Genomic DNA, 288,358 nt, shown 5'->3' with positions numbered 1-288,358 from the left:
CAGGTTGTTCAATTTCTATGCAGTTTTATAGTTTTGAGTTTCTTAATGTTGAATTCTAATTTGATCGTACTGTGATCTGAGATACTGTTATTTCAGTTCTGCATTTGCTAAGTGGTTGACTTTTAATTATGTGATCAATTTTAGAGTAAGTGCTATGTGGCACCAAGAAGAATGTATATTTTGTTGTTTTGGGGCAGAGAGTTTTGTAGATATTTATCAGGCCCACTTGATCCAGATCTGAGTTCAAGTCCTGAATATCCTTGTTAAATTTCTATCTCGATGATCTGTCTAATATTGACATCAGGTGTCAAAGTCTCACACTATAATTGTGTGGGAGTCTAAGTCTCTTCATAGGTCTCTAAGAACTCGTTTTATGAAACTGGGTGCTCCTGCATTGGGTGTATGTATATTTAGGATAGTTAGCTCTTCTTGTTAAATTGGACTCTTTACGATTATGTAATGCCTTTCTTTGTCTTTTTTGATCTTTGTTGGTTTAAAGTCTGTTTTGTCAGAAACTAAGATTGCAACTCCTGCTTTTTTCTGCTTTCCATTTGCTTGGTAAATTTTCCTCCATCCCTTTATTTTGAGCCTACACGTGTCATTGCATGTCAGATGCATCTCTTGAATACAGCACACCAATGTATCTTGACTCTATCAAATTTGCCAGCCTATGTCTTAATTGGGGCATTTGACACATTTACATTTAAGGTTAATATTGTTAGGTGTGAATTTGGTCCTGTTTTAATGATGGTAGCTGGTTATTTTGCACACTAGTTGATGCAGTTTTTTTCATAATGTCATTGGTCTTTGTACTTCAGTGTGTTTTTGCAGTGACTGGTACCATTTTTTCCTTTCCATATTTAGTGCTTCCTTCAGGAGCTCTTGGAAGGCAGGCCTTGTAATGATGCATTCCCTCAGCATTTGCTTGTCTGAAATGGATTTTATTTCTCCTTCACTTAATAAAGCTTAGTTTGGCTGAATATGAAATTCTGGGTTGGAAATTCTTTTCTTTAGGAATGTTAAATATTGGCCTCCACTCTTTTCTGGCTTGTAGGGTTTCTGCTAAGAGATCTGCTGTTAGTCTGATTGGCTTCCCTTTGTAGGTGACCTGCCCTTTCTCTCTGGCTGCCCTTAACATTTTTTCCTTAATTTCATTTTTATTAATTTATTTCATTTTCCTTAATTACATTGGAGGATCTGATAATTATGTGTCTTGGGGTTCATCTTGTCTTGGAATATCTTACTGGAGTTTTCTGCATTTTCTGAATTTGAATGTTGGCCTGTCTTGCTAGGTTGTTGAAGTTCTCTTGGAAGATACCCTGAAGTGTGTTTTCCAACTTGATACCACTCTCCCCATCTCTTTCAGGTACTCCAGTCAGTCGTAGGTTCTGCCTTTTCATATAATCCCATAGTTTTCAGAGGTTTTGTTTGTTTCTTTTTATTCTTTTTTCTCTAATATGGTCTGCCTGACTTATTTCAGCAACATAGTCTTCAAGCCCTGAGATTCTTTTCTCTGCTTGGTTTATTTGGCTATTAATACCTGTGGTTTAATTGTGACATTCTTGTATTTTTCAGCTTCATCAGGTCATTTAAGTTCCTCTCTAAACTGGTTATTCTGGTTAACAGCTCCTGTAATGTTTTATCATAGTTCTTAGCTTCTTGGGATTGGGTTAGAACATACTCCTTTAGCTCAGTGAAGTTTGTTATTACCCACCTTCTGAAGCTTAATTCTGTCAGTTCATCCATCTCAGCCTCAGCCCTGTTCTGTGCCCTTGCTGGAGAGGTTTTGCAATAATTTGCAGGAGAAGAGGCACTCTGGCTTTATGAGTTAGCAGCATTTTGTGTTGATTCTTTTTCATCTTCTTCAGCTTATCTACCTTCAATCTTTGAGGCTGCTGACCTTTGGATGGGATTTTTTGTGGGGTCTTTTGTTGTTGATGTTGTTTCTTTCTTTTTGTTTGTTTTTTTTTGAACAGTCAGGCCCCTCTTCAATTGGGCTGCTGCAGTTTGCTGGGGGACCACTGCAGACCTTATTTGCCTCAGTCCCTCCTTTACCTGGAGGTGTCACCAGTGATTGCTGCAGAAGAGCAAAGGCGGCTGTCTGCTCCTTCCTCTGGGAGCTCTGTTCCAGAGGAGCACCGACTTGATACCACCTAGAATGCTCCTGTATTCGGTGTCTGGAAACCCCTGTTGAGAGTTCTCACCCAGTCAAGAGGCATGGGTTCAGGGACCTGCTTAATAAATCACTCTGGCTGTCTCTCAGTGGAGCAGCCATAGTGCACTGGGGGGAGGCCCCTTTGTCCAGAATGCCTGAAATCTTCAGAGCCAGCATGCAGAGAAGACTAGGTCTGCTGAACATGAAGACCACAGCTGCCCCTCCTCACAGGGGCTTTGTCCCTGAGAGATCAGAATTCTGCCTGTAAAACCCTGGCTGGAGTTGCTGAAATTCCCACAGGGAGGCCCAACCAGTAAAAAGGAATAGATCTGGGTCCCACCTAAGGAAGCATTCTGGCAAGGATCTGCCACAGTCGCCGTCCTGTGCTGTGGGGAACTCTTCCCAATCCAAACCACCCAGTCTCTTTGGCACCAGCAGGGGAAAGCAGCCAACTGAACCCACAGTGATGGCAGCTGCACCTACCCCTGGAAACTCAGCAGTCTTAAGCACTATTCAGCTTGCTGACACTGGCTGCATCTGCAAAGCTCTGTGCTTGATACCCAAGGCCCTGGTGTTGTGGGCTCACGAGGAGATTTATTTATCTGCAGGTTACACAGATCCATGGAAAAAGCATGGTTACTTGGCCGGGGTCACACAATTACTCACCACCTCCCTTGGCTGCGGGTGAGAGCTCCTCTTGCCCCATGTGGCTCTCTGGTGGGCTGTTGCTCCACTCTGCTTTTTCTTGCTCTCTGTGGGTTAGACCTACTGCCTAGTCAGTTCCAATGAAAGAACCTCGATACCTCAGCTGAACATGCAGGATTCACTTGCTATTTTCATTCTTTGTGGGAGCTGATGATGGCAGCTGCTTCTAGTCAGACATCTTAGACCCTCCCCCTGTAGTGTAGTTTTAAGTTAAGAAACATAATGTCTCCAGCTTTGTTCTTTTTGCTTAGAATTACCTTGGCTATTTGAGTTATTTTTTGGTTTTATAAGAATTTTAACATAGTTCTTTTCTAGTTCTGTGCAAAATGTCATTGGTGGTGTGATATGAATAGCACTGAACCTGCAAATTGCTTTGGACAGTATAACCATTTTAATTATATTGATTCTTCTTATCCATGAGTATTGAATGTTTTTCTATTTACTTATGTCAACTCTGATTTCTCTGAGCAGTATTTTGTAATCGTAGAGATGTTTCACCTCCCTAGTTAACTGTATTACTAGGTGTTTTATTGTTTTGGGGGTTAATACTATTGAGTTTTGCACATCAATTTTGTCTTCTGAAACTTTGCTGAAGTTGTTTATCAGCTAAAGGAGCTTTTTGACTAAGACTATGGGTTTAAATTTTATAAATATACTTTTCTGCATCCATGAAGATAATTATGTGTTTTTTTGTCTTTATTTCTGTTTATGTGATGATCATACTTATTGATTTGCATATGTTGGACCAAACTTGCATCCTGGGAATCAGTCCCACTTGTGCTGCTGGATTTGGCTTGTCAGTATTTTATTAAAGATTTTTGCATCAATGTTCATCAAAGATATTGGCCTGAATTATTTTTTTCATTTTGTTTTTGCCAGGTTTTTGTATCAGGGTGACGCTGGTGTCATATAATGAGTTGGGGAGGTATCTCTTTTCCTCATATTTTTGAAATAATTTCAGTAGAAATGGTACCAGCTATGCTTTGTACATCTGGTAAAATTCATTTGTGAATACATCTGGTCCTGTGCTTTTTTGTTGTTGGTAGGCTATTTATTACTGATTCAATATTGAAGCTCATTATTTGTCTGTTCAGAGGAATCATTTTCTTTCTGTTTCAGTCTTTGGAGAATGTATTTGTCCAGAAATTTGTCATTTCTTCTAGGTTTTTTAGTTTGTGTGCATGGAGGTTTTCATAGTAGTTTCTGATGGTTATTTTTATTTATTTGGTGTCAGTAGTAACATCCCCTTTGTCACTTCTAGTTGTGTTTATTTGAATATTCTCTCTTTTCCTCTTTATTAGTTTAGCTAGCAGCCTATTTTTGGAAAAAAAAAACCCAACTCCTGGATTTGTGGATCTTTGAAATTTTTTTTTTAATGTGTCTCAATTTTTTTTTTCAGTTTAGCTCTGATTTTGGTTATTTCTTGTTTTCTGCTAGCTTTGAGGTTGGTTTGTTCTTGCTTTTCTAATTAGTTTGGTTTTGGTGCTAGATTGTTTATTTGAGACCTTTCTAACTTTTTGATATTGGTATTTAATGTTATAAGTTTCCATCTTAACACAGCCTTAGCTATGCTCTAGAGATCCTGGTATGTTGTATCTTTGTTCTCGTTAGTTTACAATAACTTCTTGATTTCCGCTTTAATTTCATTATCTACCCAGAAGCCATTAAAAAGCATGTTGTTTAATTTTCATGTAATTGCATGGTTTTGAGGATTTTTAAGTCTTTATTTCTATTTTATTGTGCTGTGGTGTGAGAGTGAGATTGATATGATTTTGGTTATTTTGTATTCATTCAGGATTGCTATATATTCTATTATGTGGTTGATTTTAGAGCATGTGCCATGTGGCCATGAGAAGAATGTGTATTCTGTTATTTTTTGGTGAAGATTTCTGTAGAGGTCTGTAAGATCCATTTGGTCCAATGTTGAATTCAGGTCCTGAATATCTTTATTAATTATCTGCCTCAACAATCTGTCTAGTATTGTCAGTGGAGTGTTGAAATCTCCCACTATTATTGCATGGGAGTCTAAGTCTCTCTGTAGGTCTCTATGAACTTGCTTTCTGAATCTGGATGCTCCTGTGCTGGGTAAATATATATTTAAGGTAGTGAGGTCTTTTTTTTTTTAATTGAACCTTTTACCATTATATATTTCCTTTCTTTCTTTCTTTTTTCTTTCTTTGTTTCTTTGTTTCTTTCTTTCTTTCTTTCTTTCTTTTTATCTTTGTTGGCTTAAGGTCTGTTTTGTCTGAAATTAGAATTGCAACCCCTGCTGTTTTCTGATTTCCATCTGCTTGGTAAATTTTCCATCATCCGTTTATTTTCAGCAAATGGGTATCATTACATATGAGATTGGTCTCTTGAAGATAGCATACCATTGTGTCTTTTTTTATTTAGATTGCCACTTTGTGCCTTTTAAGTGGGGCATTTAGTACATTAACATTCGAGGATAGTATTGATATGTGTGGACTTGATTCTGTCATCGTGTTGTTAGCTGGTTATTATGCTGGATTGTTTGTGTGGTTGCTTTATAATGTCACTGGTCTGTGTATTTAAGCCTGTGTTTCTATTAGCTGGTAATGGGCTTTCCTTCTTATAGTTAGTACTCCTTTCAAGATCTCTTGTAAAGCATGACTAGTGTTAATACATTCCCTCAACATTTGTTTACTGAAAAGCGTCTTATTTCTCCTTTGCTTAGGAAGCTAAGTTCAGCTTAATTTAAAACTCTTGGTTGAAGATTTTTTATTTAAGAATGTTGAATATAAGGAAGCAATCTCTTCTGGCTTATAGGGTTTCTCCTGAAAGGTCCACTGTTAGCCTAATGGTGACCTGCTCTTTCTCTCTGGCTGTATTTAACATTGTTTCCTTCATTTCAACCGTGGAAAATCTGATGTTTATGTGTCTTGTGAATGATATTCTTGTGTAGAATCTTGCAGCATCCTCTGTATTTACTGAATATAACTGTTGGCCTCTGTAGCAATGCTGGGGAAGTTTTCATGGATGATATCATGAAGTGTGTTTTCCAAGTTGTTTGCTCTCTCTTGGTTCTTTCGGGGATGCCAACAATTCATGGATTTGGCCTCTTTACATAACCCCATATTTCTCAGAGGTTTTGTTCATTTTATTCATTCTCTTTACTTCATTTTTGTCTGTCTTATTTCAGAAAGCTAGCCTTCAATTTCTGAGATTCTTTCCTCAGCTTGGTCTCTTGTGCCGTTAATACTTGCAATTGTATTGTAAAATTCTTGCAGTGTGCTTTTCAGATGAGAACTCCATTAATGTATGTGTGTATATATATATGTGTGTGTGTGTATATATATACATATATATGTGTATATATGTGTGTGTGTGTATATATATATAAACATTTCATCTGTCAGCTCCTGCATCAACCTATGATTAGTAAGTTCCTTGGATTGAATTTTGCCATTCTCCTGAATCTTGATAATCTTCATTCCAATTCATGTTCTGAATTCTATTTCTGTTATTTCAGCCAACTCAGCCTGGCTAAGAACGCTTGTTGGAGAGCTAGTGTGGTCATTTGGAGGACATAAGACACACTGGCCACTTCAGTTACCAGAGCTCTTGCATTATTCTTTCTCAGCTCTATGTCTTTGTGCTCCTTTAACTGCAGTGTAGATTTAGTACAGTCAATAGACTTCTAGATATTTTCACTGGGCCAAGGCTTTGTGCAGGGTCTTTATTTGCAGCTGATGAATCTAAAATAAAAGTTGAAATTCTAAAAAAAATTTTCACTGAAAATAAGACAATATTTAAAACTCACCTGTATGTCCTAATATTGTACCTCTTAGAGACTTAATAATAGCTGCCAGGGTAAAGTGATGATGTGTAGTCATGGCTGTGGGAAGAATCAGCTCAGGAGCTGATTAAAATTAGAGCCAGAGCTGGGCTCAGTGACTGAATTACGAAGAAGCCTGTTTTCCCCAGTGCAATAAGATTGCATATATATGTTGCCTAAACACTAGAGAGGATGAGGCTTGTGGTGTCACAGTATATGTGGTTTAAAACATACAGATTATGGGGTCCATGCTCTCAGGCATTTATAGTCCTAAATAAATCCATAGAAAATAATGGCTTGTAGCAATTCTCTCAACTGTGCACACCAGATTGGTCCAGAAAACGAAAGTGAACCAGATATGTATTAACTACTTTAAACATATATGTTTTCTGGATGAAAAGCGCTCATACCATTTCCATTGCTGAAAAGTCAAAATACCCTGAGAAGACACCAGTAACAATGTAGAAACCATTTGCAGATTGAACAGAATATACGAATAATAACCAAGCTTGAAACTGATACAGGAGACAGAAAGAAATTATTTAGGCAAATGGTGAGGGCAAAAGAGTTCTCCGCAGAACTTCCCTTCTAACAAAAAGCAGCAGCAGTGGATATCATTTATTGTTCTAACAGAGCAGCCTGAAAAATCGGGCTGCAAACCTAAATAAAGAAGCTGGAAGCTTGCACAGGGGAATGCTAACAGCTGTGCCAATAGGAAAGGGCTACCTGGGGGCCAGGATGTTCACTATGGAAGCTACATCTTCCCTTTTTTGTTAGCACGTGTACAGAAAAAAAAAATGCACGTGGACCAGCTCAGGCTGGAAATCCGCCTGCATAAAAAAAAAAAAAAAACTGGGGTGGGGGCTGCCAGAGATTCATGTCCTATGCAAAATGGCACACCTGATTCTAACCAGTTTTTTTGTGCCCTATGTAAATCAGAAACTGCCTCCCCACCAGCTCATCCATAAAACCCCCTGCATTTCACCGTGGATCGGCAACCCATTTTTCCGGGACCCCTCTCTGTAGCAGAAACCTATTCTCTTTCTTTCACCTATTAAACCTCTGCTCTTAATCTCACTCTTTGTGTGTCTGGGTCCTTAATCTCCATGGCCACGAAACAACAAACCTCAGGTGTCACCCCAAGCAACGAGGCCGCTTCAGAAAGACTGCCTGAGGCTTTGTACAAAGTTAGAACTTTCATCTTAATATTACCTAAAACACCTCATTCTCATCTATTTTTCTATTTAGTAGTGAACTAAATTTGCCACTTAACTCTGAGATGCCTTTAGTTTTTCTTCCTCATTCCCTGTTTCTCTAACTTCTACTCTGACTCTCATTCACTTGAAAAATATGAAAAAAACAAAAATGAGAAAGTAAATACACTTCACCTCTACTTAAGAGATGTACAAGCAGGTATAACTAATCAAATAATTGATTTAGATATCTCAAAAGCATTAATTATACTTTAAAGTGACCTTTGCAGCTGTGGTAGCTTCCGTTGTTAAGGAAACAATCTCTCGTAAATTGAATTACAAACTCATTTTTTAAAAGCCAACTATAACAAAAATAGACCTAAAACTGAGATGTCTGGTGTACAGAGGAAAACATACTTTTAAGATGAATCAACTCTGCTAGATATTCTGTCTATAATATCAGACTTCTATATATTTTTAGCGTTTAAGTTGGATAATTTGCATTTTGTTAGCTGTTAGGTATTAGTGAAAGGCTACTTTCTCTGATGAAAACCAATCAGCCAATACTAGAGCAAATATTTTCTGAGACCTGGAGAAGTCTCTTTTTTTTAAGGCCATATTAAAAGAATGTTCATATATTCATTCTTTTTTGGTATTAACAATGGTAGTTGTTGTGTGTGGCACTGAACACCTGGTGGCATTTAAAAAAGCAGATTTTCAAATACATTATGGAACTTCTCAATCTGCTTCAAGTTGTTCAGAAAGGCACACAAAACATTCTCTTGCAGTCTTTGCAAAAATAGTCCTTTCTTGTGAGAGGCAACCAATAGCAGATGACCACCCTGCAAACATTCAACCAACCAGCCAAACAAACAAAAAGCTATAGTAAAATAAATAAATTATAAAACATTTCGAGAAAGAAATTTAGTTGTTCTGAGATTACTGTTGACAGGTATTCTAGAACGAGCAATCTTCCCAAGACAGATTATCCACTGGTGTACGTTTAAGACACTGTTGGAAAAGTAGGGATATACTTGCCTGCAAGAGGTGGACATGACATAAACTTTCACACACAACAGTAGCATACAGGCCTACAATAAAGTTAAACATATTTTTCTTTTTGAGCTATAGTAAAAATATAATTGTGTCAGTTGCTCTTTCTACCATACCATTTCTCTAATACCACCAATAAAATAATTTTGAAAACGAATACATGCCATCTAAATTTGTACATGGTTCATATTTCCATTACATGCATTGTTCCTCTGAGTTCCCATGTCACAGTGTGTCTTATTTTTAGCACTTCTTACATGATACTGTAATTAGACTCTATGCTCCTGTCTGGTAGGGTTGCTGTGAAAATTAAAGGAAATAAAGTACATACAGTAATTGGCACAAAGTAGGCATTCACCAACCAATATCCCTTATATTGATCAAGTTGGCTTCTGTCTGCATAGATAATTTAAGAGGTCTCAGTAAAGGCCCCTTATTCTCCAAAATATCTCCCCATGATCCCTTCATTTATGCCCAGAATGCCATCATTAATCTTCTTTCTTATCTTTTCTCTTTCTTTTCCTTCCTTCTTCCTTCCTACCTCCCATTTGTTTTCATGTTCTATCAAAATACCTATTGGGGTAGACATTGCTAGTTTTATATCCTCTTTTTTTCTTACTAACGGAAGCCTGTTTTCATTCATCACAGTAATGCGCCAGCTAAAAATAACTTTGTTTCCTAATTTTCGTGTAGTGCTGTTAAATAATTAGGAGTAGCCATGAGACACAGTTCTGACCAATGAGACATATGAGAAATTCTCTGGGCAGTGTATTTCTTTCTGATCTAAAAGGTGAGATCTTTCTAGAAGAAACTCCTTCACCATTTCGTCCCTTCCTACTCACCTCTTTTTCCTTCCAGAACCTCAGTTTTAAAGCCCAGAAGCTCAATAGTTATCTTACAATCATGAAGCAACAAGCATGAGAGCAAAGTCTATATTGCAAGAATGGAAAAAGAGGATGTTGAAAGGAATCTAAATCTTTGATGGCATCATTGAGCTACAGTAGTAATAACTAGGCTGCCTACTCCCAAACTTATATCTTTATGGCTTTATAATAATGTTATCTGTTATTTGCAGCATAGTACATTCTTAATTCACACAACAGTCTTCCTAAGTGAGATAATGTATCAGTTACCTCTATTCTATCCAATCATTTGCAATATGAAAGTTCCACAGAGGGTTTTTATAATAGAGAGAAAGGACATACCCAGAACATCTTTTGGGTGAAACAGGTCTGGAAGTATGCTAGGAGACAGTATGAAAGTACTGGGTACCTACCAAAGAAAGGAGATGGTTTATTTCACGTAAAGGGCATAGGCCACGTAGCAATTTGTTCAGGGGCCAAATTGCTATGAAACTATTAAATGTTAGCACATTTTGCTATGAGCCTTAGTCTGATTGCCTTGGTCTAGTAGTTTCCCTAGCATATTTTATGGAGAAAAATGAGTGGGATTTGCAATTTTATACAGTAGCCAAAGGGCTTGTTACACATATCTGTCCAGGATTATTCTCAGTATTGATTTTTGTCTTCCTCCATGGGCCAACATCTCCTTCTTCATTTGTTATAGTAAATACTAAAAGCATTTCCCCCCCAGAATTTATGGATCTCTCAAAGTCAGTCATTAAGTGTTTAAGTAATGTGGCCCCGAACTCACCCCCAGACTGTTTTGAGTTTTAAAATGCACAGTCACTAGCCACTTAACAATGTGCCCAGTAGAAAAGATATTTTGAAATAGAATAATTCACTAGAAACAAGAACCATAATTCATTCCTAAAATAAAATAACTTTTCTGTTTAGTCAGAAAATATACTAGAAAGAGATATTCTGCACTGATATCATCATCAACAAATTGTTTTATTTTGATTGGTGGATTAATCCACTTTCTACTATTTGTTTCAAACTATTAGTGAACTGTAAGTTTATTGTCAGATTAATTTCAAAAATATATGTGGAAATCTTTGAAAAAGTGAGAAGTCCTATACAAATTTGAGTGCCATTATTATTTTTAATTACCTATTGTGCAGTATAGCATATTTTCCAGCAGTGTTACACTAATGAAGAAAAATTTTTACATGCACACTGAAAAAAGTTTGATTTTCATGTATTTTCTCATAGAGGGAGGAAATTAGAAAAAAATAAAAATCACTAAGTCTTCAGATTTCTGAAAGACAGTATGTTGTCTTGGAGCCAAACATACCCAGACTCACTACTTATTAGCCAAATGGCCTTGAACAAGTGGGTTAACCTTATCGAGCCTCCATTCTCTCCTCTGTAAAATGGAAATAATATTTCATGTTAGGATTAAATGATTTTCATAATTTATATAAAATAGCAAACACAAGGCCTGACACTTAATAATGCTAATGAGATATTTAAGATGTGTGGGTGTTTGGGTCAAATTATGCTCTCTCCCTAAAAAAAAAAAAAAAAAAAAAAAAAAAAAAAAAAAAAATTTAAAGTTCTAACCTCCAGTATCTCAGAATGTGATCTTATTTGAAAAGAGGGTCATTGCAGATATAATCCTTAAGATAAGGTCATACTGGAGTAGAGTGGGACCCTATTTTATTATGACTGGTATCCTCATAAAAAGATTGCCATATGAGAACACAGAGGCACATAGGAAGCATGACATGTGACAATGAAGGCAGAGATTGGAGTTATGTAGCTGCAAGCCAAAAATACCAATAATTACTGGCAAAACACCAGAAGCTAGAAAGGGGCAAAGAAGGGTTCCCCCACAGGTTTGAGAGGGAGTGTGACCCTGTCAACATGTTGATTTCAGACTTCCAGCATTCACGTTGTGAGATAATAAATGTCTGTTGTTTTAAGACACCCAGTTTGTGGTATTTTGTTACAGAAATCCTAGAAAGTGAATCCTGATTTTCGTTAAAAAAAATCATCATTGCCTATTATTAAAAAGTCAAAAAGTAACAGATGCCGGTGAGACTTTAGGGAAAAGGGAACACTTATACACTACTGGTGGAAATGTATATGAGTTCAGCCCCCATAGAAAGCACTTTGGAGAATTCTCAAAGACCTGAAAATAGAATTAACATTTGACTCCAAAATCCCAATACTAGGTATATATCCAAAGGAAAATAAGTTTTTCTACCAAAAAGACACATGTACTCATACGTTTATCACACTAATTATAATAGCAAAGATGTAGAACCAGCTCAGGTGCCCATCAATAATAGGTTGTGTAAAGAAAATCTATGCAACCATACAAAAGAGTGAAAATCATGTCCTTTGCAGCAAGAGTGATGCAAGTGGAAGCCATTATTCTAAGTGAATTAATGTAGTAATAGAAAACCAGATATTGCATATTCTCACTTATAAGTGGGAGCTACACATTGAGACACACAGACACAAAGATGGGGAAAACGGACACTGGGGACTCCAAAAGGGAAAGTCAGACAGGCAGGCAAGGCTTGAAAAACTACCTATAGGGTACTATGTTCACTATTTGGGTGATGGGCTCAATAAAAGCCCAAACCTCAGCATTGCACAATATACCCACGTAACAAATCTGCACATATACCCCCTGAACCTACAATTTAAAAAACAGAAATGAAAAATAGAATTTAAAAATTGATATAAAAACATGACAGACCCAGAAAAGCCAAAGTGATCTTTAGCAAAAGGAGCAAAACTTGAAACATCACACTTTTTGAGTTATAAATGTATTACAAATTTAAAGTAATTAAAACTGTCTGATAACAGCATAAAGAAAGACATACAAACCAATGAAACAGAACAGAAAGCCCCCAAGTAAACCCAAGTGTATACAGTCGATTGATCTTCTATGAGGTTGACAAGAGTGCACAACTGGGAAAGGATGACCTCTTCAACAAATGGGACATGAACAACTGGATATTCACATGCAAAATAATGAAATTGGTCCATTATTGTACATTATGCACAAAAATCAACTCAAAATGGATTAAAAACCTAAATATAGCCCTGAAACTGTAAAGCTTCTAGGATAAAATGTAGGGAAAAGTCTTCTCAGCATTGATCTTGGCAACAATTTTTGGTTATGACATTAAAAGCATAGGCAACAAAAACAAAAACAGACAAGTTGGACTACATCAAACTAAAAAGCTTTCACAGAGCAAAGGCAACATTCAACAGAGTGAAAAATTAAGCCACAGAATGCGAAAAATGTTTTAAATCTATGTATCTCATAGGTATTTGTATTAGTCCATTTTCACACTGCTATGAAGAAATACCCGACTGGGTCATTTATAGAGAAAAAGATGTTTAATGGACTCACAACTCCACCTGGCTGGGGAGGCCTCACAATTATGGTGGAAGGTGAAGGAGTAGCAAAAGCAGGTCTTATATCATGGCAGGCAAGAGAGCTTGTGCAGGGGAACTGCCCTTTATAAAACCATCAGATCTCCTGAGATTTATTCATTATCACAAGAAGAGCACAGGAAAACCTGACCCCGTGATTAAATTACCTCCCACCATGTCACTCCTATTACATGTGGGGATTATGGGAGCTAAAATTCAAGATGTGATTTGGGTGGGGACACAGCCAAACCACATCATTCCACCTCTGGCCCCTCTCAACTCTCATGTCCTCACATTTCAAAACCAATCATGCCTTCCCAACAGTCCCACAAACTCTTAACTCATTTCAGCATTAACTAAAACATCCACAGTTCAAAGTCTCATCTGAGACAAGGCAAGAATCTTCTGCCTATGAGGTGTAAAATCAAAAGCAAGTTAAGTACTTCCTGTATACAATGAGGGTACAGGGATTGAGTAAGCACACCCATTTCAAGTGGGAGAAATTGGTCAAAATAAAGTGGCTACGGGCCCCATGCAAGTCCAAAACCCAATAGGGCCGTCAAATCTTTTTTTTTTTTTTTTTTTATTATACTTTAAGTTTTAGGGTACATGTGCACATTGTGCAGGTTAGTTACATATGTATACATGTGCCATGCTGGTGCGCTGCACCCACTAACTCGTCATCTAGCATTAGGTATATCTCCCAATGCTATCCCTCCCCCCTCCCCCCACCCCACAACAGTCCCCAGAGTGTGATATTCCCCTTCCTGTGTCCATGTGATCTCATTGTTCAATTCCCACCTATGAGTGAGAATATGCGGTGTTTGGTTTTTTGTTCTTGCGATAGTTTACTGAGAATGATGGTTTCCAATTTCATCCATGTCCCTACAAAGGACATGAACTCATCATTTTCTTAAAGCTCCAAAATGATCTCCTTTGACTCCATGTCTCATATCCAGGTCATGCTGATGCATGCAGTGGGTTCCCATGGTCTTGGGCAGCTGCATTCATGTGGCTTTGCAGGGTACAGCTCCCTTCCTGGCTGCTTTTATGGGCTGGCGTTGAATGTCTGTGGCTTTTCCAGGCGCACAGTGCAAGCTGCCAGTGGATTTACCATTCCAGTGTCTGGAGAACGATGGCCCTCTTCTAATGGCTCCACTAGACAGTGCCCCAGTGAAGACCTTGTGTGGGGGCTCCCACCTCATATTTCCCTTCCGCACTGCCCTAGCAGTTCTCCATAGGGCTCTGCCCCTGCAGCACACCTCTGCCTGGACATCCAGGCATTTCTATACATCCCCAAAATCTAGTTGGAGATTCCCAAATTTCATTTCTTGACTTCTGTGCACCCACAGGCCCAACACCATGCATAAGTTACCAAGGCTTAGGACTTGCAGCCTCTGAAGCAACAACCTTAGCTGTATGTTGGCCCTGTTTAGCCACGGCTAGGACACAGGGCACCAAGTCCCAGGACTGCATAAAGCAGCAAGGCCCTGGGCCTGACCCAGAAAACCAATTTTTCCTCATAGGCCTCCAGGTCTGTGATGGGAGAAGCTGCCATAAAGACTTCTGACATGACGTGCCCTGAAGACATATTCCCCATTGTCTTGATTAACATTTGGCTCCTTGTTGCTGACGCAAATTTCTGTAGCTGACTTGAATTTTTTTCTCATACAATTGGTTTTCCTTTTCTATTACATAATTAGGCTGCAAATTTTCTGAACTTTTATGCCTACTTCCCTTTTAATCATAAGTTCTAATTCCAAACCATATCCCTGTGAATGAATAAAACTGGCTGCTTTTAACAGCAACCAAGTCATGTCTTGAATGCTTTGCTGCTTAAAAATTTCTTCTGTCAGATAACCTAAATTATCTCTCTCAAGTTTAAAGTTCCACAGATCTCTATGGCAGGGGAGATATGCCACCAATCTTTTTCGTAAAACATAGCAAGAGTCACCTTTATTCCACTTCCTAACAAGTTCTTCATCTCCGTCTGAGACCACCTTAACCTGGATTTCATTGTCCATACCACTATCAGCATTTTGGTCAACACCATTGAACAAGTCTCTAGGAAGTTTCAGACTTTCCCACATCTTCCTGTCTTCCGAGCCCTCCAAACTGTTCCAACCTCTGCCTGTTACCCAGTTCCAAAGTCACCTCCACATTTTCAGGTATCTTAACAGCAGTACCCCACTCTACCAGTACCAATTTACTGTATGAGACCATTTTCACACTGCTATGAAGAAATACCTGAGACTGGGTAATTTATAAGGAAAAAGAGGTTTAATGAACTCACAATTCCACGTTGCTGGGGAGGCCTTACAGTCATGGAGGAAGGTGAAGGAGGAGCAAAGGCACGTCTTACATGGTGGAAGGCAAGAGAATATGTGTAGGGGAACTGCCCTTTATAAAACCATCAGATCTTTGGGACTTATTCACTATCACCAGAAGAGCATGGGATAACCTGCCCCCATGATTCAATTACCTCCCACCAGGTCCTTCCCATTACATGTGAGGATTATGGGAGCTACAATTCAAGATGAGATTTAGGTGGGGACACAGCCAAACCATATCAGCATTAATATCCAAAATATATAAGAAACTCCAAGAATTCAGTGTTTTAAAGACCCGAATAACCCAATTTAAAAATGGACAAAGGACTAGAATAGGCATTTTTAAAAATAAGACATACAAATGGCCATCAGATATATTAAAAGGTGCTCAACATCATTAACCATCAAGAAAATGCAAATGAAAACCATAATGAGATATAATCCCTTACCTGTTAGGATGGCCATTACCAAAAAAAAATTACCTTTTAAGTTTTGGGGAGGATGTTGAGAAATTGGAACACTGTACACTGTTGGTGGAAATGTAAGATGATGCAGCCACTGTAAAAAAACAGTATGTAGACTCTTCAAAAAAGTAAAAAAATAAAACTATTATCCAGCTAACCCTCACGTTTCAGACAGGAGTGTGTATACATGCATACCTTGGAGATATTGTAGGTTAGGTGTGTAGACCACCACACAAAAGAAAATAGCATGAAATAGCAAGTCACACTAGGTTTTTATTGCCCAGTGCATGTAAAAGTTATGTTTACACTATATTGCAGTCTGTTTAGTGTACAATAGAATTATGTGTAAAACACTATGCACTTACCTTAATTTAAAAATACTTTATTTCTAAAAAACGCTAACAACATCTGAGCCTTCAGCAAGTCATAATCTTTCTACTGGAGGAGGTTCTTGCTTCAGTGTTGGTGGCTGCTGATTTATCATGGTGGTGGTTGCTGAAGGTTGAGGTGGCTGTGGCAATTTCTTAAAATGAGACAGCAATGAAGTTTGCCACATCAATTTACTCTTTCATTTATAAAAGATTTTTCCATAGCATGTGATAATGCTCGGTAGCGTAGTACAAACAGCAAAACGTCTTTCAAAATTTGAGCCACTTGTCTCAAATCCTCCTCTGCTTTATCAACTAAGTGTAAGGAGTATTCTAAATTTGTTGTTCTCATTTCAATAATGTTCACACCATTATCACCAGAAGTAGATTCCACCTCAAGAAACCACTTTCTTTGTTCATTCATAATAAGCAACTCCTCTTTCATTCAAGTTTTATTGTAAGATTGCAGGAATTCAGCCACATCTACAGGCTCCACTTCTAATTCTACTTCTTTGTTTCCATCACATCTGCAGTGACTTCCTCCACTGAGTCTTTAATCCCTCAATCTTATCTGTGAAGGATGGGATCAACTTATTCAAATTTCTGTTAATGTTGATATGTTTATCTCCTCCTGTTTTTCATAACCGTTCTTTTATAATTAAACTTTAAGTTCTGAGATACATATGCAGAACATGAAGGTTTGTTACATAGGTATACACGTGCCATGGTGGTTTGCTGCACCCATCAACTCATCATCTATATTAGGTATTTCTCCTAATGCTATACCTCCCTTATCCCCCAGCCCCTGACAAACCCCGGTGTGTGATGTTCCCCTCCCTGTGTCCATGTGTTCTCATTGTTCAACTCCCACTTATGAGTGAGAACATGTAGTGTTTAGTTTTCCATTCCCGCGTTAGTTTGCTGAGAATGATGGTTTCCAGCTTCATCCATGTCTCTAAAAAGGACATGAACTCATCTTTTTTATGGCTGCATAATATTCCATGTTGTGTATGTGCCACATTTTCATTATCCAGTCTATCATTGATGGACATTTGGGTTCGTTCCAAGTCTTTGCTATTGTGAATAGTGCTGCAATAAACATATGTGCATGTGCCTTTAGAGTAGAATGATTTATAATCCTTTGGGTATATACCCAGTAATGGGATTGCTGGGTCAAATGGCATTTCTGGTTCTAGATCCCTGAGGAAGTGCCACACTGTCTTCCACAATGTTTGAATTAATTTACACTCCTACCAACAGTGTAAAAGCATTCCTATTTCTACACATCCTCTCCAGCCTCTGCTGTTTCCTGACTTTTTAATGATTGCCATTCTAATTTGCATGAGATGGTATCTCATTGTAGTTTTGATTTGCATTTCTCTAATGACCAGTGATAATGAGCTTTTTTTCATATGTTTGTTGGCCACATAAATGTCTTCTTTTGAGAAGTGTCTGTTCATATCTTTCATCCATTTTTTGATGGGGTTGTTTGTTTTTTTCTTGCAAATTTGTTTAAGTTCTTTGTAGATTCCGGATATTAGTCCTTTGTTAGATGGATAGATTCCAAAAATTTTCTCCCATTCTGTAGGTTGCCTATTCACTCTGATGATAGTTTCTTTTGCTGTGCAGAAGCTCTTTAGTTTACTTAGATCCCATTTGTCAATGTTGGCTTTTGTTGTCATGGCTTTTGGGGTTTTAGTCATGAAGACTTTGCCCTTGCCTATGTCCTGAATGGTATTGCCTAGGTTTTGTTCTAGGATTTTTATGGCTTTAGGTCTTACATTTAAGTCTTTAATCCATCTTGAATTAATTTTTTTATAAGGTGTGAGGAAAGGGTCCAGTTTCAGTTTTCTGCATGTTTTCCCAATACCATTTATTAAATAGGGAATCCTTTTCCCATTGCTTGTTTTTGTCAGGTTTGTCAAAGATCAGATGGTTGTAGATGTGTGGTGTTATTTCTGAGGCCTCTGTTCTGTTCCATTGGTCTATATATCTGTTTTGGTACCAGTACCATGCTGTTTTGGTTACTGTAGCCTTATAGTATAGTTTGAAGTCAGGTGGCATGATGCTTCCAGCTTTGTCCTTTTTGCTTAGGATTGTCCTGGCTATACCAGCTCTTTTTTGGTTCCATATGAAATTTAAAGTAGTTTTCTCTAATTCTATGAAGAAAGTCAATGGTAGCTTGATGGAGATAGCATTGAATCTATCAATTACTTTGGGCAGTATGATCATTTTCATGATATTGATTTTTCCTATCCATGAGCATAGAATGTTCTTCCATTTGTTTGTGTCCTCTCTTATTTCCTTGAGCAGTGGTTTGTAGTTCTCCTTGAAGAGGTCCTTCACATCCCTTGTAAATTGTATTCTTAGGTACTTTATTCTCTTTGCAGCAATTGTGAATGGGAGTTCACTCATGATTTGCTTCTCTGTTTGTCTGTTATTAATGTATAGGAGTGCTTGTGATTTTTGCTCATTGATTTTATACCCTGAGACTTTGCTGAAATTGCTTATCAGCTTAAGGAGATTTTGGGCTGAGACAGTGGGGTTTTCTACGTATACAACAATCATGTCTTTTGCAAATAGAGACAATTTGACTTCCTCTCTTCCTCTTTGAATATACCCTTTATTTCTTTCTCTTACCTGATTACCCTGGCCAGAACTTCCAATACTATGTTGAATAGGAGTGATGAGAGAGGGCATCCTTGTCTCAAGCCAGTTTTCAAAGAAAATGCTTACAGCTTTGGCCCATTCAGTATGATAATGGCTGTGGTTTTGTCATAAATAACTCTTAATATTTTGAGATACCTTCCATTAATATCTAGTTTATTGAGTTTTTAGCATGAAGGGGTGTTGAATTTTATCAAAGGCCTTTTCTGCATCTATTGAGATAATTATCTGGTTTTTGTAGTCTGTTCTGTCTATGTGATGGATTACATTTATTGATTTCTTTAAGTTGAACCAGCATTGCATCCCAGGGATGAAGCTGACTTGATCGTGGTGGATAAGCTTTTTGATGTGCTGCTGGATTCGGTTTGCCAGTATTTTACTGAGGATTTTTGCATTGATGTTCATCAAGCATATTGGCCTGAAATTTTCTTTTTTTTTTTTCCTGTCTCTGCCAGGTTTTGGTATCAGGATGATGCTGGCCTCATACAATGAGTTAGGGAGGATCCACTCTTTTTCAATTGTTTGGAATCATTTCAGAAGGAATGGTATCAGCTGCTCTTTGTACCTCTGGTGGAATTCGGCTGTAAATCTGTCTGGTCCTGGACTTTTTTTGGTTGGTAGGCTATTAATTACTGCATTAATTTCAGAACTTGTTATTGTTCTATTCAGGGATTCGACTTCCTCCTGGTTTAGTCTTGGGAGGGTGTATGTGTCCAGGAATTTATCCATTTCTTCTAGATTTTCTAGTTCATTTGCATAGAGGTGTTTATAGTATTCTCTGATGGTAGTTTGTATTTCTGTGGGATCAGTGGTGATATCCTCTTTATCATTTTTTATTGTGTCTATTCGATTCTTGTCTCTTATGTTATCTATTAGTTTGGCTAGCAGTCATTCTATTTTGTTGATCTTTTCAGAAAAAAACCTCCTCGATTCATTGATTTTTTGAAGGGTTTTTTGTGTCTCTATCTCCATCAGTTCTGCTCTGATCTTAGTTTTTTCTTATCTTCTACTAGCTTTTGGATTTGTTTACTCTTGCTTGCCTAGTTCTTTTAATTGTGATTTTAAGGTGTTGATTTTAGATCTTTCCCGCTTTCTCCTGTGGGCATTTAGTGCTATAAATTTCCCTCTAAACAGTGCCTTAGGTGTGTCCCAGAGATTCTGGTACATTGTGTCTTTGTTCTCATTGGTTTTGAAGGCCTTCTTTATTTCTGCCTTAATTTCGTTATTTACCCAGCAGTCATTCAGGAGCAGGTCTTTCAATTTCCATGTAGTTGTGCAGTTTTTAGTGAGTTTCTTAATCCTGAGTTCTAATTTGATTGCACTGTGTTCTGAGAGACTGTTTGTTACCATTTCTGTTCTTTTACACTTGCTGAGGAGTGTTTTACTTCTAATTAAGTGGTCAATTTTAGAATAAGTGTGATGTGGTGCTGAGAAGAATGTATATTCTGATGATTTGGGTTGGAGAGTTCTGTAGATCCAACTTGGTCCAACTTAGGTCCAACTTAGGTCCACTTGGTCCAGAGCTGAGTTCAAGTTCTGAATATCGTTGTTAATTTTCTGTCTCGTTGCTCTGTTTAATATTGACAGTGGGGTGTTAAAGTCTCCCACTATTATTGTGTGGGAGTCTAAGTCTCTTTTTATGTCTCTAAGAACTTGCTTTATGAATCTGGGTGCTCCCGCATTGAGTGCATATATATTTAGGATAGTTAGTTCTTTTTGTTGCCTTGATCCCTTTCCCATTATGTAATGCCCTTTTTTGTCTTTTTTGATCTTTGCTGGTTTAAAATCTGTTTTATCAGAGACTAGGATTGCAACTCCTGCTTTTTTCTTTTTCTTTTTTCTTTTTTTGTTTTTGCTTTCCATTTGCTTGGTAAATCTTCCTTCATTCCTTTATTTTGAGCCTATGTGTGTCTTTGCATGTGAGATGCGTCTCCTAAATATAGCACACTAATGGGTCTTGGCTCTTATCCAATTTGCCAGTCTGTGTCTTTTAATTGGGGCATTTCACCTATTTACATTTAAGGTTAATGTTGTTATGTGTGAATTTGATCCTGTTATTATGATTCTAGCTGGTTATTTTGCCTATTAGTTGATGCAGTTTCTTCGTAGTGTTAATGGTCTTTACAATTTGGTATGTTTTTTCAGTGGCTGGTGCCGGTTTTTTCTTTCCATATTTACTTCTTCCTTCAGGAGCTCTTGTAAGGCAGGCCTGGTGGTGACAAAATCTCTTAGCATTTGCTTGTCTGTAAAGGATTTTATTTATCTGTAGCTTATGAAGCTTCGTTTGGCTGGATATTAAATTCTGGGTTGAAAATTCTTTTATTCAAGTATGTCGTATACTGGCCTCCACTGTCTTCTGGCTTGTAGGGTTTCTGCAAGGAGATTCATTGTTAGTCTGATGGGTTTCCCTTTGTGGGTAACCCAACATTTCTCTCTGGCTGCCCTTAACATTTTTTCCTTCACTTCAACCTTGGTGAATCTGACAATTATATGTCTTGAGGTTGCTCTTCTCGAGGAGTATCTTTGTGGTGTTCTTTGTACTTCCTGAATTTGAATGTTGGCCTGTCTTGCTAGGTTGGGGGAAGTTCTCCTGGAGAATATCCTGAAGAGTGTTTACCAACTTGGTTCCATTCTCCCTGTCACTTTCAGGTACACCAGTGAAATGTGGATTTGGTCTTTTCACATAACCTCATATTTCCTGGAAGGTTTGTTCATTCCTTTTCATTCTTTTTTCTCTAATCTTGTCTTCACGCTTTATTTCACTAAGCTGATATTCAATCTCTAGTATCCTTTCTTCCCATTGATCGATTCAGCTATTGATACTTGTGTTTGCTTCACAAAGTTCTCGTGCTGTGTTTTTCAGCTCCATCAGGTCATATATGTTCTTCTCTTAACTGGTTATTCTCATTAGAAATTCCTCTAACCATTTTTTTTTCTAGGTTCTTAGCTTCCTTTCATTGGGTTAGGAAATGCTCCTTTAGTTGGCAGTAGTTTGTTATTACCCACCTTCTGAAGCCTACTTCTGTCACTTCCTCAAATTCATTCTCAGTCTAGTTTTGTTCCCTTGCTGGCAAGGAGTTGTGATCTTTTGGAGAAGAAAAGGCATTCTGGACTTTGGAATTCTCAGCCTTTTTGTGCTTGCTTTTCCTCATCTTTGTGGATTCATCTGCCTTTGGTCTTTGATGTTGGTGACCTTCAGATAGGGTTTCTGTGTGGATGTCCTTTTTGTTGATGTTGATGCTATTCCTTTCTGTTTGTTAGTTTTCCTTCTAACAGTCAGGCCCCTCTTCTGCAGGTCTGTTGGAATTTGCTGGAGGTCCACTCCAGGGCCTTTTTGCCTGGGTATCACCAGCGGAGGCTGCAGAACAGCAGAGATTGCTGCCTGTTCCTTCCTCTGGAAGCTTTGTTCCAGAAAGGCACCTGCTAGATGCCAGCCAGAACTCTTCTGTATGAAGTGTTTGTTGAACCCTGCTGTGAGGTGCCTCCCAGTCAGGAGGCACGGGGGTCAGGGACCACTTGATGAGGCAATCTGTCCCTTACCAGAGTTTGAGCGCTGTGCTGGGAGATCTGCTGGTCTCTTAGGCAGCAGGCAGGAACGTTTAGGTCTGCTGAAGCTGCACCCACAGCCGCCCCTTCCCCCAGGTGCTCTGTCCCAGGGAGATGGCAGTTTGATCTGTAATCCCCTGACTGGGGATGCTGCGTTTCTTTCAGAGATTCCCTTCCCAGAGAGGTGGAATCTAGAGAGGCAATCTGCCTACATGGTTTTGACGAGCTGTGGTGGGGTCCACCCAGTTTGAACTTCCCAGCGGCTTTGTTTACACTGTGAGGGGAAAACCGCCTACTCAAGCATCAGGAATGGCAGATGCCCCTTCTCCCACCAAGCTTGAGCATCCCAGATGGACTTCAGACTGCTGTTCTGGCTGTGAGAATTTCAAGCCAGTGGATCTTAGCTTGTTGGGCTCTGTGGGGGTGGGATCTGCTGAGCTAGACCACTTGGTTCCTTGGCTTCAGCCCCCTTTCCAGGGGAGTGAACGATTCTGTCTCCCTGGCATTCCAGGTGCCACTGGGGTATGAAAAAATCCTCCTTCACCTAGCTTGGTGTCTTACCAAATGGCCGCCCAGTTTTGTGCTTGAAACCCAGGGTCTTGATGGTGTAGGCACCCAAGGGAATCTCCTGGTCTGCAGGTTGCAAAGACCATGGAAAAAGTGTAGTATCTGGGCTGGAATGCACCGTTCCTCACAGCACAGTCCCTCACAGCTTCCCTCGGCTAGGGGAGGGAGATTCCCGACCCCTTGTGCTTCCCAGGTGAAGCGACACCCCACCCTGCTTTGGCTTGCCCTCCATGGGCTGCACCCACTGTCTAACCAGTCCCAGTGAGATGAGCCAGCTACTCAGTTGGAAATGCAGAAATCACCCACCTTCTGCATTGATCTCTCTGGGAGCTGTAGACCAGAGCTATTCCTATTCGGCCATCTTGCCAGCCACCCTCATAATTGTTCTTAAAGGTATGTATAAGGGTGAATCTCTTTCAGCAGGTATCAATGGTCTGATCTTTGCCCAGATCCATCAGAGGAATCACGATCTATGGCAACTATAGTCTTACAAAGTGTACTTCTTAAATAATAAGACTTGGAAGTCAAAATTATTCCTTGACTGATGCATGGGCTACAGAATGGATGTTATGTTACCAGGCATTAAGCAACATTAGTCTTTGTACACCTCCATCACCTCCATCAGAGCTCTTGGTGACCTGGAGCATTATCAGTGAACAGTAATATTTTGATATGTGTGTGTGTGTGTGTGTGTGTGGTATATACATATCAAAGGATATCTAAAGGAATTTTCAGAATGATAAACATTGGCTTCAACTTAAGTATACCAAGCTACATTATTCCCTAACAAGAGAATCAGCCTGTGCTTTGAAGCCAGGCATTGACGTTTCTCTAGCTATAAAAACCCTAGTTGGCATCTTCTTCCAATAAAAGGCTGTTTCTTCTACATTTAAAATATGTTTTTTAGTGTAGCTATCTGCATCAATTATCTTAGGTAGATATTTTGGATAACTTGCTGCCATTTTTACATCAGCTCTTGCTGCTTCATCTTGCACCTTTATGTTATAGAGGAGGATTCTTTTCTTAAACTTTATGAGCCAGCCTCTACTAGCTTTCAACTTTTTTTCTGAAGATTCCTCACCTCTCTTGCCCTTCATAGTATTGAAGAGGGTAAAGGCCTTGCTTTGGATTAGGCTTTGGCAATATTGTAACTAATTTCCTTTTCTATGCAGATTGCTCAAACTTTTTCTATATCAGCAATAAGTCTGTTTTACTTTCTTGCTATTCAAGTGCTTACTGAAGTAGCACTTTTAATGTCTTACAAGAACTTTTCCTTTGCCTTCACAACTTGGCCAACTGTCTGTCTCCAGAGGCCCAGGTTTCAGCCTATCTTGGCTTTAGACACGCCTTCCACAGTAAGCTTAATAATTTCTAGCTTTTGACTTAGAGTGAGAAGCATGTGATTCTTCCTTTGACTTGAACCTGTAGAGACCATTGTAGGGTTACTAATTTTAATATTATTGTGTCTCAAGGAATGTGGAGGTCTCATGAGGGAGAGATGGAAGAGCAGCCAGTTGGTGGAGCAGTCAGAATGCATACAACATTTATCAATTAAGTTCACTATCTTATAGAGCATGGTACATGGAGCCCTAAAACATTGACAATAGTAACATCACAGATCACTGATTACAGATCACCAAACAGATATAATAACAATGTAAAAGTTTGAAACATTGCAAGAATTACCAAAATGTGACACAGAGACACAAAATGAGCATATACTGCTGGAAAAAATGGTGCCTATAGACTTTCTTGACTCATGGTTGCCACAGATTTGTAAAAAAATCACAATATCTGCGAAGCACGGTAAAGTTAATGAGAGAGAGAAAGAAACACAGAGAGAGAGAGAGAAAGAGAGAGCGTAAACCCTATTTTAGAAGCAACAGGAGTGATTAATATTTTAAGAGATCAAGGAGAATAGTAAAATTTTTCATCTTGCCAAGTGCATGTTTCCTCACAAATAATTGCCTTAAGGAGCTAAGTAACACATGTACAACCCAAATTTCTAGACCAAAAATTTGGTTGAATCCTGATTGAATTAGGGGAAGCCAAATATCTGTGAACCTTATATACATATAAGGTTTTTCTGTTTCTTGCACCTATCATTTCTTTGAAAATAATTATTTTTTAGGTAAAGTTTTCTTGTCTCCTTTATAGACACATCAAAAACACCAAGGAACCTCAGAATCCATTTCTTTAAACCACTGCCTTCTGGTATTTTTGGCCTTTACAGATTCTGATACATTGCAAAATCGAGACAAGATTTTAATATCATAAAGAGGAATAAGAATTTCCAGAGACTATTTAAAGGCATTGGTTGATGAAGTTTAGAGAAAGCTATTATGTCATAGGTCTTATCTCCTTTCACCTGAAGTGAAGTAGCTAAATAATTGTAATTGATATTACCATCTACTGAATCTAAAGTATAGCTAAGGTGACATTTTTCTACAACTTGCTTTCTTTGTTTTTTGTTAAAAATTATTTAAATTCTAGGGAGTTGTAATGTGCTTTTCTCCTCACCAGACTGGAAGTATTTTGAGGTTAGAGGCAATTTGTTCGTTTTGTTCCTGAACAATCACTCCCCCACATTCCCTTTTTCCACACACACAATGCCAGTAAATTGCTTAATATATTAAAGCTATTTGATACAATTGTGTTAATACAATACCTCCAATTCCACAAGATATACAATACAGAAATAACTGTTCTGAGAATAACAATTTTTAGATGGGTGGATTGACAAGAGCAGAATCAGTTTTTCCAAAATAATATAATGTGTTGGACTAAAGCTGCTATGTAAGCAGTTACATCAGTAGTGTATAGAAGACCTGCTCTAAGCTGGTGGAGAGTAAGAAAGCTGGGACTTCATTATTCAAGGTCAGTTTAGAAGGGAAAATAATTAGCAAGTCAAAAGGGAAAGGAGGGAGGGCAAATGTGGAATCAAGAAGGAGCCTTGTGAAATGAGAAATGCTTGAGGTGATGGATACCTTATTTACCCTGCTGTGATTATTATGCATTTTATGCATGTATCAAAATAACTCATGTACTCCATAAATATATACACCTACTTTGTACCCATATAAATTAAAAATATATATTTTTAAAAATGAGCTTTGTCTTAGTAAGGGTCCATTTATAAACTGATTTCATATGTGTCACTTCAGATAGAGTTTCCTAGCACCCTAGATACTTTATTTTTCTCTACTGGGTGTATCTAGCTCTGAATTTCTTTCTGACTATAGTGAAGAAAGCACTGATGGTCAAGGCAAATTAAAGGCTGTGAACTAATCGCTCCAATTTGCCAAACACATATGGGTCTTGTCAAGCTATATCTCACCAAGAGATAAGTCTCGTTTGGAGATGTTGCTATGTGTGTGTGGGAGGGGTGGGGGGTAGTGGGCGTGTGCATGCATGTGTATGTGTTTGTGTTTGTGACAGACAGACACAGAGGAGACAGAAAGATACAGTGAGTGATAGAGGCTCCTTTTTCCCCCAAATAAGTCCAGACAATGCATATGCAAGTAGACCCACCCTTACTCTGCCATGGGGTAATCAATCATCTTGAGGGAATATGTAGGAAAGGGAACCAGGCAGTTGGTCTGGGTTTTGGCCTTGGATTTGGCAAGGAATAAATCCATAAAGGGCCTTTGACTGTCTTTGTTAAATTTCAAGGTTTTTAAAAATGTGCTATAGTAACCCTCTTCCTGCCAGAGATTACAATTATACTTTTACACCCATGCCCCATGGCAGGAAGGGAATATTTCTTTGAGATTCCCTCTGCATTGCTTCTTCTTTTGATATGGGAGATGCACTGTTTCTGGCAATGCATAAGCTGTACCATAATAACCGTTGCCATTTTTGTTCTCTGGGTAGATTTAGTTAGGTTGACAATGTTTCAAATTCTACCTATAGTCTTTTCCCATGTACATTTATTTCTGGCCATCTAAATAGGGGGAAAATGTTGACACCCAGGTGGGTCTAGTGTGATGTTACAGGCACATATTTATAAAATCCAGCATCTTTTCTCATGTATTTTATAGCTACAGTCCAGAAGTTCCAATGGAACTTTGGGAGTATTATTTGATTGGTGGAGGAGGGTGTGTCAGGTTAAAACTGAGAATATGGAGACAGAGTACTTCACATTTTATGTATAAGTTTCTCATGGGAATAGTACATTATGATTAGTGTAAACAGCAATTGTGACACCACTTGACTATGCTTATGGGAGAGCACCTGCCAGGTTAACAGATCAGGATTTTTTTCAACGGCAAAGATTGTGATAATCAAGATGATTGGCCAGAGATAAAATTATGCAATGATGTCAGGGGGCAAGATGGTAGCAGAAGAGGACGAAGACTGAGAGTCAGAACTCTGGGTTCTGTTTCAGACTCTGACACTGATTTATTAGATAATGCAGATTTAATTACTTAACTTCTCTGAGCTTCAAATTCTTTATTGGCAAAATGAAATAGCGGGACTGGATAATCACCATGGACCTCTTCAGCTTTGATATTATACAATTATCTGAATTCTAATGAAAGTTTTCTCTTCCCATGTTTTTACTATACCACAAACCTGTGAGGTAATGCTATGTAAGAGCTTGCTTTGGGATCTCATAACTAAAAAACAGGTTAGGTGGACAAAGGCTCTTTTGTTGGTCTGACATTTAAAGAGAACAAATGTTCTTCTTACTAAACAATTTCCAATATATAGGCTAAAAGCCCAAAAGGGATCAATCCTTAAACATGGCCAGTCAGATCATTATATATCTGAAAAAGCCAAGTACCCTAATTGAAGGCACTGTCCTCCAGTCTAAAATCAAAACTCCACGTCTATTAAGAAAGAATAGGAAAGGATGGAAAATAAACACAATAAAAAGCCTCAGTTTTAAAAAATTTGTCATTGACTATTCCTAAACCTTTATTCAATACATGCTTCACAGTCATCATCATAGTTCAGAACCTAATCTCATTATATTTCCATTATTCCACCAGTCTTCTTGCTATCGTTTATTTTGCTATTTATTCTTTTTTCTCTGTCCTGCATCACACTACCAAACAAATCTTCCCAAAGCTTTATTTGCATGATTCCACCTGCCACTGGTCAAGGATATCCATTAATTGACTTGTAAATCAAATCAAAATTCCTCCATTCAGTAAACATGACCATTCCTTAACATGTAACCATATTTGCATTAACCTCATCATATTCCTTCTGAACATAACTCTCTGTTCTGGCCAGATTTGCTTCATTATTATATTTTGTTTACTAGTGTCTCCATGTTTTTCTTAACAGAATCGGTGCTTCAATTTTGGAATATTTTCTCTGCTGATCCATTGGAATCACATCTTTCAAAACCTAGCTTTTAACTCTTTATGTTTAAGAAGCGTTTATGTTTTTAATTGACAAATGATAATTGTATATATTTATGGGGTGTATAGTAAGTTTCAATATATACAATGTATAGTGATCAAATCAGGTTAGTTAACATGTTTATCATCTCAATCATTTATCATTGGTTTATGTGGTGAACATTCAAAATCCTCTTTTCTAGCTACTTAAAACATATAATAAATGATTTTTATTATAGTCACTCTACAGTGCTATATAACACTAGAACTTATACCTCCTATCCAGATGTAATTTTGTATCCTTTAACTAATCTTTCCCTATCCCATGTACCCTTCCCAGCCTCTAGTAACCATTATTCTGCTCTCTACTTCTATGAGATGAACATTTTTAGCCTCTGCACATCCATTCACACCCAGATTACTCTACTGATATCTGTTGACTTGCCAGAACTGTCTTAAATTATTTTAATAGTTCTTTTCTTAAGTATTACATAGTCACTGAAAACACTACAAGAAATACTGATAAGCAAAAATAAGAAAATTTAAGAGTAGTCCACACTCTACAAGAGGAGTCCTCAAACTATAGAGTGCAGAAGAATCACTGGGGTACTTGTTAAAACTTGAGAATCCCAGGCTTCATCCTCAGATTTTTTGATTCAGTAATTTTTTGATGGGACCTAGGAATCCAAATTCAAGTGCCTAGGTGGCTCTGATGCGAGTAATCTCCAGACCATACTATGGGAAACACTGCTTATGTCAGGGGTCCCTATTATACTTCCTCAGAGAATTTATTACTGCTGTAAGTTACATAAAAAAGGGCCATATCGTCTTGTTCACCACTATATATTACAGGGTTTTGTAGGTGCTTGAAAATACCTCATGAAGGTATGAGTGAATTTGTTTTTAATAATATTTTTATTTTATCAAATTACAACAGTGATTCATGCTTGTGTGAATAAATGAAAAATAAAATGAAAAAAATAGAGCACAAAGATATAAAAATAAGCAAAACCTGTTATCTATTTTACACTCTTCATTTTCCTCCCTGACACTGAAATAATTAGTGAAAACCTGATTTGTATACTAGTCCACATTTTCCTAACTGGATGAATTTGCCAACTTATGGAATAATGGAAGTAATTACACAACTGGAAATAATAACTATTCACATCTTCACATATTTCTTTGAATCCCAGAGTGTTAAATATAGCAAGAAATTCAGAGAACCTAAAAATGACTGCCATTATTAAATAGATTTTAAAAACTTGAGGTTTATAAAGGAAAAGTGGTAACTTTGATGTATATGTGAATGAAGACTCATCAGGATTTAGATTAGATATGTCAGACAAGAGCAATGAGGAAAAGGAATGAAAAATAATTTTAAGGCTGTCAATCTAATATAACAGGTGAATGATGGTGTCGATGGTGTCGATGGTGTCAATGGTGTTAAAAGTCAGAGTGCTGTCCGGGGGGTAAAGCGAATTTCTTTTTTGATAAGTTAAATTTCAAGTGTCAGAAATTCATAAGAAAGGGATTTATTAAGAGTTTTACTGAAGTTGTCTTTGTAAATTGGATAACAGGGAGTGGTTGGGATTACAAATCAAACATTTTCGTTCTATTTTTGCCACTAACTGTCCATGAAGTTCTGGAAAGTTATAGTTTCTCTGACTCTCAAGTTTTCTCATCTGCACATACAGACAATAAATCTACATATCATACAAAGTACTGTGGGAACATAGAAAAATGTATGTGAACACATATGGTGATGTAAAAGTTGCTCATAATTGAATTAAGTGCTCAGTTGAGCCTGAATGTACGTGAAAGCACTTTGAATTTAAAAAAAACTGTTATACGGAAATTTTGATGAGTATTATTTTTACTATTACTTTTGAATACCCATATAGTGTTATACTAATAACCATATGAAATGACCTGAAAAGATAATTGTGGCCTTTTGAGATATTTAATGCTATCACCCAACCCTAACTACCTACATCATTGCCAAGAAATGCCTACATTTAATATCTAGGAAGACCTTGTCAATTCCTATTTGTTTATGTGTGTGTGTGTGAGTATGTGTGTGTGCGTGTGTCTGGAGTCTCCAATAATTCTTCAGGAATAAAAATCCAGTCTTTCTCACTTAGTTTTACTTCAGATAACTTCTTTCCCTGGGCCCTGGGCCCTTTGCAAATGTAAGGATATTCTGTGCTACTTCTTAAACTGCTGTTATAAAAAAGGTTTATGTGTTTGACAAAGTTGGAGAGGTATTATTGTATCATGTTTTAATAAGCCATATTCACCTGGGTTTTTTCTACCTAAACAAATAGTAATTCAACACAATGAATCCTTATTGTTCCATATGACAACTTTCCTTTTTTGGTTTTCTTACCCCTCCCAAAACCATCTTGAATGACTTGAGTCTAAGTGGGGCATTGTAACTCAGAGGTGTGTTCTCAGTTTCACCTTTTTTTCCGACTTCTTTCTCCTCCTCTCTTTTAGCAAACATTCTCACAAATATACCCTCTACCACCAGCGGTGGCATAACTAACAATAAGGAAATGACTTGTACTATTCTATGGGTCTCTATGTTCAGTTCAGTCAGAACTTGCTGAGTAACTACTATGTGCAAGGCCATTTGCTAGGCTGTATAAAGTGACACACAGAAAATAAAGTAGCATTGTTAAACATCTATTATGTGCTAGGCACTCTGCTAGAGGATTTTCCTAACAACTCTGTGATATAAGTACAGTTAACTTCAGTTTTCTGATGAGAAAACTAAGACTCATGGAAGTCCAAAGTTTCTGCCTCTAAGACATGTCCAAGGTCCGTGACATCAAGACATCAGTTGTGGTTGGACAAAGGTCATAAACATAAACAGTTTACAAATATGAAATAATAATATGAGGAGGTGTAAAATTCTGGTTTTAGGAAATCAGAGACATGGAAAACCCTTTTATGAGCTTTAGTAATTGGGAAAGGCTTAAAGGAGAAATTATAGCTGAGATGAGCATTGAGAAATGTGTAAAATTTGGACAGTTGTAATAGCAAGAGAAGGTGCCCCAAAAAGGAAGAAAAGAGTGGTGAGAGTTGACGTGTGTTCAATGAGAAAACCAACACAACACGACCGGATCAGATTCATCTTCTTGGAGAGAAATAGAAGGGAACCACATTTTGGAGGACTTTAAAATTCTTCTGACAATCGGGAGAGCAATCAACGTAGGTTTTCAATCAGGTTTGAATAGTAATTTATTCGGTAATTACTTCTTGAGAGCCAACTATGTGTAAGGCACTGTGACATGATGAAAGCAGGGAAGATTAAACCTGATGCAGTATGGTGGATATATAGAGCAAAGAGACAGGTGATTAGGAGATAATTTAGAATTATATTGCCATAATTCAATCATGAATTGATTTAAAAATGTTACCTAGGGTATAAGTGTCAAGAAAAAAGGAAAGAATGAATTTCAGGTACATTTTGAAAGAAGAATAGATAGGACTCGGTCACTCTGTATGCTGCAGGAGGGATAGTGGCAGGGAAGGAACAGGTAGTGTTAACAGCATCTCCAAGTTTTCAAGTTTGGGTGATGAGAAGATGTCACAGATAAAAACAGACACCTTGGGAATGTATACTAGTTGAGAAGCATGGTATGGGGAGATTAAAAATGGATTCTAGGAATATATTTGAAGTGTAAGTGGATCTTCTCAATGGATATATCTGGCAAGTAGATGATGCTGGAGTACTAAAAGAGATAGAGGCACTATGCCTAGCTCAGGCCATGGGCTCTTAAAGATCAGAGTTACCAGTGTGATTACCACATACTACTATAATGCTTCCAGGTGAGAATGTTGCCAGTTATTATTGAGCATAGGTCTCTTGCCTCAGTCTTAGTCTAATCAGGATTCAACTGCAAACAACTACAGTATCCTTCTGCAGTTCATATGCATATACCCACAATCCTTCTCTCCCTTTACTTTGTGCTCCAGGTCAATAATTCAAAAAGTAAGAACATTTAACATGAATCTACCCTTTCATATTTTTAAGAGTACAATACAGTATTGTTAACTATAGGCACAATGTTCTATAACAGATCTCTAGAATTTACCAATTTTGCATAGCTAAAATGCTATTCCTATTCAATTACAACTCCTCATATACCCTCCTACCCGTCCCTTGAAACCACCACTCTACATTCTGTTTCTGAGATTGACTATTTCAGACACCATGAATAAGTGAAATCAATGTTTTTACAAAAACAAAACAAAGCAAACAAAAAAAAGAAACAGAGAGAGAGAGAGAATACTATGTCAAGTTTGAAAACTTCTTTGAGTCAACTTAAACTCCCTACTAGCCAGGTTAAAGGAATTTGAGCAACACTATGAAAAATAACAAGCAGTGAATAGAAATGCATCAAATACGTTAAAATGCATGACTTCATAAGGATACTTAAACAAAACAAAACAAAATAACAAAAAAGCCCATAATCTCATTACATCGACATCTTATGTTTTCTTTTTTTTTCTTTTATTATACATTAAATTCTAGGGTGCATGTGCACAACGTGCAGGTTTGTTACATAGGTATACATGCATCATGTTGGGGTGCTGCACCCACTCACTCATCATTTACATTAGGTATATCTTCTAATGCTATCCCTCCCCACTCCCTCCACCCCACAACAGGCCCTGGTGTGTGATGTTCCCCTTCCTGTGTCCAAGTGTTCTCATTGTTCAATTCCCACCTGTGAGTGAGAATATGTGGTGTTTAGTTTTTTGTCCTTGCAATAGTTTGCTGAGAATGATGGTTTCCAACTTCATCCACGTCCCTACAAAGGACATGAACTCATCCTTTTTATGGCTGCATAGTATTCCATGGTGTATATGTGACACATTTTCTTAATCCAGTCTATCATTGATGGACATTTGGGTTGGTTCCAAGTCTTTGCTACTGTGAATAGTGCCGCAGTACACATACGTGTGCATGTGTCTTTATAGCAGCATGATTTTTAATCCTTTGGGTATATACCCAGTAATGGGATGGCTGGGACAAATGGTATTTCTAGTTCTAGATCCTTGAAGAATTGTCACACTGTCTTCCACAATGGTTGAACTAGTTTACTGTCCCACCAACAGTGTAAAAGTGTTCCTATTTCTCCACATCCTCTCCAGCACCTGTTGTTTCCTGACTTTTTAATGATCCCCATTCTAACTGGTGTGAGATAGTATCTCATCGTGGTTTTGATTTGCATTTATCTGATGGTCAGTGATGATGAGCATTTTTTCAAGTTTCTGTTGGATGCATAAATGTCTTCTTTTGAGAAGTTTCTGTTCATATCCTTTGCCCACTTTTTGATGGGGTTGTTGGTTTTGTTCCTGTAAATTTGTTTGAGTTCTTTGTAGATTCTGGATACTAGCCCTTTGTCAGATGAGTAGATTGCAAAAATTTTCTCCCATTCTGTAGGTTGCCTGTTCACTCTGATGGTAGTTTCTTTTGCTGTGCAGAAGCTCTTTGGTTTAATTAAATCCCATTTGTCAATTTTGGCTTTTGTTGGCATTGCTTTTGGTGTTTTAGACATGAAGTCCTTGCCCATGCCTATGTCCTGAATGGTATTGCCTAGGTTTTCTTCTAGGGTTTTTATGGTTTTAGGTCTAACATTTAAGTCTTTAATCCATCTTGAATTAATTTTTGTATAAGGTGTAAGGAAGGGATCCAGTTTCAGCTTTCTACATATGGCTAGCCAGTTTTCCCAGCACCATTTATTAAATAGGGAATCCTTTCCCCATTTCTTGTTTTTGTCAAGTGTGTCAAAGATCAGATGGTTGTAGATGTGTGGTATTATTTCTGAGGGCTCTGTTCTGTTCCGTTGGTCTATATCTCTGTTTGGTACCAGTACCATGCTGTTTTGGTTACTGTAGCCTTGTAGTATAGTTTGAAGTCAGGTAGCATGATGCCTACAGCTTTGTTCTTTTGGGTTAGGATTGTCTTGGCAATGCGGGCCCTTTTTGGTTCCATATGAACTTTAAAGTAGTTTTTTCCAATTCTGTGAAGAAAGTGGATAGTAGCTTGATGGGGATGGCACTGAATCCATAAATTACCTTGGGCAGTATGGCCATTTTCATGATATTGATTCTTCCTATCCATGAGCATGGAATGTTCCTCCATTTGTTTCCGTCCTCTTTTATTTCATTGAGCAGAGGTCTGTAGTTCTCCTTGAAGAGGTCCTTCACATCCCTTGTAAGTTGGATTCCTAGGTATTTTATTCTCTTTGTAGCAATTGTGAATGGGAGTTCACTCATGATTTGGCTCTCTGTTTGTCTGTTATTGGTGTATAAGAATGCTTGTGATTTTTGCACATTGATTTTGTATCCCGAGACTTTCCTGAAGTTGCTTATCAGCTTAAGGAAATTTTGGGCTGAGATGATGGGGTTTTCTAAATATACAATCCTGTCATCTGCAAACAGGGACAATTTGACTTCCTCTTTTCGTAATTGAATGCCCTTTATTTCCTTCTCCTTCCTGATTGCCCTGGCCGGAACTTCCAACACTGTGTTGAATAGGAGTGGTGAGAGAGGGCATCCCTGTCTTGTGCCAGTTTTCAAAGGGAATGCTTCCAGTTTTTGCCCATTCAGTATGATATTGGCTGTGGGTTTGTCATAGATAGCTCTTATTATTTTGAGATGCAGCCCATCAATACCTAATTTATTGAGAGTTTTTAGCATGAAGGGCTGTTGAATTTTATCAAAGGCCTTTCCTGCATCTATTGAGATAATCATGTGGTTTTTGTCTTTGGTTCTGTTTATATGCTGGATTATGTTTATTGATTTGCGTATGTTGAACCAGCCTTGCATCCCAGGGATGAAGCCCACTTGATCATGGTGGATAAGCTTTTTGATGTGCTGCTGGATTTGGTTTGCCAGTATTTTACTGAGGATTTTTGCATCAATGTTCATTAAGGATATTGGTCTAAAATTCTCTTTTTTGGTTGTGTCTCTGCCAGGCTTTGGTATCAGGATGATGCTGGCATCATAAAATGAGTTAGGGAGGATTCCCTCTTTTTCTATTGATTGGAATAGTTTCAGAAGGAATGGTACCAACTCCTCCTTGTACCTCTGATAGAATTCGGCTGTAAATCCGTCTGGTCCTGGACTTTTTTTGGTTGGTAGGCTATTAATTATTGCCACAATTTCAGACGCTGTTATTGGTCTATTCAGGGATTCAACTTCTTCCTGATTTAGTCTTGGGAGGGTGTATGTGTCCAGGAATTTATCCATCTCTTCTAGATTTTCTAGTTTATTTGCCTAGAGGTGTTTATAGTATTCTCTGATGGTAGTTTGTATTTCTGTGGGATTGGTGGTGATATCCCCTTTATCATTTTTTATTGCATCTATTTGATTCTTCTCTCTTTTCTTCTTTATTAGTCTTGCTAGCAGTCTGTCAATTTGTTGATCTTTGCAAAAAACCAGCTCCTGGATTCGTTGATTTTTTGAATGGTTTTTTGTGTCTCTATCTCCTTCAGTTCTGCTCTGATCTTAGCTATTTCTTGCCTTCTGCTAGCTTTTGAATGTGTTTGCTCTTGCTTCTCTAGTTCTTTTAATTGTGATGTTAGGGTGTCAGTTTTAGATCTTTCCTGCTTTCTCTTGTGGGCATTTAGTGCTCTAAATTTCCCTCTACACACTGCTTTAAATGTGTCCCAGAGAATCTGGTGTGTTGTGTCTTTGTTCTCACTGGTTTCAAAGAACATCTTTATTTCTGCCTTCATTTCGTTATGTACCCAGTAGTCATTCAGGAGCAGGTTGTTCAGTTTCCATGTAGTTGAGCGGTTTTGAGTGAGTTTCTTAATCCTGAGTTCTAGTTTGATTGCACTGTAGTCTGAGAGACAGTTTGTTATAATTTCTGTTCTTTTACATTTGCTGAGGAGTTCTTTACTTCCAACTATATGGTCAATTTTGGAATAAGTGCAATATCGTGCTGAGAAAAATGTATATTCTGTTGATTTGGGGTGGAGATTTCTGTAGATGTCTATTAGGTCTGCTTGGTGCAGAGCTAAATTCAATTCCTGGATATCCTTGTTAATTTTCTGTCTCGTTAATCTGTCTAATGTTGACAGTGGGGTTTTAAAGTCTCGCATTATTATTGTGTGGGAGTCTAAGTCTCTTTGTAGGTCTCCAAGGACTTGCTTTATGAATCTGGTGCTCCTGTATTGGGTGCATATATATTTAGGATAGTTAGCTCTTCTTGTTGAATTGATTCCTTTACCATTATGTAATGGCCTTCTTTGTCTCTTTTGATCTTTGTTGGTTTCAAGTCTGTTTTATCAGAGACTAGGATTGCAACCCCTGCCTTTTTTTGTTTTCCATTTGCTTGGTAGATCTTCCTCCATCCTTTTATTTTGAGCCTATGTGTCTCTGCATGTGAGATGGGTCTCCTGAATACAGCACACTGAAGGGTCTTGACTCTTTATCCAATTTGCCAGTCTGTGTCTTTTAATTGGGGCATTTAGCCCATTTCCATTTAAGGTTAATATTGTAATGTGTGAATTTGATCCTGTCATTATGATGTTAGCTGGTTATTTTGCTCGTTAGTTGATGCAGTTTCATCCTAGCATCAATGGTCTTTACAATTTGCCATGTTTTTGTAGTGGCTGGTACCGGTTATTCCTTTCTGTGTTTACTGTTTCCTTCAAGATCTCTTGTAGGGCAGGCCTTGTGGTGACAAAATCTCTCAGCATTTGCTTGTCTGTAAAGGATTTTATTTCTCCTTCACTTATGAAGCTTAGTTTGGCTGGATATGAAATTCTGGGTTGAAAATTCTTTTCTTTAAGAATGTTGAATATTGGCCCCCACTCTCTTCTGGCTTGTAGAGTTTCTGCTGAGGAGATCCACTGTTAGTCTAATGGGTTTCCCTTTGTGGGTAACCCGACCTTTCTCTTTGGCTGCCCTTAACATTTTTTCCTTCATTTCAACTTTGGTGAATCTGATAATTATGTGTCTTGGAGTTGCTCTTCTCAAGGAGTATCTTTGTGGCATTCTCTGTATTTCCTGAATTTGAAAGTTGGCCTGCCTTGCTAGGTTGGGGAAGTTCTCCTGGATAATATCCTGAATAGTGCTTTCCAACTTGATTCCATTCTCCCTGTCACTTTCAGGTACAATGATCAGACATAGATTTGATATTTTCACATAGTCCCATATTTCTTGGAGGCTTTGTTCATTACTTTTTACTCTTTTTTCTCTAAACTTCTCTTCTCGCTTCATTTCATTCATTTGATCTTCCATCACTGATACCCTTTCTTCCAGTTGATCGAATCGGCTACTGAAGCTTGTGCATTCATCATGTAGTTCTCGTGCCATGGTTTTCAGCTACATCAGGTCATTTAAGGACTTCTGTACACTGTTTACTCTAGTTAGCCATTTGTCTAATCTTTTTTCAAGGCTTTTAGCTTTTCTACAATGGGTTCGAAGTTCCTGCTTTAGCTCAGAGAAGCTTGATCATCTGAAGCCTTCTTCTCTCAACTCGTCAAAGTCATTCTCCGTACAGCTTTATTCCATTGCTGGTGAGGAGCTGTGTTCCTTTGGAGGGGGAGAGGCACTCTGATTTTTAGAATTTTCAGCTTTTCTGCTCTGTTTTTTCCCCATCTTTGTGGTTTTATCTACCTTTGATCTTTGATGATGGTGACGTACAGATGAGGTTTTGGTGTGGATGTCCTTTCTGTTTGTTAGTTTTCATTCTAACAGTCAGGACCCTCAGCTGCAGATCTGTTGGGGTTTACTGGAGGTCCACTCCAGACCCCGTTTGCCTGGGTATCAACAGTGGAGGCTGCAGAACAGTGAATATTGCTGAACAGCAAATGTTGCTGCCTGATTGTTCCTCTAGAAGCTTCATCTCAGAGGAGTACCCGGCCATGTGAGGTGTCAGTCTGCCCCTACTGATGGTGCCTCCCAGTTAGGCTACTCAGAGGTCAGAGACCCACCTGAGGAGGCAGTCTGTCCATTCTCAGATCTCAAACTCTGTGCTGGGAGAACCACTACTCTCTTCAAAGCTGTCAGACAGGGACATTTAAGTCTGCAGAGGTTTCTGTTGCCTTTTGTTTGGCTATGCTCTGCCCCCACAGGTGGAGTCTACAGAGGCAGGCAGGCCTCCTTGAGCTGTGGTGGGCTCCACCCAGTTTGAGCTTCCTGGCTGCTTTGTTTACCTACTCAAGTCTCAGCAATGGTGGGCACCCCTCCCCCAGCCTCACTGCCACCTTGCAGTTCGCTCTCAGACTGCTGTGCTAGCAATGAATGAGGCTCCATGGGCGTGGGACCTTCCAAACCAGGCGTGGGATATAATCTCCTGGTATGCCTTTTGCTAAGACTGTTGGAAAAGTGCAGTATTAGGGTAGGAGTGACCCGATTTTCCAGGTATCATCTGTCACCGCTTCCCTTGGCTAGGAAAGGGAATTTCCTGACCCCTTGCCCTTCCCCGGTGAGGTGATGCCTCACCCTGCTTTGGCTCATGCTCTGTGGGCTGCACCCACTGTCCTGCACCCACTCTCCTGCCCCCACTGTCTGACATGCCCCAGGGAGATGAACCCGGTACCTCAGTTGGAAATACAGAAATCACCCATCTTCTGTGTTGCTCACGCTGGGAGCTGTAGACTGGAGCTGTTCCTATTCGGCCGTCTTCCTTATGTTTTCTTTTTAAACACATCTACATCATGGCTCAAAGCATAATTGACAATTTAGATTATAGCCTACTGTACCATTTACACATTTTAGTAACTAAAGTACATCATATACTCCATGAGGCAGAATGCCGTCTGTTGAGCGATTTTTCTAATAAGAATTGAGCACCCATGCATTTGTTGTCTATAATTAAGAAATTAAATTTTCTAATATTTGCAAAAATAGAGTACTGTGAACTCATCACAAAGAGCAATTCTTTACTTTATTTCTTAGAGAGGAGACAATATAGTGTAGTAGAAAGAGTACTGATACAGGGTCCAGAAGTCTGAACTCTATACCTTGGTCTGCTATTTTAAAAGTATATTGTTTGGGAGAAGACTTTCTCAGCCAGGGGCAAGTCTTATGATCCTTTCCAGTTCTAACATTTTCCAATCTAATGAAAATTATCTCTGAAAAATACTTTCAGTTCACTGCAGTGTGTTTGTCTATTTGAGAAAAAAAGCTTTTGTGGGATACCCACAAGTGTGGATTTTAATAATTTCTATTATGGCTTGTTAATTTTTGTTCATACATACACATATAATGCTCTTAGCTTAATTTTACCAAGTTGATCAACTAATCCAATTACTTATTATTCTATTTAATAAGAAAGAAATAATGTGAGAGTAGAGCCCATTGGTTTTTGCATACCTGTCTTCTATTTATATATGGGAGTAAAATGTTATGCAACAGCCAGGCAATCTTTATTGACAAAACATTTTTGGCACTCAGGATTGTTTTTTCTTTGATATTATATACTTCAGCTAATGGACTCAACATGGCCACTTCTAAATTGCCTTGATAAAATGTGTCATTGAGAAAGAAAAGAGAAAAAAAGCATTGATATGTGGAAATTTTTTACCTTTACGAAGCCTCTATAATATGGAAAAATGGATGGTAGTGTGAATGGCAATCTGCTTCCACAGTGCAAATGGAGAGTTTACTGCCAATCTTAACATTTAATTTATATTATATGAACCAAATGAGAATGCGTTCATAGATGATAAAGCATTGGGATAATTTTTTAATATGTTCTAAAATTCCTGGTAATTATCAAGCCCTGATCATTAAAATAATGCTGTTGTTCCTAGACAAGTCCAGAAATCAAGAGAGTGAAACATATGACTGCCTATTTCTATAGCCTTCTATTTTGTGTATTTATATTTCATTTGATAAATGGTTATTGAATGTCTACTGCTATAGTACTTTTGTTTTTGCTGTGTGAATTGGAAATTCCGTTGTAGAACATATGCAGCTGTCTCTAAATTCAAAAGAGGTATCTCAGAGTGGAGAAATCAATGGCAATTGGTAGAAAGAATCAGCCCACAACTCAGTGCTTCACTAGGTAAGTCTTACTGAGACAGAATTCGCAGTAGTTATCTGAGCTCAGTAGGCAAAGTTGGGGAAAAATTTGGTGTCAAGATGTCATTCAGTGGAATTATGAAGCGGATGAGCCAGAAACAAGGAGTTTGGAGATCTTGTGAAAAGTAGGGCAGTAACAGCTGTAGTGTTAGAATAAAATAATACCTGATAAACTTCTTCCACCTATATACTCTTTCTGGGTAATCTCATACAGTCTTATTGTTTTAAACATCATTTATACTTTGATGACTACCAGATTAATATACCCAGCCGGTATCTCTCCTCTTGTCTTCAAACAGCTGTACCCAATTGTCCACTTGACATTTCCACTTGCTATCAAATTGATATACAAACTTAACATGGCCAGAGGAAGGAGGTGGAGCAAGATGGTGAAATGGAAAGCTCCGCTGATTGTCCCCTGCTGCAAGGACACCAAGTTAACAACTATCTACACGGAAAAAAACTTCGTAAGAGTCAAAAAACCAGGTGAACACTCATAGTACTTTGTTTTAACTTCATATCCCTGAAAGAGGCACAGAAGAGATAAAGAAAACAATCTTAAATAGCTGATGCCACACCTCTGCCAGCCCCTGTAGCATCAGAATGGTGCTGAGAGCCTCTCTGGACACTGAGGGAGTGAGAAGACAGCAATTGTGAGGCATTGAACTCAATGCTGTCCTGTTAGAGCACACAGGAAAACCAGACCAAACTCAGCTGATGCACAGCCACAGGGAGACCATTTAAACCACCCCAAGCCAGAGAAGAATCATTCCTAGCTGTCTGAAACTTGAGTGCTCTCAAAACTTTCCACCAAGGGCCAAAGTTGTTTCCGTCTGAAAGTAAACTTAAAAAGGTATCTAGGCCATAAGAACTGCAACTCATAGGCGAGTCCTATGGTTGAACAAGTCCCAGAGACAGTAGACTTGGAGAACATGAAACATACAGAGACAGCAGCTGGGACAGCCAAGAGAATGCTGGCATCACCCCTCCCCTAAGCCTAGACAATACAGCTTGAGGCTCCAAAAAAAGCCCCTTCTTTCTGCTTGAGGAGAGGTGAGGAAGAGTGGGGAAGACTGTGTTTTGCATTTTGGATACCAGCTCAGCCACAGCAAGATAGGGCAGTGGTCAGGGTCATGAGGTCCATTTTCCAGACCCTAGCTCCCAGATGACATTCCTAGACACCTTGGGCCAGAACGGAAGCAGCAGCCTTGAAGGAAATAACCCAGTCCTGCCAGCATTCATCATCTGCCTGCTAACTGAAGAGCCCTTGGGCCCTGAATAGCCAGCAGCAATAACTAGGTACTACACCGAGGGCTTTGGTGAGTGTCTAAGGCTTGCTGGCTTTAAGTGAGACTCAGTACATTACCAGCTGTGGTGGCTACGAGACAAAACTGCTTCAGAAAACCAGAGGGAAAAGTAAAAGGAGCTTTGTCTTGTACCTTAGGTATGAACACTGCCACAGAAGGGTAGAGCACCAAGCAGGCACTTGGGGCACCCAATTCCAGGACTAGACTCTTGAAAGGCATTTTCGGAGCTGCTCTGGGCCAGAGGGGAGCCCACTACCCTGAACAGTGCATTTCAGACCAGGTAGCATTCACCACAAGCTGACTTAGGAGCCCTTGGATATTAAGGGAACATTGTCAGTAGTCTGGCAGTACTGCTCATGGCCAAGGGTGGTGGTCACTACAGGATGAGGCTCCTCTGCCTTTGGAAAGGGGAGGGAAGAGTGGGAAGGACTGTATCTTATGGCTTGAGTGTTAGCTCAGCTGCAATACAATAGAATACCATGTAGGCTTCTAAGGTTTTTGACTGTAGTCCCTCACTTCCCAAAACCACCTCTGGACCCACCTGGGGCCTGGGGACCTCGCCACCCTGAAAGGAAGGACACAGACCTAGCTGGCTTTGCCATCTGCTGATTATAGAGGACTGAGGCCTTGAACAGCCATTGGCAGTAGCCAGGGAGTGGTTACAGTAGGCCTTGGGAAAGAACTTGTGCTGTGCTGGCTTCAAGTATGACCCAGTGCAGTCAGAGTGGTGGTGGCCACAGGGATGCTTGTGTTTTCCACTCCCAGCTTTAGGTGGCTCATAACAGAGACAGAGACTCTGTGTGTTTAGGAGAAAGTAAGGGAAAATAATAAGAGCCTCTGATAATCCAGAGAATTCCCCCAGATCTTAACCAAGAGCATCAAGGTGGTACCTCTACAAGTCTGCAAGAACCACAGTGATAATTCAAAATAGCTGTATTGAGGAAACTCACAGAAATTCAAGGTAACACCAAGAAGGAATTCAGAATTCTATCAGATAAATTTAACAAAGAAATTGAAATAATTAAAAATAATCAAGCAGTGATTCTGAAGCTGAAAAATGCAACTGGTATACTGAAAAATGGATCAGAGTCCTTTAATAGTAGAATTGATCAAGCAGAAGAATTAGCGAACTTGAAGACAGGAATCTGAAAATACACAGAGGAGGAAAAATAAGCAAATAATAAAAAACAATGAACCACATCTACAGGATCTAGAAAATAGCCTCAAAAGGGAAAATCTAAGAGTCACTGGCCTTAAAGAGGAAGTAGAGAAAGAGACAGGGGTAAAAAGTTTATTCAAAGAGATAATAACAAAGAACTTTCCAAACCTAGAGGAAGATATCAATATCTGGCCGGGCACGGTGGCTCACGCCTGTAATCCCAGCACTTTGGGATGCCGAGGTGGGCGGATCACGAGGTCAAGAGATCAAGACCATCCTGGCCAACATGGTGAAACCCTGTCTCTACTAAAAATACAAAAATTAGCCATGCATGGTGGCACGCGATTCTAGTCCCAGCTGCTCGGGAGACTGAGGCAGGAGAATCGCTTGAACCCAGGAAGCAGAGATTGCAGTGAGTCGAGATCATGCCACTGCACTCCAACCTGGCGACAGAGCAAGACTCCGTCTAAAAAAAAAAAAAAAGATATCAATAACTAAGTGACATGGTTTGGCTGTGTCCCCACTCAAATCTCATGTAGAATTGTATTCCACATAATCCCCACGTGTCGAGAGATGCCCAGTGGGAGGTAATTGGATCAGAGAGCCAGTTTTCCCCATGCTGTTCTTGTGATAGTGATTGAGTTCTCACAAGATCTGATGGTTTTATAAGTGTTTGACAGTTTCCCCTTCACATGCTCATATTCTCTCCTGCCACCTTGTGAAGAAGGTGATTGCTTCTCCTTCTGCCATGATTATAAGTTTCCTGAGGCCTCCCCAGCCTTGCAATACAGTGAGTCAGTTAAACCTCTTTCCTTTATAAATTACCAAGTCTTGGGTATTTCTTTATAGCAGTGTGAGAACGGACTAATATACAAAGTACAAGAAGGGTATGGAACACCAAGCAGATTTAACCCAAAGAAAACTGCTACAAAACATGTAGTAATCAAACTCCCAAAGGTCAAGGTTAAAGAAATGATCCTAAAAGCAGCAAAAGAAGCAAAAGAAAAGAAACGAATAACATGTAATGCAGCTCCAATACATCTGGCAGCAGACTCTTCAGTGGAAACCTTACAGGCCAGGAGAGAGTGGCATGACATTTTAAAGTACTAAAGGAAAAAAAAATTTACTCTAAAATAGTATATTCAGTGAAAATACACTTTAAACACAAAGGATAAATAAAGACTTTCCCAGACAAACAAATGTTGAGAAATTTCATCAATACCAGACCCATCCTAGAAGAAATGCTGAAAGGAGTACTTCAATCAGAAAGAAAATGACATTAATGAACAATAAATAATTATCTGAAGGGGCCAGGCACAGTGGCTCATGCCTGCAATTCCAGCACTTTGGGAGGCCGACGTGGGTGGATCACGAGGTCAGGAGATCGAGACCATCCTGGCCAACATGGTGAAATCTCGTCCTACTGAAATACAAAAAAATTAGCTGGGAGTGGTGGCACGCACCTGTAGTCCCAGCTACTTGGGAGGCTGAGGCCGGGGAATTGCTTGAACCCAGGAGGCGGAGGTTGCAGTGAGCTAAGATTGCTCCACTGCACTCCAGCCTGGCAACATAGCAAGACTCCATCTCAAATAATAATAATAATAATAATGATAATAATTATCTGAAGGTACAAAACGTACTGATAATAGTAAGTACACAGAAAAACACAGAATATTATAACACTTTTACTGTGGTGATTAAACTACTCTTATCCTAAGTAGAAAGACTAAATGATGAACCAATGAAAAATAATAACTACAATAACTTTCCAAGACAGAGTCAGTACAGTTAAATATAAATAGAAACAATAAAAAGTTAAAAAGTGGGGGACAAAGTTAAGGTAAGTTTTTATTAGTTTTATTTTTACTTGTGTGTTTGTTTATGCAAGTAGTGTTACATTTTTACCAGGTTAAAATAATGGGCTATAAGATAGTACTTGCAAGCTTTGTGGTATCCTCAAACAAAATATATATACAATTGATGCATAAAAAATATAAAGCAAGAAACTTAATCATATGATCAGAGAAAATAATCTTCAAGAGTGAAAGACAGAAATGAAAGAAAGGATAGAAGACCACACATCAACCCAAAAACAAATAAAAAATGGCAAGATTAAGTTCTTACTTATCAATAATAATGTTGAATGAAAATGGAATAAACTCTCCAATCAGAAGACATAGCCTGGCTGAAAATATGAAAAAATAAGAGCCATTGAAATTTTGCCCAGAAGAAACACACTTCACCTATCAAGACACACATAGACTGCAAATAAAGGGATGGAACAAGATATTCCATGCCAATGGAAACTACAAAAGAGCAAGAGTTGCTATTCTTACATTAGAAAAAATAGATTTCAAGACAAAACCATCAGAAGAGACAGAGAAGATCATAATATAATGATAAAGAGGCCAATGCAGCAAGAGGATATAACAATTGTAAATATATATGCACCAAACATGGGAGCGCCCAGATATATAAAGGAAATATTAGAGCTAAAGAGAGAGAGAGATCCCAATACAATAATAGCTGGAGACTTCAACATCCCACTTTCAGCACTGGACAGGTCTTCCAGACAGAAAATCAACGAAGAAACGTCAGACCTAATCTGCACTATGAACTAAATGAATATAACAGATATTTACAGAACATTTTATTCAAGAGCTGCAGAATAAACATTCTTCTCCACAGGACATAAATCATTCTCAAGGACAGACCATATATGTAGCCACAAAACAAGTCTTAAAACATTCAAAAAAATTCAAATAATATCAAGTTTTTTTTCTGACCACAATAGAATAAAACTATATATTAGTAACAAGAGGAATTTTGGAAACTGCATGAATGCATGAAAATTAATATGATCCTGCATTACCAGTGGGTCACTGAATAAATTAATAAGAAAATTAAAATGTTTTTGAAACAAATGATAATGAAAACACAACATACCAAAACTTATGGGATACAGCAAAACCAGTATCCAGAGAAAACCTTATAAGTGCCTACATCAAAAGAGACCAAAAACATCAAGTAAACCCTCTAATGATGAATCTAAAAGAAGTAGAAAAACAGAAGCAAATCAAACCCAGAATTAGTAGAAGAAAATGAATAATAAAGAACAGAACAGAAATAAATGAAAGTGAAATAGAAAACACAAAAGATCAATAAAATATGTTGCTTTTTTGAAATGTTAAACAACATTGACAGACTTTTAGTCAGACTAACCAAGAAAATAATAAAGATCCAACTAAATAAAATCAGAAGTGAAAAAGGGGATGTTACAACTGATACTGCAGAAATTCAAAGGATCATTTGTGGCTACTATGAGCAACTATATGCCAATAAATTATAAAATCTAGAAGAAATGGACAAATTCCTAGATACACACAACCTACTAAGATGGAACTAGGAAGAAATCCAAAACCTGAACAGAACAATAACAAGTAACAAGAACAAAGCTGCAATAAAAAGTCTCCCAGTAAAGAAAATCCTGGGACCTGAGGGCTTCACGGCTGAGTTTTACCAAACATTTAAAGAGGAACTAATACCAATCGTATCTAAACTATTCCAAAATATAGAGGAGGAGGGAATATTTCCAAACTTATTCTGAGACAAGTATTACTCTGATATGAAAACAAGACAAAGAAACATAAAAAAAAAAGAACAAGAAAACAACGAGCCAAAGTCTCCGATGAATATTGATGAAAAAACGTGCAACAAAATACTGGTAATCACAATTCAACAATACATAGAAGGATTATACATCATGACCTAGTGAGATATATCACTGATATTCAAGGATGATTCAACATACACAATCAATCAATCAAACACATCATATTAACAGAATGAAGGATAAAAACCATATGATCATTTCAATTGATGCTGGAAAAGCGTTTAATAAAATAGCTTTAACAAACTGGGAATAGAAGGAACATACTTCAACGTAATAAAAGCCATATATGCCAGGCCCACAGCTAGTATCATACTGAATGGCAAAATCTGAAAGCCTTTCCTTTACAATTTGGAACATGACAAAGATGCCCACTGTTAGCACTGTTATTCAACATAATACTGAAAGTCCTAGCTGGAGATATCAGACAAAAGAAATACAAAGGCATCCAAACTGAAAAGGAAGATGTAAAATTATCTTTGTTTGCAGATGACATAATTTTGTATCTGGAAAAATCTAAGGACTCCACAAAAAAACCATGGGAACTGATAAACAAATTAATAAACTTGCAGGATACAAAATCTACAACCAAAAATAAGTAGCATTTCTATAAGCCAACAGTGAACAATGTGAAAAAGAAATGAAAAAGGAATCCCATTTAAAATAGCCACAGATAAAATTAAATACCTAGGAATTAACTTAACCAAAGAAGTGAAACATCTCTATAATAAAAACTATAGAACACAGATGAAAGAAATTGGAGAGGATACCAAAAAATGAAACACTTTTCCATGTTCATGGATTGAAAGAATCAATATTCCCCAGAGTGTGATGTTCCCCTTCCTGTGTCCATGTGTTCTCATTGTTCAGTTCCCACCTATGAGTGAGAATATGCGGTGTTTGGTTTTTTGTTCTTGCGATAGTTTACTGAGAATGATGATTTCCAATTTCATCCGTGTCCCTACAAAGGTCATGAACTCATCATTTTTTATGGCTGCAGAGTATTCCATGGTATATACGTGCCAAATTTTCTTAATCCAGTCTATCATTGTTGGACATTTGGGTTGGTTCCAAGTCTTTGCTATTGTGAATGTTTATTGCACATGCAATAAACATACGTGTGCATATGTCTTCATAGCAGCATGATTTATAATCCTTTGGGTATATACCCAGTAATGGGATGGCTGGGTCAAATGGTATTTCTAGTTCTAGATCCCTGAGGAATCGCCACATTGACTTCCACAATGGTTGAACTAGTTTACAGTCCCACCAACAGTGTAAAAGTGTTCCTATTTCTCCACATCCTCTCCAGCACCTGTCATTTCCTGACTTTTTTTTTTTTATTATACTTTAAGTTTTAGGGTACATGTGCACAATGTGCAGGTTAGTTACATATGTATACATGTGCCATGCTGGTGCGCTGCACCCACTAACTCGTCATCTAGCATTAGGTATATCTCCCAATGCTATCCCTCCCCCCTCCCCCCACCCCACAACAGTCCCCACAGTGTGATATTCCCCTTCCTGTGTCCATGTGATCTCATTGTTCAATTCCCACCTATGAGTGAGAATATGCGGTGTTTGGTTTTTTGTTCTTGCGATAGTTTACTGAGAATGATGGTTTCCAATTTCATCCATGTCCCTACAAAGGACATGAACTCATCATTTTTTATGGCTGCATAGTATTCCATGGTGTATATGTGCCACATTTTCTTAATCCAGTCTATCATTGTTGGACATTTGGGTTGGTTCCAAGTCTTTGCTATTGTGAATAATGCCACAATAAACATACGTGTGCATGTGTCTTTATAGCAGCATGATTTATAATCCTTTGGGTATATACCCAGTAATGGGATGGCTGGGTCAAATGGTATTTCTAGTTCTAGATCCCTGAGGAATCGCCACACTGACTTCCACAATGGTTGAACTAGTTTACAGTCCCACCAACAGTGTAAAAGTGTTCCTATTTCTCCACATCCTCTCCAGCACCTGCTGTTTTCTGACTTTTTAATGATTGCCATTCTAACTGGTGCGAGATGGTATCTCATTGTGGTTTTGATTTGCATTTTTCTGATGGCCAGTGATGATGAGCATTTTTTCATGTGTTTTTTGGCTGCATAAATGTCTTCTTTTGAGAAGTGTCTGTTCATATCCTTTGCCCACTTTTTGATGGGGTTGTTTGTTTTTTTCTTGTAAATTTCTTTGAAATTTGTCTGTTGTGGGGTGGGGGGAGGGGGGAGGGATAGCTTTAGGAGATATACCTAATGCTAAATGATGAGTTAATGGGTGCAGCACACCAGCATGGCACATGTATACATATGTAACTAACCTGCACATTGTACACATGTACCCTAAAACTTAAAGTATAATGATAATAAAATAAAAAATAAAAGAAAGAATCAATATTGTTAAAATGTTTATACTACACAAAGCAGTCTGCAGATTCAATTCAATCCTTCTTAAAACACCAATGACATTCTTCACAAAAATATAAAAAGCTATCCCAAAATTTATATGAAACCACAAAATACCCAGAATAGCTAAAACTATCTTAAGAAAAAGAACAAAACTGGAGGAATTACATTAGCTGACTTAAAATTCTACTACAGAGCTATAGTAACTGAAACAGCATGGTACTGTCATAAAAACAGACACATAGACCAATGGATCAGAATACAGAACCCAGAAACGAATTCACACATCTACAGCAAACTCATTTCCATAAAGGTGCCAAAAACATACACTGGGGAAAAGAGAGTCTCTTCAATAAATGGTGCTGGGAAAACTATATATCCATACGCAGAATAATAAAACTAGGCCCTTGTCTCTCACCATACACAAAAATCAACTCAAAATAAATTAAAGCATTAAATCTAGAACCTCAAATCATGAAACTACTACAAGAAAACATTGGGAAATATCTTTAGGACATGGTCTGGGCAGAAATTTCTTGAGCAATATCCCACAAGCTCAGTCAATCAAAGCAAAAATGGACAAATAAGAACACAGCAAGTTAAAAAGTCTGCTCAGCAAAGGATACAATCAACAATGTGAAGAAACAACACACAGAATGGGAGAAAATATTTGCAATCTATCCATCTGACAAGAGATTAATCACCAGGATATATTAGGAGCTCAAACAACTCTATAGAAACAAATCTAATAATCCAATCAATAGATGGGCAAAAGATTTAAATAAACATATCTCAAAAGAAGACATACAAACGGTGAACAGGCATATGAAAAGGTGCTCAAAATCATTGATCATCAGAGAAATGCAAATCAAAACAACAATGAAATATCATTTCGCCCCAGTTAAAATGGCTTGTATCCAAATTTCAGACAATAACAAATTCTGGCAAAGATGCGGAGAAAAGGAAACCCTTTTACACTGTTGGTGGGAATGTAAATTAGTACAAGCACTATGGGGAACGGTTTGGATCTGCCTCAAAAAACTAAAAATAGAGCTTCCAAATTTTTTTTTTTTTTTTTTTTTGAGACGGAGTCTAGCTTTGTCGCCCAGGCTGGAGTGCAGTGCTGTGATCTCGGCTCACTGCAAGCTCCGCCTCCCGGGTTCACACCGTTCTCCTGCCTCAGCCTCCCGAGTAGCTGGGACTACAGGCGCCCGCCACCTCGCCCGGCTAATTTTTTGTATTTTTAGTAGAGACGGGGTTTCACCGTGTTAGCCAGGATGGTCTCGATCTCCTGACCTCGTGATCCGCCCGCCTCGGCCTCCCAAAGTGCTGGGATTACAGGCGTGAGCCACCGCGCCCGGCCCTTCCAAATGTTTTAGCAATCCCACTGATGGGTATATACCCAAAAGAAAGACTATCAATATATGGAAGAGATATCTGCACTGTTATGTATTTTGCAGCACTGTTTACAATAGCTAAAATTTGGAAGCAAACTAAGTGTGCATCAACAGAATAACGGATAAGGAAAATGTGGTACATATACACAATGTAGTACCATTCAGCCCTCAAAAAATGAGATACAGTCATTTGCAACAACGTGGATGGAACTGGAAATCATGTTAAGTAAAATAATCCTGGCACACAAGGGCAAACATCACATGTTCTCAATTTTTTTGTGAGATCTAAAAATCAAAACAATTGAACTAATAGAGGTAGAGGGTAGAAGAAAGATTACCATGGGCTTGGAAAGGTAGTCAGAGGCTTGGGGTAAGGTAGGGATGATAAATGGATACAACAAATAGAAAGAATGAATAAGACCTACTACTTGATGGCACAACATGGTGACTATAGTAAATAATAACTGTACATTTTAAAATAACTTAAATTATCTAATTGGATTATTCACAATTCAGTGGATAAATGCTTGAGGGGATGGATACCCCATTCTTCATTATGTACTTATTTTATATTGCATGTCTGTATCAAAACATGTTAAGTACCCCATAAATACATATACCTACTATATGCCCACAATAAATAAAAATTAAAAAATTGAAAAATAGAAACTAGCATGGTACTCTGAGACATTACAAATGGGTTATTTGACTCTTGAGAATATTGCCTCATTTCTTCTCGGGCAATATTAGCCACTATTTTCTCTGTGTTCCCCTAACCTTCCCATGATCCTGTAGTATTTGGTACACATATGTTATTATATCATTTATTACATTACGTTATAAGAACTTCTTCAAGTGGCTGTATCTCTTAAAGAACAGTAAGCTCAGGCTTTGGAGTTAGACAGACATGGATTCAAATCTTGTTTCTTCCATTTGGATGTTATAACCTTGGGCAAATTACTTAACCTCTCTGAACTGCAGATTTCTCACCTGTAAAATGGGAATAATGATAAATTCCTTAGAGTGTAGGTAAGAATTAAATCATATTATGTAAAGCAGCTACTGCAGCATTGGGAATAAGCTCTCTTCCTTATAGATCAGAGTCCTTTCACATCAATTTTTATTCCTTAAACAATGCTTAATTCATCACAGCTTCTCAGTAAGTGCAATTTTTAATTAGATACATGCTGAATAAATTTTCAATACAGAATATCCCCACTTTTAGAAAGAAAGTATTTCTGAAGATGTATACTAAAACATTATGTAAAAATTTAGATGCATATGCAGTGCAATTTTATATTTTGTAGCAGCTGACTAACCCCGTTTCTAACACTACAAGATATTGTTGAATTCATCGGAAAAAAATTACTGTAAGGGGCTGATATTTTTTGAGAGCCCCAAATGAGAGGAGTGGAAACATTCAAAAGGGAGAAAGCTGCTGGCTGTATTTATTAATCAACAATTATCCAATTGTGTGCCAGGCAAAAGAAATGTAAGACATAATTTCTGCAGTTAGGAGCTTACAATCTATTTCAGAGGACTGACTCATGAAACAATTATAGCAATTAGGTGCAAAATTGTGTGGTGCTGGTTCTCAATGCAGCAGAAGTCCAGGAAAGGGAGGAATCAATGTGAGCCGCAGAATATCAGGAAAGGCTATTAAGTTAAGGCTTCAAATAAAAATGTGATTTTTCCGACTTAGGAAGAGAAATGCAGAAAATGAGAAATAATTTTAAGACCCTGATTGTGCCACTGTTCTTTGCTTTCCAATTCTATACCTGAAAAATGATATTGACTTATACCACACATACTTAAACTAAAATATTTTTTCTCATAGTTGACACAAAATGCTTCTTCACATGAGGCCTGCTACAAAGCATCACTAATTCATGATGCAAAAATAGAAAATAGTATTTTGCATAATATATCATAAAATTAACCCTCATATAAGTGATTCATTGTTACATTATATTATGAAGTGTGATATTAATTATAAATTTTAAGACCTTACTTGCAGCCATGTAACTGTTTGATTGATTGTGATAGAGACCAAATTCCAATAATAGAACTATTTCAATTAAAAGGAGTGCACATTAAAAATATTAAATTGAACTACCAAGTTGCAAGTTTTATTTTATTTATTATTATTTTTTTATTATGCTTTAAGTTCTAGGGTACATGTGTAGAACGTGCAGTTTTGTTACATAGGTATACACGTGCCATGGTGGTTTGCTGCACACATCAACCCATCACCTACACTAGGTATTTCTCCTAATGTTATCCTTCCCCTTGCCTCCCACCCCCTGACAAGCCCCGGTGTGTGATGTTCCCCTCAAGTTTTATTTTAAAGACTAATTTTGACTTCTATTTTAAATCAAAGTCTTATTTTATATTTCTGTCATCTTTTCACTTTTCTGTTTCTTATAAATTTTCTACTTTTACTGTTGTTAACTGTTTTTCACCAGTATAATTTTATGAAAACAGGTGTTTTGATAATATATACATTTTAGAGAACTAGCATTCTTATTGTATGGTGGGTGTGTATTTATGTGTATAAGATTTAGGCAGGCTTAGATTACCATTGCTTCAAACTTTGATTAAAAACTAGTATAATACTACCTGTAAATGTGCCAGACTATGAATATGCAACATCTTTCCCATGTTATATGTCAATAGTCTGTGTTATAGGGTTGTCAATGATATCAAAAGAACAACCCCAAACCCCCAAAATGTACATTATTCTAGCACAGATAAGAAGATTACTGACTTGAAAAAATTATAGAATATAGAAATAAAGGATTATATTTGGGAAATATTCATTAATTATTCTTGAGAAATAGAATATGAGTCCTCCTGTGGATGGACAGATATTTTAGATGCAACTGATGAGGGCTCCAAATCCTTCATTTTATATAAACTGGGTTAATGGAAGGAAATGGATGACTGGGCAATCTAAAGCAATGAGCAATCCAGTGATCATTCCAATTTATCCTGTATTTTGTATGGGTATTTCTTTAGTGAGTAGATGGGTCCCTTGAAAGTTGAATGTGAATATATGCATATGCAAATGTGACAAACCTCATCTGATATAATTAGAGGATAATAATTTTCAAATGAGCTATTTTATAAACTAAACAATTTTTATTTAATAAATCAAATAGAAAAATATATTACACATTTCTATATGAAGAGCAATGTGGTATGTGATGAACAATATATAGTCACTGTACAGTAGGAGTTTATAAGCTAGTGAGGAAGAATGTATACATACAATCACAATAGAAATCAGACTGCAAGTGCAATCGCTGAGAATACAAAAACATTCTTCATATGACTTTCTTATATAGACCCCATAACAAAATACTCAAATGTAGCTCTATAAGGACATCTTTGAGGAAATTAACTACTTTGGTCTGGATAGGTAGCTTTCTGGTGCTCTAAATTACAATAAAAAAATCCTAAAGGACTGAATCTTTAGTGTGTCCCTTAGACCGTCTCAAATATCAAAGCCTCAAGTAGGATTTGACAGACCATACACTATAACACAGCTCACTGTGGTGATTGCAAAAGGAACTTCTTAAATTACCAAGCACATTATTAAAGGTACAAAGTGCTATGAGAGCCTAATAGGAGAGAAACAATAAGAAGGAACTTAGCTCTAGTGAAGGGTTTGGGTAAGATTTCACAGAGGGTTTAGTACTATTGAATTTTGGTGCGGCGTGTGAATATCACTTGACTGTAAGATGTATGAGAGGTCAGAAAGTATAATATAGCCAGGAAAAACTGAAGATAGGCTAGGGTATTAGTCTGTTCTCTTCCTGCTACTACAAAATACTGTCCAAGACTGAGTAATTTATAACAGAAATAGGTTTAATTGACTTACAGTTCCACGTTGCTGGAGAGGCCTCAGGAAGCTTACAATCATGGTGGAAGGAAAAGGAGAAGCAGGCACTTTTTGACAGAGGGGGAAGATAAAGAGAGCACTGAGTGAAGAGTGAAGCCCCTTATAAAACCATCAGATCTTGTGAGAACTAACTCACTATCACAAGAACAGTACAGGGGAAACCACCTCCATAATTCGATTACCTCCACCTGTTCCTGCCCTTAACCTATGGGAATTATTGGAACTACAATTCATGATGAGATTTGGGTGGAGACACAGCTAAATCATATCATTCTGCTTCTGGCCCCTCCAAAATCTTATGTCTTCACATTTCAAAATACAATCATGCCTTAGTCTTAGCTCACTCCAGTATTAGCCAAAAATTCCAAGTCCAAAGCCTCATCTGAGACAAGGCAAATCTGTAAAATCAAAAGCATGTTAGTTACTTGCTAGATACAATGGGGATGCAGACATTGGGTAAATACACCTGCTCCAAATGGGAGAAATTGGCCAAGAAAAGGGGCTATAGGCCCCATGCAAGTCCAAAATCCAACAGGGGAGTCATTAAACCTTAAAGTTCCAAAATGAACTCTTTTGACTCCATGTCTCACATCCAGATCACACTGATGCAAGAGGTGGGCTCCCAGGGTCTTGGGCAGCTCCACTCCTGTGGCCTTGCAGGGTACAGTCCCCCTCCTGGCTCCTTTCTTGGGCTGGCATTGAGTGTCTGTAGCTTTTCAAGGTGCAGGGTGCAAGCTGTTGGTGGATCTACCATCCTGGGGTCTGGAGAACATTGGCGCTTTTCTCACAGCTTCACTGGCAGTGTCCCAATGGGAACTCTGTGTGGGGGCTCTGACCCCACATTTTCTTTCTGCACTGCCCTAGCAGAGGTTCTCCATGAAGGCTCTGCCTCTGCGGCAAACTTCTGCCTGGACATTCAAGCATTTCCATACATCCTTTGAAATCTAGTCAGAGGTTCCTGAACCTCAATTCTTGACTTCTGTGAACCTGCAGACTCAACACCAGTTGGAAACTGCTAAGGCTTGGGGCTTACGCCCTCTGCCATGGCCTGAGCTGTACCTTGGCCCCTTTAGCCATGGCTGAAGCTGAAAGCAGCTGGGATGCAGGGCACCAAGCCCTCAGGCTGCACACAGCAGGGGTCCCTGGGCCTGGCCAGGAAATCATTTTTTACCTCCTAGGCCTCCAGGCCTGTGTTGAGAGGGGCTGTTGCAAAGGCCTCTGACATGCCCTGGAGACATTTTCCCCATTGTCTTGGTCATTAGCACTGGCTACTCATTACTTATGCAAATGCAAATGTCTGCAGCAGGCTTGAATTTCTCCCCAGAAGATGGGTTTTTCTTTTCCACTGCATCATCAGGCTGTAAATTTTCCAGACTTTTATGCTCTGCTTCCCCTTGAATGCTTTGGCATTTAGAAACTTTTTCCACCAGTACCCGAAATTATCTCTCCCAAGTTGAAAGTTCCACAGATCTCTAGGGCAAGGGCAAAATGCCACCAGTCTCTGCTAGCAAGAATGACCTTTACTCCAGTTTCCAACAAGTTCTTCATCTTCATCTGGGACCACCTCGGCCTGGACTTCATTGTCCATATCACTATCAGCATTTTGGTCAAAGCCATTCAACAAGTCTCTAGGAAGTTCTTACCCTTCCCACATCTTCCTGTCTTCTGAGCCCTCCAAGTTTCTAGAAAGTTCCAAACTTTCCCACATTTTCCTGTCTTCTTCTGGGCCCTCCAAACTGTTGCAACCTCTGCCTGTTACCCAGTTCCAAATTTGCTTTTACATTTTCAGGTATCCTTATAGCAGCACCCCACTCTCTGTGGTACCAATTTACTGTATTAGTCTGTTCTCATGCTGCTATAAAGAACTGCCCAAGACTGGGTGATTTATAAAGGAAAGAGATTTAATTGACTCACTGTTCCTCATTGCTGGGGAGGCCTCAGGAAACTTACAATCAAGGCAGAAGGGGAAGGAGAAGCAGGCACCTTATTCACAGGACAGGAGGATAAGGTGAGTGCTGAGAGAAAGGGGAAACCCCTTACGAAACCATCAGATCTCATGAGAACTAACTCACTATCATGAGAACAGTATGGGGGAAACCACTTACACAATTCAATTATCTCCACCTGGTTTGGCTCTTGACAGGTGGGGATTATTGGAATCACATTTCAAAAAGAGATTTGGGTGTGGCACAGCCAAACAATATCAGCTAGGAACCAGTTGTGGAGGGTCTTCAATACTGCTGTAAGAAGATCGTGCTTTATGCTGTAGGGGATAGTCAAATTTGAGTATTAGGGTAACAAAAGTGGAGCCACATTTTTAGATTTTTGTTTTGTTTTGTTTTTCTGCAGGCAATGTGAATACTGTATTGAAGCGGAAAGAAATTAACTGCATGGAAAACCGTTTGGGCATTGTCATAGTCCAGGTGAGAAGTAGTGAGGGCCTAGACTATGTGAGTACACTTTTATAGGAGGGGACACATATAAGGATGATTGCAAAGATAAGACTAAAAGTGCTTGACAAGTATTTAGCTGTAGGGAAGAGAATAAAGACTACATAGTGGCTCTGGATTCCTGTGAAGATGGCAATGTCATTAACAGAGTTGGGGATACAGGAAGATACATAAATGTGAAGAAAATATTCAATAGTTGATGTAAGATCACAATACCAACAGGCATTCAGAAAGCATTTGGGAATATATATCTGTGTATAAAAATAGAAAGCACAAGGTGATGAGAGAAGAAAAAAACACCTATGGCTATTATTAGCAGAAATAATGGAAAAACACACTTCCCTCATTGGACAGTTTCTTTAGGATATTTTTAGGAGGCCAAAGGAGGGTAGAGGTAATTTTATTTGGCAACATGTTTGTCTTTCTGTTGCCAAAATAAAGTATGCTATTTCTAGAATATCTGTAGAGTTTTATACTTTTCATCTAAAAAATTGATATTTTAAAAAGAAAAGTATTTGTAAAGCTATAGACAGCTATCTTATTCTAGACTCAATCAGGGGTATTCATCATTGAGGTAGAAGAAATAGTAAGGATATATATTTATACCACAATTAATATCCTTTTGGCACATGAATACTAAGAAACAACCACCACCATCTGTAACAAGTATTTATCAATAATATTTGAACTAGAAAATGACCACAATTTCTTACTTGAGAGAAAGAAATCTAGTGGCTTTAAAATTTAATTTCTCAATAATGAACTGGATATTAGATTAAAAGTTTAAAAGCATATCGTAGGTAATGAAAAGTGGGTATGTACATCTTCTACGGTAGATATTTCTATGATCTAGTTTATTGCATTGCCTTTTACTGATCTCACCTGAACCACAGAATTGACACTTAACTCCAAACTGCTGTTATGTGTAAGTTTACCTTTTACTTAAAAGTGACTTTCCTCTAACTTTTGAGTCAATCTTCTAAGACAAATTTGTAGAAGTGCACAGGATTGAAGTGTAAACCGTTAGAGAGAGGTTACGTTGGCCGGACGCGGTGGCTCACACCTGTAATCCCAGCACTTTGGGAGGCCGAGGCGGGTGGATCACGAGTTCAGGAGATCGAGACCATCCTGGCTAACACGGTGAAAGCCCGTCTGTACTAAAAATACAAAAAAATTAGCCTGGCATGGCGGCAGGCGCTTGTAGTCCCAGCTACTCGGGAGGCTGAGGCAGGAGAATGGTGTGAACCCAGGAGGCGGAGCTTGCAGTGAGCCGAAATAGCGCCACTGCACTCCAGCCCGGACGACAGAGCAAGACTCCATCTCAAAAAAAAAAAAAAAAAAAAAAAAAAAAAGAGGTTACATTAAATAAAATTGCTGACAGACATGCTGCTGGTGGTGGGTGTATTATAACACACTTCCTTGGCTTTTGCCAGTGTGATTAGGGGGAGAAAATTAGTAAATGAATGTGTTAGTAACTGAGAAAAAACCTCAGGGTTTTTTACAGAGTAAGTGAAGAATTAAGTCTGGATCTGTTGACTTCATGTATAATTGAGAGCATTAAAAAAGGTATCATGCTGCTATGAGGAGAAGGGGGAATTGGAAGTTGAATTTTCTTTTGCAGACCTTTATTCTGCAATGTCGCTTACAATAAGTCTTATTTTGAGCCAGTCCAGACACATCATTACAGCTATATGATTCTCAGACCCCAGTTCCAGGCAACTTAGGCAAAAAACAAGTGTTATTCACTGGAATGAAAATATCTTGTTTGAAGACTCAATTACTTCTTTGTTTTTTTAATTATACTTTAAGTTCTAGGGTACATGTGCACAACGTGCAGGTTTATTACATATGTATACATGTGCCATGTTGGTGTGCTGCACCCATTAACTCGTCATTTACGTTAGGTATATCTCCTAATGCTATCCCTCCCCCCTCCCACCTCCCTACGACAGGCCCCAGTGTGTGATGTTCCCCTTCCTGTGTCCAAGTGTTCTCATTGTTCAATTCCCACCTATGAGTGAGAACATGCAGTGTTTGGTTTTTTGTCCTTGTGATAGTTTGCTGAGAATGATGGTTTCTAGCTTCATCCATGTCCCTACAAAGGACATGAACTCATCCTTTTTCATGGCTGCATAGTATTCCATGGTGTATATGTGCCACATTTTCTTAATCCAGTCTATCATTGATGGACATTTGGGCTGGTTCCAAGTCTTTGCTATCGTGAATAGTGCCGCAATAAACGTGTGCTGAAGACACAATTTCTTATAAACTCGGCTTTAGGTATCAAAATCCAGAAGAACAAGATGGCCGAGAGTAATTTCCAGTGGCATCAGACTGCATAACGTAAAACTAAACAACACTTTTTTCTAGCATCATCTTCTGAAAACCAAGGGACTTTCAAATGTGTATATATGAGATACTGGAAAACATGCCAGTAGATGGCATATCATTTTATTATGGATACAGTAAAATATCACTCCTTGACCAGGGCAAAATTGACAAAAAAAGTTCTAAAGTCAAAATACCTTTAAAATTGAGAGCTCTATGTTAAGATTTATTGTGTACTATAAGTCTTGTTAGTGTACAAATGTTTAATGAGTCCTGTAAATTTGAACTAAATGTTATTTTAGTTATTTAAATTATCAAATTAAAATGTGGAAACTGTCTACACTATAAACCTATAAATGATCTGCAACTTGGCCTACTCCAAATACCTGTTTGAAATATCTAGACCTTTCTGGTAGGGATAAGGCAAAAATAATTTGAATTTGAGTCAAACAACTTGGTTTCCAGCCTGGGCTATGCCACTTAGTAAGTATTTGACTTTAGGCAACTCAACTGACATCTCTGAGACTCATGTTTGTCTTATGTAAAAAAGGAATGTAATACACACTTCACAGATTATAAGAACAAAAGAAAACTATGAAACAAAAAACATTCTGAGAAGCCCAACACAAAATAGATTTTGTTTGTTTTATTTTGTTTTCTTTGTGGGGGAGGCAGATATCCCTGGTTGGGCTTGAACACAGTAGATTTTTAAGGAGCGTTGTTTAAATCATGTATGGGAAAAAGGCAGACAAAGTTATTCAAGAAATAGTGTTATGATAACTATTTGGACTTTAACAAAGAACTTTAATTCCCATCTCATATCATATGCCAAAATAAACTTTAAGTAAATGTAAGAGCTAAGTCTAAAATTGAAAACTGTAAAATATCAAAGAAAATATAAATAAATAATGATCTGGTCTGTAGCAGTGAAGGTATTTCTAAGTGTTAAAGAAAAAAATGAGGGAAACAATTAATAGATTCAATAACACCATAAACAAAGGCAAATAATAGACTGGAAAATATTTGCAACATATATTATAGGCAAATAATTAATGTCCATAAGGAAGAATTCTTACAAGCCAATTAAATAAATATTGGATTTTTTAGAAATGAGCTAAGGTCATGAACAAGCAATTCACAAAAGAAGTAATTTTTAAAAATTTACAGTAACCTAAGAAATGCAAGTTAAAATGGGACATTTTTCTCTTACAGGTTCAGCAATTTATAATAATAATATTCAAGGTCTGAAAAGGTGAGATGAAAAGGCCTTCTGCTGGTGATATTGTAAATTGGTGAAATCTTTCTGAAGAGAAATTTGGAAATATGTATTCTAAGCCTTAAAAATATGTGTAACATTTGATCAAGCTATTAAAATATAATTTATTTTTCTAAATAATCAAAAGTTTGAACAGATATTATGCATAAAGATATTCATTGAAGAATTAAAATATCACAAAATTTAAGACAACTAGCATTCTCACCAATAGGGGATTGTTTATATTGTAGTAAGCTACATAACTGAATAATACACGGTCATTAAAAGCCACTTTTTACTTTTTAGTTGACACACCATAACTGTACAGATTTATGAGATACAGAGTAGTATTTCAACACATGTATACAATATGTAATTATCAAATCAGGGTAGTTAGCATATTCATCACCTTGAACATTTATCATTTTTTGTGTTGTGAACATTCAAAATTATTTCTTCTAGCAATTTGGAAATATACAATAAATTATTGTTAATTATAGTCACCATTCAGTGCTATAGGACATTAGATTTTATTTCTCCTAGCTAGCTGTAATTTTGTATATATTAACACACCTCTCCCTATCATCTCCTCCCTCCTACCTTCTTACCCCCTAATAACCACTATTCTACTCTCCACGTCTGTGAGCTTACCTTTTTTAGCTCCCACATATAAATGAGAACATGTGCTATTTACCTTTCTGTTCCTGATTCATTTCACTTAGCATAACATTCTCCAGGCCCATCCGTCTTGCCACAAATGACTAGATATCATTTTTTTTATGGCTGAATAATATTCCATTCTGTATATATACCAAACTTTCTTTATCTGTTCATCTGTTATTGGACACCTTGGTTGATTTCAAATCTTGGCTATTGTGAATAGTGCTGCAATTAACATAGAGGGTACAGATATCTCTTTAATATACTGATTTCCCTTTGGTTATATACAAATACACTTGTATACACACATTTTTGAAAAGTATACACCAAAAATTTACAAATTTTTGTTTTCTAGTGTTCTTTCTTTTGTAAGTTTTGTAAAATGAGCATGTGTTAATAAAAAATGTATGTATTATTTTAAAACCTATAATTCTGTATCAAAATATAAATATTTAAAGGAAAACTAGTAAAATATCCCTTAAATAATCCACATGAAACATTTAGCTAATAGAAAGTGCTATATAAATATTAGTTATGACTTATTACTATTATCATCATCACTGATTTTCAGCAGAAATATTTAAAGTTCCTTTTCTGTACTTGAAACATGCCACTTCCTCAATGATTCATACATTGTTTTTACTGAGAGGATACTTAAAGATATTCTAGTTCAACACGCTCATTTTATCAGCAAGGTTATACAGTGTTGATTTGGCTTGCTTAAGGGATTACAGTAAATTTATTGAAAAACTGGGGTCAAACCCAAACTTCCTCCTAAGATCCATATACACATTGCTATATTGGGATTACATTGTTTTAAACCTCACTGAAGGAGTCATTAAAACAGCACATGTCCCTGATCCCTTATCACATTCTGGGACTCTGAAAACCCACCATACACCAATGGTATAAAAGTTTTCCAATTTTAAAATTTTTAGAAACTTGGCCTCAAATCACATAATGAAATGTCAATGTCTCAGCCCCACTAGAGCATCAGAATAATGTAGGATGTATCAGATCTTTGAGGGCTAGAATTTTTGTCATAATTCTAAATAATGAAGAATGATTGATGAATTATTCAGCATCAGAGAAATATTGATTCATTTACACAATGAACATTTATTAAGGTGCTACTCTATGGTAAGCATTGTATGAGGTACTGGGGAATTAGTTGTGAAAAAGATGTACATGGTCTTTGTTCCCATGTAGCTTTCAGTCCAGGATGGAAAGATTTTAGTTCAATTTAGAACAAAATTTAGGAAACAAACTTCTGGTTCTACTAAACTTTCAGACAATCTTATACTCTGCCATCTTTACCCAACTGTACTAGGTTTGATATCTCTATATATTTGATTTTTATATTAAAATATTTATTTGACAAATAAAACTGTGTATATTCAAGGTATAGAATGTGATGATTTGATATAAACATACGTTGTGTGCTGATTACCACATTCTAATTAATTAACATATCCATTATCACCCATAGTTACCATTTGTGTGTGTGTGGGTGTATCTGTATGTGTACTGAGGACACCTAACATCCACTCTTATCAAATTTCAAGTAAACAATACAGTATTATTAACTATAGCCACTATGCAGTACGTTATATCGCTAATATTTATTCATCTTATAACTGGGTTTCTACCATTTGACCAACATCTCCCTATTTCCCCTAATCTCTATACATTTGATTATGACTGGAGTTTCCCTCCTGAATTATGTGCTGGTACTTTTCTATCCCTGCTTCTGATTCTAGTATTAGAGGATGTAGTCCGTACTCACTATGGTAGGGCATGTAGCTATAGGCATGACCTTCTACCTCAGAACAAAAGAGAGCTTTTTATAGGGGGAGTAGTGTTTGTAAATTTGGCACTCCTAATGCCTGATTTGGTATTCAGGTTCTTGGGCTTGCAAAAGCAAACTTGAAAATTTTTCAAACTTATTTTCTGCTTAAATATCAGCATATTTAATGTATTTAAAGATTTGGGTGCCTAAATCATTAAAAAGAATTGGTTGAGACAGGGTCTTGCTCTGTTGCCAAGGCTGGAATGCAGTGGTGTAATCAGAGCTCACTGGAACCTTGAACACCTGGGCTCAAGTGATCCTCCCACCTCAGCCTTCTAAGTAGCTAGGATTACAGGTGTGAGTCACCGTTCTCGGCTAAAAACATTTTGTTTTTAGTTTGGCAAGCTGTTAATTATAAAAAAGGGGAAATTTTAGAACTTATTTAGTCTCGATGGCAATGTTAGAGAACAAAATGCCAGCTCTGAGGTCTCATCTCTTATTGCTGAGGTTGAAACTTCATTGGTTTATAGGTGGAAATCAAAGGTCAAGGGCCAGGACAATATGACCAGAATTCAAGATTCAAGAACCTGGAGAGCTCAAAGTAATGCAGGAGTAATAGTTGCTTTGCTAGAAAGTTGAGAATCAATCACACACACACAAATAGTTATTTGGCTAAAATATTTGCATTTGGATGTGGCAAGTGGTTAGTCCATTAAAACTTGAAGAATCTGTGGACAGCAAGTGTTTGCACACCTAATATCAGGTTTGGTATATTCTTAATGATCCAAGTGCTAGGTATAAACTCTCAGGGAAAGAGAAAATCAGTTACCCTGAAAATTTATTATATACACTTCCAGGATCCAGAAACTGGTTGCTGGCTTCATTTTTAATGACTGAATTTGCTATGAGACCTGTGAGAGTTGCAGTGTTTTTGGAGAATATGTATCTATTATCTTTCACCTCAGATAATGAAATTGCATCAAGCTTTAAAGCTTCTACACAGCAGAGGATACAATCAATAAAGTAAAGAGAAAAAAAGCAGAATGGGAGAAGATATTTTCAATCTACCCATCTGACAAGGGATCAGTTACCAGAATATATAAGGAGCTCAAACAACTCTATAGGAAAAACAATCTGATAATTTGATCAAAAGATGGGCAAGAAATTTGAATAGGTACTTGTCCAAAAAAAGACATACAAATGGCAACCAGGCCTATGAAAAGGTGCTCAACATCATTGATCAGAGAAATGCAAATTGAAACTACAGTGAGATATCATCTCACCCCGGTTAAAATGGATTATATCAAAAAGACAGGCAATTACACATGCTGACAAAGATGTGGAGAAAAGGGAACCCTTGTACACTGTTGATGGGAATGTAAATTATTACGAGCACTATGGAGAACAATTTGGAGGTGTCTCAAAAAACTAGAAACCTAGCTACCATATAGTCCAGCAATCCCACTGCTGGGAATATACCCAAAACAAACACTATCAGTATATCAAAGAGATATCTGCACTCTTAATGTTTGTTTCAGGACTGTTTACTATAGCTAAGATTTAGGAACAACCTGTGTCCATCAATAGTTGAATGGATGAAGAAAATGTGGTTCATATACCATATACACAATGTAGTACTATTCAGCCATATAAAAGAATGATATCCACTCATCTGCAGCAACATGGATGGAATTGGTGATCATTATGTTAAGTGAAATTAGCCAGGCATAGAAAAGCAAGCATCACGTGTTCTCACTTATTTGTGAGATCTAAAAATCAAAACAATTGAACTCATGGACATAGAGAGTTACCAGAGGCTGGAAATAGTAGTGGGAGGGAAGGGGAAGGTGGGAATGGTTAATTGTTACAAAAAATTTAGTTAGAATTAATAAGACTTGCTGTTTGATGGCACAACATCTTGACTATAGTCGATAATTTCTTAATTGTGTTTTTTTAAAATAAAAATGCAATTGGATTGCCTGTAACTCAAATGATAAATGCTTGAGGGGATGGATACTGCATTCTCCATGATGTGCTTATTACACATTGCATGGCTGTATCAAAACATCTTATGTACCCCACAAATATATACACCTACTGTGTACCTACCAAAAGAAAAAAAAATAATAAAACATACAGTACCAGTAACGCACCCATTTGATTACTGTACCTTTTCAGCCTGTGAATTTTAGAATCAGGAAGTGTGAAATATCTAATCTTGTTAATCTATTTCAAGATGGTTTTGGCTAGAGTTCCTTGAGAATCCATGTTAATTTTAGGGTGAGTTTTTTTATTTCTGCAAAAAATGCTGTTGAAATTTTCATAGAAATTGCACTGAATCTGTAGAGCACTTAGGGTTGTACAGTCATCTTAATATTGGCTTCCAATTTATAAACATGGCATGTCTTTTCATTTATTTATATTTTCTTTAATTTCTTTCAACAATGTTTTATAATTTTCAGTGCACAAAAGTCTTTCATCTCCTTGCTTAAATTTATTCCTAAGTATTTTATTCTTTTGTATACTGTTGTAAATGAGATTTCTAAATAAATTTTTTCTTATGGGTTGATTAGTGTCAGTGCATAGAGATTCAACAGATTGTGCATTGATGTTGTATCCTGAAATTTTGCAAAATTCATTTATTAGCTCTAACATTTTTGTTTGGAATCTTTAGGGCTTCCTACACATAATGATTACATACAGATGTTATCTGCAAAACGTGCATGTATTATGTCACTTCTCTAGGAAATGCCTCCAAATTCTTACCATAATTTGGAGTAAAAGTTAAACAATTTTCTTGTCTCAAGAAATAGAAAGATATGCCATCCTCAAATAGAAATCTCTTTACTTCTGGCTTTCCAATTTGGATATTTTTTCTTGCCTATTTCTTTGGCTGGAACTTTCAATACTGTATTGAATATAAATGGCAAAAGCAGGAATCCTTGCCATCCTTGCCCTGTTTCTATTCTTGTAAGAAAAGTTTTTAGTTTCTCACCTTTGAGTATAATATTAGCTGTGGGTTTCTCATATATGGCCTGTATCGTCTTCAGAGCATTTCCTTGTATTTTTAGTTAATTGGGTGTTTTTAATCAAGAAACAGTGCTGAATTTTGTCAATTTTTTCCATCAATTGACATGACCATAATTGTTTATTTCATTTTATTAATGTGGTGCATTACATTGAATTTCATATGGTGGACCATCATTGCATTCCAGGAATGAATCCCATTGGTCATAGTGTATAGTCTTTTTAATAACCTGCTGAATTCAGTTTGCTAGCATTTTGTTGAAGCATTGTGCATCAGTATTTATAAGAAATATTGGTCTGTAGTTTTATTTTCTTATAGAGTCGTCGTCTGGCTTTGTCTGGTTTTATCAAACGACTTAGAAAGCGTTCCTTCCTCTTCAACTTTTTGGAAGTGTTTGAGAAGAATTGATACTAATTCTTTAAATATCTCATAAATTTCACCAGTGATTTCATCTGATCCTGGGCTTTGCTTTGCTGGGAGGTTTTTGATTACTGATTCAATGTCCTTACTAATTCTAGGTTAAATTAGATTTTCTATTTTTTTCATAAGTCAGTTTTAGTAGATTCTATGTTTTTTGGGAATGTGTCTGTTTCATCCAAGTCATCTAATTTGTTGGCATACAAATGTCCATAGTAGTCTCTTGTAATCCTTTTTTGGTTCTTTAAGATCAATAGTAATGTCCTCACCCCCATTTCTGATTTTCACTTCTGATTTCTTTTCTGATGGTAATTTGTGTCTGATAATTTGAGTCTCTCTCTCTCTTGCTTGCTCTCACTCTCAATCTCAGTCAGTATAGCTAAAGGTTTGTCTATTTTTTTTTAAATCTTTTCAGTTAGTGTTTCCTTTTGCCTGAAGGTACAAAGTTGGGTGTTGATTGGAGATCTTCTTTTTCACTGTACACCTTTATAGCTATACATTTTCCTGCTGAATCTTATAGGCTTCACATCTTGTTTGAGAAGCTCTTCCTTATCTTGACATCAGGAAGATATCCTTACATTGTCTTTGAGAAACTTTGTATTTTTCTCTTTTACAATTAGATTTTTTTAGTACTATGTGAGGTAGAGTTTGGCTTTCTTTTCACATTGATACTTCATATCTCAGGATCATTTATTGAAAAGTCATCAATTCCTAACTAATCCATAATGTCATCTCTGCCATGTATGTGATGATCGCATAGCTATGAAACTGTTTCTGTCCTGTTTTCTGTTCTGCCAGTTTATGTGTCTATACCAGCATCATTACCACACTGTGTCAGTTGCTACAGCTCTAACACAAGTCTTGATTACTGGTACACGAATTCCTTCATTTTTTTTTCTTCAAGAGTATCTTGGCTGTTCCTAGGCATTTTTGTTTTCATGTAAATTTTAGAATCAGCTTTTCAAGTTTCCTAAAAATGGGATTTTGTTACTGTAATTACATTGTATCAATAGATCAATTCAAATCCTTAAACATGATACATCTCCTAATTTTTTTAGGTCTTCTTTAATGTACCTAAATAAAGTATAAAAAGTTACTCCTGTGGAAGAGTCACATATATTACATTAGATTTATTCCTGGATATATAGATATACACATAGATATGGACATTTTAATATTATTTTTAATGATTTGATGTTGATATAAGAAATAACCATTGGTTTTTATATTCAGCAACATACTAAGCTCATTTATTAATTCCAAAATTTATCTGTCAATTATTTTGACTTTCTACATAAATAATTGTATTATTTGTGAAAAATAACAGAACTTCCAGCAAAATGTTGAATAGCAATTGTGATACCCATCATCCTTTCTTTGTGTCTTAATATCAAAGGAGATGTTCTCAATGTTTCATCATGACATATAAAATCTTACGTAGCTTTTTTTTTTGGTAGATACCCAGAATCAAATTAAGAAAATTTACTCCCATTTTCCTTCACTAAAAACTTTGTTTGACTTTAGTCATAAATTAATGTTTAATTTTATCAAACTTTTCAATAATAAATTAATATTTAATTTTATTAAACTTTTGAATCTACCAATTTAATTTTATGAATTTTCCCTCAATTTGTTAAATGGTCATTACATTATGCAGTTTCTTAAAACTAGACATATTTTAATATCCAGGAATAAGCTCCATTGGTCATGATATATTGTTCTTTCTACACACTGCTTCATTCTGTTTATATTTTGTTTAGGAAATTTCAATCTGTGTTCATGAGTGATACTGCCTTTATCTTTTCTTATATGATCCTTGATAGATTTTGGTAACATAAATAATCTATTCTCATAAAATGAGTAGGGTAATATTCCTTCTTTTTCTCATTCTCTGTAGAGTTTGTGTAACAATAAAATTATTTTTAAATATTTGGTGTAAATCATCTAAGGTAATTAAGCTTGGGGTTTTCTTTGGAAAAAAATAGTGGGACAGCTTATCCAATTTTCTTAATAGTTGTAGTACACTCAGGTTTTCTATTTGTTTTTGAGTCAATTTTGAAAAATTTTACCCCAAGGAAAATTGTCCATTTCTTTTACATTTTCAAAATTATTGGGATAAAATTATTAATGATGGCCTTTTATATCTGTTACAGTTATTACATTGTGTTCGACATAATTCTGAAAAAACATAATCCCAAATGTTGAAATTGCAAAATATCAAAATTCCCAATGATCAAAATCCCTCAAGTCTAAATAAGTTCCTAACATCTAAAACCCCAAAATCACAATTGCAGAATAGGTGCATCATGTTACATTGTGATAATTATTTTTTCAATTCCTGATATTACTATCTGTTTTACCACCAACCCACATTCATTATTACTCACTCTTCCTACCTCTCTCCTCTCCATTCCCCATCCCCTACTCTCTATCTTAATAAGTATTGTCAAAGAACATGCCCTTGTAATTTCAGTCTTTTGAACTTTGTGGATATAACATCATTTGCCTCCCAAGTAACTGCAAGAAACTATTTTAACAAATGCTTTGCCATATAATGTCATAAATCACTATCTTCCCAAGCTCTAGTATCAGTTTTCTTACCATCCAATAGCAACCTCTTAACCAAAGCCATATATTTTATATACATTTTTATGGTATACTTCCACATCAAGTTATAGATTTCTGCATTAGCTAGAATAAGCTTCAAGGTACAGCTCTGGTATTTTATAAATAAATATGTTATGCGTGCAAGAGTATATATTCTGTAGCTGTTTTAGCTTTGAATTTTATTTGTTGGAAACATTTTGTCAAGTTTATTGATCACCTTATTCAAATCTTCTATATGTTTACTGATTTATTTCTGCTTATTTTATGAATTAATGGGATTGGCTTTCTGTTTCCTCTTGCATTTCTGTCAATATTTGCTTTATAAATTTGAAGGCTATGCTATTAGATGCATACATGTTCTTTTCACATTATTTCTGGTGAAATGAAACTTTATCACCATTAAGTGGTGGGTTTGGATTATAATCCTGAAAGACATAATCCTGAAAAAACATAATCCCAAATGTTGAAACTGCAAAATATCAAAATTCCTAAAGGCCAAAATCCCTAAAGTCTAAATAAGTCCCTAACATCCAAAACCCCCAAAATCACAACTGCAGAATAGGTGCATCATGTTAGAAGGAACTATTACCTTGCTATTGTCTTTATTTCGAAATTAAGTATGGTTTAAGGAAATGTGTATGGGTACCACGTTGACAAGGTGTGGATTTGTGCACTTAATTTTAGGTGTCAATTTGACTGGATTGAGGAATACCTAGAAACCTAGTACAGCAATTCACTATGCTATGTATTTCATTTTCCCTTATTTCCAATACTGGAGGTATAGATTGTGTAAAGACTTTTAGAGAATTCTAATTTTTTTTGCATGTTTTTGCAAACTTGACGTCACAAATATGAATTATCACAACATTGACTTTATGTGTAAACATTGTGTGTGTACATTAAAACGTTGAAACCTTCTCAAATGAAGAAATGTCTTTGTTATACATCTATATTTGTAAAAGATACAATTTCTTGAGTCCTTGGCATATGTGACAGTGACTCATCATGGTTTTTCATCAATCTTGTCAAGACTTACATTGTTTCTCACAGTATTTCACATGATCGCAGTTATAAAGCTGGGTGCACACAATTACCAACATAGTGATATGCATTTTTATATTTCCCTTTGTGAACTATTTTTTATGAATGTGGTTCATCTGCTCATAACTATTACATGCATGTGACTGTCATTAGTATACCCAAGTCTTTATGCTTGCAAAATTATATGTAATTATTGCCTATTTTATTGTGTAAAGTGGCCTATGAAGTATTGTCATGACTTTATACATTTCTCAAAAAAAATCCCCTTTTAAAAATGTAAACAAATATCTTTTAAAAATTTATTACTTTTTTAAGAATTATATTTTCTGTATTATGGCATTCAAGCTTGTGTTTTTTTGGGATTATGATTGGCTCCTGAAGTAACTTGTTTCATGAATACTGGTGCTTTCCTACATTAAAGTCTATCTTGTGTGACATCGTTATACCAGTTTTTTATAAATAAATAAAATATTTTTACAAATGATGATAAAAATAATAAATGAAATAGTTAACTGCTATTTCTGTGTGTATTTCCTTCATGGAATGTATGTATGTATCTTAACTGACAAATATAATTGTATATATTTATAGTTCATAACGTTTGTTTAAAATTTGTATACATTATGGAATAGCTAAATCAAGCAAATTGACAAATGTGTAACTTCACATACTTACCATTTTTCTGTGGTGAGAACACTTAAATACACTCGGAGCCATTTTCGAGAATACAGTACATTGTTATTAACTGTAGTCACTACGTTGTACAATAGATCTTAAACTTATTCCTCCTGAATAACCAAAATTTTTTATCCTTTGCCAACACCTCCCAGCCCCCAGACCCTGGTAACCACCATTCTACTCTCTATTAGTTCATATTTTTAAAATACCACATGTAAGTGAGATCATGCAGTGTTTGTCTTGCTATACCTGGCTTATTTCACTTAACAATGTCCTTCAGGTTTATCCATGTTGTTGCAAATGACAAGATTTCCTCCTTTTCAAAGTCTGAATATACTCCATTTTGTACATATAAGTGAACCCAAAATAATCTGAGACAGGTCTTAATTAATTTAGAAAGTTTGTTTTCCCAAGGTTAAGGACGTGCCCGTGACACAGCCTCAGGACATCCTGACCTGTGCACAAGGTGGTCGGGGTACAGCTTGGTTTTATACATTTTAGGGAAACATGAAACGTCAATCAATGTGTGAAATGTACATTGGTTCAGTCCAGAAAGGCGGGACAACTTGAAATGGGGAAGTAGTGGGATGTGGGGTTACGGTGGAGCTTCCAGGTCATAGGGAAATAGGAGACAAACAGTTGCATTCTTTTGAGTCTTTCATCACACATTCACGGAATAAAAAATTTACTTGTGAGAGGGGGGTAGAGGAATAGTTACTTACGCCTTAGTCTGGCTCAGTGAACCTGCATATTTACGTAAACAACAGGACACAGGAAGCAATCAGATATGTATTTGTCTCAGGTAATCAGAGGGATAACTGAGTTCTGTCTGTCCTGTGCCCTACACGTGTGAAGATAAGCTATCATTTTACATTGCCAAGGTGAAATTCAACAGAACTGTTTTAGGGTAAAGATCTTGAGGCCCACAAGGAATTTGCTTGTGGGCGAATTGTGAGGGAACTATGTAGCTTTTAAAAATCTTTGTAGCTATCTTATTTAGGAATAAAATGGGAGGCAGCTTTGCCTGACACAGTTCTCAGCTCGACATTTCCCTTTGGCTTACTGATTTTGCGGTTACGACATTTATTTTCCTTTAAAATATATTACATTTTATTATTCATTCATTTGTGGATGGACACTTAACGTTGATTCTGTGTCTTGGCTAATTGTGAATAATGCTGTAATGAACATGGGAGTATTTCTTCAAGATATCTTTTACTAGGGGGATTGCGGGCAGTTCTATTTTTAATTTTTTAAGGAACTTCCATACTGTTTTCCATAATGGCTGTACTAATTGGAATTCCCCCCAACAGTGTGCAAGTATTCCTTTTTCTCCACATCCTCTCCAACATTTATGTTTTGTGTTTTTGGTAATAACCATTCTAACAGGTGTGAAGTGATGTTTCATTTTGGTTTTAATTTGCATTTCCCTGATGATTAATAATATTGAGCATTTTTTCATGTAACTGGCTGTTTGCATGTGTTCTTTTGAGAAAAGTCTATTCAAATCATTTGCCCATTTTTAATTGGGCTGTTTATTTTCTTGTTACTGAGTTGTTTGAGTTCCTTATATATTTTGGATATTAATCCCTTATCAGATATATGGTTTGCAAATATTTTATCCCATTCTGTAGTTTGTCTCTTCACTCTCTTTATTGCTTCCTTTGTTGTGCCAAATCTTTTCAGTTTGATGTAATCTCATTTGTCTATTTTTGCTATTGTTGCCTGTGCTTTTGTGATCATATCCAAAAAATCACTGCCTAGGCTAATGTTAAGAAAAATTTCCCCTATGCTTACTTCTAGTCATTTTACTGCTTCAGGATATGTGTTTAAGTCTTTAATCCATTTTGAGTTGATTTTTGTATATGATGTGAGATAAGGGTCTAATTTCCTTCCTCTGCATGTAAGTATACAGCTTTCCCAACACCATTTATTGAAAAGACTGTCCTTTCCACACTGTGTGTTCTTTGTCGCAAAGGTGTCATTGTGCACCTTTGTCAAAAATCAACTGACCATAAATTCATGGATTTATTTATGAGCTCTCTATTGTGTTCCATTGGTCTAGGTGTCTGTTTTTATGCCAGTACATGCTGTTTTGATTATTGTAGTTCTGAAGTATATTTTGAAGTCTGGTAGCATGATGCCTCCAAGCTTGAGTCTTTTATTTTCAAATTTTTTGGCTATTCTGGATCTTTTGTGATTCCATGAAAATTTTACAATTGATAAACTGCGATTTTTAAATTAATATTTATATGGCACACAATTTTCTGTTCTTTACTTCTCATCTTTCCTTAGCCTTAGGTTGCATATGGCCCTGTTTTAAAGCTTACAGTTAGATTTTATCCCACAGCCTTATAAACTATCTCTGAACTAGAGTATGAATACATTTACATTTAATGTCATCACTGATACATATAGATTTATATTTCCCATGTTACTTCATGTTTTGTATTAGTCCTGATTGTTCTTTTTATTTTCTCTTTCTTTTTCACTTTTCAACCATTTTTTAAATTTCAAGTTTCTTCCTGATAATTGTTTGGAAATCATGGAATGTATTTCTTATCCTTTAGTGTTCCTCCATATAGGACAACATCCACAGTTTGAATATTAAAGTTGTAAGTAAGTGAAATTCTTTAGTCACCTCTCAGACAATACAATAGGTTTCTAGCACTTTAATTCCATTCAACTGCTTTCAACTTATGTTATTGATGTCATATATTTTAATTCATACCTTCTTAAAAACTTAAATTCCAAGATTCAAAAAATTGAGTTCCAAGGGTAAACCCCAATGTAAACTATGGGTTTTGAGTGATAAAGACATGTCAATGTGAGTTCATCAATTGTAACAAATGTACCACCTGAGCAAAGGATGTTGAGAATAGGGGAGGCTATGCGTATGTCTGGGGTGGGGGACCCAGGGAACATATGGGAAATCTCTGTACCTTCTGCTCAATTTCATTTTATGAACCTAAAACTGCTCTAAAAATGACATTTATTTAAAAATTGAATCCCACAGACATCACTTCTTGTTTTATACAGTAAATATTCATTTAGATTTACCACTATTTTTATCATTTTCTTCTAAGATTACTTTTTTCTTCCTTGAGAACATTCTTTCAAATTCTTCCTTGTGAAGGTTGTCTTGTGATGACTCTTTCAGTTTATTTTTGTCTGATAATATTTTCATCTTATCTTATCCTTGAAAGATATTTCACTTGATGTAGAATTGTAAATTGGCAGATTTTATTTTTTTCAGAATAATGAATACATTATTCCACTGTCTTTTGACTGCCATTGTTCCATTGAGATACCAGATGTTTATCTGCTTTCCACTTATTTGAATATATATATATTTTAGATTGCCATTAAGTGTTTCTCTCTCTCTCTCTAGCGTTTGGCTGTTTTCTTATGTCTCTAGGTGTGAATTTCTTTTATTTTTAAAATTCATGAAGCTTCTTGAATCTTTGGTATCTTTGATCATTACTAGAAAATTATCAGTATATCTTTAAATATTGCTTGCACTTTGTCTTGTTTCTTTCCTCTTTCTGGGACTATAATTAACCACATTTTAAAATTCTATTTTCTTTGCCTCTTACCTCACTTACTTATATTCAATCTTTTATCTCTCTGTGTTTGCATCATGGATAATATATTCTGATCTATGTTTCAGTTTACAAATTCTCTCTTCAGTTATATCTAATTTCCTTTTAAAAGCCCCCATTTATGTGTTTTTTAGGTTTTCTTACTGTGTTTACTAAGTGCTACCAAATATGCTTTTATCAAATCTCCTCTACCATTTTTATAGTTTCTTGTTTTCTTTAAAATTGTTAATACTCTCTTCTAGCTCTCTAAACCGATTAAACATAGTTGCTTTAAAATGTATTTCTGATAATTCTATTATCTGACATCTTCTTTGAGGATCTGCTGTTTTTCCCTCCTGGGACCCGGCTTTCTTATATACTTGATTATTTTTGTGTGTCATTCATTGTCCTTGAACAAATAACATTGTTCTTGAGGATAATCTGAAACCTAGAATAAAGGCAACTTCATTCAGAAGGAATTCACAGGTACTTATGTGTGTCACTACATGTCTGTTACCATGTTAAATTAATTTCACAGCTTGATGGTTTCTAGATTATACAGGTGATATATATTTAAATTACAAAAAAAATAGTTTACTTCTGGTTTACTTTTATGCTGAGAGTCTATACTTTGAGGACTCAGCTTTCAAAGTTTAAAATTTTCCAGATTGCCATATGTTTTCAGAGCCAAAGGAACTTTTTGTTTTTCTTACCTCTGTGGATTTTCACTCCCCCTTCAATTTTTCCTGATAATTCCTAGCTATTGTATCATTTAGCCATTGCTTCTAAAGAGATTTTTAAAACAAATATTTGGTCTACCATTTTAATTTGTTATTCAAGAAGAGTTGATTAGAATAATGTATCCTCTTATTACAGAAACTGAAATCTTTCCCTTACTTTTTTTCAGGCTTAGCTATGCATTTAAAAGGATGTTGTTATGTTTCCCACATTTCTAGGTGTACCTATAGTGAGAGAGTCTTCATGTTTCTGACCATAAAGCCAGAAATAAAAGTCTCCCAAGTTTATATTTAATGCATTTCTCAAATACATATGCAGAAAGAATATTCCAGTGAGCTGGACCAAACTGTGCATGGCCTTCATGTCCAATACCTACATTAAAGAGAAGCCTGAGGTGCCCATTCTGCTCCTCCTTTTACCTGAGTTATCATCTCACAGCAGAAATTTTTAAGGTGCACACATTAGCTTTACCCTGGGTTTTACCCTGGCCTAATGTTTTCCAGTCCTATCTTACCACATCAATCACTTGGGAAAGAAGAGAGATATTGTACTACTCTAGCACTATTTGTATTCCCTTGACCTAATTTGATAAAAGCTCCACCTCATGAAACAATTTGTTTGCCTAATTGTATCTTTGAGGACTCCATTTTGTCTTAATCAGTATCATTATTTCTGTTTTTGGAGAGTATAATACAAGGGGTGAGTGGGTGGTAGTATGGTGGTGGTGGAAATGTTTATGCATTTAATACCTCTAAGATGGGTGTGTAACCAAAATTTGTCCTGTGTTGTAGCTTGGAGAATTTACATTACTAGGCTTAAGTGCTATTAAGATAGTAGCCAACTTTCATGGTCCTTGGAGGCATTTGTAGTATTTCAGCAGTGGCAAGGCTGACAGAAGTTTATATTTTCCCCCTAGTAGTTCTTTCCTTTTTAGTACTTTCCTGGATCTAAGGTTTACCTTCAGATATGACATCAGATAAATTGTTCTTATTTCTAGAAATTCCTTGACTACATGTTTGAAGTGCCAATAATATTCTTGTCTTTCTTCCTTTGTCAAGGTATGACGTTCCTTTTTATAAAGTTGTACTTTAAGGTAGTTAGTATTGCCATCTGATAGATGACTCAATTCAGATGAAAAATGTCTTCATTTATAGAACATAGGCTTTAAAACTGAATAATTTCCATACTTTGACACTTTAGTCACTCCCTAAATTTGTGTATCTAGTTACTTAAAAAGAAGTATGCTTAATTCTAGTTGCACAAGATTTAATAGTTTTTCCACACTTGTAAGAAATTTCACAATTGTGCTAGTATGCTCACTTCATGCTTCTAAAATAATTAACTCTATCTATTCCCCTTCTAGCTCTTCCAATGTAAAGTAATCTTTCTTAAGGTCTTTATCTATTTTTTGTTAACAGTTTAATTATTTCTGCAAATTTGACATTTCACATAGAGATGAAAAGTGTACAATTTTCAAAATGTCCTAAAGAGTACAGTCACTTAGGTTCTGAAATTCTCATGTCTCAAATTGAGAAGGAGGCAAAATTGGTCTTCACTTCAAATATTTCCCTGTAACATCCATTCCTGTCCGTCTTCTTTTCCTTTCATGGTCTCATCGCCTACCTGGTTTCTTCCTCTACTCCTAATCCAATAAAGAGCCTACTCTGCTACTGGTAAAGTACACTTTAGTGTTAACATTTTCCAGAGTATCAAGTAGTAATGCAAGAAATTGTTTCTTTTTCTTCTTCCTTTCTCTACAGCAAGATGAACAAGGTGTCAGAGATGGCTCAGACTCAGCTAACAAATGTACAGCAATGAACACTGGGTAAAAATCTCCATTTTCCTGAGGGGCAAGGGACCTGGGACACTCTTACCATTGACCACAAGTAATTCTGGGGGCTTCAAGCTCTGAAATTCAAAAGCTTATAATGGTCTGACTCATTGCCCTTAGGTGCGTTCCATGAAGAACTCTATACAAGATGAAAATGGTGAGAGATCTTCATTACTCTAATGATTTCTCAGAATGATGGTGAGGAATGTATTTTTCAAGCCAGCTATGGAACCCTGATATCTGGACAAATCTGCATCACGATCACCAGGCCACTAGAGAAAGACTACTTCTTTCTAAACTCTCAATTTACCTTTTCCTACTTGAGCATATAAAATGAATCTTATGTATTAAAATTTACCTTACCCAGTGCCAGAAATCCACAAATTATTGCAGCTACCCTTTTATTCATTTGTTCGTTTATTCCACAAATATTTATTAAGTGTTTTATTATGTGACAGGTACTGTTTGAGCTTCTTGGAATATAGCTGTCAACAAAACTAACAAGAGGACGAGATTGCAGCTCCCTCTCAGATGGACAGAGCAGTCTGTGGAGACTCGCATCGTAAACTTTTGCTCCAGAACTACTACAGGAATAATTCAGGAAAGCCAAGAGAAACCACAGACCCTCTGAAGGAAGCTGATTGCTCCTGCAGGACCTGGGAGACACCCCAAATACTGTGAGTGCCCAAACTGTGGAAGTGGGAAAGAGAGATCGTCTGCCCCCAAACACAAACCCGCAATGGGGAACCTGAATATCTAGATCACAGAAGAAGACTCTGACCTTACCTAGAGCTGAGTCAATTTAGAGAGTTGAGCGAAATACAAGGGTAGAGGAAGAAGTGGGGAAAGCCCGATGGGTTCTCTGGGTCCCCCAGGTAGCCATTTCTGACTTGCTTCATAGGGGTCCTTGGGGAGGACTGCCAGAGGTACTTAGAAAAGGCCACAGGGAGAAGAAAACCTCCAGCTGAATTTTGTAACAACTCCAATGAAATGAGAAGTCTCCTGGCCAGAACACAGGGGAGGGCGTTAATCCAGTGTGCAGACTCCACAGGTGGGGAAGCTTGAAAGCCCTATTTGCTTTCGCAACTGGAAGGCTGGTAGCCTGGGGAAAGTTCTAAGCCCTGCTCATCCACTGCTTGGAAACAGACTCTGTGCTGTTGGGATGAGGGGGCAAGGTGGGAGTAAGACCAGCCTTTTGGGTTGTGTGGGAGCTGGGTGAGGGCCGTGACTGCAGGCTTTCCCTGACTTTCCTGATAACCTGCATGACACAGCAGAGGCAGCCATAATTCTCCTAGGAACATAACTCCATTGACCAGAAAACCACATCCTCATCCCCCACAGCAGCCACAGCAAGACACACCCAAGGAGAGTCTCAGCTCAGACACTCCAAGCCTTGGCCCTTCCAGATGGTCCTTCCCTACCTAAGCTGATAGTGAAGACAAAGGGCCTATATTCTTGTAAGTTTTAGGCCCCCACCCACTGCCTGATCCTCCCTATACTACCACAACAGAGGCTCTCTCGAAAGTGCCACCTCCTGGCAGAAGACCAACCAGAACAAATATAATGCATTAAACAACCAAAACTAAGGACCCTCAAAGAATGCATTTCACCCCCCTGCCACCTCCACCAAAACAGGAGCAGGTATCCATGACTGAGAGACCTACAGACAGTTCATATCACAGGACTCTGTGAAGGCAACCTTCAGTACCAGCCCAAAGCCTGATAGACCTGCTGGGTGGCTAGGTCCAAAAAAGACATAACAATCACTACAGCTAGGCTATCAGGAAGCCACATCCCTAGGAAAAGGGGGAGAGTACTACATCAAGGGAACACACAGTAGGACAAAACAATTTGAACAATAGTCTTGAGCCCTAGACCTTCCCTCTGACAGAGCCTGTTCAAATGAGAAGAAACCAGAAAACCAACTCTGGTAATATGACAAAACAAAGTTATTTAACACTCCCCAAAATCACACTAGCTCACCAGCAATGATCCAAAAGAAGAAGAAATCCCTGATTTATCTGAGAAAGAATTCATAAAGTAAGTTATTAAGCTAATCAAGGAAGAACCAGAGAAAGGCAAAGTCAAATTTAAGAAAATTTTAAAAAAGATACAAGAATGAGGAGAGAAATCTTCAGTTAAAAAGATAGCATAAATAAAAAACAAAACTTCAGGAAACAATGGACACACTTAAAGAAATGCAAAATGCTCTGGAAAGTCTCGGCAATAAAATCAAATGCAGAAGAAAGAATTTCAGAGCTTGAAGATAAAGTTTTTGAATTAACCCAATCCAACAAAGACAAAGTAAAAAGAATAAAAAATACGAGCAAAGCCTCCAAAAAGTCTAGAATTACGTTAAATGACCAAACCTGAAAATAATCAGAGTTACTGAGGAAGAAGAGAAATCTAAAAGTTTGGAAAATATATTTGGGAAAATAATTGAGGAAAACTTCCCTGACCTTGCTAGAGACCTAGACATCCAAATACAAGAAGCTCAAAGAACACCTGGGAAATTCGTCACAAAAATATTATTCCTTAGGCACATTGTCATCACATTATCTAAAATTAAGATGAAAGAAAGTATCTTTCAGCTGTTAGGCAGAAGCATCAGGTAATCTATAAAAGAAAACCTATCAGATTCACAGGAGATTTCACAGGGAACACTTCTACACTGCTGGTGGGAATGTAAACTAGTACCTATCAGATTCACAACAGATTAACAAGGATTTCATGACCAAGAACCCAAAAGCAAATCCAACAAAACAAAGATAAATTACTGGGTCTTAATTAAACTAAAGAGATTTTACACGGCAAAAAGAAGAGTCAGTGGAGTAAACAGACAACCCACAGAGTTGGAGAAAATCTTCACAATGTATACATCTGACAAAGACTGTTATCCAGAATCTACAATGAAATAAAACAAATTAGCAAGAAAAAAACAAACAATCCCATTAAAAAGTGGCCTAAGGACATGAATAGGCAATTCTCAAAGAAGATATACAGATGGCAAACAAACATATAAATAAATGCCCAACATCACTAATGATCATGGAAATGCAAATCAAAACCACAATGCAGTACCACCTTACTCCAAGAACGGCCATAATAAAAAAAATAATAGATGTTGGTGTGGATGTGGTGAAGAGGGAACACTTCTACACTGCTGGTGGGAATGTAAACTAGTACAACCACTGTGGAAAACAGTGTGGAGATTCCTTAAAGAACAAAAAATACATCCACCATTTAATCCAGCAATCCCACTACTGGGTATCTACCCAGAGGAAATAAAGTCATTATACAAAAAAAAAAAAAAAAAAGAAAGATATTTCCACATGCATGTTTATAGCAGCACAATTAGTAATTGAAAAATATGGAGCCAACCCAAAAGCCCATCAGTCAATGAGTAGATAAAGAAACTGTGATATATGTATAAATATATGATGGAATACTACTCATATATATATACATACATATGTGTATATATATGATGGAATACTACTCAGCCATAAAAAGGAATGAATTGATGACATTTGCAGCAACCTGGATGAGACTGGATACTATTATTCGAAGTGAAGTAACTCAGGAATGGAAAACCAAACATCATATGTTCTCACTCATAAGTGGGAGCTAAACTATGAGGGTGCAAAAGCATAAGAATAACAAAATGGACTTCGGGTACTCAAGGGGAAAGGGTGGGAATGGGGTGAGGGATAAAAGACTACAAATTGGGTGCAGTGTATACTGCTCGGGCGATGGGTGCTCCAAAATCTCGCAAGTCACCACTAAAGAACTTACTCATGTAACCAAACACCATCTGTTCCCCAGTAACATACAGAAATAAAAAATTAAAAATTAAAAACACAGACAAGATTCCTTCCCTCATGGAACTTACCATCTATGAAGGAAAGAAGAATACAATTAACAAATAAACAATATATAATATAATGTCATATCATGATAATTTGTAGAAGAAAAAAATTAAGGCTGGGTAAGTGTGTCAGAAGAGAGTGTGCCTTTTTTTTTTATAGGATGGTCAAGGCATAATGACCATACTGTAACTTCCTGTAGCTATGAATTTCTGTTACCTTCAAGGCTTTTTGGTATCCAAGACATAAAGCAGTTTATTCATGGTAGGAAATATGGAATATGAACCAGTTGGTTCTGCTGTGCACGGCCCTTTAGATAGAAGGCACGGTGTGGGTAAGAATACGGAAAACAGTCCTCTTGGCCATTGAGGTAGTGTTGCGGGAAGTCAGGGACCCCAAAGAGAGGGACCGGCTGAAGCCATGGCAGAAGAACATGGATTGTGAAGATTTTATGGACATTTATTAGTTCCCCAAATTAATACTTTTGTAATTTCTTATGCCTGTCTTTACTGCAATCTCTAAACATAAATTGTAAAGATTTCATGGACACTTGTCACTTTCCCAATCAATACCCTTGTGCTTTCTTATGCCTGTCTTTACTTTAATCTCTTAATCCTGTCAGCTGAGGAGTATGTATGTCGCTTCAGGACCATGTGATAATTGCGTTAACTGCACAAATTGTATAGCATGTGTGTTTGAGCAATATGAAATCTGAGCACCTTGAAAAAAGAACAGGATAACAGCAATTGTTCAGGGAATAAGAGAGATAACCTTAAACTCTGACTGCCGGTGAGCCAGGCAGAACAGAGCCATATTTCTCTTCTTTCAAAAGCAAATGGGAGAAATATCGCTGAATTCTTTTTCTCAGCATGGAACATCCCTGAGAAAGAGAATACGCGCCTGGAGGTATCAGCTTATAAACAGCCTCCCTGGGCGTGGCCTGTCTCTTATGGTTGAAACTGCAGAGATGAAATATACTCCAGTCTCCCATAATGCTCCCAGGCTTATTAGGAAGAGGAAATTCCCACCTAATAAATTTTGGTCAGACCGGTTGATCTCAAAACCCTGTCTCCTGATAAGATGTTATCAATGACAGTAGTACCCAAAACTTCATTAGCAATTTTAATTTCACCTGGGTCCTGTGGTCCTGTGATCTCGCCCTGCCTCCACTTGCCTTGTGATATTCTGTTACCCTGTTAAGTAGTTGATGTCTGTCACCCACACCTATTCGCACACTCCCTCCCCTTTTGAAAATCTCTAATAAAAACTTGCTGGTTTTTGTGGCTTGGGAGGCATCACGGATCCTACCAATGTGTGATGTCTCCTCCAGATGCCCAGCTTTAAGATTTCTCTCTTTTGTACTCTGTCCCTTTATTTCTCAAGTCAGCTGACACTTAGGAAAAATAGAAAAGAACCTATGTGATTATCGGGGCAGGTGCCCCAATAAGGTAGAGCTAAGAAAGAGCAGGTCCTCAGAGGGCTTGCTGGATATTAGGCTCATGACATCTTTAAAAATAATAGTTATATAAACTTTAAATACACACAAAAGTAAAAAGAGAAAAAAAAGCCCCATACATCCATAACTCAGATTGAAAATTTTCAACATTTTGCCACTTCTGCTCTATCTAAACCCCTTATTTTGTTGAATATTTCAAAGTGAAACCTGGATATCACATTTTTTCATCTGTACATATTTTAGTATGTATCTCTATAAAAATGAACATTTTCTTACACAATCATAATGCTAATATTATACTTACCAAAATGAAAATGATTTCTTGGTACCATCTACTACATAGTCCATAATCAAATTTTCCTGATAAGACCTTTTTTTTAGAAAAGAATGTAAATACCACAGAAAGCAGTATAGCAAAGTGCTTAAGAATAACGGGCTTTGAAGTTAAGTACAAATAAGTTTGAATCCTGGTTCTTCCACATACAAGCCTCTGTAAGATCTGCCTCCTCCTCTGAAAACGGGGATTATAATCTCTCATAGAGTTGTTGTAGAGCTTAAATGAGAAAATATATGTAAATAATCTATTATGGTATCTGGCATAAAGTTATCATTCAATAAAATGACAAATATTACTATTACTAGGTGTGGTATGAGAAAAAAGGAACAGAATACACCTTAAATCTGGAAAATGTGGGTTTTCCTTTTCGTAGTACTAGCTATGGAAAAATTTCTAAAACATTTGTTTGGTTATACAAAACTCATGCTAATTAAGATCTTTTACATGGAATGCTTATAAATTTCTGCTTTATTGTCATGGTTATTCATATTCAGTATTCTTATCTGTATAACAGAATTTACGCTATCTGGGTTGTGAAGACTAAATGAGATGCCATATATAAATATATCCACTACATTGTTCAATATTATGGAAGCTTAGTAAATGTAGATTAGATCTGAGTTTATAAATTTCTGACTTTGTTTTATTTGATTACAGCATTAAATTATTCATGTATGCTGAGACTTCACAGTTTATTGCTCATGATATACACAGATTAAAAATATTACAGAAGATGTTACTTAGGAACAAGTTTATTTAGAAAGAGGAAAGTTGACTAGATGAATTCTTGTGGTCTCTGGCAGCCCTATAACTCTAAGTTATATTGAATACTTTTTCCCTAAGTTTTAGAATGCCATTGCTGACCTTTGTCCAGATAAAATAGAGGTTGTCTTTAATATTTGAGGCTATTGGCCATTGTTTCCAGGTGAATTTGTTCAGAACATCCAGAGTAATTCACTAAAAGAAGGCACTGATGTAAAAATAGATCTAATCCATGAGTCTTTAAAATGAAGTTCCTATGGTCTGTTGCAATCTTTTCTTCATTTTTTAAATTATATTTTATTTCTATTTTTAATTTTAATGGATGCATAAAAGTTGTAAATATTTATGAGGTACACATGATATTTTGATACAAGCATACAATGGATAAAGATCAAAACAGGGTGACTGGGATATCCATTGCCTCAAACATTTATCATTTCTTTGTGTTGGGAACATTCCAAATCTACTCCTCTAGTGATTTTGAGATATAAAATAAAATTGTTGACTATAGTTACCCTTAATTACAGTTGCCCTATTGTGCTACTGAATACTCGATCTTATTCCTACTATCTAACTGTATTTTTGCACCCATTAACCAAACTCTCTTCTTTCCCCCCTCCCTACTACCCTTTTAAGCCTCTGGTAACCATCGCTATACTCTCTATTTCCATGAGGTCAATTTTTTAGCTTCCATATATGAGTAAGAATATGTGACATTTATCTTTCTGTGCCTGGCTCATTTAATTAAACATAATATCCTCTAGTTCCATCTATGTTGTTGCAAATGACAGAATTTTATTTTTCATGGATGAATAATATGCCATTTTGTATATGTAGCCCCCATTTTCTTTTTTATTATTTAAAATATTTTGTGGGTACATAGTAGGTGTACATATTTATGGCATACATGAGATATTTTGATACAAGCATGCAATGTGAAATAAACACATCATGTAAAACGGGGTATCCATCCTTTTAAGCTTTACACTTTGAGTTACAAACAATCCAATCACATAATTTATTCTAAAATATACTAATAAGTTCTTATTGACTATAGTCACCCTACTGTCCTATCAAATAGTAGGTCTTATTCATTCTTTGTAATTTTGTACTCATTAACCATCCCCACCTCCATCTCAACTTCCCTCTACCCTTCTCAGCCTCTGGTACCATCCTTCTGCTCTCTGTGTCCATGAGTTCAATTGTTTTGATTTTTAGATCTCCCGAATAAGTGAGAACATACGATGTTTTGTCTTTCTGTGCCTGGCTTGTTTCACTTAATATAATGATCTCCAGTTCCATCCATATTGATGCAAATGACTGGAACTCATTCTTTTTGATGGCTGAATAGTACACCATTGTGTATATGTACCAAATTTTCTTCATTCTTCTGTTCATGGACACTTAGGTAGGTTCCATATCTTGGCTATTGTGAATATGCTGCAGTAAACATGGGAGTGCAGATACCTCTTCAATATACTGACTTCTGTTGCAGTATTAACGCTCATTTTTGCCAAGCATTACTTTCAGTTGTGCAATATTTCACACATCATTTCAGCATGCACCTTCTTTTTCTTCAGATCCTGCTTCCATAACTGATCACTGAGTTCCAAGTCTTACTTGAAAATCTCAGTCAGAACACTAACCTATTTGATGCAGTCTTTACCAAGCCTAGCTTATATTTAAAACTCTCTTCACCAACATCCTCCGCCATTACCTATCAAATAAACTTTCTTAAAAGACACACCTGCTAGCCCTGACATATTATTTAAGGGTACTTTTGATTCTTTTTTATAACGTTAAAGGTAAAACTTAGGATAAGGTGAATTATTATTATCACCAAATTGCTTAGCTATCCAATAACAATATTCCAAGAATGAATTGGATTCAATATATTAGCTAAGTAAATTATTCTATTTTAAATTTTAAAAGTGAATTTTTACAGCACAAACATAGTGAAATCTTTTCACTCCTTTCAAATGCAAACTCATTTTTTCAGCTAGACCTCATCTTTTAGTAGTAAACAAATTAAAGTTAATCATTCCTTCCTAGTTAATTTCAAAGTACTTCTCTATACTCTGTTCTCATATTCTGCTTTCCTATACCCTCAGTAGTGTGCTAGTAAATGTTTAACAATTGGCTCTCTGGTGAAATGGAAGCCCTAATTTGTACCATTTGTTAATTTTCATGTTGTTACTACCCCACCACGGCAGGCTTCAAGCCACTAGTTTTAGGTCAGTGAATGCGGAGTTGGGAGGAGATCTGCACAGTCAGCTCTCCTGAGCAAGTGCTGACAGGCTCTAGCACACCACTATCAATATTCACCTATTTCTCTTTCCCCCATTTATTCCAAGGAAGACTAATATTTGATGTGCTTGCTTTTAAAATTATCAGATATCTTTATATATAATGCTTTTGGCAACAGGAAGAAGGGCTGCAGGTAGGGAAGGATATAAAGACTCTATGCTAATACTAAAAACTTAAAGTAATTAAAATGAAAGGTCAATGTAACTTAAAGTAATTAAAATGGAAGGTGAATGTAACAGATTTTCCAGGTATTAAAGCTGCAAAGAACTGTGTTTTGGTATTGCTACACAAGATCTTAATACTAAATCCTTGGATATGAAGGACAAAACCAATGTGGGTTACCATAAGCATCAACTGTGCATAACTATAGGTGATATTGCCAATTGAATATGTTAAGTGTTAAGAAAATGGCTCTTGTCATACTAATTGCTAAATCCTACTTAGAAATCCATATTGCTAACACTGCCAATTTATATTTTTAGATTTTTAGAACCTGTAGAAGGCTCTAACATATTACACCAATTGGGAAAAAAATGGGTTATACTACCACAAAACGCAAATAAGCTCTTTATATTTCCTTCCTATGCACTGTATCACCAACTAGATTTGTGAGCATGAAATGGAACTCAATTATAGTGGTCAACAAAGGCATGTGAATATAGACAATACAATATGGATCAATACTCTGAAGTTCATTGGGGATTTTTATTAAAGGAAAAGTAATAGAATTAAAGTAATTTTTATAGGGCAAGCTTAAAAAATTATGATATAACATTTTCACATATTCTGTGTAATGCAAGTCAGTAGTACAATATGGTATAAAGCTCTGAAAAGGAATCATGGAAATTTTATTACCAAATAATTTTGCTATGTCATTTAGAAAATTTTCTCAACTGGAAACCATGATATTCGTTTAAGTTTGAAAGAAACCTGTTGTCTCAAAAACTCTTAAGGTATTCAAAACACTTCATATTTTCCTCTGGGTTTTGTTGTTGGAATCTGACTGCCAGAAAGTACTATTTTACCCACACAAAATTCATGGCAGGGAGTTGTTCTCAATTACTTGCTCTCACCTCCAGGGCCCAGTCTGGCCACATTAGGTTTATTAAAGCTCAAGTCCAAAGCTGAAGGACTCTCTCATTTATCAAGATCCACCTTGACATTTCTATCTGTCATTTAACTTACCCATGCTCTGTGCTTTAAGCTTCTGTGACTTCCTTATTTCTTGATTTGCCTTGACTCCTTACTACTCACTTACTTGTTTGATAAATCAAATTGACCTGGCCTGAGTTTATTTTGTTTGGTCCTTGGCTACCTCCTCTTTAACTTGACCTTTGTATTTCCATCTGTCCAACATTTTTGGCCTGCCAATTTAGATCCTAATGTTGTTTTCCCAATACTTTTGGTGATTTCTGATACTTATTCTTTTTAACTGGTTCTTGATTTCTGTTACCCAGTTTGAACACCTCTGAATCTAGAATCTTGCCTTCTCTGACTTTTGCTACATGGCTATGTGTTTACATTTTTTTCCAACTACCAATAATTTGGGCATCACTCTCTAGTTTTGACTATTGGCAGTTCTATATACACCTACTTTGGTCTATTCACATAGTTTCAGATTATTTGTTCCACCTTTACTTAGATCTGGTCCTTGAGCCCCTAACTTGCCTTGTCAAATCTTGGCTCTTCAACTTTCTTCCATTAGCTAGGACTGAAAATGACAGGGCTATTGATAGTTACTTTCAGATGATCATCAACAGTATATCATCTAGTAAATTACTGATCTATGGACCTCAGGTAACTCACTTTGCTTCCTTGTACTTTATTTTTCTTATCCATAAAAAGTGAAGGCAGGCTGAGTGCGGTGGCTCACACCAGTAATCTCAGCACTTAGGGAGGCCAAGGCAGGTGGATCACTTGAGGTCAGGCGTTGGGGACCAGCCTAGCCATCATGGAGAAACCCTGTCTCTACTAAAAATACAAAAATTAGCTGGTCACGGTGGTGCGCACCTGTAATTCCAGCTACTCAGGAGACTGAGGCATGGGAATCACTTGAACATGGGAGGCTGAGGTGGCAGTGAGTTGAGATCTCACCAGTGCCACTGCACTCCAGCCTGGGTAACTGAATGAGACTCTGTCTAAAAAAAAAAAAAACAAAAAATGAAGGCAAAATGGTTTAAAAATGAGATAGGCTTTTTCCTTGTTCAATTTACTTCAAAGATAGCCTTTTCAATGCTTTCTGTTTTTAATGCAGAATGGTTTTTCAAAAGCTTTGCAAATGACTCTAGATTTTTAGGAGCCAATTTTTCCTTTCCTTCCTCAACCCATCCTACACCCCAAGTCATGGTGGAGCATAATAATTAGCTTTTTTGCTGTCTTTTTAATAACCACATGGATGATAAAGCATGTATCTAGGTGCTTCTTCAGAAATATTTTGCTTATTTGGGCGAAGGTATTCTCAATGTATCTCTCTTGATTCGAACTGAAGACTACTGTTCCTCTCAACTCCTCAGACGTTTTAATTCCCCTAGGGGATAAATGAACTTTCAGTTCATATGAGTGCTTGGTTGATATATTTGTATGTATTAAAGAAGATACTGATTTGAAGCATTTGGGGCTGGCCTACACTTCATAGTGCTAAATGGGTAACTCACCACATTCTAGACAAGTTATCCAGACTAGTAACACTCTTATGACCAAATAATTCACTTTGTACATCATCTTAAATCATTTTTCAGGAGCGCTATTTACCTAGGATCTATCCACTCCAGCAAGTTAACATATAATCTACAGAAAATCCATGGAATTCACCTCCAGTAATAAATATTATGAAATCTATATGTGTGTATGATTCTGGAGAAAGGATTCATGGCTTTGTCGTATTATCTAAAGTATCTTCTATCTCCCAAATGATTGAGAACCACTTTAAAATGTCAATACAAACAATTTAAACTTTCCAAAAAGTAAACTTCTTTTTTGATACCAATAGGATTCGAGCTGCTTTCAGAAGTCAATCAATATAAATATATAGGTCCCCTATATATTTGATAGCATGCTACAAATAAATTTCAATATGAAATTAGAGAAACATGAATAAATTTCACCATTCACTCAAGAGAGAAATACATAAGTGGAATTCTTTCTGGATGTATACAAAATGTTTTTTTTTTTTTTGAGGGAGGAGAGGTTTGTTATAGCAAAATTGCTAAATTAGAATACTTGATTCCCTGGTCTCTCACTTTATCCTGACATCATTAACATGAATAGGGGGAGAAACATTTGGAGCCATATCAGGGATATAACAGTAGACATGTCAGAAATAAAACTCTACTATGCAAAACCAGTCACTCTTATTCATAACTCTAATTTTTCTAGATCCACTCAACTCAGATTCCCACCCCACATTTAAGGACTATCACACTATTTTACGTTCTCAAGTCTGTGGCTGTTCCACTAGACTGCATATTTTGAACACCAAAATCATGTTTTCATAAATTCTACGTAGCTTGCACATAATGAAAGCTAAATAAATATTTGTAGAATGAAATTGCCTCTATATCCCCTGCTTCCGTAGTTATAACTAAATACACTTGTTCTCAACCTTTACCATACATCAGAATTTCCTGGACAGCTTGTTAAAACACAAATTTCTTGGCCCTCCATTCACAGTTTTTGAATCTGTAGGTAGGGATCAAGATTTTACATTTCCAAAGAGTTCTCAGGTGATTTTGATGTTGCTGGTCCAGGGAAAACATGTTGAGAACTATTGGCTTAGTTAAAGTAGAAAAATAACCCAGAAATATTAGTAATACATCACTTCTGAAAAACCGTAGTGGCACTCAAGAATTGGTTTTATTTCAGAAATTTTCTAGGTGAACAAGTCATGTATACATTGTCTATAAAATGAGGTACCTTAATAAGTGAAATACAAAATAGAAATTTAGTGTTCTGTAGAGGCTATTTATGGAATAATTAGAGTAGGACAGTGTCTACTAATGATTCAGAAGGGTTTTCTATCATAGGGTTTACTTTTACCTGGCCACAGTAAGAGCAGAAAAGTTCCTTCAAATGGCATCTCCACTAAAACACTAATAACATGGCTGCAATGGATAATTGAAATCCACAGAGAAACCGTAAGTTTAACATGTAATTTAAAAATTATTTTCTTCTGCTCCAAATCAGAAGTATTTAAAAGGACAACACTTAATTTCAGCTGTCTCATCATTTTTTGGTGGACAACTTTGAATGGAGATGTCAATAAGTTGTAAAAGGCCTAAAAGGTGGGCAAAATAAAAGTAAAAATCTGCCAGGTGCAATGGCTCAGGCCTGTAATCACAATGAATACTTTAGAAGGGCAAGGTGTAAGGATCACTTGAGGCCATGAGTTTGAGGCTGTAGTGAGTTATGATCGCACCACTGCACTCCAGCCTGAGTGACAGAGCAACACCCTGTCTCTAAAAATTAAAAAAAAAGAGAGAAAAGACAAATAGAAGTGAATAAAAAAGCCTCAATAACCTACAAACAAAGCATAGAGACTCTGATTAATGAAAATCAGCTCTACTAGAAAAATTAATGTAACTTTAAGTAGATTGAAAGTTAGTTTTTTAAACCTAGCAATCCAATGGTTAGAGCTGTGTTCTGGGCTCATTTAGGCAGGTCTCACATATATCAATAAATGATTGTGTTGGTTAAAATGAACTTAAGAATAAATTCCTTATTAATTGGAAAATTAAGAAAAAAATAAAGTTGGGAGAACTTTCTTTGGTGTATGCAGTTTTATGTTCACCCAAAATGCACTGTGAACATGTTTTTTACCCCCAATGAAGAATGGGAGAGCAGTAAATTGATTATCTTTTATTAGTGGTACCCCAACCTAGATTCAGCTCCACCAGACTAAACCAAATCTTAAAATACCAAGCTCACTTTTTTCTTTAAGGCATTTTCCTGACTAACTTCCTTCTGACATAATCCAAAAATCAGTAAATTTTGTGTTGAAATCAACTTTAGCAGTCACTCAATATAGATAATCCTTCAACATTGCTGACTGATGGTCACTGAAACATTCCCAGTGATTGAGGCCTTTTGACTTTACAAAACAGTCTCTATCATTTTTGAATACTTGAATTTTAAGCTGAGACTTTTTTTTCCCATCAGTTATCCATTTTGGCCTTGGTAGTGCCCTCTGGAAAACCACAACATAAGTCACATTTGTCTTTGCTCAGCAGTCTTTCAAATATTTGAAGATAGTTATATATTCTTGAGATCTTCTCCTTTTTAAGCTAAGCATCCTCAGTTCCTGGAGACTTGCCTCAAATCATGTATTTTTTAGATGCCTCATCATCCTGGTTTTTCTTCTCTAAATGCAGCTATTTGTGAATGTTTATTTTAAAATAAGGATAATCAACAGAAGAGACCAAGTGTGGTCTGACTAGTAGAACCCTTAACTCTCTTGATTCAGATAATAACTTTTTATTAATGTAGTTTAAGTATGAATTATCTTGTTTAACAGCTTTGTTATACCAGTTCATATTGAATTTACAGAATTTTTAGATGAACTTCCCAACTTAGGTGTTTATTGCCCTTCCTGTACTTAGGTAACTGATTTTTGTAAACCTAGAATCAAGACTTACTGTTTATCCCTGTCAAACTTCATTTTATTGCATTTGTTTGTTGAGTCTTTTGAGATCTTTGAAATCTTGGTTAATATCCATGGTTTAATTATTCTACTTAGATACTTTTTACTTACAAGTTCAATAAACATGCTTTTAATTGATATATTGTGAACAGGACAGGTACCGGTATCTTAGGCATGTATTGAAAACATCTCTCATCCCTGAATACCTATTACTGCACTACACAATCTATGCTCTCCCCTATCTATTCATTCAACAAAGACCCATTGAGTGCCTACTTAATGCTAGGTACTACTACAACTCTAGGTACTGGAGATATAACAGTAATAAGAGAGGCAAGTTCCTACCCCCTTGAACTTTTCATTCTGTTGGGGAAAGGCAAAATAACTAACCAACAAAACAAATAATGTATTTTTCCATAGTGATATGAGAAAAATTAAGCACAGCAAGAAGATACAGGAGACAGATAATTGTGGTGGTGGTGGGGCAATGCTATTTTAAATTGATTGGTCCATGAAGTCCCATCTGAGAAGGTAACATTTTAGCAGACAGCCTGAATTATGTGAAGTATGCTATGTGAGGATCTGGGGAAAGAGTTTCCCAAGAAATAATAGCAAATGCAAAGTCTCTGAAGAGGAAATAGGCATTCCAGAGAGAAAACAGATAACCAAAAAGACCAGAGTAGCTACAGCATAGTGAGCCAGGGCAGGAACAAATGGTGGGAAATGCACCATAGAAAGGACTTGGGACTTTATTGTTAATGTAATGAGATGCATTTGGAGGGCTTTAAATCAGGTAGTGATATGGTCTGATTCAAACTTTATAAAGAATATTTTGACTGATGTTAAGAGAAACTTTTGAAGAAGGACAAGAGTGGAAGAAAATAAACCATGTAAGATGCTTTTGCAGTATTTCAAACTAGAAGTTACAGTGACTTTAGTGTAATGGTGATAGAGGAGGTACAGAATATTCAGATTTGGGCCGTATTTTGAAGGTACAGACTTCAAACATACTAGTGGCTTAGATACAGAGTGAGAGGGGAAAAGAGGAAGGAAAAATTGGATTAATTTAATTGCCTCTTTTTGTACTGTGATTTCATACAAGTCTTCTTGTGTCTTTGCATTATAAACCCTTCAAGGGTAGGGACTCTGATCCTTTTTCTCATATCACTTCAGTTTCAGGTATGTAGTAATTTATGGATACATTAATCAATTATCAATAAGCTATTTCTGAATCCTCCACTTTACCCATATCATTCCTTCTTTGAAAGTCTCATATTTCATCATTTTTAACACCCTAATCTAGGGGTGTGTCACCTAGAAGCTGGGTTAGCATTACAACTGTCTAACTGGTCTCTCTCACTCCAGCCTATCCCAATGTAACTGAAAATGCAAATTAATGACTTGAAAAATGTGCTTTCAGTCATTCATTCAATACGTACTTACTTATTTGTCTACTTTGTATTTAGGGGCTTTCTAGATTTGAGGGATATAATAATAAACAAAACAGACAAAAAACCCTGCCTTCATAGAGCTTAGATTTGCAATAACTAAATATATAAAATACATTTAATAATAATAAATACTATGAAGAAAAATGAAACAGAAAAAAGGGTATAGAGAGTGTTAAGGATATCACAATTTTAAATAGGAAAACCTCTTTAAAGAGGTTGCATTTGAGCAAAGATTTCAATCAAGTGATGGAATAAGTCATACAAAGATCAGACAGTACAACAGTACAAGGTCACTGCTGTGGACATGAGCTTGACTTGTTTGAGAAATAGAAGATTAATATATTTGTGAATTAGTGGCTGAGTGACAGGAGGTGAGGTCAGAAAGATGGCGAAGGCCAGATCATTTAGGGCTTTGAGGACATGGTAAGAAATCTGCATTTTATTGTATATGTGAAAGGAAACCATTGAACAATCTGAAGTTGAGCATAATCTGGCTTTTGTTTTAAAAAATCACCTAAACTCCTCCGTAGATAATTGACTATAGAGGATTGAGGTCACATGCTTTATGGCTTTTCGTGGCTTTTAATCAAATAAAAATTATCTGCCTATTTTCAAAGGCTTTTATTATTAGCCAATTCCATCTACCACTAGTCCTCAGCATATGCCCTCTATTTGTCAAGCTGATTTCATCATGGGCTTCTTCACATCATATGAATTTATACGTCTCTACCTTTGCCTATCTTTCCCCTTTAAGACGGTGACTTCCATCTGCTCTTATCCACCATTCAAGAACCATCTCAAGTTTTAATTACATAAAATGCTTCCCTGACTTTTCACCTCACTGATGTCTCCAATAATTAAATAATGTAGCTCTTGTCTGTAGTTAATGACTGAGCACATGATCATGTACTTTATTTTATTGTTGTGAATATTTACTGTGTGCTAATCTTGTCTTCCAAACGATGTTGCAATTTCTATGATAGCAGAGAATCAATGAATTCTATATCTCTCATGGCATCCAGCAAATCTGGGAAGTGTATCAAATGACTGTTAAATGATGTAACATGGGGGTTGACTTCTTTTCTGGAATGGTATAATGGTGATCACCCAAGAAGCTTCTGCTGGAATAGGAATTGAGGTTGGATGAATAAAAACCACAGTTTCTTTCCTCAGTCATCAGAGCCTACCGGTCACGTATAATAGTACACTTGCTTTTACTGTAAAATTCTAAAGGCTCGATGGACACCTTATTGATTTTAGTAAAACTGAATATTTACCTGTCAATCGAACACTGACCACAAAGGACTGTATTTCTTTATGCTATCATTTGATTTTGGCAGCATGTAACAATTTTGTTAAAACCCAATGTCAAGTTGGAAGGCCAGGCAGCACCTGCTCAAATGGCTGGCATGTAACTACTATAGTCACAGGGATGCTCGGTGTTCACAGCTATTCAGGAAGGTATAGAGAGCCCTGGCCGTAGATGTAGCTGATTTGTGTGAGGAAGAGGCAGTCCAGTTGCAGGCAGCCATCTCTCTTCCCCCCTCCCAACTCTTGGGTTCTGGGCTGAGGCCAGGGACTGTCCTGAGCTGATCGCAGGCTCCCATTGGCCGCTGTCTTTTGTGACGTCACGATCATGATGAGAATTGATGATCGGACACGCTGATTTCATTGTCTGAAGCGGCACTGGAGACCCAGGAAAAATCTCGCTGAATCCGCCTGCCCCAGCAGTGGCCTGATCTGGGTTCCGCTGATTCCTTTCGTAACCGCACCACACCCGAGGTAAGCACTCAACACTGAGTGGGTGAGAAGGGCGAAGGAGGGAGGGCAAAGCACCGGGATAATGCTTTTCCTAGTTTGGGGCGAGGTTGGGGGTGGGGGGGGGGTCCATAGGTTCCGTGGCCTAAACAGGCAGACAAAAAACTGGTGCGGATCCTAGGGAGCCAAGTGCCTCTATCCTCCTAGCGAAGGCTGGCGGCTGAGTGAGATTAGAAACGAGCTGCGGATTGGGATACAATGGGGATTGCCAGAGAGCGAAGGACCTTGCTCGGAGAGAGAGCGATGTTTGGGACGCGCTTCTGGACGGGTAGTAGGAGGAAGTGGCGCCTCTGCCTCCGAAGAAAGGAGGGGATTGAATTCTACCACTTCTAGATTTCACTGGACAGTAGATTTCTCACAGCCCTACTCAAAGGCACTGAGAGCGTAGCGCCTGCGCATTAGCACATTGGTGGGGGCGGGGTGGGTCACTGTGAGGAGAATAGGCGTGGAGTTTGCACAGGCGCTGTTTCAGTTTCACTGGAAGAGGTGGGGCTGAGCCATTTCTGTGCTGAATTTGGAAAGTAGAGACCCAGGGAACATCCCAGGCCTTGTGATGTTTCAAGCACCAGTTGATGGGGAGGGATCTGCCATTTAGTTTAAACTGGCCTACTGAGTAAATCCAGCTTCAAAATGAGCCTTATAAATTTGAGAAGGCACATTCTAAATTTCCAGATATTAGATGTTGAATAACGGAATGAACTCTAGAAGAATTTGTGAAATAGAAGTTTATCAGATAAGAAACTGTTTGGAAAAATAAACACTAATTATTCAAATGAATCTAACTTTTAATCTTAAAGGAGCTCTGATTTGGGGTGACCATGATTTTGAACCTTAAATTATTTGGAAAGACTCAGAATGAAGTCCATTGTGGAGGCTCAGAGTAAGAAATTTTCCTTTCTTGCTTTTTTCTCTTCTTGGGACAATCTCTTATAAATCTTTAGTCTCCATATCAAGTTTGGTGCTGAGTCCATCTTCTTCCTCTGTGTCTCTGCTAGAATCACTGAAGTCAAATATTATTTTGAGAAGCCCTTTCCCGCACCCCTTCACTGGGAAGGCTGTTATATTAGTTATATTAAGGCTTTTATTACTCAGCAGTTGTGGGGAACAATGAAGAACAACCTGCCTGTCTATTATTGATGAATAGATTGTACAGTATTTTTATTAATTGCCCTCACAGTCTGATCATAGACTCCTGACAATTTTACAGAGGAATCTGGATTTTTCTCTATTTCTCATAGTTAAGGGATTATCAAGTACTGGTAAATTTTCCTTTGAAAGCCTTTTCACACCATTCCTCCTTTACAATCTAAATTCTCATCAGCACCCATGTAGTCACTGTAGGAGCTTCCTAGGCAGTCTTCACCTGTGCCCCAAATCCTTAGTGGTCTGTGAACACTTCTTTCAACAAATCACTTTCTTTAACCAACATATTCTTGGCCCCTTATTTTCTATTGTTTCAAGCCTAATTCCACCCGAATTTTAAAGAACTTCATAATCTGGCCTCATTGTAATGCAGGAGCCTTATTTTCCTTTATTCTTCAGTGCACAACTCTCTTTAATGTTCAGTTAGTGAGAACAATCTACCTTTATATCTTTGCTCCTTATACCACTACTGTCCCCTCCACGTAGGATGTCCTCTCTTCTACATAATTCACATCTTACCCACTTTGGAAACTCAACTCAAATTCCACCCCTCCACAAGTGCCTTCCAAATTAATCTAACGCAAGTGTTACTGACCTCACTTTTCCTAGAATTCCCACAGCAATTATTGTCTTTGTCAGTTGCTTGTAGGCTGCTTTGTATTGTCTCCTTTGTTGTTGTTGTTGTTGTTGTTGTGTGTGTGTGTGTGTGTGTGTGTGTGTTAGACTGGAATCCTCAAATGGATTTTAAACCCTTCCTTAAGGGTTGGGACCATGACGTCTATTTCTTTATTATCTGCCCATAGCACCTAACTGAATAATCAAAATAGCTGTAGCTATATAAGTTCTTTTTTTTCCCCTAGAAAACAATTTCCTGGGAAATGAAGCAGTATTTTTATAGAGAGAACTGTATACATGTGAAAGCTTATTCATCGTTGGTCAGGCAAGAGACCCTCCAATGACTAAATAAACCTGAATTTAAGTCAGAGGAAAGAAATTACACAGATCTCTATTAACTGGGTGGCCTTCAAATATATCATGTCCTCATAAACAAGATCAAGGGAGGGAACACTATCCCAGAAGAGGTTCTGTCTGTAATTTTCTCAGTTTGAAAAATACTAAATAAAGAGGTATTCCAGTGTTCTATACTTCTGTTTGGTGACATTGTATCATGTATCTTTAAAAATATGCAAATTACTCACTTTTTATTACATTTTATCTACAACTGCTATCTTATATTGATTATTCCTGATAGTTTTCATGTGTACATCTCTTGAATCAGAGATGACCTTTGTGATGGTTGTTACAATTGCTATTATATATTGGTTGTCGTCACTTTCCTATCCTTTAGGCTTCAAATTGCATTCTTCTGCAGAGCTCAAGTTTTACTTGAATGACAGTGTGATTATGGTTTAATACAGAGGTTTTTCACATATTTCACTTTGGCTCCTGCCTCACTTTGAGGTACCATCCCAATATCACATAAAAGTTTTTGACTTAGGAACATAGATTAAAAGCGGTCTGAAGGGTGTTTTAACCTGTAAATTAGAACATCATTATTGTAGATAATTGTAAGTGAACCATGAATGTTATTCATTGTAAGGGAAAATCCTTTGACCTTTTCTCTGATTACCTACATTATATGAAACTCCTCAAAGCTGTTTAGCTTATAGCCAGCTTTCATAGTAATTGAGACTTTCCTAGACATTTACACATAGACCAATAGAGAAAACTGATCAAACTTAAGCAACTCTGGATAGAATGTGGTGCTTAGAAATATGATGTTAAGTTTAGAGAGCCCAAAATAAAATATGAAAAAAAATGAGTGTGACATGTGTTTTTTAAGGCTTGTTTTACAATTTCTATCCGGGAGGATGACATTGGGTTTTCTCATTTAAGTTGTAGAGTTTAAGTTGGAAGAGATTTTATAGTGATAAGCCAATCCTCTTATTTTACAAGTAAAGAATCTGAAGCCCAAAGAAGTGAGGTACTTTACTAGCATTAATAAACACTAATATTTATTAAGCACTTAGTGCCAGGCATTGTGCTAAAAACTTTATATATCTTATTACATTTAAACATCACAAAATCTATATGAAAGAGTGTATAGTATTATTTCCCATTTTACAAATGAGAAAACATATTTCAAAGCAGTTGATTTTCCCAGGACCACACAGCTACTATATGTCACAGTCAAGACCCAATCACGGGTTTGACTTCTAATCACCAAGTTATGCTTGACTAAGGTCAATATAATGAACTTTTGGCAGAGCTTTAGCTAGGATCTAAATATCTGGAATCTGAGACGTGTGTGTGTGTGTGTGTGTGTGTGTGTGTGTGCATACATTCCATAAACACCATATTACTTCTACAAAGTTAGAGATTTGTAAGATTACCCAAATAAATGGTGTATACTTACATTTGTTTTAGATATTTTATTAAAACACACTCTCTCAGTCCTGATTGAAAAAACATAGCATGAAAATTTGCATAAAATACATTTTAAAAACATTTATTTCCTTCTGCTTTTAAAATTGTATCATACTTCCAGGGGGAATTATATTTTTATAGTGTAATCTCCAACAGAATAAATAAAATTTGAATTGTTGATTTTTATTTTATTGTGGAGTCAGTGAGCTAAAACTGAAATTGGTGGTTTCTTAATATACTTGCATTGAGTACACTATATCTAGGTACACTACTTTGGGAGCAAATATTGATAATTCTAGAGATACATTATGCATAAGAAGGGAGCTTGAGACACTGGCATATTCAGAAGCTATCACTGATATCCTAATACCTTTCCAGTCTGCATAAAATTTTAAGGAAATAAGTTGAAACCTGTCTGTCCAAATGAGGTCATTCTCATGCCAACTAGTAGCAAAATTGCCTGGATTAAACCAGAGATCTGGGTATAAGGCAACTGGATACATGAAATTATACTGTTAGTCAATTAAATGCTTCACCTTACATCTTGCATCTGTAAAGAAATCTAGAACAATATCTGTCTTACCTTTTGTTTCACAAAAGGTCTCCTATTAATTATTTCACAGCTAGACATATGTGCATTTGGGTTGATCCTTAGAATCTTTGAGGCTATTATTGTCAGGGTGGCAAAATTTAGCAAACTATCTCCTTAGCTTCTTTTCCCTTGGAGTTAGGGACAGTTTCTTTCAAGCTTCTAAAAACAGTCATGCAAACATGTGGCTTATATACTCCCCTAAGCACTTTTGTTATTAGGCAAATATTAGTGTATGGTGCTCATACAAGGTCATATACTACTAAGTGGCAAAGCCAGGATTTGAGGGCAGGTGTTATTCTAGACACTGTATGCTCAACTGTTAAGCTACCAGGTATAAGTTAAGGAGCTACAGTGAGGCCTATCTTCATTGTTTTTCAAAAAATTTATGTGTATATACACACACACACACACACGTATATGTAAATTCATACACACACACACACACACACTCATATAACATGTATATTTTCCCCTAGTTTCTTTTCTCCTTCTGAACCTCTAATACCTGTAATATTTTCCTTTTTTTTTCCTTAGTGGAGATGACATTTTTTACATAAATAAAGGCTGAAGTTAAGGGGAAAGGGCTCATTGTGCTGACCTCCAATGGCTTCACTGGCAGAAGGCACATAGACCCATATTCTTTCTTACTGTCAAACCAACCAATGTTGAAAGCACTTCAATGAGTGGATTTTATTAAAACATAGATTATATTATTATATAACTTTTCTAATACACTAATTTAATGATTCAATATTTTCTTATTTGGCTAGCTTAATGTACCTATTGTATGTTTTATGGATGGAATAGCTGTGCCATTTAAGAAAGTAATTATCTGAGAGGCATTTTCAAAATAGCTTTGCCCTTTTGTAGACCAAAAATTCGTTGTGTTGAAATCCCCTTGTACTAATTTGTTTCCACACTGCTATAAAGAACTTCTCGAGACTGGGTAATTTATAAAGAAAAGATATTTAACTGACTCACAGTTCCACATGGCTGGGGAGGCCTCAGGAAATTTACAATCATTGTGGAAGTTGAAAGAAATGCAAGGCACGTCTTACATGGCAGCAGGAGAGAGAAAGAGCGAGGTGGGAACTGCCAAACACTTTTACACCATTTCGCTCATGATCATGAGAACAGCATGGGGGAAACCGCCCCCATGATCCAGTCATCTTCCATCAGGTTACTCCCTCCACATGTGGGGATTACAGCTCCAGATGAGACTTGGGTGGGCACACAGAGTCAAACCATATCACCTCTCAACAAAGCAACAATTGGAAGAGATCCAGGCATTGTAAAATGTGGAAGAAGAAATATATTCTGTAATAGTGGGAAATATTACATTAGGTATTAGAATGCTCAGTCCTGACTCCTCATTATTCTAAGACAAAAGTATAGCCACATGAATTTATTTTTGAATATATATGTTAGTTATTAAAGTAATGAGTCAGACATTTTACTTAGGCTCACTTCCATCACTAATAAATGGTTAAAAGATGCTGGAAGTCAGTTTGAGATTATTTTTCTTCTCCCAACTAGTAATACTGAATGCAGAGAGAAACATTTTGAATTCAGTATTGTTTGTGATATGGAGCCTCAGGTAGGGATTGTTGAATCCCTCTCTTGCTATTCAAAGTGTGTTCCATAGAGTGGTAGCATGAACATCACCTGGGAGATGCTTAGAATCTGCAAAATCTCTGGCCCCACACTAGATATACTGAATCAGAATCTGCATTTTAACAAGACCTCCCAGTTACTAATATGTATATTAATGTCTGAGAAGAACTGAAGTAAAGTGAAATCTTACTTCCTGTACAACAGAGACTTTTAAGAGCTGGTGGTCATAGAAACAAAAACTTGAATTTTCTTTTGTCTGTTTTTGCATTTGTAAAGAAATATGCGATCTAAGCATTCTCCATTATATATTGTATGAAAAATACAGATCAGCTTTGTTCCATTCTGAAGTATACATTGTATCATTAAGAGAAAAAAACTACACCAATGTCATAGGTAAAATCGATAAGCCTCTGAGTATATCCACTCACATTGGTGATAGCAATGGCTTTACCATTGAAATGATATTTATCCTAATTACTTGACTTTTCAACAGAGTGTTACAGAAGAATATAGTTGTATTGGGTTCACTGTCACCAACATCCTCAAGGGGAATGGTATGTTGTCTCTTTGCTGCCATAATATATCACCACAAAATTATTGCCCTAGAACAACCCAAATTTATTATCTTATGGTTCCAGAAGGCACAAGTCTGAATGGGTTTTTTGGGTTAAAATAAATATGTCAGCAGTACTTTCCTTTTTGGCACCTCTAGAGAAGGTTTTGTTTCCTTGGCTTTTCCAACTTTTAGAGGCTACCCCCAAAAACAAAAGCAAAATTTTTCCTACATTGACAAAATCTATCTTTGGATCTCTGTTTGAGATATTCTGCCTTAAGTATCTTTTGTTTTTGTTTTATTTTTTTCATTTGAAGAATAAAGGAGGAGTTTTACCTGTGGCTATCAGATTTGGGGTTCTACTGTATGAGACTTTTAAGTCATTATGCAATTCTTTATTTCTATTTTTTTGACAAGAAGTCTTGAGCATGATTACATTATGCATTTTCTTACTCTTTAAAGTATTTGTGGGGATAATCCTTCATTATTTGATTGACAAAAATATATATGTTTATAGTGTGTAACATGGTGATTGGATATATGAACACATTGTGGAATAGCTAAATCAAGCTAATAACATATCAGTTACCTCACATACTTATTTTGTGGTGAAAACATGTAAAATCCACTCTCTTAGCAATTTTCAAGTATCCAATACATTGTTATTAACTGTAGTCACCATGTTATACAATAGATCTCTTGAACTTATTCTTCCTGTCTAACTAAAATTTTGTATTCCTTGATCAACATCTACCCAATCCCTCACTGTTCTCCAGCCTTGATAACTGCCATTCTACTCTCTGCTTCTATGAATTTGACTTTTTTTTTTTAGATTCCACATATGTGAGATCACGCAGTATTTGTCTTTCTGTGCCTGGCTTATTTCACTTAATATAAAGTCCTCGAGGTTCCCCTATGTAGTTGCAAATTACAAAATTATTTTTTCTTTGTCAATGCTGAATGGTATTCCATTTTGTATATATGCCACATTTTCTTTATCCATTCGTCTGTTGATAGACACTTAGGTTGACTCCATATCTTGGCTATTGTGAATAATACTGCAGTGAGTGAACACGGGAGTGCAGATATATCTTCAAGATACCGATTTTATTTCCTTTGGCTATATATTGAGAAGTGGGATTGCTGAATCATATGTGGTAGGAGTTCTATTTTTAATTTTTTAGGGACCTCTATACTGTTTTCCGTAATGACTGTACTAATTTAAATCCCCACCAAAGTTGTACAAGAGTTTCCTTTTCTCGATGGGGATAAATTTATGCTTTCACATTTTCATTGTCTAAATACATGTGTGTTTGTATGTTGTTTCTACACTATATATGTGTATGTTTATATAATGTTACCTACTTACCACTTGATGGTGTACTTTGAGGGATATCCCCCTAACCTCTAATGTGTGACTAAATCTTTTTCACCTAAATTTGTGCAGGTTGATGTAAAATCAGGAATGAGAGTTGTAAGGTAATTAAATAGTCTATCTCTTTGTGTACTTCCCTCATTAGTAAGTTAAAATACAACCTACATTTTAAAAGTATTAACAAGACTGTGATTTGCAAGATTGTGAAATGTTAGCTTTCAATGGTTGTGGCAGTACAAACACTCTCCAGTGAAACATAGAAGTGATTTACCTGCACATTTTTTAGGGCTAGAAATGTACAAAGAAACACAATTTATTGAAACAAAATTTACTCAAAGAATATGAATGAATCAAGGTACTACTTAGCTCATTCGGAGACGCTGTATATCACTGGTCATTAGTGCCATATATCACTGTCATATATTCTGTATGGATGGATGCATGTGGGATTGCATAAAAACAGAGCCAAAGGAAATAGTCATTCAGTTGAGTCCCTATTTATGTTTTTGTCATTCAGCTGTTTATCCATTTGAAATTGATCTTTTTACTTTTTTTTAGTATTTTTAATTTTTTTATTTTTAACTTTTGTGGGTACATAGTAGGTGTACACATTTATGGGGTACATGAGATATTTTGATACAAGCATGCAGTGCATAATAATCACATCATGGAAAATGGGCTATCCATTCCCTTAAGCGTTTATCCTTTGTGTTACAAACAATTCAGTTATACTTTTTTAGTTATTTTAAAATATATAATTAAATTATTTTGACTATAGTCACCCTGTTGTGCTATCAAATACTAGGTACTTATTCTTTCTGATATCTGATGGTATGATTAGGTATTTATAGTTTTAGGTGTATATTATTTGAACACATTACCATGTGAATAAAGCAAGTGTCATTAAAGGCTAATACATTTTTATCATTGATTAAACATTCTGAGATCCAGTATATTTACTTGCTAATGCATTTATTTGGTAGAAACTTTCTTTAGAATTTAGTCATTAGGGATGTAGCTATAGACATATATGTCCCTTTATATTTTCATATATTTATGTGGAGTATGTGTACATAAAATTTTCTTGCAATTTGTGTTCATGTCACTATGAATATGTTTTATGTAGCTGGCAAAACTGAATATTAATTACATAATTTTAAGTGTGTTTTAAAGCGAGGTCAGTGAACAATTTCTTTGTGCCCTGAGAAAGTCATATGATAAGTTTTTATTAAAATCTACTTTTGTTTCTATTTTCACCTAAGCAATATAAGTTAATTTTATCTCTAAAAAGAAAGATAAGAGATGTGTACAATACATTTCAGTAAATTATAGCTTAATAAACAGATAATATACTCTCATAGTATTAGAATAAACAGATGTCTGTCACTAGACTTTATGCTTTGAAGATGCTGGAATTTATTTTTTACAATATCTAAAAACTTGGCGAGATGATTTTAAAATAAAGTAAATAGAGAGGTGAATCCCCATCTCTACTAAAATACAAAAATTAACCAGGCATGGTGGCCAGTGCCTGTAATCTTAGCTACTCAGAGGCTGAGGCAGGAGAATTGCTTGAATCCAGGAGGTGGAGGCTGCAGTGAGCCGAGATCGCGCCATTGCACTTGAGCCTGGGCAACAAGAGCGAAGCTCCATCTCAGGAAAAAAAAAAAAAAAGCTTTTTGTAATATTAAATTTATACTAAAAAATTCTGGAGTGGCTTCCATGCATATGTGGACACGATGCTATTTGTTGTGCTTAACTTTCACATTCTTAAACATTTTGAAAGATTAAACTCTTATTGCATAGACAGGGATCTCAGGATCAGTCTTCTTTTTGCCATCATAATATCATAATGTACATATCCTTCATTTGAGGTTCATATATAAATTGTGTAGGAGTGGATTGATGTACGTTAAAATAGTTATTCGCAGTACTGATGGCCAGTTGATGATATGTTAACTAGTAACAAAAATAGGCTTGGCGTAGCACATTACAGTTTATTAAGTATTTTAATGAAGATGACACATGATTTGAAGAAGAATAGGACAGGTTTTATAGTCCCATTTTCCAGATGAAGGAACTGAGGTTCCAGAGGTCAATTATCTCTGCTAAAGTCACAAGACTAGCAAGTAATGAAGCTTAAGAGCTTAATAGGATGGAGGTATCCAGACTCCTAAAGCATTCCCACTCCACCACTCCAAAAGGTCACCTGAATTTCTGCTTGTAGCAATGATGAAGTAACAGTAACAGGATTTCCTCTTTTACCTTAAATATCTAAACACAAACAAACAAACAAACAAACAAAAAACAGAAAAAAATAAAAAATAATGAATTTTAGACCTTTGACAAAAGGCAACACAGGACCATGATTCTTGAGAGAAGGGAGACAAGATGAGCCCTATGAATGTCCCAACTTACTGCCTTGGGAAAGTTTCCAGACAGTAGCTCAGGTGAAAGGAGCCCAAAAAGGCTAGGAGTCTCTCTGAGTTGAGAAGACATAGTTCAGAGTTCAGAAAGTACAAGGGTGCCTACAATTTGAGGAACAGTGTACTGGAGAGAACATTGCACAGTGAAGGAGAAAACTGCATATGGAGAGAGCTTCAGAGATCTGCAGAGGGACCCTTCAAGTTTCTGAATAATGATCAGCTCAAGTGTGTGATGAAACTGATGAGGACAGACAAAGAACCACAATAAAGGAACAGGCAAATCAATCCTCAGAACTCACGGAGGACCAGGAATAGTTATGCTCCCACTAGCCAGATTGGAAAACATCACATTTCAAGAGGCATTTAAGAAAGTCCTCACAAGGGTATTGCCTGAGTAATGGAGCAAATTAGATCTAGAATAAAGGCAATTCTAGATTTGCCTGACAAAAGCAAACTTCAAAAGAACCAAACCAATTCCTAGTAACTTAAATGTATCCCCAAACAAAGGCAAACATATTCAAATACTACAAAAACAGACAGTACCCAAAAACAAGATTCATAATATCTGATTTTAAATGAAAAATTACCAAGCATGCAAAGAAATAGGAAAATATACAACCCATATTCCCATGAGAAAGCAATAAGAAAAACAGAATAAAAAAAGGGTGTGAAATTAGTAGAGAAGAATGTTAAAAAACAGCTATTATTTCTGCAATCCATATATTCAATAAGGTAGAAGAAAGCACAAGCAAGATTAGAACAAAATAGATTTTTTAAAAAGATCCACATTGATTGAAATTCTAGAGACAAAATATAGCATATGAAATGGCAAATGCACTGGATAGTTTTAAAAGCAGATTAGCTACTGCAGAAGAAAAAAAATAGTGAACTTTAATACATACAGATAAAAAGTATTCAAAATGAAAAGTAGAGAGAAAAATATGAGAAATAAATGAATGGAGCAACAATGAATTGTGAGCCAATGTCATTCAACCTACCATCCATATTTTTTGAGTCACAGAAGGTGGGAAGTAGAAGAAAATTATCTAAAAACAAACAGTTGAAAATTTTACAAATTTGATGAAATCTATGAACCCACATACCCAAGAAGCTCAATATGTCCCACAAATAAGAACGATGAAGAAAATGGCACCAAGGTATTTCATAATCTAATAATTGAAATTCATAGAAAAGAGAAAATCTTGAATGCAGCCAGAGAAAATCACTGCACTTTATGTATAGGAGAACAAATATGACAATGGTAGGATATATCTCACGGAAACAATGCAACACAGAAAACAATGGGGCAACATTCTTAATGTGCTGAAAGAAAAAAATAAGTTAACTTAGAATTTTATATATAAAAAAAGCAATATAAAAGTATACATATGTAACAAACCTGCACGTTGTGCACATGTACCCTAAAACTTAAAGTATAATAATAATAAAATTAAAAAAAAATTAAAAATAAATTAAAAAAAAGTTCATCCACTCATACCAAAGTATAAAATACATCCCTAGCAGATATACATTATCAAAACTGTTAAAGGAAATCATCACACAGAAGAAAAGTAATACCAAATTGAAATTTTAACATACATAATTAAAAGGAGAGTACTGGAAATAGTAAATATGTGGGTATAAATGAAAGATCTTTTAATTTATAAAATCATTTTAAGCAATGACAATTTAATTTTTAAAATAACAACTTATTTGGGATTTAGTAGCATTTGTAAAAGCAAAATGTGTAGCAATAATAGCACAAACGCCAGTAGAGGGGAAATAAAAGGATAATTTAGTGGATACGTAGAAAACTTGAAATCTATTACTTGAGGGTCACTTTAACAAAATACTAGTAGAAGAGCAAATTAAGCTCAAAACAAGGATAAAGAGGAAATGATAATGCTAAGAGCATAAATAATTGATATAGAAAACAGAAAAGCAATGAACAAATGCAATGAAACCAAATGTTAGATCTTAAGAGAAAAAAAAAGGAGAGAGGACACAAATTGCCAATATCATAATGAGGGAAAATGTACCACAATAGACTGTACAGACATTAAACAGTATCCTCACAAAGTTAACCTATATGACTATACATTCCATAACTTAAAGGAAATGGACCAATTTCTTAAAAGTTGGAAATTACTAAAATTAATTGTAAAAGAAAACAGTAACTTAATATTTTATATTTAATTAGAGAAATTGCATTTTTAATTAAAATCTTCCTTAAAAGAAATCTTCCGACCCAAATTGCTTTACTCATTAATGCTACAAAGCATTTAAGAAAGAAATAATATCAAATCTACACAAAAGTTTTTTAGGACACAGAAGTGGAGGTAATACTTTGCAACTCATTTGAGCACTTATTATGTCCAAGGCATTGTTCTAGAAGCTGGTTAATTAAAAAGATGAAAATTTGCTTCCTGTAATACAGAAGCTTATAGTATGTGAGACAGAGAAGGAACTCTCCCTCTCTGCCATACATTTAGGTCTGCCTGACTGGTTAAGGCAGAGCAAAGCAGATTATCTTGCATTGTATAGACAGTTGAGTTTAAAACTCTTTCTTTGTAAAATCAGCAGAGGTGAACTTGGCCCACTGATTTCCCTTTGTCTATCATTGGTACACAAAAATTGACAGACTGACCTGGGAGTGAAATACCAAAGTTTGTTCTATCCAAGAGTCCCCAACCTCTACAACAACTCTTTCCTTCTCCCAACCAAAGCCCCGCTTGCTCTGTGTTGTTAAGAATAATTTAATATTTCATCTAATGTTTTTATTTGCCTTATTTACTAAATATTAAGCTAAAGATGGCAGTTATTTTGTTTACTAAACAATTATTGCCATAAATTGTACTTCATCACAACCATATATCCACATGGTCGAGGGGTTGATTTTAATCCAACTTTCTATTCCACTACTGCTCAGTTCATAATGTGTGAAATAAAATAACCATTTTAACTACTATAGATCATCACTAGAGTAAAAGGGCACAGTAGTAATCCTTCACATATATCATTCCTCCAGCAAATTCAAGAAAATAAGTGTCACAAAATCTACAAGGTAAGGCCCAAATGATAGAGTCATGAGTAAACCTCTCAGGCCTTTCCTGAAAATTCTGGTCTTTTACCAGATTAGAAAAAACAAACTAATGAAAAACAACAAAACCCGGCAAATTAAGAGTGAGAGGGAATTGCTAAAGGCAAGCCCACTGACAGCATGACAAACGATGACAGACAAGGAGAGTAAAAGAGAAACTATAAAAAGGATATGCAAAAATTTTAATGTGTTTTAATGAAGAGACAGACACCGTATCACAATTATTAGAACACCATTTATTAAATTATGTTTATAATGATGACCCATTCTTATAAAAACACTTTATTTTTCTATTCTCTGTTTAACAGCTCAAGAGAGTGAATAAGGTAGTTCAGAAATATTTTCATCTAAGATGAAAACTTATGAAAAATAAAGTTTTATTGCTCAAAGGAGTATACACTTTAGCTTTCCAGAATGACTAATTTCCCAAAATATCTTAGAAATGGAAGTATAGTGGCAACTGGGGAATTTTCATATGTCTTCATACCAAATTATGCAGAACAACTAGAGACTATACAATTAAACATGAAGCATTTATTTTTGTGGCCAAGAAAATTAAAATGCCAAGAAAAAATACCTAGAAGTATATTATTACTAATGTCTTTTATTTGCTTCAAAACATTTCTAATATTTAATTTATTCAAAAGTGTAGTTATTTGTATTTTCATATATAAAAGCTTCTGACAAAGACAGAAAACTGGTTGTGTGTGTGTGTGTGTGTGTGTGTGTGTGTGTGTGTTTTAGATTTTAAACCAGTAATATCGGCCCAAAAGTATTGCTCTTCAGCAAGGGTTAAATAAATATAGCTTTAATTTGACTTAAAGTTCCTTAAAGTTCAGTTTGATCTAAATTTTAAAAATGCAGTGCTAGACCTCCGATTCTGACCAACATGAAGTAAGCCCACTATAACCTTCTCTCCTGATTATTACAGCTACAATCTCTGGACAAAATTTTAGGAGAAACTCCCTCAGAACTCCTAAAGGTAAACAAAAGCAGGCAGATTGAGGATGGCAGTCAGAATTTGAAGTGACCATATATGGGTGAGTTTCCCAGTTTTCCCCCATTTCTCTTGAGACTTTGACCCAAGGCTGGATCCATCTCATGGAACTATGGAGTGGTACATTACTGGCTAAAACTGCAATAGCAGCTGGCAGTCCCAACAGTGTGAGAGTAAATTCTGAGTCAGTTTCAGTCTCTGTCTTTCACTTCCACTTTTCAGTCAATGGTGGCTCCAGTTGCAGAGCTATGCTGCAGTGACAATAGAACAACTAAAATAAACTCTAAGGGAAACCCTATATTTCTGTCTAGAGGACCAGGAAAAGTGGCCCTTGCAGGCTGTACAGTGAGTGGAGAATCATGGAGAGGAAAGAGTAGAGGAAGGGGATCTTTTAATACTGGGCATCAACCTGTGGAAAGCTTAAGCTCATCCTTGAGTTGTTCATGAGTGGGACAGATTCGAAATAGATAGCAGAGGCTTTGGAAATAGAATTGACATTGAAACCACCACCCAAATGGTACTAGTGTGAGGACAGACCCAAAATAACACAGAAAAGGATTTCAAAACTGAGCTGACTTGCTGACGGAAGTTTTTTAAAAAAAGTATTTGCAGTTGAATCTGACATAGTAGGTTGCCTGCTAACTGTGTTCTGCCAAATCAACATTCTCAAGAGGATGCCAACAAATAATATTCAAAGGAACCAAAATAGAATTTAAACATACTCAACAGGAGATGCCAACACCAATACGACCCAGATGTTGGAATTCTATCAAAAGGTGTTAAAACAGCTACTATAACTATGCTCCCTTAGATGAAAATAAACCCCTTTAAAAAGAGTAAGCTGTGAGAAGTTCTCAGCAGAGTAATAGAGCCTAGAAAATAATACTAAATGGAAATTATAGAGCTGAAAATTCATTATCTGAAATTTTTTTACAGGCACCATCTGTGCTCAGTAAGAGGATGATGAAGACAGTGGAAACAGTCAGTGAACTTTAAGATAAATCAACAGAAATTAATCTGATGACCAGAGAGGAAAAAAATATGTAGAAATATGAACAGAACCTCAAGCCCTATGGGATGATATAAAAATAGTATTCATGTCACTGAAATCCCAGGAAGACAGGAGAAAGATTGGTGTAGAAAAAAATATTTGAAGAAATAATGTCTGAAAACTTCTCAAATTTTGTAAAAGATGAAAATTTACAGATTCAGTATCAAGGAGCTTGAAATAATATAAAATCAAAGAAAATTATGCCGAGACACTTAATAATCAAACTGCTGAAAGCCAAAGGTAAAAAAAAATGTTGAAAATAGCCATAGAAAAACAGCATATACATAGGAAAACAAGGGTATGAATGACTGAATTTTTCTTAAGAGAAACCATGGAGACGTAAAACAGTGGAAAAACATCTTTAAATGAAAAAAAAGTCAACCCAGATTCCTATAGTCCATGAAAATATGTATGAGAAATGATGAAATAAAGACATTCTCAGATTTAAAAAACCTAAGAAAAGTTTTTGCAAACAGATCTATTCTTAAAAATGTTAAAGTAAGTTCTTCAGGCTGAATGGAAATGATAGCAGGAGAAAATTTGAGTTTCAGGAACAAAAAAAGACCAAATTAAATGGCAAATTCTGGGCAAATATGGGATTCTATTTTTGTCTTCTTAAGTTCTTTAAAATATGTATGACTGTTGAAAGTAAAAATGATAACACTGTCTATCAGGGTTTTTAATACATGGAGATGTACTATGTATGATGACTATAAAACAAAGAGGGGAGGGAAAAGGTACCTAGATAGTTGTCATTGAGGTTGTAAAATATTAAATGTGTAAAGAGAAAAAATAGATATGTACATTGTAATCCTTAAAACAATCACTTAAAAATATGCACAAAAAAAATTAAAACAGAATACCAAAAAGTATTCAGATAATCCAAAAGAAGTTGGAAAAAGGAGATCAATGTCAGAGGGACAAACAGAAAACAACAAATAATATGGTATACCTATATCCAACCATATCAGTAATTACATTAAATGTAAGTGGTGTAAAGAAACTAATTAAAAGATATTGTCATATTGGATTAAATAACCAAACTATATGTTTTATAAAAGAAATCCACTTTATATATAAAGACATAGGGTAAAATACAATACGGAAAGTGATATACTATGGTACAGCAATCAAAACAAAGCTGGAGTGTATATATTAGTGTCTGGCAAAGTAGAATGCAGAGCAAGGACTAGTACCAGGAATAAAGAGCGGCATTACATAACTAAAGAATAAAGGGTCAATTTGCCAAAAAGATATAACAATACTACATGTATATGTGCCTAACAACAGATCTTCAAAATACATAAAGCAAAAAGTTGGCTGGGCCTGGTGGCTAACACCAGTAATCCAAGCACTTTGGGAGGCCAAGGAGGGCAGATCACTTGAGGCCAGAAGTTCAAGACCAGCCTGGCCAACATGGTGAAACCCCGTCTCTACTAAAAATACAAAAATTAGCCAGGCATGGTGATGCATGCCTATAATCCCAGCTACTCAGGAGGCATGAGAATTGCTTGAACCCAGGAAATGGAAGTTGCAGAGAGCCAAGTTTGTGCCACTGCACTCCAGCCTGTGTGATGGAGTGAGACTATGTTACAAACAAACAAACACGTAAAGCAAAAACTTCCAGAACTGAGAATAAAAATAGACAAATCCACAGTTATAGATGGAGATTACACCATTCTTCTTTTAGTAATTGATAGAAAAAGTTGTGAGGAAGTCGATAAGGATATAGAAAACCTGAAAAATACTATCAAACAACATGACCTAATTGACATTTTTAGAAATGACCACCCAACAGCAGAATATACATTCCTTTCAAGTGTTCATGGAACACTCACAAAGAGAAATCATTTTCTGGGACATAAAACACACTTTTAAAAAATTTTAAAGAATTGAAATGATAAAAAGTATGTTCTCTAATCATAACAAAATTACACTAAAAATTAATAACAGAAAGATATCTGGAAATGCCCTAAATATTTAATTAAACAGTAAACAAGAGAAATTGGAAAATATTTTGAACTGAATGACAATTAATATACACTTTATCAAAATTTTTAGAATGTAACTAAAGCAATACTTAGAACTAAATTTAACATTACTGGCTTGTATTTAGAAGAGAAGAAAGGTACCAGATCAACAGTATAAGTTTCCATTTCAAGGAACTAGGAAAAGAAAAGTAAATTAAATCCAAACAAAGCCAAATGAAGAGACTAGTAAATATAAGATCAGATCAACTTCACTGATCTTCAGAGAAATACAAATAAAACCACAATGAGATACCATTTCACACCAGTCAAAATGGCTATTTTTAAAAATTCAAAAAATAACAGATGTTGGCGAGAATGTGGAGAAAATGAGACACTTACATGCTATTGGTAGGAATATAAGTAAATTAGTTCAACCTCTGATATAGTTTGGCTGTGTCCCCACCAAAATCTCATCTTGAATTATAGTTCCCATAATCCCCATGTGTTGTGGGTGGGACCCTGTGGGAGGTAATTGAATCATGGGGTGGTATCCCTCATGCTATTTTCATGATAGTGAGCAAACTCTCACAAAATCTGGTGGTCTTCTAAGGAGCTTCCCTCTTCACTTGGTTCTCATTCTTTTCTTTCTTGCCATCATGTGAAGAAGGACATGTTTGCTTCCCCTTCTGTCATGACTGTCAGTTTTGAGGCCTCCCCAGCCATGTGGAACTGAGTCACTTAAAACTCTTTCGTTAATAAATTACCCAGTCTCAAGCAATTCTTTATAGCAGTGTGAGAACAGACTAATACAGTAAATTGGTACTGGGAATGGGGCACTGCTATAAGGATACCCCAAAATGTGGAAGCAACTTTGGAACTGAGTAACAGGCAGAGGTTGGAACAGTTTGGATGGCTTAGAAGAAGACAGGAAAATGTGAGAAAATTTGTAACTTCCTAGAGACTTGGAGGGCTCAGAAGACAGAAAGATGTAGGAAGTTTGGAACTTCCTAGAGACTTGTTGAATGGCTTTGACCAAAATGTTGACAGTGATATGGACAATGAAGTCCAGGCTGAGGTGTTCTCAGATGAAGATGAGGAACTTGTTGGAAACTGGAGTATAGGTCACTCTTGCTCTACAGAGACTGGTGGTATTTTGCCCCTTACCTAAAGATCTGTGAAAATTTGAACTTGAGAGAGATGATTTAGGGTATCTGGTGCAAGACACTTCTAAGTGACAAAGCATTCAAGAGGAAGCAGAGCATAAAAGTTTGGAAAATTTACAGCCTGATGATGCAGTGAAAAAGAAAAATTACATTTTCTGGTGAGAAATTCAAGCCAGCTGAAGAAATTTGCATAAGTAACAAGGAGCCAAATGCTAAACCAAGACAATGGAGAAAATGTCTCCCGGGCATTTCAGAGGTCTTCACGGAAGCCCATCCCATCAGAGGTGCAGAGGCCTACAAAGAAAAAATGGTTTCATGGGCCAGGCCCAGGGCCTTGCTACTTTGTACAGTTGGGACTTGGTGCCCTGCATTCCAGCCATGGCTAAAAGGGGCCAACATACAGCTCAGGCCATTGCATCAGAAGGTGCAAAGCCACCTAAACCTTGGTGGCTTACACAGGGTGTTGGCCCTGCAGGTGCACATAAGTCAAGAATTGAGGTTTGGGAACCTCCACCTAGATTTCAGAGGATGTATGAAAATGTCTGGATGTCCCTGAAGACATTTGCTGCATGGGTGGAGCCCTCATGGAGAACCTCTGCTAGGGCAATGTGGAAAAGACATGTGGGGTTGGAGCCCCCCACACAGATAGTGGAGCTGTGAGAAGAGGGCCACTGTCCTCAACACCAGAATGGTAGATCCACTGACAGCTTGCACCATGAGCCTGGAAAAGCCACATACACTTAACATCAGTCTGTGAAATCAGCTGAGAGGGGGGCTGTACCCTGCAAAGCCACAAAGTTGGAGCTGCCCAAGCCCCTTGATGCCCACTCCTTGCATCAGCATAACCTGAATGTGGGACATGGAGTCAAAGGAGATCACTTTGGAACTTTAAGTTTTAATGACTGCCCTATTGGATTTTGAACTTGCATGAGGCCTATAGCCCATTTATTTTGGCCAATTTCTCCCATTTAGAATGGTGTATTTACCCAGTGCCTGTACTCCCATTACTCCCATTGTATCTAGGAAGTAACTAACTTGCTTTTGATTTTACAGGCTCATAGGCGGAAGCGACTTGCCTTGTCTCAGATGAGACTTTGGACTTGGACTTTTGGGTTAAACCTGGAATGAATTAAGGCTTTGGAGGATTTTTGGAAGGGTATGATTGTGTTTTGAAATGTGAGAACATGAGATTTGGGAAGGGCCAGAGACGGAATAATATGGTTTGGCTGTGTCCCCACCAAAATCTCAACTTGAAATATATCTCCCAGAATTCCCACATGTTGTGGGAGGGACCCAGTGGGAAATAATTGACTCATGGGGATAGTTTCTCCCATGCTATTCTTATGATAATGAGTAAGTTCTCATGAGATGTTATGGTTTTATAAGGGGCTTCCACTTTGCTTGGCTATCATTATTCTCCTTCCTGCCATCATGTGAAGATGGACATGTTTGCTTTCCCTTCTGCCATGATTGTAAGTTTCCTGAAGCCTCCCCAGCCATGCAGAACTGTTAGTCAATTAAACCTCTTTCTTCTATAAGTTCCCAGTCTTGGAAAGTTTCTTTATAGCTGTATGAGAATGGACTAATACAATCCCTATGAAAAGCAGTATGGAGATTTCTCAAAGAACTAAAACTAGAACTATTATTTGACCCAGTAATATCACTACTGGGTATCTACCCAAACGAAAAAAAAATTGTTTTATCTAAAAGATACCTGGACTCATATATTTATTTCAGCTCTATTCGTAATAACAAAGACATGGAATCAATCGAAGTGTCTATCAATAGTGGATTAGACAAAGAAAATGTGGTACATATACAACATGAAATACTCCATAGCCATAAAGAAGAATGAAATCATATTCTTTGCAACAACATGGATGCAGCTGGAGGCCATTATCCCAAGTGAATTAACATAAAAAAAGAAAGTCAAATAACACGTTTTCATTTATAAGTGGAAGCTAAACAGTGGGTACATATGGACATAAAGATGGAAACAATAGACACTGATTACTCCAAAAGTGGGGAGGGACGGAGGCAGTCAAGATTTGAAAAACTACCTACTGGGTACTATGTTCACTGTTTGGGTGATGGGTTCACTAGAAGCGCAAACCCCAGCATCACCCAATATACCCAAGTAAGAAACCTTCATATATACATCCTGAATCTAAAAGTAAAAAGTAAAGATAAAAAATAAAGTTTGAGATTAAATTTGGTGGTCACTGAAATTTAAGAATTAAAAAAAAAAAATTGTCCCAGCACTTAAAAAGGTGAGAAAAGTCACCTGTAGAGAGGGAAAACAGACCCCAATTTGTTCATAAATTGACAGAAGGCAGAAAACGAGGTTTATAGAGTGCTGTAGGAAAATAAATACATCCGGTAAATAGAATGGGGAACAAAATCAAACCACATAACCTCTCAGTGATGTGGAATCTGTGGCATCAAAAGACTAACAATGAGCACTGGATCCACCATGTCTCCTGTGATAAATATTGTGTCCCCTGTACATTGTATCTGGCACATTGAAGGCACTCAATAAATACTTGCTGAACAAAAAATAGAGAGTAGAAATTAATGAAAATGAAGGCGGAAAAACAATAGACAAAACTAATGAAACTAAAAGCTAGTTCTTCAATAACAGTGATCTTTTAAAAGATCACTAAATAAATGCTAAATAAAGAAGAACAAACAATTTACCAATACCAAGAAGAAAAAAGGTACATCACCACAGGCCCTACAGACAGTAAAATAATAATAATAAACAATGAACTATTAATAAACAACCTTATACCTTTGAGTTCAACAACTTAGATGAAATGGAGCAATTCCTTGAAAGACACAAACTATCAAAACTCACTCAAGAATAAATAGATTATCTGAATAATACTGAAATGTAATTCGTACTTCAAAACATTCCCACAAAGAAAACTCCATGTTCAGATGGTTTCATTGGTGATTTCTAAGAAAGATTTAAATGAAATTATTAGCAATTCCATGTGATTTCTTCTAGAATACATAAATGAAGGAAATACTTCCTAACTCATTACCCTAGTACTAAAACCAAATACATTGCAAGAAAAGAAAACCACATACAAATATCCCTCACAAAAATAGACTAAAAAATTCTTAACCAAATATTTAAAAATTTAATCAAATTATATATAAAAAGAATAATACATCACTACCAAGTGAGGTTTATTCCAGGAATAGAAGGCAGGTTTCGCATTTGAAAATCAATCAGCATAATTTACCATTTCAAAAAATTAAAGAATAAAAACTATACAATCATTTCAATAGATGCAAGAAAAAACATTTAACAAAATTCAATATCCATTAGTGGTAACAATAATAATAATAAGAAGAAGAACTCAGTTTAATAAACATAAAAGAGAACTTCTTTAACCTGGTGAGAGGCATGTATGAAAAACCTGTAGCGAACATCATACTTAATGGTGAAAGATTTAACGCTTTCCCTCCAAACTTGAGAATAAGGCAAGAATGTCTACTCTCATAGCTCTTATTAAAACATCATGCTTTATGTCCCAGCCAGTCCAGTTAGGGCAAGATAGAAAAATGAAAGGAATGCATATCAGAAAACAAGAAATAAACTTGTCCCTGTTTGAGGACAACATGATTGTGTAGAAAATACCAATCAACTGAATCCCCTGGAACTAGTAAGTTGGTTTAGTAAAGTTGCAGAATACAACTTCAATGTACCAAGATCAATTGTATGTTAATAAACTAGCAATGAACAATTGGAAATGTTAAAAAATACAATTTACAGTAATAACCCCCCTAAAACAGAAAATATATAGGCATTTATTTAACAGAGTATATGCTGGATCTGTTTTCTGAAAACTATAAATCTCTAGTAAAAGAAATCAGGCAAGATATAAATAATTAGCAAAAGATAAGCCACAGGTGGAGAAACATTGGAAATCATATTTCTGATGAAGGGTTTGTATCCATAATATATAATGAACCCTCAATACTCAATAATAAGTAAACAAACAACCCAATTAAAAAATATGGCAAATATTTGAGTAAAACACTTCCACAAAGAAGTGGCAGATAAGTATACAAAAAGATGTTCAACAACATTTGTCTCTAGAGAAACACAAATTAAAACCACAACAATAATATTCAATTACACAACTAGGAAATGGCTAATTTTTAAAAAATTGACTGTAATAAATGTTGATGAGGAAGTGAAAGAAATGCATCTTTCACTGAATGTTTTTCAGTGCATTCGAGAATGCGAATTTGTACAGCCAATTTTGAAAACAGGTTAACAACTTATTAAATTAAACATACACTTACCATACGACCCAGAAATTTCATTCCCAGGTATTTACTCAAGAGAAATGAAAACTTACCTGCACACAGAAACCTGAGTACAAATGTTCTTAACAGCTTTATTCATAACAGCCAAGAACTTAAAGCAGATTCAATGTCCTTCAGTGGATGAATTAACTGTGGTACATTAATACAATAAAATACGACTTTACAAGAAAAAGGAACAAACTACTGATGACACACAGCAACACAGATTTATCTCAAATGCTCTATGCTAAGTGATAGAAGCTAGGCTGAAGAGTCTACATGTTGATTCCATTTATATGGCAGTCTACGGAAGTCAAAATTATAGAAACAGTGGTTGCCAGGAGCTGGGGTGGCTGGATGGCTTGCTAGTGAGGCAGCATAAGGGAAATTTTTGGGAGTGATGAAACTATTCTGTCTTGATTTTGGTGATGGTTTGATGACTATATACATTTCTCTTAACTCATAAAACTGTACATGAAAAAGAGTGAATTTTACTGTATGTAGTTTAGAAGTGAATAATAATAATGGATAAAAAGTACAATATTAATATAGACATGTTGGCCAAAATAAGATATTCAATGTGTTATGTTTAACTTGGCTCAACACTTTGTAAACAAAAACATCAATGGCTTTTCCAAATGCACATTTTTAATATTGGAAATAATGTGTTATATTTGAATTGATGATGATTTTATGGACTTGTCCCATTTCTATTTATTTGCTTATTTATTTAGAGACAGGGTTTTGTTCTGTCACTCAGGCTGGAGTGCAATGGTGCAGTCATAGCTCACTGTAACCTCAAACTCCTGGGTTTAAGAGACCCTCTCACCTGAAACTCCTGAATAGCTAGGACTACAGGCACATGCCACCATGCCCCACTAATTAAAATTAAAAAAAAATTGTAGAGGTGGGGTCTCACCATGCTGCCCAAGCTGGTTTCAAATTCCTGGTCTCAAAAAATCCTCCTACCTCAGCCTCCAAATGCGTCATCCCATTTAGAATAACTTGTTTTCCAGTAATGAATACTTATAAGTAAATTTTTTGGTACTTTTCAAATGTTTTAATTAGCTGGGGCATTAGTAAGGCATTGAGCTAGTTTTAAGTACGGCATCGAATCTATAAGAACAGTGTTACATCATATAGGAATTTATGTCAAATGTTTCCATGTGAAAATATGGCCTTTGCTATCTGGAACACCTAAGGAAGCAGACATTCTTAGAAGCTGTATTTTTCAGGTACTTCCAAAGCAACAAATCTAAAAAATTGTACTCATTGTTCAGCTTGTTTGAATAGAACATACTAAGCATGATTTAATATTTTCTCAATGTCTCAGAGTCTTCATTAAAATACTGAATCTTAAACCTGAGTGGAACCTGAAAAATTCCATATCTGAATATGATACATAAACTTAAGAGCCTGGTTATGCTAAAAATATAGGTATGTTACAACTACATGCTTTACAACTTAACACAAATGAGTTCATATATCATAACTTATTTGTATCAACCCAGAGTAGTAGACAAGATGACTTGTACAGTCCAGCATTTTACAGACTTGGTAATGGATATTCATGGAAATTAAATGGTTTACCAAATTGTCAGCAGTGAAGCTGAGCATAAACCGAGGTTGTCTTATTCCTATGGGTGGGCATGTGCTGAATGGTAGCATAATATGGAATACTGGGGGTAACACTAAATAAATTGTTACTTCAGCACTCAATCCCCTAATTCAGCCACCATCCCCACCACAACACAACAGACCTCAATTTCCAGGGAACCGACGGTTTGTTATTTTATCTTCCACATAAATAAAAACCCAACTTTAAAAGTTATTATTTTAAAAACTCTATTTTTGATTGTTTTGTTGCAAATGATTAAGAAACTTGGCAGTGCAGTCATTCAATATCTTGCCACTTCAGAGGCCAAGATTGCTAGGGTGGATGAAGATAATGATAAATTATCTTGCTCAAATGGGGTTATCTAGTTGTTGTAAAGAATTAACTTCCTATAACATAGTAGATCTTTAGAGCAAAGTGGCCTTGCTGCTATTACTGAATTTAAAGGGAAAACTAAAAGGTCCCTGCATTGTCTATTGTCAGAGTTGCAGTATCCAGAAATCTGTTTAGTACTCAGTCATCTTTATTTGACTACTGGTATCAATGGGGAAGGACCTGGTGTGTTTTGTAGGTTGATATCACACTTAGATAAATGTAACAGTTGAAGCCAGCTAATGGGAAAACATAGGGCAGATATTACCACACTTGGTGATCACTCACATCTTGTACTTTAGGCTTTTTGCAGTAGGTACAGCCCTGCAGAGGAGGATCAGAGCTCTGATTGTACATTAATGATTTGAAGTATACCATTGTCCTCAGAACCCATTTCAAAGTACCTTGCTTCTAAATCCATACCAGATGAAATATTTCAGGTATTTGACCTCCATCTTCTGGCTCTTCTCCTGACTGCGGCTGAACCATTTAGGAAAAGAAACCCCAAACGGCTCTGAAATCTGGCAGCCATGATAGTAAAAAAAAAATTGCTTTAATGGATATTGTTCCTCCTCACTTGCCCACGCATCCTTGAAAATTTCGTTCGGTTTAGGATCACACATTAGTGCACTTGAATGAGATCCCCTTCAGAAAGTCGGTAGAAGTCTTTGCTTCAGATGTTTCAGGGAGAAACTTTACTCTCATCTTTCCTGGTGCTCGCCTACATCTGATTTTCTCTCATCAGATCTCTTAACATTAGATAGGAGATAGATGAGATAGATGCTTGTGCGGGCAAGAAAGAAACTCAGGTGTACAGATTGCACTGGATGACTGGATGACTGCTTACTTTCCTTAATAGAGAGCTTTATTTTTTAAAGTATTCAGAGAAAGATAAGTTATTTCCATGTCAATGTACTTGGTTATTTCCATACACAGTATGCTGGAAAAATTTCTGTCTGGTTTGGCTTGAAGAGTTTCGTTGTTGCTCTTTTCTTTTTTCTTTTCTTTTCTTTTTTCTTTTCTTTTCCCCTTCCTTCCTTCCTTGCTTCCTTCCTTCCTTTCTTTTCTTTCCTCTTTTTTTTTTTTGAGACAGAGTTTCTTTTTGTCACCCAGGCTGGAGTCCAGTGGTGTGGTTTCAGCTCGCTGCAACCTCCACATCTGGGGCTCAAGCAATCCTCCTACCTCAGCCTCCCAAGTAGCAGGGACCACAGGCTCACACCACCATGCCCAACTAATGTGTTGCTGTTTTCTTAATTTTGAGGAGACACTTTTCTTGGAAAAGATGTGGTATTTTTTTTCTGTCAACTTTTGGGATTAACAAGTTTAGTGTGACAGCTTTTAACAAGAACCCAAAATTGACTTAATCTAATCACAACGATTCTTTATGAAATGCACTACTAGAATTTATCATTTTTAAAGAAGAGTTTGACCTGACCTTTATTCTTTAAATTCACAGAGTTGTATACCCTTAATATTAAACATTTTGTCTACTGGCAGAAAATATAAAGCATTTTTTTAACTTATCTTGTCAAATTGTGATGGTGTCAATTTAATTGAAAGGTACATAGTTTTAACATGGTTTATTTTTAGTAAAATGTACATAATTTTAAATTTTTATGTATATGCTATGTTTATTAAAATAATTATTTTGGTTAGTATTCCCTAAAGCACAGAAATGTTCACAGTCACTAAACCTTCATGTTTATATTTAAGCTCTAAAGAGGTTTTGTTTTAATATATAAAAGAATCCCTTTATCCAAGATGAAAAATAAACGCACCCTTTTGTTCCAGAGCACAGCTTCTGGCTATAAGACATATGCCAGATGCCTTGCTTGACAAAGAACAGTGAGTGTCCCTGTTGATAATTGATCACGTATGGCTACCACCATCTCTGACTTTACTAGCCATAAATATTTATTTCAATGAAATTATCTTTTTTTCCCATGTATTAACACTAACCAGATAAGGACTTTCCTCTTTTTTATTTCCTGTCTTTTTTTCTTTAAAGTTGGTACATTATCTGAACAAATTCAATAAGTGTTTGCACTATGCATATTTTTCATTGAGAAGCTGTCTCCCTTTAGCACACAAATTATTGCCCACTACTGGGGATTAATTCACTTACAGAAGTTTACAGCTTGGAAGCACTGAAATTGTATTAAAAGAAAACAGGTGTACAAATTCTACACATACCAAATTTTTATTCCAATTTTCAGAGTATCTTCTTTTATTTTTAGATGAATCTACGTTCTGTATTTACTGTAGAACAACAAAGGATTTTACAGCGTTATTATGAAAATGGAATGACAAATCAAAGTAAAAATTGCTTTCAGCTCATATTACAGTGTGCACAGGAGACTAAGCTGGACTTCAGTGTAGTCAGGGTAAGTATTGAGGTCTTACACTCAAATTTAAAGCTTCTTATTACAAGTGATATTTGCTTAATATGAGAAAAAATATTCAGGGTATGAAGTCACTAATTTTATAAACAGCTTCACTTCCCTGGTATAACAATACTATTTTAAAAATAAATAGGGCTAATCATTTAGTATGTATTTGTTTCTATAAATACCTTGAACACACAGAAATCCTTGCAGTGTAAACATCTTTTTAAAATCTTAGCTTTTTAAACTAATAAGTACATTTAATATTCATTGTGGATCTTATGCTCTTTAAACCCCAAATTAATGTAGATGTAATCCCCAAAAATGATATCAGTAAAACAGGCATTTACCAAGTGAATACTATATGTGACATATTTTTCATTGTATCTGAACTTTTCATCAGGCATTTGGTCTGCTTTATAAATACTTTCTCTTTCTAAATAAAATGCGTGCATTTTAATGGGTTAGCAAGTAAGGGACAAGGACTCCTAAGAGAATAAATTTTTCTTTATCACAATCATAGTTATTCAGCAGTAAAAATCAGAGCTGCTACATTCTTGAAAGGTAACGAGAAGGTGATTGAGAGGAGGCAAGAGATAAATCTAACAGAACTGGTCACGGATTTTATTGAATGCATAGGACCTTTTACGTCTGTTTGAAAATGTTACAAATCCTCTTAGTGTGAAACCTTAGTGATTGAAAGATTAGCAACTTTCTCCTGCTTGGCATTCATTAGGCTAATTTAGGAAAGAGAAAGGATGTCTGTTCTTAAGTTTATTTTGCTTTCGATGTACCTTCAAAGACCCTAAAGATAAATATATTTTAATAAGAATAATCATTCAGAATATGTGTTTCTTAAAGACTAAAAGATTTATTCGCCTTCAAATAGGGAATTGTACCACCAATTCTAGACAAAAATATCCAGGATATCTGTTTCTTTTATTTTTTTCTTTTTTTTGAAACGGAGTTTCGCTCTTGTCGCCCAGGCTGAAGTGCAGTGGCCCGATCTCAGCTCACTGCAACCTCCCTCTCCCAGGTTCAAGCGATTCTCCTGCCTCAGCCTCCCGAGTAGCTGGAATTACAGGTGCCCACCACCACGCCCGGCTAATTCTTTGTATTTTTAGTAAAGACGGGGTTTCGCCATGTTGGACAGGTTGGTCTCGAACTCCTGACCTCAGATGATCTGCCCGCCTCAGCCTCCCAAAGTGTTGGGATCACAGGCGTGAGCCACCGCGCCCGGCTCAGGATATCTGTTTCTTATTTGCTGAGACCAATCATCATACTCAGATTTGTTTAAGAACCAGAAATATCTCCTATTAACAGCTCTAAATGGCTTATTTTAAATATCTTTACTAAGCCACAGAGGAAAATGTCTAATTGTATTAGAAAATGTAATATAAAATGGGTTGATGAGACTGCATTTAGTAAGTGCTACTTTTTTTTTCCTGCAGTAATTTCCTCTGCTTTTTTTTTTTCTTTTATCTTGTCATTACCTTAAAATGAAAACGCTTGCCAGGCAGCTGCATTGTGAAAATCTTTCATATTGTGAAATCTTTCATATTTCCGATGTGTTATTGCAAACTTCTCATAACTTACTTGATTGTGATTGAATATTGAGAGTGTTGAAATACAGATATTTATATTTATGCTCAAAATGGTGTGAAAATCTAAAACAAACAATGGGAATGAAATATATAATTTCTTAGAATGTAGATTATCAGTAAAATGTTACACGTTACAAGAAAGTGTAAAAAATGGATTCATTCCCTCCATTCCAGTGTAAATTGTACAGAAATTCAGTCTTCTTTATCTAAGTCCCAACACAATTTTGATGGGTTTTCCAGTTAAAGGGCAAAAGGAATTTTTCTGTAGACTCATCACTCTACACCCCACCCCCCTCCCCAGATACTTTGCTAGAGTTATATGTTCTACTTGAAAGAGCTCTTTATTTTTATTAATATAGTATTCATTGCATTTTTCTTTTAAAAAAATCGTTAAGTCCCACTGTATTAAGAACTTGATCCCAATGTAAAGAAAACTTAAAAAGTTAAAACATCAAGCAAAAATAAATATACCGGTGTAAAAAAAACAAGAAAACAAAGAAGGAGATATAAAAAAAGGGAAAGAAGTTTAGAGACAGTGAATTTCTAAGAAAGAACTGAAACACAAATTTATGGACACTAAGGATTAATGACCCGAATTACTTTTCTTTCTTTTTTTCCTATGAATATCACTTTATTAGTTCCTAACCCCAAATTCTCATCATATCAATTTCATTTGACCCATCTTATAAGATGTAATGTAAATGAGAATCATTTACATCTTATAAGCTTTGGTATATTTTGATAATAATTGATAATAACTGAACAAATTTTAGTAAAATTTAATTCAGCTTTTGGGAAGCCTCAGGCAATGTGATTTCTTTATTTTCATTTTAAATGGAAATATTTATTACATACTTTCCTATTTATATACTTTCCTACTTTCTTCAATTGAGAATGTGGAAAACAATTGAACCCTTACTTTTTGACTCAGGGTTTTCACTATGGAAATCAATTATTATACTGTGCCATAAAATAATAATACTCACAACTTGGTAAGGTATATGGAATTATTTTTTTCCTTAAAGGACCCCAGACTGCTATTTAGTAATTTCTCCCATTGCTTCTGTTTTGTGTGCCTTCTCTTCTCCCTTTAGTGAGCAATGTTTAGTGAACAATTTTAGTTTTGCTACTGTTGGGGTGCCTGCCAACACAAACCTCTATCACTAATATCCCTCGTATTTTGTAATTTCTAATTTGTTGTTGATTAGCGAAAGTGGGTTTTAAGGTTAGGTGTTGCAGTGAAGTACATGGATCTTGTGACATCTATGTTGGTTGTGTTCCGGACAAGGGAGGTTGCTAGGTTGCTATATAGCTATTTCTTATGTAAATGGATATTATTCTACTGCATTTTACTTTTTGATGGGTACATTATATAAATATCTATCAAGCTATATAAGAAACTATATATATTATGCATATGTATGCATAAACTATACAACTTTATAAGTAAGCCATAAATTTGCAATGCACTAAAATCACTCTTAAACTTCCTGAGTTAAGGTAGACATTGTGTGAAGAGAACACAGTAGGTTATGTTGTGTGTTTTTTTTTTAAGTGGCCCAGAGCTGCCCTCCAGATGTCATAGTTCTTGAATTCAAATTTTATAATTTTACTGTGCTTTCCCATTAATTTTTTTAAATGTAATGCTTATATATTTTTGTAAAGATTACATACAAATATGTTATGCTTCTCACAGATTAATTTTACTTAAAAAGCCATAATGTGGCAACTTATTTTGAATATTTGTAAAATTCAACTTTTAACATTTTAGTTTTAAGTATTTCTCTAGTATATAATTTAAAACCTTTTAGTTTTTCTCCCTGTCTCCTGTGACATTTATATTCATACATCTTTCTGCTTGTCATTCTCACTCCTGCTGTTTCATGAAAGTCAGAGTGAGTTTAAAATTCTCGCTGCCTCATGTGAAGTAAAGTGGAACACTACAGTTTGTGGAACATTTTCTTTATGGGAGAAACAGTAATTATAAAAATAAAATGGCCAATAGAAATGACTATTTTCAGGAGTTTCTAACCACTACATGTAGGGTAGTGGAAGGTTTAATGTGCTTTCAGGTGAGGTAGAATTGAAGGAATCTTTGCTCTCTCACTTGCCCCCAGAATACCCTTCCACAAGCTATTTATTATTTCTGAAACTCAGTTTCTTCATTTACACAATTAGAAAAATAACACCTACCAAAGGAGGTTTTATATATATATATATTTTATATATAAAATAATAATACTCTATATCGATAGATCTATTATAGATCCTTTATTATAGATCCTTTATAGATTTATTAGAGATCCTTTATACTTTAGTTTTTTTAATTTTTTTCTTTTACCTGTATGTACACCTTGGTTCCAAGACAAATGAAAATCTATCTATCTATCTATCTATCTATCTATCTATCTATCTATCTATCATCTACGTATCTATCTATCTATTGAGAGAACACATAATGGGGATTCAATACATATTAGCTTTTATTTACAGAATTACAGCAACACTAATGTATATAATTATAAATTGTATAAGATGTACAGTAAACATTGAAAATTGGACAATTTATGTGGTCTTCAAAAACACATCCATACAAAAGTTAAACAAATATACTCTGAACTGTTGTTTGTTCAAGGCTAGTTCATTTAATGTTTTCATTTTTCATTTATTTTAATTCATTTTTTAGGAAAACATTCGGTGGAGACTGAGTCCCACTATATTGCCCATGCTGGTCTCAAAATGTTGGCCTCAAGCGATCCTCCTGCCTTGGCTTCCCAAAGCGCTGGAGTTACAGGCATGAGCCACTGTGCATGGCCTGTTTAATTCTTAATAGATTAATGTGCTTTGGTGTTTATAATACGGTATGCATTTTGGAATTATTATAAAGTTTAGTAATCACATTATAGAATATATTTCCTATTGTATAATTTAAGAAGATCCATGACTCAGAAAAATAATACTAATTATAATAAATTACATACATTAAAATATGTATTTTGTAATTAAATCCTAAACACCAACCACTAGTATTATTTTTATTAATAATCTTATTCTGTTTACAAAATATATATTTATTGTATAAAATTTGGTAAGTTGAGAAAAATGTAAAGAAGACAATAACTACCATAGATTAGTGACAAACTGAAAACAAACAATTGCAGCTTGTAACAAAGAATTATTATTTACTTTAGTAGAAAATTACTCTTGCATACAAATCAATTTAAAAAGGTAAACACCTCAATATAAAAATAGGTAAAGGTAATGGATAGGCAATTCTATGAAAGTAATATTGTAACCACAGAAATTCATGTCAAAGCAGCAATTATACACTTTTTATTAACTCCTGGACTAGTAAAGACTACAAAAAGATAAGGCAAACTCTTGGTGAGGGTGTGAGGAAACCAGAACTCATACATTGGAGGGCACTTGGAAAATATTAGAGCCTAGCAATTTTTCTTTTAGTATTGCATTCTAATAGAGCAGCAGTACAAAGATGCATCTACGATGAGGTATATGGCAATGTAACATATAAGAAAGAATATTTCAAAAAATACTATAAATAATCTGATAGTATGAAATTAAGCAAGTTATGATATATTTATAAAATGGAAGTTGATGAGTCTAAAGATTGCAAATGTGTATTTGTTTAACAATACTATGAGCATTTCTTAATGCCATTAAATAGCCTACCTTTAGTATGTTTTTAATTTTTCAGTATTATAAATAAATATATGATGAACATCATTGCATATAAACTTTATCTACATTTGTAGGTTACTTTTAGGATAAATTACCATAAATGTATTTACTATGTCAAAGTGTATAAACATTTTTAGGTTTCTTGATACATATTAGTTGGATGGGTTATGAGGAGAGAAACAATAATACACTCTGTTCTCAAAGTTTGAAGGTATTTATTAAATGTGAGTCCCTGATCATCTTTTACCTTTGTACTTTAGTCAGTTTTTCTGTTATTTTACCTTTTTCTTTTACCTTTATGTACACCTTGGTTCCAAGACAAATGAAAATATAATGTATCATGTAAAATTTGTTTTTTCTTGGTTTGTTTTTAATTTTTTTTCATAATACCATGTTTTATCCTTCCAGACGTGGGTTGGCAATAAGAGAAGAAAGATGAGTAGTAAGAACTCTGAATCTGGAACAGCAACAACAGGAACCTCTTTGTCAGCTCCAGACGTTACAGTCAGAAATGTGGTTAATATTGCTCGACCCTCAAGCCAGCAGTCTTCTTGGACATCTGCCAATAATGATGTCATTGTAACTGGTATATACAGTCCAGCCAGTTCATCAAGTAGGCAAGGAACAAACAAACATACAGACACACAAATTACAGAAGCACATAAAATCCCTATTCAGAAAACAGCCACTAAAAATGATACTGAGTTTCAGTTACACATTCCTGTTCAAAGACAAGTAGCACACTGTAAAAATGCTTCCCTACTCCTAGGTGAAAAAACAATTATTTTGTCAAGACAGACAAGTGTGCTAAATGCTGGAAACTCAGTATTCAATCACACAAAGAAAAACTATGGAAACTCTTCAGTACAAGCTTCTGAAATGACAGTACCTCAAAAGCCTTCTGTGTGCCACCGACCTTGTAAAATTGAACCAGTTGGGATTCAAAGGTCATATAAGCCTGAACACACAGGTCCAGCATTACATAACTTATATGGGCAAAAGCCAACTATTAGAGACCCTTACTGTAGAACACAAAACTTGGAAATCCGTGAAGTGTTTTCATTGGCAGTTAGCGATTACCCCCAGAGAATTCTGGGAGGAAATGCCCCACAGAAGCCTAGCTCAGCAGAAGGAAATTGTTTGTCCATTGCAATGGAGACTGGAGATGCTGAGGATGAATATGCCAGAGAGGAAGAGCTGGCATCGATGAGAGCACAGACACCAAGCTATTCGAGATTTTATGAAAGTGGCAATTCCCTTCGAGCTGAGAACCAAAGTACAACCTTGCCCGGACCAGGAAGAAATATGCCAAATTCACAAATGGTGAATATTAGAGATATGTCAGACAATGTACTGTATCAAAACAGAAACTACCATTTGACACCACGGACCTCATTACATACAGCATCTAGTACAATGTACAGTAATACTAATCCATTACGGAGTAATTTTTCTCCTCATTTTGCATCATCAAACCAATTGAGATTATCACAAAACCAAAACAATTACCAGGTAATGTGTAAATTTATTTTATATAGGTTTTAAAAAATGTGTGTGTATCCAGTTAGATTTGGGACCTGGATCACTTAACTCATATATTGAAGTAATGTGAGATTTTTGCTTCAAAGTGGTGGTTTGGGGTTAACTCCTTGAAGAATCTTGTGCTTTGTTTCTCCTGTTTTTAAATGATGAGGTCTTGTTTTCATGGAATATAGTCATTTTTATAACATGGCAGTCTTTTCCTGCATTTAAGATGATTTTGTTCTGGAAATAAGAGCTTAATGGGTAGCATGGAATTTCCCATTACTAAAATAGGGTTAAATTGGTCGGGCTCATGCTCTTGAACATAGATTATTCCTATAATGGTTTTCAGTTGCATTTTGGGGAGCTGTCAATAGATGAGTGGTGGCTTCCCTGGTACATAACCAGGCAAGTCAATAATTTCTTTAGGTGCTGATGGCTGATAAGTCAGAGGCTATGGTAACTCAGCCAACTGCTTTTTATAAATGTAAATGCTTTATTAAAACATTAAGTGAGAGAGTAGTCAAATAGTCATTTAAAAATGTTTATAGGGAAAAGACATATTCAGAGTAAGAATTATTGCAATTTTAGACCTGTGCTTAAAATAGTTGTTATTTATTTACTGTTTCATATATTCAATTGTTCAGGTATGCTTCAAATAATCACATTAACAGTGAGGTATAAGCCTACCTCAGAACATCTCTTATCCTATAGATAACTCCCTCTGAAAAATCTGCTTTAGAGAATTTGAATAGCAGAGCTTGGATGGTTGCCATTTTTCCTTACTACTGGCTAGAACTTCTTATCTTTTCTTTTCTTTTCCTTTTTTTTTTTTTTTTAGACGGAGTCTCGCTCTGTCACCCAGGCTGGAGTGCAGTGACGTGATCTTGGCTCACTGCAACCTCCGCTCCCTGGTTCAAGCGATTCTCCCACCTCAGCCTCCCGAGTAGCTGGGACTACAGGCGCGTACCACCACGCCTAGCTAATTTTTGTATTTTTAGTAGAGATGGGGTTTCACCATGTTGACCAGGCTGGTCTTGAACTCCTCACCTCAGATGATCCGCCCACCTCAGCCTCCCAAAGTGCTGGGATTACAGGGGTGAGCCACTGGCCCAGCCTAGCACTTCCTATCTTTTCAACCACAATACTTAAGATTTGTCTGGATTTAAGATGCTTCCAGGCTGTTCTGAACCAGTTTAAGGAACCATCTTTTAGCTCCCTCCATCTTACAGCTCCCTGCTTGAAAATGAAAAGCAATAATACAGTATAGGAAGCATCCCTCTGTCATCTGGCCATAACACAAGAACTCCATCATCATCATTAACAGTCATTCTTTATTGATAATTGGCTCATTTTTATGTGTGTGCCCTTTAAAGAAGCATGCTTAGAGCAACATTGAATCATACCATTAAGATCCTTTACACACCCCTCCTTCATTCACCTACTCTTTTGTACTTCTTTACCCCTTCAGTGTTGTTCTTAATAATAGTAGTAACAATAACACTTACCATTTGTTGAGGGCTGACCATATGCCGGGACCTTTGGTCACTTTATATAACCAATCTCATTTAATCTTCATGATGATCTGGACAGATAGGCATTTTATCCATATTTCAATTGCTTGCCTAGGATTACATAGCTAGTAAATGACAGAACCAGAATTCCAACTCAGCAATTTATTATTTATCATATTTTCTGCTTTACCATACAGCATAACTATTTCAACTGTATTTGACTTACTGGGAAACCTGAGAATGCAAGGTTTAATTTACATTTTTTTTTAAACCCACCACTCCCTAAAGGATAATTTAACCTGTGATTTTACCTTTACACAGTCTCTATTTTTTCTGACAGAACTTTTAAAGAAACAATTTTTTAAAATAAAAGAACCTGCTTTTATTTTATTTATTGCAACAAAATTTAGCAACTGTCGTATGAATGATAATCTTCTTAAAAGAAAGGCAACCTGACCTAACAATTTAGAGTATAGGCTTAGAGCATGGACAGACCTGGATTCAAATTCAAGCTCTGCCACTTTCTACTTGTGAACAGATAAGAAGGTATAGCCAGTGGCTTATCCTCTTTGTGTAACAGTCTCTTTATTTTTTTAATGTGGGTACTAATTCCTACTTCACAGGAATCTTGTGACAGGAAATGAAAAAGAAATCTATGCAAGGCTCTTTGTACTTTTCCTGGCACATAAACTTCTTATACATATGAACTCATAGTTGGAAAGTTAATGAAACTCTGCTAGTCTATGCTTCATTTATGTTCCAATTTCAAGTAAAATTTTGCACAGACCACAATTATCACAAGTTAACAGAAAGAAAACTTGTAGTACTGGCTAAAGAAGACTGGAAGTAAGTTATCACCTTCATTACAACTATTAAAAGCCCATTGTTATACTATATCAGACCTGTGTAAGCCAACCTGACTTGAGAGAATATGGTGGAGAAGCCCTGGGGAATCACTTTACCTCAACATTTCTTTTTAGTTAGTTCATATTTGGAAAATCAAGGCAGCCTGGGGAAGTGGAATCCATGGAGTTTTACCCTCCAAGGTGTTGCTGAAGCTCTATCACCAACACTCTTGGATCAGAGCTTAGAATCTGTGGTCATTTTGTCAACTTTCTATTATTATTATACTTTAAGTTCTGGGGTACATGTGCAGAACGTGCAGGTTTGTTACATAGGTATACATCTGCCATAGTAGTTTGCTGCACCCATCAACCCATCATCTACGTTAGGTATTTCTCCTAATGCTATCCCTCCCCTAGGCACCCGCCCCCCAACGGGCCCCAGTGTGTGATGTTCCTCTCCCTGTGTCCCTGTGTTCTCATTGTACACCTCCCACTTAAGAGTGAGAACATGCAGTGTTTGGTTTTCTGTTCTTGTGTTAGTTTGCTGAGAATGATGGTTTCCAACTTCATCCATGCTCCTGCAAAGGACATAAACTTATCCTTTTTGATGGCTGCATAGTATTCCATGGTGCATATGTGCCACATTTTATTTATCCAGTTTATCATTGATGGGCATTTGAATTGGTTCCAAGCCTTTGTTATTGTCAATAGTGCTGCAATAAACATATGTGTGCATGTGTCTTTATAGTAGAATGATTTATAATCCTTTGGGTATATACCAGTAATGGGATTGCTAGCTCAAATGGTATATCTGGTTCTAGATCCTTGAGGATTTGCCACACTGTCTTCCACAATGGTTGAACTAATTTACATTCCCACCAACAGTGTAAAAGCATTCCTATTTCTCCACATCCTCTCCAGCATTTGTTGTTTCCTGACTTTTTAATGATTACCATTCTAACTGGCATGAGATGTTATCTCATTGTGGTTTTGATTTGCATTTCTCTAATGACTAGTGATGATGAGCTTTTTTTCATATGTTTGTTGGCTGCATAAATGTCTTCTTTTGACAAGTGCCTGTTCATGTCCTTTGCCCACTTTTTGATGGGGTTGTTTTTTTCTTGTAAATATGTTTAAGTTCTTTGTAGATTCTGGATATTAGCCCTTTGTCAGGTGGGTAGATTGCAAAAATTTTCTCCCATTCTGTAGGTTGCCTGTTCACTCTGATGATAGTTTCTTTTGCTGTGCAGAAGGTCTTTAGTTTAATTAGATGCCATTTGTCAATTTTGGCTTTTGTTGCCATTGCTTCTGGTGTTTTAGTCATGAAGTCTTTGCTCATACCTATGTCCTGAATGGTATTGCCTAGGTTTTGTTCTAGGATTTTCATGGTTTTAGGTCTTACGTTTTAGTCTTTAATCCATCTTGAGTTAATTTTTGTATAAGGTGTAAGGAAGGGGTTCAGTTTCAATTTTCTACATATGGCTAGCCAGGTTTCCCAACACCATTTATTAAATAGGGAATCCATTCCCCATTTCTTGTTTTTGTCAAGTTTGTCAAAGATTAGATGGTTGTGGATGTGTGGTGTTATTTCTGAGGCCTCTGTTCTGTTCCATTGGTCTATATATCTGTTTTGGTACCAGTACCATGCTGTTTTGGTTACTGTAGCCTTGTAGTGTAGTTTGAAGTCAGGTAGTGTGATGCCTCCAGTCTTGTTCTTTTTGCTTAGGATTGTCTTGGCTATGCAGGCTCTTTTTTGGTTCCATATGAAATTTAAAAGTAGTTTTTTCTAATTCTGTGGAGAAAGTGGATAGTAGCTTGATGGGGATAGCATTGAGTCTACATTATTACTTTGGGCACTATGACCATTTTCACGATATTGATTCTTCCTTTCCATGAGCATGGAATGTTTTTTCATTTATTTGTGTCCTCTCTTATTTCCTTGAGCAGTGGTTTGTAGTTCTCCATTTTGTCAACATTCTTGCTATGAAACTGTAAGAAAACAAACGATTCTCTTGAGTTTCTCACCCTGAAACTATATAACAGAGATAGCTGCCTCTTTTCCGTGTTACACCACTTATCTTCAAGCCGTGATACTATTTCTGGAGGATAGTATAGTATCAAACTATCTAGAAAACTGAGTACAAATTGAAAAAATCCTAAAGGATACTAAGAACTTAAAATCAGCTCTCTTTAGGAGCCTCTTGGGAATATAATATTAAGGGTTGAAGTGGTATTAAGGGAACTGGCAGGATGTTACTATAGCAAGATACTATGAACAATGAAGTTCCATTTCAAAAACTCTCCAGGCTAACCTCACTCATGGAGCCAGATTACAATCATATTGGTCTCCCTCCAAAGTGCCATTCACTTTTCATATTACCTCTATGTCAAACTGCCTGCTTGTCACAAGGGTGCTGTTGTGATTAAAGTTTATTAATGATCATCTTTGTGAAGATATTGGGGCACTTTGGAAGAAAGCCGCCATAAATACAACATTTATCATTTCAGTTATTATTGTGGCTTGATAATTAATTGCATTCCCATTTCTCATGGATTTTAGAAGGTCTTTGGAATTAATAGAAGTAAAGCACTTTGGTGAACTTCCTTTAAAAATCTTTATAAGCACAATACATTTCTATTAGTAAAAGTGCCTTGGTAATGTCTTCCAACTTTCTTTATTACTTGTGGACTTTAGTGCTTTTGTTAAAAAGAAACGAAAGTTTAATAACAATAGAAACTTTAAATATCGTGGCATTTAAACCAACTCAAATGTTATTTTACCTGAGGAAAATGAGAGCCAGTAAGATTGAGTGACTTGGTCAAAATGACTCTCAAGAAAATATTCAAGTTTTTTAAAAAGTAATTGTAATCTGTGTTGAGTGGGTAGAGTTAGCAGGGATCACTTTTAAATAATTTGATTAAGACATATATTACATAATATAAAATTCACACATTAAAAGTGTGAATTCAGTGGTTTCTAATATATTCACAAAGTTGTTCAAGCAGCACCGCAGTCTAATTTTTGAACATTTAATCACCTCAAAAATGAACCCCATACCCATCAGCACACGGCATCCCCTATCCTGGCACTAAGCAAGCAACCACTAATCTTTCTATCTCTATGGATTTATCTTTTCTGCATTTTCATATAAATGGAGTCATATAATATGGGCCATTTGAGACTGGCTTCTTTCAATTAGTATGATGTTTTTAAGGTTCATTCATGTCATAGCATGCATTAATACTTCATATTATGTTTTCTGATCCATGAATGTGTTATGATTTTTCAATTACATCTGTTCAAATTTCTTTCAAGAATGTTATGTAATTTTCAGTAGAGAAAATTTCTATTTCATTAATTTTTTTCTAAGTTTATTACTCTCTTTGATGCCAATTTTTAAAAAAATTCTTAATTTTTTATTAATAGAACAATATCACTCAATTATGATGATGAATGTTCTGACTACTTCTTTACTGGGTTTTGTTTTCTTTAGTATCAAAAGAACAGCACAATACTTATTTACGACATTGGTATTTTGGCTTATTGCACTTTGATTGTAAAAAATACACTACTCTTTCCAGCCTCTGGTAATCATCTCTTTACTCTTTATCTCCATGAGTTCAATTGTTTTAAATTTTAGCTCCTGCAACTAAGTGAGAATATATGATGTTTGTCTTTCTGTGCCTGGCTTATTCGACTTAACATAATGACCTCCAGTTCCATCTCTGTTGTGTCAAATGACAGGATCTCATTGTTATTTATGAGTGAATAGTTCTCCATTGTGTATACGTACCACATTTTCTTTATCTATTCACCTGTTGATGGACACTTAGGTTGCTTCCAAATCTTGTCTATTGTGAATAGTGCTGCAATAAACATGGGAGTGCAGATATCTCTTCAATTTACTGATTTCCTTTATTTTGGATAAATACTGAAACCTTTATTGATGGATTTTATGGTAGCTCTACTTTTAGTTTACTGAGGAACCGCCAACTCTTCTCCATAGTGCGTGTACTAATTTGTATTCCCACCTGCAGTTTATGAGGATTCCCTTTTCTCTACATCTTCACCAGCATTTGTTATTGCCTGTCTTTTGGATAAAAACCATTTTAACTGGGGTGAGATAATATCTCATTTTAGTCTTGATTTGCAATTGTCCAATGATTAATGATGTGGAGAACCTTTTCATATGCCTGTTGGCAATTTGTGTGTCTTCTTTCGAGAAATGTCTGTTCAGATATTTTGCCCATTACTTAATCAGATTGTTAGATTTTTTTTCTTATAGAGTTGTTTGAGCTCCTTATGTATTCTGATTATTAATCCCTTATCAGACAGGTAGTTTGTAGGTATTTTTCTCCCATTCTGTGTGTTGTCTCTTCACTTTGTTGATTGTTTCCTTTGCTGTGCAGAAGCTTTTTAACTTGATGTGATCCCATTTGTCCATTTTTGCTTTGGTTTCCTGTGCTTGTGGAGTATTGCTCAAGAAATCTTTGTCAAGTGCAGTGTCCTGGAGATTTTTGCCAAAGTTTTCTTCTAGTAATTTCATAGTTTCTGGTCTTAGATTTGTTTTTAATACTTTTTTTAAAAAAATTATATAATGAGAGATAGGGGTCTAGTTTCATTCTTCTCCATATGGATGTCCAGTTTTCCTAGCACCATTTGTTGAAAAGGCTGTCCTTTTCCTAGTGTATGTTCTTGGCAATATTGTCAAGCATGAGTTCACTGTAGATGTATGGATTTGTTTCTGGGTTCTCCATTCTGTTTCATTTGTCTATGTGTATGTTCTTATGCCAGTATCATGCTATTTTGGTTACTACAGCTTTGTAGCATAATTTGAAGTCAGGTAATGTGATTCCTCCAGCTTTGATCTTTTTGCTCTGGATAGCTTTGGATATTCTGGTTCTTTTACGGTTCCAGATAAATTTTAGGATTTTTTTCTGTTTCTGTGAAGAACGTCATTGGTATTTTGATGGGGATTGAATTGAATCTATAGATTGCTTTACATAGTATAGACACCTTAAAAATATTGATTCCTTTAATTCATGAGCGTGGACTATCAGTTCTGTTGTGTCCTCTTCAATTTCTTTCATCAATGTTTTATAGTTTTCATTATAGAGATCTTTCACTTATCTTTTAGTAATTTCCTTGGTATTATATTATTTTTGTAGCTATTGTAAATGGGATTACTTTCTTTTCAGAATGTTTGCTGTTAGCATTTAGAAATGCTACAGATTTTTGTATGTTGAATTTATATTCTGCAACTTTACTCAATTTGTTTATTAGTTCTAATAGTTTTTTGGCAGAATGTTTAGATTTTTCCAAATATATGATTATATCATCTGCAAACAAAGAAAATATGACTTCCTCTTTCAAACTTATTTATTTCTTTCTCTTGGTTGATTGCTCTAGCTAGTACTTCCAGTACTATTTTGAATAACAGTGGTGAAAGTGGGCATTCTGGTTGTTTTCCACATCTTTGAGGAAAAGGCTTTCATTTTGTCCCCATTCAGTATGATACTAGCTGTGAATCTGTCATATATGGTTTTTAATGTGTTGTGGTATGCTCCTCCTGTACCCAGTTTTTGAGAATCATTTTTCTTTTTATCATGAAGGGATATTGAGTTTTATCAAATCATTTTCAGCATCAATTCAAATGATCATATGGTTTTGTTCCTTCATTTTGTTGGTATGATGTATCACATTGGTTAATTTGCATAAGTTTAACTATCTTTAAGTTTCTGCAATAAATCCAACTTAGCCATAATGAATGATCTTCTTAATCTGTTCTTATGATCGATTTGCTAGTATTTTGTTGAAGTTTTTGTATCAATATTCATCAGGAATATTTGTCTGTAGTTTTTGTTTTGTTTTGTTTTGAGACATCTTTGTCTGGTTTTGGTATTAGGGTGATACTGGCCTCAGAATGAATTTGGAAGTGTGTTCTCATCCTCTGTCTTTTGGAATAGTTTGAGTAGGAATGGTATTAGTTCTTAAATGCTTGGTAAAATTTAGCAGTGAAGATATAAGGTCCCTTGCTTTTCTTTGCTGGGAGACTTTTTGTTATTGCTGCAATCTTGTTACTTATTATTGATCTGTTCAGGTTTTGGATGCTTTAATGGTTCAATTTTGGTAGGTTGTATGTATCTAGAAATTTTTCAGTTCCTTTTAGGTTTTCCAAGTTATTGGCATATAGTTGCTCATTATAGCCTCTAATGATCCTTTGAATTTCTGCACTATCAGTTATAATGTCTCCTTTTATACCTCTGATTTTGTTTATTTGAGTCTTCTCTCTTTTCTCCCCACAGTCTCGCTAAAGGTTTGTCAATTTTCTTATATTTTTTAAAAACCAACTTTTAACTTCATTGATCTTTTGTACTATTTTTTATTTCAATTTCCTTGATTTCTGCTCTGATTTTTATTTTTTTCTAATAACTTTGAGTTTTGTTTGCTCTTTCTTTTCTAGTTCTCTGAAATGCATCTTTAGTTGTCTATCTAAATTTTCTCTACTTTTTGAATGTAGGCACTTACAGCTTTAAACTTTCCTCTTAATACTGCTTTTGCTATATCCCATTGTTTGGGTGTGTTGTTTTATCATTATCATTTGTTTTGAGAAATTTTTAAATATTCTTTTTCTTTTCTTTTTTTCTTTTCTTTTCTTTTCTTTTTTTTTTTTTTTTGAGATGGAGTCTCGCTCTGTCGCCCAGGCTGCAGTGCAGTGACATGATCTCGGCTCACTGCAAGCTCTGCCTCCCGGGTTCACGCCATTCTCCTGCCTCAGCCTCCCGAGCAGCTGGGACTACAGGCACCCGCCACCACGCCCGGCTAATTTTTTGTATTTTTAGTAAAGACGGGGTTTCACTGTGTTAGCCAGGATGGTCTTGATCTCCTGATCTCGTGATCCGCCCTCTTTGGCCTCCCAAAGTGCTGGGATTACAGGCATGAGCCACCGCGCCCAGCCTCTTTTTATTTTCTTAACTAGCCTACTGATCGTTCAGGAACATATTGTTTAATTTCCATTTGTTTGTATAGTTTCCAGCCTTGCTCTTGTTATTGATTTCTAGTTTTATTCCATTGTGACCAGAGAAGATACTTGATATAATTCCATTTTCTGAGCTTTTAAAACACTTTTTTGGTAGGGTGTATACTCCAAAACATTTTTGTAGGTTCTTTAGCTAGTATCTAAAAAGTATGAAATAATCCAACATAAGATTTCTTTCTTTTTTTTTTCTGAAAGCACTTATTCATTGCAGTAAAATGAAGTATGACACCAATAGGGAATCTTGAATTCTGACCTTTCATAGTATATTTTGCAATAAGCAGTTTATGGTCCATTTTTCTTAAATCTGATGACCTCTTTGAGGCAGGTTTCCGATTTTGCCAGTAGAACAGGAAATATCATGTGTGGGTACATGATAAGCATTAATCATGTGTGGGTGGAAATTTGTTAATAGTCTGAGAGTGAAGTTTGAGTTAAAAGTTGTTTTACCTTGAAATTGACTGGGAGGCCAAAGATTTAAAGCAGCAGAAGAATCTCTCAATCTATGAGGAGTAAGTTATGTGATTATGGTATATGTTTTGTGTGCATGAATGGGAATTTGTAAATATTGAAATCTAGGGTCTGACAATCACTATCAACAGAAGATCAAGCTACATATATTTATGTTTTAAAACTTAAATTATAAGTCTAGCTAAATCTTTCAAACAACCAGTTTTAATGTTCATAGGTACATTTCACCTAAGTAACCATTTACATTGTACAGAAAAAGATTCATCTTGAGCACAGATTCAGTTTAGGAATTGGTTTGGAGAAGAGGTTTTTTTGTGGATTTTTTTTTTGATAATGCAAAAGTAAAACCAGTTGCTTTCTGGGGGATTGAACTAAATTTTAATCTAGCCTTTAAGACCAAAACAAAAATATGAAGGAAATAAAAACCCCTTATTATTAAATTGATCTGCAAAACATTGTTACTAGAAATTGATTGGGACTTGAGGCCTTCTTCCAGAAAATAAGAACTTAATTGTCTGGCCTGTATTAGGTTTTGAACTTTAATACCATGTATTTGTACTTATTAAAAATATTTCAATGAAATGTGTATTAGCAGTATGAACTTCTGGTTCAGTTGGAAATTCTTCCATTTGAAAAATGTGATATTTGCACACAAATGTTTGAATGATTTTATTTTCCAATTTCTCCTCCCCCACACTGGATAGAATTGAAGCTAGATTTTTTTCTTATGATCAAGACACGAAACGTTAGCATGTTACATTTTGCACGAGTGATGACACAAATTAAAATTGTAGTACACATTATATGTCACTCTATGAATGTTGACAATGGAAGAAACACCTTGCTGTAGTATACTGCCACTTCTGGAGTGAAAAACTGAGAAAGAAACATAATTTATGATTTTTCACACATCAGGAGAAGTTACGGCTAGTATGCCCCATTTTCTTGTTGACCTCATGAGATGAAGAGAGCACATAGTATTAATTCAGACTGAAGAAATTACTCAAATTTTGATTTTAGTATACTTACCATCTACATGCAATATTAAATAAATCAGATATCTTATTACAGTTTCAAATGTGTACATAGGCTCCCTCTCACTCCCTTCCATATCTATTAGTTATTGAAGTTTCTATGCTGGCATTAAGACATTACAACAATGTTTTCAATGTTTTGTTGCACCAGTATTATAAACATATGGAGTACAATATGTGTTATTTTTCTGAGGTGAACTAAAAGTGCATTTCTCAAGGTTCTTGAATCTTCTTTAGCAGTATTTTATAGAGAGTCTTTTATACATTAGTAATAGATAAACCACATTGTGATTTTTTAAAAAATCTTAAACCATGTACCAAGTTTGTGGTCCAAATTGTGTAGGAGAAGTTAAATGTAAATGGCATTCTATTAAATACTTTGTGTGTACTTCTGTAAGCATAGTTATGTCAAAATAAAGTTTTAAAATAGCCAAAAAAAAAAAGAAGATTTTGTGGCCTAACATGTGGTCTATTCTTGAGAATGATCCTTGTGCTGAAGGGAAGAATGTGTATTCTGCCGCCACTGGATGAAATGATTTGTAAATAACTATTAGATTTATTTGGTCTATGGTGCAGATTAAGTCTGGTGTTTCTTTGTTGATTTTCTGTATGGATTATCTGTCCAGTGCTGAAAGTAGGTTGTCAAAGTCTCTAGATGTTATTATGTTGGAGTCTATCTGTCTCTTTACCCGAAATAATATATGTTTTATATATCTATGTGCCCCAGTGTTTGGTGCATATATATTTACAACTGTTATAGTCTCTTGATGTTTTGACCCCTTTTCATTATATAATGACTTTCTTTATCTCTTTTTATACTTTTTGTCTTCAAATCTATTTTGTCTGATATAAGTATGGCTATTCTTGCTTTTCTTTGATTTCCATTAACAAGGAATTTTTTTTTCATGTCTTTATTTTCAGTCTAGGTGTGTCTTTATAGGTGGAGTGTGTTTTTTGTAGGCAACAGATCACTGGGTCTTACTTTTTTATTCATTCAGCCTATGTCTGTTGATTAGAGTTTAGTCTATTTACATTTAATATTGTTATTGATAAGTAAGAACTCACTTCTGCCATTTTATTTGTTTTCTGGTTATTTTGTGGTCTTCTCTTTCTTTTCTCCTTTCTCCTTGTCTTCCTTTTATTGAAGGAAATTTTCTCTGGTGCTATGTTTTCATTTCTATTTTGTGTGTATCCATTGTATGCTTTTTAATTTGAGGTTTCCATGATGTTTTCAAATAATATCTTATAACCCATTATTTGAAACTGATGACAACTTAACATTGATTGCATAAACAAGCAAGCAAAGAAAAATCTAATAAAAATGTTATTTTTTATTGGTTTGTCTTCTGGTCTTTCTACTCAAGATGTGAATACTTTAAATATCACAATAATAGTGTTATAAAATTCTGTGATTTTCTCTGTACTTACAATTAGCAGGGAGATTTGTACCATCAGATGATTTCTTATTGCTCATTAAAATCTTTTTCTTTCAGATTCAAGAACTCCCTTTAGCATTTCTCATAGGACAGATAAGGTATTGATGAAATCCTCAGCTTTTGTTTTTCTGGGAAAGTAATTATTTATCCTTCATGTTTGAAGGATATTTTTGCTGGATACACTATTCTAGGACAATTTCTTTTTTCTTAAGCAGTTTAAATATGTTATACCACTGTCTCCTGGCGTGTAAGGTTTCCACTGAAAAGGCTTCTGCCAGATGTATTGGAGCTTCATTGTATGTCATTTGTTTCTTTTCTCTTGCTGCTTTTAGGATTCTTTTTTATCCTTGACTTTTGGGAGCTTGATTATTAAATGTCTTGTGGTAGTCTTATTTGGCTTAAGCTTACTTGCTGTTCTATAACTTTCTTATAGTTGAATATTAATATCTTTCCCTAGGTTTGGGAAATTCTGCTATTATCCCTTTGAATAAACTTTATACTCCTATCCCTCTACTTCCTCCTTGAGGCCAAAATCTCTTAGATTTGCCCTTTTGAGGTTATGTTCTTGATGGTGTAGGCATGCTTCATTATTTTGTATTATTTTATATTTTGTCTTCTCTGGCTGTTTATTTTCAAATAACATGTCTCCAAGCTCACCAATTCTTTATTCTGCATGATATGTTCTGCTCCCAAGATACTCTGATGCACTCTTCTGTATGTCAGTTGCATTTTTCAATTCCAGAATTTCTGCTTTATTCTCTTTAGTTATTTCAGTCTCTTTGTTAAATCTATCTGATAGGCTGGTGAATGTCTTCTATGTGTTATCTTGAATTTCTTTGAGGTTTCTCAAAACAACTATTTTGAATTCTTAGTGTGAAAGGTCCCATATTTCTGTCTGTCCACAATTAGTGTCTGGTGCCTAGTTCAGCGAGGTCATGTTTTCCTGGATGGCCTTGATGGTTGTGGATGTTTGTCTGTGCTTGAGCATTGGATATTTAAATAGTGAATGTAGTTTTCACTGTCTGGGCTTGTTTGTACCTGTCCTTTTTGGGAAGGCTTTTCAAGTATTCAAAGGAACTTGGGTGTTGTTCTTGGTCACTGCAGCCATATCTGCATAAGTGGCACCCTAAGCCCAGTAATGCTATATCTCTCACAGACTCATATAGGTACTGCCTCAGTGGTCTTGGATAAGATCCAGAAGAACCATCTGGATTACCAAGCAGAGACTCTTGTTCTCTTCCCTTACTTTTTGTCAAACAAACAAAGTCTCTCTGTGTGCTGAGCCGCCTGGAACTGGGGAAGGGATGACACAAGCATCCCTATGGCCACCACAACTGGGACTGTGCTGGGTGAGACCTGAAACCAGCACAGTACTGGATCTCACCCCAAGTCCATGGAAATTATAGCCTCGTTACTGCCTATGCTTGCTGAAGGTCTTAAAGCTCTACAATTATCAGTGCTACCCAGGCTTGTGTCCTTTTCTTCAGGATGGCAGTTCTCCCTGGCCCCTGGCAGGTCCAAAGATGACATCCAAGAGAGAGGGCCCAGAGTTGGAAAACCTAGGAATCTAGTTGGTGTTCTATTCTACTGTGGCTGAACTGGCCCCCAAGCCACAAGACAAAGTCCTGTCAACTCTTCCCTACTTTTTCCACATGCAGAGGTGTCTCACCTCTTGGCCGCCACCACCCCAGGCCCGTGGCAAAGACTGCCTGGCTACTACCAGTGTTCACTCAAGGTCAATGTACTTTTCAGTTATATTGTGGTGAATATTGCCATACTTGAGACTCTCCCTTCAAGGTAATGGGATCCCCTCTGGCACAGATCACATCTAGAAATTCCATCCAAGAGCCAAGCCCTGGAATCGGGGACCCCAAGAACCTGCTTGGTGCTCTATCTCCATTGTGGCTGAGCTGGTACCAAAGCTGCAAGACAAAGTCTCCTTTACTTTTTCTTCTACTTTCTCAAGTAGAAGGTGTCTTTCCCCATGCCCACAACAGCTGGGAATGTGCTTGTTCACAACTGAAGCCAGCACATCTGAATCTTACTCAAGTACCATAGCAAGTACTCCCTGGCTGCCACTGCTGACAACTCAGGTTCAAAGGGCACGTCAGTCAGCAGCTGATAAATCCTGCCAGGACTGTGTGCTTCAAGGCAGCAGGTTCCCTTTTGGCCCAGAGTGTGTCTATAAATGTAGTTCAGGAGCTAGGCCCTGGAATAGGAGCCTCAAGACTCTTCCTTGGATACTATCCTATTGTGGCTGAGCTGTTATCAAAGTTGCAAGACAAAGTCTTCTTTACTCTTCTCTCTTCTCTACTCAAGTGAAGGGAAGGTGTTGCTCCCACAGCTGCAATCTGTACTATCTAGGGTTGGGGGACAGGTGGCACAAGCACTCCCTTGGCTGCCCTGGCTGTTGTCTCACTAGGTCATATGCAGCCCATGTGTACTGGCTGTGAGCCCAGCACAGTACCAGGACTTGCCCAGGAACTGCAATCCTTGTGAGATAGACTGCCTTTCAAGTTTACTTACTACTGCAAAGCACTTTAGCCCTCAATGGTGAGGCTTGCCAAAACTCAAGTTCCTACTGTTGGGATGAGTGATTCCCCTCTGGCTAGTGCTGGTCTAAATACTCCCTCCATGCATGCCAGATGAATTCTGCCCATTGTTCATTTCTGCTCACAGGTCAGCACTGATTTTCAATGCAAAGTCCCGCAATCACTGTACTCTCCTTCCCCTAAGTGCACAGACTTTTTCTCTGCACCACATGGATCCTGCTGGGGTTGGGGGAGGTATGGTGTCGGCTATTAAAGACTGTCTTTCCAATCCTCTTCATTGCCTCTTTCAGTGATGTTAAGTTAAAGCCAAGTACTGTGATTGATAACCTGATTTTTAGTTCTTATGAAGATTTGTGTGTGTGTGTGGATCATTCTTCAGTTTGGTATTCTTGAGCGGAGGACAATTATTCCTTCTAATTGGCCAGTTTGCACTGCCTTTCTCTAATTAGCCAATTTTTGATGAAATTGTCTTTTAGTTGTTGAGTTGTTTGAGTCTGTCGTGTATGCTGAATGAATAGTCCCTTGTCAGATGAAGAGTTTGCAAATATTTCTTCTCATTCAACAGGTTTTCTATCCACTCTATTGTTTCCGTTTCTATGGGGAAGCTGTTTAATTTAGTCCCTTTTATCTATTTTTGTTTTTGTTGCCTTTTCTTTTGAGGTCTTAGCCATAAAATCTTTGTCTACACTAATGGCTTGAAGTATTTCCCCTACGTTTCCTTCCAGTAGTTTTATATTTTTGAGTCTTATGTTTAAGGTTTTATCTTGAGTTGATGTTTGCATATTGTGATATACAGGAGTCTAGTTTCTTCTTCATATGGATATGCAATCTTCCTAGTAGCATTTATTGAAGAAGGCATCATTTCTCTAACACACATTCTTACTCCCTCTGTCCTGTTGCCTTATTCCCTTTGTGGATTTATTTCTGGGTTTTCTATTTTGATCCGTTGCTCTACATGTCTGTTTATATACCAGTACCATGCTATTTGTCCTTGTCATGTATTTTCAAGTCAGGTAATGAGATGCTTTCAGCTGATTTTTTTTTTTTTTTTATAATGAGCTTAAGAGAGCCTTCTGTTTGTGTCTTCTTCAATTTCTTTCATTAGTGTTTTGTAGTTTTCCTTGTAGAATTCTTTTGCCCTTGTGGTTAAATTTATTCCTAGCTATTTTTTGTAGTTATTATAAATTGCATTGCCTTATTGATTTTTTTCTCAGCCAATTTATTATTGGATTATTGAAATGCTACTTATTATAATATGTTGATTTTCTATCCTCCAATTTTACTGAATTTATCTGATTTAAGAATTATTTTGGTGGATTTTCCGGTTTTTCCTAGATAGAAGATCAAGTCATCTACAAAGAGGGAAAATTTGACTTGTTTTCCAATGTTGCTGCCTTTTATTTTTTCTTTTGCCTGATTACTCTGGATGGGACTTCCACTACTATGTTGACTAGGAGAGGTGAAAATAGGCATGCTTATCTTCTTCCAGTTTCCAGAAAAAGACTTTCAGCCTTTATCATTCAGTATGATGTTAGTTGTTGGTTTTCATATTTGTCCTTTGTTATGTTGAGGTACATTCCTTCTGGGCCCACTATGTTGTTTTTCTCATGAAGGGATCCTGAATTTTATCAAACGCTTTTCTGCATCTATTGAGACAACAAGGCTTTTGTCCTTCATTTTGTTGATATGATGTGTCATGTTAATTGATTTGTATGTGTTGAATCATCCTAGCATCCCTGGGAAGAATTCCACTTGATCATTTTGTATTATCTTTTTGATGTACAGTTGAATTCATTCTGCTAGAACTTTCTTGAGGGTTTTTGCATCTGTATTAATCAGGGTAACCGGCTTAAAATATTTGTTTTTTTTTTTTTGCATCCTTGTCTAGTGTTGGTATTAGGGTAATGCTGGCCTTATATAATTAGACAAAATTCCCACCTCTTCAATTTTATTGGAATAGTTTCAGGGGAAATTGTTTTACTTCTTCCTTGTAAGTTTCATAGAATTTGGCAGTGAAGTCATTCAGTCTTGGACTTTTCTCTTCTGGTAGAATTTTTTTTTTGTTACTGATTCAATCTCAGTAATTTTTATTGGTCTCTTCAGGTTTTCTATTTCTTTTTAAATTCAATCTTAATAGGTTGTTTGTGTCCAGAAATGTATCCATTTCCTCTAGGTTTTCTAGTTTGCTAGTGTATAGTTGTTCTTTATAGTCTCTGATGATCTTTTGTATTTCTGTAGTATCAGTTGCAATGTCTATTTTTCATTTCTGATTTTATTTATTTATGTCTTCTTTTTTTCTCTTGGTTAGTCTAGCTTGCAGTTTATCAAATTTGTTTATCTTTTAAGAAAGCAACTTTTCATTTTGTTGATAGTTTATATATTTTTAGTGTCTATTTTGTTTAATTCTGCTCTGATATTTATTATTCCTTTATTTCTATTAATTTTGTGTTTGGTTTGTTGGTGTTTTACTCATTTTTGAAGTTAATTCATTTAATACAATTCTGTCTAGATTTTTCATCTAGGTGTTTATTGCTTTAAACTTTTACATTAGCATTGCTTTTGCTATACCTATATTTGGTGTGCTTTGTTTCAATTTTCATTTGTTTTAATACTTTTTAAAAGTTTTCTCTTTAATTTCTTCCCTCTTTTTCAGAAGCATGTTGTTTAATATCCATGTATTTATAAGTTTTCCAAAGTTCCTCCTGTTACTGATCTCTAGTTTAACTCCACTGTGGTCTAAGAAGATACTCTATATAGTTGTAATTTAAAAAATGGTTGTTGAGATTTGTTTTGTGTCCTAACACGTGGTCTGTACTGGAGAATGTTCCATATGCTGTTGCGAAGAATGTGTATTCTGTAGCCATTTGATTAAATATTCTGTAAATGTGTTTTAAGTCCAATTGATGTAATTTATGGTTTAAATACAGTATTTCTTTGTTAACTTTCTGTTTAGATGATCTGTCTAATGCTGAAAGTGGGGAGTTGAAATTCCTAACTACGCTTGTGTTGGAGTCTCTTCTTTTTTCCCCAATCTAATAATATTTGCATTGTATATCTTGGTGCACTGGTGTTGGGGGCATATATGCTTAGAATTTTTATATCCTTTTGCTGGATTGATCCCTTTATCATTATATAATGACTTTCCTTTTCTCTTTTTATTGTTTTTTACTTAAAGTCTGTTTTATCTAAGTATTGCTACTCCTGCTCTTGTTTTGTTTTCATTTGTATGGAATATTTTTTTCCATCCCTTTACTGTCAGTCTATATGTGCCTTTATAGGTGAGATTGCTTTCTTGTAGGCAGTATATAGTGGAGTGATGGTTTTTTTTGTTGTTGTCCATTTAGCCAGTCTATATATTTTAAGTGGAAAGTTTAATTCATTTATATTCAAAATCATAATTGATATGTGAATATTTATTCCTGTCATTTTACTAGTTGATTTCTGGTGGTTTTTAATAATATCCTTTGTTCCTTCCTTTTTTTTTTATTATACTTTAAGTTTTAGGGTACATGCGCACAACGTGCAGGTTTGTTACATATGTATACATGTGCCATGTTGGTGTTCTGCACCCATTAGCTCATCATTTAACATTAGGTATATCTCCCAATGCTATCCCTCCCCTTCCCCCGACCCCACAACAGGCCCGGTGTGTGATGATCCCCTTCCTGTGTCCATGTGTTCTCATTGTTCAATTCCCACCTGTGAGTGAGAACATGCGGTGTTTGGTTTTTTGTCCTTGTGATAGTTTGCTGAGGATTGTTCCTTCCCTTTACTTTTATTGTTTACAAATGTAATTGATAGTTTTCTGTAATGGTAACATTGGAGTCTTTTCCCTTTCTCATGTGTGTGTTTGCTCTTCTAGTGGGATTTATCCTTCATGTGTTTTCATGATGCTAGTATTGTCTTTCACTTCAACATGTCAGACTCCCTTAAACAATTTCAGGGTGAGTCTAGTGGTGGTGAATTGCAGCTTGTTTGTCTGGGAAATACTTTATTTCGTATTCATTTGTGAAGAATAACTTTACTGAGTATAATATCCTTGGCTTGCAGGGTTGTTTTTCTTTCAGCTCTTTGAAGATACCATTCCACTATCTCCTGGCCTGTAAAGTTTCTACTGAGAAATCTGGTGTTAGTCTGATGTGGGTTTTATAAAGGTGACTAGATACTTTTCTCTTGCTGTTTTCAGAATCTCTCTTTGCCTTTGACTTTTGACAGTTTTACTGTATTATGCCATAGAGAAGACCTTTTAGCATTGTATCTCTTTGTAGATCTCTGAGTTTCCTGCATTTGGATGCATAAATCTCTTGGTAGACTTTTGAAGTTTTCAGTCATTATTTAACTAAATAGGTTTTTTATTGCTTTGACTTTTTTCTTTTTTTGCCTTCTTGGACACAATAACATTAAATATTTGGGCACTTTATGGTATTCTGTGTGTCATGTAGGCTTTATTCATTCTTTTTTATCTTTTGTTTTTTGTCTGACTGGGTTATTTCAAAAGACCTATCTTCCCATTCTGAAATTCATTCTTCTGCTTGGTGTGATCTATTGTTGAAGCTTTGAATATATTTTTTATTTGATTCCATGAATTTTTTAGATTTTTTATTTGATTCCATGAATTTTTCCAGAATTTCTTTTTTAAATGATATCTTTTTAGTAATTTTCTCTTTCATATCCTGAATTGTTTTTCTGATTTCTTTGTATTATTTTTCTGAATTATCTTGTATCTCCCTGAGCTGCTTTATACTCAATATTTTAAATTATTTTTTCTGGTTTTCATTAATTTCTTATTGAATATAATCTGTTGCTGAATAAATATTGTGATCCTTCAGAGGTATCATATTTCCTTGTCTTTTCATGTTATGTATTTTCATTGACATCTGAGCATCTGGTATAACAGTTGCCTCTTCCAATATTTTTAATTTCCTTTTGTAGGGGAGCACTTTTTCCTGAAGATGTATCTATGGTGTTTGTTGTGTGGGGCACTTTGGCTTTCATTCTCGGTGTGTCCATTAGCATAGTCCTTGCATGATTTCCTCACCTGTAAACAGCATCAGTAGTGTCTGTCATTTTCTCAGTGCTTAGGGTGTGATTTTTAGTGAAGACTATGTTGAAGTTTTGCTGGGAACAGAGACATTCAGATGGGCCTCAGTGGCTGTGGCAAGCTGAGTCTGCTTGTCTTTGGGCCCTAGGGCAGTATACTCTGGCACTGGTATTAACAGATACAGGTGTGGTGATTCTTGGGCCTCCAGCCAGCTTCCTCAGGTGCTGGCCATGTCCTGCATGGGTGGGTGAGTCCTTGGGACCCTGAGCAGCAATATGGCCTGAGTGATGACAGCAGCCATGGCAGGACAATCCTCTGTCTCCCACACAGTTCATCCTGCTGTTGACAGTGGCTGTGATGGGCTGGGTGGACCTGTCCTCAGGCACTCAAGAGTAGTGCCAAATGTGGTGGATGGGGCGGGGTAACCTACAGGCACTGACAGTGTGCTCAGGCATTGGGATGGATGAAGTTGAGCCAGGAAGGCCTGTCCTCTAGCCCTCAATGGTGTATGCAGGCACTGGCTGTGGTAGGCTGGAGCATGGTGATTGCCAGGCTTTTACAGAATGCTTGGTGGGGATAGCAGTGGCTGTGCTGCAGCTCTGCTGCTGGGGAGGGTGAGATTGTTTTCAGTGGCAGCATCCTGAACAGGTGGCTGGGTAGCAGGCATCTCAGTCACAGGTGAGAGTTGTAAGTATGGCAGCCTTTTCTCAAGGTGCTATTAAATGTGAGGCAGCCCTGATACTAGAGGCAGAAGGATTACAGCCAATGGCTTGTGCTTCAGCCCTGGTGGTAGCAGTCAGCATCACTGCCCAGATTCATGTGGATGATGACAATTAGGCTTCAGGGATTCGGAGATGCAGGAGCTGTTGGAGAGGCAGGGCAGGAAGCAATCCGGTAGGGACTGGCCTCTCAAAGTGGCATCTTGGTGTAACTGTTTAGGACTTGGTGTGTGGGGGGGGACCTGGTGTGAGCTCCCTCTCTGGAGCAATGCTGTCACCTCATCTTCAAGCAGCTTCCTTTGTTAGTTTCAGGGCCTAAGTGAGTTGAGGCACTTTCCATTGGCTAAGATTGCAGGAATCCATGGTAGAAATGTGTACTACTGGGTGTCACTCGCTTATTCTTTACTTGTATTGGGGAACCTCTCTAGGCTCTTAGCTCCCACTGGCCCAGTAGGCTGCTTTGCTCCTCTCTCTTTCCTTGCCTTAGGTGTTTTGTCACTTCTTTGTTGAATTCCAGCCTTCTCTATTAGGTGATCTATTCAAAGTGTGATTATCTACTTGCTGTTTTGTTTCTTCTTTGTGGAGGAGGTGAATACCAGATGTCTCTAGCCAGCCATCTTGAAGCCCCTGCTCTATGTGGCTACTTTAAAATATCTAGATTTTCTTAAAGTGTCATTCCGGCATCTTCCAGAACCCTTAGCTGCTCTATTATATTCCTCAATTAGTAATCTCTTTCCCCAAGGGTCCATGGGTCTTCAGTCTCTCTGAGGTTTTCATGAGCTTTGTTCACTGCTTCTCACCAATTCCACTATCCTGATATCTGAGATGTGCCACTATTGGCTGTCTGAACTCCAAATTAGGAGATAAAGAGACAAATTCCTCAGGCAGACCCCAGACAGATTAAAATGTTGCAAATTCAGTCCACCTCACACTCTCTTACTCACAGAAGAGACTGGGGATCAGGCCACCACACTTCCCCCAAACTGTGCCCTGCCATACCAGGAAGAGGTGCAACAAGGCAAATAAAAACACTGTGAAATCTCCTACTATTTTGAATGTGACATTTTCTTGATTGTACACTCAATTGGTTGCTGTGAATATGGTTTCAAGAACTAGTATAAAGTTGTTTCAACTAGTCACTAGTTGTTTATTTAATATTTACGTGGGAGGACAAGGATCTATAGCTACCTAGGCCTTCATCTTGCTTACTTCTTTCTGCTGGTTTTTTTTAAATTACAGAATAAATGTATCAGTCCATACAGTGTTAATGCAACAAACAGACATTGTGTTTGATTTATTTTAAAAACCTATCTTTTGGTTCAACATGTAGTCATATGCAAAGAAAAGATACAGAGTTGTGATTCATGGTAACCATTCTATTCCAGCCCAGTAAATATGGGTAGCCTGACAAAAGCAATAAATCTTTTGTTGTTTGATGAACTGATCTCTGAATGTGCATGTAATACACTGCTTCATTTCAACTATATAAATGTATTTAGAATTTAAAGCTAACATTGACAATTTATATTCTGAAATTAGTAAAGAGCTTTTATATTTCCCAAATTTCTTTTTTTTTTTACCTGAGTAGAATTAATATAATATTTTATTTACAATATGCTAGAGAACATAATTTTAGGGGCTCTAGATTTGTGATTGTTTATTCTTTAGTGCCTTTGGATAAGAAGATAAACATTCCACATATTAACTTACATTATTTTATTTTTATCTTCCATTATTTTTAACAGGGAATATCTCAAGAATCAGTAGGATGAATTTGGTTTGTAATGTTACATCTGAGTACCTTTTATAATTTCACTGAAACATCTTAGAATTCTAGTTTCCCTGATTTTAATTTCTTGTAGTTTGTAAAATTTTACTACTATGTATAAAAACAAATTTCATATAGCATTTTGGTTTTCAATTAGATGAACTTGCCAGGCTAATAGTTTTCTAAGCACCAGATTTCTATCACATAATAGAAGAAAAATTCATATGCTTAAAAATATGTTAGTTGTTTATCCAAAAGTTGTAGCATTGAAACTTTAATTTGTAAAGGCATTCTAATTTCTGAAAACTTTTCTGAAGACTTTGTAGAGAGAAAAGAGGAAAATATTTTATATACACCAAGACATATTTTTTTCTTTGCTCCAGAACACATTGTTCTCAATTATAAATAATTTACTCCCCTCCTCCACAGATCCTTACCCCATGCATTAGTCTCGTATATATTGTCACTCTTGGCTTTTTGTTAAATTTCAGCAAATTACAGCTAGTGAATAATAAATGCCCAAGTTAATTCAATTAGTCAATCAGTAAATATTTATTGAGTGCTATCATATGCCCAGCAATGTTCTCTGTGCTGTACACCTCATAGTTGAAAAAAAAATTAGGAAACTCTGCCTATTAAAGCAGAGTGATTGATAGGTTTCTATGCTCAGCTAATACTAAAACAACTGATGGAAAGCTAAAACACTGATTTATGAGTCTCTTACTGCTGAATTCTTTTGAGAGATCTGGTTATTTCTTGATTGCTTCATTTAATCAAATACCATTTAACAAAATGTTAAGTAATCAAATACTCCATTTTCCTGGCTCACATAAAATGCAGTATATATCAGATAGTAGCTTTTCTAGCCTCATAAGTTGGTCTCAGATTTTTAAAATAGGATGTACAGCATATACATAGAATAGTCTTTACAACATATTTTTGAAATCAAATGAATGTTTTAAACATATAATCTCTGTGTGACTATATAAAATAATTAGAATAAATTTTTAAAACTTGGTATTTTGCTCTTGACAATCTAATAATCTAGCAGAAACATTAAAGCAGATTCATATGTGGGGTCTAAACTGTGTAAAATAAAACAGCAAAAATTCCTTTAAGAATACCTAAATTATCTATAAAACTTAACTACTTGCATGCCTTCTTATGAATGTACAACCATGTACAGTAATGAAGACATATCATATATAATTGATATCTTGATATGTAGAGTCTATTTAAAGTATAAGTATGATTTTACATGAGACTGGCAAGTGTGTTATAGTTGAATTCACGAACCTTAAGTATACATTTGATGTGACTCTAGTATACATCTAAATAAGTGCATTATTTTTGTTGTGTATCCACTCTTAGCCATGAGATGCAGATTTCCAACAGTAAGTACACTTTCTTTCATTTACTTTTAAAGTTGCAATTCTCCGTTAGCTCCAGCAGACCAGGCACTCTGGGAAGCAGTTAGCCATAACAGGACTATTTCCATTATCTCCAGACTATTTAGTTCTCTTCTATCTTATACATAAGGCCTTTCTTCAGTAGTGTGCCTTATATTTCTCTTCTTAATTCTTACCTCCTTACCCTGGTTCCAAGCCTGAATTACTTCTCTTCCAAACTATTATAATAGTTTTTGTACTTCTTTAATTTACTGTACACACATAGATATCTAAGATTTGTACTGTATAAAAATACATTTCTGATCATACCATACGTCTGTTTGAATGCCTTCAATGGCTACCTATTTTCTACAGAATTAGATATAAATGCACCTTGCCATTCATGATCTCCACACAGGGACCTTAACTCCCCTTTCTAGTTCTAGTTGAACTGACCATTCCCCAAATACATCCTGTCTTTTTATTCCACCGTGCTCATGCCATTCTTTTTTTTCCCCTAAAAGGCTGATGTTTTTTATTTCTGTTAGAGTTCTACACATCTTTTAAAATTAAGCTATCAATTCACAGGTAGATGTAATTTTGTCATATTTTGAGCTCTTGTTGCACTTTATTTATTGTACCTCCCTTGTGACATTTAACAGTTTTCTTTGTAGTAAAGACATTCATGTACCTGTCTTATCTCTTACTCTCAAGCAATAGTTCTTGCTGCCCAGGAAATTATCTTTTACTGATCTTTTATTTCCTGTAGCACTCTAAAACAGCACCACATATAGAAGAAATACCTGACTGGAAAGTTATATATACTTATTTCAGTAATGTTCGATTTTGTCAAAAGTTTTTGAAGTTCTTTCACAATTGCTTTAGGAGCTGGCGGAACTTTTTTAAATGCTTCAGTAGTGACAAATAATTCTCATTTGAGGGAACATTTGATTTTAAAAAATAGCCAGAATTTATTCTAAGCCACATTTAGTGACTAATATGAAAGTTCAATTGGGGCTGTTTTATTTTCAGTTAAAATAAAAGGAGTGCAATGAGACAAAATCTCTGAGTGAGGCATGAACTGACAATTCTAAAAGGAAAGTTCCCAAAATGCTTTGAATAATGTCAACATCATTGTAATGAGTTTATAACACTCCAAATTTTCTACTTGGAAATGTACAGCACTCTTTTGGATGTGTATGTTCTAATATATTTGTTAAATCAGTCTCATCTCGTTGAAGATTTATTTCATAGTTTTCCAAACCAGTCTGTTTAAAATGAGTTTGGAATTGAAATATCATTTAAGTGAGATGTGTATTACCCTTCTAATTTGAATATTGCATTTCATAGCTTTTGGTGAATGAGAAATATACCATCAATATTTCACCAAATAAAGCTTCCCAAATTTGAGGAAAGACATTTATTCAAAAAAGCCTACAAATTCAATTACTCTGACCAGCTGTTCCTGAGTTCTACCAGAAGTGTAATGAACTGAACAATGGATTTGAAGTAAACATGAGAGATTAGTTAAATATAACATTTGAGTATCATGTAACTGCTGACGCAGAATTATAAAACAAAAAAGTGAAACTTCTTCCAAAATCAGATGGAATTTATAATATTTGCATACTATGTGCTTATAGGAGTTTTGTATTTTCTTCCTTACACACAATTGACTTAAACAGAAAACCACATTTTATATTTCTCAAATGTATAGTCAGTGTTTATACAAATTCTATTACAATGTTTGTTGTATCATCTTTATCATTTCATATGTAATATTTTAGCAGTTACTGGTTTAAAGTTTTGTTTTGTTTGTAATTCATTTGGTTTATCATATATTTTCTAGAAATTCTCTATGGTCAATTTTGAATTATTTTACTAATGGAAAAGAATATGTGAACAGATAATCGAAAACACTTGGTATCTATATTTTTTCTAGATTATATTATATTATTTAAGCAGATGTATTTCCCTCACTGAGGCTAACAGTGAATTTTCAAACCCTAACACACATTGGTGGGATAAAAAGAAAAAATACATTTTGAATAATTTTTAAGAATAAATTTCTTATCACCTTCAGTTCATCATTAAAAAATCAATTATTCACACCTTCTCATTAACCCCTAGCATTCCAGTTAATTGTCATTTTACTGTAATAGTATTTTATCTTGAATAAAAATATTTTTTTATTTTTCCTTAAAAGTATTATTTGGAGTTTATATCATGTTTAGCTTATTCCTTGCATTTTGGCATGCTTGTAACTCAAAGTAAAATGGCAGGTCTGATGGCCAGGAATAGTAACAGCTTACCTGAAGTTTGAATAACTGAGAATATTAATTTACTATTCACATTGATCATCACTCCTTGTCAATAGGCATAATACTATTTAGGTCATTACTGCTTATAATTTATGAAAAACATTAAATATTTTATTGAATGCCTTGTTCTCACTTCAATGACCTGCTGAGACTGATTTGCCTTGTCAGTCTCTCAGGAGGTATCTGTTTGGAAGGGAAGGAAAGAGCAAGTGACAGGTACACCCCAATTCTTGTGTGTCCTATGATAAAGCATAGTTAAGTCCAGACTAACCTGAACCACAGCTAACAGACTACTTTTGTCTTTGTAAATGCTCCCTAAAATCCCACTAGAGTAGCATCTGTCTACCTGTGTAGCAATGCTGAGGTAATAAGGTGTTACTGGCCGTTTGTCTTAGTGGTTTCTACCTAAAAAAGGACTACCATACTGTTGAATAGGATTTGTAGGAAGATTATTTCAATTTCGGGTGTGAGTACTTAGGTAGATGAGAATGTATTGAACTTGAGTATATCCATAACTACCACAATACCCTGCCCCATTAGTAAAGGTCAACATATTTCACCATTTCTGGGAAATTATCAGAAAGTATTTGCTCAAGTATAAAATACTTGTATAATATGCAAGAAATATCTCCTCAAGATTGCAACATTGCTAAACTTTACTACCAAAACTAGACACTGGGACATAATTCAAAAAAACAAATTTTATCAAACACATTTTTATCTAGAGAGGTTTGATGTATATATAATAATGATTAAAGGTTTACTTTTTCTTTTTCAATCATACATTATTTATGCAAAGAGAATATTTCATTAAACAAATGGGCTTATTAAAATACACAATTCACCATTTTGCAAGAAAGAGTATAGGGCATAGTGAATAGACTTCTATTGAGGCCACTATTTGGAGAAGCATTGTTTCAGTCATTTATACTGTAGGTCTAAGATTTGTATTAAGAAAACACATGTAGCAATAAATCCATTAGTCAGTGCTGAGTGTACAAAGTAAATAGAGGTAATGTGTTTAAGTAGTTTATAATGCACATCATTCATTATGAAGTCATCTCTTGCTTTGTGGTAAAGCCCTATTTAAAATGTGACTACAGTAGTCCTCCCTTATCTATGGTTTTGTTTTTCATGGTTACGGTAACTTGCAGTGCAGTACAATAAGATATTTCGAGAAAAGCCACATTCACATAACTTTTATTACAGTATTTTGTCGTAACTGTTTTATTTTATTATTATGTTCATTTTTTAACTAATTTATAATTCAACTTTTTCATAAGCATGTATGTATAAGAATAAATATAGTATATATAGAGTTCGGTACTCTCTGCAGTTTCAGACATCCACTGGGTGTCTCAGAGCATATTATCTGTGGATACGGGGGCCTACTGTATTCTATACTTCTTGTAACTTCTTCACTTCAAAAAGCATTGAATTTTTATTATAACAATTGTATTATCTATAGATTTTAAAACTTGCAACAGAGTCCCAACAATCGTAGGGCCCCCAACAACGCCTTAGAACCTTTTTTTTTGAATTCCCAGAAGTCTGCACCACTTCTCAATTTTTTTCACCAAAAAAGACCCCTTAAAATCTGTTGAGTTCAATAAGGAAACAACATTTTATACGTGGGGAATATGTTCTGAATGCAGATTTATCTTGAAATAGTGTGTGAAATCTTTGGTGTTGATCAACATTCCAAGTACTGTCAATAAATAGCTTACTGAGATTCCATTTATTGTTTTCACAGATTTCAGGAAACCTTACTGTGCCTTGGATTACAGGGTGTTCTAGAAAAAGAGCAGTAAGTAATCTTTCATTTAAAGCAGCAAATGGGTTTCCCCTTGTGCTGTTAGTAAAAATTGCATTGAGAAAATTGCCATATTTGTAAAGCTGGCAAAACTGAACCTTGATAGGACTACATTGTCTCAAAGGACATATTTCAAGATCATAATATTTACATGTACTGCAAATGTAATCTTAATTATAATGTAGTACTCAGCACACCATATAATCCATGGGCAGTTTTCTCAGTTTTAAAAGTGACTCCAAAATAATTCATAAAATATGATTTTTCTACATCTAATCAACCCAATTAATTTGATCAATTGAATTATAATTTATATAAAATATCTCAATCAGTACTGCATAATTTAATTTACTATTTTCTTTTAGTGCAAGTCAGTATTTAGAAATGATGAGTAATTAAGGTTTACCAATCTTATTTTGTGCTCTAGATTTCTGATACAACTGTTGTAATTTTTAAAATGTCAGTATAACAGAACTTCAGTAAAATTGTGCTTCCTCAAAGAATCTCATTCATTTTTGTGTGTAAGACCAATAAATCTGCATTTTGGCAAATATCCCAGGAGATTTTGATGTGACTGGTCCCTATATAGGAAAACATTAAGAGGCTTTAATCATAAAAGATACATGAATCGACTTTTAGAAAGACAAATAATCCAAAGCAATCCTAAGCAAAAAGAACAAAACAGGAGATATCACATTGCCTGACTTCAAACTATGCTATGAGGCTACAGCAATGAACAGAGCATGGTACTGATACTAAAACAGACACATAGACCAGTAGAACAGAATAAAGCACCCAGAAATAAAGCTGCACACCTTACAACTGTCTAATCTTTGACAAAATCAACAGAAATAATAAATAGGGAAAGGACTCCTCATTCGATAAATGACACTGGAATAACTAGCTAGCCATGTGCAGAAGAATGATACTGGACCCCTACCTCTCATATGAAAATTAACTCAAGATGGATTAAATATTTAAATGTAAGACTGAAAACTGTAAAAACCCTAGAGGAAAACCTAGGGAATACCCTGCTCAACATTGGCTTTGGCAGAGAATTTATGGCTAACTCACCAAAAACAATCACGACAAAACCAAAAATAGATAAATAGGACCTAATTAAACTCGAGCTTCTGCACAACAAAAAAAAATTATGAACAGCATAAAAAGACAACCTACAGAATGGGAGAGAATATTTGTAAAATATGCATCTGACAAAGGTCTAACAGCCAGAATCTACAAGGAACTTAAACAAATCAACAAGCTAAAAATCAGTCTAAATAAAAATGGGCAAAAGACATGAACAGGCACTTTTCAAAAGAAGGTATACAAGAGGCCAAGAAACATGAAAAAAACATTGAACATCACTAGTCATCAGAGAAATGCAAATCAAAACCACAATGAGATACCATCTCTCACCAGTCAGAATAGCAATAATTAAAAAGGCAAAACAAAAAAACAAAACAAAAGAAAAAACCAGAACTGATTCTCCTCAGTCTATGGAGAAAATAAAATACACTGTTGCTGGGAATGCAAACTAGTTCAGCTACTGTGGAAAGCAGCTTGGAGATTTCTCAAAGAACTTAAAATATAACTACCATTTGACCCAGCAATGCCTCTACTGGGTATATACCCAAAGGAAAATAATTCATTCTATCATAAAGGCACATGCAGCCATATATTCATTACAGTGCTATTCACAATAGCAAGGTCATAAAATCAACCTAAATGCACATCAACAGTGAAGTATATGTGGTACACATACACCATGAAATACTATGCAGTCATAAAAATGAATAAAATCATGTCCTTTGCAGCAACATAGATGCAGCTGGAGGCTATTTTCCTAAATGACCTAATGCCAGAACAGAAAACCAAATACCGCATGGTCTCACATTTAAGTGGGAACTAAACATTGAATACACATGATCACAAAGATAAGAACAACAGACACTGGGACTCACTAGATGTGGGAGGGAGGGAGGGGGTGTGGGCTGAAGAACCACCTGTTGGGTACTATACTTATGGTCTGGATGTGGGATCATTGGGACCTGAAGCCTCACCATTATGCAATTTACTCATGCACATGTACACTTTAACCTATAATAAGAGTTGAAATTAGAAAAATAAGTAAATAAAAAGAAAGATAACCCAAGTTATTTTATAATGGATAGGATACATAAAAAATGAAGCTAGGACGTCAGTATTGGCCAAGATTGTCTAATTCCTTTATCCATTTTCTTCCCCAAAAAGTAGAACTATAAACTGTGAAAATAATGTAAGAGGCCACCAAAGGAGAATTCTGAAAGGATGAAAGAATAAAGTGACACATTAGGGACTCCAGGAATTAGAGGAACTACAGGGTGTCTTGGTCCCCCACTTAACATTAAAAGGGGATTCAAGCCGGGAACCTCATGTCTCCCACCTTAGCAATACAAGAAAGCTTTGGTAGGCTCATTCCCCATCCCCCATCTGCCACCAGTTGGAGCAGGAATCTCAAGAACAACATGAAGTGAGCCTGGCAACTCTGACAAAGAAGATTAACTGGAAGTTTTGCTGACAATAAGCAGTCAGGAGAACTACTCTCTGTTCCTGCTAGACCAGGACATTCTCTCCCTCATCAGAAGACACCAGGCAGTAATATCAAGGAAGATATTGACACAAAAAGTAGCTTAGTCTCTTGACTCCTGGAAGCAAGATAATTACTTCCTCTACCTAGAGATAAAAGTGGCTTATTGGCAACAGGAAGAGGGACCAAGCCACAATGGGCAACTAGTCTAAAAAGTGTGCTATGTATTCCTGAAGGATGGAGATTCCATTTTCCACCGAAGGACACTAGTTTGTTGGGCAACACCAATGGGGGTAGGTATCTGCTCACATGTGCCTGGTCTAGATCAGCTCCTTCTGTCCTCTTAGGTGGCACCAGTAGGGATTACTGGAAGCTCTAGTGGAACTAGGTAAATCAAGCAGATGAAAATAACACCACAGAAGTTATGAAAGTTGAACTATTATTGGAACCATAGCCAATAAAAGTAGGCCAGGACTTGCATGTTAAACATAACCCGGTGACTGCCTGCAAAATTTTTTTAAAAAGCCAAGCATGATTGTGTGTGCCTGTAGTCCCAGCTACTTGGGAGGCTGAGGTGGGAGGATTGCTTGAGCCCAGTAGTTCAAGTCCAGACTGGGCAACATATCAAGGTCCTGTCTCTTAAAAAAAAAGTCTCCTAAGGTAGTGACCAAAGTAGACTGGAAACAATTCAAGATTGCTCCTTGAATTAAATTATTACCTTTATTACTATATAATGTTTGCCTTTGTCTCTTTTTACAGCTTTTTACTGAAGTCTGTTTTATCCAATATAGATATAGTTACTCATACTTGCTATTGGTTTCTATTTGCATGGAATATCATTTTCCATCCTTTAACTTTCATTCTATGCATATCTCTACAGGTGAGGTGAATTTATGTAGACAGCATATAGTTGGATAAATATATATGCATCTAATACTGGAGGACCCACATAGAACAATTATTACTAGATCTAAAAGGATAGATAGACTGTAATACAGTAAATGTTGAGAACTACAATGCCTCACTCTCAGTATTGGACAGATAATCTAGAAAGAAAATTAACAACAACAACAACAAAAACACACAATGCATTTAAACTGCACCATGGACAAAAAAAAAATCCCAGCAAACATTTACAAAACATTTTCATCCAACAGCTGCAGAATACACATTAATCAGCACATGGTGTATTCACCAGGATTAACTATACGTTAGGACACAAGACAAGTCTCAACACATTTTTAAAAGTTAAAATCGTATCAAATATCTTATCTGACCACAATGGAATAACACTGAGCATCAATAATAGAGAAACATTTGAAGCTACACAAATACATAGAAAATAAACAACATACTCCTGAATGACTAACGGGTGAAAGGAGAAAATAAGAATACAATTTTAAAATTTCTTGAAACAAATGAAAATAGAAACACAACATACCAAAACCTGTGGGTCACAGCAAAAGCAGTATTAAAGCCAAGTTAATAGCAATAAATGTCTACATCAAAAACTAGAAAAAAATCAAATAATCAAGTTAAAATGCATTTTTCTTAAGTAAGTAGAAAATCAATAACAAGCCAAATCCAAAATTAGCAGAAGGAAAGAAATAATAAAGATCAGAGAACTAAATGAAATGGAAACTAAAAAATATATAAAATATCAATGAAACAAAAAGTTTTCTGAAAAGATAAGCAAAATTGACAAATCCTTAACTAGACTAAGAAAGAAATAGAGAAGACCCAAGGAAATAAAATCAGAAATGCAAAAGGAGATGTCATACTGGATACCAAACAAATAAAAAAGGATCATTAAAACTACTATGAACAGCAACATGCCTAAAAATTAGAAAATCTGAAAGAAATGAATAAATTTCTGGATACATATGACTTACTAACATTGAACCAAGAAGGTAAAGAAAATCTGAAGGGACAAATAAAAATAACGAGATTCAGTTAATAATAAAAGTTTTCCAAAAAATAAAAGTCCAGGATTGAATGGCTTCATCACTGAATTCTACCACACCTTTAAAGAAGAATTATTACCAGTTATTCTCAAACTATACCAAAACATGGAAGTGGAGATAACTCTTCCTATCACATTCTATGTGGCCAGCATAACCCTGATACCAAAAGCATACAATGATACAACCGAAAAAGAAAACAACAGGCCAATATCACTGAAGAACATAGATACAAAAATCCTCAATAAAAAACTAGCAAAACTAATCCAATAATATATCAAAAAATATGCCATGATCAAATGAGATTTATCCCAGGAAAGCAAGAATGGTTTAACATACACAATCAGTAAACATGATACATCACATGAATAGAATGAAGAAAAAAACATTATCTCAATAGATGCAGAAAAAGCATTTGATAAAATTCAGCATCCATTATTTATTTGAATTCTTGATAAATTAAATATAGAAGAAAATACTTCAACACAACAAAGGTCATATATGAAAAATTCACAGCCTAAATAATACTGAATGGAAAAAAGGTGAAAGCCTTTCTTCTAAGAATTGGAAAAAAACAAAGATTCCCACTTTTATCAATTCTGTTCAGCATAGTACTAAAAGTCTTGGCCACGGTGACTAGGTAAGATTGAAAAAAAAAAGCATCCAAATTAGAAAGGACAAATTAAAATTATCCTTTTTTAACAGACAATGTAATCTCATACATAGAAAAACTTAAAGACTCAAACACAAAACTCTTAAAACTGGTAAGCAAATTCAGTAAAGTTGCAGGATACAACATCAACATACATATTCAGTAGCATTTTTATGCGTAAACAACAAACAGGATGAGAATTAAATCAAGAAGACAATGCTATTTACAATAACTGAAAGAAATAAAATACCTTAAAATAAATTTAACCAAGGAGTTGAAAGAACTGCAATTAAAAAAAACAAAACATTGATGAAAGGAATTGAAGGATACACAAATAAATAGAAACACATTCCAAGCTCATGGACTGGAAGAATTAATATCATTAAAATGACTATACTGCCCACAGGAATCTACAGATTCAATAAAATATTTATCAAAGTACCAATGAAATGTTTTATGGAAATAGAAAAAATAATCCTAAAATTTATATGGAACAAAGGAAGAGCCAGAATAGCCAAAGCAATACTGAGTAAAAAGAACAATGCTGGAGGCATCACACTACCAAACGTCAAAATATGCTACAAAGCTGTAGTCACCACAACAGTATGGTTTTGATATAAAAACGAACACATAGAACCATAAAACAGAGGAGAGAACACATAAATTAATTCACACACTTACAGCCAGATGATTTTTGACAAAGGTGCCAAGAGCACTTGCTGGGAGAAGAAAGCCTTCTATAAATGGTGATGGAAAAACTGGATATTCACCTGCAGAAGAATGAAATTAGACATCTTCTCACACAAAAAATAAAAATCAACTACAAATGGATCAAATACCTAAATGAGAGACCTCAAGCTACAAAGCTACTAGAAAGAAACATAGGTAGTGTGCTTCAGGACGTTTTCCCAACAAATAGAACAAACAGCAGGTCAGGAAAACATTTTATCAATCAGACCTCAAAGGCACAGGCAACAAAAGAAAAAATAAATCGGATTGTATCAAGCTAAAACGTTTCTGCATAGCAAAGAAAACAACAGAGTTAAAGGTCAACCTAAAGAATGGGAAAAATATTTGTGAACTGCTCACCCAACAGCAGATTAAGATCCAGAATATTTTTAAAAACTGCAACATCTCAACAGAAAAAAAAAATCAAATTTTTAAAGAAATAAGTAACCTGAAAAGATATTTCTCAAAGAAGACAAAAAAATGGCCAACAGGTATGCTGACATTATACTGATTGGGCAAAAGCTGGAAGCATTCCCCTTGAAACCCAGAGCAACACAAGAATGCCCCTCCCACCACTCCTATTCAACATAGTGCTGGAAGTCCTGGCCAGAGCAATCAGGAAAGGGAAAGAAATAAAAACCATCCAAGTAGGAAGAGAGAAAGTCAAACTATCTCTGTTTGTAGATGATATGGTTCTATACCTAAAGAACCCCATAGTCTCTGCCCAAAAGCTCCTTTATCTGATAAATAATGTAAGCAGAATACAAGATACAAAAGCAGTGTACAAAAATCAATAACATTTCTATACAAAAACAACATCCAAGCTGAGAGCCAAATCAGGAACACAATCCCATTCACATTAACCACAAAAAAAAAAAACCTAAGAATACAGCTAACAAGAGGGGTGAAATATCTCTACAATGAGAATTACAAAACACAGCTGTAGGAAATCAAAGATGACACAAATAAATGGAAAAACATTCTATGTTCATGGATAGGAAGAATCCATATTGTCAAAATGGCCACCTGCCCAAAGCAATCCACAGATTCAATGCTATTCTGATCAAACCTATGACATTCTTCACAGAATTAGAAAAATCTGTTTAAAAATTTGTATGGAACCAAAAATGATCCCAAATAGCCAAAGCAATCCTGAGCAAAAATAACTAAGCCAGAGGCATCACATTACTTGACTTGAAACTATACTAGAAGACTACAATAAGCAAACTGTCATGGTATTGGTACAAAAACAGACACATAGACCAATGGAACAGAATAGAGAGCCCGGAAATAATGTTGCATACCTACAACCATCTGATCTTTGACAAAGTTGGCAAAAACAAGCCATGAGAAAAAGATTCCATATTCAATAGATGATGCTAGAATAACTGACTAGTCACATGTAGAAGATTGAAACTGGAATCCTTTCTTATACAATATAAAAAAAATCGACTCAAGATGGATTAAACACTTACATATAAAACCTATAAGTATAAAAACCCTGAAAGATAGCATAGGAAATATTCTGTGCATAGGACTGAGCAAAGACTTCATGATGAAAATGCCAAAATCAAGAGTAATAAAACCAAAAATTAACAAATGGGACCAAATTAAACTGAAGAGCTTCTGCACAGCAAAAGGAACTTTCAATAGAGTAAACAGACAACCTCCAGAATGGGAGAAAATATTTGTAAACTATGTATCCAACAGAGATCTAAATGTCAAGAAACTATAAGGAACTTAAACAAGTTTATAGGCAAAAAACAACCCCATTAAAAAGTGGGCAAAGGACATGAACAGTCACTTTTCAAAAGAATATATACAAATAGCTAAAATGCATATGAAAATGCTCATAATCATTAGAGAAATGCAAATCAAAATCACAACAAGATATCTCACACTAGTCAGAATAGCTATTATTTAAAAATCAAAACATAACAGATGCTGGAGAGGTTGTGTAGAAGAGGGAACACTTTATACACTGCTAGTGGGAATGTCTATTAGTTCAGCCATTGTGGAAAGCACTTTGGCGATTTCTAAATGAACTTAAAACAGAATTACCATTTGACGCAGCAATCTCATTATTTAGTATATACCCAAAGGAATGTACATCATTCTACTATAAAGACACATGCATGTGTATGTTCATCACAGCACTATTCACAATAGCAAAGACATGAAATCAACCATAAGTGCCCATCAATGGTTGACTAAATTTAAAAAATGTGGTACATACACACCATCAAATCCTACGTGGCCATAAAAAAAAGGTAATATGGATGGAGCTGGAGGCCATTACCCTAAGCGAACTAACATAGGAACAGAAAACAAAATACCACATGGCCTCACTTACAAGTGAAAACTAAACATCAAGTACATATGGACAAAAAGAAGGGATAACAGACAATAGTACCTACTTAAAGGTGGAAGGTGGGAGGAAGGTGAGGATAAAAAATCTACCTATCATATATTATGCTTATCGCTGAGTGACAAAATAATCTGTACTCTAAACCCCTGTAATATGAAACTTACCTAAATAGCAAATGTGAACATGTATTCTTAACCTAAAATAAAAGTGTAAACTTAAAGTTAAATTTAAAAAGAGAGAAAAAGAGAAGAAAGACAGAGGGAGAAAGAAAGAAATCGTCAACAAGTATATGAAAAAATGTTCAACATTACTAATCATGAGGAAAATACTAATCAAAACCACAATGTATTAACACCTTACTTTATTAGGATGGCAATTATCAAACAGACCAAAAAAAAATCACAAATACTGGCGAGGATGCAGAGAAAAGATCTCTCTTATAAACTGTTGGTGGGAATTTAAACTAGTACAACCACTATGGAGAACAGCTGGAGATTTCTCAAAGAAATATGACTAAAACTACTATATGATCCAGCGATTCAATTACTGGGTAGTTATCCAAAGGAAAATAAATCATTTCATAGAAGAGACATCTGTACCAATATGTTTATTGCAGCACTAATTCACAATAGCCAAGATATGGAGTCAACCTATGTGTACAACAACAGATGAATGGATAAAGAAAATGTGGTATATATACACAATTGAATACTATTCAACCATAAGAAAGAATTAAATTCTGTCATTCATTTCAACATTGATGGAACTATAAGACATTATTTTAAATAAAATAAGTCAGGAACAGAAAGTTAAACACCACGTGTTCTCACTCATATTTGAAAGCTAAAAAAAGTAATCTCATAGAAGCCAAAGTAGTACAGAAGATATTAGAGGCTGGAAATAGTAAAGCGAAAGGGATGATATGAAGAGATTTGTTAAAGGAGACAAAATTACAGCTAAATAGGACTAAGCTCTAGTGTTCTATACCACTGTAGGATGACTATGGTTAAAAATTAGTTATTAGTATCAAATAGCTAAAAGAAGGATACTGAATGTTCCCAAAACAAATAAGTGATAAATATTTGAGAGGATGGATATGATAATAACACTGATCTGATCACTATACATGAAATGTATCAGAACATAGCTATGTACCCCACAAATATGTGCAATTATTATTTGTCTATTTAAATATACAGCTAGATTTTTAAAAAAATTGTCCTTTCCATTGCAAAAAAATGGACCTTTCTCAACTTTGTAGAATGTATGTATAAAAAACATGTACTTAACGTTGTTATACTTAATGGTGAAAGAGTGAATACCTCCCCGATAAGGTCAAGTAAAAGTCATGGATGTCCCCTTTTACAATTTATATTCAGTATTTTACTGGAGGTTCTAGACAATGCAGTAAGGCAAGAAAAATGTAAGGTATCCAATCTAGAAGAGAAGAAATGAATGTGTCTTTATTTCCAGAAGACATGATAATTTATATATAAAATCCCATGATATTTAATTTAAATAGCTACTAAGGCTAATAAGTGAGATTAACAAAATTACAGGATACACGTTCAATACACAAAAACCAATTGTGTGTTTATAAACTACCAAAAAATAATCAGAAATTGAAATTTTAAAAACATATTTGAAAATAACATAAAATATGAAATACTGAGGGATAAATCTGACAAAAGCTATGCAAAACCTCTGCCCTGAAAACTATAAAATATTTGTGAAAAAATTTAAAGTGTTTTAATGGAGAGATATGCCTTTTTTCCATGGGACAAAATTTCTAATATGCTAAGATATCATTTTCCCCACAATTATTTATAGATTTAAAACAATTTTAATCAAAATTTCAGGTCACTTTTTTTGTAGGAAATTACAAACTGATTTTTAAAACTTATATGGTAATTAAAATTACTTAGAAATAGCCAAAACAACTTTGGAAAAACATATAATTGACAGGATAACACTTCATGTTTTCAAAACTTATTACAATGCTATAGGAATAAAAACAGTGTATTATTGGAGTTAGATGAATAAATCAGTGAAATAGGATATGGAGTTAGACAACTTATTTTTTTAAAAAGTTGTGAATTCAGTTTAGTGGAAACAGGGTAGTCTTTTCAACAAATGGTTTTAAAATGATTGAATATCCCCATGCAAAAAATGAATTTTGGTCCATAGCACGCACTGTATATAAAAATTAACTCAAAATGGATCGTAGACATAATGATAGGAACTATAGTTATTTTACACACCTAGAATAAAACATAGAGAAAAAATTGCCACTTTTGGCTAGGCAAAGATTACTTAGATTTCACATTAAAAGCATGATTCATAAAATAGCAAATTGATAAACTAGAATGTATCACAATCAAAAACTCCTGCTTCTCTGAAGACACTGTTTCCTTGGAATAGAGTGAAACTTCCTTACCTGTTAAAATACATCTATGGAAAGCTTATTGTCAGTTAACTACTGACACATGTTGCATCATGTATGAACCTCAGAGATATTATGTGATTTCTATCATGTGACAGAAACCAGACACATGACATCACATATTGTATGATTCTATTTATGTAAAATGTCCGCGAAAGACAAATACAAATTCATAGAGAGAGAAAGTAGACGAGAGTTTTCTGGGGCTAGGGATGGGAATGTGAAATAAATGGAAACGAACATGAGAGATATTATTGGGGAAATTAAAATGTTCTAATATGTGATGTTTGCACAACTCAATAAAGTTATTAAAAATAATTGAATTGTACCCTTGAAATGGGAAAATTGTGTTATATGTCAAATGTACTGCAATGAAGTTATTTTATAGAAAGACAGGGTTATGATAATGAAAAGACAAGCCCATATAGAGAGAACATATAACAGAAGATCTATCTGATAAAAGGATCTGTTTCTAGAATATACAAAGAATACTCAAAACTCGATAAGGGAACAAACCAGATAAAAAATGGGCTAAAAACTGAAAGACACTTCACCAAAGGAGATATAGAGGTGGCAAATAAGCAGATGAAAAGGTGCTTAATACCATTAATCATAAGCGAAATGTAAATTTAAACTACAGTGCGCCCACTACACACACACTAGAATGGCTAAAATTAAAGACTGATCATACCAAGTGTTGATGAGGATGTGGAAGAATTGGAACCCTGAGACTGCCAGAAATGTTAAAACACTCTTTAAAACAGTTTGACAATTTCTAAGAGTTAACCATGCATTCATCCTATCATCCAGCTATTCTACTGATATGTATTTTACCCAAGATAATTTATAGCACATATCCATACAAAGCCTTGTCCATAAATGTTTATATCAGCTTTATTTATAATAACCAAAACCTGGAAACAAACCAACTGTTCACTAACAGGCAAATGAACAAATTGTGCATTTCTATATAGGAAAAAAACTACACAACAATTTAAAAAATGAACTGTTGATATGCCCAACAATGTGAATGAATCTCAACATAATCATGACAAGTGAAGGAAACCAGATTAAAAAGAGAGCACATACTGTATGCCTTGATCTATATAAAACTATTGAAAATGCAAACTAGTAAGCATATTCGTTGACTGGTGAGACAGAAGAAAAGGAAAGGGAAAGTTGATTAACAGAAGGCATTAGAAAACATTGGGGCGTGATGTTTATGTTCATTGTCTTGATTTGGTGATAGTTTCTTTAGTGCATACACATATCAAAACATCTAATTGTACAGATTAAATATATGCAATTTATTGTATGTGAATTAAACCTAAATAAAACTCTTAAAAGCGATTCCTAAATTCAATTATTGGAGAACACAGGTATTTGAATCTACTTCTTGAACTGTAAATCTTATGAAATGTAATGTAGATCAAGCTTGTGTGATGAATACTTAGTCTTCAAATTAACAAGTACTGTAGGTGCAAAATACATATTTGATTTCAAAGAATTACTATGATAAAAAATATGTACAATGTTCCATTAATATTTTTTATAAATTCTGGTAAGGACACAACACAAAAGCTACTATCTTAAAAATTATAAGGGGCAAAATACAGTTTTGTTAATTATAGGCATGATGTTGTACAGCAGATTTCCGGAACACACTCACCTTTTCTCAGCTTCTATTTTTAACATTTTTATTTTTAAAATAAAATTGTACATATTTAAGGTGTATAATGTGATGTTTTGATATAGATATACATAATGAAATGATTACTACACTCAAGCAATTAGCATATCTATCTCCTCACATAGTTACTATTTGTTATTTTGGGGAGAGCACCTGAAATCTACTCTGTGAAATCACTTGAAAATATACAGCACAGTTTGATTAAATATTGTCACCATGCTATACATTAGATCTCTATATTTATTTATCCTACATAACTGCAACTTTATGCCTTTTGACCATCTTCCCATTTCCCCCATATCCCCCACCCCTAATAACCATTGTTCTACTTTCTACTTTTATGTGTTTGACTTGGTAAGATTCCAAATATAAGTGAAATCATGCAGTATTTTTCTTTCTGTGTTAGCCCTTATTTTACTTAGCATAATGTACTCCAGGTTTACTTCAGTTGTCACAAATGTCAGTGTTTCTTTCTTTTTAAAGGCAGAAAAATATTTCATTATATATACCTTAATTTCTTTATTCATTCATCAGTTGACAGGCAATTATGTTGTTTTCATATCTTGGTTGCAGTGAATGACATGAGAGTGCAGATATCTCTTTGAGGTACTTATTTCATTTCCTTTAAGTATATAACTAGGAACGGGATTATCAAATTATATGGTAGTTCTATTTTTAATTTTCTGAGGAGTCTTCATACTGTTGTTCATAAAATAGCTATACCAATATACATTCTCACTCCTAGTGTACGAGAATTCCCTTTTCTCCACATACACGCCACTTGTGATCGTTTGACATTTTTAAAAGTCTGTTTTTCTTAAAATTTTTTAATTTTTAATTTTTGTTGGTGCATAGTAGGTGTATATATATATGGGGTGCATGAGATGTTTTGATACAGGCGTGCAAAGCTTAATAATCACATCTTATAGAATGGAGTATCCAAACTCTCAATCATTTGTTCTTTGAGTTACAAACAATATAATTATACTCCTTAAGTTATTTCAAAATATATTACCATTAATTTATTATTGACTACAGTCACCCTGTTGTGCTATCAAATAATAGGTCTCATTCATTCTATTTTTTTTTTTTTCACACATTAACTATCCTTACCCCTCCATCCCCTGTACCTCCCCACTACCCTTCCCAGCCTCTGGTAACCATTCTTCTACTCTCTATGTTCATGCATTAAATTGTTTTGATTTGTAGATCCCACAAATAAGTGAAAACATGTGATGTTAGCCTTTCTGTGCCTGGCTTATTTCACTTCATGCTCTCTCCAGTTCCAACCATGTTGTTGCAAATGACTGAATCTCATTTTTTTCATTACTGAATAGTATTTCATTTTGTATATTTACCACATTTGCAGGATTCATTCATTTTCTGATGGACAGGTGCTTCCAAATCTTAGCTATTGCAAACAGCGCTGCAACATAGGAGTGCAGCTATCTCTTTGATATACTGATTACCTTCCTTTTGGATATACACACAGCAGTGGGACTGCTGGATCATGTGGTAGCTCAATTTTCAATTTCTTGTGGAACCTCCAAACTGTTCTCCATAGTGGTTGTACTAATTTACATTTCTACCAACATTGTACAAGGGCTTCCTTTTCTCCACATCCTCATCAGCATTTGTTATTGACTGTCATTTGGATATAACCCATTTTAACTGTGGTGAGATGATGTCTTATTGTAATTTTGATTTGCATTTCTCTGATGATTAGTAATGTTGAGCACATTTTCATATGTCTCTGTCATTTTTATGTCTTCTTTTGAGAAACACTGACTCAAATCTTTTGCCATTTTTTTGTTCAGATTATTAGATTTTTTTTCTATAAAATTGTTTGAGCTCCTTATATATTCTGGTTATTGATATCTTGCCAGATGGGTAGTTTGCAAATATTTCCTCCCATTCTCTGAGTGGTCTCTTCACTGTATTGATTGTTTCCTTTGCTGTGCAGAAGCTTTTTAACTTGATGTGATTCCATTTGTCCATTTCTGCATTGGTTTCCTCTCCTTGTGCGGTATTGCTCCAGAAATTTTTGCCCAGACAAATTTCCTGAAGATTTTTCCAATTTTTTTTTAGTAGTAGTAGTTTCATAATTTGCAGTCTTAAATTTAAGTATTCAATCCTTGATTTGATTTTTGTCTATGGCGAGAGATAGGGGTCTGGTTTCATTCTTCTGCATATGCATATCCGGTTTTCCCAGCACCATGTATTGAAGATATTGTCTTTTTCCCAGTGTATGTTCTTGGAAGCTTTGTCAAAAATGAGTTCCCTGTAGGTGTGTTGATTTGGATCTGAGTTCTCTATTCTGTTTCATTGATTTATGTGTCTGTTCTTATGCCAGTAACATGCTCTTTTAGTCACTATAGCACTGTAGTATAATTTGAAGTCAGGTAATGTGATTCCTCCATCTTTAATCTTTTTGCTTAGGATAAATTTGGCTGTTCTGGGTCTTTTGTGGTTCCCTGCAAATTTTAGAATTTTTTTTTAAATTTCTGTGAAGAATGTCATTGGTATTTTGAATGGGATTGCATTGAATCTTTATTGCTTTGGGGATTATGTACACATTAACAATATTGATTCTTTCCATGAACATGGAGTATTTTTTTCATTTTTTGGTGTCCTCTCCATTGTCTTCCATCAGCGTTTTATAGTTGTCATTGTTATAAAGATGTTTCCGTTCTTTGGTTAATTTCTAGGTATTTAAGTGTATTTGTGTCCATTATAAATTGGATCACTTTTATTTCTTTTTCAGATTGTTTACTGTCGGCATTTAGAAATGCTACCGATTTTTGTATGTTGATGTTGTATTCTGTAACTTCACTGAATTTCTTTATTCCTTCTAATATTTTCTTGTGGAGTCTTTACATGATTCCAAATATAAGATCATATCATCTGCACACAAGCATAATTTGACTTCTTCCAATCCAATTTGGATGCCCTTTATGTCTTTCCGTTGTCTGATTGCTCTAGCTAGGACTTCCAGGACTATGTTGAATAACAATGGTGATACTAGATATCTTTGTTATATTCAAGATGTTAGAGGAAATCTTTCAGTTTTTCCCCATTCTGTATGATATTATCTGTGGGTCTGTTGTGTATGGCTTTTATTTTGTTGAGATATGTTCCTATGTTCCTTCTATCACTAATTTTTTAAAGAGTTTTATCCTGAAGGGATGTTGAATTATATCAAATGCTTTCAGCAAGTCAACTGAAACGGTCATAAAGGTTTTATACTTCATTCTGTTGATATGATATTTCAGTTTGCTTGATTTTGTATGTTGAAACACCCTTGCACCTTAGGGGTAAATCTCACTTGGTCATGATGAATGATCTTTCTACTGTATTATTGAATTTAGTTTGCTAGTATTTTGCTGAAAATTTTTTGCATCAATATTCACCAGATATATTGGCCTGTAGCTTTCTCTCTCTCTCTCTCTCTCTTTTTTTTTTTTGATGTTTCTGTCTAGTTTTGGTTATCAGGATAATACTTCACCCATAGAATGAGTTTGGAAGTATTCCCTTTTTCTGTATTTCTTGGAATAGTTTAAGTAGGATTGGTATTAGTTCTTCTTTAAGTGTTACAATTCAGTGTTGAAGCCATTAGGTCTAGGGCTTTTTGTTGTTGTCTTTTGTTTTTTGTTTTTGTTGTTAGTTAGTTAGTTTTTTTTTTTACTGGGAAGCTTTTTATTATGACTTTGATCTCATTACTTGTTATTGGTCTGTTCAGGTTTTTAATATCTCCCTGGTTTAATCTTGTTAGATTATATGTTTCTAGGAATTTGATCATTTCTTCTAGATTTTCAGATTAATTTGTCATATAGTTGCTTATAGTAGCCACTGAGGATCTTTTAACTTTCTGCAGTATCAGTTGTAATGTCTTATTTTTAATTTCTGATTTTATTTATTTGTATTTTCTTTTTTTTATTTCTTAGCTTGGCTAAAAGTTTGTCAATTTTGTTTAACTTTTCAAAAAACCAACTTTTAACGCCTGTAATCCCAGCACTTTGGGAGGCCGAGGCGGGCGGATCATGAGGTCAGGAGATCGAGACCATCCTGGCTAACACAGTGAAACCCCATCTCTACTAAAAATACAAAAAATTAGCCAGGCATGGTGGCGGGCACCTGTAGTCCCAGCTACTCGGGAGGCTAAGGCAGGAGAATGGCGTGAACCCAGGAGGCGGAGCTTGCAGTGAGCAGAGATCGCACCACTGCACTCCAGCCTTGGTGACAGAGCCAGACTCCGTCTCAAAAAAAAAAAAAAAAAAAAAAAAAAAAAACCTTTTATTTCATTGGTCTTTGGTATTGCTTTTTTAATTTCAAAATCATTTATTTCTACTCTGATCTTTACTATTTATTTTCGTCTACTAATTTTGGGTTTGGTTTGCTCTTCCTTTTCAACTTAATTTTTTCACTTTAATTTAATTAATGTCTATTCAGATCCTTATTATTTCTTATGCTAATTTTGCATTTGATCTCTTCTGCTTTTCTAGTTCTTGGATGCATTTTTAGGTTGTTTGAAGATTTTCTTTTTCTTGATGTAGGCACTTATAAAATTCCCTCTTAATACTGCTTTTCCTGTATCCCATAGGTTTGGATATGTTGTGTTTCCTTTCTCATTTGTTGCAAGGAATTTTTCACTTTTCTTCTTAATTTCTTCATTGACCAACATGTCATTCAGGAACATATTGTTTAATTTCCATGTATTTGCATAGTTTCCAAAATGTTTTTGTTATTTATTTCATTGTCAAAGAAGATGCTTGTTACTTTTTCATTTTTTGAATGTTTTAAGACTTGTTCTGTGACTGTTCATATGGTCTGTTCTTGAGAATGATCCATGTGCTGAGAAAAAGAGTGTGTATTCTGCAGCCACTGGATGAAATATTCATCCATTTGGTCTACACTGAAGATTATGTCTTTTTTTTTTTGTTGGTTCCTTGTCTCAAAGATCTTTCTAATGTTGACAGTTGTTTGTTAAAGTCTCCAATTATTACTGTATTGGAACCCATCTCTCTCTTTAGCTGTAATATTTGCTTTATATATGTGGGTGCTCCAGTGTTGGGTTCATATATATTTTAATTTCTTATATCCTCTTGCTGAATTATCATTATATAGTGACCTTCTTTGTCTCTTTTTATAGTTTTTGTCTTGATATCTATTTTGTCTGATATAAATATAGTGACTCTTGCTCTTTTTTGATTTCCATTGGCATGGAATGTCTTGTTCTATCCCTTTATTTTCAGCCTATGTGTCTTTATAGATGAATGGTGTTTCTCGTAAGCAACAGATCAATGGTTTTTTTTTTTTTAATGCATTCAGCCAGTCTATGTCTTTTGATTGTAGGGTTTAGTCAATTTGCATTCAATGCTGTTATTGACAAATTAGGACTCACTCTGTCCACACTACTACTGTTTTCTGGTTATTTTACAGTTTTCTCTTCCTTCTTTCTTTTTTTCATGTCTTCCTCTACTGAAGGTAATTTTGCCTGGTAATACAATTTAGTTCTTGTATCCAATGTATCTTTTTTAGTTTGAGGTTGCCATGAGGCATTCAAATACTATTTTATAACCCATTATTTTAACCTGATAACAACTTAACCCTGCTTGCATAAACAAATGAGAAACAAGCAAAATGGAAACTAATACTCTATAGTTTATCTTCATCCCCCAATTTATTAACTTTTTTCTTTTTTATTTATATCTTCTCATACTGAATATGTGTTGAGAAGTTGTCATTATTTTTGATTGGTTCATTATTTATTCCTTCTACTTAGGAAAAGAGTAGTATACACATGACAGATACAGTGTTATAATATTCTGTGTTTTTTATGTGTGTACTTACAATTGCCAATGAATTATGTACCTTCAGATGATTACTATCTCTTCATCAATATGCCTTTTGTTTTAAGGACTCTCGTCAGCATTTCTTCTAGGACATGTCCAGTGTTGATAAAATCCTTTAGCTTTTGTTTGTCTGAGAAAGTCTTTATTTCTCCCTCATGTTTGAAGGACATTTTAACTAGAGATACTATTCAAGGTTAAAAGTTTGTTGTTGTTGTTTGTTTGTTTTTGTCTTTTCCTTCAGCACTGTAGGTATTTCATGCCATTCTCTCCTGGCCTGTAAGGTTTCCACTGAAAAGTCTGCTGACAGATGTATTGGAGCTCCATTGTATGTTATTTGTTTCTCTTCTCTTGCCGCTCTTAGAGTCCTTTCTTTATCATTGATCTTTGGGAGTTTGATTCTTAGATGGTTTGAGGTAGTTTTATTTGGGTTAAATATGCTTGGTATTCTATAATCTTTTTGCACTTGGATATTGATATCTTTCTCTAGGTTTTGGAAGTTCTCTGTTATTGTCTCATTGAATAAACTTTGCACTCCTATCTCTTTCTCTACTTTCTCTTTAAGACCAGTATTTCTTAGATTTACCCTTTTGAGACTATTTTTTGATCCCATATATGTGCTTTATTGTTTTTCTTTTCTTTTTTCCTTTCACTCCTCCAATTGTGTATTTTCAAATGGCTTGTCTTCATACTCACTAGTTATTTCTTCTGTTTGATCATTTCTACTATTAAAGGACTCTGATGCATTATTCAGTATGCCCATTGCATTTTTCAGCTCAGTAATTTTTGCTTGATTCTTTTTCATTATTTCAATCATCTGATAGAATTCTGAATTCCTTCAGTGTTATCTTGAATTTCCTTGAATTTAGTTAACACAAGTGTTTTAATTTTTCTGTCTAAAAATTCGCATATCTCTGTTTCTCTAGGATTGGTCCCTGGTGCATTATTTAATTTATTTGTTAAGGTTATGTTTCCTGGGTGGTATTGAAAGATGTTTTTCAGTGTCTGGGAATTGATGAGTTAGGCATTTATTGTAGTCTTCACTCTCTGGGCTTATTTGTAGCTGTCCTTTCCAGATATTTTAAAGGACTTGGGTGTTGTGATCTAAGCTGCATCTTCTTTAGGTGGCACCTGAAGCCCTTTAACACTGTGGTTCTTGCAGACTGGTATAGGTACTGCCTTTAAGTCCTGGGCAAGGTCTGGGAGAATCCTCTGGATTACCAGGCAGAGAGTTTTGTTCTCTTGCCTTACTTTCTCCCAAGCAAACTGTGTCTCTCTTTCTGTTCTGACCCACCTAAACCTGAGGGTGGGGTGACATCAGCACCCCTGTGGCCACCACCAGTATTACTGTGCTAAGTTCGACCTAAAGCCACCACAGCACTGGGTATCACCCAAGTCCTGCTGTAACCACTTCCCGGCTACTGCCCATGTTTTCTAAAGGCCCCAGGGTTCTACAATCAGCCAGTGGCAATGCCAGTCAAGCCTGTGTCTTTCCCCTTAGAATGGCCAGGTTTCCTGGGTCTCAAGGTGCCACAGGGACTAGAGTCCAATATCTTTGAAATATACTTGTGTTTCCTTGTACTGGAGCTGAGCTGGCACTCAGACACCAAGATGCAGTTCTTCCCATTCTTCCATTTTCTTTCCAAAGACAAAGAATCCTCGGCCCATAGCCACTGCCACCCCATACCACAAGAAATACTACCAGACTGCCACCAATGTTCCTTAAGGCCCAAGGGCTCTTAAGTCAGCTTGTGGTGAATGCTGCCTGGCCTGGGGTTCACACTTTAGGACAGTAGGCTCTTCTCTGGCCCAGAAGAGGTCCAGAAATGCTGTCTAAGTGTCCAGTTCTGGAATCATGGACCCCAAGAACCCGCGTGATGCTCAACCTGCCTGTTGCCATGCTGGTACCTGAAGCCAGCAAGTCTCTGACTCTTCCCAAGACATTGACATGGTACCTGGGTATCATTGCTTGTTATTCAGGGCCCAAGGGCTCTTCATTTTGCAGATAATGAATGCTTCCAGGACTGTGTTCTTTTCTTCAAGGCAACTTATTCTTTTCTGGCCTATGTTGTGTCTAGAAATGTCATCTGGAAGCTAGGGCCTGGAACAGGGCCTCATGACTCTGACCACTGCCTTATCCTGTTGTTGCTGAGCTAGTATCCAAGATACAAGATGAAGTCCTCCCCTCTCTTCCCTCTTCTCTCCTTAAGCTAAAGGAAGGGTTCTCTTTTGGAGCCATGAGCTGTGCAGCCTAGAGTCTGGAAAGGAGTGATGCCAGCACTCTGTTAGCTGTGCCAGCTTTTGTTTCAGTATGTCATGTGCCTTCCCCCCGACACCCCGACCAAGGGTCCATTGTGTCTTAGCTTAGTTTTGCCCTAAAACATGCCTAAGAGTTGCAGTCTTTATGACCTAGACTACCTTTCAAGCTTACTGGCCTCTTTTTACTATTTTTTTTTTGTTTTTGAACCTTTGATTGCATAACTTCAAATGCCTTTAAGTTTGTTGATCCTTTTTTTCTGCTTGATCAAATCTGTTGCCAAATCCCAATAGTGAAATTTTTAGTTCTCTTACTATTGGGTTGGTGCAAAAGTAATTGCCGTTTTCACCGTTAAAAGTAATGGCAAAGACCACAGTTACTTTTGTACCCCCTTAATACATACCACAGTTTCAGAATTTCTGTTTGGTTCTTTCTCATTTATATTTCCTTGCAAATATGCTTATTTTTTTCATGCATTATTTTCCCAGTTTAATTCAGTTGTCTATCTGTTTTCTTTTGAAACCCATTCATCTGCTTTAAGATTATTTTAAGTTTGTTGTTAAGCAATTCATAGATTTTCATTTCCTTAAGGTAATTTACTGGAGATTTAGTTCGTTCATTTGATTGTGTAACTTTTCTCTGATTCTTCTTGTTTCTTGTATCTTTTCATTGGAGTATGTGCATTTGAAAAAGAACAGCCCTCATTTTCCCCTATGGACTGACTTTGAATGGGAAAGACCTTCACCGGTCAACCTAGCTAGAGATTCAGAATTTTTGTTTCTAACTGACCCATTCAGTACTTTTTTTTTCTTCAGAAACCCATAATATAGTGTTTTCTCTGTTCTCTAACTACATTAATTCCCTCAGCACTCCACACTGCAAAGGATATAAACCAGCCCCTTGAGGAGTACAGGGAATAGCTGAGGACATTGGAGTAATGCTCCCCTCCTCTCTCGTTAGAGAAAGGGCATCAATTCTGTGTGTTTTCCAAGCCTTGTATATGGTGTTGGCCACAGCTGCCCCAAGCATCCAGACTATGCCAGTTTCATCAGTGTTCTGTGTGAGACAAATCAGAATCCAGCTCCTTGGGGAGTGCACTGAAAGGCCAAAAACACAGAAGCCATGTTTCACTCCTCTCTTACTCTTGGAGAACAGACCTCAGTTCTGCACCTTCTCCAAGCCATACAAACCTGTACCAACTCCAGGAAAGTACCTGTCCTCTTTGTTGTCCCAGGAATTTGACTTTACTAGATTTTCCAGCATTCTGTGTGAAACCAGACAGAAGCCATCCCTTCAGGGAGTGCACTGAAAGTCAAGAGATATTGTATATATGCCCATTCTCTTTCCCTCTCCCAGTGAGGAGTCACAGTCTTTCTTGGCACTGAGCTTTGCAGGCATGAAGGAGAGGCTGATGCAGGTAAAGATAAATTGTTCTTCTTACCCATTTCTCTGCTGCTGATCTCAGTTTTGTGTTCATCTAGGGATACCACAACTTCTTATCTGAATTCTGGACAGCTCATAAAGGTATTTTGTTACTTATACATTTTTAAATCTGTGCTTATGTGAGGAAACAAGGACTGGGACTTTCTCTTTCTTTCTTTTTTCTTTTTCTCTTTTTTCTTTCTTTTTCTTTCTTTCTTTCTTTCTTTCTCTCTCTTTCTTTCTTTCTTTCTTTCTTTCTTTCTTTCTTTCTTTTTGGAGTCTCGCTCTGTCACTCAGGCTGGAGTGCAGTGGTATGATCTCGGCTCACTGCAAATTCTGCCTCCCAGGTTAAAGCAATTCTCCTGCCTCAAGTTCTCTAGTAGCTGGGATACAGGCTCCCACCACCATGCCCGGCTAATTTTTGTATTTTTAGTAAAGATGGGGTTTCACCATGTTAGCCAGGCTGGTCTCGAATTCCTGACCTCAAGTGATCTGTCCGCCTCAGCCTCCCAAAGTGCTGGGATTACAGGTGTGAGCCACCATGCCCGGCCAGGACTGGAACTTTCTATTCTGCCATCTTCCTGACATAGGGCAGAGGCTCATTAATAATTTTTATATTAATTACATGTTGAAATGATATGACTTTTGGATACATGAAGTTAAATAAAATAGGTTATTAAAACTAATTTAACCAACAGCTTTTTACTTTTTATTTGTTGCTGCTAGAAAATTTAAGCCTATATATGTGGTTCATATTATATTTATATTATATCACACTGGTCCACAACGTGCCACACATTGTCCATGATCCTAGGGATGCAATGGTGAGGAAAATAAGATATAATTCCTGCTCTCATGGAACTAATGAACTAGGTCTAGTAGAAAGATAAATATTAATAAAATAATCATATAATAAATTATAAAATGGCAATTGTGACAAATGACCATGTTGGTCACTTTCAAGGTTCTTCTAGAAGCACATTTTACTCAAACAATGAAATATAATCACCATCTCTGAAAATTTTTTCACCTCACATCCAAATAAAATCTTACCAGGATCGATGCCCTTCAGCTACATTCCACCAATAAATCACCAGTAGTTAATCAAGTTTGGCTTATTACTGATTGCAGCAGAGAAAAACACAAACCATGGGGAAGCATGGCATATCTTGATAAGATGATGTTAGAAATAATCTAGTAGAAAACTTGGGCCTTGGTTGGGTGATCTAGGGGAGGGTACAATGGAGTAGGGATTTATTCCTGATTAGATGCTGTGAGAAAGTGAGAGTAATTCTATTATTATGTTGTGGGTGACCTAATAACCTGTCTGGGCTTAGACAAAATTATGAAGTAGACTTGTTTTGTCATTATCTGAAAGTAATATTGTTTTAAATTGTCATCTGTGAGACTGTTTATGTCCAACAAGAAGACAAAGTAATCTCCCTATGAGTGTCAAGCCATCTGGTAATAATATTGAGGCCTAGTTATGAACATCAAATCAGCTTTGGACAACAGTGGCTGCTTCACTTCATAATGCACACTGTTTTTAACGTTCTATTCATATAAAAGTTACATTCCGCACATTAAGTTATGCTAAACTGTTATCTTTGTGGAAATTGTGGAAAAGCAAGAAAATGTGGAAATTACTTATTATCAAATGGACAGTCTGTATCAGTAAGTGTCCAAGCAAGAAAACAGAAAGCACATCAGATGAAATTTAATATAAGAAATTGTTTAGACAGGTTTTAGAAGATTTAAAAGGAAAAACAAAACAAAACAAAACACTGAAGCAACAACAGTATAAATGCAGAAAGCAGCTATTGTCTCTATGGCCAAGGAAACAAGGGGAAGACGTTTGGATTTCCAGAAGCCACATAACAGAGAAGGGAATCTGCTGAGCTGGGACTCAGATCTCTGAGCAGGTTCACTACTCCTTAATTATGGTACCTCTTGGAGCACAAGGAGGCTGGTTCTGGTAGTGTGGAAAAACAGGAACCAATGCTACCATTACCAACAACAAATGCCAGAATGAAGGGCTGTTCCTGGGGTGATACTGAGAGAAATAGGAAGCAAAACAGGAAAGGGCAAGTGTCTTCTTCCCTTTTGTAACCTTCTGTTCTCCCTCTGGTGTGCACTATTGGCAGGATATCATGCAAAGCCACTTGGCAAGTGGAGAAATGTGGTTTGCAGAGTCCCAACCTTAGCAGTAGAAAAGTGGTATAAAAAAGGTGTGTTTGGGACTCAGAAAATGTAGCTTAATTATCAATACACAAGAAATGAAAGTTTCCATATCTCTTAATTTCTCACATTAACCAAGCAATATGAGTATATGCTGCCACTCTTGAAATGAAAATAAGCTTGTATGAATTAGAAATTTCAATAGAATTTGTTAAATCTGGATTTTGCCTATTTTGAACCACAAAATGGTGGTTGTTCTGATGTTTTTATTATAACAAACTATGTTTCCTTATGATACTCACATAAGACTATGAGTCTTTAGTAATAAAAATAATACTAGCATATTTATTGTACTTTGTAGTTAAAATGTATTTTATTTAGAATAGCTAGTTCTAGTCATTGTAAAAATGTGGAGAGTTAGGTAGGGCAGGCATTTCTACTTCACCTTTACAGATGACAAACATAGAGTCACAATGGTTGAATGACTTGAGTAGAATGATATGTTTAGTAAATGATTGAATGTGGATTAGAACTCAAGTCTTTTCTGGTTTATGATACCCAAATCATAGTATTATACATTGTATTATCATCAGGAAAGGGAAAATGTTATGGTGTGTTTTCGGCAGAAGTCTACAGCCCTTATTTAGTAAGAACACCTTTAAAATTTATTTGGAATCTCGACATACCTGGAACAGGGAAAAGACAAATGAAAGGATAAAGTTGGTTAAGTATCTATTTTAGTTAGCTCTGGAAATATATGGAAGTATAACCTCTTAAGCAGGTCATTGAAAATAGGTAATAATGGTAACTCTATTCCCCTCTATCCCTGGAATTTGGGAGCAAACCTGGAGAAAGCAGTCAGTAACTTGAAGATCCAGCCAGTCAGTGTAGTGTTAGCCAAACTTGCTTGATCATAGGAATCACTGGAATGCGCATGTTGGGGTAGAGGTGGTGCTTGTGAAAATGTCTGTATTCTACATGAGGCCTACTGAATTAGAATCTCTAGGGGAAGATCTGAAAATTGTACTGTTAATAAATATCTCAGGTGATTATGACAAATCAAGTTTGGAAAGCACTATCTTGGTTCTACGAGTTTGGGTACACTGATTGGACTTCATTAGCTGGCAGTAATTGAGTCTTATTATAAAATTTAATGTTACCGAACTTTTTAAGTGATCTTTTTTCCAAAAGGACTACAAGTCTACGAAACTTAATTTCTTTACAGTTTCAATTACATCCTCTCTAATTTTCTGTCAGTTCTATCTATACCCTAAGCTTTTATTATATTACTTTATCGTATTTTTCATCATTTAAATCAGGCAAAGAAAAGCAAAAAGGTGAAGCTAAGAAAATTTAAATAGTACTTAGTGATCTACTCCCCTAAATGAATTCCATTGTTTTCAGTTCTGCTAATAACAAATTTATGTTATTTCAAGATTTCTAGGAATCTCAGTAAAGGGCTAAGAGCACTGAATTATTTTAAATATGGAATATTATTTAAAACCACAAAAATGCAATGAAGTCTCTTCAGAAAAAGAGGAATAATACAATGTCATATGAACCAATCATTAAATTAAACCTTCAAAAGTCTCATTTTCCTCTCCTAAAAAAAATAGTTAACAAGAGAGCATGGATTCAGCTGTCATTACCCTTACAAAGTGCTTTGCCCATCACCCACGCATTGGAGTGTGAGTGCCAGCAGACCAGGAACACATCAGCCCCTACACGGCAGATTCCTGATCTTAAGGGGCCAGAGAACAGCCAGGGGCTGGGTACTGGGGACCTAGAGTTAGAGCACACAGCACAGGAGTGCTGAGCTGAGCCTTGGCCCCATAATATCTTCCAAAGTGAAAGCCAGTCCACTGAGCCCACCTTATACCATAAACAAACACTCAAGGGAATTCAAGAAGATAAAAGTAAAAAATCCCATTCAAAGGAGAGTAACGTCAACGACTCAAAAAACATCAGCGCACACAGATGAGAAAGAACCAACACAAGAAATCTGGCAACTCAAAAAGCCAGAGTGTCTTAGTTCTAAAATGCCTCAATAGTTCTCCAGCAATGGTTCTTAACTAGGCTTAACTGGCTGAAGTGACAGGCATCAAATTCAGAATATGGATAGAAATGAAGATCATCAAGATTCAGGAGAAAATTGAAACCCAATCTGAGGAATTTAAGGGATACTATAAAATGATACTGGAGCAGAAAGACAAAATGACCATTTTAAGAAAGAACCAAACTGACCTGATAGAGCTGAAAAACTCACTTCAAGAATTTCATAATACAATTGCAAGTATTAATGGCAGAATAGACCAAGCTGAGGAAAGAATCTCAGAGCTTGATTACAGGTTCCCCGAATAATCGCAAATAAAATATACAGAATGTACAAAACCTTTGAGAAATATAGTATTATGTAAAGAGACATATTACTCTTTAACATCCTTGCAAAAAAGGGAGAGAAAGCAAGGAACATGCAAAACATATTTGAGGATCCCATCCATGGAAAATTCCCCAACCTCTTTGGAGAGGCCAACATTAAAATTCAGATAATACAGGAAGCCCCTTGGAGATACTATACAAGATGACCATCCCCAAGACACGCAGTCATCAGATTCTCCAAGATTGTAATGTAAGAAAATATTTTAAAGGCAGCTAGACAGAAGGGTCAGTTTACCTACAAAGGGAACTCAACCAGACTAACAGCATACCTTCAGGAAAAATTCTCCAAGTCAGAAGAGATTGGGAGCCTATATTAAGCATTGCACTATTAAAAAAATTAAAAAAAATTCCAACCAAGAATTTCATATCCAGCCAAACTAAGATTCAAAATTGAAGAGGAAATGAGATGATTTTCAGACAAGCAAATGATACAGAATTTTTTTTAACACCAGACCTGCCGTATAAGAAGTCCTTAAGGGAGAGCTAAACATCAACAGAAAGACCATTACTGGCCATCACAAAAAAACACTTAAGTACATAGACCATTGACACTGTAAAGCAACTACACAATCAAGTCTGTGTGATAGCCTGCTAGCAGCATGACAACAGGATCTAATCTGCACATATCTATATCTTCAATGTAAATGGGCTAAATGTCCCAATTAAAAGGCACAGAGTGGTAAGTTGGACAAAAATGCAAGACTCAACTGTATGCTGTTTTGATAAAATTCATCTCATGTTCAATGACACCCATAGGCTCAAAGAAAAGGGATGGATAAAAATCTACCAAGCAAATGGAAAACAGAAAAAAGTGGGGGTTGATAGTATAATTTCAGACAAAACAAAATTTATACCAAAAATGATAAAAAAATACAAAGGAGAACATTAAATAATGGTAAAGGGTCAATGTAATAAAAAGACCCGCCTATCCTAAATGTGAATGCACCCAACACAGGAGGATGCAGATTTGTAAAACAAGTTATTAAAGACCTAGGAAGAGATTTAGAAAACCACACAATAATAGTGTGGGATGTCAACACCCCACTGACAGTATTATACAAATTGTTGAGGCCAAAAACTAACGAAGATATTTGGGACCTGAACTCAACACTTAATCGCATTGATTAATAGAAATCTAGAGAGCTTTCCACCCAAAAACAACAGAAAATACATTCTCCTCATCTGCACATGGCATATACTTTAAAACTGACCACACAGTTAACCATAAAACAATTCCCAGCAAATTCAAAATTATCAAAATCACACTCTGGGATCACAGTGCAATAAAATTAGAAATCAATACAAAGAATAATGCTCAAAACCATACAATTATACAGAAATTAAACAACCTGCTCCATAATAAATTTTTGGTAAAGAATAAAATTAAGTCAGAAATCAAGAAATTCTTTGAAACTAATGAGAACAAAGATACATCATACCAGAATTCCTGGGTCACAGCTAAAGCAGTGTAAAGAAGAATGTTTATAGCACAAAAAGCCCACATGAAGAAGTTAGAAAGATCTCAAATTAATGACCTAACATCACACCCAGAAGAGCTAGAGAAACAAGAGCAAATAAATCCCCAAACCAGCGGAAGTCAAGAAATAACCAAAGTCAGAGCTAAGCTGAATGCAACTGAGATGTGAAAAACTATAGAAAATATTAACAAATCTAGTCAATGGAGTTTTGAAAGAATACATAAGATAAACAGACCACTAGCCAGACTTATGAATAAAAAGAAGATCCAAATAAACACAAAGAGAAATGACAAAGGAGATATTACCACTGACTTCAAAGAAATGCAAAAACCCAGAGACTATTATGAACACCTCTATGCACACAAATTAGAAAACCTAGAAAAAATGGATAAATTTCTAGAAACGTACAACCCTCCAAGATTTAATCAGAAAGAAAATGAAACCCTAAACAAACCAATAATGAGTTCCAAAATTGAATCAGTAATAGAAAGCCTACCTATAAGAAAATGCCCAGGACCAGACTGATTCACAGCTAAATTCTACCAGATATATATGGAAGAGCTGGTATCATTTCTCCTGAAACTACTCCAAAAAAATTGAGGAGGTGGGACTTCTCTCTAACTACTTCTATGTAGCTAGTTTTATCCTCACAACAAAATGTGGCCGAAACACAACAGAAAAATAAAACATCAAGCCAATATCCTTGATGAACATACATGCAAATATCTTCAACACAATAACTTAGCCAACTGAATCCAGAAGCACATCAAAAGCTAATCTTCCCCCATCAAGTAGGTTTTCTTCCTGGGATTCAAGATTTGTTCAACATACTGAAATCAATAAATGTGATTTATTACGTAAACGTGCGCGCACACACACACACACACACACACACAAATCCATATAACCATTTCAATAGATGAAGAAAAGGATTTCAACAAAATTCCTCATTCTTTCATGTTAAAAATCCTCAACAAACTAGGAATCAAAGAACATACTCAAAATAACAGGAGCCATCTATAACCAACACACAGCAACATCACACTGAATAGGGAAAAGCTGGACATTCCCCTTGAACAGTGAAACAAGACAAAAATGATCTCTCTCATCTCTCTTATTCACCATAGTCCTGGAAATCTTAGCTAGAGAAATCAGGCAAAAGAAAGAAATAAAGGGCACCCAAATAGGAAAAGAAGAAGTGAAACTGTTTCTCTTTGCAGATGATATGATTCTTTTTTTTTTTTAATCTTTTTTGAGACAGAGTCTTGTTCTGTCACCCAGGCTGGAGTGAAGTGGTGCAATCTTGGCTCACCGCAACCTCTGCCTCCCAGGTTCAAGCGATTCTCCTGCCTCAGCCTCCTGAGTAGCTGAGACTACAGGCACCCCCCATCACACCTGGCTAATTTTTTTTTCTTTTTTTTAAATTTTATTATTATTATATTTTAAGTTTTAGGGTACATGTGCACAACGTGCAGGTTTGTTACATATGTATACATGTGCCATGTTGGTGTGCTGCACCCATTAACTCGTCATTTAGCATTAGGTATATCTCTTAATGCTATCCCTCCCCCTCCCCCCACCCCAAAACAGTGCCTGGTGTGTGATGTTCCCCTTTCTGTGTCCATGTGTTCTCATTGTTCAATTTCCACCTATGAGTGAGAATATGCAGTGTTTGGTTTTTTGTCCTTGCGACAGTTTGCTGAGAATGATGGTTTCCAGTTTCATCCATGTCCCTACAAAGGACATGAACTCATCATTTTTTATGGCTGCATAGTATTTCATGGTGTATATGTGCCACATTTTCTTAATCCAGTCTATCGTTGTTGGACATTTGGGTTGGTTCCAAGTCTTTGCTATTGTGAATAGTGCCGCAATAAACATACATGTGCATGTGTCTTTATAGCAGCATGATTTATAATCCTTTGGGTATATACCCAGTAATGGGATGGCTGGGTCAAATGGTATTTCTAGTTCTAGATCCCTGAGGAATCGCCACACTGACTTCCACAATGGTTGAACTAGTTTACAGTCCCACCAACAGTGTAAAAGTGTTCCTATTTCTCCACATCCTCTCCAGCACCTGTTGTTTCCTGACTTTTTAATGATCGCCATTCTAACTGGTGTGAGATGGTATCTCATTGTGGTTTTGATTTGCATTTCTCTGATGGCCAGTGATGATGAGCATTTTTTCATGTGTTTTTTGGCTGCATAAATGTCTTCTTTTGAGAAGTGTCTGTTCATATCCTTCACTCACTTTTTGATGGGGTTGTTTGTTTTTTTCTTGTAAATTTGTTTGAGTTCATTGTAGATTCTGGATATACATAGAAAACCCGTAGACTCTGTCAGAAGGCTTCTAGCTCTGATAAATGACTTCAGTAAAGTTTCAGGATACAAAATTGATGTACAAAAATGAGTAGCATTCCTATATACCTATAACATACAAGCAGAGAGCCAAATCAAGAATGCAACTCCATTCACAATATCCAGAAAATGATTAAAATACCTAGGAATACAGCTAACCAAGGAGGTGGAAGATCGCTACACAGAGAAGTACAAAACACTGCTAAAAGATACCAGAGATGACACAAACAAATAGAAAAATATTCCACTCTCATGGATAGGGAGACTCAATGTCATTAAAAGGGGTATGATGTTTAAATAAATTCACAGACTGAATGCTATTCTGATCAAACTACCAATGGCATTCATCACAGAATTAGAAAAACTGTTTAAAAATTATATGGAACCAAAATAGAGGCTGAATAACCAAAGGAATTGTAAGCAAAAAAAAAAAAAAAAAAAAAAAAAAAACAAAGCTGGAGGCATCACTTTATGCAACTTCAAAATATACTACCAGGCTATAGTTACCAAAAACAGCATGCTATTGGTACAAAAATAGACATATAAACAAATAGAACAGAATAAAAATCCCAGAAATAAAGCTGCATGCCTACAGCCATCTGATCTTCGAAAAAGTCAATAGTCTACAAAAACCAGCAATGGAGAGAGGACTCTCTATTTAATAAATGCTACTGGGAAACCTGGTTAGCCATATGTGGAACACTGAAACTGGACTCCTTCCTTACACCACATAAAAAATCAACTAAAGATACATTAAAGACTGAGATTTAAAACCTAAAACTATAAAAACCCTGGAAGATATCCTATGAAGTGTCATTCTGGATGTAGAGCCAGGTAATGATTTCATGACAAAAAGGCCAAAGCAATAGTAACAAAAACAAAAAATTGATAAATGGGACCTAATTAAACTAAAGAGCTTCTGCACTGCAAAAGTAACTATCAACAGTGTAAACAGGCAGTCTACACAATCGGGGAAGATATTTTCAAACTATGCATCTGACAAACATCTTATATCCAGATTCTCTAAGGGCTTTAAATTAAGAAGCAAAACACAAAACAATCCCATTAAAAAGTGGGCAAAGGACATGAAACAGACACTTTTCAAAAGAATACAGACACGCAGCCAACAATCATAGGAAAAAAATGCTCAGTATCTCTAATCATTAGAGAAATGCAAATGAAAACCACAGTGAGATACATTCTCCCACCAGTCAGAATGGCTACTATTAAAAAGTCAAAAGATAACAGATGCTGGCGAGTTTGCATTATACATTGGTGGGAATGTAAATTAGCTCAGCCATTGTGGAAAGCAATTAGATGATTTCTCAAAGAACTTAAAAGGGAACTACCATTCTACTCAGAAACCTCATTATTGAGTATGAACACAAATGAATATAAATCATTCTACCATAAAGTAATATGCATGTGTATGTTCATTGCAGCACTCTTCACAATAGCAAAGATAAGGAATCATCCTAAATGCCCATCAACAGTAGACTAGATAAAGAAAATGTGGAACATATACATCATGTAGTATTGTATAGCTATAAAAAAGAACAAGATAATGTCCTTTGCCCCAACATGAATGGAGTTAGAGGCCATTATTCTAAGCACACTCACACACAACAGAAAAACAAATACTGCATGTTCTCAGTTATAAATTGGAGCTTAATATTGAATACACATGGACACATGAAAGGGAACAACACACAGCAAGGCCTACTTGAGGGTGGAGAGTAGAAGGAAGATGAGGATTGAAAAGTTACCTATCAGGTACTATGCTTATTATCTCTGTGGCGAAATAATCTGTACACCAAAGTCCCTGTGACATGCAATTTCTCTATATAACAAACCTACACAGGTACTGTTGACCTAAAATAAAAGTTTACAAAAAGAATAATGTGGTTAATTCTCTAGCCAACAATTTAGAAATATTTTTTAAAAATAAATTCAATCAAGTGATAAGTTCTGTTTGGCTGTCTTTCAGCTTCATAATAAAGTGTTTTTTTTTCGCCCACTCAAAAATTAAATAAAAACAATGATATAAATACTTTTGGGAAATTAATAGTTAATGACATTTAATTTTTAGTATGAGTTTATGTTCTTACTTAATTTCATATGAAACAAATGTTTAAATTAGTAATTTAACCTGACATATAGTAAGAAAGCCTTCTGAGTCAAGATAATAAATCCAAAGACTAAAATAAAATTGCAGAATTCTCATAAAAGCACAATAGTGCAACAGAATTCCTTAGTGGTCTTTAGTCTACTTTGTTATTAATTTTGACATAATAATCTCATATCTTGAACATTTAAATTGAAGCCATGTTAACTTTTGAAAATACCTGTGTCTGGATATATAATAGTATATTTAGATGATGATGATGATAGATATAGACAGATAGATACATAGATAGATAGAGTGTGTGTGTGTGTGTGTGTCTGTGTATGTGTGTGTGTGTGTATGTGAGATTATCCAGGTCTTAGCTCAAATTTCACCTCTTCTGAGGGAGGTTTTTCCTTGCTGTCTTATTTAAACAACCACTTCTCTAGCCCAAGGCACACTTTATCCTATTACTTCACCTAGTTTTCTTAATAGCATGTTACATTAGCCAAAATTACCTTATTTATTAGTTTACATGGTTTTTCTTTTTCACAGGATTTAAAATTCCATAAGAATATGGACCTTGTCTATCTTGGCCTACTATCTATTGCTTAGTAAACATTTATTGATATAGTTATATTTGTTGTTATAAGTCATGTGTCATATTCTGGCCTTATGTTGCAGAACAGATAGAGTCTGAAGTTAGTCACTTAGGCAAGGGTTGTTTGGACAGTACGTTTAAAAGGGTCTGTTGAGCATGGGATTTACAGATTCATGGACACATATTGTGTTTGGTAAATACTGGCGGCTTCGTAAATTTAAATTCATGCCCCACTGCTAACTATTTGTATAACATTAAGCAAATTATTTAACAGCTCTGAATCTCAGTTTCCAATTATATAATAATCTAAATAATAATAAATACCAGACAGGCTTATTTTGGTGATTAAATGATATAAATTTGAAAGTGCTCATTAATGTTATATATTGCTGTTGCATAGATCTTTTCGGTTTACTAATCATGGTTTTGGATTAGCGTCTAGTTTACTAAAAGGATTTATAGTTGATGATTCAAATCATGTTTGCTCCAAGAAGAGAAAAACAGTTTGTTAAAACAGATCAGTAGCATTCCATAATACTTTACATACACACACACACACACACACACACACACACACACACACATATATATATATAGCTTGTGAGGCTCTTGATCCACAGTTCCAAATAGAAAAGCAAAAAAAAAAAAAAAAAAAAAAAACAAGCAGAAAATCCAGTAGTCAATGCTACAGTCATCTAACTGAGTCTCAAGAAGTGATATGACAGTATCATTTGCAACAACTAAGCACGAAATACTCTTTAAACATTACAGAATAAAAATATTGTTCAGAGATAGTTTTAATTCACTTAATGCTACTTTTAAGAGGCATTTCTTCTTGTCTGCTCCCTTCTGTTTGGGTGGACTTTAAAAATAGTTATTAACTAGTATATACACACATTTAAAATATTAAAACTGTAACAAGTGAAAGTATTGGTCTGGTTTGTAGGAGGTTCCAATATATCTCATGTAGAATATTTAGTTAGGACTTTAGAGAAAATAAGTTGGACTTAGTTATGAATATTTTACAAGTTGTGTGACTAAATTTCATGAGACTGGAACTTCTCTATGAAGGATAAATAGATGATGATAGTGACAATGATAATTAGATAGATTGATGTTTGAATTAAAACCTTGAAATTCTTAATGTTTTGCAGGGTTTTAAAAATAATATTCACTATACACAAAAATTATCAACTGAATTTGCTTTTTTCCGTTCATATTAATGGAAAATCAGTACCGGTAAAATTTCAACTCAATGAATATTCTTATATTAAAATTTTCATACAATGTATAGGCAAATCTAGATTTCCTTTTTCCAAAAGAAAACCCAGTAGAAAAACTGTGTGCTTCATTCTCTATTTAATTACCCATCTATATTGAGAAAATAAGTGATGGTATGCACTTTGCATAAGGGGAAAATCTCATGATATTGTTTTCCAAGAAGTAATATTTAATTCCCCTTATTCTGTCTACTTCATACACTTCACCTTTCAAATTTCTCAACCATATCCAAGTACTTAAGAAACTGGAAGTATAAATGTAGTTAAAAGTATAAATATTTGTATGACATCCCCTGCTTTCTCCTTTTGACTCGTAGAAATCAATTAACTCTATTTATATCTCACTTCTATAAACCTTCATTTTCTGTTTGTATGTCCTGTGTCCTCAAGAATCTTCTATTCTATCACCTAAAATACTTAATACACTTCTGAACCTTTACCTTTAAACATATTGAATTGAATTGGTACTGTATTATGCTACAGTATTCTTAACCTTAGATCAGATGTTATGAATTCATTCAATTATTGGACAAAAATTCATTTAGTGATTTTTCAAAACCTGCTGGTTATTTCTAAGTTTGTCGAATCATGCCATTGCTGTAATATCCTACAGATGTGACACAGCTATATTAATAATATTAAGAAAACAGTGGGGAATGCATGCAATAGAAGACACAGAAGGTCTGAATGTTTCACAATGTAATCGTTTGCTTTAAAATATATTTGTATATTGTAGATGCTTTTTACACTCTAAAAATCTAAATCAATCAATTCTTGTCAGGAATCAGATGGCTAGAACAGTTCCTTGTCAGTTTAGATCAGCTCTTTTTTTAAAATGTTAATCAAAATTAAAAATTATAAAGTCAATTTAATAATGAGATTACCAGTCTGATTCATTTAAAGATGCTTTAAAGCAGCACATTGTTTTTTCCTCCCTGTCTTTCCCTGTCGGCACCTGCTTAGCCCTTCAAATTATTACAGGGCTATTCCTAGCCATGCACTACTCACCAGATGCCTCAACCGCCTTCTCATCAATCGCCCATATCACAAAAAGAATTAACATGCTTTTTGTTCTGACTTAGTAAGTGAGTACCTGGTAGAACATGTTTATCTTCTTTTCAGTGGATATCACATAAAACTTCTATGAAAGGTTAATATACTATGCTTTTGTGATAAACATTTTGAAATGCGTTTGTCTTCTAATTTTGAGAAAGTCTAAAATAAGTTGAAACAGCTTAGTTTATAGGACATTGTACATAATTTTTGAAGAAGGTTCACTATTTGCCTGAATATTGTAGCACAATGTCACTTAGGCTGGTTAACAAATCTATAATTTGTAGTTTAATTTTGAGCTATTGGCCAACTGAAAATTCTGTATTAAGGTGCTGGGTGCCCAGTCCATTACAATGTATTCAAATTAGTAAAATCTAAGATCAGCACTAAATCAGTCCACAGATTTCAGTGTACTTAGAACTTAAAATCTCATTTGGGCACTGGTTCCTTGTTGTCATTTGTTAAACTATGAAGTAGAGACATAGATTTTTAACTTTTTGTGATAAGATAGCTCCCAAATGATAATTTTGTAGTATATTAAATTTTAAAGATTAGGAGTCTTAATTCCAGCAAAATAAAATTTAGCTTTGTTTACTATTACATAGAAAAAAATATAAAAGACATTTCATTTAACATTTATTTTTATTTATCAGTGTTTCAGAATTTTCTTATTTAGATTTAGATTGTTTAATGCTTCAAAGTCAAAGTTACTGAAAAGTTTGACCAGAATCTAGCATTTTCTATATGTCAATAGTATATACTATATTCTAAGATGATTGATATAAATGAGTTAGTTAACAGTGACTTTTTTCCCCCAAAGTTGTATGGGAGTAAATAGCTTCAGTGTTTAAAATATATTTCCTAAGCAAGCATAAATTTTAGAATAAATACATTTTCAAACTAAAAAATATAATTAAAGCTATTAACATTATTCTGAAAATATAACCTGAAAGTTTCATGCAAGGGTAATCTTCCATAGTGTTCTTAGTATGAAAATTCCATGTGATTTTTATTGTACACGTTTTAGATTAAAAGGCTATCAACCTACTGTAATGGCTAAATCCAAAACACTAAAAATTCCAATTATTGATGAGGAACAATAGTAATTCACATTTATTGCACTTGGGAGTATAAAATAGTACAGCCACTTTGGAAGACTGTTGGCAGTTTCTTACAAAGTTAAACAGTCTTACCATATGATTCAGCAATTACATTCTTAGGTAGTTACCCAATTGATTTGAAAATTTACATTCTCACAAATCCTACAAATGATTATAGCAGCTTTACACATAATTATAAAAAAACAGGAGATGGAAACAACCACGATGTCTTTCAATAGGCAAATGGGCAAGCAAATAGTGGTACATCAGTACAATGGAATACTATACACTGTATGATTCTATTTATATGAAATTCTGAAAAGGGCAAACTACAGAAACGGTAAACAGATCAGTGGTTGCCAGGGATATAGAGGAGGGTTGGTTCAATAGGTAAAACGTAAGATATTTGTTATGATAGTCAAACTATTCTATATGGTACTATAATATTTAATACATAACACTGTAAGTTTGACAAAACATAGAATGTTACAGCCAAATGCTGTAAAAATATGCATAAGAGCTACAATGGATTGGACAAAAACTCAACTTTTCAAAACAAAATTGGCAATAGAGTATTTCTCAGGTTCTACATATTCTTTTTTATTTTACTTTAAGTTCCAGAATACCAGTGCAGAACATGCAGGTTTGTTACATAGGTATACATGTGCCATGGCAGTTTGTTGCACCTATCAACCCATCATCTCGGTTTTAAGCCCCACATGCATTAGCTATTTGTCCTAATGCTCTCTGTCTCCTCACCCCTCACCCTCCGACTGGCCCCAGTGTGTGTTGTTCCCATCCCTGTGTCCATGTGTTCCCATTGTTCAACTCTCACTTAGGAGTGACAACATGCAATGTTTGGTTTTCTGTTCCTGTGTTAGTTGCTCAGGGTGATGGCTGCCAGCTTCATCCATGTTTCTGCAAGGGACATGATTTATGCCTGCATGTATTTCATGGTGTATATGTACCACATTTTATTTTTCCAACCTATCATTGATGGGCATTTGGGTTGGTTCCATGTCTTTGCTCTTGTAAATAGTGCTGCAATAAACATACGTGTGCATGTGTCTTTATAGCAGAATAATTTATATTGCTTTGGGTATATACCCAGTAATGGGATTACTGGGTCTAATGATATTTCTGGTTCTAGATCCTTGAGGAATCACCACACTGTCTCCCATGATGGTTGAACTAATTAACAAACCCACCAACAGTGTAAAATCTTTCCTATTTCTTCACAGCCTTGCTTGCATCTGTTGTTTCTTGACTTTTGTATAATCGCCATTAAGCTTGTGTGAGATGGTATCTCATTGTGGTTTTGATTTGCATTTCTCTAATGATCAGTGATGTTGAGCTTTTTTTCATGTTTCTTGGCCACATAAATATCTTCTTTTGAGAAGTGTTTGTACATATCCTTTGCCCACTTTTTGATGGGGTTATTTTTTTTATTTTCTTGTAAATTTGATTAAGTTCCTTGTAGATTATTCTGGATATTTAGACCTTTGTCCGATGGATATATTGGAAAAAAGTTCTCCCATTCTGTAGGTTGCCTGTTCACTCTGATGATAACTTCTTTTGCTGTGCAAAAACTCTTTAGTTTAATTAGATCCCATTTGTCAATTTTGGCTTTTGTTGCAATTGCTTTCGGTGTTTTTATCATTAAGGCATTTCCCATGCCTATGTCTTGAATGGCATTGACTAGGTTTTCATCTAGAGTTTTTATGGTTTTAGGTTTTACATTAAAGTCTTTAATATATCTTGAGTTAATTTTTGTATAAGGTGTAAGGAAGGGATCCAGTTTCAGTTTTCTGCATATGGCTGGCCAGTTATCCCAGCACCATTTATTAAACAGGGAATCCTTTCCCCATTGCTTGTTTTTGTCAGGTTTGTCGAAGATCAGATGGATGTAGATGTGTGGTGTTATTTTTGAGGTCTCTGTTCTGTTCCATTGATCTATATGTCTCTTTTGGTACTAGTACCATGCTGTTTTGGCTACTGTAGCCTTGTAGTATAGTTTGAAGTCAGGTAGCATGATGACTCCAGCTTTGTTCTTTTTGCTGAGGATTGTCTTGGCTGTACGAGCTCTTTTTTGGGTTCATATGGAATTTAAAGTAGTTTTTCTATTTCTGTGAAGAATGTCAATGGTAGGTTGATGGGAATAGCATTGTATCTATAAATTACTTTGGGTAGAATGGTCATTTTCACAATATTGATTATTCCTATCCATGAGGATAGAATGTTTTCCAATTTGTTTGTGTCCTCTCTTATTTCTTTGAGCTGTGATCTGTAGTTCTCCTTAAAGAGGTCCTTCACATCCCTTGTTAGACATATTCCTAGGTATTTTATTCTCTTTGTAGCAATTGTGAGTGGGAGTTTGTTACGATTTGCCTCTCTGCTTGACTTTTGTTATTGTATGTGAATGCTTGTGAGTTTTGCACATTGATTTTGTATCCTGAGATTTCGCTGATGTTGCTTATCAGCTTAAAAAGTTTTTAGGCTGAGACTATGGAGTTTTCTAAATATAGAATCATATTGTCTGCAAACAGAGACAATTTGACTTCCTTTCTATTTGAATGCCCTTTATTTTTTTCTCTTGCTTGATTGCCCTTGCCACACCTTCCAATACTATGTTGAATAGGAGTGGTGAGAGAGAGCATCCTTGTCCTGTACCAGTTTTCAAAGGTTCCAGCTTTTACCCATTCAAGATGATATTGGCTGTGGGTTTGTCATAAAATAGCTCCTAATATTTTGAGATATATTCCATCAATACCTAGTTTATTAAGAGTTTTTAACATGAAGAGATGTTGAATTTTATCAAAGGCCTTTTCTGCATGTATTGATATATTAATGTGGTTTTTGTCATTGATTCTATTTATGTAATGGATAACATTTATTGATTTGTGTATGTTGAACCAGCCTTGCATCCCAGGGATGAAGCCGCCTTGATCATGGTGGATAAGCTTTTTGATGTGCTGCTGGATTCAGTTTGCCAGTATTTTATTGAGGATTTTCACATCGGTGATTATCAGGGATAATGGCCTGAAGTTTTTTTTTTTTTTTTTTTGCGTTCCTGCCAGATTTTACTATCAGGATGATGCTGGCCTCATAAAATGAGTTAGGGAGTAGTCTCTCCTTTTCAATTCTTTGGAATAGTTTCAGAAAGAATGGTATCAGCCCCTTGTTGTACCTCTGGTAGAATTTGGCTGTGAATATGTCTGCTCCTGGGCTTTTTTTTAGTTAGTAGGCTATTAATTACTGCCTTATTTTCAGAACTTGTTATTGGTCTATTCAGGGAATAGATTTCTTCCTGGTTTAGTCTTGGAGGGTGTATGTGTTCAGAAATTTATCCATTTCTTCTAGATTTTAAAGTTTATTTGTGTAGAGGTATTTATAATATTATCTGATGGTAGTTTGTATTTCTGTGGGGTCAGTGGTGATATCCCCTTTATCATGTTTTATTGTTGTCTATTTGATACTTCTCTCTTTTCTTCTTTATTAGTCTAGCTAGTGGACTATTTCGTTAATTTTTTCAAAAAACAACTCCTGGATTTATCGTTTTTTTGGGGGGGTTTTATGTCTCTATCTCCTTCAGTTGTGTTCTGATCTTAGTTATTTCTTGTCTTCTGCTAGCTTTTGGATTTCTTTGCTCTTGCTTCCATAGATCTTTTAATTGTGATCTTAGGGTGTTGATTTGAGATGTTTCCAGCTTTCTGATGTGGGCATTTAGTGCTACAAATTTTCCTCTTAAAACTGCTTTAGCTGTGTTCAAGATATTCTGGTATGTTGTTTCTTGGTTCTTATTCATTTCAAAGAATTTCTTGATGCCTGCCTTAATTTTGTTATTTACCCAGGAGTCATTCAGGAGCAGGTTGTTCAATTTTCATGTTATTGTGTGGTTTTGAGTGAGTTCCTTAATCCTGAGTTCTAATTTTGTTGCACTGTGGTCTGAGGGACTGTTTTTTATGATTTCAGTTATTTTGCATTTTCTGAGGAATGTTTTACTTCCAATTATGTGATCGATTTTAGAATAAGTGCTATGTGGCACTGAGAAGAATGCATATTCTGTTGACTTGTGGTGGAGAATTCTGTAGACATCCATTAGGTCCACTTGATCCAGAACTGAGTTCACGTCCTAAATATCCCTGCTAATTTTGTCTCTCAATCTGTCTAATATTGACAGTAGGGTGATAAAGTCTCCCACTATTATTGTGTGAGAGTCTAAGTCTCTTTGTAGGTCTCTAAGAACTTGTTTTGTGAATCTGGGTGCTCCTGTATTGGGTGCATATATATTTAGGTTAGTTCTCCTTCTTGAATTGATGCCTTTACCATTATGTAATGCCTTTCTTTGCCTTCTTTGATCTTTGTTGGTTTAAAGTCTGTTTTGTCAGAGACTAGGATTGGAATCCCTGCTTTTTTGTTTTCCATTTGCTTGGTAAATTGTCCTCCATCCCTTTATTTTGAGCCTATGTTTGTCTTTGCACTTGAGATGGGTCTTCTGAACACAGCACATTGATGGGTCTTGACTCTTTATCCAATTTGCCACTCCATGTCTTTTAATTGGGGCATTTGGCCCATTTACATTTAAGGTTAATATTGTTGTGTGTAAATTTGGTCTGTCATCATGATGTTATCTGGTTATTTTGCACACTAGTTGATGCAGTTTCTTCATAGTGTCATTGGCCTATATATATATATATGTGTGTGTGTGTGTGTGTATATATACATACACACATACTATATATATATGGTGGGCCACCACACCACACTGCTCTTCCTTTCTCTCTGTGGGTCACACCAGCTACCTAGTCAGTCCCAGGATGAGACAACCTGGATACCTTGGTTGCCGGTGCAGGATTCTCACGCTGTTATGGTTATTTTCAATGACAGCCTCTGATTGCTGCTGCTTCTAGTCAGCCATCTTTCAGGTTCTACATTTGTCTGCTTCAATCAATAACATTTATCCACATTTTAGATTCAAGTCTTGTTATAGGACAATTCTTCACTTGAATGCCTTATTGTTAAACATATTAAAGATAGCAAAATAGACTGGAGATACTTCAAGATGGCTTATAGAGACATCTCATACTCACCTTCACCACAAATAAGAAGCTAAATAGCCAGTAGGTAATCACACGTTGAATAGATTATCCAAAAGAGAACACTGTGGTTCAACAGAAAAGTGACAGGAAATACCTAAAGCACAGAAGGAGAGGGAAGAAAGGCAGCCTCCTCAGCTGGGATCTGCCTGGAGACTGGTGAGACTCCCCGATGTGGGTAAATGGTAAGTGAGGGATCCCCAGCAGTCCACCTTTCTACCGTGGACTCCTGCAATCTTAAACATGGAAGAGCCTCTTGACCCATGCAGACCCTGCAACTAACAGGGAGCTGCCTGAAGACCACACAATGACACTGCCCAAAGAGGGAGCTTGTGCTGTATCCGACCTCCTTGCTGCTCCAAGTTCTAGGCAACTATTGCAAGGTGCCATTTTGAGATCCCAGATCCCAAGACTAGATATGGCCATTGGTCTCAACAGTACCTTCATCTCCACATCCCTGGAGCTTCACTGACATCCCCTACCCACAAACACCACACTGGCTGACGGCTATCAGCAGGGCCAAAACATGGGCAACAGGCAGTGACTCCACTGCCTCCAGGAGAGAAGCCACCATGCAGTGGCAGAGTTCCTTATGTGTAGCTTCAGTTGCTGCATGTTGAAGATGAATTTTGAGTGAAGTGTTGACTGACATTGTGGGAGACAAAGTGTGAGCAAAGAGCATGCTCCCCATACACCTGCATATGGCAGCTGCCACTGAAAGCAACCCCACCCTTCCCAGTGAAAAGGCTTCAGTGCAGCTGCTGCCTCTGTTTAGCATTCTACTTGTGGTCTAAGGATTATTCTGTCCCTACCTACCACAACCAATGTCAGTATGCACCACTGTGAGGCCCTAGAACATGCCTATTTAGTCCAGCTTCACCCCCTCATGCCAGAGTATGCAGTCCAGGGGTCTAGGGATCACCCAGCCTGTCTCCTTGAGCACTCCTCCCAGGGAACTGAGGTTGAGCACACCCACCCTGCTGATACTGCCACAGCTGACACTTACAGGCACACACTACCTGAGGACCTGGAGACTGGCCTTCCCAGCCCATTGCGGATGCCAACAACACTAGCATATACTGCTCAAAACCCAGAGAGATATACCACCAATGCTACTGCAATTGCCCATGCCACATCTGCTGTATAGCCTGAGAACTTTCCACCCATCTGGCCACCACAGCCACAACTGAAATCCAAGCAAACAATGTAGAGGCCCAAGAATCAGCTCCCATAGATCCACTAACACAGGTGCCATAATACTCTGCCTTAGGGCCCAAGGATAGGCAGACTCAGACTACCAATGCCACCACTGGGGTCCAGTCTCAGGCAGAACTTCACTACAGCCTCCAGTAATAACTGCACACTAAAACATCAAGGATATCATAGACACCAATAATGCTATTTACAGAAAAAGAAATCATACAGCGAGTATGCTACTGTATGCACCCAGAATCAAAACCAAAGTGGCCTACCCAACCAACACCATAGATGTATCTTCAGGAAAATGTCTTCCCCTATGAAAAAAATTCAAAAAAATTAGAAGCAATTGTTACACTACATGTGCAGATATCAACATAACAACATAGGGAACGTGAAAAAGCAAAGAAATATGACACCTACAAAGGAGCACAATAATTCTTCAGAAATAGATCCAAATCAAAAATAAATGTACAAAATCTTGGAAAATAATTTGTAATAATGATTTTTGAAAACTCAGGGAGATACAAAAGAATACCAAAAAACAATATACAGAAATCAGAAAATTCATGATATGAATGAGAAATTTGCCAGAGAGATGGACATCATTAAAAAAAATTCTGGGACTAAATAATTCATTGAATGAAGTTCAAAATATATTGGAAAGTTTTAATAATTGATTAAATCAAGTAGAATAAAGAATTTCAGAACTTGAAGACAGATCTTTTGAAATAACCCAGTCAGACAAAAATAAAGAGAATTAAAAAAGATGAACAAAGCCTACATTACATATGGAACACCATAAAGGGACCAAATATTCAAATTTGTGGAGTCCCAGGAGGTAAAGAAAAAATGAATGGGTTAGAAAACATAGGTGATGAAATAATAGGTGAAACCTTTCCAAGTCTAGCAAAAGATTTAGGTATCCAAATACAGGAAGCTCAGGAAGCCTCAAGCACTCACAATGCATAAAGGTCTTTTCCATGGCACAATTTAGAGAAACTTTCTAAAGTCAAAGAAAGGAGAGAATTCTAAAAACATTAAGGAAAAAGCATCTAGACACCTATAAATGAACCCCCATTTCACTAATAGCAAAATTTTCAGCAGAAACCATACAGGCCGTGAGAGAATGGGATGATATAATCAAAGTGTTGGGGGAAAAAAAAAAACTTGCCAATAAAGGATACTATTCTCAATGATGTTATTCTTCATAAATGTAGGAAAAGTAAAGTATTTTCCAGACAAATAAAAGCTGATAGAATTTATCACAACTAGACCAGACCAAGAAATACTTAAGGAAGTACAACAGCAACACACAAAAGAATGATATCAATCATCATGAACACAAACAAACATATAAAACCACCAGGAGAGCAAACACACAAACAAAAAAGAAAAAAGACTCAACTCTTACCACTAGAGAAAACCACCAAGCCACAACGATGATATGAGAGAAAACAACAATTTATATGCAAAACTACCAGAAATCAATTCATAGGATGACAAGAATAAACTCTGATATAGCAATAATAACCTTAATTGTAAATGGATTTATCTATCCACTTAAAAGATGTAGACATGCTGAACAAAAAAAGTGACCCAGTTATATGCTGCCTACACAAAACTATTCTCACTTGTAAAGACACATATAGGCTGAAAATAAAGGGTTGGAAAAAGATATTTCATGCAAATAGAAACCAAAAGCAAGCAGAGGTAGCTATACTTACATCAGATAAAACAGGTGTTAAATAAAAAAAACAGTGAAAAGAGACAAAGAAGGTCATTGCATTATGATGAAGGGATCAACTCAGCAAGAGAATGTAATAATTCTAAACATATGTGCATCAAGCACTGGAGCACCTAGTTATATGAAGCAAATTGTGTTACACTTAAATGGAGAGATAGACTCCAATACAATAATAATTGGGGACTTCAACACACCACTCTCAGCATTAAACCAATCATCTATAAGAAAATTAGCAAAGAAACATTGGACTGAAACTGCATTTTAGACCAAGCGGACCTAACATACATTTATAAAAATTTCATCCAAGAGCTACAGAACACACATTCTTCTTATCGAAACATAAAACTTTCTCCAGGATACAACATATGATAAGACAAAAAACAAGTCTCAAGAAATTTTTAAAAGTCAAAGTCGTATCAAGTCTTCTATGACTACAGTGGAACAAACCTAGACATTCATAACAAAAAGAAATTTGGAAACTGTACAAATACATAGAAATTAAACAACATATTCTTGAATTTGGACTATTGGATCAATAAAGAAATTCAAGAGGAAATTCAAAAATTTCTTGAGCCAAATGAAAATGAGAATACCTCATACTTAAACATATGGCATATAGGAAAATGCAGTGCTAAGAGGGAAGTTTATAAAGTGCAATAAGCACTTTCATCAAAAGGCAGAAGTATTTCAAATAAATAATCCAATCATGCATCTCAGGGAAAAGCAAGAAAAAAATCAAAATCCAAATTAGGAAAAGGGAATAAAGATAAGAGTACAATTCAATGAATTCAATGAAATAGGGACTAAAAAAATACAAAAGATCAACAAAACAAAGGGTTGGTTTTTTGAAAAGATGAACAAAATTGATCAACCATTTGCTGAATTAAAAAACAAAGAAGAACCAAATAAACAAAATCAGAGATAAAAAGTGAGATATCACAGTGAATACCACAGGAATACGAGATTATCAGAGACTATCAGGAATAACTGTACACTAACAAACTGGAAAACCCAGATGAAATGCAAAAATTCCTGGACACATACAACTTAGCAAGATCAAATTAGAAAAAAATGGAAAACCTGAGCAGACCAATAACAAGTAATGAGATCAAAGCAGTAATCAAGAGTCTCCCAATAAAGAAAAGACCACAACTGGATGACTTCAATACAGAATTCTACCAAACTTTCAAGAAAGAAACCAATTCCTCTCAAAATATGCCAAGAAATTGAAGAAGAATGAATTCTCTTTGACTCATTTTATAATGCCAGCATTACTATGATACCAAAACAAGAAAATAACAATAAAAAAGAAAAAACTACACACCAATTTGTCTGATGAACATAGAAACAAAAATCCTCAACAAAATAGTATTTGTATATTCAACAACACATCCAGAAAATAATACACCATGATCAAGTGGGATTTAACTAAGTGATGCAAGGATGGTTCAACACATGAAAATGAATAAACATGATGTTAACACACCACATCAACAGAATGAAGAACAAAAGCCATATGATCATCTCAATAAGTGCAGAAAATGAATTTGATAAACTTCAACATCCCTTTATGACAAAAACTCTCAACAAACTAGGCATAGAAAGAATGCACCTCAACATAATAAAGGACATATATGACAAATCCACAGGTAACATCATACTGAATGGGGAAAAGCTGAAATTCTTTAAGAACTGGAACAATACAAGGATGCCACATTTGCTAAGCAAAGTTTTAAAATGTTATAAAACATTTATACTGTAATTCAACATAGTACTGGAAGTCTTAGCAAGAACAATCAGGCAAGAGAAATAAATAAACAGCAACCAAATTGGGAAACAAGAAGTCCAACTATCCCTGTTTACAGATTATATGATCTTATATCTAGAAAGCCTATGGACTCAATCAAAAACTTCTTTGATCTGAAAAATAAATTCAGTAAAGTTCCAGGACACAAAATCAGTAGACAAAAAAAATCAGTATATAAAAATCCATAGATAAAAATTAGTGATAAAAAAATCAGTAGCTACAAAAATCAGGATACGAAAGTCAGTAGAATTTCTATTCACTAATAATAAAGTAGCCAAGAAAAAAATAAAGAGGGCAATCCAATTTACCATAGCTAAAAAAGTAAAATACCTAGGAATAAATGTAAGTAAGGAGGTGAAAAAGCTCTACAAGGAAAACTACAAAATGATAATAAAATAAATTGAAGAGGACACAAAAAATGAAAAGACACCCCATGCACACATATTGAAATCATTTAGATCATTAAAATTATTATACTGCCCAAAGCAATCAACAAATTCAATGCAATCTCTACCACGATACCAGAGTCATTTTTCACATAATTAGAAAAAATGAATCCTAAAATTTGCATGGAACAAATGGGGAGCCCAAATAGCGAAAGCAATCCTGGGAAAAAAGAACCAAGCTGGAGGTACCGCACTACCTAACTTCAAATTATATTACAAGGCTGTAGTGACCAAAGAGTATGGTATTGATATAGAAACAGGCACATAGGACAATGGGACATAAAAGAGGACCCAGAGATCGATATGCATATTTAAAGTCAACTGATTTTCAATATAGGTGCTAAGTACATACACTTGGGAAATGATAGTCGCTTTAATAAATGGTGCTTGGAAAATCAAATATTCATATGCAAAAGAATGAAAGTGAACCCTTATTTCTCACCATATACAAAGGCTTAAATGTGAGATTCAAATCTATAATACTACTGGAAGGAAACCTAGAGAAAAATCTTCATGACCTTAGTCTAGGCAAAGATTTTATGCTTAAGACCTCAAAGGCACAGACAACAAAACACAAATAGACAAGTGAAATTATATTAAACTAAAAAGCTTCTGTACAACAAAGGAAGCAATCAAGAGAATGAAGATGCAACCTGTTGAATGGAAGAAAATATTTGCAAACTATTCATTTGATAAGGGACTAATATCCAGAATATACAAGGGACTCTAATAACTCAATAGCTAAAAAACAATCCTATTAAAAATTGGGCAAATAATCTAGGCATTTCTCAAAAAAGACATACATATGACTGACAGGTATATGAAAAAATGCTCAACATTCCTAACTAACAAAGAAATGCAAAACAAAACCATGATGAGATATCACACCCCAGTTGAAATGGCTTTTATCCAAAAGACAAAAAATAACAAATGTTAGTGAGGATGCAGAGAAATAGGAACTCATATACTTTTGGTGAGAATATAATGCCGTAGAGCCACTATGGAAAACGGTATGGAAATTTGTCAAAAAAAACTAATAGCAGCACTCCCACATAATCCAGCAATCCTAATACTGAATATTTATCCAAGAGAAAAGAAATCACTATATCAAATATAGGAATGCCTGCACTACCATGTTTATCACAGCAGTATTCACAATAGCAAACATATGGAATTAACCAAAGTGTCAGTCAATGGAGAAGTGGATAAAAAATGTGGTATATATACACAATGGTATATTATTCAACCATAAAAAAGAATGAAATCATTTCATTTGCAGCAACGTGGATGGAAATGGGGACCATCATGTTAAATGAGATAAGCCTTGCACAAAAATACAAAATCACATTCTCATTCATATGTGACAGCTAAAAACGTTTATCTCACAGAATAGAATGACAGATGCCAGAGGCTGGGAATAGTGTGGATGGGAGGGGTGATTAAAAAAGGTTTATTAATGGGTACAAATATACAGTTACATACAAGAAATAATTTCCAATGTTTGATAGGAAAGTGGGATGACTATAGTTAGCAACAATGTATTGTATATTTCAGAGGCTGGAAGGTGGGACTTGAAATGTTCCTAACACAGAGAAGCAATAAATACTCCAGATGCTGGATATCCCAAATTCCCTGACTTGATCATTACACATTCTACACATGCAACAAATACATGTACCCCATAAGTATGCAAAATATTATGTCCCAATAAGAAAAGATACACATTTGTTTAAATGTGCTTTTTAAGCAAGTTTACTGTACCACAGAATGTGTACATAATCATTTTCACTTACTTTATTTTTTTGCTAACAATTTAAGGGCATGAGATTGCAAAAGCTGTCACACCTTAAAATCTTTTGACAGCTTGCATAGATTCTTCTTTGGTAAGCTGGATAATGACAGCTGAATATTAATACTCATTTATCTTGGATAATTATGAAATTGTCTAGTCTGGACTAGTGAATTGCTGGAGCTATTCTATGAGCCGCTTGTGTTATAATCGTGCTCTTAAATCCATTCTAGGGGTAATACAAAGGTAAGTTAATTGTTCCAATCCCTGCCCACCCTCTAGAAGCTTCTAGCTAAAAGCTAAGCAAATTTTCAGAACGTGATAAAATATTTATACTATAGCTGGTTAAGTACAACAGAGGCTATATCACAGTAAGCTACAATATTGAAAACAGAAATTCACTCTTAAAAATTTACTAGTAAAAATAAATTTAGTTATTACACCTATTAATAACAGATTATTTTACAATTTTTAAAACCATATACTTTAAAACTAGAGGCATATGTCATTAGAGAGTGTGGTTATATCTAGAGACTGAATGTAATATTAACAAAACAATGATGGGGGAGGGGACAAGATGGTCAACTAGATGCAACCAAGAAGCACTACTCCCATGGAGACAGACCTAATTACGAAGTAAACCACCATAATGTGGGAAGATCTTTGGAGAGAAATATCTGAGGGTGGATAGAACGGTTACACTGGGGCCTAGGCTGAAGAGGGAGGAAGCTGGAAACCCCGTGCAAGATACATGAATGCTAGAGCTACTTTCAGACCCTGGAGAGCGCCTGAAAAGAGGGTGAGTGAAAGAATGAAAGGACAGCTCACTCTTGCCATTGACCTATGGAATCCTAGATACAGGGGACCACGCATTCCCGACAGACATGTGAGCTGGTCTGGGGAATCTTCCCATGGAACAAGTAGAGATATGCCGTTAAACGGCTTAAAGGCCAGGAGGTTTTGTGCACTGGGCAGCTCCGGTGGAGAGCAGTAATAGATGGCCATCTCCCAGCACTCCCCATTTTTCTCTGGGAGGCACAGGCCTTAGCTGACCTCTGAGCCAGAAGAGAGTGAAACCTGCTTCTCCATGGGACTGACGCATGTCTATTCTGCACAGCACAGCCTCTGCAGCCCAGCCTCAGTGCATTGCTCCACCTGAGTATTTTCCTGGTGACCTGGGAAAACATTGGATCCCTCAGTGAGGCCAGAACCCAACTCCAAGCCTTGGGACATCCTAGTGCCTCAGGGCTGTGGCATGCAGCTCTGGAGTAGGTAGCCAAGATCTACGGCCAGCACTCAAGCAGGGAAGGAGCCCCCAACCTGAGAGCACTGAGAAGGGCAAGATGGGTGGGTCCCTGAGTCAGGGCAGGAGTAGGGTGTGCCTTCCTCTGCCGGGCTGGTCCAGAAAGGGTGTGGCCACCGTGTCTGCCTGAGGTGGCCCTTTGGCCCACAATATCTAACAAAAGAAAGCCAGGAGTGGCAGTGGTGATTGAAGGGAGCTCTGAGAAAGCCGAAGAGCAAATCTGGTGAGGGTGCCGTCTCTCCACTTCCAAAGCAGAGCATGCCTGCAAATGACAAAAAGTACAAAGGAGTCATGTGGCTATTAGCCTAACTACTGGCCATCACTCCCTAGCTTCAGCTACTGGATAAAAGTCAAAACTACAACGCCAAATATTCTGCCAATATATACACCTGTGAAACCGAGCACAATAATTCACCCATACATAAGGATCCTGTACAGAGCCCTGGCCCTCTGAGTGTCAAGAATGAAAGCCAACAGACTATACTCAACTTACACCACAGTTAAAGGAATACCAAGCTTCTCGGATGAGAAATAAGCACAAAAGTCTGGCAATTAAAAAAGCCAGAGTGTCCCTTACCTTCAAAAGCCACAGTGTCCCTTACCCACTAGCTCCCCAGCAATGGTTCTTAACCAGTCTGAAGTGACTGAAATGACAGACATAGAATTCAGCATCTTGATGGCAAGTAAGTGTACTGAGATTCAGGAGAAAGTTGAAACCCTATCCAAGGAATCCAAGAAATCTAGTAAAATGATCCAAGAGCTGAAGGATAAAATAGACGTTTTAAGAAAGACGTAAACCAAACTTCGAAAGCTAAAAAAACACCACAAGAATTTCACATTACAATCTGAAGCATTAACAGCAGAATAGGCCAAGCTGAGGAAAGAATTTCAGAGCTCAAAGACAAGTTCCTTGAATCAATTCAGTCAGACAAAAAATAAAGAGAAAAAGAATTAAGAAAAACGAACAAAACTTCTTAGAAACATGGGATTATGTAGAAAAAACAAATCTACAGTTCATCAGCATTCCTGAGAGGAGACAGCATAAGCGACTTAAAAAATATATTGGAGGACATCATCCATGAAAATTTCCCTAATCTCTCTAAGGATGTTGACATGCAAATCCAAGAAATACATAAAACCATGTCTAGATACTATAAAAGATGACCCTTCCTAAAACACACAGTGATCAGAGTCACCAAGGTCAATGCAAAATTAAAAAAAAAAAACTTAAAGGCAGCTAGAAAAAAGGGTCAAGTCACATATAGAAGGAACACCATCAAGCTAAAAGTAGACCTTTCAGTAGAAACCTTATAAGCCACAAGATATTGAGGGCCTATTTTTAGCATCCTTAAAGGAAAGAAATTATAATCAAGTATTTCATATTTCACCAAACTAAACTTCATAAACAGAAAAGAAACAAAATCCTTCTCAGACAAGCAAATGATAGTGGCGTTCATTTCAACTAGACAAGTCTTATTAGAGGTTGTTAAGTTAGTGCTAAACAGGGAATCAAAACAACACCTGCTAACACAAAACACACATAAGTACACAGCACACAGGTTCTATAAAGCAACTATGCAATCAAGTCTACATAACAACCATCACAAAATCAAAATCTCACATGTCAATATCAACCCTGAATGTAAATGGGCCACATTCCCCCACTTAAAAGATACAGAGTTGCACGCTGGATAAAAGAGAAGACTCAACCATCTATTGTCTTCAAGAGATCCATCTCACATGTAACAGCACACCCAGGCTCAAAATAATGTGTTGGATAAAGATATGCCATGAAAACAGAAAAAAAATGAGCAGGAGATGCTATTTTTATATCAGATAAAACAGACTTTAAACCAACAAAAATTAAGAAGGACAATGACGGGCATAACATACTGATAAAGGGCACAATCCAACAAGAAGACTTTACTAAATATATGTAGATCAAACATTGGAGTACTCAGATTTATAAAACAAGTTCTTCTTGGCCTACAAAAAGACTTAGACAATCACACAATAATAGTAGGCGGTTTCAACACCCCACTGACAGTGTTAGACAGATCATTGAGGCAGAAAACTAACAAAGAAACTTGACACTTGACCAGTTGGACCTAAGAGACATTACAAGTCACTCCATCCAGCAACCACAGAATATACATTCTTCTTACCTGCACACAGAACATATTCAAAGGTTGACCACATGCTCAGACATAAAGCAAGTCTTAATAAATTTTTTAAGAAAAATTGAAATCACACAAAGGACACTCTCAGTCCATAGTGCAATACAAACAAATGAATATCAAGATCTCTCAAAACTACACAAATATATGGAAATTAGACAAAGTGTTTCTTAATAATTCCTGGGTTAACATCAAACTTAAGTTGAAAATTTAAAAAATCCTTGAAATTAATGAAAATAGGAACACAACTTACCAAAATCTCTGGAGTGAAGCTAAACCAGTGTTAAGAGGAAAGTTTATGGCCCTAAATCCCTTCAAGAAGTTAGATCTCAAATTAATAACCTAACTTTGCAACTAAAGGAACTAGGGAAAAAAAAGAAACAAATCAACCCCAAAGCTAGCAGAAGAAAATAAATAACTAAAATTAGAAAAGAATTAAATAAAATTGAGCTGAAAATATCCATATAAAAGATTATGAAATGAAGGGATTGTTTCTTTGCAAAGACAAATAAGATTGGAAAGCCATTATCTAGATTAACACAGAAAAAATCCAAATAATTTCAATCAGAAATGACAATAGTGACATTACAACTGATCCCACAGAAATATAAGATGCTCCAAGATTCCTAGGAATGACTCCATGCACACAAATTAGAAAATCTAGAGGAAATAGATAAATTCCTGTAAACGCACAGTCTTCCATGATTGAATCAGGAAGACATTGAAACCCAGAATACACCAATATCAAACTCTGAAGTTTTATAGTAATAACAAACCTGTCAACCAAAAAAAGTCCTGCATCAGATGGATCCACTGCTGAATTCTACCAGAGGTAGAAAGAAGAACTTGTACCAATTATCATGAAACTATTGCAAAAAACGAAGGAGTAGGGTTTCCTCCGTAACTCAGCCTGTGAAACGAGCATTACCCTAATACAAAAATCTGGCAAAGACACAATGAAGAAAAAAAATTAGGGCCACTAATTCTCATGAAGATAGATGCAAAAGTTCACAGGAAAATACTAGTAAATCTAATCCAGCAGCACATCCAAAAGTTAATTTACCACAGTACAAGTAGGCTTTATTCCTGAGATGCAAGTTTGACTCAACATACATAAATCAATGAATGTGATAAAACATGTGAAGAGAATTAAAATAAAAAACATATAATCATCTCAATATACACATAAAAAGTTTTCCATAAAATCTAACATTCTTCATGATAAAAACCTTCAACAAACCAGGTATTGAAGGAATATCCCTCAAAATAATAACAGCCATCTGTGACAAACCCACAGCCAACAAAATATTGAATGGGCAAAAGCTAGAACCATTCCCCTTGAGAACTGGAACAAGACAAGGATGCCCACAACCACCACTCCTATTTAACATAATACTGGAAGTGCTAGCAAGAGCCACCAGGTGAAAAAAAAAAATTCAATTAGGAAAAGAACAAGTCAAATTATCTCTCTGTTGACGATATGATTTTATACTTAGAAAACCTTAAAGACTGTAAAAAAAAGGCAACTAGAATTGATAAACAATTTTAGTAAGGTTTCAGGATACAAAATCCATGTACAAAATTTAGTAGCATTTCTATACACCAATAACATGCAGACTGAGAATCGAATCAAGAACACAATCCCATTTACAAACCCCAGAAAGAAAGTAAAATACCTAGGAATGCAGCTCACCAAGAAGGTGAAAGATGTCTGTAAGGAGAACTACAAAAAATCTGCTGCAAGAAATCAGAGATGACACAAATATATGGAAAAATTCCATGCTCATGAATTGGAAAAATCAATATCATTAAAATGGCCACATCACCCAAAGCAATTAACAGTCAGTGCTATTCCTGTGAAACTCTGAACATCATTCTTCAAAGAATGAGAAAAAAAAATTCTAACTTTCACATGGAACCAAAACAAGCCTAAATAGCCAAGGGCAAATCTAACAAAAAGAACAAAGCTGGAGACATTACACTACGTGACTTCAAACAATACTATAAGGGTACAGGAACCAAAACAACAAAGTACTGGTACAAAAACAGACACACAGACCAATGAAATAGAATAGAAAACTCAGAAATAAAGCCACACACTTATAAGCACTTGATCTTTAACAAGACCAAGAAAAACAGAAAATAGGAAAAGTACTCCCTATTCAATAAATGGTGTTGAGGTAACTGGCTAGTCATTTGCAAAATAATGAAATTAGACCCTTATCTTTCACCATATATAAAAATTAACTCAAGATGTATTAAAGATTTAAATATAAGACTGAAAACTACAAAAATCTTACAGGAAAACTTAGGAAATACCCTTCTCCACATTAGCTTTGGTGAGGAATTTTTGGCTAAGTTCCCAAAAGCAATTACAGAAAAAAAAAAAAAAGAAACTTGACAAGTGGGACCTAATTAAACTAAATAGATTCTACACAGTGAAGTTAACTATCAACAGAATAAACAGACAACCCACAGAATGGGAAAAAAATATTCACAAACTGTGCATACTACAAAGGCCTGATATCTAGAATCTAAAAAACTTAAACAAATCAACAAACAAAAAACAACTCCAATACAAAATGGGCAAAGACACGAAAAGGAGGCATATAAGCAGCCAACAAAAACGTGAAAAAATGCTCATCAATAATCATCAGAGAAATGCAAATCAAAACCACAATGAGATATGATCTCACATAGCTCAGAACGGCTATTAAAAAGTCAAAAATAACAAATACTGGCAAGGTTGCACAGAAAAGAGAATGCTTATACACTGTTGGTGGAAATGTAAACTGGTTCAGCCACTGTAGAAAGCCCTTTGGGGAGTTCTCAAAGAACTAAGAGTTGAACTACCATTTGACCCAGCAGTTACATTATGGGTTATATACCCAAAGGAAAATAAATTGCTCTACCGAGAAGACATATGCTTTCATGTTTATCGCAGCAATATTCACAATCGTAAAGACGTAGAATCCACCTAAATGTCTATCAACAGTGGATTAAAGAAAATGTCATACATATACACCATGGAATACTATGGAGCCATAAAAGGGAATAAAATCATGTCCTTTGCAGTAACATGAATGAAGCTGGAGGCCATAATCTTGTTAATTAATGTAGAAACATAAAACCAAATACCGCATGCTCTTACTTATAAGTGGGAGCTGAACTTTGAGCATGCATGGACATAAACATGGGAACAATAGACACTTTGAGCAACTAGAGGGGGGAGAGAGGGGGTCAAAGATTGAAAAACTGCATATTGAGTATTGTGCTTACTAACTTGGTGCAATATACCCATGTAACAAACCTGTGCATGTACATCCTGTATCTAAAATGAAAGCTGAAATTTAACAGAAATGACAGCAACTACAAGTAAATGTAGCCAGACATATGATCTTGATGACTTTTAACATTTTTAGTACTTATTACCGAATATAACCATGGAAATTCCATGAAATGCACATTAATATAAAATGACAATATACTTAAGCTTAGTTTTTTCAGTTTTACTTACAGAATAAACTATACATACTACACATTATTTTGCAAATTGTTTATAAAGTTCTGGACTAGGTAAATATTTTTCTAGTTTCTATTTCAATTACCAATTATGAAATAACATTTCAAAATTTATGTGAAGTATTACAAAATTACCTAGGAATAGTATTTTCTCTCTTTGGGTGAGAGAGAGTAATCATTCTTAAATATTCTTGTTGATTCTAAACATTTGCTAGGGTGTGTCTGCCTTCCCAAAAGTTTTTCACCCCGTATTGGTGGTGGCATTATTATAAAGGTAGATTAGGAAGGCCAGGATTAAGAAGAATGCTACCTTTTTATTTTATATATACTACACGTTAATTTTATATATTGTTCAAGTTTTCACAATGATCACAAATTAATTTCATTTTTAAAACTCAAGAATTTTTTTATATTTAATTTTTGAGGGTACATAGTAGGTATATATATTATGCGGCACATGAGATGTTTTGATACAGGCATGCAACGTGAAATAAGCACATCATGGAGAATGGGATATCCCATCTCCTCGAGCATTTATCCTTTCTATTACAAACAGTCCAATTACACTCTTTTAGTTATTTTAAAATATACAATTAATATATTATGGACTACAGTCACCCTGTTGTGCTATCAAGTAGTATGTCTTACTCATTATTTCTGACTCTTTTTGTAGCCATTAACTATCCTTACCTCCCCTCATGCCCTCCAATACACTTCCCAGCCTCTGGTAACCATCCTTCTACTCTCTAGGTCCATGAGTTCAATTGTTCTGGTTTTTAGATCCCACAAATAAGTGAGAACATGTGATATTTGTCTTTCTGTGTCTGGCTTATTTCACTTGACATAATGAACTCCAGTTCTATTCATGTTCTTGCAAATGACTGAATCTTATACTTTTTATAGCTGACTAGTACTTCATTGTGTGTACGTACTATATTTTCTTTATCCATTCATCTGTTGATGGACACTTAGGTTGCTTCCAAATTTTGGCTATTGTAAACTGCTGCAACAAACATGGGAGCGCAGATATCTTTTAGATATACTGATTTCCCTTCTTTTGAGTATATTCCCAGCAGTGGGATTGCTGGATCATATGGTACCTATATTTTTAGTTTTCTAACAGTCCTCCAAACTGTTCTCCATAGTGTTTGTACTAATTTACATTTCCACCAACAGTGTGCAATGGTTCCCCTTTTTCCACATCCTCGCCAGAATTTGTTATTACCTATCTTTTGGATACAAGCCACTTTAGCTGAGGTAAGATAATGTCTCATTGTAGTTTTGATTTGCATTTCTCTGAGGATCAGTGATGTTGAGCACCTTTTCATATGTCTGTTTGCCATTTGTATGTCTTCTGAAAAATATCTATTCAAATCTTTTGCCCATTTTTAATTGGATTATTAGATTTTTTTCTATAAAGTTGCTTGAGCTCCTTATATGTTCTGGTTATTAATCCCTTGTCAGATGGGCAATTTGCTAATATTTGCTCCTTCTATGGGTTGTCTTTTCATTTTGTTGTTTTCTTTGTCATGCAGAAGATTTTTAACTTGACATGATCCCAGTTGTTCATTTTTTGCTTTGATTGTCTGTGCTCCTGTGGTATTATGCAAGAAATTTTTGCCCAGCCCAATGTCCTAAAGGTTGTTTCCAGTGTTTTCCTGTAGTAGTTTAATAGTTTGAGGTTATAGACTAAATGTTTAAGGCCATTTTGTTTTGATTTTTGTATATGGCAAAAGATAGGAGTCTAGTTTTATTCTTCTGCATATGAATATCCAGTTTTCCCAGCACCATTTATTGAAGAAACTGTCTTTTTCCCCAGTGTATGTTTTTGGCACCTTTATGGGAATGAGTTTACTGCAGGTGTGTGGATTGGATTTGTTTCTGGGTTATCTATTTTATTCCATTGCTCTACATGTCTATTTCTTATGCCAGATCATGCTGTTTTGGTTACTATAGCTCTGTAGTATAATTTGAAGGCAGATGATGTAATTCCTCCAGTTTTGTTATTTTTGCCTAGAATAGCTTTGGCTATTCTGGGTCTTTGTGGGTCTGTATAAATGTTATGATAGTTATTTTCTCTGTGGAGAATGTCCCTGGTATTTAGATAGTGATTGTACTGAATCTGTAGATTGCTTTGGTGAGTATGGAAATTTTAACATTATTGATTATTTCCGTTGATGAACATGAAATGCTTCTCCATTTTGTGGTGCCCTTTTCAATTTCTTTCATCAGTGTTTCATAGTTTTCATTATGGAGATCTTTAACTTCTTTGGTTAATTCCTACGTATTTATTGTGGCTATTGTAAATGGGATTCCTGTTTAATTTCTTATTCAGGTTGTTCACTGTTGACATATAGAAATGCCACTGATTTTTGTATGTTGATTTTGTATCCTGTAACTTCACTGAATTTATTGGTTCTAAATGTTTTGTGTGTAGTCTTTAAATTTTTCCAAATATAAGATCATATCATTTGCAAAGAAGGATAATTTGACGTCTTCCTTTCCTATATTCATGCCCTTTGTTTTTTCTCTTTTCTCATTGCTCTTCCTAGAACTTCCAGTAGTATATTGAATAACTGTGGTGAAAGTGGGCCTCCTTGTTGTTTTCAATATCTCTGAGAAAGGGCTGTCATTTCTTCCCGTTCAATATGATACTGAGTGCCATATATGCCTTTTATTATGTTGAGGTATGTTTCTTCTATCCCTGGTTTTGTGATGGCTGTTTTTTTATCATGAAGCAATGTTGAATTTTATCAAGTGCTTTTTTAGCATTAATTGGCATAATCATGAAGTCTTTACCTTTCATTCTGTTGGTGTGATGTTATCACATTGACTGATTTTCATATGTTGAACCATGCTCGCATACCAGAAATAAATCTCACGTGGTCAGGATGAACGATATTTCTAATATTTGGTTGAATTCTCTTTGCTAGTGTTTTGTTGAGGATGTTTACATTGATATTCATCAGAGATATTGACTTGCAGTTTTCTTTTTTTTTTTGAGGTGTCTTTATCTGGTTTTGATATCAGCATAATACTGACTACATAAAATGAGTTTGGAAGTATTTTCTCTTCCTCTATTTATTGGAATAGTTTAAGTAGGATTGGTATTAGGTCTTTATTAAATGTTTGCCAAAATTGAGCAGTGAAACCATTGGGTCCTGGTTTTTTTTTTTTTATTGGGAGGCTTTCTTATTACAGCTTTGATCCCGCTACTTGTTATTGGTCTGTTCGGGTTTTGGATATCTTTGTGGTTCAATCTTTGTAGGTTGTATGTGTGTAATAATTTGTACATTTCTGCTATATTTTTCAATTTATTGGCATATAGTTGTTCATTGTAGCCACTAGTGATCTTTTGAATTTCTGCAGTATGAGTTGTACTGTCTTCTTTTTCACTTCTGATTTATTTATTTGTATCTTCTCTTTTTGTTTTTGTTAGTGTCGCTAAAGGTTTGTCAATGTTGCTTAAGTTTTCAAAAAATAAAAACAACTCTTTGTTTCATTGATGTATTGTTTTCTTCATTTCAATTTCATTTTTGGTTTCATCTTTATTATTTATTTTCTTCTACTAATTTGGAGTCTGGATTTTTCTTGCTTTTCTAGTTCTTTAAGATGCATTATTAGGTTGTGTATTTGATGATTTTTCCCTTTTTTGAGATAGGCAATTATAGCCATAAACTTTCCTCTTAGTACTGCTTTTCTGTATCCCATAGGTTTTGGTATGTTTTGTTTCTATTATTTGTTTCAAAAAAATTTTAAAGTTTCTTCTTAATTTCTTTATTTACCCACTGGTTATTCAGAAGCATATTATTTTCTTTGTATTTGCATAATTTACAAAATTCCCCTTGCTATTGATTTCTAGTTTTATTCATTTGTGGTCAGAGATGATGCTTGATATTATTTCATTTTTTTGAATGTTTTAAGGTGTCTTTTGTGATTACACATATGGTCTATCCTTGAAAATGATCCATGTGCTGAGGAAAAGAATATATTCTTCAGCTCTTGGATGAAATGTTCTGTAAATATCTATTAGACCCATTTGGTGTATAGTGCAGATCAAGTCTAATGTTTCTTTGTTGATTTTCTGTCTGAAAGACCTGTCCAATGATGAAAGTGGGGTGTTGAAGTCTCTAGCTATTATTGTATTGGGACCTATCTCTCTCTTTAGCTCTAATAATATTTCAGATCTATATGGGTGTTCCAGGTTTGATTATATATATATAAAATCAAATTTGATCATATATATAATTTGATTATATATATATAAAATCAAATTTGATCATATATGTAATTTGATTATATATATATAAAATCAAATTTGATCATATATATAATTTGATTATATATATAATTGTTACATCCTCTTACTAAATTGACACCTTTATTATTATATAGTGACCTTCTTTGTTTCTTCTTACAGTTTTTTCTTGAAATCTACTTTGTCTGATATAAGTATAGCAACTCCTACTCTTTTTTGGTTTCCATTGGTATGAAACATCTTTCTCCATCTCTTTATTTTCAGTCTATATGTGTCTTTATAGGTGAAGTGTGTTTCTTGTAGACAACAGATTAATGAAATGCATCTTGATTTTTCATCCATTCAGTCATCTATGTCTTTTTGTTGGAGAGTTTAGTCCATTTACATTCAGTGTTATTATCAATAAGTAAGGACTTACTCCTGCCATTCTGTTGTTTTCTGTTTGTTTTGTGGTCTTCTCTTCCTTTCTTCCTTTCATTCCTGTCTTCCTCTAGAGAAAGTGATTTTGTCTGGTAAGATGATTTAGTTTCTTGCTTTTTATTTTTTGTGTGTCTGTTCTATGCTTTTCTGTTTGAGGTTATCATGAGGCTTGCAAGTACTATCTTGTAACCCATTATTTTAACCTTATAACAATGTAACACTATTTGCATAAACAAACAAAAGAAAACTAATATATATTCTACACCTTAAGTTTGTTCTCTTGCTTTTTAACTTTTTGTTTCTAATTGTACTTTATTGTACTGTCTATGTCTTAAAAAGGTTTTTTAGTTATTATTTTTGATTGGTTTATCATATAGTCTTTCTACTTAGGATAAGGGTAGTTTATACTCCACAGTTATGGTGTTATAATATTCTGTGTTTTTCTGTGTACTTACTATTACCTGTGAGTGATTACAGTGATTACTTATTGCTCATTTACATTATTTTCTTCCTGATTGAAGTACACCCTTTAACATTTCTTACAGAACAGGTCTCGCGTTAATGAAACCCTCAGATTTTGTTTATCTGGGAATGTCTTTATTTCTTTATGTTTGGAGGGAATTTTCACTGGATATGCTATGCTAGGTCAAAAGTGATTTTTTTTCTTCGGCACTTTAAATGTGTCATGCCACTATCTCCTGGCCTGTAAGGTTTCCACTGAAAAGTCTGCTGCCAGATGTATTGGAGCTTCATTGTTGTTTTTTGTTTCTTTTCTCTTGCTGCTCTTAGGATCTTTTCTTTATCATCTACGTTTGGGAGTTTGATTAGTAAATGCCTTGAGGTAGTCTTCTTTGGGTTATGTCTAGTTGATGATTTATAATCCTTTTGTACTTGGATATTGATATCATTCTCTAGGTTCAGGAAGTATTCTGATATTATCCCTTTGAATAACCTTTATATCTCTATGTCTTTATCTACCCTGTCTTTAAGGCCAATAACTCTTAGATTTGCCCTTTTGAGTCTATTTTCTAGATCCTCTATTTGTGCTTCATTGTTTCTTATTTTTTTTCCTTTTGTCCCTCTGACTGTGTATTATTAAATAACATGTCTTCAAGCTCACTAATTCTTTGTTCTGCTTGATCCATTCTGTTGTTAGAGATCTCTGATGCATTCTTTGGTATATCAATTGCATTTTCAGCTCTGGAATTTCTGCTTGATTCGTTTTAATTATTTCAGTATCTTTGTTAAATTTATCTGATAGGATTCTGAATTTCTTCTCTGTATGAGCTTGAATTTCTTTTTCCTCAACATAGCTACTTTCCATTCTCTGTCTGAAAGGTAACATATCTCTGCTTCTCCAGGATTAGTCCCTTGTGTCTTATTTTGTTCATTTGGTGAGTTCATGTTTTCCTGGATTGTGTTCATGCTAGTACATATTCTTTGGTAACTGCACATTGAAGGTATTTATTACAGTCTTCACTGTCTGTTCTTAGTTGTGTCCATCCTTTTTGGGAAGGAGTTCCAGATATTTGAAAGGACTTGAGTGTTGTAATCTAAGCTCTATCTGCTTTGGGCACACCTCAAGACCAATAACGCTGTGATTCTTGCAGATCCAGAGTTGTACTACCTTCATGGTCTTGACAATGTCTGGGATAATTCTCTGAATTACCAGACAGAAACTTATTATCTTCCCTTACATTTTCCCAAACAAACGAGGTCAGTCTTTCTCTTTCTGAGTACCTAAATCTGGGAGTGTAGTGACACAAACACTACTGTGGCAACCATCACTATGACTTCATTGGGTCAGACCTGAAGCTACCACAACATGTGGTCTCTCCCAAGGTCTGCTGTAACCACTCCCTGGCTACTGTCTATGTTCGCACTAGGCCCTGGGGCTCTACAATCAGCTGGTGGCAAAACAAGCCAACCCGGTGTCCTTCCCTTCAGGGCAGGGAGGTTCTCCAGGCCCCAGGTGGGTCCAGAGGTGCCATCCAGGAATCTGGGACTAGAGTCAATAACTTTAGTCAATAACTTTACCTGTTGTTCTATTGTACTGTGGCAATAGTGCAAAAGAAATACAAGATGCAATCCTTCCCACTTTTCCCTACCCTTGCCAAAGGCAAAAGAGCCTCATCCTCTCATACTGTAGCCCCCAACACCACAGACCATGGAAGTACTGCCAGACTACTGCCAACATTCCCTTAGGGCCCAAGCGCTGTTAAGTCAGTTTATGGTGAATGCTGCCTGGTCTGAGACTCAACTTTCAGGGAAGTGCACTCCCCTCTGGCTCAGGGAAAGTCCAGAAATTTCATCCAAGAGTCAAGTCCTAGAATCAGAGACCTCAAGGGCCCTCTTTGTGCTCTACCCAATTGTGGCCATGCTGGTACCTAAGATGCTAGACAAATTTCCCTTTACTTTTTCCTCTGCTTTTCTCAAGCAGAAGGAGCTTCACCTTGTAGTCCCCACGGCTAGTCATGTGCTGAGTCTCACCTGAAGCCAGAAAGTCTCAGAGGCTCACCAAAGACCCTTGGCGTAGTACCTGGATATTGCTGCTAGCTATTCGCAGTCTAAGGGCTTTTCAGTTAGTAGGTCATGGATGCTTCTAGCACTAGGTCCTTTTCTTCAAGGCAACAGTTCCCTTCTGGCACAGGCCATGTATACAAATTTCTGGGAGCTAAGGCCTAGCAGGTGATCTCCAGTTGTTAAATCATAATCTCCAGTTGTTAAATTAGTGTCCTTTTAGGGGGATGATCAGTCGAGCCTTCTATTCTGCCATCTTGTTCTGTCTTCTAAGCCCAAAATTGTTTTTCTTCTTTAAGAAAAAGTTTGAAGTGATTCAAATACACTTTTCACTTTTCAATTTGTATTTTATATTTTATTATTATTATACTTTAAGTTTTTGGGTACATGTGCACAATGTGCAGGTTAGCTACATATGTATACATGTGCCATGCTGGTGTGCTGCACCCATTAACTCGTCATTTAGCATTAGGTGTATCTCTTAATGCTATCCCTCCCCCTCCCCCCACCCCACAACAGTCCCCAGAGTGTGATGTTCCCCTTCCTGTGTCCATGTGTTCTCATTGTTCAATTCCCATCTATGAGTGAGAACATGCGGTGTTTGGTTTTTTGTCCTTGCGATAGTTTGCTGAGAATGATGATTTCCAATTTCATCCATGTCCCTACAAAGGACATGAACTCATCATTTTTTATGGCTGCATAGTATTCCATGGTGTGTATGTGCCACATTTTCTTAATCCAGTCTATCATTGTTGGACATTTGGGTTGGTTCCAAGCCTTTGCTATTGTGAATAATGCCACAATAAACATACATGTACATGTGTCTTTATAGCAGCATGATTTACAGTCCTTTGGGTATATACCCAGTAATGGGATGGCTGGGTCAAATGGTATTTCTAGTTCTAGATCCCTGAGGAATCGCCACACTGACTTCCACAATGGTTGAACTAGTTTACAGTCCCACCAGCAGTGTAAAAGTGTTCCTATTTCTCCACATCCTCTCCAGCACCTGTTGTTTCCTGACTTTTTAATGATTGCCATTCTAACTGGTGTGAGATGGTATCTCATTGTGGTTTTGATTTGCATTTCTCTGATGGCCAGTGATGATGAGCATTTTTTCATGTGTCTTTTGGCTGCATAAATGTCTTCTTTTGAGAAGTGTCTGTTCATATCTTTTGCCCTCTTTTTGATGGGGTTGTTTGCGTTTTTCTTGTAAATTTGTTTGAGTTCATTGTAGATTGTGGATATTAGCCCTTTGTCAGATGAGTAGATTGTGAAAATTTTCTCCCATTTTGTAGGTTGCCTGTTCACTCTGATGGTAGTTTCTTTTACTGTGCAGAAGCTCTTTAGTTTAATTAGATCCCATTTGTCAATTTTGTCTTTTGTTGCCATTGCTTTTGGTGTTTTAGACATGAAGTCCTTGCCCATGCCTATGTCCTGAATGGTAATGCCTAGGTTTTCTTCTAGGGTTTTTATGGTTTTAGGTCTAATGTTTAAGTCTTTAATCCATCTTGAATTAATTTTTGTATAAGGTGTAAGGAAGGGATCCAGTTTCAGCTTTCTACATATGGCTAGCCAGTTTTCCCAGCACCATTTATTAAATAGGGAATCCTTTCCCCATTGCTTGTTTTTCTCAGGTTAGTAAAAGATCAGATAGTTGTAGATATGTGGCGTTATTTCTGAGGGCTCTGTTCTGTTCCCTTGATCTATATCTCTGTTTTGGTACCAGTACCATGCTGTTTTGGTTACTGTAGACTTGTAGTATAGTTTGAAGTCAGGTAGCATGATGCCTACAGCTTTGTTCTTTTGGCTTAGGATTGACTTGGCCATGTGGGCTCTTTTTTGGTTCCATATGAATTTTAAAGTAGTTTTTTCCAATTCTGTGAAGAAGATCATTGGTAGCTTGATGGGGATGGCATTGAATCTATAAATTACCTTGGGCAGTATGGCCATTTTCACGATATTGATTCTTCCTACCCATGAGCATGGAATGTTCTTCCATTTGTTTGTATCCTCTTTTATTTCATTGAGCAGTGGTTTGTAGTTCTCCTTGAAGAGGTCCTTCACATCCCTTGTAAGTTTGATTCCTAAGTATTTTATTCTCTTGGAAGCAATTGTGAATGGGAGTTCACTCATGATTTGGCTCTCTGTTTGTTTGTTATTGGTGTATAATAATGCTTGTTATTTTTGTACATTGATTTTGTATCCTGAGACTTTGCTGAAGTTGCTTATCAGCTTCAGGAGATTTTGGGCTGAGACAATGGGGTTTTCTAGATATACAATCATGTCGTCTGCAAACAGGGACAATTTGACTTCCTCTTTTCCTAATTGAATACCCTTTATTTCCTTCTCCTGCCTAATTACCCTGGCCAGAACTTCCAACACTATGTTGAATAGGAGTGGTGAGAGAGGGCATCCCTGTCTCGTGCCAGTTTTCAAAGGGAATGCTTCCAGTTTTGCCCATTCAGTATGATATTGGCTGTGGGTTTGTCATAGATAGCTCTTATTATTTTGAGATAAGTCCCATTAATACCTAATTTATTGAGAGTTTTTAGCATGAAGTGTTGTTGAATTTTGTCAAAGGCTTTTTCTGCATCTATTGAGATAATCATGTGGTTTTTGTCTTTGGTTCTGTTTATATGCTGGATTACATTTGTTGATTTGCGTATATTAAACCAGCCTTGCATCCCAGGGATGAAGCCCACTTGATCATGGTGGATAAGCTTTTTGATGAGCTGCTGGATTCGGTTTGCCAGTATTTTATTGAGGATCTTTGCATCAATGTCCATCAAGGCTATTGGTCTAAAATTCTCTTTTTTGGTTGTGTCTCTGCCAGGCTTTGGTATCAGGATGATGCTGGCCTCATAAAATGAGTTAGGGAGGATTCCCTCTTTTTTTAAATACCTGAATTCTTTTACCACAATTTTCAATGTGTCAAGACTCTGAACCAAATGTCTGCCTACCCACATTCCCTAACAGAGTCTTGTGTTTCCAAACATGGATAGAAGCCGATTTGGGGCAACATTTCCTATCAAAAGTTCTCCTCGTCAAAATAGCTCTGTTTTTCATTCTTTCAAACATGAGTAAGTTAGGCACATCCTGTTTGCTAAGTCATGGCTTTTCCTTAAACTAGGTCTTATTCTTTGGAAAATACCTATGTGTTTTGTTGTTTTGTTTTAATCTATTCTGAAAACATCAGCTTTTATGAATTAACCCACAAGTTATTAAAAATGACATATTTTAATGCAAAGAAAATATTTCTTTATTTAGACAATTTAATCACATGGATTATCTTAACACTATCAGTTTAAAACTATGAGTATTTTATATACATTTTCAAAGTAATTATAATTTCTTAGCACCTGGGGAGATTTAAGGGTAGAGATGTAGATGGCAGGATAATTTTCTGCTATGTAAACATGTTATTAATTTAAACTGCCTTGTGTCTCACCTACTGTAAATCAAGTTCTGAATTTTTGTGATAGTAATTGTTCTATACACATTGCAGAAGCTTTCCCATTCACAGATAAGAACACAGCTAAGTCATACCTATGATAAACTTTTGGGAGTTTACATTTTACAAGAACAATTCTCGTTTTTAGTTATTTGTTGTGCTTTAGATCTGTAAGATTAAAATGTTTTTTAAAACTGTAAGAACAAAAAAGAACTTACACAATGCAATGAGATTAAATGAAAAAAATTAAAATGCAAAACTCTAGCAGGTTTCAAACTTATATTACAGAATCCTTGGTCAAACATCAGTTTTAGTGAAAGCAAATGTAAACTTGCTGTGTGCTTATGTACCACATGCCTAGTAGATACTCAATAATGTGAAGTGGCCAGCTGACAAAATGATCCTATATAGTGAAAGGTTTACCACTGATTTTTCTTTTTAATTAAGGCTATGCAAAAAGTTATTTTAATCATGTCTTAAAGTTGCATATAAAATATATATGTGGGTAACCTGATGACTGTACATGATGCCAAAAAATACTTAATATTTTAAAATGTAACAGCACTTTCTGATGTTGGCTTAAGATTGTGAGAGCTATGCAAGGAAAATTATGCAAATTTTCCTTAGTGCTGAACTACCTAGTTTATTACTATGACTACCCTCTTTTTCTATAATTCTTTGACTCCCACTTCTTTCTGTCTCAACAGCTGCTGTTCTGTCTTATTATATCTGGCCATTCGAAGACATCTACAGATTTATTTTACTGTATCAACAATAGAATTCTTTCAAATTACATTTTCTTGTAAATTTCCTATTTTGATTTATTTTTTAACCAAACTCCCCACAATTTTCTCGTCACTAAACAATGGAGACATATAACTGGTGCCTAATCACTGTAGGAAGTTAACAGTAGATATGGTGAAAGTGGGCAGCCAACCAGATGCCGTATTGCAGGAGCTTGCCGCAGATTGCTGTTCAATTCTAGAACTTTGCTGCAGGGTACTAGGCCCCCACATTTAATTTCGTTAACGAATAATTCTCCTCAGACAGCACATAAAAATAGGCAATAAGCATCAAATGTGAACCTGAGATACTTTGAATGGTGATATGATGATACCAGCAAGGCAGGAAATCAGACCTTTTCCACATGCTAGGTGTCATGTGAGTGACGTCTGTGTTCCATGGGAGCTGTGACACCCTGCTTTAAATATACAGAAATGTATAATGTCTAAAAGAACAAAACAATAGCCAGCACGAGATGCCCTTCACAAAGAAGCTGGAGCAAAATCCAAGCATGCTCAGCTACTGCTGCTCTTTCTAAAAGAGCAGTTTATTCTCTCAGGTACCTGTGATTCTCCTGTTAAGTTAGTCTCCCCTCATAGCACCTGTATTTTTCTTCCCATTTAGGATACAGGTGGGTGTATGTGGGGTAGGTTTCAGAAGAAGGCTCATGTTTACTAGGTTCCTATGAATATGAACCTGATTTATTTTACATGTGTTTTCTCATTTAATCTTTTTTAGCAATCCTATGAGGTAGGTAGAATTATGCCCATTTTAACATAATGAAAATAAGCTTCAGAGAGAGATTAAGTCACTTTTTCACAACTAGGAAGAGACAGAACTCGGATTCAAATACAGGATTTTCTGGATTCCCACTGTTTTGCACTGAGGAGAAAATTTTCAGCTTCTATTTGTTACTAATTGTAAGCCCTTACGATGTGCTCATCATAATAAAAACCTATGCTATTTCTGGCTTTAAATGTTTGTTGCTGGAGAATAGAAGTGTTGTACATATATGTTGAAATGATGGACCTTACATGTGATATTTTGTTTTGTTTTGTTTTTGACAAGTTTGCAATTATATACAGAGGCTTACCAACAATTCTTCTATTTTATATTAAAGATACTTCCTGCTAGGTTTAGAATAAAAATAACTTATTCAATTCTGTCCAAAGAGGATTAGTTAATTTTTCCAGGGAATTCCTTAAGAAGTCTAGCTATCTTCATTCAATGCTTTTAAGCTTAGCTATGATAATAGGGGGTCTTGTTCCACTTCCTATTTGTATGACATTTCCCTAGCAGAGCATTGTGATTGACACTGCTTGTAAGACAAGTAAAATGTTAGCCGAGCAATGTCAGTTGAAACTCTAGAATTCACTGTTGATCTTTTTAAAATAAATAAACTGACAATGACAGCACTTTCTCACACATGATATATCTGGAAAGGAGTGGGTCAGGGATTTGGATGCCAGAACTCCAGAGACTGAAAGCCAAAAGGTAACTCTTGCCCAGACCCCTATTCTGTAAGATTGAACGAAGTTCTTTTCAAGAATAAATTTCAAGTAGTTTTGTGATAGTAAGTGGTTTATATTAGGCAGCGATCTCCAGAGAAACAGAACTCTTTGATTGGATGGAGATAAAGAATTGTCTCCCACTATTGTGAAAGCAGAGGTCTCACAATCCTCAGTCTGCAAGCTGGAGACCAAGGAAAGATGATATGTAGTATTGGTCTCAGTCCAAAGGCCTGAGAACAAGGAAAGCCAAGTCCAGTAAATTCCAGTCCCAAATCCAGCAGCTTCAAGACCCAAGAAGAACCGATGCTTCAGTCTGAGTCCAAAGGATAGAAAACACCAGTGTCCCACCTCAACAATCAAGCAAGAGGAATTCCTTCATGCTCAGGCTTTTTGTTCAGTTCCAGTCTTCAATTAAATAGATGAGGCCCATTCACATTAGGAAGGGCAATCTACTTAACTCAGTCTACTGATTTATATGTTAATCTAATTCAGAAACATCTTCACAACACACCCAGAATAATGTTTGACCAAATGCTTGGGCACCCCTTAGCCCAGTCAAATTGACACATTAAATTAACTACCACAAAGATACATTTCAGAAAGTCAAGGATCAGAAACTATTAGAATGTAAAAGATAACTTTCTTATTGAAGGGTGTTAATATCAGGAATATATTTTTACAACTCCTACAACTCAATACCAAAAACAAATAACCCATTTAAACAATGGGCAAAGGACTTGAATGGGAACTTCTCCAAAAAAGATGTACAAGTAGCCAACAAGCGTATAGAAAGATGCTCAACATCACTAATCAACAGGGAAATGCAAATCAAAGACTCAATGAGATTTCACCTCACACCAATTAGGATATCTACTGTAAAAACACACAGAGGTGTAAACACACGCACACATGTTCAGAAAATGGCAAGGGTTAGTGAGGAGATAGAGAAATTAAAACCTCTATGCACTGTTAGTGGGAATGTGAGATGGTATATCTGCTGGGGAAAACAGTATGGAGGTTTCTCAAAAAATGAAAAATAGAATTACCCTATGATCCAACAATTCCACTTCTGGGTATATATTCCAAGGAATTAAAAACAGGGTTTTGAAAAGATATTTGTATGCCTATATGCATACCATTATTCACAACAGCCAAAACATGGAAACAATCTAAATATCCATCAATGAATGAATGTATGAACAAAAATTTGGTACATGCATACAATAAAATATTATTCATTCTTACAAACGAAGGAAATTCTGACACATGCTGTGACATAGATGAATTTTGAGGACATTATGCTAAGTGAAATTAGCCATTTACATAAACACAAATATTTCATTATTTTATTCATATTAGCTATCTAGAGTAGTTAAACTAAGGAAGGTTTAATAGAATGGTCATTGCGTGGGGTTTGGGGAGGGGAAATGGGTAGTTTATTGCAAGGGTTCCCACTCCATGAGCCATGGACTGGTACGAGTCCACACAGCAGGAGGTGAGCAGCAGGCAAATGAGCATTAATGCCTGAGCTCTGCCTCCTGACAGATCAGTGGCAGCACTCAATTATCATAGGAGCAGGAACCCTATCGTGAACTGTGCATGCAAAGGGTCTAGGTTGTGCACTCCTTATGAGAATCTAATTAATGCCTGCTGATGTGAGGTAAAACAGTTTCATCCTGAAACCCTCCTCCCCGGCAACCCCACCCTCATCCGTGGAAAAAATTGTCTTCCATGAAACTGGTCCCTGGTGCCAAAAATGTTGGGGACTGCTGGTTTAATGGATATGAAAAAGTTCTAGAGATGGGTGGCACAACAGTGTAACTATACTTAACACTACTGAACTGTACATTGAAAAGGGTTTATAATGGCAAATGTTACATTGAAAAGCGTTTATAATGGCAAATGTTATGTATATTTTACCACAATTTGAAAAATACATCAGTCAAATTAATTTTTTCCCAGAAAAAGTCACATAAGAGGCTTACTTTTGAGAACCTGATATTGCACCTCATATAGTTAACAAGCCATTTTTACTGGAGATAGAAACTGTGTTAATAAATAAATTGAGTGAAACAATATATGGAGCATAAAATTTTGTAAAAGTCACATACACAATTTAAAGTTGTAAAAGTTTGCTAATAATAAAAATGTATGCAATGTGATTAAAATATCATTGTGTAAAAAAGACAACACTTTAACACATGTTTAGTACAGTTCTGGTAACTAGGAGTATAGAAATTTTAAAAATAAAGAAGAAAGAAAACCATGATTCTTTAAATGAGCATTTAACATAAAAATAAATGTGTATGTTCAATAAGCATATAAAATGATTAATCCTCCTTTTGCTTCAAGGAAACAAAATAAGAAGCTATGTTTTCACTAAATTGGGAAAATTACACAGTAGAATAAAACCCAATATTTAAAAAGATAGAGGAAAAAAGGGACCATCATGCATTTCTGCCTTCATTCAAAGGCAGCTTAACAATATTTATTTAATGTTTAAATTATACTTTAAGTTCTGGGATACATGTGCAGAACGTGCAGATTTGTTACATAGGTATACACATGCCATGGTGGTTTGCTGCACCTATCAACCCGTCATCTACATTAGATATTTTTCCTAATGCTATCCCTCCCCTACCTCCCACACCCCAACAGGCCTCGGTGTGTGATGTTCCCCTCCCTGTGTCCATGTGTTCTCATTGCTCAACTCCCATTTATGAGCGAGAACATGCGGTGTTTCGTTTTCTGTTCCTGCGTTAGTTTGCAGAGAATGATGGTTTCCAGCTTCATCCATGCTCCTGCAAAGGACATGAACTCATCCTTTTTTATGGCTGCATAGTATTCCATGGTATATATGTGCCACATTTTCTTAATCCAGTCTATCCTTGATGGACATTTGGGTTGGTTGCAAGTCTTTGCTACTGTGAACAGTGCTGCAATAAACATAAGTGTGCATGTGTCTTTATAGTAGAATGATTTAAAATTCTTTGGGTATATACCCAGTAATGTGATTGCTGGGTCAAATGGTATTTCTGGTTCTAGATCCTTGAGTAATTGCCACACTGTCTTCCGCAATGGTTGAACTAATTTACACTCCCACCACCAGTGTAAAAGCGGTCCTATTTCTTCACATCCTCTCCAGCATCTGCTGTTTCCTGAATTTTTAATGATTCCCATTCTAACTGGTATGAGATGGCATCTCATTGTGGTTTTGATTTGCATTTCTCTAATGACCAGTGATAATGAGCTTTTTTTAAATATGTTTGTTGGCCTCATAAATGTCTTCCTTTGAGAAGTGTTTATTTATATCCTTCACCCACTTTTTGATGGAGTTGTTTGAGTTTTTCTTGTAAATTTGTTGAAGTTCTTTGTAGATTCTGGATATTAGCCGTTTGTCAGCTGGGCAGATTGCAAAAATGTTCTCCCATTCTGTAGGTTGCCTGTTCACTCTGAGGATAGTTTCTTTTGCTGTGCAGAAGCTCTTTAGTTTAATTAGATCCCATTTGTCAATTTTGGCTTTTGTTTCCATTGCTTTTGGTGTTTTAGTCATGAAGTCTTTGCCCATGCCTATGTCCTGAATGGTATTGCCTAGGTTTTCTTCTGGAGTTTTCATGGTTTTAAGTCTTACATTTAAGTCTTTAATCCATCTTGAGTTAATTTCTGTATAAGGTGTAAGGAAGGGATCCAGTTTCAGTTTTCTGCATATGGCTAGCAAGTTTTCCCAACACCATTTATTAAATAGGGTGTTGCTTGTTTAATGGGGTTGCTCCCCATTGCTTGTTTTTGTCAGGTTTGTCAAAGATCAGATGGTTTCAGATGTGTGGTGTTATTTCTGAGGCCCCTGTTCTGTTCCATTGGTCTATTTGTCTGTTTTGGTACCAGTACCATGCTGTTTTGCTTACTGTAGCTTTATAGTATAGTTTAAAGTCAGGTAGCGTGATGCCTCCAGTTTTGTTCTTTTTGCTTAGGATTGTCTTGGCTATATGGACTCTTTTTTGCTTCCATATGCAATTTAAAGTAGTTTTTTCTAATTCTGTGAAGAAAGCCAATGGTAGTTTGATGGGAATAGCACTGAGTCTATAAATTACTTTGGGCACTGTGGCCATTTTCACGATATTGATTCTTCCTATCCATGAGCATGGAATGTTTTTCATTTGTTTGTGTCCTCTCTTGTTTCCTTGAGCAGTGGTTTGTAGTTCTCCTTGAACAGGTCCTTCACATCCCTTGTAAGTTGTATTCCTATGTATTTTATTCTCTTTGTAGCAATTGTGAATCGGAGTTCACTCATGATTTGGGTCTCTGTTTGTCTATTATTGGTGTATAGGAATGCTTGAGATTTTTGCACATTGATTTTGTATCCTGAGACTTTGCTGAAGTTGCTTATCAGCTTAAGGAGATTTTGGGCTGAGACAATGGGGTTTTCTAAATATACAATCATGTCATCAGCGAAAAGAGACAATTTGACTTCCTCTCTTCCTATTTGAATTCCTTTATTTCTTTCTCTTGCCTGATTGCCCTGGCCAGAACTTCCAATACTATGTTGAATTGGAGTGGTGAGAGAGGGCATCCTTGTCTTGTGCCAGTTTTCAAAGGGAATGCTTCCAGCTTTTGCCCATTCACTATAATATTGACTGTGGGTTTGTCATAAATAGCTCTTATTATTTTGAGATACATTCCATCAATACCTAGTTTATTAATTTAAATGCACGTACTCTTTGGCTCACTAATGACACTTTGTGGTCTAAGGCCTAAAATTAAGGCCTCATATTCTGCACATATTGGCATCCAGGGAAAACTGGGAGACCCTCAAATGGGCCTCCCCATTGTGTTCCAGCAGATAAAATATGCTATTAAAATAGCTCTTTATATCATGGGCACCAAACACAATGCCTGTTTATTTCTGAGTCCCTCAGTTCCCTGCTAGTCCACAGAATGATTCAAACAAGCCAATCACATCCTCCTTTGGGAACAAGGAGTTACACCACCTTCTTGTTACTACAAAGCTTGCCTCCCACAGACCCTGCTTGTTTACTCTATTCGTAAGTGTAGCCCCATGTGGCTCTGCATGGCATAAAATGTCCTCAGCCTGTGAGTATATGTGACTAATACACTACTGTTGATCTCATCTATCTAGTGTTGGGTGTCATGGTTTTGGCCATCCCTATGACTTTAGGTCAAAAATCCCTTCCTCACCAGTGGGAAGCAGAGGAGGTGATCAAAACACACTGCTAGGAATTTCACATCAAATATAATGTCCATCAATAGATAACTGTAACTAAAGTGTGGAGTGCCCAGATGATGGAGCACAATTTAGCAGTTAAAAACACTGAGGTACACAAAAAATTAAAAATAGAATTACCATATTATCCACCATTCTCACATCTGGTATTGAAAAAAAAAAAAAGAAATCAGGATATCAAGAAGATATCTGCCCTCCAATGTTTACTGCAGCATTATTCACAATAGCCAAAATATGGAACAACCTAAATGTCCATAGAGGGATAAACAAACAGAGAAAATGTTTCATATATGTACAATGGAATGTTATTTAACCTTAAAAAGGAAGGAAATCCTGCCATACAGGACAACATGGATGAACCCGGAAGTCATTTTGTTAAGTGAAGTAAGCTAGGCACAGAAAGAGTGATACTCCTTGATCCCACTTATATGAGGAATCTAAAATAGTCAAACTCATAGAACCAGAGAGCAGAAAAGTGGTTTCTAGGAGCTAGGGGGAGAGGGAAATGGGGAGTTTGCTGTTCCACGGTTATAAAATTTCAGTTATAAAAGGTGAATAACCGGGTGAAACCCCATCCTTACTAAAAATACAAAAAATTAGCTGGGCGTGGAGGCGGGCGCCTGTAGTCCTGGCTACTCGGGAGGCTAAGGCAGGAGAATCAGCTTGAATCCGGCAGGCAGAGGTTGCAGTGAGCCAAGATTGTACCACTGCACTCCAGCCTGGGCGACAGAGACAGACTCCATCTCAAAAAAAAAAAAAAAAAAAAGGTGAATAACTTCTAGAGATCTGCTGTACGACGTTGTGCCTATAAATAACAATACTGAATTGTACATTGAAAATTTTGTTAGGAAGGTTGATGTCGCATTGTGTTCTTGTCACTAAAAAAAGACTGAGGCATATCTGTTTTTGATTATTTAGAAAAATCTCTAACACACACTATTAAGTGGAAAAGTTTAGATTTGTAGTATCATGCCAATTGGCACTAATTCAACACTGCACTCAAAAGGGCAGTGTTGAATTAGAGATTTTTAATAGTCATTTCAAAGGAGTTTCATTTAAGTACAAATATATAACTCAGCTCCTCATTTAACCAAGATACATACTTAAAACAGGAAACTCTGCATCCCTATATCGGTGTTGTCATTTAATGTTATTTAAAAAAGAAAAGCAAAGAACCAAACTCTTAGAAGTGTCCTTGAGGCTGATAAAATAACAGAAGATTTCTATTATTATACATTGCAATATAAGCGAAGTGAAGTCACTTGTTAAGTACAGTTATCTGGTTACTTGGCTAAAGTCTCAGCTTTCACCTAGATTGCCTGGGTTATTGGAATACTACTCTTTTCACAAAATCAACAAGATAATTGCCTGCCTCCTTCACCTCAGCCACAGGTTTAGGTTTCATGATGCCTTGTAAAGTGAAAGTGGCTTGAGAGTCCAATAGAAAAACAAAACTGACTTCAACTTCAAGCTTCCCTAGGGAAAAATTCATCTTTTCTTTTAAATGTTCACTTTTTTTTCCTTCTCTAAATGTGTATTCACAGTTTTACTGCGAATTGACTTGTATTACCTTATTTATTTTCTTAGTAAAAATATGCTCTTAGGAACTTTAAAAATAACTGCTCTTCCCCTATATGCTTCTTAACAGGCATTGTCATAATAGGTTGCCTTTAGCATTGCTACTGCTAAGACCCCAGCACACTTCCAGCAAATCAAATCAGGTTTTATTTAGGTCAGTTTAAAGAATGAATCATGTTTGGATGTCCTCTAAATGAATTACAAATTAATTAGCTGAGTGTGATCAGCGTTGTATTCATTATCACTTCCATTGTGACAGTTATGTATGTTAGCTTGCACTGGAGAATATGATGTAAAGGAAAATAATGGGAATATTTATGCTGGCTGTGATGATGAATTATTTGAATCTACATAGAATCTTACTATAATTTATCTTGCTCTCTGTTTTATTCTAAGAATTTTAGCTCTGCAACTATTGTGCAATCAATGTTGGCTGAACACCTAATGTGATTTTTCTGTTGTAAATAACTAGAGGATTAGTCTTCTTAATTTAAAAAAACTTAGATGGCATGTTTTGATTCATCTATTGGAAACATGTACTTGAGTATTAGTACTTACAATAACTGTTACTCATCAGAGATTTTTTAAGTAGGAGAGAACAGATTTAGGTGATAATGAAATTTATTCGCACACACACACAAAATATGATATATCTTATGAAGAAGCATGCTTTAAATATTCAATCTAACTTCACTTTCTTGGTAGTAAACCAAGAATTCATATATTTATTTTCCTTTCGGTGGCTGAATTTACTATTCAAAAGCTTGTAACTTTAAAAGAAACACGTTTGCAACTGTTGTTTAGTATTATATCAGTTTTAGCTATGGTAACCCTTTTTATTAAGTCATGTTTTATATATTGTGTATATTATTTTCCACTGTTTCCTGAATCTAACTTAGGAGGTTTCATTTTAAATTTCAGTTAGAAAGGAAATGTTGAAAACATTGTATGTCTAAGGAGTATTTGAGGACTAGCCTCTGTGTGGGACTTGATCATATAATCTTAGGCAGAAGAACGCAACAGAACCCCATACCTTAAGCCAGGAATTGCAACAGTTGTCCCAGATTCACTCTCACAGTCTCTCTCTCTCTCTCTCTGTCTCTCTCATTTTTTTCTCTCCCTATTTCATCAGAAGCACACACACAGGGCTTTGCAGGATATATATATTTTAATTAAAGCCTGTGTTTAGATTTTTCCGCCACCTCTGAAAATAATTTGAGGCATCACTGGAATAAAAACAACTAGAAAAACTCAGATATTTCTATTTATAGCTCTGCCATGGACTCTCTGTGCCCTGTTGAATGAGTCCTTTGACCTAGCTTTTCCTGATGCCTTATCAGCAAAGTAGAGGTCATTATTCTATCATGTTTCTAACTTACTTCCTAGGGGTACTGAGGATTCATTGAAATAAAACAACATGTAAATCCGATAGTTTATTGGATAAAGAAAACCTAAGAACAAAAAGGGTAGGCTTATTGTGAAACTTGATGAGGCCATAAATATGATTTTAGGGCTATGTGATCTCCTTACTTTTCTCTTATTTACCTTTTTAATTCATTATAATATCAATAGGAAACTAATATCTAGATTTGTATGGCAAATCTAGATTAACTTATCAAAAGGCAGCACAATAATATAAGCCTGTCTTTGCTTTTTCTGTGTTCAGTATGTGAATGTAAATATCTGTACTATAGAAAAAAGTTTAAAAGAGTATACATTAAAATGTTAACAAGCATTATTTCTAATTTGTAAGTGATTTAAATTATCTTATTTTTTACCTGTATTTTATACAATGACATGTATTATTTTAAAATTATTTTAAATCAATATTGTTTAATTGCTATCAGTTCAAAAATTCTATGCATTTCCTCCTAGCACACTGTATTGTTATGGAAATTTAAAAAATAAAAATGCTTATTTTCAGAATGGGAGGACTGAATAAGAATTGTGAAATAAATTTTGCTAGTATCGTAGCACATCTCACCCTGATGCTTCTCTTTATAATATTATTTCCTTTGATTATTCTAAACTTTAAAATTCAAAACAATTTAAAAATGTGTTTTTCAGCTACAGGACCGCACTCAGTTCAGTGACCGAGACTTAGCCACCCTTAAGAAGTATTGGGACAATGGCATGACCAGCCTGGGCTCTGTTTGTAGAGAGAAAATTGAAGCTGTTGCAACTGAATTAAATGTTGACTGTGAAATAGTTCGGGTAAGACATTTTCTATAATTTTCATGCTATAGTTGCTGAATGGCATAAATGAAAGCTTTAAAATCTTACATGAGGTGCTCCAAGCAATGCTAGCAATAAAGTGAAAAGATAACCCACAGGATAGGAGATATTTTGAAATCATATATCTGATAAGGAATTTGTATCAAAGCATGTAAAGAACACTTACAAGTCAATAATAAAAATGCAAATAACCCAATTTTAAAAATAGGCAAAGGAACTGAATAGATATTTGTTTTAAAAAGATATACATATTGCCAATATTTACCTGAAATTATGTTCAACATCATTAGTCATTATGGAAATGAAAATAAAAACCACAAGTTGCCATTTATCCACTGTAACAATATTAACATAAAAGGTAGATAATAATGAGTTTTGGCCAGGATATGGAGAAATTGTAGCCCTTATACGTTGCTGGTAAGAATGTAAAATATTTTAGCAACTTTGACAACAGTCCTCAAAAAGTTTAACACAGAGTTATCATATGACCAAAAATTCCACTGCTGGAATGGATTTCACTCCACTCAAAAGAATAAAAAATGTATATCCAACTCAAAAAGTTGCACACTGATATTCATAACAGAGTTTTCCATAATATCCAAATGGAAACAACCCAAACATCCACCAAGTGAATGAATAGACAACATCTGGATATATGCATATAATGGACTATTATAGAGCCATATAAAGGAATGAAATATTCATATGTGCTATAAAATGGATGAACCTTAAAAACATTATGCTAAATGAAAGAAACCCATTACAAAAGACCACATATTATATTATTTCATTTATATGAAGTGTCCATATTAGGCACACTCTAAAGACAGAAAATAGGTTAGTGGTGCCAAGAGCTGAGGGTGGGGAGGGATGGGACATGACTGTTAATATGCATGGGATTTATTTTTGGCATGATGAAAATGTTCTAGATTAGTTAGTGGTGACTGGTGCACAGCACTGTGAACATGTTGAAAACATTTTAATTGTACATATTAAATAAATGAATTGTGTGGTGTTTTAAATATATCTCAATAACATTGTTTAAAAATTACACGAGGTGAATTGAAATATATCTCATATAATGAATGATAGATAAAAATTTATTTTACATTCCCACCTACAGTGTAAAAGTGTTCCTATTTCTCCACAGCCTTGCCAGCATCTGTTGTTTCTTGACTTTTTAATAATTGCCATTCTGATTGGCATGAGATGGTATTTCATTGTGGTTTTAATTTGCATTTCTCTAAAGATTAGTGATGTTGAGCTTTTTCTCATGTTTGTTGGCTGCATAAATTTCTTCTTTTGAGAACTCTCTGTTCATGTCCTTTGCCCACTTTTTAATGGGGTTGTTTGTTTTTTACTTGTAAAATTGTTTAAGTTCCTCGTAGACTGTGTATATTAGACCTCAGTCAGATGGGTATATTGTAAAAAATTTCTCTTTCTGTAAGTTTTCTATTCACTCTGATGATAGTTTCTTTTGCTGTGCAGAAACTCTTTTGTTTAATTAGATCCCATTTGTCAATTTTTGCTTTTGTTGCAATTACTTTTGATGTTTTTGTCATAAAATCTTTTGCCCATGCCTATGTCCTGAATGGTATTGCCTTGATTTTCTTCTAAGGTTTTTATAGTTTTGGGTTTTACATTTAAGTCTTTAATCCGACCATTGTGAAAAACAGTGTGGTGATTCCTCAAAGACTTAAAACCGGAAATACCATTTGACCCAGCAATCCCATTACTGGGCATATACCCAAAGGATTATAAATCATCCTATTATAAAGATACATGCACACGTATGTTCATTGCAGCACTGTTCACAATAGCAAGGACATGGAAGCAACCCACATGTCCATCAGTGATAGACTGGGTAAAGAAAATGTGATACATATACAACATGGAATACTATGCAGCTATAAAAAGGAATGAGATGATGTCCTTTGCAGGGCCATGGATGAAGTTGGAAGCCATTATCCTCAGCAAACTCACATAGGAACAGAAAACCAAACCCCACATGTTCTCACTTATAAGTAGGAGCTGAACAATGAGAACACATGGACACAGGGAGGGGAACAACAAACACTGGGGCCTGTTGGGGGGTGGGGGAAGGGAGAGCAACAGGATAAAAGCTAATGTATACAAGGCTTCATATCTAGTTCATGGGTTGATAAGTGCAGCAAACCCCTTCCATGGCACACATTTACCTTTGTAACAAACCTGCAGGTCCTGCACATGTATCCCAGAACTTAAAATAAAATAAAATAAAATAAAATTTTAAAAATTATACTGATCAATCATTGGAACAGTAGTTTATGTTCCATTTAAAAGATAAAATTTTGAAAGTGGTAGTGCTGGTAAGTACTTAGCAATCAATTCTTTAAGGAAAAAAAAGCCTTAATTAATAGTATTTGCTGATTTCCATGGTGTAAAGATTCCTACCACAGCTGATTCCATGTCTCACTCAACACAGAGTTGGGAAGAGATGCTAACAGTTGAAGCTTGTGAGCAAGTGTAGGTTGACACCAGTACACACACTGGAGGATCATCTCAGTAGATCAAGAGGGAAGTAGTATATTAAAGAAGTGACAAAGAGCCAGGCTTGGTAGTACATACCTGTAGTCCCAGCCACTCAGAAGGCTGAGGTGGAAGGATCACTTGAGCCCAAGAGTTCAAGTGCAGCCAGGACGACCTAATCAGACTCCAGCTCTTATCTCATATACATATGAAGAAAAGAGCAATATAGAGAGAATTTTTAGAGTAGAGATTTCTGACAATAAATACTATTCTCAAAATAAGTACTGCCCTGTTCAGAGTCTTGCTTTTTCTTGTTAGAATCCAGATGGAAAATCAAATTCAATACTGTGTTTGTTGAGCATGCTGCTATGTGTTAAAGTATACTAACAAGGAGAGAGAAGTGCATTAGACATTATTTCTATTTTAAGGAGCTCAGAGTCTAGCAAGAGGGATGACACAAGAAAAAAAATGACTGAAGAGGAATTGGAGTAGAATCATAGTATGAGGAGCTTAAGCAACAGCCAAAAATAGGGAAATGTAGAGCATGTGTTCTTGTTGTCATTGTCATTTTTATTTTTTTTAAATCAAAGTTATATATGTATATAGCTTAGGAAGTCAAGTTCTGTAGAATTTGCTACAAAACCAACATTCCTCACTCCTTCCTTCCTATCATTTTGCAATAGCCCGAGTTAAACCAGTTTCCACTTTTAGATATTTCCTTCAGTATTTACTTTCATCTATGAATGATATGTTGTATTAATTAGAATTAGGTTTAGCTGTAAGTATTAAAAAGACCCAAAAGTAACAATGGCTTAGACAAGATATTTCAATTCCATGTATAAGTCCATGTATATGCAATTTACAGCTAGCATGGCAGTTTGGCTCTACAATGTCCACAGAAACCCTGATGCCTTCCAGTTTCCATTCCGCTGTCCCTGTGATGTGGCCCTTTTTATCAAGGCCCAAAATGATAGCATACATACTCAAGGCAGCATGACAGAGAGGGAGAAGAATAAGGGGCAAAGGCTGTTCACCAGCTGTCTTTTAACGAGGATTTCTGGAAACTGCCATGAGATCTGTTCACTTATATCCCATTGGCTAAAGATTAGTCACATGGTCATACCAAACTACAAGAGAAGCTGCAAATGTAATTTTACTGTGAGCAAGCATGTGCCCAGCTAAATCTTCTATTATTCTGGAAGGTGAGGACAAATATGGGGAATAGACAGCAGTCTCTCTTATATGTTTACATTGCAACTTCCTGATTTGTTCAATGTTGGGCATAGTCTATTGATTTTTCACTGTGAAATGCAAAGCTTAAAAAAAAATCTCTTTCAAGATTTCCTCATTGATCCGTTCACTTACATGCATAATTCCTCTCTCCTTATCCTCCTATAACTTTGGTCAGCTTGGTATTCATTATTATGACTACATAAATGCTTTACACATTTGAATTATGTAGTGAAATATCATTTTTTCCTTTTCTGCATAACTTAGCATTGTTTTATTTCCCTGTAGTTCATAATTTACTTAATTTATGATTTTGATATTCATATGTTTGCTTGAGTTATTTTCTAGGTACTTACTACTAATTTATCTTTAAACCCTTTCCCAGTTGCCTAAGTCTCCTTTCAACACATTCATACTCATTGGTAATATAATAATTCCATCATCTTAGAGAAATAGCTCCTGGCATTTTTCTGATCTGCTCCAAATGAATTGGTTATTTTATGCACCTGGGCTCTAAGATTTCCACTTCCAATCTGTTTTTCCTTTTGCTCTACTTTCAGCAAGATATCCCTTATTCTCCAATTTCTCTACTGAGTTTTTCATTTTTTTAAAAAATTCATCATGCCACTGGTACTAATAAGCACCTTGTGCCATGACAACAGTGTTCAGGTTCTATGGACAGCCATAGAGCCTCCTTGAGACAGCCACACTGCAAGAGAGGAGACACGGACAGAATCTCTTTAAAAACATACACTCCCAAAATAAAGATAAGATATCCACAGGAGGGCCGGGCGCGGTGGCTCACGCCTGTAATCCCAGCACTTTGGGAGGCCGAGGTGGGCGGATCACAGGTCAGGAGATCGAGACCATCCTAGCTAACATGGTGAAACCCCGTCTCTACTAAAAATACAAAAAATTAGCCAGGCGTGGTGGCGGGCGCCTATAGTCCCAGCTACTCGGGAGGCTGAGGCAGGAGAATGGCGTGAACCTGGGAGGCGGAGCTTGCAGTGAGGCGAGATCGCGCCACTGCACTCCAGCCTGGGCGACAGAGCAAGACTCCACCTCAAAAAAAAAAAAAAAAAAAAAAAAAAAAGATATCCACAGGATTCCTGGCTAGTATTCTCTCTGATATCAAGAGATTTTAGGCACACTTACTGTGAAAAATGGCCAAAACTATTAACATCAGTTCCCCCTTTGGCATTACTATATGCAGAGTTTCTTATTCCTACACAAAGATCGTAATATGTGAAAAAGGAGGAAGAATTTTACCATTTTCTTCTTGCTTAATATTTGTTCAGACTCATATTAGATGAAAGAATAAGGAACTGTTTACTATCCTTCTGTTTCTCATGATTTTCCAACATACTAGAATGCTCATGGCAGAGAGAAAATTTGGAGGTGATATGTTGTTAAGAGGACCTCTTCTGTAACATATGGTAAATTACTCTAAAGGAGAATATGTTTGCAACATAAATATATTCTTGAGATTTCAGGAAAAACTATTTATATGTTTTTAAGTCTAATATACATTCTAATTACTAATCACCAAAATGAACTTCACCTTAGGATATCTAGTTAACCATTACTTATGGTATAATTTGAAAGTTTCAGATTTTTTTAAACGTCTTATACTTCTAAGAATTATAGGAAGCAAACTTGGTGTATTTTTTCTTTGACCTTGTCAATGATTGTTAATTATGTGCATGTTTTTCTTCATCTTGAAATGCCATTTCCAGGTTAGTGCCTATTTACCGACTTACTCATTTAGCAAAGGTGAACTGGACACCTATTATGTGCCGGAACTTTTCTTTTTTTTTTTTTTGTCCTGCTACATTCCTTTATTATTATTATTTTTATTATACTTTAAGTTCTAGGGTACCTGTGCACAATGTGCAGGTTTGTTACGTATGTATACATGTGCCATGTTGGTGTACTGCACTCATTAACTCGTCATTTACATTAGGTATATCTCCTAATGCTATCCCTCCCCCCTCCTCCCACCCCACGACAGGCCCTGGTGTGTGATATTCCCTTTCCTGTGTCCAAGTCTTCTCATTGTTCAATTCCCACCTATGAGTGAGAACATGCAGTGTTTGGTTTTTTGTCCCTGCGATAGTTTGCTGAGAATGATGGTTTCCAGCTTCTTCCATGTCCCTACAAAGGACCTGAACTCATCATTTTTTATGTATGTGCCAGAACTTTTCTAAGTGCCGTGGGAAAAATGCAACTCTCTCAAGGAACTTGAAATTTAGTGTGATCAATTATTCCTAAATGAGGATAATACATTGGAGAAATATTTTGAGATATTACATGCGGACAATAAGTTGGAAGCACTGTTAAGTCCTCGAGGACAATTAGTTCCCCACTGCTCCATCTTGCTACAATTCAGTTTAATGCCTGTCCTTTCCATCTGTGTTACGGTTATAGTGGACATACATTAAAGTGTACCCTTGCATGGTCAAATATTGATAGAAACAACATATTTTATGATTGAGATACATTTTGCAGGACTTAAATAAAGTTCATAGAAAACCACTTTATGTTTTTATATTTTAGATTATATTTATCTTCAAAGGAGCATGGCTAGATTTGAAATGCCTTGAAATGGAACAGTGTTTATACAGTATATGGCAAACTCCCTATTATCTATTACACACATTGATTTAGAGCTGGGGGGGCACCTTGGGGTTGAGTTCAATGCCTATATATGTGTATGTGTGTGTGTGTGTGTGTGTGTGTATGAGCCAGATTAGTTTTACCATGATCCCATAGCCGGTTAATAGGTAGAGGCCAAGTCTCTTTATTCCCAATCTAACATTATTCCCAGTTCCACCTTACTAGTGTATGCCTTACCATAAGAAATAACTTGGATACTTCTTAAAAATATGGATCACCCTATTCTAGACCTACCGAAACAGAATTTGCAAGAAAGGCCCAGAGAATCTTTATGTTTCCCTTCCCCAAATTATTCTTAAGATCAGGTAAATTTGGAAAAAAACTTTACAACACTATGTGATTGCAGCTAAATATTCTAGCGTGTTCTTTTTATCCATAACACTTGGTCAAATTTTATAATTTATATTTGTTTTTCTATTTGCTTATCACCTGTACATATGCATTTCTGTTGTTTATCATCTATATTTATGCATTTAAGTTCCCTGAGGAAAAGACTATACCTATTATATTCACCTATTATATTCACCATCCCAAGCACCAGAAACAGTGTTTGGTACATAGTAAATTTTCAGTAATATATGTGGAATGAATGAATGAATATCTAACAGAAAAGTGTACCCTCTATATATAGCATACATGAACTAACAAATACTACATTTAAATAACTACATTTAAAATAAAAGTTTGGAATATAGCTTCATATTGTTTAATAGAAAGATACTTAGAAATGTACAGGGCTTTAGAGTACTCATTTTTAATAGCCATTATGTTTGTGTTGTTAATACATAGGTGTTCTGGTTGAAAAGATTCACTACTATTTTTAGATTTGTGACCATTCTGGTGGGAAATTTATTATTCAGGAAAGTAAAGAATTTGGAAATTATTTTCCTAATTTTGCACATAAATAATCTGAGGCTTAGAGTGATAAAATAACTTGTCCATTGATCATATAAAATGGTTGAAAAACCTAAATATTTTAAAGTAGGGGTTTTTAATCTGAAACAGTGAAAAAAATACCATTCACATAATTGATAGCTGGAATGTAGAAGGGAGAGTTCAGGGTGAAGAAGATCTGAAGCAAAGAACTGGAAACAATACCTCAATGAAATAAAACCATAGATATTGATTCAGTTTAAGGAAGAGCATTATGAAAACCCTTACAAAACCAACTGGGAACCTTTCAGAGTGGTATGTTTTATATCCCTGATATTTTCATGCAAAAAGAGGATGGAAACTTCAGACGCTCAACAGATTGTATGATACCCACTCACATTAGTAAAAGTGATCTTCTTAACAGTCTATATACTCAAATTCTAATCTCTGCCAGTAACAATCTCAGGGACACACCTAGAAATAATGTTTTGCCAGCTATCTGGGAAACATTTAGCTCAGTTATATTGACACATAAAATTAACTATCACAGCCTGCTATAATACAATATTATAGATCGGTTGTCTTATAAACAACAGAAATTTATTCTTAATTGTTCTGGAGGCTGAGGAATCAAAGACCACGGTGCTGGAAGGTCAGAAGTATGGAAAGCCCACTTCCTAGACAGCTATCTTTTTGCTGTAACCTCACATGGCAGAAGGGGCAAGGAGTCTCCCTGGGGTCTCCTTTATAAAAGCACTAACTCCATTTATGAGAGACCCATTCTCATTACCTATTTACCTCCAAAACGCCCCACCTTTTAACACTAGTACCTTGGGGGTTAGGATTTTAACACGTTAATTTGGAGTAGGGGAGACAAATATTCAGGCCATAGCAGACTTCAGGATTAACTCAGTTATCCATGATTCTGTAAAAATGTAATAAACCCATTAGCATTGTATTTATACATTGAATCATTTTTCTAGTGCCTTCTAGTTTTGAGGAATATCCAAAGAGGAAATATTTTAGCTTTAGTTTACAATAAAATATCACATACTTCCAATATTCACATAACATATTGTTTTACCTTTATCATTGTACATTTTATAATCACTCATTTCTCTCAAAAAGGGTGCAAAAGAAGTGGAAGATAAATAGAAACTTGGTTTCTGCTTTTTTTTTTCTTCACTCTTCCCCAGCTTTTATGACCGAAATGAAGCAAAAATCATCCTAGGGAGACTGGTCTTTTCCTCCTTCTGCTCATACCATCATTTTCACAAATATTGGTGGCTAAGATTATTGTAAAAGAAAAGCTTCTGCATTTACAATTTGTTGTGTTCATGAGTAGAAAATAGAGAGATTACACGACAATTTTAAGAAGCTTTAGTAAGAAATTGCCATTCTTTATCTTTTCTGAATTATAGCAATCCATTTTCAATGTTATGATGGATGTAATGAGAAATTGGGTGCTAGAGTCAATAATAATTTAATTGTACATTATAAAATCACTAAAAGTATAATTGGACTGTTTGTAACACAAAGGATAAATGCTTGAGGGGATGAATACCCAGTGTTCCATGATGTGATTATTATGCTTTGCACGCCTGTACCAAAATGTCTCATGTACCTCGTAAATATATACACCTAATATATACCTACAAAAATTAAAAATAAAAAAGTGTTAAAAAAATGGAATTCTCCTTTTTAAACTAGTATTTCTCCTATGAAAGAAGTTATCAAAGCTAAGAAAATTAGTATCCGTACAGATTTTTATTTCATACTAGGCAATTTTCTCTTTGGTGTGTACAAAGTAATTCATGTGTTTCAAACTTCACATTTAGTGTCAATGCTAAACACATCCAAGGAACTACATTTCATAAACTTGAAGGGAAGATTCCCCCCATCAAATATAAAGAAGAATTCGTCTTTTTGGACTAACTAAATAGTTCTTCTGTTTTGCCCTGCATACTTTTTGAAATCTTACCAAGTATAAAATTAACTTCATTCATGTTTTTTATTTACACAAAGAGTATCTAAGGTGGCTTTGTATTTATGTAGCCCTATTGTATAGAAGAAATTCTATTTGGTATAAAAGGCATCATAATCAAATTTACAGCTGAAACTCTAAACTGTTATTTAGTGGTTTTCTACACTACTTTAGGTTTTAAGAATCCTTCTTGACATGGCAAAACTAGAAAGGTTACAAATTCTAGTCATATAAAGTGGTCTTTCTGAAAATTGTGTAAGAAACGTGGGAATAAAACTGGTTTCAGACTGTTGCTTCTGAGAAAATGGAGTGGACATAATTTCCCTATTCTCATTAAGTAGAACTAAAATCCCTGGACACTATATAAATAGCAAACATAAGAAGACTCTGAAGGGTGGAAAGAAGTCACATCTGCTAGGGACCATGGGACCCCATGAATGACACTCACACAATGGTGAGTTTCCTGGGTTTTCTTTTGCTTCATATACCCCAGAATAGATACTGGAAAAGCCAACAATCAAGAAACACCAATAGGTGCAAACAAATGGAAAAAGGAAAGAAAAAGAAAAGCCTGGCCTCTCTCAGCCAAGAACCAGGAAAAGGGCAGTCTAACATGACAGAAAATGTTTAGATAATGACCTCTTTACTCCACCCAAATACCACGGGGAAAAACTGCAGCCACACCCACCCCTACAAGAAAAGGCCAAATGGAGGACCAAGACTTCTGCCTCTCCAGGCTGTGGAACAGCTAGATGCCCCCACCCCCGCAAAACAAAACAAAACAAACAAACAAACTAACAAAAAACACTCACTGATGGGATGGTGTCAGGTAAGAAAGAGTGGAGAGCTGGATTAAAAATCCTTCCTCCACCATTCCCTTGCAATGTCACTAGAAGACTTTTATCCCCTCCTGAACTTAGAGGTGATGATGAGCCCTTCCTCCTCCTCATTGGGGTGGTATCAGAAGATGCCTACTGGAGCTCCTGGGCTCCCAACTCCACCCAGGAGTAAAAGAAGTCTCTTTCCCCACTGGATGTCAATGGAAGTCCAGTGGACAACCTGGAATTTACCCTCTTGTGACTGTCATAAGATAGATAGATGATAGATAGATAGATAGATAGATAGATAGATAGATAGATAGATAGCCTGGATCAATCACTAAAAAGTCATACAAAGGGATACAGAAAAGTTCTATACATAAATATAAATGGAATTCTAAATATTTAAAAATACCCCACAGGAATGCAGGGGAAAAATACAACAAAATACACTAAAAGAAATGAAGGCAGAAAATGAAATGACATATTGAAGCTTTAACATAGAAATAATTGCATTAAATTTAAATGGTCTAAATTCACAAACTAAAATACAGAAATTTGCAAATTGGATTTTTAAAAATGACCTAACTTGATGTTTTCTACAATAAATTAAAATATCATGATATGTGTAGTTTGAAAGTAAAAGGATAGAAAACATATAGAATGCAAACATGAATCAAAATAAAGCAGGAGTTGATATAATAATATCGGATAAAGTAAACTTCAGAGCAAAGGAAATTACAGGGGACAAAGTGGGACACTGTATAATAATAACAGGGTAAATTATATCAAGGAGACATTGCAATTCTGAATGTGTATACATCAGATGTCACAGAACTACAAAATATGTGAAGCAACAACTAAAAATTCTCAAAAGAAGAATAAGCAAATGCAAAATTATATTTGGAGATTTCATCAGCCTTCTCTCAACAGCTGCTACAGTTATTACATAGAAGAATATTAGTAATATAGAACCCCAAAACACCCTCAATCCATAGGGTCTAATTGACTAGTAGAATGCACAACCCAACAAAAATAAAATACACACTTTTCAAGTGCTCATGGAACACACAAAAAGATAGAGTAAATCCTGGACCACAAGACAAACCTCAATAAATTTTAAAAATCTAAATCGTACAGAATATGTTCCTGACCACTATTGCATCAAAGTAGAAATCAATAACAGAAAGATACCAGAAAAATGTCCACACACTTAGAGGTTATGCAAGACCTTTCTAAATAATCCATGGGTCAAAGAGGGAGTCTTTTTTCAGTTTTTATAGGTTTTGGGGTATAAGTGCAGTTTTGTTACACACATATATTGTGTGGTGGTGAAGTCTGGGCTTTGAGTGTACCTGTCACTCGAATAGTGAACATTGTACCCAACAGGTGATTTTTCAACCCTCACCCCTCTTCTACCCTCCCATCTTTTAGAGTTTTCATTGTCTATTATTCTACTCTCTATTGCCATGGATACCCACTGTTTAGCACCCACTTACAAGTGATATCATGTGTTATTTGACTTTCTGTTCGAGTTATTTCACTTAGAATAATGGCCTGTAGTTCCATTTATGTTACTACAAAAGACATGATTTTATTCTTTTTTTATGACTGAGTAGTATTCTATGGTGTGTGTGCACACACACACACCCCCACACACAGGGTTAGGGTTAGGGTCAAGGGTTAAGGGGGTTAGGAGTTACGGTTGTTTATATATATATATATATATATATATATACACACACACACACACATACATAAACATATAGATGTACGTATATACACATATATATATACATCTATATGCTTATGTATGTGTGTGTATATATATATATACACACACACATTTATACATATATGTAACAACCCTAACCCTAGCTCCTAACCCCCTTAACGCCTAACCCTAACCATACACACACACACACACACACACACACACATATATATAATTTTTAAATAAGTCATAAGGGAATAAAATGAAATTGGACTTCTAGTTTCTGGTCTGGCATGTGAGGAGCCTAGAAGCTGTCGGTTCATCTTAACAAATAAAACGTTGAACAAACTGAAAATCAACAATTCTTCTTAGATATGACAGATAAGTGAAGGTACAGGGCAAACCACTGACCCCAAAATTGGTGAGACAAATAGGCAGATACAGAGAATCACAACTTACGGGAGCAGAATTCCATGAGCAGAAACCTCCATGGGAACCAGTACCAAGGCAGGAAAACCTAAATTGTAATTGATGAATTGCTGGAAGCTCAGTGTAGACAAGTCTGAAAGTTAGGAACTCCAGGGTGTACAATCATGGAGGGGGTGACACTTTTGTGAGTTTTACTCCCAGAGGCTGTATCAGATTCTCACTGTGAATATTGGAGAAAAACTCTCTCATGCTCTTGACAGGAAGAATGGAAAAGTAACAATTTTTAAGAAACATTAGAACGTTCTGTTAAGAAAGCCTGCTTTTAAGAGCAAATATTTTACCAGAGCCTAACCTATTGGGATTTTATCATGACCTAACTATCCTAGGGCAAAAATAAACAACAATAATAACCAAATACAGCCCCCTTTAGCCATCTTGTCCCACCTAAGGTAGAGGAAAAACTGATAAGCACTTGAAAACTTCACAGGCCACAGCAAAGATTCACTAAAAGACTGAGATCTCATCATAGGACTATAGGATGCTTTAACTTCCTCCTAACCTGAACACTACATCGCCAAATGCCTAGTTCTTTTAGTTCTTTTAACCCAGTACATCACGTTCAACTTTTAATAAAAATGACAAGGCATACCAAAAGGCAAAAAACAAACAAACAAAAGCAAAACAACAAAACAGAGAAAGAATTTGAAGAGACAGAGCAAGCATCAGAACTACATTCATACATGACAGGGATGTTAGAATTGTCAGACCAGGAATTGGAAAGAACTATGATTAACATGCTAAGGGCACTAATGGAAAAAGTAGACAACATGCAAGAACAGAAAGTAATGTAAGCAGAGGCATGAACATTCTAAGAAAGGATAAAAAACAAATGCTAGAGACCAAAAACAGTAACTGAAATGAAGAATGCTTTTGATGGTCTCATTAGCAGACTGGACACGGCTGTGGAAAGAATTTCTGAACTTGATGATATATCAATAGAAACTTCCAAAACTGGAGAGCATAAAACAAAAATATTGATTAAAAATGGAACATAATATACAAAAACTGTGGGATAAATATAACAGGTGTAACATATGTCTAATGGGAATACCACCAGAAAGAGAAAAAAGGGGAAAATAGAACAGAAGAAATATTCAAAACCATAATAACTGAGAATTTTCCCTAAATTAATGTAACATATCAAACCACAGATTCACAATGCTTGGCATACACCAAGCAGGATAAATGCAAAACAAACAATAAAAAAAACTACACCTAGGCATATCATACTCAAACTGCAAAAATCAATGATAAAGAAAAAGACTTGAAAGAAGCCGGAGGGGGAAAACAAATACCTTAATTACAGAGGAGCAACAATAAGAATTAAATCTGATTTTTCCTCAGAAACTATGCAATAAAGAAGGCAGTAGAATGAAATATTTAAAGTGTTGAGAGGAAAAAACACACAATACCAACCCAGAATTCTGTACTCAGTGAAATTATCCTTCAAATGTGAAGGAGAAATAGACTTTTTCAGACAAAAATTGAAGGAATTTGTTGCCAGTAGAACTGCCTTTCAAGAAATGTTGAAAAGTCCTTCAGATACAAGGGAAATCATATAGGTCAGAAATGCAGAGCTACATAAAGGAAGAGCATTAGAGAAATAATATTGAAGGTAAAAGTACATTGAACAGTACAAAAGGAACAAAATACCAAATTTGTGGGATGCAGATAAGTAGTGCTGAGAGCAAAATTTATCCTAATGTATACATTAGAAAACAGGAAACTCTCAAATAAATAATCTAAACTCCCACCTTAAGAAACTAGACAAAAGCTGGACATGGTGGCTGGTGAGCACTTTTAGTTCTAGCTACTCAGGAGGCTGATGTGGGAGAATTGCTTGAGCCCAGGAGTTCAAGGCTACAGTGAACTATGATCACATTACTGTGACAGAGTGAGATCCTGTCTCTAAAAAAAGAAGATAGTGAAAAAAATGGAAACTAGAAAAAGACGACAAAATAAACACAAAGCAAATAGAAGGAAGGAAATAACTAAGGTATGAGCAAAACGCAATGAAACAGAAAAAAAAAACATTTACTTTAGCTTCCCCAAAATTAAACACTTAGGTATAAATTTAGTGAAATAGGCACAAGGTCTGCATGAAGAAAACTACAAAACTCTGATAAAAGAAATCAAAGATCTAAATAAATGGAGAGATATTCCATGGAGATGGATAGAACAACTCAATTATATCAAGATTTCAGTTCTTTCCAACTTGATCTATAGATTCAATGCAATTCCAATCAAAACCCAGAAGTTACTTTTCTTCTATGGATTGTGCTTTTTATTACCATTTCTAAGAATTCTTCACTAATCCTGAAGCCCCAAAGATTCTCCTCTATGCCTTCTTCTAAAAGTTTTAAAGTTTTATTTTTTATATTTAAATCTATGATGCATTTTGAGTTCATTTTTGTATAAGGTGTGAGATTTAGGACAAGATCCATTTTTGTTTTCCTATGAATGTCCAATTGCTCCAGCGTTGTTTCTTGAAAAAACTACACTTCCCCTATTAAATTCTTTTTTCACCTTTGTCAAAAGTCAGCTAAGCTGGTCATACTTGTGTAAGACCATTTCTGGGTTCTCTATTCTGTTTCAGTGATCTGTGGCTAGCCCTCTGCCAATACCACACACTCTTGATTACAGTAAGTATATAAAAAGTCTTGAAATTAGGTAGATACATTCTTTCCACCTTATTCTTTTTTATTCGATACTGTTTTGGCCATACTCACTCATTTTCCTTCCATGTGAATTTTAGAATTATCTCATATGTATCTACAAAAATCTTGCTGGAATTTGATAAAAATTATGTTAAACAATGTTTAATGTAATGTGATCATAGCTCACTGCAGCCTTGAACTCCTGGGTTCAAGAAATCCTCCCACCTCAGCCTCCCGAATATATGCAACTACAGGTGCTCACTAGCCACCAGGACCATGTTAAACTGTGTTTAACAATTAGATGTTTGTCAAGTTTACCAATCTTTTCAGTGAACCCATTTTTTATTATTTTAAATTAATATCCTTTTTTTGAGCAGTGTTAAGTTTGTGCTGCAAAAGACTAACAGGATAAAAATTCAAGCTACAGACTGGGAGAAAATATTTGCAAACCACATATATTACATAGAATTCATATTTAGAATATATAAAGAACTTCTCAAAACTCAACATGAAAATGAAACAAGAACTTCAATTAGAAAGTGAAGAGACATTTCACTGAAAAGGATGGCAAATATAGGGATGATAAATAAGCACATGGAAAGATGGTCAACATTAAGAACTTGTTGAGCTGTTACTACACACACCTATGAGAACAGCTAAAAGTTTTTAGAAAATACTGACAATACTAAATGCTAGCAAGAATGCTAAGAAACTGGATCTCTCATGCATTGCTGATAAGAATGTAAAATGGCCCAGTTTCTCTGGAAAACAATTTGACAGTTTCTTATAAAACTTAACATATAACCATATGATCCATAATTTGCATCCTTGTGCATTTATCCTAGAAAAATAAAAACTATGTCTACACAAAACCTGTAAATTACTGTTCACAATGGCTTTACATGTAATAAGCAAAACATTTGAAACAATGCAAGTGTCCTTCAACAGGTAAATGGTTAAACGAACATGGGTAAATATATATCATGGAATACTGCTTAGCAATAAAAACGAATGGGCTTGATACACACAACTTGAATGAATCTCCAGGGAATGATGCCGAATTGAAAAAGTTGATTTCAAAAGGTCACATGCTGCATGATTCCATTTATATAATATTCTTGAAAAAGCACAGTTATGGAGACAGAAAACGGATTAGGGATAGTGGGAAGGAGAGGAAGAGGAATGGTGTGACAAAGGGACATAGAACTATACACACATATTGTACAGTATCAATTTCCTGTTTTTGATATTTTGCTATAATTATGTAAGATGGAAGTTGGAGAAGACGGAGTGAAGAATAAACAAGACTTATCTTTGAAACTTCCCATTACTCTAAAATTATTTCATTACAAAATGTCTTGAAAATTGGTTGTAAATTCAGTAAAATGAAATTTTACAGTGCTTGAAATGCCAAGGTAATAATATGGAGCCAAACAAAATTAACAGAGGGCACATTTTTGCATAGGAAGAGCAAGATTGGAAATAGGATGTGAATTAGAGTTATAGCTATATGATGGTTCTGTTTGAAAAAGAACCAGTTTATTTTTCTTTTAAAAGATTTGGTGAATCGTTTTCTCGAGAAACAAAACAAAAACAGAAAAAAGTCATCCTCAGTAGATTACATGTTGCTAAAAAGTCTGAATATTTATATAAATACCTTCTTTCTGCTAATAAATATTTTAAAGTTAAAGCCATAACTATTAACATTTTGAGGTGATTGACATGCTAACCATCATGATTCGATCATTATAAAATCTGTACATGTATTGAAACCTCACACTGTCAAACTGTACCCCATAACCAGGTACAATTATTATTTGTCAGTTATAAATAAAATAAGTTATAAAAATATAAAACATAATTATTTTTATTTTAGCATATTGACATAAAAGTTTTTATCTTTCTATGTACCCATTTATTCCTTTAAATCATATTTTATGCAGCACTCTTTCATTATTTTACTGGCTAGAACTGCTAAGTTTTCTATGTTTACAAAAATTCCTCCTATATTTCTCTTATAAAGACTTGGATTGGGAATCGAAGAAGGAAATATCGTTTAATGGGGATTGAAGTTCCACCTCCAAGAGGAGGCCCTGCTGATTTCTCTGAGCAACCTGAGTCTGGTTCTTTATCTGCACTCACACCAGGAGAGGAAGCTGGGCCTGAAGTAGGAGAGGATAATGACAGAAATGATGAAGTATCCATCTGTTTGTCTGAAGGAAGCTCTCAAGGTACTTTATATGCTGAATCTTCTAATAATAGCCTTTGTAAATTTGATGCATTTTGTACTTGATTTTCAGCTTACTGCATTTCAAGTCTAGAGTCTTCAAAACATTTGGCCAAGTATTTGAAACAATAGATTTATTTTTAATGCCTCCACCTAAACAGTCTCCTGCATCATCATCACAAGGAAAATTCATCAACAATAATAATCTCCTACATTTATAAATGTTGATTATTACAATTCATGCATTATAATTAAGTAAATGATTTTTATTTTATTGGAATTCTAGTCAATTTAGGTCAGAGCATTATAAACACACTGTAATGAAAGAGTATGGCATAATGCGACAAATACCAGGCTAGTACTCAGGAAATCTGGATGCAACTCCTAGCTTTTCATGCAACTTCTCATGAGACTTTCATGCAAAGTATTTAATTGGGCTTTAGTTTCCTCATCTGCTAAAGAGAATTAGTCTGGATTATCTTTATGATATCTCTTAATGTTTCTCTAAAAAATAATTAAAATAATATTATGTAATGATACTATCTGTCCATGAGAAGTATGTTTCATTTGTCCTCAAGCATAGATAGGATTCTCTTCTGACATATTTTTATTAACACTTTTATTGAGATTTAATTTACACATCATAAAATTCATCCATTGTAAGGCCAGGTGAGGTGACTAATGCCTCTAATCTCAGCACTTTGGGAGACTGTTGTGGAATGATTGCTTGAACTCAGGAGTTCGAAATCAGCCAGGGCAACATAATGAGACCTCATCTCTACAAAAAGTGTTTTTTGTTTGCTTGTTTGTTTTGTTTTGTTTTTTAATTGTTGTTGTTGTTGTTTTAGTTAGCTGCAGTCCCATCGACACAGGAGTCTAAGGTGAGAGGATCACTTGAGCCCTGGAGTTTGAGGCTGCAGTGAGCTCAAGTAATTGTGCCACTGTACTCCAACCTGGGTGACAGAGTGACACCCTGTCTCAAAATAAAATCATTCATTTTAAATATAGAATTCAATGATTTTTAGTAAATTTTATGCAGTTGTACAACCATCACCGTCACTGAAATCTGAATTTATATCGGTTTCATCACTCCAATAAGTCCCTTGAGCCCATTTGCAGTCACTCCCTCTTCCCACTATCAACTTCAGGAAGCCACTGATCTGCTTTATGACTATATAAATTTGTCTTTTCTGGGCATTTTCTACAAATTGAATCGTGCAATATATAGGCTTTTTGTATCTGTGATTAAGAAACAAAGAGGGTCATGCCTTTTCTCATTTTGCTTTTGTTTTCGTTGAACTCTGTTTAGAATACTTACAATATATTTTCCAGTTTATTGTTTGCCTTTTAATTTTGCTTATGATGTTTTCTGATGTCAGATTTTCTTTTGTAATTTTTAAGTTTTCAAATCTACCCATACTTTCCTTTATGGCTTCTGACCTTGGGTCATGATTACAGTCTTTCCTTATACTACAATTATGTAAATATACCCCCACATTTGCCTCTAGTATCCTTATAGCTTAATTTGTACAACTTGATATTTATTTCACCTAGAATTAATTTTGCTTTAAGATGTATGAATACATCCAATTTTATTTTTCCAAATGGTTAACTAATTGTCCCTACACCATTTGTTGAATAACTCATCTTTTACCAGTGAGTTGGAATGTAGCTTTTTATTAAATACACACACACACTCTCTCTCTCTCACACACACACACACACATGCACACACATATACACACATGCAGACGTACACATATACACATGTGGGTCAAATCTGAGACTTCTTATTGTTACACTGATTTGACGGTTTACAACTTTGGCTTTATAAAATGTCTTAATAGCTGGTAGGGCCCTCGTTCTTCTTTGCTTTGTAGTATATTGATTCTTGAATTGTTTAGTCATACAATTTGAACTGTTTAAGCATACTTTTTCCAAATCTCCTTCCCCAACATCCATTCAAGATTTTTCTTGGCATTGTATTAAGTTTATAGAATACTGTAGGAAGACGAATTCAGCTTTGCACGTATTGAATTTTAGATAGTGGTTGGACATCCATGTAGAGCTGTCCAAGCAGGCCTTTGGATGATATGAGTCTGAAACTCAGATGAGTGCTTAAGACATAAAAAGAAATATGGAAGTCACCCACATTGAGGCAAAAAATATCTAGCCATGAATATTGAAGATTTAGTTAAGTGAGAAAATGAAAAACAAGAAAGGACAATGGACAAAGACTGTGTATTGGTAAATATCCAGATTTGGGCATTGGAGGAGAAAAGGGAGCCCTTGAAAGAACATTCAGAAACAGAAGAAGCAGGACAGTATGCTTTTCCTAAAATCAAGGAAAGAGTCGGGTGCAGTGGCATGCCTGTAGTCTCAGCTACTTGGAAAGCTGAGGCGAAAAGTATCCCTTGAAGTTGGGAGTTTGAAGCTTCAGTGTGTTCTGATTGCAGCTGTGAATAGCCACTGTACTCCAGCCTCGGCAACGTAGTGACTTCTGTCTCTAAAATTAAGAAAAAAAAAAAAAAACAAATAAAGAGATTTCAGAAGGAAGAGGCGTCATTATTTCAGTAGTCTTGTGGTCTCATATAAGTTAAGTAGAAAAAGGGATGAGAAAGCCATTGAATTTGGCGTTTTAGAAATTCTTTAAAAAAGCAATTAACTGCATGGGGAGAGGAGAGACAAGCAGATTGCAGTAGGTTGAGTAATGAAAGGGAAAGCAAAGCTACTAGTATTATGCAGCCATAAAAAACGATGAGTTTATGTCCTTTGTAGGGACATGGATGAAATTGGAAATCATCATTCTCAGTAAACTATCGCAAGAACAAAAAACCAAACACCGCATATTCTCACTCATAGGTGGGAATTGAACAATGAGATCACATGGACACAGGAAGGGGAATATCACACTCTGGGGACTGTTGTGGGGTGAGGGGAGGGGGGAGGGATAGCATTGGGAGATATACCTAATGCTAGATGACGAGTTAGTGGGTGCAGCGCACCAGCATGGCACATGTATACATATGTAACTAACCTGCACAATGTGCACATGTACCCTAAAACTTAAAGTATAAAAAAAAAATAAAAATCTATTGTTAGATGGGTTAAAAAAAAAAAAAAAAAAAGAGGGCCATGTATGTTAAGATCAGGTATTTGAAATGTTATCTATGTGAATATTCAAGTTTCTCTCTCTCTCTCTTTCCTAACATTTGTTATTCATATTGAAGATGATAACAGAGAATTAAGTGTACAGGGAAATAGTGAGGCAGATTTTAAAATTATCAAGAAAAAAAGAAATATTGCACCATTTCCAAGCCCTTTATTTCTAATATAGTTGGTCCTTTAAACCATTTCTGTCATTGGTTAGTGTTTACTAAATTGCATATGCCTGGAGATACTTGGATATTCCCAGTGACTCATGACTGGTGTTTTAGAGCCTGCTGAGTGGTGACTAGCTGAAGGAGAGTGGGGAAGTAGGGATTTGTGTGTTTCTGTGGTTGAGTGGGTGAGCTGAGAGAAAATATTCAGAGAAAGTACAGAAGACCCAAGTGAAGTTTCGTTTCCCAACTCCCACTTCTCCACCTAAAAGATAATTTTAGAAAATAAGTAGTTGAAGGAAAAAAAGTGAAAGTTAATTTTAAAGACCACTTAATGGTCCACTCTTAATGGACCACTGCTCCTACACTGACATTCTTTGTCATGGTGTGTTCTTTAAATAGCTGGCATAGTAATCAAGACACAATGAGAAAAAGAAGAAAGAGAATTTAATGCATGAATCAAAAAACACTTGATCAGAAGTGTGGTTGCCTAGAATTTTTTATTGGTGGCTTATCTTTCCACAGCTGCATGGTAACCTTTTCATTCTCACAGAAATTGCAACAGAAAAGCATAAAATCATTTTCAAATACTGAAAAGAGCCCTTTTTGGTACAGTTTCTTACTAGTTATGTCCTATTCTCTTCCTCATTTTGCTAGTGGAGAATACTAATATGATTCGTTTGATTAAGTGAATCATATCATCTGGCCTAAATTAATATCATGCCTTTAAAATATGCTAACCATTTTCCTTCCAGTTTATGAAAATGTATTTAAATATATTTCTACTTTGAAATTTCCATTAATTACATCTAAGAAATATAAAGAAAAAATAATCTTTAGATTATTCTAAAATTAGCTGCCCATAGTATTTCAAAAACCTAACAACTGAAATTCAGACTGCTTATAATAGGGCTATTGATTCAGTAGCATTAGAGTCTTCTGCATATTTAAGAAGGGAAAGATATCTTTAAGTTAGGGTTACACATTACATATTAAAAATCAATTGAAAATCACATTAAAATATTCTAGAAAAATCTGTATAAGCAAAAATTAAGATTTTTTTAAAATTCAGTAAAAGGCAGCTTTAGTAAGAGTCAAAAAAAGTGCTGCTGGTCTTTTAGCAGTTTCAGTTCCACTCATTTGTTTCTGAGAGGGTAGATACTTCCCTAATACAGAGCTTCTGACTTACCTCTAACTTCCACCTTCCACCTCCCACCTTCCCTTTCCCATTTCCTTTCCCTTTCCCTGTGTGGTGGTGAAGAGAAAAGAAGTGTGGTTAGGAAAGATAAAAAACAAAAACAAAAACAAGTAAACCTACCTGAGCTCACCCCTCCCACAACTGCAAACTGTAGCAAAAGTAATAGCTAGATGGCTGAGCTCCTTAATTTCTGTATCTACAATTAATATACTGTGAAAAATAAATTTATGTTTGAACAACTTTAAAGATTTTTACTATCCTGAGAACCAAAATTTTTAAAGATGAGAATAATTAACATCTATGTCATTAAATTTTACATCAAAGCCTCTTTTTTCGGCTGTATCTATTATATGGGTATGCACGTGAAAGATAATTATGCAGTTACTCAGTGGGAGTACATACAGCCACCACATAGGGCGCCCTCTAGAGTTTTTACTGGGTAATTATTCCACTTTATTATCCAATTAGCAGAGCTGCGTTTCTTGGGGAATTACCAGGCACGTAGATAGTGTTTAGATTTCAAACATTCACAAATATTGAAGCTTCTGTAAGCGAAAGAAAACATTCCTTATTCAACTGTATCACTTCACATCCTTTTATTTTAGAAATCCTCAATATAGTTTTAATTTAAATCTTCCAAAATAATCAAACCATGTACAAAATATGTTGCCAGTAAAGGAGAACTGTGTACAAAGTTATGAGAAAAGGAGAATAGGAATATAAGGCAAACCTTTAAAGAATGTTACCTTGTTGATGAGCAATATAAACTCTCTTCTGAGGCCACTAGTGCTAATACTGGCTGATGACACTTTTTCCCTTCCTTCATTACATTTTGTTGCTGATTACATAGGAATTGAAATGTCTGTGATTTGAAATGTCTAAATAATGAGTAGGTAAAGCCTCCTCTGTCTATGAACCGTTCTTTAAAAAAATTAAATTGACCTGTTTTTAAGATTCCACATATACGTGAGATCATGCAATATTTTCCTTTCTGTGTTCAGTTATTTCACTCAGCATAATGTCCTGCAGGTCTGCTTCAGTTTGTTCTAGCACTGCTATAAGGAAATACCTGAGACTGGGTAATTTATAAAGATAAGAGATTTAATTGGCTCACAGTTCTGCAGGCTGTAAAGGAAGCATGTTGCTGGCTTCTTCTCAGGGAGGCCTCAGGAATTTACAATCATGGCAGAAGGTGAAAGGGAAGCAGGCAGGTCTTACATGGCTGGAACAGGAGGAAGAGGGTTGGGGTGCTACACACTTTCAACACCAGATCTCTTGAGAACTCACTCACTCTTACAAGAACAGCATCAAAAGGGAAATCTACCCCCATGATCCAATCACCTCCCACCAGGCTCCAACTGCAACATTGGGGATTGCAATTTGACATGAGTTTTGGGAGGGGACACAGACCTAAACCATATCAGAGTCTATCCATGTTGTGGCAAATGGCAGGGGAGAAAAACAGTCAAATATAAACAGATAGAGAAAAAAAAGAGGTTACCAGGATCAGAGTAGGAGGGGAGGAAATAGGGAAATGCAGGTCAAATGATAAAAAGTAGCAAATATGTAGTATGAAGAAGTCAAAAGATCTAATATGCAACATGAGGATTACTATTAATAAGTGTACTCTATTCAGGATTTTTGCTAAAGGAGTATATTATAGCTGCTCGTGGGTGGGGATGGATAACTATGTGAGATAATGGATATGTTAACTTGTTTCATTATAGAAACAATTTATATATGTGTGTGTGTGTATCTTATAACATTATGTTGTATATCTCAAATATACCCCCCAAAATTTAATTTTTAAAAAATATAGCAGAGGAGACAAACGCATTTAAATTATGTTTATAGTGGACTTTGCATCAAAATTCTGGTAAGATTTTCCTGAATATCTTAAACTTGAATTCTCTATATGGTCATATGTGAGTTCCTGGATCAACCACATTTTCCTCTTAATAATTCCCCCATGCTCATACGAGGCACCCCTATATTTCTTTCCATGAAAAGGAATAGACTTCGAAAAATTCGTGAGGGCTGATAAATATTTTTGTTCTGCTTCCTAAGGTGAAGTAAAATGTCGGTTACCATGAGATCGCGAAATTCTACTAGTATTTATTCAAATAATCTCCATGATATGGCTGTGCCAAAAGAAGAGATAAAGAGAGAGAGAGGAACATTGCTACCTTGTTTTTTTAAGGGGCTGGTGGAGGGTAATCTAAAACAGAAGGGATTATACATGCAGACACCCTGTGCCTTGAACCGACCAGTTCCCCTAGCTCGGCCTGGAGAGTTTTTTAGTAGTCTGGTTTCTCTGAATTAATTTATTTCTTTCACTTATTTTCTCGTTTTTAGAATATTGAATTTTGATCAGAAAAGGGATACATGTTCATTTTAGAAAGTACTGGGAAATACAATAAAAATAGAAACAATCCTATTCCTCAATGATAACCCTTCTGAAAATAAGGATAAGAGGATATTTTTGCCACCATTTTCTCTTAGCATATATACAGGAGTGTGTGTGTGTGTGTTTGTACACACATACATTCACAAAACTGGAAATACTCTGGATTTATGGTTTTATATCACAGATTTGAAAATTATTTTATGACTTTTTTCTTATTTGAATGAGAAACAAATGTTCATTGTAGAAAAATATTTAAACACAAATAAGCAAAAAGAAAACAGAAAAATTAAAAATCACTCATAATTCCATCTAGAAATACTAATGACAATGTCTTGGTGGAAACAGTCCTAGTGTGTCTCCATGAAAATTTACATATTTGCATAATAAATTTATTTAAATTTTATAGTGAAGTTTATATATTTTAAAATAAAATTAATATTATATGTATCCACACAATAGATTTTGTTACCTTCATTTTTTCACTTGCCAGTAAACCATGAATATTTCCTTATAACTACTGTTCTTCTACTTCAATTTTAGCGGCTTCATAATATTTATTATAGAGATAGATTCTAAATTTCTCTATTCCTCCATTGTTAAGGATACAGTTTTTGTCCGTTTTTTCAGTTACAAATAGGACAACGGTGACCATCCTTGTATTTGCCCCCATCCCTACTTATTTCCTTTGAATGCATTGTTTGAAGTAGAATTGCTCATCAAACGTGTGAAATGAATTTGCCATTTGTGTCTTTTTATAATAGAGAAACTATTTAAATGACCTTGAAAATAGTATTCTCAAGAAAGTTTTGCGAAATGAAAATGAAATTATGGCATTTTTTTTCTATAGAAGAGCCCAATGAAGTTGTTCCGAATGATGCAAGGGCTCATAAGGAAGAGGACCACCATGCAGTAACCACAGATAATGTGGTATGTACAGTTTGAAATTCTTTTCTCATTACATGGTTGATTTCAAGCCCAAGTATCCAGTTGGTGAAAATATTCTCATTTTCAGAATAAAGTCTTGCTCCACTTCACAAACCAAAACAGAACTCTTTCCAATGAAATTACATATCTTTGACGGCTTAGTAAATAAAATTTAAAATGTTGTCATTTGTATCACTAATTTTTTGATTGAGGAGATTTGCAAATATAAAAACCCAATACTTGGTATGTATTTGATATTTTACATATAACAAGCTATTTTTCTTCAACACAGTTAGCAAAGAGCAGATTTCTACCTATTTGATGGATGGCAGAATTAAAACAGAGTTTAGCATGAGATCGTGAAGGAAACCTTTGTTAGCTGTGGCACATGTATGCAAGAATTTCTAACTCTGGGTTCTCTATTCAGAACATACCTATCGATGGTGTGTTTGGAACTTTTTTCCTCCTATTAATAGTTAAATTGTACTCTGGTTACTCATCTTAAAAATCACAATATAGGAAGAAAGACAGTATTAAATGTTTGAATAGCAAATAGAAGCAGGTTGTGTGTGGAGTAAACTGGGTTTTGTGAAAATGTAAACATATAGTGATGCTCCCTATGCAGCTGTTTTAGCAACATCTGTTTATATTCTGCCCTATCAAGTAACCCTATAATCAAGATGGTATTAAGAGTCAGATATAAAGGGGAATGTCATTGTCCTTTTGTTTTTGCTTTTGAATCAGCGTTCTGTGTTTGATTGCAGCCACTAAAAAATAGCCTCTTAATTTTTTTTTGTTGTTACAAAAGGGCTGTGACTTTAGGGTTTCCCTTGACTTTCATTACAAGCATTACTTATTTCACACTGTAGTCCTGCCACATATCTTTAATAAAAGTTGAGCGCATAAAATAGTTTTGCTATTTTTTTGTTAAATGACAATAATATATAACAGTGTTTTCTACAAGCAGAATATAGTTTAGGATTGTATTTTACTGATTTGAGTCCTGGTTGAAGTCAATGCTTGACCCTTCTAACACTAAGTTCAACAAGCATACAGGAAAACAGCTTTGATTGTGAGGCAAAGTCGTGTTTTTATTAGATAGCTACTAGTAATTGTTTTCCATGGTTATGAATTGTGCTCATCTTAAATTCCACCAACTAATAATCTGCTACAGATTTGAGTTTTAGTGTGCAAGTTAAATACAATTTACAAATTGAAACATCTTTCCCTTTAAAGACATGCTCATTTTTAGCCTGAATTTCTCTGCGTTGAATCTCCTTTGCAGCAGATATTTGGAGATAATGAATGAAGCCATGGCATGGGATGACTCACAGTCATTTAGGCACCTAATTTTTCAAAAAGCAATTGATTTTTTAGAAACAAAATGCCACACTTTCAAAGGCTAATCTCCTCTGCCTGTAACTTTTGAGTGCTCCCAATTATTCATGGATGACAAATCAAACAGACATATAAGACCTATTTAAATGCACACATCTCTACGGTGGCCTTTGGTGCATCCCTCCCTGAATTGCCTAGCTCCTTTTTCCCAGAGCCAATCCAAATATGTAGAGAATCTGAAAAACATCAAAAAATATCAAATCTGAGGTCTTGGAAGAGCTGGCATGATGAAGCCCCAATTTTATAGAGATTAGAATAGAAAACAAAATATTGGATTCATCTCCAGGCAGCAGTAGAAAGTAATTTCACTGCAGCTGTTTTCCTGACTCAAAAGCCTGCAGGTCACAAACCCTGTAATAGTATCATATCCTCATATGCAATATATTAAATATAATCATTCCAAGTTAATTTGTGACTTTTAATCACCATATGTAAATATGTATGTATGTGTGTGCATATATGTATATACGTGTGTGTATACACACACACACACACACACACATACAGAGTAGGAAGCCTGATTTCAAATTCTGCCTACAACATGTTGCTATTTATGTGCTTGTTCTTAAAAGACCGTCTAGTGACTGAATATAGCTTAGTTTTTCCTTCTTTAAAAATTTTCTTTGGGTTGGCAGGGTTTAAATATTTAAAGGAGTTTTTTCTTGACTGTGTTTTTTACATGTGAAAGAAAAAATTAGAGCTGATTTTATTTATACTTTTTTTTTTTTTTGCTTTTTTTAAAAAAAATCACATGATTAGAGAACTTGCCCCCTCATGGTTGGAGCTCATTGGTCATTTTTTTTCCATCAACGCTGAACGGTTTTGTTCATTCTTCCTACAGATATTTAATTAGTGTTAGTACCTACTGTGGACAAGATATTGTACAAGCTATGCTATGCCTTTTTTTTAAAAGCTAAAGATAATTTAATCTGTCTCTCTCCTTTCTCTTTCTCCCTTTTCCTCTCTCTCCACCTCCTCATCCTGGCTGTTACTCTTCAGTGAAGGAAACAAATCATCATGCTATTTTTATCATTACATCACAGATGCCTGCTTTTAATTAGTTGTCAAGCTAAAGTTGTGCAGTGTGCAGTAAATATTGGAATTTTTAAAACTTGTGTTTGATTTTGGAATATGTCATATGCTGACATTTTACATTAGAAGTCACAAACAGGCATGTGGAAACTTAAAAAAGAAAGCTATTCCTATCAATTGTATGTTTAATCCCATTAAAATAGACCACCATTACAGGAAGTAAATTTCCTGTCCCTGGAGGTTGCTGTTTAAGCAGTTCGCCTGTTTTGTTAGGGATATTGTAGAAAAACATTTTCTATTTTAAATAGTATTAATTTTTTTATTTACCAAGCAGTCATCAGTTAAAGGTAGAGGGAGGTGGCTCAGACACATACTATATGTAACACTGAGGAGCCAGTCAGTTATCAGAATTTATTCCAGATAACCTAGACTAGATAACCTAAACATTGAATGCATATTTTCTATACATTGCTGAGTGTAGTAAGAATGATGTGATATATATTTGTAACTTCTCTACTTGTGTTACAGAAAATAGAAATTATTGATGATGAAGAAAGTGACATGATAAGTAATTCTGAAGTAGAACAAGTAAACTCTTTCTTGGATTATAAGGTAGGTAATTTTAAATTATGAGTTTATTAAGAGAAGGTATTAAATGAGGCAGAATTTTACAATACCTATGTTACTCCATTTAATAAGTTAAGCATTCTAAGGCTCTGCATTAATTCTTTCTGGCTACTTGAATATCAGTCAGAGTGCTGGTTATTTTAATTATTGCTGTCGGGTTTAGGGGTTATGATCTTAGGCAAAGAGTTTGCTGAGTGGAGTAAGTATTGATGGTATATGGCAGGATGGAGGCAGTACTTGGTCGTGGCCAACATGAAATGTATGACAAAGCTTTTCTAAAGCCAATGTTCATTTTTAAATGATACTAAAAGGGATTTTTTTTTTCCAGTGGACTTTGCTAATTTTATCCTAAATTTTTACTTCTTCTGTAGACAATTTTTAAAAATATGATAATATAGCTGTTATAGAAGTTAATGAATATGAATACAGATGACCTTTTCTTAATGTCATTTGTTACTAAATTGAAAAGCTGCCTTTGACAGGGTGCTATACATATTATTTTATGAAATATGTATATAAGATATCAGTCTGTATGTCAATATGCTTTCTGCATAGATTTATAAAAGCTGTCCCTTTGATAATCATTATCCTATCTTACTAGGTAACTTTGGGAACTTCTGAAATTTTGGCCACACAGTCCTTTTCATACACAAAAGTTCTTGTTATGGAATGTCATTAGCGTTCAAAGCAGAGATTAGTAATGTTAAAATGTTAACAGAAAATAACATTTAATCAGAAAATACAACAGCTGTCATTTCCTCAAAAATCTTTTCAGTTTTACCATAATTGAAATGTATGCCATCCAACAGATTCTGTTTTCCAAATACTCATAACATGTCAAGCTTTAAAATATTGAATATTGTAAACACAGAAGGAAAATATCTTTTGAAACGTATTTCCTAGATGGTCAAAGAACATGATGAAATCCTATATTTTGACTGTATTTCCAACTAACAGAATTATAAGTTTGTTGGTTCTGAAATACAAGAGATTACGATAATCTCTCCTACACGGTCATATAATATTTCTAAATGCCCAGTTCAGGATTTCAATGTCTCTGCATGCCACAGCTTGGCACAGGTTGTGGAAACTACAGACGAAAGGACTGGATTGCACAGCTGTTAAGAGTGCTCCTCTTAGCACTCTCAAATATGTCAAAGAGGGTTGGGCCCAGGACTCAGAGGATTCTTTCCAAGACCTCTCCCCTCTTGGGTGGCAGTCTACTTGAAAAGGTTTGGCGCTAAAAACCAGAGTAGGGCAGGGCAGAGTGTCTAGTCCAGAAATGTTTGTTAATATTTTCACCGAACTCTAAAGAGCATTGTATTAATCCAGTGTTTTCCACTGTAATAAATTCTGTGGAAACAAAGGGGTCATTCACTACCCCATTAGGGATTTTTTTAAATATGCTTTATATAAGTGTCTCAGGCTTGGCAGTTCCATAAAGTTCTTTTTTTTAATCCTCAAAATTCAGCACTTATATAGAAAATATATCTTTTTGTAATCATGATTTTAAAATTTTTCAACTCACCTCACATGAACTTTGTTACTTCTAAGGGAAAGGTAAGCAAAACCTCATATAGCAGTTCTTGTTACTGATTTCAGGATGTTGGTTTTACAAAGCTCTACCAGTTTAGTAATTTATCTGTCTTCAGAGAAAATGTTGTACCCTAGTTATATACACATACTAGTGTTTCTTGTTTGGGGATGAAAACCACATTGTTGATATCTTAAGTACCATTATGCATCACTTAATGATGGGGATAAATTCTGAGAAATGCATTGTTAGGCAATTTTGTCATTGTGCAAAACATCATAGAGTGTACTTACACAAACCTAGATGTATATAGCCTACTACATACCTAGGGTATATGGTATAGCCTATTGCTTCTAGGCTACAAACCTGTACAGCGTGTCACTGTATTGAATACTGTAGGCAATTGGAACACAAATAAGTATTGTGTATCTAACCATAGAAAAGTTAATGCATTGTACTATGATGTTATGATGGCTACAACATCACTAGGTGATAGAAATTTTTCAGCTCCATTATAATTTTATGGGATGACTGTCATTATATGTGGCACATTGTTGACTGAAACGTTGTTATACAACACATGATGATATATTCATCGTAAACCTCCTGTGAGAAGAGACTTATTTGATTCACCTATGTGTTACCTGGTTGAGAGCCTGTCATATAATTGTTCAACTATAACTATAGTTATAGTAGTTGCTGAGTGAGTGAACAAATGACTTAATTTATCTTTGGAAATAATTTTAAAACTATTATGCAAGTACTCATTTATATAAAATCAGGAGCTGGATCATTGTATTTTTCCCCTACACTGAATTATACAGTCTCTCATTCTTGAGATTTCATGTAGCAAACAGAAAGAATGTTTCCAATGGTGCATTTGATAATTATTACTATGCAACCATCCATACTCATTTTGGTCATAGTGGAGTTTTTGACTGAGATACATCACTAGAAATCCATGTTCTTAGGAATTCTAAATAACACAAAATGTTTATGAGACACGTTGATGGGCTCAGTACCTGAGGCAAGAGTAACTGCATCATAAAATAGCACCTCAGACTTGGCAGTCATTAATAGCTTGCTCAGAGATCAAAGCTCTGGTCAATGTGGAAACTGGAGTTCTCCTTACTATCATCTTGATGAAGAACTAACAAAGCTTACTCAAAATGTAGGCAGGGTTTTAACAACAATAAAAATAAGATAGATCTTGTTTTATGATATTCAGTAACTGATGTTATGATACTAGTTCCTCTCACAAGCATTGATTTACTTAGAAAATCTTGAAAGTACACATAAATTACTGCCTGTTATCTAGGAAGTATTTAATAGGCTTGCAAAGCAGCTCTGTGAAGAAAATGTCTGCAATATTAAATTATCTTAAAGCTGTTTATATTTTTCAAACATTGCATAAATACTGAGGAGGAGAAATATTTGCATGAAGAATTAGAAGTCTGCATACCAAAAGATGCTTCATGACTTTTGCAAATGTGAATCAATGTTTCCTAATACACTTGAATGCAGCTAAGAAGGACTGTGCATTCAAACCAGATACTACTATAATGATAACGTATATCTCCTGTATTAAAAACGACTTCCTGGTCAGCACTTGACTAATACTACTGCTCCAACAATGAATACGAATAAAGCAAAGGCTTAAAATTAGTAAAATATATTATGACAGGAGCATGTTCAGGTAAAAAAAGTTTTTAACTAAGCTGATAAAATAAATGATATAGTAAACATGTTAATAGATTGAATATGATAAATACTACACCATCCTCTCAATTGAAACAACAAAAATATCCATGTAACCAATTAATTTTAATGTACTTTAATTTGGTTTTTTGAACAAATGCTCTTAAAAGTCCTGCTATGATTTTGAGACCAGTTTGCCAGATGCAAAGAATAGTCATAGCCTACTTCCATGTTTTTTGAAATGGTAACTGGCTGATTATTTTTTTAGAATAATTTTTACTTTTTAATGGTAAACTGACAAGTAAGAGGTGTGTATATTTATAGGGTACAAAATGCTGTTATGATTTATGAATACCAAGTGGATTAATTAAATCAAACTACATAACATATCCACCACCACAGATACCATATTTTGTGGTGAAAACATTTCAAATTTTCTCATAGTGATTTTGAAATGTACAATATATTATTATTATTTACCATATTCACCATTCATACAATTCAGCATATAAAAAATACTTTGTTGTTTGAAAAAACATGGAGAGAATTGGAGAACATTATGCTAAATGAAATAAGCCATTAACAAAAAGACTGCCATCACGTTCTCACTTAATGTGCGCAATCAAAAACAATCAAATTCAAACAAGCAGAGAGTAGAATGGTGGTTACCAAGGGCTTGTGGGAGGCTGGGAAATAAGGGAATGATGGTCAGAGGATACAAAGTGTCAGTTAGACAGAAGGAAGAGGTTTTGTTTCCCCCCTTTGGGATAGACTTTATTTTTAATCAGGTTACTTGATGCATAATTTTCATACAATAAAATTCATCTTCTTAAATATACAGTTAAATGAGTTTTGACAGGTGGACATAGTTGTGTAAACACCACCATAATTTGTTTATTCACCTGCTAATGAAGTCTTGAACTCCTTCTGGTTTGGGACTATTATAAATAAACCTGCTATGAATATTGATGTATAAGTCTTTTTATGACATGTGTTTTCATTTATCTTGGGTAAATACCTCAAAGTAGGATTGCTGAGTCTTACGTTAAGAAAGATTATGTTGAATTTCATAAGAAACTGCCAAAATATTTTCCAAAGTAGCTGTACCATTTTACACTTTCACCAATAATGTATGTATTAATAAACCAAAAATAAAATTGTAAGTCCCTCAACCATCTGAATGAACCCCCCCTCTTGGCCAAGGGCATTTCAAAGTTAACCTGAAAAATTAGTTCAGGCCATGATGGGAAGGGCGAGCTGGCCGTGCCTCATTATATCTTCCTCCCGTTTGGAATTACTGATAAAACAGATTCTTTAAGTCTGATAAGAAACACTTACAATCTATTCTCTCTGAAGCCTACTACCTGGAGCCTTCATCTGCAAGATAAAACTTTGGTCTCCACAACCCCTAATCATAACTCAGACGTTCCTTTCTGTTGATAACCCTTTCATGCAATTTCCAATGAGAAAATCTTTGAGTCTGTGTTTGACCTGGAAGCCTCTGCTTCCAATTGTCCCCCCTTTCTGAACCAAACCAATGTACAACTTACAAATATAGATCTATGCCTTGTGTCTTTCTAAAATGTATAAAATCAAGTGGTGGCCCAACCACCTTGGGCACATTTCTCAGGATCTCCTGAGGGTTGTGTTACAGGCCATTGGTCACTCATATTTGGCTCAGAATCAATCTCTTCAAGGATTTTATAGAGGTTGACACGTTTTGTCAACATGTATGAGACTTCTAATTGCTCCACATTCTTGTCAGCACTTGGTACTGTCAATCTCTTTAACTTTAACTATTGTAATATGTCAGTAGTAGTGTCTCTTTGGGGTTTTAATCTGTATTTCTTTAAGAACAAATGACATTAAGCATATTTTGACGTGCTTATTGGTTATTCAGATACCTTATTTGATGAAGAGTGTGTTCAAATATTTTGCTTTTTACTTTGTTGCTCATCTCATAATTGAGTTGTAACAGTTCTTCATGTATTCTGAATCCAAGTCCTTTGTCAGACATATGGTTTGAAAATATTTTCTCCCAATATGTGGTTTTATTTTTATTTTCTTTACAATATATTTTAAAGAGCAAAGTTGTTTTTTTGTATCGTTTTGTTTTGTTTGTTGACATAGGGTCTCACTGTCACCCAAGCTGAAGTGCAGTGGTACGATCATGGCTCACCACAACCTCAAACTCTTGGGCTCAAGCAGTCCTCTTGCTTCAGCTTCCTGAATAGCTGGGACTATAGTTGCATGCCACCACACCATACCATGTCAGGCTATATATATATATATTTTTGGTAGAGACAGGGTTTTGCTATGTTGCCCAGGCTGGTTTAAAACTCCTGACCTCATTTTATAAAATAGGTCTTTCTTGAGGCTAGGCACAATAATGCATCCCCGTAATACCAACACTTTGGGAGACTGATGTGGGAGGATCGCTTGAGACCAGGAGTTCAAGACCAGCCTGGGCAAAATAAGGAGACCCCATTTCTACAAAAAAGTTAAAAAATAATTAGCCACGGATGGTGGTACATACCTGTAGTCTAGCTACTGAGGTGAGAGGATCCCTTGAGCACAGTAGCTCAAGGTGGCAGTGAGCTATGATTGTACCACTGCACTCCAGTATGGGCAACAGAGCAAGTCCCTGTCTCTAAATAAAAAATAAATAAATAAAATTGATTTAACTAAATAAATTAAAATAAAAGTTTTCTTTTTTTTAAAGTTCCATAATTTTTGTGTTCTATTTAAGAAACTTTTTGCCTAACCCAAGGTAACAAAGATTTTCTCCTCTGTTTTCCTCTAAAAGTTTCAGTTTTATTATGCATTTTAGTTTTAGGTCTATGATCCATGTCTTGTTACACTTTGTCTATGATGTGAGGTAAGGGCCGATAACTTTTTTTTTGCATGTGGATTTACATTTGTTTAACCACTGTTTATTGAAAGACAATACTTTCTTTATCTATTGGGTGACCTCAGCACCTTTGTTGAAAATCAATCGACCATTTTTGTGGGGATTTATTTCTGGTCTGTATTTTTTTCCATTGGTTGATATGTCTATCCTTACGCAATACCATCCTTTCTTGATTACTGTGGCTTTCACAGTAAATCTATTCAGAGCACTTTCATGGCCATTATCTTATTTGAGTGTTATAGCCCTCAAAGCTAGAACTGTCGGGGATTACCAGTATAATAACCATTTTACTGATGAGTAAAGAGAGTCTCCCACCCAAGTTTACAGTTATCAGTAGACCTAGCACTAGAATACTCCCAAATATTAGTCCAGTTGTTTTACCTATACAACTAGCAAAAATAGTAAAGAGTAACTGATTCTTACACCAATAGTACACAGTGGTACATTTTCAGATTTCTTGGAATAACAGACTCCTACTTAATCTGTGGAGGCTCAGCAAAGAACTTAAGACAATCTTAGTAATTTCAGGCTCTTCTTGGTGCAAATTAACCATTTAAGTTCTGAGTAGTTGGCTTTCTGAATGGCAAATTCAACATTACTGTGTCTGCTATTGCTCTTTGGGTTAATTGGACTCTATCTATTCCTAATCTTTTTTTTTTTTTTTTTTTTGAGACAGTCTCACTCTTGTTGCCCAGGCTGCAGTGCAGCAGCACGATCTCTGCTCACTGCAACCTCTGCCCACCTCCAAGGTTCAAGTGATTCTTCTGCCTCAGCCTCCCAAGTAGCTTGGACTACAGGCACACACCACCATGCCCTACTAATTTTTGTATTTTTAGTAGAGACGGGGTTTCACCATGTTGGCCAGGCTGGTCTCAAACTTCTGACCTAAGGTGATCCACCCGCCTCGGCCTCCCAAAGTGCTGGGGTTACAGGTGTGAGCCACGCACCCAGCCTCTATTCTTAATCTTAATCTGAATGCCAATTAGGCTTGATATAGGAGGGGTCTTTCCAAGAAGGGAGCTGTTTTTTGGTTTTTCTCTTGCTGGAACTTATTGGATTGGTTTTTGATTTTATAAATTGTTTCCTATTAGTGATTTGCTTAAAAGGCATCCTGTGACTAACAGGATCATTTTCTTCCATGCTTTGTATTCCTTTATGTTAACATTTTGTTTTCTTTATTGTCCTAATTTGATGGTTTTTTAGAATTTTATTGTGCATCAAACATGTACAGTCCTGGGTTTACATAAGGTAATTGTATCATTTGATATTTTCTCTTTCAGAATGAAGAAGTCAAATTCATTGAAAATGAGCTAGAGATTCAAAAGCAAAAATACTTTAAACTTCAGACTTTTGTTAGAAGCTTGATATTAGCAATGAAAGCTGATGATAAGGAACAACAGCAGGTAAGTCCCAGGAAAGACTAGTAAGCTGCAATGTATCAAGTCAAAAAATGGTATGTCACACTTGGGTTCTTCATATGTTTTCATTTTTATACTTCATTTCTGCTTGGCATGGAGGAAATATTTGTTATTTCATGACCTTTGCAAAACAGTTTTCTTGAGAATAGATGCTCAGATTTTGTGTGCTCCTTCAGTGGAAAATCAAAATAATTGATTAACATGCTTTTAATTTCAGGTTAGTCTTTAGGTGAGGAAAATAACTTTAAAATTAATTTCAAAGAAATTTCTGAAAATGTTGATAGAAACTAGGCTACCCTAACTAGAGAGGCACATATTTTGGGACCCTTTGTGAATGAAAGAGTTAAAGCATTTCTTTGCCTCTCTTCTGGATCTTAATTTCCTGCCAACCTCCACTACAGTTCACAGATGTTTGGACATCTTCTATTCTGTAATGTGTTGCTCATCACTAAGAAAATATGAAATTACTTTGTGAAATTCTTTGTTTCCACAGTGCATCACTTACTTTTCCCAATTTAAGTATTTGAGTATTTGAATTTTTGACTCCAAAGATGAAATGTATTGTCTTTTGCATGTTGATGTGGGTTTTTGTTTACCAGTTCCTCCCAAATTACATTTTGTGTCTCATACATTCATGTGAGATCTATATAATAATTTGTTAAGCCTGCTAAAAAGTATAGAATTATAATAAATGTACCATGTAATATTAAATTATACCAAATTTTCATTTGAGCTATATGACATTATGCTGATTCGTTGTCACAGTTCTATAGGAGTAGTGTGAGACATAGGAGACATAGATAACCCTTGTTTAGGAAACAGTCTCAGAGGTTTTTATTCATCAAGGAATGTCAGGAGTACAAATATTCATCTCTTATATCAAAGAAAGACAGCATGTATGTAGCCCATCTCAGACATCCCTAAGGAAAAAGATTAAAGCCATAGCATCCCATAAGCCTCCTTTTTTTCCCCAAGAAATAGCCTTTATATATTTTACTGAAGTGCTGAACCACAAAATTGAAACTAATGAATTTACTCATGAGGCTCACACCAGCATGTATATTATGTGTCAAGTTTCAAGAATTTTACTCCCTGTACACCCTGTCACACACACAGACATCTCAAGACAGTAGCTTTCATTTACCTTTGCCAGCTTAATTTAAGCATATTGGTTTGTTATGTGAGTTATGTATATTCCATGACGTACTGAAAATGTGTTTATTTTTTAGAAACCTAAAATGCAGATTTTAAATGAATAGGGGAGGTAGTTTTGAACATGGTCCCAAGAGTACTGTAAGTTTTAAATAACTGTGAATAAACAAAATTGGGTACAAGCAGAGGAATAACTTAAAGTGTGGCTCTTGTTTTGAAAGTCATAGCATGGTTGTGAATTGAGAGTTATATGGCCAAGTAACTAGCAAGTTTCTGTGCCTCTTGACATCTAGGAATAGTACACAGACCCCATTTTATTTTCTAATTCTAACTTCATTCCTGGTTTGGTTCTTTTCCCAAGACCAATAACAAATGTAATTAATGTGCATTTTTATTTTTCTCTTCCTCTTCTTTCCCTCTGATTAAAGACTAATAAATTAGTATATGGACAAAAGTTGGCTGAAAGAGAACATGATTCAAAAATTGTAGTGAACTTCATAGCCAGTATAATCAGCACCAAATAGAAACTACTAATTTGTATAATTAAGAATGAGTATAATGAATCTCAGAATATGGTCACTAAATATAGAAGACACGAATAGTAGTCCAAAAAAGTTATCTAGGTAATCGCTTAAACTACTGATATTTACATCATGAAATATTTATAGGTTTATTTATGGAAGGAGTTAATTTTTATTCTACCTAATAAAAGACAACCACATGTCACTGGTTTTTAATTTTAAAAAAGATCTTCAGTTTTCTTCCATTAATCTTGATTTGTGTAAGTTGACTGAGATGTGTGGTCCACAGAATATTTTGGACCATTGAAGTAGTCCAGGGTTTACAAAATGTGATACTCTCTGACTGAAACACTAGATTACCCAAAGATTTTGTTGTTGTTGTTGTTTAAATCTATAGCCACTTTAAAATCAAAGTAATATTTTCAGCATTATACTTAGTCATTTGCTATGGTCTTGCTTCCCCTGATAATTCACTGTGTGTTCCTAGCCAGATCAATTGCGTTTCTTGAACTTCAATTTCTCCACTTTGCAAGTGGGATAAGAATGATTAATACTACAGAACTTGATATTCATACCATAGGGTCTAGAATAAGTGTTATAGATCTGAGCATATGGAAAATGCTTTAATCTCTTGGGAAAAATGACAGTAGGTCAGACCCTGAGGATAGTTGTCATTTATGAAACATTTGTAATAAAGAAAGTTAATTGTATTCACGTTAGTATCTGTGAAAAAGGCAGTTCCAACAATTGTTATAATCCAAAGATTTTTTTCAGTTGCAAATCTAGTAAGATATTGAAAGAAGAATTTTAAAGTGGACCACATGTATTAGTTGTGCCCTATGCTGCCTCAGATATTAAAATTTTTATATTTTTTTACTGCACTCATTTTACTCAGTCAACTACTTATAATGCAGTAACAAAGAAATAAATAATAATGCTTCTTTGATTTGTAATCTCCCCACTAGAAATTAGAAATTAGAATATCATGAAATCTTATTCTCTTGACTTTCTAAGAACATGTTCAGTCAATGTTAATTTGAATACTTTCTCCTCTTTAATATGGCATCTTCAGAATTGCAAAGCGAGTTAAATCCAGTGATGCATTTCATATAGACTGATCAGCCAATGTCAGAAAAGACCCCACTGCACTGGGACTGGGTTAGTGGTAAAACACTTTTCTAGGAGAAAATGGCTCCGTGTCCTATTACTGCAATCTAGCCACTTAGAAAGCAGGCATTACCTTTAAGTTAGTTTACTGTGTATATACTCTCAGTTCCAGCAATAAATTAATGAGAAATTCAATTTTATAAAATAAATAATAACAGCTAGTCTGCCAGATAGGGGTTAGTCTTCCCTTACATAGCCTGATAAAAATGAGAATGTTTTGATCTTGCCCCTGTGCTACAAGGCAGGAAGTATAGGATTTGCAGCTGCCACTTATTTTAATAAAGAGAATGAGTGCATACTGTCTTATTTCAACAGTGGATTTCATATATTCTCCAACATGCCCTTTCTGTTCCTTAATTGGCTAGTGACAAGCTTTCATTTCTTCCTGTTCCCTTGGTCCTTATTTACCACTGCACCCAAAGCCCACATTACAAGTAATACTGTCTAAAAATTGCCAGATATGCTACATTATTCTTAGTATTGGAAGCAGCAAATCAATCATTAAGTTCAAAATTCCTCATGGTCAAGTGAACATTAGCATTGTCAGCTGCGTAAAACTTGATTAATCATTTATTTCTTTAGAATGGGTGCATGTTCTACAACTTCAGATAAAACAATTAGACCATGACAAAGCTTATTTCATCATTATTGGATTATCCTTATTACTCAAGCAGACAAATGAGTAGCCCTCCAGATACATCATTACTACAGATAGATCCACTGATTCAGCTGTGCCCTGGTGGGTGCTTGGCCATCTGTAGGTATGAACATAGCCTTAGGAAAGAAAAAATAAAATTACTTGGTCTTTTCAAGTTGTTAAAATTTAGTCTAAAGTAAAATAGCTGGAGGTTTTTCCTAACTACTAAGTTCTTTCTCCCACTGAAGAACAAAATAGTCTTTTGTTAAATGCAGTCTTCTACAAAGGACAGCATAACTGGCATGAATATTTTAACAAAGAACGCAATTTTAAATCCCTTAAACAGTGATCAATGCACACTCAAAACTAGTATGAAAATCACTAACCTCAAACACTTCAAAGCACTTGGTTCAGAAGAGTTGCTCATTTCCCTCCTAATATCCCCTTTGTACAGGTTCCACTCTACAGAATTCACACTTTCAACATCTAGAATTTTGTTACCTTCTGAATAATGTATGAAGAATTTTTCTTTTAGGTAAGGTATTGTCTAAGATCCTGAAATATAAATTATTCTTTAAATCCATAAGGATAATTCACCATGAGAGGACTACAACTATTAATATAAATTGGAAAACAATCTATCCACATACTAATCCAAAAGTATTATTTTTTTTTATTCAGGCACTGCTGTCAGATTTACCTCCTGAATTAGAAGAAATGGATTTCAATCATGCCTCGCTGGAGCCTGATGATACCTCATTCAGTGTATCTTCTTTGTCAGAGAAAAATGTCTCAGAAAGTTTGTGATTTCAGTTGGAGGGAATATATGATACAGTCTTTTGGCTTCGTAACAGGTGTGCATTTCAAGATAACTGCATTCTGTTGCCCTGGTATTCTTTAGTTGGGAAAACACATTGTTGAAACAGACGTATTCTGTGAAGAATGTACAAGATATAATGGCTACAGTGCAAAAAAAATGTAGGTGAAATTTAAAAGCATTGTTTGAGAGAGTATTTTTTTAACTGATGGAACTCTGGAAAAAAAATTATATTTAAGTTTCAGCAGTTTAACCCTGAAATTCATTATGTCTAATTTCTAACCAGAGACAAAATAACTAAAGACATTTCAGCATTGCTTATCAAGTTGCTACAGCTTGATTAGTCTTGTTTTTGTAGCCATTACATCTTCTTTCTTCTTCTCTCCTTTTCCTATCATCCACTTACACTTTTTCTCAGGAAAGTGGACTGAACATTTAAAACAAAACTTTAAAAAATTATTTAACTCATTATTTAATGAGTTCTCTGATTTAGTTTTTAACCCCTATGAAAATTCGACTTAAACTAATGACTGAAAATTGAAATGATTACAGGTATGTAATTGTAAATTGCTGGTGTTCTTCTATTATCTAACCCAAATATTTGTGTGGGGGTGGGGAAGCACAATGGAAAGGTAATTTAACCAACATAACGTCAAATAAATTACGAAGTGTACAGAAACAAAATGTTGTCAAAATTAGTCTTGATGGGGATTCTTCATTACTACAAATGACAAGTATTGATACGATTGACATTCCAGTAGTAAATTTGTATAACTGGGTTAGATGAAGTGTTACACAAATATTTTAAATTTATCACCATCTTTATAATTCTTTTTTAGTTCTTACATGTTATGAAACAGGAAGTCAAGGTAAGCTGCTGAGATTTTTTAAAAATTTAGTCATTTAGCTTTGCCACAAAATTTACCTCATTTCCATATGAGGCCTGTACAGAGCCATCAGCCAAGGATAGTATTCAAAAAGAGTTATACTACTTTGGTTGTAAATCACAGTCTTCTGAATTCCATGAATACTATTCTATGAGTACACACCTAAAATGGGCAAGCTACCCAGTTTTCTATTAGTAGGTACCAGATGGCAACACACTGTAGACTGTTCTTTGTAGTTCTTCCTTTCTGGAGTACCAGATGGTATTACCAAGACCCATAGAAGAAAAAATGTCAGTTTCTCCCTAAGCCCACAGTGTCATATATTTGTGACTTGGCAGTGTGCAATTGTGTTGCATGGTTAAATTACTATCTATACCTAAAAGATTAATGAAGTAGCTGGATGGCTGTTTCAGTCATCAAGTTTCTGTTTCCAATTTGTTTTTAATTTTTGTTGGTACCTAGTAGGTATTCAGATATTTTTAAAAATTTGTAATTAGAGCCAAATTTGATCTTGAAATTTACTAATACTAACTTATGAACACAGAAAGGCAGTCATAAATGTCTTTACCCTTGAAGTGTCCCATCCTCCCACACACACAAATAGGTAAGCTCCCACTGATAGTCTTTCATTTTGTCACTTATTTGTTCATATTGCTGCCATACTACTGATATGGTCCCTTTGTTAGTAGGAATATTTCAGTGTTCAGATATGCTTCCTTGAGCCATATGGAGTTTTGCAAACAATGGTTAGTTTTTCTTGCTGACAAGTCAAATTCCATTCAGAGAAAGCAGCAGAGAGTAACAGAGCCTCAGATATTATGATTAAATGCACCAGTCACACCAATTCCTCCATGAGATGAAGAGTCGCCCCCATATACAACGAAGTTAGAAACCACTTATTAAGTAGCATGAACAAATTCCAGGTCTTCAAGTCTCTCCTAGGGTCTGCTTCATAGTCATTGAGTTTATCTTTCAAATATAATTACTTCTGCTTCAATTTAAGCCCCTTCTTATTTGGTTCTCATTGCAAATTAACTATAGGTATATTCTCTCCTATAGCTTTTAACACTATAGATTGTATTTGTCACGCATCTGCCATTAGTCACTAAATCGAAAAATACTTGTTGAGCTCCTGCTATAGAGAAGACACTGTGCTGGACATTGGATTTCTCAGCAAGCTGTAAACTTCACAAATAATTATTTCTTGTTAACATCTTCTATGATATTAATAAACCATATTTAAGTAGAATTTTTAATAGATTTAAGGTTCTGCTAGGTGTGATTCTTAGAAGGATTCCTAGTCCACAATTTTGAGAGAAAGCATAGATGATCTTTTTGTCTCTGTTTAACGTTTCATCAAAATAGAAACTATATAAATCATAACAATACATTTAGAACTCCTTTTGTTTTGAAATTTGTATTTCAGCACCAGAATATTTTTCTTCACCATCGTTGGAATTAAAACACTTCTAAAATGAAATGTGGCTATTCTGTAGCAGGAACCGAAGGAAATACTTCTATCTATAGAAACAGAATCATAATTGCCAGATTGAAATTATTCATGGTAGACTTTGAAAAAGATGTCAAGGTCAAGCTTTGAAAAGTTGTTATGAAGAAAGTATATTTTTTACATATGTAGATAGGAGTTGGTTTTGAGATATGTTAGAGCAGGAAAAATTATCAGCTTATAATTACTCTTGTGGACATCTTCATGGCTGGGGATAAAAATTAACTAACTAGTGTTTCTTTCTTTAGGGCTTTGAGATTATTAAAACAGACCTTACTATCTGAAGGCTCTCTCAGGGAGACAGAAGCCAATGTGGAAAAAAACAAAAAACAAAAAACAACAACAAGAAAAAACTTCTTTTTTTCTTTCAACTACATTTCTATGTCTGCTTTAAGCTTAGAACAGCCAAGCAGTTTTTAAGCCAAAAATGTGTATGTAAGAGCACTTACCTTCCAAAATGTGTACATATGAAAAAAAAGGAAGGTATTTTCTTCTTTTCAGCCAAGCTAAACTTATTCACAAGAAAATGAGAATTGCAATTGCTCTGGAGAATAGGAAAATTAGCACATGCAAAGAAAACCTTAAAAGAAAATTGGCCTCTTCATGGAAACTGGGGATGTTTTGTCCTAAGGTCAGTTATCAACAGCAGGATTTTTGTATTGCCATTGCAAGCATGTGATAGAAATGTTTGTTATTGTTGGAGAAGAAAAGGCTGAGACCCAATTATACCCTGTACTCTTTATTCGACCAAGACCTCAAAAGATGTCAAAGAAGCCATTTCTCCAAAGACAGCAATATCTATTGTGAGGCACTTTCATATTCAGCAGTCTGTAAGTTTGTAGGAGAAAACATAAGTGGTTAATTTAAAATAATTTTGGGCTCTAAAATGGACTTTGTTGCCGTTTTTGGTGGGGGTGGTGGGAATCGGATTCAGCCCATTTCCAAGGGATAGTTTCTTCAGCTCAGACAACTATTTTGTGATCATTTTTAAAAGACATTCTGAAAACTTTAACTCCTGCCCTTCTTCCGTATTACAGTTGTGTTATTCCAGAAATATTGTCTACTTTTTTAATATATTAGATTTTCATTCAGATCTTAAACATGCAAACATGTGATAGGTTAGCTTTTTAAGGGAGTTATCAGTACCACTGTATTTAAATGTTAGGTAAATGGGTAGATTTCTCTTTGAAGTTGGTATTTTCCTTGGCAGACAGCACTGTATCATGCTCTTCACCAAGCTATGCTCTGTAATGCTATAATCAAGGAGGCTACTAACTTGTGAACCTACAGTCAACACACCATTGCTGAAAACAAACTTTGATTAAGAACAGATTTGCTAGGGGGAAAAAAGAGTAAAGTGATATTTTCATGCAAATATAATTAAAATTGTTTCATTAAAATATATACTGAGTGTATATTGCTCCACACTGAAATTTTATTTTGCATTAACTTGTTAAGTAATTAATTTTAGCAATCCTGCATCCCATTTTACTAGTACTACCTCTGAAATATACTGTCACCTTAAAACCACATCAGACTGTAATGTGAATTTTTGTAGAGTTTTTATTTAAACTTTTATAGAGGCAATAAATGATTTCCAACTAATAGACATCTATTTCTTTATTTTAATATTTATTTTTATAAGCCTTTGTGTTGTAAGCACTTTCCCCTTTTAAAGTGGATTATTTTCTCCCGGAAATAAGGTTCTGATAAAATGAAAAATGAAGAGAATAATAAGGTGTTGGGTGTCAAAGAAGGGAGAAAATGGAGTGCTCATGTGAAAACTGAGTTGATTTCCAAGCTGACATGTGTACCGTCCTTAACTGACTTTACTTAACTCCAATACCAATGGAATAAAGTGAATATTTTGTAATAGACAACAAATATGTCTAGGATATTATATTTAAATGGTAACATCAGCAAGTAAATTGCACAGTATAACAAAGTGTTATTTTTACAAGAGGTTTTTTTGTTTGTTTGTTTTAAATGTGGCGATGTTGCATCTAACTTTTCCTGGTTCTCTTCAAAACTACTTAAGCATGCTTTCAATTTGTGTGAAATATGTCCATGCCTTGTCAAAACCTTTTACCAATTAAAACTCTTCATGTTACCTAACTAGTGGGGAAGGAATAAGAAAGGGCAAGTGGTATGTTTTAAATAGCATAACAGAAGTTTTTCTTCCCAGTTGGTAAATTTTCAAGAACATTGCAAGGAGTGAATCACATACAAATGTGCATCTCAAATGACTTAAGTCTTTCTCAGATCTGCAAAATTATTGACTTAAGATGGTGAAATCATTTTATTTTAGATAAGTGAATGAGTATCATTGCAAATCTATTTAAAAGACAAGTCAATGGATGAGTATGTCCACAAGATCGAGTGATATTTTTCACATCAAATGAAACTAAAGAAGTTTCACATGTTTGTTTATATTTCTTTATAAAAGTAATAAATGTTCATTGCAGAGATTTTAGAAAATGTAGAAAATATATTAAAAAACAGAACCACTTGTAATCCCATCACCCAGTAAGAATCATTATTACATTTTAGAATATTTCATTCCAGTCATTTCTTCCACATATTATGTTCTCAAATATATATTTACAAAACTGGAATTGTGCTGAATATGCAGATGTGTGTCCTGCTTTTTCTCTTAAAAATGTATTGAGATCATTTTTGCGTGTGAATTTGTCACAAGATATTTCCCCCCCAATTACATTTGGACTCAGAGGGGGAAAGCATTTTTTGTTTTTGTTTTGGTTTTTCTTTGTTTGCTTGTTTTTAAGCATTTTATTCATCTGAGGTTATTTTTCGCATTCTTTTATTTTTTGAATTATTGTTGGTACACAGTAGGTGTGTATATTTAAGGGGTACAGGACATGTTATGATACAGGCTTGCAGTGTGAAATAAACACATCACGGAAAATGAGACATCTATCCCCTCAAGCATTTATCCTTTGAGTTACAAACAATCCAATTACACTCTTCACGTTATTTTAAAATATACAATTAAGATATTATTAACTATGTCACCCTATTGTGCTATCAAATAGTAGGACTTATTTATTATATCTAATTATTTATTTTTTGTACTGGTTAACCATTCCCACCTACCACACCCCGCCCCCCACCCACCACTACCCTTCCCAGCTTCTGGTAATGATCCTACTCTCTATGTCCATGAGTCCAATTGTTTTGATTTTTAGATCCCACAAATAAGTGAGAACATGTGATGTTTGTCTTTTTGTGCCTGGCTTATTTCACTTAAGCCATAATTATGGCTTAATTGAAATATATCATAACTTAATTATGATCTCCAGTTCCATCCATGTTGTTGCAAATGACTGTATCTCATTCTTTTTGATGGCTGCATAGTACTCCATTATGTATATGTACCACACTTTTTTTATCCATTCATCTGTTGATGGACGCTAAGGTTGCTTCCAAATCTTAGCTATTGTAAACAATGTTGTAACAAAGATAGGAGTGCAGATATTTCTTTGATGTACTTATTTCCTTTCTTTTGGGTATATACCTAGCAGTGGGAACGCTGGATCATACAAGTAGCTCATTTTAAAAATTTTTGAGGACTCTCCAAACTGTTCTCCACAGAGGTTGTGCTAATTTACATTTCCATCAACAGTGTACAAGGGTTCCTTTTTATCCACAGTCTCACCAGCATTTGTTAGTACCTGTCTTTTGGATACAAGCCATTTTAATAGGGTGAGATGATATCTCATTTCAGCTTTGATTTGCATTTCTCTGATGATCAATGATATTGAGCATCTTTTCATATGCTTGTTTTTCACTTGTATGTCTTCCTTTGAGAAATGTCTACTAAAATCTTTTGCCCATTTTTAATCAGATTATTAGATTTTTTCTATAGAGTTGTTTGAGCTCCTTATATTTTCTGGTGATTAATCTCTTCTCAGATGGGTACTTTGCAAATATCTTCTCCCATTCTGAGGGTGTTCTCTTCATTTTGTTGATTTTATCCTTTGCTGCGCAGAAGCTTTTTAACTTGATGTGATCCCATTTGTCCAGTTTTGCTTTGGTTGCCTCTGTGTTTGGGGTCTCATTCAATAAATCTTTGCTCAGACAAATTTCCTGAAGATTTTCCCCATTGTTTTCTTAGAGTAGTTTCATGTCTTAGATTTAAGTCTTTAGTCCACTTTTCTTTACTTTTTGTATATGGCAAGAGATAGGGGCCTAGTTTCATTCTTCTGCATATGGATATCCAGTTTTCCTAGCTAGCACCATTTATTGAAGAGACTGTCCTCTCCCCAGCATATGCTCTCGGCACCTTTGTCAAAAATGAGTTCACTGCAGGTATGCGGATTTGCTTCTGGGTTCTGTTCTGTTCTGTTACACTGGTCTATGGGTCTGTTTTTATGCCAGTACCATACTGTTTCGTTAACTATTGCTCTGTAGTATAATTTGAAGTCAGATAATGTGATTTCTCCAGTTTTGCTCTTTCTGCTTAGGATAGCTTTGGCTAGTCTAGGTCTTTTGTGGTAGTATATACATTTTAGAATTGTTTTTCATATTTCTGTGAAGAATGCCATTGGTATTTTGATAGGAATTGCATTCAATCTGTAGGTTGCTTTGTGGAGTATGGACATTTTAACAATCCTGATTTTTCCAATACAGGAACATGGAATAATATTCCATTTTGGAGGGTCCTCTTAGATTTCTTTTATCAGTGTTTTATAGTTTTCATTATAGAGGTCTTTCACTTCTTTGCTTAATTCCTAGGTATTTATTGTGTGGTTATTGTAAATGGAGCAACTTTTTATGTTTTTTTTCACACTGTACACTGTTGGCATTTAGCAATGGTACTAATTTTTGTATGTTGATTTTTAATCCTGCAATTTTCCTGAATTTGTTAATCAGTTTTAATCATTTTTTGGTGGAGTCTTTCGATTTTTCCAAATGTAAGATCATACCATCAGCCATCAGTATAATTTGACTTCTTTGTTTCCAATTTGCATATACTTTATATCCTTCTCTTGGCTGACTGCTCTAGCTAAGGCTTCCAGTACTATTTTGAAGAACAGTGGTTAGAGTGGGCATCCTTGTCTTGCCCCAGATCTCAGAGAAAAGGCTTCCAGCTTTTTCTCATTCAATATGATATTAACTGTGGGTCTGTCATATATGGCTTTTATTTTGTTGAGGTGTGTTCTTTCTATACCCAATTTTTTCAGGGTTTTTATTAGGAAAATATGTTTAATTTTATCAAATGATTTTTCAGCATCAATTAAAATGCTCATATGGTTTTTATCCTTCATTATGTTGATATGATGTTGATTTGTGCATATTGAAACATCCTTGCATCCCAGGGATCAATCCAAATTTGTCATGATAAATAATCTTTCTAATGTATCATTAAATTCTCTTGGCTTGTATTTTATTGTGGATTTTTGTATCAATATTCATCAGAAATATTGGCCTGCAGTTTTCTTTTTTCTTTTCTTTTTTGTTTTGTTTTTTGTTGTTGTTGTGGTGGTGCCTTTGTCTGCTTTTGGTATCATGGTAATACTTGCCTTGTAGAATGACTTTGGAAGTATTCCTTCCTCCTCTCTTTTGTGTAATAGTTTGAGCAGGACTGGTATTGATTCTTCTTTAAATGTTTGGTAGAATTCAGCAATGAAATCAGCAGGTCCTGAGCTTTTCTTCAGTGGGAGACATTTACTATGCCTTTGACTTTGTTACTTATTTGTCTGTTCACATTTTGGATTTTCCTGGGTCAATCATAGTAGGTTGTAGGTATTTCTTCTAGGGTTTCTAATTTATTGGCATATAGTTGCTCATAGTAGCCACTAATGATCCTTTGAATTTCTTCAGTATCAGTTGTAAAGTCTGCTTTTCCATTTCTGATTTATTTATATGTTCTCTCTTTCTTTCTTAGTTGTCTGGCTAACGTTTTGTCAATTTTGTTTAACTTCTCAAATAAAAATTTTTGCTTCATTGATCTTTGGTATTGTTTTATTATTTCAATTTTATTTATTTCTGCTCTGATTTTCATTATTTATTGTTCTTATTTTGGGTTTGGTTTGCTCTTGCTTTTCTAGTTTTTCAAGATGCAAATTGTTCATTTGAAGTTTTCCTTTCTCTTTTTCTTTTTTTTTTATTTAGTGTAGGCGCTTATAGCTATAAATTTCCCTCATAGTACTGCTTTTCTGCATGCCATAGGTTTTGGTATGTTGTGTTTCCATTACTATTTGTTTCAAAAAATTTAAAGTTCCTTCATAATTTCTTTATTTACCCACTGGTCATTCAGGGGCATATTGGCTTATTTTCCATGTATTTGTATAGCTTCCAAAATTCCTCTTTTTATTGATATCTAGTTTTATTCCTTTGTAGTCAGATAAGATGCTTGATATTATTTCAATTTTTTAAAATCTTTTAAGACTTGTTTTGTGACTTAACACATGGTCTTTTTTTTAAAATAATCCATGTGCTGAGGAAAAGAATGTGTATTATTCAGCTCTTGAGTGAAATGTTATATACATGTCTGTTAGATTCATTTTGTCTATAGTGCAGATTAAGTCTGATGTTTCTTTGTTGATTTTCTGTCTGGAAGATCTGTCCAGTGATGAATGTGGGGTGTTAAAATCTCCATCTATTATTGTATTGGAGTCTATCTTTCTCTTTAGGTCTAATAATATTAATTTTATATATCTGGGTGCTCCAGTGTTTGGTGCATATGTATTTAACATTATTATATCTTATTTCTAAATCGACCCCTTTATCATTATATAGTGACCTTCTTTATCTGTTTTTATAGTTTTTGTTTGGAAAGCTCTTTTGCTTGATATAAGTATAGCAACTCTTACTCTTTTTTGCTTTCCATTGGCATGGAAGATCTTTTTCCAACCCTTTATTTTCAGTCTATGTGGGTCTTTATAGGTGAAGTGTGTTTCTTGTAGGGAATAGATCAATGAGTCTTGTTTTTCATCCACTGAGGGAGTCCACGTCTTTTCATTGATAAGTGAGGACTTACTCCTGCCATTTTGTTATTTGTTTTCTGGTTGTTTTATGGTCTTCTCTTCCTTCTTTCTTACCTTCCTGTCTTCCTCTTGTGAGGGTGATTTTCTCTGGAGATATGATTTAGCTTTTTGCTTTTTATTTTTTTGCATATCCATTGTATGTTTCTTGGTTTGAAGTTACCATGAAGCTTGCCAATACTATCTTATAACCCATTATTTTAACTTAATAACTGCTTAACACTATTTGCATGAACAAACAAACAAGCAAAAAATTAACTACTAAAAACTGTATGCCTTAACTTCCTCTTACCACGTTTTAACTTTTTGTTGCTTCAATTTATCAATATATCTGATTGTACTGTCTATGTCTTGAAAAGTTGTAGTTATTTTTGATTGGTTCATCGTTCAGTCTTTCTACTCAGAATAAGAGTAGTTTACACACTACAGTTACAGTGTTATAATATTCTGTGTTTTTCTGTGTATTTACCGTTACCAGTGAGTTTTGTACCTTCAGGTGATTATTTATTGCTCATTAATGTCCTTTCCTTTCTGATTGAAGTACCTCCTTTAGTATTTCTTGTAGGACAGGTCTGGCGTTTATGAAATCATTCAGAATTTGTTTGTCTCAGAAAATTTTTATTTTTCCTTATATCTGAAGGATATTTTCACTGGATGTACTATTCTGGGTTAAGTTATTTTCCTTCAGCATGTTAAATATGTCATGCCATTCTCTCCTGGCCTGTAAGGTTTCCATTGAAAAGTCTGCTGCCAGGTATATTGGCTCTCCATTGTATGTTGGCTCTCCATTGTATGTTATTTACTCATTTTCTCTTGCTGCTTTTAGGATCCTTTCTTTATCCTTGACCTTTGGGAATTTGATTATTAAATGCCTTGAGGTAGTCTTCTTTGGGTTAAATCTGCTTGGTATCAAATAACCTTCTTGTACTTGGATATTGATATCTTTCTCTAGGTTTGGGAAGTTCCCTGTTATTATCCCTTTGAATAAACTTTCTACCCCTATCTTATTATCTACCTCCTCTTTAAGGCCAATAATCCTTATTTAACAGATTTGCTCTTTTGAGACTATTTTCTAGCTTCTGTAGGCATGCTTCATTGGTTTTCTTTTGTCTCCTCTGCCTGTTCATTTCCAAATAGCCTGTCTTCAAGTTCACTAATTCTTTCATATTCTTCATCAATTCTGCAATTGAAGGACTCCAATGCATTCTTCAGTATGCCAATTGCATTTTTCAGCTACAGAATTTCTGCTTGATTCTTTTTAATTATTTCAATCTATTTGTTAAATTTATCTGATACAATTCTGCATTTCTTCTCTGTGTTATCTTGAATTTTTAATAGTTTCCTCAACACAGCTATTTTGTATTCTCTGTCTGGAAGGTCACGTATCTCTATTTTTCCAGAACTGCTTCCTCGTGCCTTATTTAGTTCATTTGGTGAGGTCATGTATTCCTGGATGGTGTTGATGCAAGTAGATGGTCTTCAGTGTCTGAACTTTGAGGAGTTAGCTATTTATTGTAGTCTTCACTGTCTGAGCTTATTTGCAGCTGTCCTTCTTGAGGAGGCCTTCCAGATATTTAAAAGGAATTAGGTGTTGTGATCTAAGCTGTATCTGCTTTAGGAAGCAACCCAAGCTCAGTAATGCTCTAGTTATTACAGACTGATAGAAGTATTGCTTTGATGGCCTTGGACCGATCCGGGAGAATTCTCTGGATTATCAGGCAGACTCTTTTTTCCTTGTTCTACTTTCTCCCAACATACAGTCTCTCTTTCTGTTCTGAGCCACCTAGAGCTGGTGGTGGAGTGACACAAGGATCACCACTACTATGACTGCACTGGCTCAGACCTGAAGCCAGCATAGCACTGGGTCTCACCCAATACCTGCTGTAACCACTCCGTGGCTACTGCCTATGGTCACTCAAGGCCCTAGGGTCTATAATCAGTAGGTGGCAAAGCCAGCAAGGTGTGCTTCCTTCCTTTATGTTGATGAGGTCCCCCGGGCCCTGGGTGGCTTCAAAAGTGCCATCTGAGGGTCAGGGACTAGAGTCAAAAACCTTAGAAGTGTACCTGGTGTTCCATTGTATTGTGGCTGAGCTGGCACAGAAACCCCAAGACAAAATCCTTACCCACTCTTCTCTCCTCTTTCCAAATGCAGAGGAGCCTCACCCTGTAGCTACCACCACCCCAGGCCATGAGGAGTACTGCCAGACTACCTCCCATGTTTCCTCAAGGCCCAAGGTCTCTTAAGTCATCTTGCTGTGAATGTTTCCTGGTACAGGACTCACCATCCAGGGAAGTGGACACACCTTTGGCCCAGGGCAAGTCCAGAAATGTTGTGCAAGAGTCAAGTCCTATAATCAGGGATGACAAGAGCCTGCTTGGTCTCTACAACCTGTGGCTGTGCTGGTACCTAAGGAGCAAGACAGTCACCTTTACTTTTCCCTCTGCTTTTCGTAAGCAGATGGAGTTTTGCCCCATAACCACCACATCGGGTTATATGCTGAGTCTCACCTGAAGCCAGCAAGTCTCAGAGGCTCACCAAGGCACTCGATATAGTATATAGGTATTGCTGGAGGGTATTCAAGGCTGAAGGGCTCTTCAGTTAGCAGGAGATAAATGCCGCCAGGACTGGGTTCCTTCCTACAAGACAACAGGTTCAATTCTGGCCCAGGGTGTGTCTAGAAATGTGGTCTGGTGGTTAGAGCCAGAAACAGGAGCCTCACAACTCTGAATGGTGCCCTATCCTGCTGGGGCTGAGCTTGCATCCGAGATACAAGACAAAGTCCTCCCAGCTCTTCCCTCTCTTCTTCTCAAGTGAAAGGAAGGAGTCTCTTTTGGAACCAGGAGCTGTGCAGCCTGGGGTAAGGGAAGGGGTGATGCCAGCACTCGCAGGGCTGCCCCAGATGGTGTCTATGTCACATGCCCCCCATCCCCACCTCCAGCCCACTCTCTCTGGACCTAGTTTAGCACTAGGATTCGCCTAAGCATTGCAGTCTTTGTGGCTTAGACTGATTTTTTTTTTTTTGACAGAGTCTCACTCTGTTGCCCAGGCTGGTGTGCAGTGGCACAGTTTCTCAGCTCACCGTAACCTCTGCTGCCCCCATTCAAGCAATTCTCGTGCCTCAGCCTCTGGAGTAACTGGGACTACAGGTGCCCGCCACCACACTCCTGGGACTACAGGCAACTGCCACCATACCCGGCCATTTTTTTTTTTCTGTATTTTTAGCAGAGCCAGGGTTTCACTATGTTGGCCAGGCTGGTCTCGAACTCCTTACCTCAAGTGATCCACCCACCTCGGCCTCCCAAACTACTCGAATTACAGGCATGAGCCACCTCATCCATTCTAAAACTCGAGAGTGATAAATATAGAACCTCCAGAAGTCTTGAGGGAATTGTCACAATTGAGTCCACTAAGTGGCTGATGGGCAGGAGAGAGGAAATTCTAAATTCTAAAATCTAGAAGGAAAGGTGTGTATACTAGTATAATGATGGAGCTAGGATCAATGTTTTAAGAGTTAATTTGTGGGGGCAATTCTCAAGTTTTAACACCTAGTGGCAGTGTGGTCTTAGGACAAGTTATTTGACCTCTGTGTATTTCAGTTTCTTTGCAAGATGTGAATAATGACAGATAGTAACTATCTCATAGGGTTGTTGTGCTTAGTGTAGTGCCTAGTACACAGTAAGTGCTCAGTACATGTTAGCTAATACTGTTATTATTACTTCTAGAAAAGGATATCGAAGGAAGTAAAAGACAACTTCGACCTAGCAATTTTGCCTTGGGCATAGATGGCTCAAGGCAAACATTTAGGAGAATCAAAACAGCACTCAAAACAATTTCACTTAAATAGAGTATATGACTAGCACAGTTTTCACATTCAAAGGGCAGCACAATTTTATTGTTCACGCCCTCAGTGGTCTTCTCACTGCCTTAGAGAGTTAATAGGCCTACCAATCAAAGAGCTGCTATGGGAACTGGGAACATCTGGTACACTATCTTTCATTTAATAAAATATCGATGCCATACAACATTTTAAAGAAATAGCTATTTCTTTAAAAATCCATTTAACTTTATATATCAAATGTTGATCTCTGGCTCAATGTATGTATGCATGCAGATGAATATCTGACACAGATCTTTGAAATCACTTGCAGAAAGTTTAGTTTACTTACTTTGTTTTTGCTTGTCATTAGTTTCCAATCAAGTGAATTCTAGCCACTTATTACTGGTTCTAGAGTAGATAAACTAATCTATTTTTATCAAGCATATTTTATTTATCATGTGAATCTCTATCATTTTTTTCTAACTGCACATTACATATTTAAATGTAGCTTTCCTTACAGTCTATTCATGGACACACATTTTGCTTTCTTTTTTTTTTTTAAATTAGCTTTTATTTTAGTTTCAGAGGATACATGTGTAGGTTTCTTACATGGGTATATTGTTTAGAAAAATTAAGGCAGGAAGAGAAGACCAAATGCCACATGTTTTCACTTTCAAGTGGGAGCTAAACAGCGAGTACACATGGACACCAAAGATGGGAACAATAGATACTGGGGTCCACTAAAGAAAGGAGGGAGTGGAAGAAGGTTTGAAAAACTACCCGAGTAATGGGATCATTTAGACACGTTTTGCTTTCTAAGGGTTATCTTTCTAATCATATGCCATTTTAAAATGCCTAGTTTACCCTTGCATTAAGGATTTCACAGCCTGTATCTCCGCTGGCACACTGGGTCAGAGGAAAGGGTGACTTACCTTTGTCAAATCTGTTTATTGCACATAAGGCTATTTTTCTAAATCTGCTAAAATAGGTCTTGGGAAAATTAAATGAATATTTCAATTGATTAATTTTCTCTTTTTTTTTTTTTTTTTTTTTTTTTTGAGACGGAGTCTTGCTCTGTCTCCCAGGCTGGAGTCCAGTGGCGAGATCTCGGCTCACTGCAAGCTCCGCCTCCCGGTTCACGCCATTCTCCTGCCTCAGCCTCCCGAGTAGCTGGGACTATAGGCGCCCGCCACCACGCCCAGCTAATTTTTGTTTTGTATTTTTAGTAGAGACGCAGTTTCACCGTGTTAGCCAGGATGGTCTCGATCCCCTGACC

The 288,358-nt window shown here is 35.6% G+C and overlaps 1 protein-coding gene across 4 annotated transcripts; it reads left to right on the top strand.

Moving 5' to 3' along the window:
- The first annotated feature begins 94,236 nt into the window (after positions 1-94,236).
- Positions 94,237-274,547, top strand: HDX (highly divergent homeobox). 4 transcript variants are annotated; one of them, XM_004064455.5, is made up of 10 exons: positions 94,237-94,403; positions 121,398-121,544; positions 127,256-128,359; positions 156,248-156,301; positions 233,759-233,905; positions 250,899-251,106; positions 258,875-258,954; positions 261,910-261,993; positions 269,432-269,554; positions 273,728-274,547. In XM_004064455.5, exons 2-10 carry the CDS (start codon positions 121,398-121,400, stop codon positions 273,851-273,853), a joined length of 2,073 nt encoding a protein of 690 aa, XP_004064503.1. In that variant the 5' UTR covers positions 94,237-94,403; the 3' UTR covers positions 273,854-274,547. The 4 variants fall into 4 exon arrangements, with proteins under 4 accessions (XP_004064503.1, XP_055231404.1, XP_063559342.1 ...); XM_055375429.2 differs by lacking the exon at positions 156,248-156,301; XM_063703272.1 differs by lacking the exon at positions 121,398-121,544 and having other exon boundaries at positions 94,268-94,403.
- The last annotated feature ends 13,811 nt before the right edge of the window (positions 274,548-288,358 follow it).

The sequence above is a fragment of the Gorilla gorilla genome, chromosome X (genome assembly GCF_029281585.2).
Source record: "Gorilla gorilla gorilla isolate KB3781 chromosome X, NHGRI_mGorGor1-v2.1_pri, whole genome shotgun sequence".
Lineage (NCBI taxonomy): Eukaryota > Metazoa > Chordata > Mammalia > Primates > Hominidae > Gorilla > Gorilla gorilla.
The sequence above is the reverse complement of the archived record's forward strand: the minus strand, read 5'-3'. Positions and strand labels throughout refer to the sequence as shown.

Coding starts and splice junctions, on each gene's coding strand:
- HDX (XM_004064455.5), top strand. CDS start 121,398: ATGAATCTACGTTCTGTATTTACTGTAGAACAACAAAGGATTTTACAG. Junction 261,994..269,431: donor ACTCTTTCTTGGATTATAAG/GTAGGTAATTTT, acceptor TTTCTCTTTCAG/AATGAAGAAGTCAAATTCAT. Junction 269,555..273,727: donor ATGATAAGGAACAACAGCAG/GTAAGTCCCAGG, acceptor TTTTTTATTCAG/GCACTGCTGTCAGATTTACC.